This window comes from Corythoichthys intestinalis, chromosome 13, assembly GCF_030265065.1.
Source record: "Corythoichthys intestinalis isolate RoL2023-P3 chromosome 13, ASM3026506v1, whole genome shotgun sequence".
Taxonomy (NCBI): Eukaryota; Metazoa; Chordata; class Actinopteri; order Syngnathiformes; family Syngnathidae; genus Corythoichthys; species Corythoichthys intestinalis.
In genome coordinates, this window is record NC_080407.1 from 41,816,917 (window position 1) to 42,105,274 (window position 288,358).

General features: G+C 39.7%; 8 protein-coding genes, 6 long non-coding RNA genes and 1 pseudogene across 33 annotated transcripts in view; 4 read left to right on the forward strand and 11 right to left on the reverse strand.

The window, feature by feature from the left end:
* Window positions 1-10,930: 10,930 nt before the first annotated feature.
* On the reverse strand, window positions 10,931-45,717 carry LOC130928931 (gastrula zinc finger protein XlCGF57.1-like). 4 transcript variants are annotated; one of them, XR_009066755.1, is made up of 5 exons: window positions 45,447-45,717; window positions 31,817-32,206; window positions 23,985-24,497; window positions 22,383-23,165; window positions 19,244-22,169 (listed from the first exon to the last, which is right to left on the reverse strand). XR_009066755.1 is itself a non-coding variant. In XM_057855754.1 (4 exons), the coding sequence occupies exons 1-4, from the start codon at window positions 45,451-45,453 to the stop codon at window positions 11,252-11,254; spliced, it is 2,520 nt and encodes an 839-aa protein (XP_057711737.1). In that variant the 5' UTR covers window positions 45,454-45,717; the 3' UTR covers window positions 10,931-11,251. The 4 variants fall into 4 exon arrangements, 3 of the variants coding, with proteins under 3 accessions (XP_057711737.1, XP_057711738.1, XP_057711739.1); XM_057855754.1 differs by lacking the exons at window positions 19,244-22,169; window positions 22,383-23,165 and adding an exon at window positions 10,931-12,861; XM_057855756.1 differs by having other exon boundaries at window positions 19,244-23,165.
* LOC130928980 (uncharacterized) lies at window positions 41,821-45,437 on the reverse strand. Its single transcript, XR_009066777.1, has 2 exons — window positions 44,187-45,437; window positions 41,821-43,702 (listed from the first exon to the last, which is right to left on the reverse strand). It is a non-coding gene; the product is annotated as an uncharacterized LOC130928980 (long non-coding RNA).
* Window positions 42,090-43,567, forward strand: LOC130928987 (uncharacterized). Its single transcript, XR_009066782.1, has 3 exons — window positions 42,090-42,380; window positions 42,446-42,496; window positions 42,896-43,567. It is a non-coding gene; the product is annotated as an uncharacterized LOC130928987 (long non-coding RNA).
* A 10,105-nt stretch (window positions 45,718-55,822) lies between the features above and the next one.
* Window positions 55,823-83,114, forward strand: LOC130928956 (zinc finger protein OZF-like). 5 transcript variants are annotated; one of them, XR_009066763.1, is made up of 4 exons: window positions 55,839-57,875; window positions 74,781-77,329; window positions 81,891-81,941; window positions 82,336-83,114. XR_009066763.1 is itself a non-coding variant. In XM_057855807.1 (3 exons), the coding sequence occupies exons 1-3, from the start codon at window positions 57,842-57,844 to the stop codon at window positions 75,318-75,320; spliced, it is 492 nt and encodes a 163-aa protein (XP_057711790.1). In that variant the 5' UTR covers window positions 55,823-57,841; the 3' UTR covers window positions 75,321-79,484. The 5 variants fall into 5 exon arrangements, 3 of the variants coding, with proteins under 3 accessions (XP_057711790.1, XP_057711788.1, XP_057711789.1); XM_057855807.1 differs by lacking the exons at window positions 81,891-81,941; window positions 82,336-83,114 and having other exon boundaries at window positions 55,823-57,875; window positions 74,781-75,158; window positions 75,241-79,484; XR_009066764.1 differs by lacking the exons at window positions 55,839-57,875; window positions 74,781-77,329 and adding an exon at window positions 79,510-81,825.
* On the reverse strand, window positions 62,521-64,076 carry LOC130928991 (uncharacterized). Its single transcript, XR_009066786.1, has 3 exons — window positions 64,000-64,076; window positions 62,659-62,767; window positions 62,521-62,575 (listed from the first exon to the last, which is right to left on the reverse strand). It is a non-coding gene; the product is annotated as an uncharacterized LOC130928991 (long non-coding RNA).
* On the reverse strand, window positions 67,200-68,026 carry LOC130928989 (uncharacterized). The gene is made up of 3 exons (XR_009066784.1): window positions 67,863-68,026; window positions 67,409-67,787; window positions 67,200-67,343 (listed from the first exon to the last, which is right to left on the reverse strand). It is a non-coding gene; the product is annotated as an uncharacterized LOC130928989 (long non-coding RNA).
* A 2,372-nt stretch (window positions 83,115-85,486) lies between the features above and the next one.
* On the reverse strand, window positions 85,487-100,333 carry LOC130928952 (gastrula zinc finger protein XlCGF26.1-like). 4 transcript variants are annotated; one of them, XM_057855801.1, is made up of 3 exons: window positions 99,428-100,333; window positions 90,811-91,128; window positions 85,487-87,963 (listed from the first exon to the last, which is right to left on the reverse strand). In XM_057855801.1, exons 1-3 carry the CDS (start codon window positions 99,552-99,554, stop codon window positions 87,878-87,880), a joined length of 531 nt encoding a protein of 176 aa, XP_057711784.1. In that variant the 5' UTR covers window positions 99,555-100,333; the 3' UTR covers window positions 85,487-87,877. The 4 variants fall into 4 exon arrangements, with proteins under 4 accessions (XP_057711784.1, XP_057711782.1, XP_057711780.1 ...); XM_057855799.1 differs by adding an exon at window positions 91,428-91,569 and having other exon boundaries at window positions 85,490-91,128; window positions 99,428-99,547; XM_057855797.1 differs by having other exon boundaries at window positions 85,490-91,128; window positions 99,428-100,309.
* Window positions 100,334-101,327: 994 nt separating this feature from the next.
* LOC130928975 (uncharacterized) lies at window positions 101,328-104,644 on the reverse strand. 4 transcript variants are annotated; one of them, XR_009066767.1, is made up of 9 exons: window positions 104,584-104,644; window positions 103,965-104,063; window positions 103,793-103,899; window positions 102,502-102,562; window positions 102,379-102,429; window positions 102,110-102,178; window positions 101,887-101,989; window positions 101,734-101,803; window positions 101,328-101,599 (listed from the first exon to the last, which is right to left on the reverse strand). It is a non-coding gene; the product is annotated as an uncharacterized LOC130928975 (long non-coding RNA). The 4 variants fall into 4 exon arrangements; XR_009066766.1 differs by having other exon boundaries at window positions 101,887-101,995; XR_009066769.1 differs by having other exon boundaries at window positions 102,375-102,429.
* Window positions 104,645-104,832: 188 nt separating this feature from the next.
* On the forward strand, window positions 104,833-107,516 carry LOC130928976 (uncharacterized). Of its 4 annotated transcripts, XR_009066773.1 has the most exons (6): window positions 104,836-105,128; window positions 105,546-105,571; window positions 105,682-105,721; window positions 105,799-105,900; window positions 105,975-106,053; window positions 106,294-107,499. It is a non-coding gene; the product is annotated as an uncharacterized LOC130928976 (long non-coding RNA). The 4 variants fall into 4 exon arrangements; XR_009066770.1 differs by having other exon boundaries at window positions 104,833-105,128; window positions 105,546-105,721; window positions 106,294-107,516; XR_009066772.1 differs by lacking the exon at window positions 105,546-105,571 and having other exon boundaries at window positions 104,841-105,128; window positions 106,294-107,496.
* A 6,171-nt stretch (window positions 107,517-113,687) lies between these two features.
* LOC130928944 (gastrula zinc finger protein XlCGF57.1-like) lies at window positions 113,688-141,034 on the reverse strand. The gene is made up of 2 exons (XM_057855779.1): window positions 140,648-141,034; window positions 113,688-116,994 (listed from the first exon to the last, which is right to left on the reverse strand). Exons 1-2 carry the CDS (start codon window positions 140,772-140,774, stop codon window positions 115,295-115,297), a joined length of 1,827 nt encoding a protein of 608 aa, XP_057711762.1. The 5' UTR covers window positions 140,775-141,034; the 3' UTR covers window positions 113,688-115,294.
* A 973-nt stretch (window positions 141,035-142,007) lies between these two features.
* LOC130928962 (oocyte zinc finger protein XlCOF6.1-like) lies at window positions 142,008-166,766 on the reverse strand. Of its 3 annotated transcripts, XR_009066765.1 has the most exons (3): window positions 162,501-162,876; window positions 144,000-148,082; window positions 142,010-143,878 (listed from the first exon to the last, which is right to left on the reverse strand). XR_009066765.1 is itself a non-coding variant. In XM_057855816.1 (2 exons), exon 2 carries the CDS (start codon window positions 148,003-148,005, stop codon window positions 146,800-146,802), a length of 1,206 nt encoding a protein of 401 aa, XP_057711799.1. In that variant the 5' UTR covers window positions 148,006-148,082; window positions 166,695-166,766; the 3' UTR covers window positions 142,008-146,799. The 3 variants fall into 3 exon arrangements, 2 of the variants coding, with proteins under 2 accessions (XP_057711799.1, XP_057711798.1); XM_057855816.1 differs by lacking the exon at window positions 162,501-162,876 and adding an exon at window positions 166,695-166,766 and having other exon boundaries at window positions 142,008-148,082; XM_057855815.1 differs by having other exon boundaries at window positions 142,009-148,082.
* A 1,972-nt stretch (window positions 166,767-168,738) lies between these two features.
* LOC130928965 (gastrula zinc finger protein XlCGF28.1-like) lies at window positions 168,739-195,817 on the reverse strand (annotated as a pseudogene).
* A 17,198-nt stretch (window positions 195,818-213,015) lies between these two features.
* Window positions 213,016-231,863, reverse strand: LOC130928945 (zinc finger protein OZF-like). 2 transcript variants are annotated; one of them, XM_057855781.1, is made up of 5 exons: window positions 231,493-231,863; window positions 227,551-227,634; window positions 227,375-227,458; window positions 227,199-227,282; window positions 213,016-220,333 (listed from the first exon to the last, which is right to left on the reverse strand). In XM_057855781.1, the coding sequence occupies exons 1-5, from the start codon at window positions 231,617-231,619 to the stop codon at window positions 219,000-219,002; spliced, it is 1,713 nt and encodes a 570-aa protein (XP_057711764.1). In that variant the 5' UTR covers window positions 231,620-231,863; the 3' UTR covers window positions 213,016-218,999. The 2 variants fall into 2 exon arrangements, with proteins under 2 accessions (XP_057711764.1, XP_057711765.1); XM_057855782.1 differs by lacking the exon at window positions 227,375-227,458.
* A 10,927-nt stretch (window positions 231,864-242,790) lies between these two features.
* LOC130929307 (gastrula zinc finger protein XlCGF57.1-like) lies at window positions 242,791-268,072 on the forward strand. Its single transcript, XM_057856409.1, has 3 exons — window positions 242,791-243,173; window positions 253,342-253,440; window positions 262,326-268,072. Exons 1-3 carry the CDS (start codon window positions 243,053-243,055, stop codon window positions 263,759-263,761), a joined length of 1,656 nt encoding a protein of 551 aa, XP_057712392.1. The 5' UTR covers window positions 242,791-243,052; the 3' UTR covers window positions 263,762-268,072.
* A 9,618-nt stretch (window positions 268,073-277,690) lies between these two features.
* LOC130928671 (uncharacterized) overlaps window positions 277,691-288,358 on the reverse strand; it is a 19,378-nt gene continuing 8,710 nt past the window's right edge. The window contains exons 8-24 of the mRNA XM_057855389.1: window positions 282,909-282,947; window positions 282,575-282,840; window positions 282,471-282,505; window positions 282,248-282,397; window positions 282,080-282,172; window positions 281,927-281,965; window positions 281,734-281,859; window positions 281,542-281,665; window positions 281,308-281,472; window positions 281,032-281,228; window positions 280,816-280,953; window positions 280,710-280,748; window positions 280,490-280,630; window positions 280,319-280,410; window positions 280,200-280,223; window positions 279,669-280,131; window positions 277,691-279,491 (exon numbers count right to left, since the gene is read on the reverse strand). Coding sequence (XP_057711372.1) covers window positions 278,205-279,491; window positions 279,669-280,131; window positions 280,200-280,223; window positions 280,319-280,410; window positions 280,490-280,630; window positions 280,710-280,748; window positions 280,816-280,953; window positions 281,032-281,228; window positions 281,308-281,472; window positions 281,542-281,665; window positions 281,734-281,859; window positions 281,927-281,965; window positions 282,080-282,172; window positions 282,248-282,397; window positions 282,471-282,505; window positions 282,575-282,840; window positions 282,909-282,947 — 3,418 coding nt within the window. The 3' untranslated portion in view covers window positions 277,691-278,204. The remainder of the gene's footprint in view (window positions 279,492-279,668; window positions 280,132-280,199; window positions 280,224-280,318; window positions 280,411-280,489; window positions 280,631-280,709; window positions 280,749-280,815; window positions 280,954-281,031; window positions 281,229-281,307; window positions 281,473-281,541; window positions 281,666-281,733; window positions 281,860-281,926; window positions 281,966-282,079; window positions 282,173-282,247; window positions 282,398-282,470; window positions 282,506-282,574; window positions 282,841-282,908; window positions 282,948-288,358) is intronic.

The window sequence follows — 288,358 nt, forward strand, 5'->3', positions numbered from 1 at the left end:
ACAAAACTGTTCCACGAGGCGTAAAGAAAGCGTCCTCATTGAACACCTCTAGCACTAACCCAGCAGCCATTTAAAACTGCATCACAATGATTTTTGGAGCAAATTTTGGAGGCTGCTGCTAGCGCGAATGCTAAAGCTATTGTAAACACAAATAAACTATAAAGGAAGCTACGGGGTTTGAGACGATACAGAGACGCTGCGGTCCTCCCGGAGTCGGGTTGTTTGGGAATGCAGCCCAAAGCGGGTGGTAAACTCCCATCTATTAGGCCGTCAGGTCACCTACCTTTTCGTTCAGTTTCGCTCCGCTACCAGGGGCACTAAATAATTTCTTCTTCATAAAATTGATTTATTAGTTCTAAGTAAGAATCCGTGGAGTTCACCCTCTGAAAACGTGTCAATTTTTTGTTCACGATGTTGAAACCCCGGGAGTATTTTGCGTTGAGGCGCATTGATCTCTGGTGTGCGCGTAGTGCCATTAGGTCGGGAGTGGTGTGATTTTGGTCACATGAGCCAATCAGGTAGCCGCTTTCTCCTCACCATAACAACCAGATATCAACAATGGCGACTACAACATCGGAGAGTGAAGAGCGAATGGAGAAAAAAAGTTAAAAAGAGAGTGCAGAACGTGGGAATTAAACGATGCTACATGCATCTTTTTTCCGTGAGGAATGAGGACGTCTTGGACTTCACTTATAAACGGTGGAACACGAACAGAACCAGCTTAAAAAGTGGCTTTGTCTTCACGACGCTAACAAGTATCTTGCAGAAATATACCAACATTGCGTGGATATGGATTTTGAAAATATTCCTGGTGACGCTGGATTCAACACTACATGCTACCGGCGTGCTACTGATATACAGAAATTGTTGAAGGCAAGCCATTCTGACCACCCTCCGAGTACTATCGAAGTTGCAGAAGCGTCTGAAACTCCCAGCAAAAAACTTCGTTCCCGTTCAGGTTTGCCCATCGCTTCTGCTGACCCTGTCCTTCGAGCCATCTGCATCATTTGCAAAAAAAAAAAGTTTCAAAGTATGCTCGTTTGGGATCAGAAGGCAAACGGCAGAGGGATCATCTCGCCAAAGCAGACACATTGTCGGCAGGTATGTGCATCACACACACGCGCCCTTTTTTTTTTTTTTTTGAACAATATGACCGATATTTATTAATGGACTGAAAATAATTTGTTGTTAATTTTAAGGCTATAGTTTAGTAAAAACGCGAGCTGCTGAATGATTTATCGAGTGAATCCAGCAGTGGTTACCAAACTCGGGTTAGCTGTGCCCCTCACATAGATCACAGCAACCCCCACCCCCCCCCCACCCCCACCAACCTCAACAAACCCTTTACTTTTAAATCTGTGATGTGCATATACTGTGAAAAGCGGTGATGTGACAATAATACTTATTATAATTCTTTTTTGTGTAAAGGCCGGTTGCTGCAGGCAGCAGAGATGAAGAAAGACTCTTCAATCCTTCTACATATCAAAGACAAAGACTGTTGCAATGGAGGTCCCATACCATAAATCCTGTTACCGAGATTACACCAGGTTCTTAACCAAGTCAACAGCAACACAAACTGCAACGAGGGACGAAGAAATGTGAGTTATTACATTGCACTATTCCATTGACACTTTGCTAAAATTACACATTTCAAAGATTGAACAATTGGTCAACAACATGTCACTTGTATTCTGCTTGCCTTTAGCCAAAGCATTGAAAGCGTTACTCTTTGCACATCCTAAGTATGTGTGTTTCAGACAACCCTATGCTGAGAGCTACAAACTCTTTTGTGAACAAGTGGTCCGTCAAAGGCTTATCGTTGACAAAGAAGTGCTCAGAATGGACAAGCTAAGAAGGTTGTTCGTGAACACCATGAAGAACCATGAGGATCTTGATGCTTCAGACTACAGGTAATTTATAAATCTTCGTACAATTTTTAAAAATTTCTTTTATATTTAGTCTCTAAAAAAGGCTTTGAGAGAATGTTTAATTTTATTCTTTGGTGTATTTGTGTGAATGAGAAATATAAGTGCAAGAGTGAATGTGGGGGTGTGTGATGTGAATATGTGTGTCTTGTGCTCATCTTTCCCTTTAACTTTGTTTCAGGTAGGTTTTGCTGAAAAGAAAATTGAAGCGTGATTTCCCCCAGTTGGTTTTTCACACCCCTTTCCAGCGCACCATGTCTGAAATGTTTGTTTATTTTTTGAGACATTATCAACAACAGACAAATTTTTGGACAGGATACCTCAGTCATCGGCTACATTAGCAACCAAATCTACTGAGGTAAGCTAAGAAAGTGACACTGAACAAATGGCTAGCACAACATCTGGTTGGAAAACCAGCTCTTGGCCCAAGTGTTTGTTCAGTCCTCATTGGCATCCATACATTCACAGGTTGTGACTCGACCAGTCACAACCTGTGAGGTTGGGCAAAACAAAGACATTTTCTCTTGCTTGTCAACAAGAAGAATACCTGACTGCGTTTACAGATCTGGGTAGTAGTTTTAACCTTTACCAGTCTACATTTGAGGCATTGAGCATATGTGTGCCATCTGTATGGCCAGTCAGCTGCCAAAAATGTCAACGATGCAAGATACAAAGCATTCTGTATGGCATCGTCAGCTTTGCCAAAACTGTCCATTCCTCCAACAAGTGATGCTTTCTTCCAACACAGCAAAAGGGCAAACTACCAAGCAGCAGTAATGCGACATTCTCTGATTGGTATGATGTGTGCCTCTTCACCAATTGGCAATGGATGGGACATTGAGGATGGTGAATTAACAGTGACATGGATGACCTGCCCCACATAGTGTGCTACAGGTAGTCCACTGTGGTTGCAAGATAAGCAAGTGTGAGACTGAAAGATGTTCATGCTTGTCTGCAAAAATGTCTTGTACAGATTTATGCCACTGCCAGAACTGTGAAAATATTTCAAAGGAAACCAAGAGAGGCACATGGGATAATGACACTGATGATAGTGATATTGATGAGTAATCACCCACCATGTAAAATCTGTCCTATGTTTTGATTCATTATCAAGATGGTACTCTCCATTTTAACACTTAAAAAAAAAAAAGTATGTTTTCCCTTTTCCCAAAACATAGACCTTTGTTCAATTTGACTGCCCAAAAAAATGGATGTTCCAATGAAGTGCCATGGTTTTATTGTGAATGCACATTTGATATATATATATATATATATAATTTTTTTTTAAATTTTGTGTGTGTGTGTGTGTGTGTGTGTGTGTGTGTGTGTGTGAGAGGCAGGGGTGGGGGTGTAAGTGACATGCTGTGACTTAATCTGACACTTTAATAAATACTCTTTGTTACAATTATCTGGGCTCTTAATGCATCTATTTTCATCCAGTCCATTTTGTCTTGTTCCAGTTTCGAGGGGCATGGTAGTATTTTCAGCCATTTTTGGCCATTTTTGGCCAATGTGTGCTGCTTCTTGTGCACCTTTTATTTCATAGTAGGTTGTGAATTGTTTTCATATATAAAACATAAGCTTTTAGATAAATGTAACATATGTGCTTCATGTGATCAACCTCTTGTTGAAGTGATGTTTTTGCACAGATTTGCTACATTTAATGATCTAAATTCACATATGAGTATACTAAACCACCAATACTTGTTTCTGATAATAAGTACATGTATGTATGACGTTTGAGAAAGATTTTGTGTTGCCTAATTACCTTGGTCTTTCTGAAAGAAAGAACAAGGTATTGTTATTCTGCAACTTTATTACCTTGGTCTTTCCAAAGGAAAGAACAAGGTAATGATATTCTACAACTTTATTGTACTTATTATTATTACCTTGGTCTTTCCAAGGGAAAGAACAAGGTAATGTTATTGTACAACTTTATTATTATTATTCAATAATTCTCCGCGTTTTTTTGAGCCAACGCACAGCCCAAACCGTAGCACCGATCGGCACCGTTGAAGTATCGGCACGACCGGATTTTTCGCGTGACGATGGGAATTTTTCAAACGGCCCCGAAAAATTTTCCGTTCGCCCGTAAACGGCAATTTTCCGAAAAATAAAAAAAGTTTCAAAATGTATCTAGTCCTACAATTTTTGACCAAATCACATAATTTGGGCATCAAAAATTCCGGGACGGTGAGGGGCATAAAAGTTGTATACAGAATTTAGCAAAAATTTACGGTTCCCCGGAAATTTGCCAAAAACTTTCCTATTCATTTTGAATGGAAAAAAAACGCGCGCTTCACAGCCCGAACCGTTAGACCGATCGGCACCGTTCAAGTATCGGCACGACCGGAATTTTCGCGTGACACAGGAAACTTTACAAATGGCCCCGAAAATTTTTCCGTTCGTCCGTAAACGGCAATTTTCCGTGAAAAAAAAAAAAGTTTCAAAATGTATCTAGTCCTACAATTTTTGACCAAATCACATAATTTGGGCATCAAAAATTCCGGGACGGTGAGGGGCATAAAAGTTGTATACAGAATTTGGAAAAAAATTACGCTTCCTCGGAAATTTGCCAAAAACTATCCCATTCATTTCGAATGGGAAAAGTCCCATTCACTTCCAATGGGATTTCCAATGGAATTTACATTGCATTGATGCCATTGACGGCCATGCATGTCGAATCTACTGATGCCAATGTACTTGGATTCAATTGATTATATGGATGTCGATGCCATTGACTGCCATGGACGTCCAAAATTTTTCCCATTCATTTTCAATGGGGAAAAAACAAAATTACCCCAAATCAACAGAAAATGACCAGATATCAATAGGACGTGTCCCCCAAACTTCCCCAATTCCATTGACGCTTATGAAGGGTGCCGCCATTGACTTACATGGACGTCCAAAATTTTTCCCATTCATTTTCAATGGGGAAAAAACTACATTTCTCCAAATCAACAGAAAATGACCAGATATCAATAGGACGTATACCCCAAACGTCCCCAACTCCATTGACGCTTATGGGGGGTGCTGCCATTGACGTCCATGGACGTCCAAAATTTTTCCCATTCATTTTCAATGGGAATTTTTTTTTTTTCCCCAAATCAACAGAAAATGACTAGATATCAATAGGACATGTCCCCCAAATGTCCCCGATTGCATTGCCGCTTATGGAGGGTGATGCCATTGACGTCCATGGACGTCCAAACTTCCCATTAATTTCCAATGGCATTTCTTCATGTTTGTTCATTCTATTGATGCCAATGTACTTGGATTCCATTGACGCTTATGTAAGTTGATACCATTGACGTCCATGGACGTCCAAAATTTTTCCCATTCATTTTCAATGGGAATTTTTTTTTTTTCCCCAAATCAACAGAAAATGACTAGATATCAATAGGACATTTCCCCCAAATGTGCCCGATTGCATTGCTGCTTATGGAGGGTGATGCCATTGACGTCCACGGACGTCCAAACTTCCCATTAATTTCCAATGGCATTTCTTCATGTTTGTTCATTCTTTTGATGCCAATGTACTTGGATTCCATTGACGCTTATGTAAGTTGATACCATTGACGTCCATGGACGTCCAAAATTTTTCCCATTCATTTTCAATGGGAATTTTTTTTTTTCCCCAAATCAACAGAAAATGACTAGATATCAATAGGACATGTCCCCCAAATGTCCCCGATTGCATTGCCGCTTATGGAGGGTGATGCCATTGACGTCCATGGACGTCCAAACTTCCCATTAATTTCCAATGGCATTTCTTCATGTTTGTTCATTCTATTGATGCCAATGTACTTGGATTCCATTGACGCTTATGTAAGTTGATACCATTGACGTCCATGGACGTCCAAAATTTTTCCCATTCATTTTCAATGGGAATTTTTTTTTTTTCCACAAATCAACAGAAAATGACTAGATATCAATAGGACGTGTCCCCCAAATGTCTCCGATTGCATTAACAATTATGAAGGGTGCCGCCATTGACGTCCATGGACGTCCAATTCTCCAGTTCATTTCTAATGGCTTTTTGTTTTGTGCCAATGACTGGCATTATCATCCATTCTATTGATAGACCTGAGTGGGGCTAAGATCTGTATCTCCACAGAGGAAAGACCAAGGTGTGTAATTTCTCCCGAAATTGCAGTTTCTAGTTATTATTATTATTTATTCATCTTATTCTCCGCGTTTTTTTGAGCCAACGCACAGCCTAAACCGTAGCCCCGATCGGCACCGTTCAAGTATCGGCATGACCGGAATTTTCGCGTGACGATGGGAATTTTTCAAAACGCCACGAAAAATTTTCCGTTCGCCCGTAAACGGCAATTTTCCGAAAAAAAAAAAAAGTTTAAAAATGTATCTAGTCCTACAATTTTTGACCAAATCACATAATTTGGGTATCAAAAATTCCGGGACGGTGAGGGGCATAAAAGTTGTATACAGAATTTGGAAAAAACTTACGGTTCCCCAGAAATTTGCCAAAAACTCTCCCATTCATTTCTAATGGGAAAAGTTCCCATTCACTTTCAATGGAATTTACATTGCATTGATGCCATTGACGGCCATGCATGTCGAATCTACTGATGCCAATGTACTTGGATCCTATTGACTATATGGATGTCGATGCCATTGACGGCCATGGACGTCCAAAAATTTTCCCATTCATTTTCAATGGGGAAAAAACAAAATTTCACCAAATCAACAGAAAATGACCAGATATCAATAGGACATGTCCCCCAAACTTCCCTGCTTCCATTGACGCTTATGGGGGGTGCTGCCATTGACGTCTATGGACGTCCAAATTTTTTCCCATTCATTTTCAATGGGATTTTTTTTTTTTTTCCCAAAATCAAAAGAAAATGACTACATATCAATAGGACGTGTCCCCCAAACTTCCCCAATTACATTGACGCTTATGGAGGGTGCTGCCATTAACGGACATGGACGTCCAATTCTCCCAATCTTTTCTAATGGCTTTTACTTTGTTTAGTGCCATTGACTGGCATTATGGTCCATTCTATTGATAGACCTGAGTGGGGCTAAGATTTGTATCTCCACAGAGGAAAGACCAAGGTGTAATTTCTCCCGAAATTGCAGTTTCTAGTTTTTTATTATTATTATTCAATAATTCTCCGCGTTTTTTTGAGCCAACGCACAGCCCAAACCGTAGCACCGATCGGCACCGTTGAAGTATCGGCACGACCGGATTTTTCGCGTGACGATGGGAATTTTTCAAACCGCCACGAAAAATTTTCCGTTCGCCCGTAAACGGCAATTTTCCGAAAAATAAAAAAAGTTTCAAAATGTATCTAGTCCTACAATTTTTGACCAAATCACATAATTTGGGCATCAAAAATTCCGGGACGGTGAGGGGCATAAAAGTTGTATACAGAATTTGGAAAAAATTTACGGTTCCCCGGAAATTTGCCAAAAACTTTCCTATTCATTTTGAATGGAAAAAAAACGCGCGCTTCACAGCCCGAACCGTTAGACCGATCGGCACCGTTCAAGTATCGGCACGACCGGAATTTTCGCGTGACACAGGAAACTTTACAAATGGCCCCGAAAATTTTTCCGTTCGTCCGTAAACGGCAATTTTCCGTGAAAAAAAAAAAAGTTTCAAAATGTATCTAGTCCTACAATTTTTGACCAAATCACATAATTTGGGCATCAAAAATTCCGGGACGGTGAGGGGCATAAAAGTTGTATACAGAATTTGGAAAAAAATTACGCTTCCTCGGAAATTTGCCAAAAATTATCCCATTCATTTCGAATGGGAAAAGTCCCATTCACTTCCAATGGGATTTCCAATGGAATTTACATTGCATTGATGCCATTGACGGCCATGCATGTCGAATCTACTGATGCCAATGTACTTGGATTCAATTGATTATATGGATGTCGATGCCATTGACTGCCATGGACGTCCAAAATTTTTCCCATTCATTTTCAATGGGGAAAAAACAAAATTACCCCAAATCAACAGAAAATGACCAGATATCAATAGGACGTGTCCCCCAAACTTCCCCAATTCCATTGACGCTTTTGAAGGGTGCCGCCATTGACTTACATGGACGTCCAAAATTTTTCCCATTCATTTTCAATGGGGAAAAAACTACATTTCTCCAAATCAACAGAAAATGACCAGATATCAATAGGACGCATACCCCAAACGTCCCCAACTCCATTGACGCTTATGGGGGGTGCTGCCATTGACGTCCATGGACGTGCAAAATTTTACCCATTCATTTTCAATGGGAATTTTTTTTTTTTCCCCAAATCAACAGAAAATGACTAGATATCAATAGGACGTGTCCCCCAAATGTCCCCAATTGCATTGCTGCTTATGGAGGGTGATGCCATTGACGTCCAGGGACGTCCAAACTTCCCATTCATTTCCAATGGCATTTCTTCATGTTTGTTCATTCTATTGATGCCAAAGTACTTGGATTCCATTGACGCTTATGTAAGTTGATACCATTGACGTCCATGGACGTCCAAAATTTTTCCCATTCATTTTCAATGGGAATTTTTTTTTTTTCCCCAAATCAACAGAAAATGACTAGATATCAATAGGACGTTTCCCCCAAATGTGCCCGATTGCATTGCTGCTTATGGAGGGTGATGCCATTGACGTCCACGGACGTCCAAACTTCCCATTAATTTCCAATGGCATTTCTTCATGTTTGTTCATTCTATTGATGCCAATGTACTTGGATTCCATTGACGCTTATGTAAGTTGATACCATTGACGTCCATGGACGTCCAAAATTTTTCCCATTGATTTTCAATGGGATTTTTTTTTTTTTTTTCCCAAATCAACAGAAAATGACTAGATATCATTAGGGCGTGTCCCCCAAATGTCCCCGATTGCATTGCCGCTTATGGAGGGTGATGCCATTGACGTTCATGGACGTCCAAACTTCCCATTCATTTCCAATGGCATTTCTTCATGTTTGTTCATTTTATTGATGCCAATGTACTTGGATTCCATTGACGCTTATGTAAGTTGATACCATTGACGTCCATGGACGTCCAAAATTTTTCCCATTCATTTTCAATGGGAATTTTTTTTTTTTCCCAAATCAACAGAAAATGACTAGATATCAATAGGACGTGTCCCCCAAACTTCCCCGATTCCATTAACAATTATGGAGGGTGCTGCCATTGACGGACATGGACGTCCAATTCTCCCAATCTTTTCTAATGGCTTTAACTTTGTTTAGTGCCAATGACTGGCATTATGGTCCATTCTATTGATAGACCTGAGTGGGGCTAAGATTTGTATCTCCACAGAGGAAAGACCAAGGTGTGTAATTTCTCCCGAAATTGCAGTTTCTAGTTTAATGTAAGACATTTTACAACCAGAAATGGCAGCACCAGATTTTCGTTTTTTGTTATTTCCCTATATATATATATTCCTGGCTTTTGACAAAATTGGTGCAGGGAAACGTTGGGTGAACTTTTAACCCAAAGTTCAGGAGGGTATTATCTATCAAAAAATGCATTAAACAAGTAGTGCCCAGACAGTGGAACGAAACTCATTTTCTAGGCACTTTTTCAGGGTCCACCCCAAGGCCTATATGACTAAACACCTCACGAGACCGATAGTCGACAAGTAGCTGTCTTCCGACGGAGCCCGCCGTTCCGGTCACGCAGGCCGCCGCCGCCTCGCACTCGGCGGCCAGAGCAGAGCCATGCACCGAATACGTCGCAGCGAGCCGGCCGGGGCGGGCGGCTATCCGGTACGAACTTAGCTGCCACCGCCACTTTGGTTCAAGACAGAGGCCTGGCGCGGGTGCTAATTTGACAGCCGGGCGGACTGAAGGGCACAGGCGGGAGGAAATTCCCGAAATGACCCGATAGCCAAACTTCTGGATGAAAAAATAATGCAGTTTATACGACCACGATTCTTTGTGAAAGACATGCCGATCACATCAGTTTTACCCCGGACATTTACACAAGGGATGTCAAGAAACCATGTTTATCATGATGGCAGAGTGGTTAGTTGATAATTTTAACATCCACCAAACCACACAAAGAAGTCATCTAGTCAGTAATGCATTCAGTACGCTTTAAATTTATGGCGTCTTAATCAGATCATTCGTCTTAAATCTAGTCAAATAATTTTCCCCAGCTTGTTTGAGTGTTGAAGACTAGTTAACAGATGAATGCGCCAGATTATTCCACTTGAACTAAATATCGCCATTTGTTCTTATTCAGTCCAAACATCTAAAAAATGTCATTTTTCACCTAAATCAAGAAAAAATTGCTTTACAAATAATGTTTTGAACCATACATATTCTTGAATAAAGAACATTTCTGGCATTTTTTTTTTTTTTTTTAGGATTATGTATAATAATTTATTGCTTAAAATAAGGCTGTTTAAGCTTATTTTCAGCTGGCTATTTTTCTTCAAGAAATCTGAGTGAAATATACTTGGAAGTGCTGGCAGTTAATTTCACTTATTTCCAATAGATTTACACTGAAAACAAGGGAATTTAACTAGTTTTAAGGAGTTGTGTTTTTGCTGTGTAGTAATGTTATACGTTAGGAATGGCTTACTTTTAAAGCCATTTTTGTGCAACTTATGTATTTACTCTGTAAGTAATTGTTGCCAAAAGTTTACCATTACACAATGTCAGACAATCTGTCTTTATTTAGATGTTGGAATTTACTACTTGTTCACATTTGATGTTGGAAAAAAAGCAATAATATTTTTGCACAGTAATATTTTCTCTTGTGTATACTTTAAAATTTTACATCAATCTTTTAATAAAATTATCGGCTTGACATTATCGGTTATCGGTTGGAACGAGGAGGAAATTATCGGTTATCGGTATCGGCTGAAAAATGCATTATCGTGCATCTCTATATATATATATATATATATATATATATATATTATATATATATACACACACACATATATATATATACATACAGTATATATTCCCTTTAGTTTAATAAAAAGATTTTTTCATTGAAATACAGATTTGTGAATGTAATAGCAGCATTACGGTGGTTTGGGTGACTACCCCCCAGACAATAATACAAAATGGCAAACCTTTAATGAGGATACAAGCAGACCCCGAAGAAGTTACAGAATGCAATTTTATATATGTATATATACATATATATATATGTGTGTGTATATATGCACAATTTTACGAAAACAAAAGAAATAATTCTAATTTGTAATTCTAATTGAAATATACATATTAAATATTCATACTGATTGAATCATTGACCACAAACTGAGCACAAAGGTTTTTTTTCACCCCTGTGGGTTCTTATGTGTTGTATTAAGGTTTCCCTTAGAGAGATTCTTTGACCACAAATTGAGCAGGATAAGGTTCTTCTCCAGTGTGGGTTTTTGTGTGTCTAGTTAGGTTTCCCTTTGCAGAGAATCTTTGGCCACAAACTGAGCAGGAAAAAGGTTTTTCTCCAGTGTGGGTTCTCATGTGTGGTTTCAAGCGGTTCTTGCAACTGAAATTTTTGCCACAAATTGTGCAGGAAAAAGGTTTTTCTCCGGTGTGGGTTCTTGTGTGTATTTTTAAGTAGCTCTTATGACTGAAATTTTGGCCACAAATTGTGCAGGAAAAAGGTTTTTCACCGGTGTGGGTTCTTGTGTGTTGGGTAAGGTGTTTTTTCTGAGCAAAGTTTTGGCCACAAACTGAGCAGGAAAAGGGTTTTTCTCCTGTGTGAGTTCTTGTGTGTTTTGTGAGGTATCCCTTTGAAGAGAATATTTGGCCACAAATTGAGCAGGAAAAAGGTTTTTCTCCAGTGTGGGTTCTCGTGTGTGTTGTTAAGTGGCTCTTGCAACTGTATTTTTTGCCACAAACTGCGCAAGGAAAAGGTTTTTCTCCAGTGTGGGTTCTTGTGTGTATTTTTAGAGCACTCTTGCAACTGAATCTTTGGTCACAAACTGAGCAGGAAAAAGGTTTTTCACCAGTGTGAGTTCTTGTGTGTTCTGTCAGGCTTCCCTTATGAGAGAATCTTTGGCCACAAACCAAGCAGGTAAAAGGTTTTTCTCCAGTGTGGTTTCTTGTGTGTTGTTTTAGATTTCCCTTTTGAGAGAATCTTTGGCCACAAATTGAGCAGGAAAAAGGTTTTTCTCCTGTGTGGGTTCTTGTGTGTTGTTTTAGATGTTGATTCTGGGAGAATCTTTGGCCACAAACTGAGCAGGGAAAAGGTTTTTCTCCAGTGTGGGTTCTTTTGTGTTTTGTTAGGTATCTCTCTGAAGTGAATCTTTTGCCACAAACTGAGCAGGAAAAAGCTTTTTCACCAGTGTAGGTTCTTTCACCAGCGTGGGTTCTTTCATGTGTTGTTAAGTTGTTCTTACAACTGAATCTTTTGCAACAAACTGAGCAGGAAAAAGGTTTTTCTCCAGTGTGGGTTCTTGCGTGTGCTTTTAAGTAATGCCTTAGAAAGAATCTTTGACCACAAACTGAGCAGGAAAAAGGTTTTACTCCAGTGTGGCTCCTCATATGCCTACGACAAGTATACTTATTAATAAAGGTTTTCCCACACTGAGAGCATTTGCGTTTGTTGTCACGGTCAGCTTTCTTATGACCATCATCACTGTAAGGCGAGTGTGACATGTTGTCTTCGCTATCTGATAGTGGAGCGGTAAAACTGTCCTCTTGCAAGCCTTCTGTTGAGCTGCTGCTACCGCTTGGAGGCGCTGCTCCTCTGCTGGTCTCACTATGACCCTCTTCACTCTTCAAAGGCTCACCAGTCAGCCTGGCGATATCGTCGTCCTCTGTAACGTATGGTAACTCTACCTCCTCCTTTTTGATTGAAACTTGCACTTCTCTCTTTTGCTGTTGAGGGTCATCTGACTCTTCCTTTTTTATTTGCAAGTGCTCAACTTCCTCTTTCACATCACGAGACTCTGACCCAGGACCAAGATATTTTCTGAAACCTGCAAGACACATTAGACAAATTATCAACTCAAAAAAATCAATATCATGTTGGATGAACATTTTAAAAAGCACGGAATGTATTTGCACCTGATTAAATGGCTCATTTCCAATTTGTAGCACTTGTGTTGGACTCAATTGACCTATCGTAAAAGCGCCGTCCCCCTTAGTTACAGTTGCTAAGCCGACATGCTTCCTTACTTCACTGGTACAGCCATCACAGGCAGACGTATAAGGAAGTGTTTTAAACGATTTATTTTGGAGCAATACCAGTGCAGAATTCTCTTGATTGAGGCAAAAAGGCTCCACCGATATTTATTATTTACTTATTCCACGGACAGCAAGGAGCTCTCCCCAGCTGGTGCAATTATCGAAGTCTGAAGAGCCGCGTCGATGTGCGCATGTGCACTTGACTGGTACACCAGACTCACCACTGTTCCAGCGAGTCAGGCGGCGCAAATTCCAAGAGCGGAGAAAGGCACAGCAAAGAGACAGCGTAGTGGACCAATCAGCGACGGGTTAGGGGTAAGAAAGTATCCTGGATTCCCCTGCTTCAACTTGCGCCTCCACGGTTAGCGGGAACCCAGGAATTAATGCGCGGGCCGGCGCACGTCGTAGAAGCTCCCTCTTTCCGGGACTCAAGATCAGACCGCAGACCAGCTAGACTTATCATAAAGCCTCTTGTCAATACCATTAAGGTCAGCGTCAAATGCGGACCCCAGAACCCAGAGAATGGACCGGAAACAAAGAACCAACCCTTTCTACAAGAAAGCTCCTTTGGACATGAACATGGAAATCAGGAGTCAAGGTAAGTATAGAGGGTACTACAAGAACCCGTAGGAGACCACCGTCCAAACCATGAATAAAAGCCAACCTGGTTGTGAGAACATGGTCCCTAGTATTCATATAACACCTGAATCATTAGTAATAAGGCACGTATTCAATTGGGATGACAATCATCAATGACCCAAAATTACTCTTGGAACTGTGCATGTAAGTATCACATCCGTCTATGTCGAGGTGACACATACAGTGCCTTACAAAAGTATTTGGCCCCCTTGAACCTTGCAACCTTTCGCCACATTTCAGGCTTCAAACATAAAGATATAAAATTTTAATTTTTTGTCAAGAATCAACAACAAGTGGGACACAATCGTGAAGTGGAACAACATTTATTGGATAACTTTTTTAACAAATAAAAAACTGAAAAGTGGGGTGTGCAGTATTATTCGGCCCCTTTGCGTTAATACTTTGTAGCGCCACCTTTTGCTCCAATTACAGCTGCAAGTCGCTTGGGGTATGTTTCTATCAGTTTTGCACATCGAGAGACTGACATTCTTGCCCATTCTTCCTTGCAAAACAGCTCGAGCTCAGTGAGGTTGGATGGAGAGTGTTTGTGAACAGCAGTCTTCAGCTCTTTCCACAGATTCTTGATTGGATTCAGGTCTGGACTTTGACTTGGCCATTCTAACACCTGGATACGTTTATTTTTTTAACCATTCCATTGTAGATTTGGCTTTATGTTTTGGATCATTGTCCTGTTGGAAGATAAATCTCCGTCCCAGTCTCAGGTCTTGTGCAGATACCAACAGGTTTTCTTCCAGAATGTTCCTGTATTTGGCTGCATCCATCTTCCCGTCAATTTTAACCATCTTCCCTGTCCCTGCTGAAGAAAAGCAGGCCCAAACCATGATGCTGCCACCACCATGTTTGACAGTGGGGATGGTGTGTTCAGGGTGTTGAGCTGTGTTGCTTTTACGCCAAACATATCGTTTTGCATTGTGGCCAAAAAGTTCAATTTTGGTTTCATCTGACCAGAGCACCTTCTTCCACATGTTTGGTGTGTCTCCCAGGTGGCTTGTGGCAAACTTTAAACGAGACTTTTTATGGATATCTTTGAGAAATGGCTTTCTTCTTGCCACTCTTCCATAAAGGCCAGATTTGTGCAGTGTACGACTGATTGTTGTCCTATGGACAGACTCTCCCACCTCAGCTGTAGATCTCTGCAGTTCATCCAGAGCGATCAAGGGGCGTCTTGGCTGCATCTCTGATCAGTTTTCTCCTTGTTTGAGAAGAAAGTTTGGAAGGACGGCCGGGTCTTGGTAGATTTGCAGTGGTCTGACGCTCCTTCCATTTCAATAGGATGGCTTGCACAGTGCTCCTTGAGATGTTTAAAGCTTGGGAAATCTTTTTGTATCCAAATCCGGCTTTAAACTTCTCCACAACAGTATCTCGGACCTGCCTGGTGTGTTCCTTGGTTTTCATAATGCTCTCTGCACTTTAAACAGAACCCTGAGACTATCACAGGGCACGTGCATTTATACGGAGACTTGATTACACACAGGTGGATTCTATTTATCATCATCGGTCATTTAGGACAACATTGGATCATTCAGAGATTCTCACTGAACTTCTGGAGTGAGTTTGCTGCACTGAAAGTAAAGGGGCCGAATAATATTGCACGCCCCACTTTTCAATTTTTGATTTGTTAAAAAAGTTTAAATTATCCAATAAATGTTGTCCCACTTCACGATTGTGTCTCACTTGTTGTTGATTCTTGACAAAAAAATTAAATTTCATATCATTATGTTTGAAGCCTGAAATGTGGCGAAAGGTTGCAAGATTCAAGGGGGCCGAATACTTTTGCAAGGCACTGTAAATGTCCATAAAAGACGTGTCCCTCTCTGCAGGAACCCGAGCCGCCGTGAGCATAAGTCAATATATAGAAAGGAAGTATGAGTCAGAAGTCCAAGTCGTCAATGCGCAACGGAGTATAAATAACCAGTAAAACTTTATAAATTTATAATTTTCTAAATTTAGACCTTGTGGATCTAACTGTCAGTGTTGCCGGGTCAAGATATATTTGCATATATGGACCCAAAAAACAATCTAACCCATTCAGGGCAAAAATGGGAAGATAAACCACCTAGGTATCATCAGGGTAGGAGAAGTCTGTCATGACAAATTAGAAGAATAACGGAGGTCATTAGAGACTCATTAAAAACCCATTAGTATCATATAGTCACATATTTAACCTAATCATCACAGAATGTTTAATATAACCTGCAGTTAATTTTAAGTATTAGTTTTTAAAATAAATAATCATCCTGTTGATATATATTCAAATCAAAATTTAGGCGCACATGTTCAGTTGTGAGCCTTGAGATCACCGGACGTTTCGGCGCTTAACACAAGACACCCTCACCCAAGGAAGGCCCAGCCAGGGTTGATCAATTACCCAGTGTGCACTAAAAATTGTTACCCAGTGTTACTAGGAACAATATTAGTGACTATGGACGCAAGGGATAAACCCATGTTCCCATATTAGATAAGATTTAGCGGAAAAGGGGCTAAAAATTTAATTTTAGGTGTTCCAAAACAAACAAAACGCGTCACGTGTATTACCATCCTGCCTGTGTGCGCGCCGTCTGCCACGGCGGTCAACAACATAGCCTGACTAGTGGCTACCTATCAGGATGCTAACAGTAAAGGAGCCGGAGAGATAAAACAAACGGCTGGATTTGCTCACTGGAGATACAGCCATTACTTCACATATCCGTCCAGTAAAGATGACAAAAATATCTCCGTGCGTTGCAAACTCTGCGCAGGCTCAGAAAGACTGTCGACCGCTAAAAACTCGACATCCAATTCAACAAGGAAGCACTTGGAATTACAGCACAATGCGAAAAAACTCGAATCAAAGCCGACAGGTAAGGAGACAGCCAGCACTTCTACAGTTTTTAACCAGCCTTTATAATATGTGTAATTATGTACATATTATACTTAGAGTTTGTCACTAATCATCGGCGAAGTTTTACATTTGTGGGACTATGGGAAAAGCATGTTGAAGACTGAAACAAAGGTCAAAAGTTTGGACGCACTTAATGATATTAGCGTTTTATATATTTTCACTACTATTGTATATTCTCACTGAAGACATCAAAACTATGAACGAACATGTGGAATGGCAAAAAAAAGTGAAATAACTGAAAACAGGTTTTGTGTTCTACATTCTTCAAAGTATCCACCTTTGAGGTGTCTCCAAACTTTTGGCCAATACTGTATATATATGTACAGTGCCTTGCAAAAGTATTCGGCCCCCTTGAATCTTGCAACCTTTCGCCACATTTCAGGCTTCAAACATAAAGATATGAAATTTAACTTTTTTGTCAAGAATCAACAACAAGTGGGACACAATCGTGAAGTGGAACAACATTTATTGGATAATTTAAACTTTTCTAACAAATAAAAAACTGAAAAGTGAGACGTGCAATATTATTCGGCCCCTTTACTTTCAGTGCAGCAAACTCACTCCAGAAGTTCAGTGAGGATCTCTGAATGATCCAATGTTGTCCTAAATGACCGATGATGATAAATAGAATCCACCTGTGTGTAATCAAGTCTCCGTATAAATGCACCTGCTCTGTGATAGTCTCAGGGTTCTGTTTAAAGTGCAGAGAGCATTATGAAAACCAAGGAACACACCAGGCAGGTCCGAGACACTTTGTGGAGAGGTTTAAAGCCGGATTTGGATACAAGGAGCACTGTGCAAGCCATCATATTGAAATGGAAGGAGCATCAGACCACTGCAAATCTACCAAGACCCGGCCGTCCTTCCAAACTTTCTTCTCAAACAAGGAGAAAACTGATCAGAGATGCAGCCAAGACGCCCCTTGATCGCTCTGGATGAACTGCAGAGATCTACAGCTGAGGTGGGAGAGTCTGTCCATAGGACAACAATCAGTCGTACACTGCACAAATCTGGCCTTTATGGAAGAGTGGCAAAAAGAAAGCCATTTCTCAACGATATCCATAAAAAGTCTCGTTTAAAGTTTGCCACAAGCCACCTGGGAGACACACCAAACATGTGGAAGAAGGTGCTCTGGTCAGATGAAACCAAAATTGAACTTTTTGGCCACAATGCAAAACGATATGTTTGGCGTAAAAGCAACACAGCTCATCACCCTGAACACACCATCCCCACGGTCAAACATGGTGGTGGCAGCATCATGGTTTGGGCCTGCTTTTCTTCAGCAGGGACAGGGAAGATGGTTAAAATTGACGGGAAGATGGATGCAGACAAATACAGGAACATTCTGGAAGAAAACTTGTTGGTATCTGCACAAGACCTGAGACTGGGACGGAGATTTATCTTCCAACAGGACAATGATCCAAAACATAAAGCCAAATCTACAATGGAATGGTTAAAAAATAAACATATCCAGGTGTTAGAATGGCCAAGTCAAAGTCCAGACCTGAATCCAATCGAGAATCTGTGGAAAGAGAAAGAAGACTGCTGTTCACAAACACACTCCATCCAACCTCACTGAGCTCGAGCTGTTTTGCAAAGAAGAATGGGCAAGAATGTCAGTCTCTCGATGTGCAAAACTGATAAAAACATACCCCAAGCGACTTGCAGCTGTAATTGGAGCAAAAGGTGGCGCTACAAAGTATTAACGCAAGGGGGCCGAATAATATTGCACGCCCCACTTTTCAGTTTTTTGTTAAAAAAGTTTGAATTATCCAATAAATGTTGTTCCACTTCACGATTGTGTCCCACTTGTTGTTGATTCTTGACAAAAAATTTAAATTTTATATCTTTATGTTTGAAGCCTGAAATGTGGTGAAAGGTTGCAAGGTTCAAGGGGGCCAAATACTTCTGCAAGGCACTGTATATACACATCTTGACACTGTTGTTGTTGGCAGCGTTTGAAAGCTTAGGTTTAAAGAAATTCTAAATATCCATCTTGCCTCCTCTGGTACAGTGCTGGCTTAGCAAAGCATAGGATAGTCTCCGAGGTGCTAGTCTCATGATCTGTTCAAAAAATGATTTTGACCCATTATGAAAACTTTACATTGTAGGATTTGTGTTCATTTCATTTCATTCATTTTTATAGTTTTATTGCTTTACAACTTTTGGAGACAACATTTTAACAGCTAGGTCTTTATTTCAAAGGGGAAGTTCAGAATTTTTTACATTAGACTTAATCTCGGAGTTAGCGGGGGTTTAATTAGTCGTTGGGGTTGATTTAAACAAATTTTGTGCAATTTGTCAGTTATTTGTTAGTTTTAGGGCTCCGGAACGGCTAACCTAGGGCGAGTCAATGGCTGGTCGACTAATTAAACCCCCGCTAACTCAAAGATTAAAGCCTTATGTGAAAAACTCAATTACCCGCGATGACATTTTTCAGTCATTTTTATGTTGAGGCAGCAAAAGGAAAAAAAATGGTAAAAAGTAACTGATAAACTACTTTTAAAATAACTTAATTACTTTGAAAATAAAGTAATCAGTAAAGTAACTAGATTATTTTTTTTTAGGTGTAATCAGTCATCAGTAATTAAATTACTTTTTAAAGTAATCCGTGACAACACTGGTATCCAGGTGTAAAGGACTACAAACATGGCCGACCTCCACACAAGGCCAAGAAAGTTGAACGTAATTAACAACCCCGTTCAAAATCCGACCCCACTAATAGTTCAAAATAAATCCGTTTCCCCATTTTCATAATCAAAGTTTACAAATCTGGGCAACGTAAACCGGATTGTGTATAAATGGGGATTAGTCTGTAACAACTTGGTGTTTTAGGACGACAAAAATGGCCAACCTCCATAAGAGGAAGCATAACCATCGTCATTTCCGTATTAGCCACGGTTAGCTTCCCGTGAGCGACATATATACAGTACATAACCTGATGAAACTCCCTAGACGCCGTAAATCCCAGTGAACACGCGTCCCAAATGACTACACTATGAGAATTGACAACCCCTAAGGCAGTCATCACACTAAAGCTAATGTTCACGTCACCGAGAACTGGTGCGTTCATGGACTGTACAAATAATCGTACAAAAATTGTACGTAACACAGTGACGTAGTGTATCAATAATCTCCTAGGTCTTTTTCCGAATACTTTTACTAATATTTAAATATATACGTCTAGTGAGGTAGACGCGATAAATTGAAACCGTCCCAGATTCGTACCTAAATGGAGCCGGAGTAATATAAACCAAAATGCAGTCCCTCATCTTGAGAGGCACGTACAACACAACACTTTGTTACCCTGTATACCCGAGAAATATAAACGTAAAAAAATTCCATGTTCCTCACAACCACGTTCTTAAACAGAATTATTTCAATACCAAAAGGGCTAAGACCACATATGGGTTGTAAAAGAGACATTTAATATACCGAATTGCATAAATTAAACTGTGTTGGACAAAATATTAAGGTGATATGCTGAAGAAAGTCCACCAGGTGGTGGCAGAATGAAGGAGATAATAAAACTAGCAGGAGATGTCCAAGATTAATTTGAGTCCAACTTAACGAAGTCTATATACACACTCATTAATTTTTTAGATAAAGTGAAAGCACGGTAACTATGGAAACAAGAATGTAGTAAGCACAAATGGACGTGTACCCAAACAATAACTTCAAATTTCAGGGACGTGACGATTCGGAGTATGATAGGAAAACAGGTACTGGTGACACCACAACTGGTAATTCAATAGAGTCATGTAAATACTGTGTGATATTTGGGTTTTTTTGTTTCCCAACACGTGATTCAGTGAGATGAAGATTGACGGGAGTGGAAGTATCCCCGTTTGGCGACACTTTGGGAACGACGTTGGTCGATGGACGGAGGCGAAAGATGCATCACTCCTTGAAGCACGAAGTTGACGGTGAGACGACAGAAGATGAAGGGAAGAAGGATCCTCATGAAGGTCGGAGGCAGAGGTTGCGCTAGACATTTTCGTTGTCTGTCATTTTGACTGACAGAGTCATAAAAATCCGGTCATAATCTATTTTTACCAGTCACTGAAATTTTTAAAATGATAATGATGACATATTCAATAGTATTTAGTTTTCATTCATTTTTAATTTTGTAACGCTTGCTCGGCGGCGAAAAATTAGACACTGAAGTTGTATTTTTCTCCCTCTTTTTACTCTGCTTACCGCCAACAACACCAACAAAACAACTCCACTCCCAAAGAAAAAGAGGCAACCATATAGACCCCAATCACCAACGTCACACAATGATCTTAATTGTGGTTGTCAGCCCAAAATCTTCTAAATATATATTAAATGCACCTTACCAGATATAAAATGACTACTACATAGTCTGTGGTGATCGTTTGGTGCCCCGATTTCTTGTAAAATTACAGCAGTCCATCTCGCTCTCCTCTTCGGGTCTCTCAGAATACGGTAGAACTTCAAGTCTCTCCGTCTATCTTCTCTGTTATTGCAACCGACCGCCACACACACCTTCGCCATTTTGATTATTAATGTTAACGAGCAGAAAAACACGCCGTAATAGGAGGCATGTACGTCGCGGTAATGTGTAAACACGACGAGCTGACGGACAATATGGCTGCTCCAGTCAGGGGGCGGAGTTGTGACGTCATGTGATTGGGGTCTATAGACAAGTTTCCTGAGCGAAATATGGGCGCCGCCATCTAGGAAAATGTCTGCTTCGCACTTCCGGTCCGGTTGAGTAGCAGTGTATTAGCAGTGTATTGACGACGATAAAACTACGGAATCAAGCCAGAGCAACCCATGGAATCTTCAAAAATTGATTCAGCATGACCTAGATGACACGTAGATGAGATTGGATAGCAGTTCGTGTCACTTCGTTGATCATTCGTGGACAAAATTATTAACAACTGTCAGCCTGTGTTAACGTGAGGAATGGATTGATACTACGGCCATTAGTGACCAAAATGTGGTGAAATTACAAGTTATATTACATTTGCTGACTGCAGAAGGGCTGACATGGATTGTTTTGTTACAAGGAAATGCTACAAGGTTATGTACATATGATGTTAACACAGATAGTATGTCATTCTTTTTTTTTTTATTGCAGGCATTGATCGCAATAAAACATTTCGACATGATTCCATTTCTTGTTTTTTTTTAAACGATTGGTGCACTCCAAAACAGGTCAATAAATCACATTTATAAAAGTATTGCAAAAATAGCATACGAGAATGTGATATCAGACCGCAGAGCTCCGGAGCCTCGTGAACAAATAGCGACATCACGGAGGCCCTCGGCGGCATTTAGATGTGCTTTTTTCCCGTCCTCGGTAATTCCAGCTCCAATAGCATATATTTAAAGATGCTGCCGTTCACAAGTTCGTAGTTGGATCACAGCGATCTCGGCGAACCACAGTCTGTCACAATTCCTGCCTCTCTCTCGTCCTCTCTCGGGAGTCGAGCTGTCATCATCATTGTGGAACGCAAACGATATATGTTCGATATATGTCCATCAATGTACAAGTCAAGTTGTCTTCCCTTTTATAACAGCGTTTCCCAGCTGTAAACAAACGAATAAAAACTTGTAACACTTGGATTTATGCGGTGCATTCAAACACGATTAGCAACAGGCGGATAGCAGCAGTAGCAGAAGCTAGTTGTTGTAAAAACAATTGAACTTCGTAATTACAATCATCATCGTAATATCAATAGCAAAGGCAACAAGTCGTTTAATGCGCCAGATTTTAGGTTTCGTATTTTTAGAGCACATTACCTTCCATAACAGCGGGGGCATGACTGCAGGAGCTGTCAGTTTTGTCCATCTCCTTATGACGAGTACGAGCACCCATGGTTTGGAATTCGACATGGTACGAAGCATGGAGGCCTTGGCTTGGTTCTCCACCCGCCTACATCAAAATAACATTCCCGGGATCTTGTATAAAGACCTTCCAACTTCGATTGCACCGCCATTGACTTCAATGGTAAACAGGCGGAAACAGAAGGGGAAGGAAGACATAAGGAAGTAAATCGGTACCTCGAAAACTTGTCTATACACAGGCGGCAATCTAGTCCACCAATTGGATCACGCGCTGGCACACCGGGTGCACCAATAAGAACCTCGCGTTGATGTGTCAATCACGGTGCCGCCGCCAGACCCCGGTTACGCTACAATATTCTGACAGAATAGCCAACGACGTCATGTATTAAGAGAGACAATAGCTAATTAATATGCTAACTCGCCACCCTGTGGTCTGGGGTGTGAATTGCAACCTGTCAAAATGACTGACGGACTTCAGTTTTTTCCGTCACCGTTTTAAAAAACCGGTCAACGACGGAAAATTTCCGGTTAACGCGACCCCTGGTCGGAGGTAACGATGAGAGGACAAAAGGTGAAGGGAAGAAGAGTGTCCGCGATGATGGTCCACAGTGGGGATGTCCGGTCCCGGAGGGTCTCCTAAGTGTTCCAGTTAAACCTGAACAGGACGGCGTAAGGTGGCGCAGGCAGAAGGCAAGATCCCGAAGCCTCAGAGCGGGAGATCGGGCTGACCCAGAAGTTCTGTATAAAAAGGAACTGCAAACAGTTAACGGTGTCCCTGGGTGGCAGAGGTAAGACACTTGAGAGTAGTCTCCCTCAGAGGTGTCCCAGTAGCTATTGTACTGTAATTTGCCATCCACCCTCATCCCGTGTCTCCCCCAATAGGGGAAGGACACCGGAGGACGGGGGTAAGGGCCCCCCCCAAAAAATTGTTTTTCCGGAAGTGATTTAAGTAAGTCAATTAATCAAATAAATTCAATTTAAATTAACGATAAATGTGTTCCGATGGATCAAACTAAAACCGTTATTTAGTTCAATGAAACAGTGCAGTCGAGATTGAATCAGTGCTAATCAAACGGGGGACCAATCAGTAAGGGAATAAAATTATATCGGGCAGCCGAGATTAAGACAATTGTGAGTAGTCTCCCACAGAGGTGCCCCAGTGTCGTCTCAATGTACTCGGCTGACCACCCTACTCCCCCAGTCCCGTTAGGAACTAGGAGAGTGTAGGGTAGGATATCAATTGACGAATAGTCACCACCGAACGTGTCTGTCCCAGCAAAGTGGGATGGACCAATCATGGACTCTTAAGGGTAGGACACAAGGAACTGATAACTGACGGTAAAACCAACATCCAGATCCACCAAATATGTATTATCGAGACCTACATTGGTAATTAATCGTAAATTAAACGGAAATTAACCCGATTCATCCAACTGACAGAAATTTCGGTCTAATTTATGGGTGTTTGATGCACCGTTTCTCCTGTAGGTTGAATGATCTGACCACTCAAAGGGAGTGAATCCGGAACTGGAATAGACCTCAATGTGGTGAACTCACCCTTGGGTACTCCAGAGCCCTGGGTAGAAGGTCCGGCCAAGATCGGTGTAGTGGGAGATTGGTGTGTGTCAAGTCCTGACATTAAGGATTTTAATTTGTCAACTGCCTTGTTCAGTGTGCCAGGTCTCATGCGTTTTATGTCTTTCTTTGCCCACTTCACGGCAATGTCCAAAGACATATGCCAATTTGGCTTCTTGTGCGCCTCAACGTCCATCTCAAGAGACCTCAGCGCCTCCGTGTAATGTTCATTGAGGTTTTGCATTGTTGTATGAGACCAGTTCACGGCGTTATATTTAGTGAGCACCTCAGTGTTATCATTTGGCCTGGCCGGCCTTATCCCTTTAATTAGGGAATCTTTCAAGGCTTGGATTCTTTGAGGTAGACGAGGAGCCCCCAGTTTCACTCCCTTCAGGTGGTGGGAAACTTTGATGTACTTGACCAGTATTTTAGCCAAAGGTCTTGGGTCTGGTCCCCCAGAGGCAGGACGGGATAGTTGAGATGCCATCTCACAGTCTTCAGGATCAGGACCCGTCGAGGAATGTCGAGAAGGGGAGAAGTAGGATTTAGTGGGACCCCCAATATTCACAGAAGTAATGTATATACAAGAACTAGTCCTTTCAAAAGGCCAGAACACCATCAAGAACACAAATGTATAAGTGAAAGAAAACCATTCACAAAGCCGAGAGTAACATAACATCTACGTCACGAAATGGGATCGTTTCCAACTACCCGTTCCAGGTGTGGGATTTATTCTCGAAATTCTACGTCATTTCATAAAACTATAAAATTTTAAAATTGTATTTACCAAATTGGTGGGGGGTCCCATGAGATTTTGGTGGGTCACCCCTTTGGTCTGAAACATATTGTCCTCCCAGTCAATCAAGAGTATCTCTGGAGTGGTAGGGTAGGCCACTGTCCGAAGGCACTGGCTAGGTATAGACCCTACTCACCAACGTCACAGAATGACGTGTCGCTTTATCCGGCCGCCATATTGTCCGTCTCTGTTTGGCCCTATTCTCAATGGTTTCAATTAGTCGTTCAGTGTATAGAGCAATTCATGGAAGCCCCGGTGCTTTAAGACGCTGTAAACTCATTGGATGCGTTGCATAAAAGGCGTTATGTGAAAAAAGCTTCAGTCTATCCATTCGCCAGATCCATATTTGATGCCTAAATCGATTATTTTTCCACCCGCTGTCTTCGCCCTCTCTGCCTGACATCTGCTACCCTGATATCTACAATTATCTTTTCCACAGAAACTCGACCTATTCTCACGAAACTTTGAAAAACATTAAGAGCAGCACTCTAAGCAACATTACCCTGTGTGATTTCTAAAATGGCGACAATCAAAAAAAAAAAAAAAAAAAAGTTGACTGCGATGGCCGACGCTTCAAGGATAGGTGGATATTGGACTATTTCTTCAATAAAACATGCAACAACTGTGTCTGCCTCATTTGCAAAGAGACAGTCGCTGTTTTCAAAGAGTTCGATGTTACGCGATAATATTACCGAACAAGACACGCTGACATGTACAACATTACAAGGAAGATACGCGGCGAGAAATTATAGCAACTTGAAGCTAGTTTCATTTCACAGCAGCAGTTTTTCGCAAGAGCCCAAGTGTCGAAAGAGAACGCCACAAAGACGAGACTGTTGAAATTATGAATTTAAAAAAATTATAATAAAGCAAATGTGACACACCCCGCATTTTTACCACACCAAATCTGGCCCCCTTTGCAAAAGGTTTGGACACACCTGTTTAACTGATGATCCGTAGACGAGGTCAGCTTCTTTCACTTGGTACCAGCAAAATATTATTCAAAATGTAATGATGGTGGAAGAAATAAGCATCTTGAATTTGAAACTGTATGTTGTCGGCGATTAGCCTCGCAATGATCTTAATTGGGGTTGTCAGCTCAAAACCCTCTAAATACCTGTATATATTAAATGCATCTTACCAGATATAAAATGACAACTACATAACCTGTGGTGATCGTTTGGTGCCCAGTTTTCTCGTCGAATTGCAGCAGTCCATCTCGCTCTCCTCTCCGGGTCTCTCGGAATACGGTAGAACTTCAAGTCTCTCCGTCTATCTTCTCTGTTATTGCAACCAACCGCCACACACGCCTTCACCATTTTGATTATTAACATTAACGAGCAGAAAAACACGCCGTAATAGGAGGAATTTACGTAGCGGTAATGCGTCAACACGACAAGTAGACGGACAACATGCCGCGGAGGCGTGGTTGTGACGTCATGTGAGTAGGGTCTATATGGGTAAGAAAGTATCCTGGATTCCCCCGCGGTTAACGGGAACCCAAGAATTAATGCACGGGCCGGCGCACGTCGTGGAAGCTCCCTCTTTCCGGGACTCAAGATCAGACCGCAGACCAGCTAGACTTATCATAAAGCCTCTTGTCAATACCGTTAAGGTCAGCGTCAAATGCAGACCCCAGAACCCAGAGAATGAACCGGAAGCAAAGAACCAACCCTTTCAACAAGAAAGGTCCTTTGGACATGAACATGGAAATCAGGAGTCAAGGTAAGTATAGCGTGTACTACAAGAACCCGTATGAGACCACCGTCCAAACCACGAATAAAAGCCAACCTGGTTGTAAGAACATGGTCCCTAGTATTCATATAACACCAGAATCATTAGTAATAGACACATATTCATTTGGGATGACAATCATCAATGACCCAAAATTACTCTTGGAACTGTGCATGTAAGTATTACAAATCGTTAATTGCTCCAATCTTGAGCAACCTGAGCTGTGGCTGTGGGTAGTCTATAGGTTCTATTTATTTTAATTTTATTTAAAATATTTTTTTGTTTATTTTAGCATTCATGTTCCAATTTGCAAATATTTTCTGAAAAATAAAAAAATCCCGAAAAAAAGTTTTTTTTTTTTTTTTTTAACCCTTACCTCTCAAAATAACACATTTTGGAGCTATAAGTGCAATACCGGGATACCGTAAAACCGCGGTATTTTTGCTCACGGTTATCGTACTGTCAAAATCTCATACCGGCACACGCCTACACGCAAACAATCAAATCTGATCGGACGGGTGATTTCGTTCGCCTCGAGAGGCCAGTAAGGAGCTGGGTCCCAGACTATTATCAGAGTGTTTGAAAAATACAGGGAGAATAGTTTGTCATCATGTGCACCACTCTGGACTCAGTTGTCTCAGTCAGTTGTCTCAGTTGTCAATTGTCTGACTTCCTGACATGTAATCAGCAGAGATAGTTAGCTCTAATAGGTTCAAATGCACGTTTTTTGGAGCATAAAAAAAAGGGGGAAAAAAATACATTGATGCTATAAAAAACAGTAATGCAACAGAAAATTGATCAGATCTTAAAGAGAAAGGAAATCGTTGAAGTGACTTATTTTATTTGCTCTGTTGGGGAGGTTCAGAACATCTTCAACTTGTATTTTGCAAATCATTACAAAAATATAATTTTGAATGAAAATCAGTTTTTTTGGTTTGTATGTGCTATCGGAATACCACTTTCATCCTTGGAGTGTTCGTAATGGGTGTCATTTTAAAGCTATTCTTAGTGTTGAATCTATGTGAGACTAACACAAGAAATCTTTATTTACATTTCGAACATGACATAATTTATTTTTTAAATGTTCACCGGAAGTACGTTCTCGAAACCGTAAGCTTTACACTTAAGTTTTAAGGGGAAAAAAGTGCATTTCTCTTTTCGTCATGCATGTGGTGTAGGTAGGATTGTTTTTTTTTTTTCCCCGCATGGTTTGCAAATGCTGTAAATCAGAGAATTTTCATGTTTGAAGTGCCTCCTTTTAAACGCAAGTTGCGTTTTGGAAAAGACTGCCAATGCTTTTGTGTGCAATAACTTTTGGGTCAAACAAACCTTATCTTCATTAGTAATAATTGTAAATAATACTAAATTTTGATGGGTATGAAGTAGGGCTGTCAAACGATTAAAATTTTTAATCGAGTTAACCACAGCTTAAAAATTAATTAATCGTAATTAATCGCAATTCGAACCATCTCTGAAATATGCCATATTTTTGTGTAAATTATTGCTGGAGTAGAAAGATAAGACACAAGACGGACATAAACATTCAACATACTGTAGATACAGTGGGGCAAATAAGTATTTAGTCAACCACCAATTGTGCAAGTTCTCCTACTTGAAAATATTAGAGAGGCCTGTAATTGTCAACATGGGTAAACATCAACCAAGAGAGACAGAATGTGGGGAAAAAAACAGAAAATTACATTGTTTGATTTTTTAAAAAATTATTGTCGAAGGACACCAGAGACAAAATTGTAGACCTGGACCAGGCTGGGAAGACTGAATCTGCAATAGGTAAAACGCTTGGTGTAAAGAAATCAAATGTGGGAGCAATTATTAGAAAATGGAAGACATACCAGACCACTGATAATCTCCCTCGATCTGGGGCTCCATGCAAGATCTCACCCCGTGGCGTCTAAATGATAACAATAACAGTGAGCAAAAATCCCAGAACCACACGGGGGGAGCTAGTGAATGATCTACAGAGAGCTGGGACCACAGTAACAAAGGCTACTATTAGTAACAAAACGCGCCGCCAGGGACTCAAATCCTGCACTTCCAGCCGTGTCCCCTTGCTGAAGAAAGTACACGTCCAGGCCCGTCTGCTAGAGAGCATTTGGATGATCCAGAAGAGGACTGGGAGAATGTGTTATGGTCAGATGAAACCAAAATAGAACTTTTTGGTAGAAACACAGGTTCTCGTGTTTGGAGGAGAAAGAATACTGAATTGCATCCAAAGAACACCATACCCACTGTGAAGTATGGGGGTGGAAACATGATTTGGGGCTGTTCTTCTGCAAAGGGACCAGGACGACTGATCTGTGTAAAGGAAAGAATGAATGGGGCCATGTATCGAGAGATTTTGAGTGAAAATCTCCTTCCATTAGCAAGGGCAATGAAGATGAGACGTGGCTGGGTCTTTCAGCATGATAATGATCCCAAACACACAGCCAGGGCAACAGGAGTGGTTTCGTAAGAAGCATTTCAAGGTCCTGGAGTGGTCTAGCCAGTCTCCAGATCTCAACCCCATAGAAAATCTGTGGAGGGAGTTGAAAGTCCGTGTTGCCCACCGACAGCTCCAAAACTCTAGAGGAGATCTGCATGGAGGAATGGGCCAAAATACCAGCAACAATATGTGAAAAGCTTGTGAAAAGTTACAGAAAACGTTTGGCCTCAGTTATTGCTTACAAAGGGTACATAAAGTATTGAGATGAACTTCTGGTATTGACCAAATACTTATTTTCCACCATGATTTGCAAATAAATTCTTTAAAAATCAAACAATGTGATTTTCTGTTTTTTTTCCCACATTCTGTCTCTCATGGTTGAGGTTTACCTATGTTGACAATTACAGGCCTCTCTAATATTTTCAAGTGGGAGAACTTGCACAGTTAGTGGTTGACTAAATACTTATTTGCTCCACTGTACATTTTAACTAACTTGTATAATTTTAACTTATTAACTTATGAATTCTGTACGTTCTTTTCAATACAAAGGAATGACATCATGTAGACTAGAGTTGACACAGTGGCTGAAAATGGCGAAACTAAACTAAAAAAAAAAAAGTCATGCAGTAGCCTATATATTTTCCATCCATCCATCCATCCATCCATCCATCCATCCATCCATCCATCGGGTTGCGGGGGCAGCAGCTTTTAATTTTTTAATTTTATTTTTATATACTTTTTTATAGCAATTATTTTGTTCTTGCTCTAATCTTGAGCAACTTGAGCTGTGGCTGTGGGTATAGTCTATCAGTTTTATTTATTTTAATTTTATTTAAAATATTTGTTATTTTTTGTTAATTTATTTGTTTCAACATTATATTCATGTTCCAATTTGCAAATATGTTCTGAAAAAAATAAAGTCCTGTTAAATTTTTTTTTAACCCATACATCTCAAAATAACACATTTTGGAGCTATAATTGCCATACCTTGACACCGTGAAACAGCGGTATTTTTGCTCACTGTTATCGTACCATCAAATTCTCCTACCGGCACATGCCTAGCTGTGACCAATTATTATTATAATTGGTCACCCATAACAGGTATAAAATAAAAAGTTGTACTGGATTCGCTTTATTAGTCTTTTTTCCCCTTTCACAAATGTAAGCAGCAGCCTGACAAAGCCATGATGGCAATGATTTATCCAAGTATGTAAGCTCCTAATATAAATAGCATATAATTATTTTTTTTAAATGGATTGGTAATGGAATGGTATCAGTATCAGCCGATACCGCACAGCCAGGTCTCGGTATCGGGGCCAAAAAAATGGTATCGGTGCAACACTAATTTTCATAATGGGTGTCATTTTAAAACAATTCTTAGTGTAGAATTTGAAGTATGTGGGACTAACATCAGTAATCTACATTTTACATGTTAAACATGAAATGCTTTTATTTTGAGATGTTCACCAGAAGTACGTTTGCCAAGCCGCTTACCGTAAGCTCTGCACTCAAGAGAAAAAAAATGCACTTCACTTTTCGTCATGCAAGTGGCAGCCATGAAAATGGGACAGGGGTTAAAAAAGTGAGAAGGGTGCGGAGGAAATATGTTCCAGTACACTATACCAGTAGGGCTGTCCCAAACGACTAATATTCTCCCGATTAGTCAGCCGACTATTTTTATGATTAGTCGACTAATCTAATAAATTTTATTTCCTTTTGTTTTTTTACTAATTTAGAAATTAACTTTTTGATGACGCTTATTGATTCACAAAAACATTTTGGAACACTTAAATTCTTTATTAAAGTACAAATAAACACGTAAATAACAACAACTCACAAATACAAAATGACGTCAAATGCTGATAGCATTAACTAGTGCAAAAGAATGGAAAGTAAAGTCTGAACACTGACTTCGCCTTTCCAACATGATTCAAAACAATTCTTAAAACGCCTACCCCCCACCCAAAAATGTTCTCCTCGTGTCTACACAATTCATGTAGGTCACCCTTTTTGACTTCAAAATGGCGAATTTCACCGAAAGGTGAGAGATTTTCATGCCTGAAGTGGTGTCAGCAATGGATTCTTTTTTTACGCATTGTTTGCAAATGCCGCAAGTTTTCATGTTTGAATTGTCACCTCTTAACCACAATTTTGTGGTTTAGAAAAGACTGCCAATGTTTTATAACAGGCTAGGTTAAAGTTACAAAGTTAGTTAGCTCAGGGGTTCCCAACCTATTCCACTAAGGCACACTGTGGGTGCAGGATTTCATTCTTACCAAACAAGATGACAACACTTTTTCCCCAATCTGGTGTTTTACAAGTGCAATCAGTTGATTGCAGTCAGGTGTGGCTTGTTTTAGCAGAAGCCTCATTGGTTCAACTGTCTCTGCTGGATCGGCTGGAACAAAAACCAGGACCCACAGTGTGCCTTGAGGACTGGGTTGAAAACCCCTGAGTTAGCTACATTGTCTTTTTTTTCCATTAGCCTAACACAGCCATGCTAACCTTTAACAATGATTGAGATAGATATTTCTCCCTATTTTGTATGGCTGAACTTTAATTCTACGGCGTGTTGATGACCAATAAACATCTGTGATTGGAACTGGAGTCTAATGCAATCAACACACACGTATGCCGAGTGCACGCAGACACAAATGTATGCACATGTAAACCACAGCTGGGATAGTTAGCGCCCTCATTTCTATTTACCGTGCGATAAATTCACTTATTGCATATGGCGACAGGCTTAAATGTGTTGCACCTTAAAGTGCCGATGTCAAATTGGTCAGTCATATCATCAAACAACAAGGCAAGACTAAAGGTGAGTAACTTAATACTCACAGAAGCGCGAGTGTGATGTGGTGTCGTCGCTATCTGAAGGTCGAGCATCTGCTTGGAATCCTTCTTTTGAACTGCTGTTGCTGCCCCTCGGAGGCTCCGCCCTTTCATTGGGCACACTCGGACCTCCATCTTCACCCTTCAAGGGCTCATCAGTCCACTTCGGGATGTCCACCAACTCCACTTTAACATATGGTGGGTCCTCCTCCACCTCCTCCTTTTTGACGGGATGAGGTTGCTTCTGGTCCTCAATGTGGGGGTTCTCCTCCTGCTCCTCTTTAATTTGGACAAATCTGTCCCCCACCTTCTTAATGTATGGCGACTCTTCCACCTTCTCCTCTTCTTTAATGCGAGCAGACTCCTGGCATTGAGGACCCTGTGCTTGACTGTTATCTGCAAGACCAAGACCATAATCACACATGGGTCTAATTTTATTTCTTCATTTGCCATATTCTGTCCCCAAAATAGTTACTGCTTCAGAAATATTCCTCCGTGACAATTTGTATTTATTCGTATCTTGTCAGCCACTATGACACAAAGTAATTCAAATTGCTTGATATTACATTTTAATAACTCAGACACAAACATAAGTAGGGATGACCCGATCGCATATTTTTGCACCCAAGTCCGAGTCACCTGATTCTCAGAATCTGCCGATACAGAGTCCCGATCCAATACAGAAAAAAATGTTTTTTTTGTTTGTTTTTTTGCACAAACGTTCCAAACATGTTACTCTCCCACTGTGCTGTCTTCATCATGTGTATTATCTTTAAACAACAATAATGTAGAAAAACTCTTGTCTTTATAAAATGCTTCATTGAGTGAGTCTACAAACCCTTTGACGCTCACGCTGCAGAGAACAGCCTCTCACTGACACAATGAGTTGCCACAGCACATTTATGTAAGTTTAACAATGACTGACAGATTTGTGCCTTTGATCGTAGAGTTGCCAAGCTTCTCTGGCAAGATCAAATTTACAAACCTGTCAATCATCATTAACTTTCAGTACCAAACACAAGCTGACAGTTTGGGGAACTGCTTAACAGGAGGGAAGAGGCTGTGGCGGTGTACGAGCATGAAGCAGAAATATTAATGTATACTGGACTGTCTCAGAAAATTAGAATACACAATATTCTAATTTTCTGAGACAGTCCTGTATATTGTTCTATGTAAAGGACGTCAGCCAAGGTCGGCCCCCCACATTTTTACCACGCCAAATCTGGTCCCCTTTGCAAAAAGTTTGGACACCCCTGCTTTAAATGGTGGATTAATGTACAGGACTGTCTCAGAAAATTAGAATATTGTGTATTCTAATTTTCTGAGACAGTCCAGTATATTTTTAATTAAAGTCCCGATCTTTTACACCCAATTATAATCCTCTGAAAAATGGCGCGATCAGCTTCATTTACGATGAAGTGATCAGGACACTTTGTTCCAACAAACGATTGACATACTTTTTATATAAATTTGTGTCTGATGTGGGGGCAACTTCACAGAGGTGATGTACACCTATGAACACCTACAGGTGAATTTCATGGTATTGGGTTGCCCACCTCGCATTGCCGAAATTGTGTATGACCCACACCGCCTAATCACGTTTCCTATCGACTTAGCATCCCCCCTCTTTCTCCTCTGTCAGCAAGCCCCCCACATTGTGTCCAGGGGTAAATATAACTAGACAATTATAGCACAGGTAGCATAGCCGTTTGATAATGTGTATTTTTGTTGCTGTTTGTGGAGTTGTCCCGACTTGTCATCGATGACGTAAATGCATTGACGAGCACAACATCCCGTCGACGGTTAATGAAGGGTTAAAAAATATATGCGTGGAAAGTGGAGAATGGTGGCCACTCGGCATGCAAGCGGGGAGAAGGGCACAAAGCCAAAATGCATACCAGAGTGGCCAAAACATTGACTTATTGCAACGAAACAAAGGAGGGTACACAGTTATGTCCTGTCTTTTCAATGCCCAGCTTGCATTCCAGGCTGTATGTCGGCCATGAATGAGAGGCTACAAATCGATTATAAATCGATTATTGATGAAACCTCCCCCTTCCCAAGCTATTAGCTGCTTTTAATGTTCCGTACATTACTTACAAAAGTTTGTACAAAAGTACAAAAAGCTTCTCAGGCTTAAATAAACGACTATTTCAGTATCAGGTTAACAGTTCGAAACAGTAAATAAAATACTCAAGTCCCCATTCTGTATAAGCAGCTTTAAACTACATTCAATTAATTTAATGTTGTGAATCAACCGTTAAAGTTGTTAAAATTGCTCCCGTTATTCCATAATTTCCCTTCTGTTTACTTTCGACATGTGAAAGTTTTAAAACTGTTTTAAAGTTAGATTCAAGTCAAGATTTGGCCAATTTAGGAGTATTTTAGATAAAAAGTTAATAGGTTCGCTTGGAAAGTTCGCGACAACAGCCTTCTAGGAAAGTCTACGGCTTTAAGATTTATGCTGTTTACTAACCCCGGCAAGTCTGTCATTTTGCATCGAGTTTAGTTAGTTCAAAGTCGATTGTCATATGCTGGTGTTGTGCAGTAACGAGCAGAAGTGACTTCTGTGGCGTTTGTTAACTTTCTTTCTTTCTTTCTTTCTTTCATATTTCTCAGAAAACACCCACACGCACACACTAAATATCATCAAATAGCAACCTAGATGTGCTACGTTAGATCCCAAGCCATTAGCTGCGCGAGCCCAGCGTGACGCGTAGTCTATATACTACATTGATGAATTAAAAACCGCCATGAATGAATGGAAGTTAAGCTGACCAAATCCATCCATACCAGTGACTATAGATAATCCTGCAAATATTGTTAATTCAGTACGTGACACAGATGGACTCGGACCACAAATAGGATGTTTTGCTCATGTGGTAAACATAGCTGCTACGAGAGTAATAGCAATCCACAGTGTGCCCCACATCACTTTACAAACAGTAAAGATTGTTCTCAGCACTATTACGCAAAATTTCTTCAGATCAGTAAGAAGTAAACATATAAATATCAGCACTAAAATGCTTTTTAATATGATGGCATTGTTATTTTTGCTTGTTAGCAAATAATAAAATATAAAAAAAATATATAAAAATAACAGTTGTATTTTACTATATATTGAATTGTATCAAAATCGTACCGAAACGTGACTTAACTGTATCGCCGCATCCCTTATAAATGTATATATATATATATATATATATATATATATATATACACATATATTTTTTGCAAACAGAGTGGTATCGGAATGGTATCAGCAGATACTGCACAGCCAGGTATCGGTATCGGGCCCAAAAAATGGTATTGGTGCAACACTAGTTATTGAAAGGCTTGCTGTCCTAAAATTGCCAGGTTAAGAAAGTTGTCTAATGGTCCAAGACCACAAAAGTCTCCTCGCCTGTTGCAACAAATGTTTTATCTGCTGACAAAGCACCATTCCGTTTATGTTTGTTTTCGTTAGTCATAGACATGATAATTTACTTGACAGGTCACTTGAGGTATTCTCCGCACCCCGCCCGCCCGTAGGGGGCTATTCATTTATTAGAAGTAGGTGGGAATGACTATCACATATGCCGTGTTTGGAATTACCTTGTAAAAGTACGAAGTCTGGAATGCATACGAACAACAAGGATGATGTGATTAGTTCAAGGATTCAAGATAATTATTATATTTTCCATACAACGCATTCATTTTGAAACGTCGTGGGAAAAAAAAAAAAAAAATCAATGGGAGCCATTGCGCCATTCTTCGACAAATTTATGTAAAATAACTGCCGTTTTTGCCTTTGACCAAAAATCGAGACTGTTATGAGTCCATACCTGTAAAGAATTTAGTGATTGAAGCATTTATTCACAAGAATTTTGAATGGAAAACGCCCTTGTGGCAGCCCCCTTATCATAACAAAGCTAACGGACTAGCTTAATTCTTCAACAGATTTAATTCAGTGAACTCAAACTGCCTGTTTTTTTTTATTGCTTTTAACCATGAATGGAGACTGTTTTACGCCCATATTTTAAAAAATCTGGGATTTAAGCATTCACCAGAAGTTCAATGAAAAAGGCCCTTTGCTATGGACTTGTGGTAAAGCGGCGCCAGAGTGAACTTAAAGACGAGCCGCACATTCGCCATTTTTATGTGAAGTAAATGCTTCCTGCACGGTTTCTTTTGCTTTTAACCAAGAATCGAGACTGTTTTACATCCGTATTTACAAAGATTTCAGGGATTTAAGCATTCATTCACAAGATGTTAAACGCAAAAACCTCATTGCTATGGACATCTCCGGCGTGCCGGTGTTGTTGACGTGTGGGCGCTTCCGTCAGGGGTGACAGTTCACGCAGGGCGGCTATTTTTCGCCACAACACCGGATATTTACAACGAAGTCCGCAGAAATATTGTTACCGACTTGGCTGCTACGAACAACCTCTCTTTGACAACGGACAGCTGAATTGACATGATGAACATTGAGCGGAAAATTAAGAGCGCTGTGCTTTAAACTCGTCCTGTTTATGAAAGTCGATTGTCATATGCTGGTGTTGTGCAGTTATGAGCAGACCTGACTTCTGTGCCATTTGCTAACTTTTTTAATGCGCGCGCACACACTAGATATCATTAAATAGCAAACTAGATGTGCTACGTCCCATGCCATTGGCTACGTGAGCCCAGAGTGATTATGGGACACGTACTCCATATTAGGGATGTCCCGATCCAGGTTTTTGCACTTCCGATCCGATACCGATATTGTTTTGCACTTCCGATCCGATACCGATACTGGCCGATACCGACCTATCTGAGCATGTGTTAAAGTTTAAAGTTATTTAGCCTCCTTACTTAGTTGTCAGACTCATGTTGAAAAAGGTTTTAGTACTCTTGATAACAACTAGCCAGCTGAATTAGGCGAGTTTGAATAACACACAACGGTTGGTAACAAGAAACTGACCTGTTTATTCAGTGACAAACACAAAACATTATAAATAACAAACAGAAATGGCATAGTCAGTCAGTAAAACGTGCAAATAATATTGTAAACTGTCTTAAAAAAGCAAAACACACCAACAACCTCAGTGGAAAATCCCACAAATCCCCCAAGCAATTAGATCAGACATGTCCAAAGTCCGGCCCGGGGGCCAAATGCGGCCCGTGGTCGGATTTCATCCGGCCCCCAGCCTCTGTCATAAAATCAATAACGTCTGGCCCTCACACAGACTTAATAAATTGGTCAGCAGTACTGCTACAAGCATATGAAGTAGCTTACACACTAAATTCTGCTCCTCATTTACCTACTAAAAGGGAGCAGCACTCTAAGCAACATTACCACATGTGACTCTTTACTCCCAATTTTCTAAAATGGCGACAATCAACAACAACAAAAAGTTGACTGCAACGGCTGGCACTTCAAGGATAGGTGGAACCTGGGCTATTTCGTCACTAAAATACGCAACGACTGTGTCTGCCTCATTTGGAAAGAGACAGTCACTGTTTTTAAAGAGTTCAATATGAGGCGATATTACCAAACAAGACACGCTGACATGTACGACAAGATTACAGGGTAGATACGTAGCGAGAAATTGAAGCAACTTGAAGCGAGTTTTATTTCACAGCAGCAGTATTTCGCAAGAGCCCGAGAGTCGAAAGAGAACGCTAGTTGCGAGATTGTTGAAATTATTAAAAAAAAGAAAGGAAAAAAAAAAAAAAAAAGTAGTCCTGCAACGATTAATCGATTAACTCCAGTATTCGATTAGAAAAAAATATTCGAACTAAATTTTGTTGCTTCGAGTATTCGTTTAATTAAAGTGGCATTGTAATGGTTGATTTTAAAAGTGTTTGCATTTAATTTTACTGATGAGGGTGGATTCAATGCCCTCTGGTCTGCCTCTTTTCACATGGCTGAATCCAACTGCTCCCTGTTAAGACCAACATAAGCTAAGTTTTTGTTTGAGCGAATGTTTTTTTAATGCATTCTTAATTTAGTTTGTAGGTATATTTAGCCGTTTTTTGTAGGAATATGTGTCTGAACCACTTGTTAAGAGCATTGTAAAAAAAATAAAAACTTTAGCATTTTATAGCATTTAAGCTAGCAGACTTTTTCTATCCAAGTTAGCCAATTGTTCTTTTGTTGTACACAGATCCTCATTTTAAAAAAAAAATTGTCGTTTGAGGCTCAGCTCAGGTGTTTTAATTTTTCATGTTCCTTATGCGATTACTCGATTATTCGAACTAACTAGTGCATGGATTAATCGACTACTAAAATATTCGATAGATGCAGCCCTATAATAAAGCAAATGTGACACACAGAACGGCTTGCTAAAATTTGCTTAAATATATCGTTCTACGTAAAGGACGTCAGCCAAGGTCGGCCCCCCACATTTTTGCCACACCAAATCTGGCCCCCTTTGCAAAAAGTTTGGACACCCCTGAATTAGATGCTTTTAATGTTTCGTGCATCAGTTACAAAAATTGTATAAAAAGCCTCTCAGGTTTAAATAAACGACTATTTCAGTATCAAGTTAACATTTTAAAACAGTAAATAAAATACTCAAGTCCCCATTCTGTATCAGCAGATTTAAACTACATTCATTTAATTTAGCAAATTAACTGTTAAAGTTGTTAAAATTTCCGTTCTGTCTACTTTCGACATGTGAAAGTTTTAAAACTGTTTTGAAGATAGATTCATGTCAAGATTTTGCCGATTTAGGAGTATTTTAGATAAAAAGTTAATTAGGTTCGCTTGGAAGGTTCACAACAGCCTACTAGAGAAGTCTTCTGCTTTAAGATGGGGGCTTTTTTCAATACTTCAATGTTGCTAACGCAGTCGAGTCTGTCGTTTTGCATCTAGTTCTATAAACATATGATATCTATTATCTCCAGTAAAACGATGTTGACGTAGTTTGTAGCGGCTGTCAGCAGCAGTAAGGTATTCTTGTGTTTTTTATCCAGCAGCATGAGTTGAGCTAAAGCCGTGAGTTGAGCACTGGCATTACCCGGGTCTGTGAAAAGCATTATGTTTACTTTCGGGACGCAATGCGGTCAGTTTCTCATTGCGTCCCGAAGACCGCGCTGTGTATTAGTTCCGCTTTGCTTGACATATTTCAATAATCGGAATTTGGATGTTTGTGATTCGTTCTCGAATCTTCCACGGCCGAATCGCGTGTTGGATGGTGCGTCTTTACTCAATGGCTTGTCATCCAGAATGAATTCTTCGGCAATGATTCCTGTTATTCCCTGGGCTTTGGGACTGTCGAGTGCCAGTTTGTCACGCATTGCAAAAGTTTCTGCCAGTGTTAGTTGCGTAGGACCTTTCTTTTTGTGTTCGGTTTTCTTAACATACTCCTCATATTGTTCGTGGTGGTATTTCGCTAAATTCTTGATTAGATTGGTTGTATTAAAACTTCTTACAGCTTTACTACTACGCTTGACTTTATTGTGGCATATGTTGCACTCTGCCTCTTCGTCTTTTTCGTCCTTTAAGGTGAAATGATCCCACACAGCTGACATTTTTACCGATATTCTCTCGGTAAATTGGGAGACGGTAGTGTAAATGTAGTGTGTTGAAGGTGTGCCGTAAAATGCGGATCGGATTTTAAGGAAACATAAGCAAAAACTGGAATGGATTATGTGAATCGGTGCGCTGGTAACCCCGGACCGGATTAAAAAAAAAAAAAAAAACGATCGGAAATCTGGATCGGAATTTTTCCGTGTTCCGATCCGATGCGCATTTTTTTTGCCCATATCGGCGTCCCATCCGACATCTCTCGTCCAAATACTCCATTGATGAATTATAAACCGCCATGACTGAATGAATGGAAGTTAAGAAGGCCAAATCAATCCATAGCAGTGACTATCAATAATGCTGCAAATATTGGTAATTCAGTATGTGACACAGATGGATTCGTACCACAAATAGGATGTCTTACTCTTGTAGTAAACCTAGCTGCTAAGAGAGCTGTAGCAATCAGCAGTGTGCCCCGCCTCACTTTACAAACAGTAAAGCTTGTTCTCAGCACTTTTATACTAAATTTCTTCAGATCAGTAAAAAGTAAGCAAATAAATATTAGGCAATATTATACCATTTAATTTTTGCTCGTTGGCAAAAAAAAAAAAAAAAAGAAAAAATACAATTGTTTTTTTTGTTTTTTTTTCCAGAGCATTAAATGTATTGAATCGGATCGAAAATCGTGTCCCCCGTATCGAAAATCGTACCGAACCGTGACTTAAAGAGCATATGACACCAGAAAAAAAGTCTTAAATGGCATTATTATGTGAATTAGAATCATATTTTGAGACGATTCGACTATATACAACAATTTAGCAAAGCGCAGATGACGAGAAATTAGTCTTTTAATCTGCCGGTTAGCCACGCCTACCATTATAGGGCTTTAGCGTCCCCAAGCGGTAGACTGGGCTCATCGCTTTTACTATTCAGCCCATTGAGGGGGAATTGTTAAGAACGAGGAAAACGCGACGAAGAGAGCCGCAAAATGTCATTGTTTCAGTCTCTCTACTCCAATATTTTTACAGGATATTCTTTTTATCCAAGTATTTTTCCCCAATAGCTATATAAATGGCTTGAGAAGGACCAGTCAGCCCGTCGAGGGGGAACTATTCACAACGAGGAAAACGCGACGAAGAGAGCGGCAAAATGTCATTGTTTCTGTCTCTTTACTTCCATATTTTTACAGGATATTCTTTTTATCCAAGTATTTTCCCCAATTGCTAAATAAATGGCATGGTCATGACAAATAACAATCTTGTGCTAAATGGAATATGAAATAATAAAAATCCATTTATTCAAGACGACATGGCAAAATTACTCCATAATGGTCAAAACTGTCGACTTCACCTTTACTGTCGCACCTCCCGAACGATATTTTATGACACCTAAATCGGACATATGTCATTTCCCTTCCCCGGCTTCGGAGAATGTAAACAAACCAGAAGGAGTGACAGCTAGCCGACATGCTAACCCGAACCGAGGGATGTTTCAAAGTCTTCGAAGTGGAAAACCACACGTAACTAGCCTGGATTATTTGACATGATGACCCGGTTGTCGATTGTCTTCGCGGATCGGCAAACCGCCCGGCGGAGAGCAATTTACAGTTCGTTCCCGGGAGGAGGGTGGCTGGACTTGTTGTGCAGCTAACGTGCTAACAGCTAACTGCTAATGAGCATGAGGAGAGCTTTTTACATGCCTATCAATGATCAAACGTAAGTAGTCCTTTATTTAAAGGAATTTTGTAGTGTTTACTTTGTAATCACTGTATTCGTATTTGACATAATACAAAACAAGATGTTTACTCACTTCCTCGTAACTCCAATGGTCCCACAGTAAATATCCACGGTGAATGGGAACCTTTTGAAACTCCAAAAAGGCGCATACGCCTCTCCCGCACACAGAATGATTTTTCTGCAGCCGTTTGGCTGGCGTGATGCGAAAAATAAACGTATTAATCCTCAAAATCAGCTAAATCCTTCGACCTCATACACAACAGTACACTGTAGTGTGAAGAGGACGTCTTCTACCGTACACGTCACAGCGCCCTCCTCCTCAATGCAAGACCGAAGTCGGAAGTCACTCATTTTCATGGCGCGGGATTCAAAAAACTAAATAAATATAGCGATCGCTTCCACACACATCCAAGCAGTCCATATCATTCAGGGGCATAAATTACAGCGTGTATTATGAAATAAACATGCTTTTTCGTGTCACAGGCACTTTAACTATCGCTGCATCCCTATGGAAGACCATTGCAGAAGCTATCAGGGGAAGAGTTTTCATTTGCCTAAATGCTTAAGTTATTAAGTGCATTTTTTTTTCTTGATAAACCATTTGATTTATTCTGTGTTACTGTGCAGTATTAGTATTGTCTTTTACATAAGAGGCATGGTCTATTGTTTTTAGTTGTGATTTCTTAAAAAGTTTTTTTTTAATTTAAGAGTAAATATTTATCGCGTTTAAATGGGTGTACTTGATCTATTAATATATACTGTATTCTCACCTTGTTATTGTAAATTTTTATTTTTTTTTTTAAATGGGGGGGCAATAATATCGCATATCGCAATAGTTTATGAGATAAATTATCGAACACTAAAATTTGTTATCGCGACAGGCCTACTTGAAGCGCTGGCAGATAATCTATTGGAAATAAGTGAAATTAACACTCAAAACTAGTTTTAAAGGGGAACTGAAGAGGTTTTCAGATTTCGCTCTTAAGTGTTTTACTCAGTTGAATTGTATTAAATGCGTCATTCGCTCTCTCAAAAAGTCACATAAAAAAAATAATAATAATAATTGACCGCGTAGTTTTTGAGTTATGGCCATAGCAACACCATAGCAACGAGGGACGCGCCGTCCTGCCGACCCCTACCTCGTGACGTAACTTCCAGGAAGCCTCGCCACCACTCTGAACACGGAAATATAGCACCACGCTATCCTCGCCATATATTGCAAACATTTTCTGGGTTTTACTCGCGGGATTCGTCATGCCATCTCGATGTGTAGCAATATGAATTACTCACAGGAAGACTTGAGACTCTAGGAGTGGTCCAAAAAAAAACTTCTCCTGCAAAGGTTTGGACCGTTTTTGTTAGCATGCATCCAGGTCCCCAATCGGCTCATTGTTTTCATCATTTCAGCCACGACAGCTTTGAAAACCTACAGCAATGCAACCTTGGTTTTCCAAAGACGTAAGTAGAACATTAATGGCTTTTTTTTTTTTTTTATATATAAACGAGGGGGACTCCTACTGTCAGTTTGTTGAAAGCGACATTTTTTTTTTTCTTTTTTTGCTGTTGGCCTGTCATAAGTAGATAGGTTGGCTGACATGTCGTCTACTCATGTGATTTTATTACTATATCAATAGGTGTTATGTAAATTCAAATGTCCCCAGCACCAAATAGGTCCTTGGCTCGTTGTTTTTTTATATTTCAACATTAAGGTCTGCCTATTTGAAGAGGGAACGATAGCATCAAATAGATGCTGCTACGACTGGGGCATTATTATTTGATCACCAAGAAATTATTATTAAATTAAAATTAGGATTCATCCAATATTTTCATGCTGCTGTGATTTTTTTTTCCCTCCAGGAAGCCAAACATAAAAAATTAAGTGGCGGAAACCCTCAACACGATGAAAAAAGCGTTGCAAGTCAGTTGCCACCCAGTTTCCCAAAATCAAGAGAGAGTGGGTCGAGTCATATGATGACCGAAGCGATGCGGTGTCCAGCGATGACAACTGAAGAGATCCTATGAGGCCTGCCAGATGCTGAATTTCTTCCGTCTGCGACATCAGATGACGATGATTTAGGAGAAATAAATGTAGCAAATTTTGATGACATGAAATCATAAACTAGTCATATATACAGTACACATTTTTTAAAAGAAAAATCAAGTTACCTTCATATTTTAATGATAATGCATTATCTTTGTATAGAGAACACTTCATGCTACAGAAAAGAGTAAATACATATTTCCCACTGCCATTATCATTTTTCAATGTTGCGCTAGTCCGTTGCTATCCTAACTTTGTGTTGCTTACTAAAATTATGCTCTTTGATGTGTGCCGTTGTGTGCTTGGTATAACATGTTGTGTCACAATCTGACAACGAAAGCTAATGCTGATTCAACATAAACCTGGTATCATTTATTATTGCGGCCTATTGAATATTTTTTCAGAATGTAATATAATTACAATATATTATATACCAATAGAATACATTAAACAGTCAACAAAATGTGTCAATATTGTTAACAATTTATGGTTTTATTTTTTTAATGAAATTCATGCCCCTGTCAGTGCTTCAGCCTCCGCAAGTTTGGCTCTCACGTCTGGGATCTCCTGATGACACAGGCATACTCTTGGAAGGGTAATTACTTGACGGTTTACAGCAACACCTGGAAAATAAAATGGTTTTGTCATTTATTTTGAAATATCAATAACATATCATTCATTTAGCCACATTTGGGCTAGCTTTATCATATTTAGATCGGTAGGAGCTGTCCCATTACCTAAAATCCAGTTTTAGCTATGTGTAGAGCATTCATTTAGCCACATTTGGGCTAGCTTTATCATATTTAGATCGGTAGGAGCTGTCCCATTACCTAATATCCAATTTTAGCTATGTGTAGAGCATTCATTTAGCCACATTTGGGCTAGCTTTATCATATTTAGATCGGTAGGAGCTGTCCCATTACCTAATATCCAGTTTTAGCTATGTGTAGAGCATTCATTTAGCCACATTTGGGCTAGCTTTATCATATTTAGATCGGTAGGAGCTGTCCCATTACCTAATATCCAGTTTTAGCTATGTGTAGAGCATGGAAAAATATACAACCATGTAATCGCATTCTAATAAAAAAATCACGATGCTGGACTTACCACTCACTCTCCCGTTCGTGAAGTGTCGAGCTGTCAATTGGCGTCATGACGCCATCTGCTGTGTCAAGTAAATCGCCGTCATCTGACGCTTCAGGTTCAAACATGTAGGGATTAATTGTACTTCATCTTTCCTGGGAGCCTTTGCCATCGGTAGCGTCACGAAAGAGCGATCCTGAATGGTTACCTTTGGTGGAAATATCACTGACATCGTTGTTGCTGCTATGTTAGCTGTGGGTAGTCTTCTGTTGCCTACGTCACACTTCCGGGTTTGCGAAGGGACCATTAACGGAGTGCAAAAAAACTAAAAAAACGCAAATTATCCTTACAATTACGTGTTGATAATGTCATGGTTGTTTTGATGAACTTGTCCCAAGTTTATATTCATAAAATTACACCAAAATCCGGAAAGCTCTTCAGTTCCTCTTTAAGGAGTTGTGTTTTTGCAGTATAGTAATGTTATATGTTCGGTATGGCTTACTTTTAAAGGCTTTTTTGTACAATTTAGATATTTACGCTGAAAGTAATTGTTGCCAAAAGTTTACCATTGCACAATGTCAGACAATCGGTCTTTATTTAGATGTTGGAATTTACTACTTGTTCACATTTGATGTTGAAAAAAAAAGCAATAAATTATAATTTTGCACAGTAATATTTTCTCTTGTTAATACCTTATAATTTTACATAAATCTTTTAACAGAATTATCGGCTTGACATTCTCGGTTGGAACGAGGAAATTATCGGTTATCGGTTGAAAACTGTATTATCGTGCATCACTATTACCCCAAGCCAGACATGCTGTACAGGTACACTCTGCCAAATAGCATGCAAATATGTATCTGGACTATTCTCCTGACAGCTTGGACATTTATTGGATTGGGGAAAACCCCATTTTGTACGTATTAAATTGTGTTGTATGCCATCTATGCAGTATTTTAAACTGGATAAATTGCAGATTACTATTCGTTGTAAATGTAATTTTACAGATTTGTGTCCAGCAACTATTTTCGGACGTTACTGAAAGGTCATTTCTCCAGTTTTAATTGTTAAATATGTAGAATTACTACATGAGAATAACTTCATTCAAGTGCTTTACATTCAAATTGTTAAGAGACGATCAAAAACAAAAACAGTAAAGCAAGAATAAAAACCACAAATGTGGTACTGCGTGACAGCACTAGTCATACATTTTGTGTCTTTAAACATTCGTATTGTAATGTATAGTATTTGTGAGACCATCGAGTCAAAAGTCAACTTACTCACCTGCCATTTTGGGACTTGATGTTTGCTTGCTCGGCAACGTGTTTATGCCAGGTGCGTTGTCTGTTCTTTGTTAGCAGCTAAACTAAGCTAGGCTAACCTAAGCAGGCCTCGAGCGCCCAAACGACTAGAAGCAGACGCGAGATTGAACGGATTCTTTGCGTGTCCAAAAATTCCTGCCACCTTTTCGACATTACGTCGTGGAACCAAGGAGGGATATAAAGTGGATTATCTTCCAAGCAGGACTCTTCTAAAGCAATCGGACGGCAACTACTTTTTTTTTTTTTTTTTAAGAAACTTTATTTACACAAAAACAAATACACACAATGGGCGAACAATTCACATACAATCAACAGATTTACAACAACAACAAAATAATAAATAAAATGGTCGGGGTCATTTTTAACACAAGCCGTACTGTTTGCAAAGTCTTTTGGTCCTTATAGCTTTGGGATTCAAAGAGGAACTCAAATCGTCCAAATATAAAGAAAACATTTTCCCCAAAACATGAAAATTTGGTCTTTGATTAGCATATTTTACACAGTGAATGTGAAATTTTGGCAATATTAAAATAAGATTTACGACATATCTTTTATCCATTTCTGGCTCTTCAACGTTGAATAGGCCAAACAAAATATGTCTAAAAGCAATTTTCAATGATGGCACAACTTTGGAATTAATATAATTGTTCAGGTCAACCCAAAAGATGTGGGAGTACTCACATGACGTCACAACATGACGCCTCAAGATGCCTCCTTTAGAGATTATTTATCAGGTAATTACCTGGGCTCCTTCTTCCTTAATCCAACTATGATGAAGTCTATAAAATAATCATGACCATGAAGAATTCAAATTCAGCTGCAGCAGATGGAATTTCTAACATAATTCTGAAACACATTTCCAACATTTTCACTGCACCTCTTACCCACTGTATCAACTTATCACTACTCTCTGGAGTAGTGCCTCAAATAGCAAAAATTGCACGAATCACACCAATTTTTAAATCTGGAGGTAAAAATGATCTGAGCAATTACCGACCAATATCTATTCTGCCTACCCTTTCCAAGGTATTGGAAAGAGTAGTCTACAACAAACTCAGTAACTATCTAGACAAGCTAGACATCATCGTACCATTGCAGTATGGATTCAGAAAGAAAAATAGTACATATATGGCAGTACTTGACCGAACAGAAAAAATCCACGATACAATTGACAAAGGTGACTACGGAGTCGGCGTTTTTCTGGACCTTTCCAAAGCATTTGACACTATTAAGACCTATATATTAATTTTAAAAAACTACACCATTATGGGATTAGAGGCCTAGCGCTAGAGTGGTTCAGTAGCTATCTATCTGGAAGACATCAGTATGTCAAGATTAACAATTCAGAATCATCATACAAACTCCTCAATCACGGAGTCCCCCAGGGCTCCATCTTAGGGCCACTCCTCTTCATCCTTTACATTAATGACTTTGTTAATTCCTCATCTGTTTTTTATAAAGTACTATTTGCTGATGATACAAATTTATTCTTTTCCCATAAACATCCCTCTGCACTTGAGCAAATCATAAATAGTGAACTAAAGAAAATAGACACATGGTTCAAATGTAATAAACTCTCTCTAAATATCAATAAACACTTAAAACACTTAAAATGTCACACTCCATCTCCATTTTTAAGAAAAAACTGAAAACTCATCTCCTTGCTATGTATGTTTAATATGCTGTCTTTGAGTAACATTCCTAAGGTATCACATGTCAAATCCGATGTAATCAGAATTTTGAAATTTCCCATAGTTAATTGCATGCATGTGTATGAATGTGTGTATGTGTGTGTTGTTTGACTGGGCCCCTACTAAAAGCTTTAAATAGCTTATTCGGAGTGTCCCTTTCATACATCTTGTCAGATGAACTGCTTGTATATATGACCATGTTCATTCATGTGTGTACCATGATACGATGTGTGAATAAACTAAACTAAACTAAACCACACCTCCGCGCCATATTGTCCGTCAACTCGTCGTGTTGACGCATTACCGCTACGTAAATTCGTCCTATTATGGCGTTTTTCTGCTCGTTAACATTAATAATCAAATGGTGAAGACGTGTGTGGCGGTTGGTTGCAATAACAGAGAAGATAGACGGAGAGACTTGAAGTTCTACCGTATTCCGAGAGACCCGGAGAGGAGAGCGAGATGGACTGCTGCAATTCGACGAGAAAACTGGGCACCAAACGATCACCACAGGTTATGTAGTTGTCATTTTATATCTGGTAAGATGCATTTAATATATATTTAGAGGGTTTTGGGCTGACAACCACAATTAAGATCATTGCGAGGCTAATCGCCAACAACATACATTTTCAAATTCAAGATGCTTATTTCTTCCACCATCATTACATTTTGAATAATATTTAGCTGGTACCAAGTGAAAGAAGCTGGCCTCGTCTACGAATCATCAGTTAAACAGGTGTGTCCAAACCTTTTGCAAAGGGGGCCAGATTTGGTGTGGTAAAAATGCGGTGGGCTACCTTGGCTGATTTACATAGAGCAATATATGTAAACACATTTTAGCAAGCCCTTCTGTGTGTCACATTTGCTTTATTTTTTTTTTTAATTCATAATTTCAACAGTCTCGTCTTTGTGGCGTTCTCTTTCGACACTCGGGCTCTTGCCAAATACTGCTGCTGTGAATTTAAACTAGCTTCAAGTTGCTATAATTTCTCGCTGCGTATCTTCCCTGTAATGTTGTCGTACATGTCAGTGTGTCTTGTTCGGTAATATCATTATCGCGTCACATCGAACTCTTTGAAAACAGCGACTGTCTCTTTGCAAATGAGGCAGACACATTTGTTGTGTGTTTTATTGAAGAAATAGTCCAATATCCACCTATCCTTGAAGCATCGGCCATCGCAGTCAACTTTTTTTTTTATTGATTGTCGCCATTTTAGAAAATTGGAAGTAAAGGGTCACACGGGGTAATGTTGCTTAGCGTGCTGCTCTCAAAGTTTTTCACAGTTTCGTGAGAATAGGCTGATTTTGGATGGACAAGATAGTTGTAGATATCGGGGTAGCAGATGTCAGGCAGAGAGGGCGAAGACAGCGGGTCGAAAATAATCGATTTAGGCATCAAATATGGATCTGGCGAATGGATCGACCGAAGCTTTTCCACATAGCGCCTTTTATGCAACACATCCAATGAGTTTACAGCGTCTGAAAGCACCGGGGCTTCCATGAATTGCACTATAAATTGCACGATAAATTGAGACCATTGAGAATACGGACACAAAATGACGGACAATACAGCGACACGTCATTTTGTGACGTAGGTGAGTAGGGTCTATACCCTACTCACCTACGTCACAAAATGACGTGTCGCTGTATCCGGCCGCCATATTGTCGGTATTTTTTAGACGTATTCTCATTGTTTTCAATTAGTCGTGCAAGGTATAGAGCAATTCATGGAAGCCCCGGTGTTATCTGACGCTGTAAACTCATTGGATGCGTTGCATAAAAGGCGTTATGTGGAAAAGCTTCAGTTTATCCATTCGCCAGATCCATATTTGATGCCTAAATCAATGTTTTTCGACCCGCTGTCTTCGCCGTCTTTGCCTGACCCTGATATTTACAACTATCTTGTCCACACAAAATAAGCCTATTCTCACGAAAGTTTGAAAAACTTTAAGAGCTTGGAGGTTTATAAATGCTACGTTGCTGGTTGGGTGAAACAGGTCCTCGTACACGAAAATTCGGCAGGAATCTTGTGCTCGGGAAGGTGAGTTACGAAATTTTCAATTCAAAATCTTTTGTTCTTGCTAACATCCACTGTCAAGTGTAATGTATTTCATGTCATTTGTCAATGGAGCTAGGGCTTTTAATGTTTATATGGTTTAGCGATAGCACTCTCACTACATACATATATAATATGTAATATGAAGTGCGATAGCACTACTCCAGATTGTCCCTAGTTGAATTTATTTTTTGGCTTTTGACCTCAATAGTGAAATTGTAAATTAATTGTATGACAACTGTCTTATTATCCCCTTATAATTATATATTTTCAGGTAGTTCATTCACAACGTCTGAGTGTATGTTGTCGGCGATTAGACTAGCAATGATCTTAATTGTGGTTGTCAGCCCAAAACCCTCTAAATATATATTAAATCCATCTTACCGGATATAAAATGACTACTACATCATCTGTGGTAGTCGTTTGGAGCCCAGTTTTCTCGTCGAATTGCAGCAGTCAATCTCGCTCTCCTCTCCGGGTCTCTCGGAATATGGTAAAACTTCAAGTCTCTCCGTCTATCTTCTGTTTTTGCAACCGACCGCCACACACGACTTCACCATTTCGATTATTAATGTTAACGAGCAGAAAAACACGCCATAATAGGAAGAATTTACGAAGCGCTAATGCATTAACATGACGAGTATACGGACAACATGGCGCGGGGGAGTGGCAGTGACGTCACGTGACTAGGGTCTATACCGGACGGCAACTACTCTTTTTTTTTTTTTTTTAAATGATACCTTTTATTTATATAGAGCTTTTATATATGTTTTTTTAAAGAGTAAAACCGTGATCAAGATGACACCGGCTGAACTCTACTAGTGTCGAGGTGAGGATCTTCCCGAGCTGGGCTGAGGGAGACGACACTTTGCCATCTCTACATCCATGTCTGCAAAGGTATAGGGGGTGTAGCTGTGGTGTTGGTAATTTTGGTATGTGCTGTTGTCAATGATCTCTTCCGGCTCAGCAGGTGCTTGTGCTGCATTTTGCTTGCTGCATTTTGCTTTTCAGCACTCTTTGAAACCTCTCCATTGTTAGTGGTGCACAAAGCAGAAATGTGAGTCCTCAGGGTGCCCCAGGTTCCCAACTGGTAACACTTTAACTTCCATAGTTGCCTTGAGAATAACATTGAGGACGGCAACTACTCCTCCCCGAGCCACTCACATCCCCTACGTCATGACGCCTGACGCGCACAACACCATTTATTTATTTATTTATTTGTTTGTTTGTTTGTTTGTTTGTTTGTATTTTTATTTATTTATTTTATCGTCCAACGTGAAACGGGAACGCTACTTTTGATGGGCCTCATTTCGTAATGCTCTTTTATGAACAAAATTCAGGCACAATGATTTTGATTAAGGTAAAGTTAATGTGGGAGTCACAACACCGCCCCCTGACTTGTGCAGGTTTCTGTTTGTTTGGGCTATGCGGAGCGCCGAAGAAACGCCATTGGAAAAAAAAATAAAAAATAAAAAAATTAAAAAAAATGCAAAGCTCCCAATAGTGATCATTGTGAAATGAGGCCAATCAAAAGTAGCATTCCTGTTTCACGTGAGACGATTAAAAGTATGCTTTTAAACAAATAAACAAATAAAAAAGCGGTGTCGTATACGTGTACGTCATGCGTCATGACGTAGAGGATGTGAATGGGTCGGGAGGCGGGTCGGATTGGCTCACGGTTTGGCGGGAGTGATGGCAGAGGGAAGTGACGAAGTCGGAAGTGAGATGGAGGGGATGGGATGTCAAACGGCGAACCGGGAAAATGCCGGGTGGAGTAAGGTGGGTGAACGGCAGTTAAACCGGAAAAAGCGCAAGAAATCGGGAAAGGAGACGAGGAGAAGGGAATTGGAGTGTTTGGAGTCGAGTAGTGACGGTGAACGCGGTGATCGAGAAAGACAAAGCGACGAATACAAGGTATTTGTGAAGCTGGCGCAGGAAGGGGCGTCGTTTGGTGAGTGGAACCCGATTAAACTGTCTAAAGCAATCCATAGGGCTATAGGGGAATCGAAGTCGGTAAAACAACTGCGGAATGGATCGCTGTTAATATTGTGCCAGAACGGAGTGCAACAGGGGAAGACACTGCGGCTGACTAGAATTGACGGGAAAGAGGTGATTTGTTCATTGCCGGATGACAGACGCCTGAACAGGGGAGTGATTACTGGAATCCCTACGAGTGTGACTGTGGACCAGATTAAAGAAAATGTGAAGGGGGCTGAGGTGGCAGAGGTCGTCCGATTGAAGGCTAATAGGAATGGGAATAAAGTTGACAGTTTATCGGTTATGCTTAAGTTTGAGGGGGGATCGCTGCCTACTAAAGTGTTCTTGGGGTATTTTAGTTATGAAGTGCGACCATTTGTTCCTCCTCCACTGCGGTGCTATAAGTGTCAAAGGTTTGGTCATATTGCGTCAGTGTGTAAGGGGAAGCTCAGGTGCGGAAGGTGTGCGGGGGAGCATGAGTATGGGAAGTGTGGGGATAAGGCTCGACTGAAGTGCTGTAATTGTGGTGGGGAGCATGCCTCAGCATATAGGGGCTGTGAGGTTAGTCAGAGAGCAGCGGAGATACAAAGGATGCGGGTTACGCAGGGGATCTCGTACGCTGATGCGGCAAAGAAAGTGGGGACAAGGCGACTGGACGGTACTGACATAGCGGCGTTAGGGGATAATGGAGCGTGCGTGGGCGGTGTCAAAATGAATGAAGACTCTCTAATAGTGAGTAAGAGGGACTTCGTTTTGTTTATGGTTGAGGCGATAAATTGTACTGCGCAGACAAGTAGCAAAACTGAGAAAATCAAGATTATTGTTAAAGCGGCTGAGAAATATCTGAATATTAAGGATCTACGTTGGGAAGTTGTAACGGAAAAACTGGCGGGGGAGACTCTGAGCTCACAAGTGTGGAATGGTGGGCCGTCATGTGCTTAGTTTTGATGCAATGGAATGCTCGAAGCCTTATAGCCAATGGCCAGGAGATGAAGAGGTTTGTGGCGGAATTGAGGGTGGAACCACATGTTATTTGCGTCCAGGAAACGTGGTTAAAACCGCAGTGGGATTTCAGAATAGGTGGATATGAAACAGTGAGGAATGATAGGGGGGATAGGAGAGGGGGCGGGGTGGCGACCTTTATTAAAAGGGGTTTAAACTATAAGGTAGAGGAAAAGGGTGCGGGGTTTGAGTCGATTAGAATAAAGCTGTGGACTGGGCTGGGTGTCGTGGATATAATAAATTATTACAATCCGGGCAATAGAATAGATAAGGGGGATCTTGATATGGTGAGGGGACAGAAGGGGGGAAGAGTGGTATGGTGTGGTGACTTTAATGCACATAGCACGTTGTGGGGTGGCAAACATACGGACACGAATGGGGCAGCATTAGAAGACTATTTGGAGGAAAATAATCTGGTGTGCGTAAATGATGGTGGTGGGACTAGATATAATAGTGCATCGAACACTGAAAGTACACTGGATTTGACACTTGTATCAGCCGAATTGGCTGGATTTTGTGAATGGGGAGTACTCAAAGGGACAACTGTGGGGAGTGATCACTACCCAGTTATTTGCAAGATAGGAACTGACCCGTGTGGGATTGGTGAGGTACGACCAATGAAATGGAACTTCGCCAAGGCGGACTGGGATGGGTTCAGGCTTAAGAGTGATGACAGGTGTGGAGAAATTTCAGAAGAAAGGATGGAAAACACGGGGGTATTTAATGAAGCAGTGGTGGGGGCCATAGTGCAGGCGGCGCAGGATACCATCCCTAGGTCACGTGGGAGTACTTACAATAAGAGGGTTCCGTGGTGGAATGATGAGTGTAGGCAAGCAATTAGGGAAAGGAACAGAGCGTTCAGGCTCCTCAAACGGCACCACACAATGGGGACATTATGTCAGTATAAGCAGAAACAAGCAGTGGTACGAAGGCGCATAAGGTCGGCAAAACGTGCATTTTGGGGAGGTTATTGTGATAAAATTGGTAGGGAAACTCAGTTGTCGGATGTGTGGGGCATGATACGGCGTATGAATGGACTTAAAGGGGGCACCGTTTCAACAGTTCTACATGAGGGGGACAAAGCGGTGGTGGGAGCTGAAAGGGCAGAATTGCTGGCTAACACGTTTGTTGGGATTCACAGCATGGGGAATTTGACACATGGAGCTAAAGCGAGTAGGGAGGAGACTCTCAGTCGGTATCCGGGAACTAAAAATAGGAGGCCGGTGACAGACGGGGACTTCGATGTGCCATTCGGCTTATATGAATTGAAGAAAACATTAGCGAACGTGAAGCGCAAATACACAGCACCGGGGAAGGATGCGGTGTGTTATAGTATGTTGGCACATATGAGTGAACAAGGGTTGGGAGTGGTCCTAAAACTTTTTAACAGAATCTGGGAAACGGGTGAGGTGCCAGTGCAGTGGAAGGAGGCAGTGGTGATTCCAATTCTAAAACCAGGGAAGGATTCGACGAGGCCGGAAAATTACAGGCCTATAGCGCTGACCTCCCAATTGGGGAAAACTATGGAGAGAATGGTGGTGCATAGGTTGAATCACGCTCTGGAGTGGGACAACTGTTTAACTCAGTGTCAAAGTGGGTTCCGAAAAGGGAGAGGAACGATGGATAATATAATATGTCTGGAATCCGAGATTAGTAGGGCCCAAATGAATAAGGAAATGGTGATAGCTGTATTATTCGATATTGAAAAAGCATATGATATGTTGTGGATAGAGGGGCTTCTTATTAAATTGACTAGATTGGGGGTGAAGGGGAGATTGTATAATTGGATATTGAGTTTTATGTTGAATAGAAAAATAGAAGTGCGGGTAGGTGCAGACTTGTCTGGGATGTACCAGGTGGACAATGGGACTCCCCAAGGGAGTGTCTGTAGTCCAACCTTATTTAATATTATGATTAATGATATATTTGATGATGTTGGACCAGGAGTAAGGAGGGCATTGTATGCCGATGATGGGGTGTTGTGGGTGAGAGGGCGAAATGGCGACTTTCTTCAAAAGAAGATGCAAATGGCTATTAATAGGGTTGAGGAGTGGGCGGACAGGTGGGGCTTTAGGTTCTCGATTGTGAAGACGCAGGCAATATGCTTCTATGGGAGACATAGGGAGGTGGAGTTAAAATTGTATGGACGAGTAATTGAACAGGTAAAAAGCGTGAGGTTTTTAGGGATGTGGTTTGATGAAAAGCTTACATGGGCACAGCATATAGATAGATTGGTGGAAAAATGTAAAAAGGTCAATAACATATTGAGGTGCCTGTCAGGGAGGGATTGGGGAGCAGCGAGAGCTGCCTTACTCAATATATATCGGGCGATCATGAGGTCTTCAATTGATTATGGGTGTATGGCTTATGCCTCGGCAGCGAACTCCCACCTCAGAAAGCTGGAGGTGCAACAAGCGTACGGTCTGAGAATATGCAGTGGAGCTTTCAGAACGTCACCAGTCGCAGCAGTACAGGTGGAATTGGGGGAGCTCCCGTTGAGACTTAGAAGATTGAAAATTATGCTTGCGTATTGGGTGAGTGTAAGGGGCCATGGAGACACACATCCAGTAAAGAAAGTGTTGATGGACAGGTGGGAGGACACAAATCAACAGAAGATGACCTTCAGCGGGGTGGGGAATGCAGTGGCAGAACTGGCAGGGCTTAGCCAGTTGGAGTTCGGCAAAACAGTACCAGTATCCAGTGTTGCGCCCTGGCTATTCACAATGCCGGTGGTAAATTTTGGGATTAAGGAAGTGATCCGGGAGAGGGGAAACCAGGGTATGGTGGCTGAGGAGTATCTGGGACAGAGGTATGGGCAAAGCGTTCTGGTATTTACGGACGGGTCGAAGGATCCGGAAACTGGACGTACTGGGGCGGCGGTACATGTGCCGAGTTACAATGTGGACATTAAAACGAGGTGTACAGATCACTTGTCTGTTTATGCAGTGGAAGTAACAGCAATTATAATGGCACTTGGTTGGGTTCAAACAAATGGGATAAAATTGGCAGTGATTGCTTCGGACAGTTGGTCGGCGCTCACGAGTATTTTAACCATGAAGTCCAGTAGACTTGACTTAGTATTTGAATTGCACAGGCTACTGTATGAAGCACAGAAAGGTGGGCTCAGGGTGGAGTTTGTGTGGGTCCCGGCGCACGTGGGGATTGAGGGAAATGAGGTAGTGGACATCCTGGCCAAGCAATCGCTGAGAGCACTGGGGATAGAAAGGCAGGGCGTCCTGAGTAGAGCGGAAGGGAAATCCATTATTGGGGGCTACATACAAAAGAGGTGGCAAGAGTATTGGGAAGCACAAGAAACGGGGAGACATTTTTTCTCAATACAGTCACAGGTGGGTGTGGGAAGGAGATTGGGGAGAAGCAGAAGGGAGGAGGTGGTGTTGAGTCGAATGAGGATAGGACACACGGGGCTAAATGATTCGTTGCATAGGATAGGAAAACACAAAGATGGGAAATGTAAACACTGCGGGGAGCGTGAAACGGTTGAACACATTCTAATGGTATGCGGGAAGTATGGAGAGCAGAGGGATCGGTTCAGAATGGTGCTGCATAGAGCAGGGCGGTAAACCGAAAATTTACCGTCACCGAAATTCTTAACGATGACCGACGTAATTTTGACCATGTCGGTAAATTCGGTAAATTAATAAAACAAGAAAATAGTCTTTTCATCCCGCTTTGATTCTGTGTTGTTCGTCTATGTTCATTCCCCTTTAAGAAAGCAGTGAATGTGCTTACGTAGGGAGTCACGTGATCATCAGGAAGCCAATCAAACAAAAGCCCGGTAAGCTAACGCTAGCAGCTAACGCTACAAGCAAAACGTGATGGAGTGTGGCTTAAGGGAGGTTCACCAAACTTTCAACCGACATTTAGTAGACTCTTGGTGGCATCCAGACGGGCTTTCACCCGCTGTCCTCCTTTGTTCTCACGATTTCCGGAGATGGTGCTTTCAGTGCTTTCTACTGGTAGCCAGGCTAACGCTAGCTAGCGGCTAACGCTACAAATGAACGTTATGGAGTCGGATAGAGGCTCTAACCTTGTCGAAACGGCTGAACTTAATGAGTGGATTGGGCACGGACTGCATCTAGCAATTACTATGTGGCGTTATTTTGTATCTGTCTGTGTGTGTGATTCCTCTGATAGCTTTTGTGATGGTAAAGAATTCTGCATAAAGTATAATCCAACGGCGAAACTTATAATGACCGAGAAATGGCCCCAGCTATTTTTATTGTGCGTGCATTTATGAAAAAATGCACTGGGGGGGAAAAAAACCCTTAAACCATAAAGTAAACACTTGTATTTAATAATTATATCACAGCAGCCATTAACAATAAGTTGTCTTTTTGAAGTGTACTGTTCAAGCTGCAAGTCATTTGTGTTACAATTACATGTTTGCACAGGCATATTGATTTTGACAATGTACATTGTTCAAGTCATACACGCTGTTATAAATGTTCATACTTGAATTCTTATTGCTTACCATACATTTTTATTAGGGCTGTCAAACGATTAAAATTTTTAATCGAGTTAATTACAGCTTAAAAATTAATTAATCGTAATTAATCGCAATTCAAACCATCTATATAATATGCCATATTTTTCTCTAAATTATTGTTGTAATGGAAAGATAAGACGCAAGATGGATATATATTTTCAACATGCGGTACATAAGGACTGTATTTGTTTATTATAACAATAAATCAGTTCTAAATCAGTTATAGAAGTTTTATATTAAAACCCCTCTTAATGTTTTCGTTTTAATAAAATTTGTTAAATTTTCAATCAAAAAATAAACTAGTAGCCCGCCATTGTTGATGGCAATAATTACTTACACTATAAAATCAGTCGCACCCAAACGCCAGCAGAGGGCAGCAAAACTCCGCAAAACACAATTAACAGGTGGGCCTTTCACTCTAGTGACATTTAAATATGTCTGAGCTGGGCAAGTGCGTTAATTGCGTCAAATATTTTAACGTGATTAATTAAAAAAATTAATTAACGCCAGTTAACGCGATAATTTTGACAGCCCTAATTTTTATAAATTTAATGTTTAGACTGCATGTACAATTGTTAAATACAGTATATCAAATTGAATGCTGGTAAATAAATCAACAAGAAATAGTTAATCTGTATTTCATGCATTGATTCAGATTTTCAAATTATATAACAGTCCGCTTGGGCGAATTTATCGTCATTTATCGTTATCGAGATAAATCTGCTCAATTTATCGTGATACATGTTTAAGGCCATATCGCCCAGCCCTAGTGCTGCACCAGGCAGAAGAGACATTTGGGATGGGAAATGTTCTGCAGATGAAAAGGGCCAATATTCAAAAAGGGCTAATAAAGTTTCTCAGGGACACAGGGTTGTTGGACAGGATATAGGAAGGGGGTAATTCATTAGTATTTAATTCGGTTGTTAGTATGTCATTTATCCAATTTTTTGGCTCGGGTTTTATCTACACTCTGGGTGTGTTTCACTGGTTGTCAGGAGGGATTACTTTTAGTCTGTAACTGCCAGATCTCGTGCTAAACCGTCGGTCCAGTAGGTGGCGGTAATGCCCCACGGCACCGAGGGGTAAACTGCCAATAAACAAAAAAAAGAAGAAGAAGGATGTGAATGGCTGAAGTTGCCGTTCGATTGCTTTGGAAAGGTAGTGCTTTGAAGACAATCCACTTTTCATATCTCCTTAGCCCCACGACGTAATGTGATTATGTAATTGACTGAAAGCTGGCAGAAATTTTCGGACACGCCAAGAATCCGTTCAATCTCGCTTCTGCTTCGATTCGTTTGGGTGCACGGTTAGGTTAGCCTAGCCTAGTTTAGCCGCTAACAAAGAGAACCAACACCGCGCCTGCGATCAACACGTCGCCGAGGGACCAAACATCAAGTCCCAAAATGTCTGGTGAGTTGAATTATGACTCAATCGTCTCTCGAATATTTAAAGACACAAAATGTATGACTAGTGCTGTCAAGCAGCACGCCATTTGTGATTTTTATTTTATCTACTATTTTTGTTTTTGATCGTCTCTTACTAATTTTAATGTGATGTAGAGTAGTGTGGCAGTATGAAATATTAAGAGTCTCGCTAGCTCGTGCTACTGTGTCCAACCGGTAACTCTGCTGCACTCTGTGAACTCTCGTTAACTCTGAAATGAGCAGGTGTTCTTACAAATTTTCCAACCCATCAAAAATTGCTACCTTGCAGTTTTGCGCATGCGCGTAACGTTAAAAATGGCCGCGAATGCAGCGATTCCAAAGTAAACACTACAAACTTTCTTTAAAGAAAGGAATATTTACTTAAGTTTGATCATGTAAAGACATGTACAAAAGTTCTCAAACACATCCTACCCTGTTAGCTGCACGCAGCAACTGCACCCCGTGCTCTCACTGTTAACGACTTCGCCGTGCCGTTAAGTATTAATTTACACCATTTTCGTGTTGCACATGTATGTTTATGATGTATATAGTTTAGTTAGCACCTTTGTATAACATTGACAGTCCAATTGAATGTAAAAGGGGGCTTTTTCAGCGCCACAAAAGCTTTGGGAGCAAAATTTTATAAGGGAGCAAATTTTGACAGAACTGTATGGAGGTAGATTTGTGTCTTTATTATTCAATCCCAAAAAAAGTTGCTTCAATCAAATAAAAGGTTGCTTCAATCAAAATATATATTTTCAATCGAAGAAAACGTCTCTTCAATCAAAAAAAAATGTGTTTGAATGCAAAAATAAATTTGAAACTCAAAAAAATATATTTGAAAACTATTTTTCTTTGAATTTTTTTTTTTTGATTTAAGTCGTTTTTTTTAATTGAAACACCATTTTTGATTGAAGTCATGTCATTTTGCGTTTGGACCACATTTTGGCTAGGACATTTGTGTCTTTATTATTCAATCAAAAATTAAGTCGCTTCAAACAAAAAAAAATTTTTTTTCAAAAGAAAAATCACTTCAATCCAAAAATTTTTTAAATTCAATCGTAGAAAAAAAGGTTTGAATGTGAAAAAATATTTGAGACTCAGAAATTCGCATTTGAACACTTTATTTTTCATTCAAACCGTTTTCTTTGATTGAAGCAATCCTTTTTGTGTTCAAGCCATATTAGGGGTAGGACATTTGTGTCAAAATCATGCAATCGCAATAAAAGTTGCTTTAATCAAAAAACTATTTTTAATCAAAGAAAAAAATCATTTGCAAAAATATATATTTTTTGAAAATATATTTTTTTATATGCAATATATATATTTTTTTATTGAAGTATCACTTTTTTTGAAAAGCAAAAAGTTTTAAACTTTTTTTTTTTTCAAAGTGGAAAAAGTTTTGAACACACTTTTTTTTTTGAAGTGGGAAAAGTTTTGAAGGCACTTTTTTTCGATTGAATCATTTTGACACAAAGATTCAACTTCAACGCTAGTTCCGGTGTGTTTGAGTGGCAGCTGATTGCGCCAATTGCATAAAAGTATGAAGCAAGAATAATGGCCACCAGGTCTCCATCCAGCCATCGGAGTCTCCTGGAGTCCAAGCCGAATATAGGGCACTGGTACGGGGGTGTAACATCGGCATTTCACCGGAGTACGGTGCCCTGCTGCTTAATGTGATTCAACACGGCGAACTTCACCCGCTGCCCTGACGTGACGGTTGGCAATCGGTTCCAACCGGAGTGTCCGCGACGCGCCGGTACAAGAGTGGTCGGCGAGTGGCCCGACACTAGCCTGCCCAGTAAGAGAGTGGACTACCGGCGAGTCGCCGGCGTCCACGCCTGGAGCCCCGTCTCTTCAACTTTGAATGAGTGTCGTGTCATTCGCGGACCGTCCACTCGACAGCCGGCCTCCGCGCCTGGGGTATGATATCGGGGTCCGACCAGTGTGCCGCGACAGGGCAACGTGCCGTTGCGGGTACTCCGGTGAAATGCCAATGTTACACCCCCGTACCGGTGCCCTATATTCGGCTTAGACTCCAGGAGACTCCGATGGCTGGATGGAGCCCTGGTGGCCATTATTCTTGCTTCATACCTTTATGCCATTGGCGCAATCAGCTGCCACTCAAACACACCGGAACTAGCGTTGAAGTTGAATCTTTGTGTCAAAATGATTCAATCGAAAAAAAGTGCCTTCAAAACTTTTCCCACTTCAAAAAAAAAAAAAAAGTGTGTTCAAAACTTTTTCCACTTTGGAAAAAAAAAAAAAAAGAGTTTAAAACTTTGCTTTTCAAAAAAAGTGACACTTCAATAAAAAAAATATACATATTTCAAATTAAAAAAAATATTTTCAAAAAATATATATTTTTGCAAATGATTTTTTTCTTTGATTAAAAATAATTTTTTGATTAAAGCAACTTTTATTGCAATTGAATGATTTTGACACAAATGTCCTACCCCTTATATGGTTCAAACATAAAAAGGATTGCTTCAAAGAAAACAGTTTGAATGAAAAATAAAGTGTTCAAATGCGAATTTCTGAGTCTCAAATATTTTTTCACATTCAAACCTTTTTTTCTACGATTGAATATTTTTAAAATTTTTGATTGAAGTGATTTTTCTTTTGAAAATATATATTTTTTGTTTGAAGCAACTTAATTTTTGATTGAATAATAAAGACACAAATGTCCTAGCCAAAATGTGGTCCCAACGCAAAATTACATGACTTCAATCAAAAATGGTGTTTCAATCAAAAAAAAACTTGACTTAAATCAAAAAAATTTTTTTCAATCAAAGAAAAATAGTTTTCAAATATATTTTTGGAGTTTCAAATTTATTTTTGCATTCAAACACATTTTTTTGATTGAAGTGACGTTTTCTTCAATTGAAAATATGTATTTTGATTGAAGCAACTTTTTATTTGATTGAAGCAACTTTTTTTTTGATTGAATAATAAAGACACAAATGTCCTAGCCAAAATGTGGTCCCAACGCAAAATTACATGACTTCAATCAAAAATGGTGTTTCAATCCAAAAAAAACTTGACTTAAATCAAAAAAAATTTTTTCAATCAAAGAAAAATAGTTTTCAAATATATTTTTGGAGTTTCAAATTTATTTTTGCATTCAAACACATTTTTTTGATTGAAGTGACGTTTTCTTCAATTGAAAATATGTATTTTGATTGAAGCAACTTTTTATTTGATTGAAGCAACTTTTTTTTTGATTGAATAATAAAGACACAAATCTACCTCCATAGAACTGTTCTGACAAATTTTGCTCCCTCATCAAAATTTGCTACCGAAGCATTTTCTGATAGACGCGTCTATCAGTTTTTGCTCCTTTGTCAAAATTTTCTACCCGTTTTCCTTTTTTGTTTTGTACATTATTGTTGTGACCGTATAATCATGCTAACGTTTTGTGAATCAGTCAACATTCTTCTTACTTGACTGGGTCACGGTTTTATTCGGTATTTTTCGGCAGAAGCATTTTTTGATGGTCCCATTGACCTCCATCAAATATTGCTCCCAGAACTCAATCCAATAATAGATCGATGATATTCACTTCAATACGCCTGTGGCGTAATCCATACCTATTTGGTGGTGTTAAAAATAAGTATTTTTCTGCGGAAGCATTTTTTGATGGTCCCATTGCCCCCATCCAATTTTGCTCCCAGGACTCAATCCAATAATTGATCGATGATATTCACTTCAATACGCCTATGGCGTAATCCATACCTATTTGGTGGCGTTTTTAATAAGTATTTTTCTGCAGAAGCATTTTTTGATGGTCCCATTGCCCCCATCAATTTTTTCTCCCAGGACTCATTCCAATAATTGATCGATGACTTCAGTTGCACCCATCTTGTGGCCCAATTGTTAATGCTTAATGAAGTGCCGTTTTGTGTTTAAAAAATGAAAACACTGAGGACAAAGAAATAGTACAAAATATTGATGCTGCGTTTCATTAAAATGTGGAGCCCATTCAAATTCCCCTGTAAATCTCCCAAATAGTTGATGCGTTTTAGATAGTTCCATTACATCCTATCAAACAATGCTCCCAGTAGTCCATGCAATAATAGATTGATGATATTCACCTCCATACCCCTCTGGCATTTATTATTAATCTTAAATTGTAAAGATTTTGTGGCCAGTGACGTATGAGCAATGGAGACAGACACAGGACTTTTACAATTTTGTACATTTTGGGCAACGATATTTTCCACCAGTTGTGTTTAAATGTGGTACACATTCCAAATGTGCCCACCTTAAGCAGGTGTCACACTGCACCTGTAGAAACAAGAAATTGGTTCACGAATATTCATTTGTGAGGAAGTAGACAAGCACACACTTTATTATACTATACCATTTCTATCATGTCGTTATCACAGTCTGCTTCCAGGAAAGAGCACACGACACAATAATCTTCAACATTCCCTAAAAACAGAATTTCAGTAGATGAATTTAAAATAGAAAGTACACCAATATGCATCAACTAATATTAGACTGACAGCACTGACCTGGGTATTGAAGCAGAGCACAAGCGACGTCAAACCGTGCCTAGCCAACAGCCTGTGGAGATGTCTGGAGATGGCAGATGTTGCCATGCTCCAGAAATTCCTCTGCAAACTAAAGGGGGAGGGGTCAGTTTTACTAAATGTTCTTATGTGTGTGAAAATACAGTAAAATTATTGCATAGACACCCAACCTAAAGGGAAAATGACAATAGCTGCAGCACAGCTAAAAAAATTTGGTAGCTAATATATTTTAAAAACAGTTGTTGCACCATTACAGTGAATTTAAATATTTTAACATTTCTGCAGGAGGTAACAAACTACTATATACTAGAGCTGTCCCGACTAGTCGACATAGTCGACGTCATCAATGACGTAAATCCGTCGACGAGCACAACATCCCGTCGACGGTTAATGAAGGGTTAAAAAAATATATGCACGGAAAGTTCAGAATGTCGGATGCTCTGTATGCAAGCGGGGAAAGCGGCACAAAGCCAAAAAACCGCACCAGAGTGTCCAAAACATTGACTTATTTCAAAGAAACAAAGGAGCGTACACTCTTCCGTCCTGTCTCTTCAATGCCAAGCTTGGCTAAACGTCGGCCGTGAATAAACACCTCAAGCGCCGTAACCCAGTTTGTAACTTTGTTTTTTCATTTTTTGTACACCAGAGGGTGCTGTCGCCTTACTAAATAATAATGTTTCATTGACAATGGGCCTGTAAGCGCTATTAGTATTGTTCTTAATGCTAACTGAAAGGTTTATTTCATGTTATGGTTTATTTTATAGTATAGAAAATTATATAAGGTCAAAAGGTCATAAATATATACAGTATATACAGTGATTGCACTTAAGGGAGAGATTGTCAATGATAAGGTAATTAATTAAGGTAAAGGCAATTCATTGATATATAAATAAGATTTAAAAGGAAAAAGGTGAAAAGTTTTCGTTAATTTCTAATTGTGTTGTTTTATTTGTGTGCACCGTAGCTTTTACAGTGTGATCACATCAAGGATGGAATAAAAGTTGTAAACCATCAGTTTAAGAGACCATCTTTTCAATCAAGATGCTACACTAGTTAATTCTATCAGCATTTCAACTCATTGTTTATTTGTGATTTATTATTGTTATTTACGTGTTTATTTGTACTTTAATAAATAATTTAAGTGTTCCAATATGTTTTTTGTGAATTGATAAGCGTCAACAAAAATGTCATTGCTAAATTAGAAAACAAAACAAACAAAAAAAAATTTTTTTTTTAAATGATTAGATTAGTCGACTAATCGTAAAAATAGTCGGCTGACTAATCGGGAGAAAATTAGTCGTTTGGGACAGCCCTGCTATATACCATTAACACCAAAATGCCACAGGTCCAGGCGTCATCCTGTGTGTTGCGGAGCATCGTGTTTATTGTCCATTTTTCTTGGTGTTCAACACCAGCGATCTTCAAGTAGTTCCTAGTGGTTGTACAAGAGTAGAAACAATATTCACACAAAGAAAACGGCTCACTTGAAATAAATGTGAAGCAAAGTATTGAACATATTACCTCCAGTTTCTGAGCAGCTTTCTTTTATAAGATGCTTCATTGCTCAGGGGATCAATGACTACAAGCTCCCTCGCAGACATTTTGACAATCTAAAAATATTCACAGAATTCAAGTCAACAACATCAACTTGGGATAATTACTTTCTTACATTTGAACCAAATAAAAAAATATAGTTGAAAACAAACCACCAAGATCCAGTGATTGGCAGAATTTACAGGGCACATCCAGAAATCTTCAGCTGGAAACTTCATCTAGGGAAATGATACTGTATCAAATATTTTTCAAATTTAATATGATGACTGTCAAATTCATTACCTTTTTGAGGGGCCCAAATCGACCAGAAAACAATGAACTTGCTACAGAAGCGGTAAGCAACTTCATAGGTTTCTATTATGAAACAAATGTCATCACTCAGCCACAATAAAAAGCACTACAATGGAATAATATTTTATGTTGCGTTTCATTACCTGTGATCTTCCATTAAGCAAATGCAAGTATGCATCAATAATCTGGTGAGAAAAAAAAAATTACACTTTTATGCCATTACATAATATGACATTAAATTGGACAATGCATCTTCTTACATCATCAGCCAGCCAGTTGGTCCCATGCAGGCTTCGAAAGGACGTGTCATATCATTTGAATGGGCCGACAACAGCTTCCACCTGCCCGTGATCTTTGGCAGCCCACAGCCTTTGAACTGAAAGCACAGTTTAAGAGTTTTACAAAGTGAACTTTTTGATCATATATTACCTTTTGCTCAAAATAAATAAAATAGATCTAACTGCTCGATACACTTAGAAAGTACCAACACCCCATCATGCAAATGTGAGCTGAAAAATGACCAACTGGTCAAACTGGAACAGCTCAAACAATTTGAACGAATCAACACCCCTTCATGCAAGCAAGAACAGGGGTGAGCTTGAAAAAAGACCAACTGGTCAAACTGGAACAGCTCGAACAATTTAAAAAACAAAACAACACCCCTTCATGCAAACAAGAACAGGGGTAAGCTGAAGAATGACCAACAAGTTTCCAGATTAACCTCTGTTTCCAATGTTGTCATCTCGATCTGTAGATTCCTGTTTCTTCTCAAGCATAGAAATTAGAGCTGTTCGGACGCCGATATGGGCAAAAAAATGTGCATCGGTATCGGATCGGCCGACACGGAAAAATTCCGATCCAGACTTCCGATCCAGTTTTTTTTGGAAAGTCCGGCCCAGGTTTTCCAGCGCACCAATATACATAATCCATTCCAGTTTTTGCTTCGGTTTGCCTAAAATCCAGTCCGCATTTTACGGCACTCCTTCAACACACTACATTACCATCTCCCAATTTACCGAGAGACTTTATCGGTAAAAATGTCAGCTGTGTGGGATCATTTCGCCTTAAAGGACGACAAAGACGAAGAGGCAGAGTGCAACATATGCTACAATAAAGTCAAGCGTCGTGATAAAGCTGTAAGAAGTTTTAATACAACCAACCTAATCAAGCATTTAGCGACATACCACCACAAACAATATAAGGAGTATGTTTAGAAAACCGAAGACAAAAAGAAAGTTCCTACGCAACTAACACTGGCAGAAACTTTTGCTATGCGTGACAAACTGGCATTCGACAGTCCCAACGCCCAGGGAATAACAAGAGTCATTGCCGAAGAATTCATTCTGGATGACGAGCCATTATCTCTCGTGAGTAAAGACGCACCATCCAACACTTTTATGCTGCATTCCAGAGAAGTGGGAAGTCGGATTTATCCCACTCGGATGGGGCCAGTTCAGACCTCAAAGCGTTCCAAGCAAATGTAAACAACAAAGATGGCTGATCGCGGCGAGGTGTGTTTTATTTTGGCCATCCAAAGACATTATGACCTCCAGCGAACCTGCCTTCCTATAAGCGATCAAATAGTAGAGGAAAAACGACGGCTAAATGACAGTCGACGCCATTAGCAACACATGCATTGAAAACTACGTGCGTGAGTAAACAGCCGCCATCTTAAAGCAGGAGACTTCCCTTCTAGGCTGTAAGCGAACCTAAATAACTTTTTATCTAAAATACTCCTAAATCGGCAAGATCTTGACTTGAATCTATCTTCAAAACAGTTTTAAAACTTTCACATGTCAAAACTAGACAGAAGGGAAATTATGGAATAACGGGAGCAATTTTAACAACTTTAACAGTTGATTCGCAAAATTAAATTAATTGAATGTAGTTTAAAGCTGCTGATACAGAATGGGGACAGGAATATTTTATTTACTGTTTTAAAATGTTAACTTGATTCTGAAATAGTCGTTTATTTAAACCTGAGAGGCTTTTTATACAATTTTTGTAACTAATGCACGAAACATTAAAAGCATCTAATAGCTTGGGGGGGTTTGTGGGATTTCCCACTGACAGTTTACAATATTATTTGCACGTTTTACTGACTGACTATGCCATTTCTGTTTGTTATTTATAATCTTTTGTGTTTGTCACTGAATAAACAGGTCAGTTTCTTGTTACCAACCATTGTGTGTTATTCAAACTCACCTAATTCAGCTGGCTAGTTGTTATCAAGAGTACTAAAACCCTTTTCAAAATGAGTCTGACAACTAAGTAAGGAGGCTAAATAACTTTAAACTTTAACACATGCTCAGGTAGGCCGGTATCGGTATCGGCCAGTATTGGATCGGAAGTACAAAACAATATCGGTATCGGATCGGAAGTGCAAAAACCTGGATCGGGACATCCCTAATAGAAATTATTGAATAAATATCGCTTCCCATACATACACGGTTGCATGTACATATGATCTCCTGTGCTATGATATTGGCTTACCAGACATTTTTAAATGTGCGATTTAATTAAAAAAAAAAAATTACTCATTAAAAAAAATGTCAACATACTTAAAAGGTATGACAGGCTGCCTTGAACAAAAACTTCCTTGGAATTATGAAAACTTTGTAAAAAGTTATCTTAATTAAGCTTCTGCCTATTAAAATGTGGAGCTTTAGCTTCTTTACCTTCATTATGTCGGTCTCAAGGCATCTCTTTGGGGCAAAATGGATGACGGAAGGTCTCTGTGGAAGGGGTACATCTTCTATCATCTCACATTTGCGTTGGGGCTCAGGGAGGGAGGACTCCAGCTCTTCAGGCATAGGTGCAGCCTTAAAGAAAAATGATGTCAATCCAACAACATAATTACAATTATATATGTAATTATAAAGCCTACCACAGATTTCTGGCTCTTTCGATATGGCTTTAAGTGACTGAGGCTGTACTTAGTTTTTAAAGTACTGCCATCAGGACTAGAGAGGGTGACAAGCTTGCCAGTTATAGCCTTGATTATATAAGGTCCAGAGAAGTCGGGCTCAATTCTGCCTCCTTTCCTCCCCCGTTTCCTCATGTTAAAAAGGAGGACATCATCCCCAACATTGTAAATACAGTTCTTGTATTTTTTGAGGCATTTCCTGGCATAAGCCTCCCTCTGATAGTCCTGGCTCACTGCAATATTCTTTGTGGCCACATCCTTCTTAAGCTCCATTACTTTCTTCTTTTCCTCTACTGCCAAGTCCGTAAGTGCTCGCATCTGGGAGAATTATGCTGGAAAGCTGACAAAGTATAAGAAAATGAATTTCAATGAATAATATCATAAATTTCCCAAATTCTATTAAAAGTATACATACCGGCAGGTCAACAGGAACCTGACAGGGAAACACTGCCTCCCTCCCATACATCATCATAAATGGTGTGACCTTAGTTGTTGTATGGATTTTTGATCGCAGTGAAAAAAACACAGGCTTTAAATAAACATCCCAGTTGTCTTGCCTGTCATTAACCATTTTTGTGACGGCTCTAAGGTGTGGAAAAAAATACAATAAATGGGTCAATTTGTATCCCCCCCCCCCCCCCCCCCCCAAAAAAAATAAATAAATAATGAAGCATTTATTGATGTGCATGTAAATGGGCATATTAGTCATAATGGTTGACTGCATTACTAGTTTTCAAGCAAATGTCCCAGCTAATTGTACATGTCATTGGCTCTCTGTCCAAAAAGGTGCAGCTATAAAACTTGCCGTTTGATGTTATGGTTGGTCTTTTCATCCAAGCCATTCGTCTGGGGGTGGTAAGCCGCCGTGATGCTTCTCTCAATGCCCAATATCTCACAGAGGTTGTTGTTAAGCTTTAAAAAAAAAAAAGTTAAAAAAAGATCCACAAAGTTTAATATTCTGGATTGAACATCCAATTATAGGACATGAAACCCACATCATTCACGAACTCTCTGCCCTGATCCAACAGGATCCTTTGTGGACATCCATGTCTATAGATTACGGAATAAATGTGGTGGCATACTTCCTGTGCACTTTTAGTGCGCAACGGGTAAGCTTCCACCCATTTAGAAAGATAATCTGTAGCAGTAAAGATATAGCGAAACCCATTTGGGGTTTCTGGGAATGGTCTTGTGAGGTCGATGCCAACAAGCTCCCAGACTGCAGACACCTGTGAGGTAACAGGAAATGGAAGAGATTACTGAAATTAACTGAGTGAGGAGTCCAGGAGCAACTTCAAAAACAGACTTGCCATGGAGTGCATTCATCTGTGCATTCACTCTTTTTGAAGATGTTTAGAAATAGTCTTATCACAACTGAAGTTCGACGAGGAAGTGTCAGTACAGGTATACATATTTACCTTTATTCATTGTAATGGCTGCGGTATTGCCAGCAGTTTTCCAACCCGCTGACACCTATCACACTCCAGAACCTTAAAAGAAAAAAGTGAGTTGTCAAAAAAAAAAAAAGTAAATTTAAATTAAAAAGCACAACTAGAAACCTCAAACATACCCAGTTCTCGATGTCATATGACATTCCTTTCCAATAAAATCTCGAGGAAACGGCTTCCCTGGTTTTTAGGATGCCCGAATGTCCACCAATTGAGGTGGTGTGGCACTCCTCAAAACATTTTCTTGCATCCTCCTTTTTTTAATGGCCTTCCATCCCTGAACAAAGAGTTCACCATCTACAAGATTGCATGAAAGAAAAAAAAAACATTAATTTAGCCAATCTATCAATGGCTACATACAATGGAATGCACTTCAGATACTCACCCTTCACACTGAATTTTTTACAAAACCTCTTCAGGTTGAGTTTCTGGGCTTTCTCAAATTCAGAAGGATACAGTGCCTTGCAAAAGTATTCAGCCCCCTTGAATCTTGCAACCTTTCGCCACATTTCAGGCTTCAAACATAAAGATATGAAATTTAATTTTTTTGTCAAGAATCAACAACAAGTGGGACACAATCGTGATGTGGAACAAGATTTATTGGATAATTTAAACTTTTTTAACAAATAAAAAACTGAAAAGTGGGGCGTGCAATATTATTCGGCCCCTTTACTTTCAGTGCAGCAAACTCACTCCAGAAGTTCAGTGAGGATCTCTGAATGATCCAATGTTGTCCTAAATGACCGATGATGATAAATAGAATCCACCTGTGTGTAATCAAGTCTCCGTATAAATGCACCTGCTCTGTGATAGTCTCAGGGTTCTGTTTAAAGTGCAGAGAGTATTATGAAAACCAAGGAACACACCAGGCAAGTCCGAGATACTGTTGTGGAGAAGTTTAAAGCCGGATTTGGATACAAAAAGATTTCCCAAGCTTTAAACATCTCAAGGAGCACTGTGCAAGCCATCATATTGAAATGGAAGGAGCATCAGACCACTGCAAATCTACCAAGACCCGGCCGTCCTTCCAAACTTTCTTCTCAAACAAGGAGAAAACTGATCAGAGATGCAGCCAAGAGGCCCATGATCACTCTGGGTGAACTGCAGAGATCTACAGCTGAGGTGGGAGAGTCTGTCCATAGGACAACAATCAGTCGTACACTGCACAAATCTGGCCTTTATGGAAGAGTGGCAAGAAGAAAGCCATTTCTCAAAGATATCCATAAAAAGTCTCATTTAAAGTTTGCCACAAGCCACCTGGGAGACACACCAAACATGTGGAAGAAGGTGCTCTGGTCAGATGAAATCAAAATTGAACTTTTTGGCCACAATGCAAAACGATAAGTTTGGCGTAAAAGCAACACAGCTCATCACCCTGAACACACCATCCCCACTGTCAAACATGGTGGTGGCAGCATCATGGTTTGGGCCTGCTTTTCTTCAGCAGGGACAGGGAAGATGGTTAAAATTGACGGGAAGATGGATGCAGCCAAATACAGGAACATTCTGGAAGAAAACCTGTTGGTATCTGCACAAGACCTGAGACTGGGAAGGAGATTTATCTTCCAACTGGACAAAGATCCAAAACATAAAGCCAAATCTTCAATGGAATGGTTCAAAAATAAACGTATCCAGGTGTTAGAATGGCCAAGTCAAAGTCCAGACCTGAATCCAATCGAGAATCTGTGGAAAGAGCTTAAGACTGCTGTTCACGAACACTCTCCATCCAACCTCACTGAGCTCGAGCTGTTTTGCAAGGAAGAATGGGCAAGAATGTCAGTCTCTCGATGTGCAAAACTGATAGAAACATACCCCAAGCGACTTGCAGCTGTAATTGGAGCAAAAGGTGGCGCTACAAAGTATTAACGCAAGGGGGCCGAATAATATTGCACGCCCCACTTCTCAGTTTTTTATTTGTTAAAAAAGTTTAAATTATCCAATAAATTTTGTTCCACTTCACGATTGTGTCCCACTTGTTGTTGATTCTTGACAAAAAATTAAAATTTTATATCTTTATGTTTGAAGCCTGAAATGTGGCGAAAGGTTGCAAGGTTCAAGGGGGCCGAATACTTTTGCAAGGCACTGTAGGTGCCATGTACAAGCAAATTGTACACCTCATCCCACTTCTTCTCCATTATTGAAACTGTCTGGGGGGAAGTTATTGTATTGAAAAATACTGATGATTGAAATTGAATTGTATAAGATGAAGGAAAAATACACCTTAAATATTTAAAGTATAGGCTTCAACATTAAAATCATTGTTTAAAAAAAAAAAAAAAAAAAAAGTACCTTAATTCACACAGAATAAGTCAATAGGGATGATAATTGGCTCAGAAAGTAATCAATAGTTGTATTTAACAGTGAAGGATAAGCAACTTTACCAGAACAAAGTGGTGTGACGAGCTGTAGTCGCTGATGTGCTTCTTAGAATGTTGTAGCAAAAATCTTCTTGACTGTTATTCTTGAAAAAGGTAGCAAAAATGTTTAAAATACCTCACGTGCAGCCACATGTGTAGGCTTGAACAGCGAAGAAAATATACAATTTTACCAGACGTGCAGCCATTATCTAAAAACGCCACACGTGTAGGCACGCAGTATATTAATTAGGAGCCGAAAGTAATCAATAGTGGTATTTAACAGCAAAGAGAATACGCAATTTTTCCAGACGTGCAGCCATTATCTGAAAACACCGCACGTGTAGGCATGCAGTATAGTAATTACGAACTGAAAGTAATCAATAGGTGTATTTAACAACGAAGAAAATATGCAATTTTACCAGAACGAAGTCGTGTGAAGTGCTGGAGTCACCGATGTAGGTCACGAATGTTCTTAAAAACGGAAAGAGCAATATTCTTTTATGTTCTAGAAAGCAGGTAGAAAAAAACTATGGGCATAACACGAATGACGTAGCCGAATGCCGTGCGCATGCGCAGAACCGCAAAGTTGCATTTTTTGATGGGGAGCAAAATTTGTCAGAACACCGGAGGTCACTCGTGTAAAAATACGGTGGATCCGGTCGATTTTCAAAATAATATGCAATCGTAACTTACTATATAAATAAAATAAATTGAAATGAGCTAAAACACCTGTAATTAATACGAATAATACACAAATCCTGCTACACAATTAAATTAATTTCTGCGTGGTGCTTTAACTTGAGAAAAAACATCAATAAAGCTTAGAAAAATGTTCATAAGAAAAAAAAATGATTGAGGCATTTAATTTGTAAAATACATGTTAAAATCTTTTCCACTCTAATCTGGAAATAAATTCTTTAAAAATAATTTGATTTTCTGTTGGTTTTCTTTTTCACATTCTGCCTCTCATGATTGAGGTTTACCCATGTTGACAATTACAGGCCTCTCTAATATTTTTCAAGTGGGAGAACTTGCACAATTGGTGGTTGACTAAATACTTAATTGCCCCACTGTATTTCAAATGTGCGGCTTGTCTTCAAGTTCACTGTGGTGCCGCCTCCCCACAAGTCCACATTAAACAGCTTTTACGTTGAAATTCTTGTGAATAAATGCTTAAATCCCTGAATTCTTTATAGATATGGACGTAAAACAGTCTCGATTTTTGGTTAAAATTTGATAGTCGACCACACAGTCCTTGTATCTCGTTTAGAACACTTTATAGGTATCTGTGGTACCGCGCTACAGTGGTTTAAATCATACCTGGAACATAGGACCTTCTCGGTAATGATTGGGGAATTTTCCTCCTCACAAACCTCACTGTCTTGTGGGGTGCCACAAGGCTCTATTTTAGGGCCTGTTCTCCTTGCACTTTATCTCCTACCTTTAGGATCAGTTATAAAAAAAACATAATATCTCTTTTCATTTTTATGCTGATGACCTGCAGCTGTATTTGCCCCTGAGACCCAATGAACAAACTGCTGTCACTAAATTTATGGAGTGCATATCCGATGTGAAGCAGTGGCTAGCGCAAAACGTTTTACATCTTAACGAAAGCAAAACTGAATATATTACTTTTGGCACACCTTCTGTGTTAAATGCCCTTGAGCCCAACCCTGGCACTCTGGCTCCCTTTTTTAAAACGTGAAAAATCTCGGAGTGATATTCGATTGCAGGCTCAACTTTGAAAAACAGATCAGTTCTGTTGTAAGAGCAAGTTTTTTCCAGCTCCGTCTCTTGGCCAAAGTAAAGCCTTTTCTTACTCGCCACGACCTGGAAAAAGCAATTCACGCTTTTATAAGCTCAAGGCTGGATTACTGCAACGCACTTTATGTTGGTCTTCCCAAGTCCTCAATTTCTCGTCTCCAACTTGTTCAAAATGCTGCTGCTCGATTTTTAACAGATACACCTAGACGTGAACATATTACCCCTGTCCTATCATCGCTCCACTGGCTTCCAGTCCATTTTAGAATTGATTTTAAACTTTTACTATTTGTTTTTAATTCTATTCATGGCCAGGCTCCTTCTTACTTATCAGAAATTTTAACCATCCGTAACTCTGGCAGGACTCTTCGCTCTACTGGCCAACTTCATTTGCACGTCCCGAGGTCCAAACTCAAACAGTGGGGAGACCGATCTTTTGCGGTTGCTGCACCCAGGTTATGGAATAGTCTTCCCCCTGAAATCCGCACCACTACAAATTTGGGCCTTTTTAAATCTCGTTTAAAGACACACCTTTTTAGACTCGCCTTTACCCAAGATTAGTTTAGCCTGGTTGTATTTCTTTAGGGTTTTTAATGTTTTCGGATTTTATCAGTTTGTTTTATTTGCTGTCTGACTTTAATCGTGACGCGTTGTTTTGTTTCTTTTTTCTTCCTAATGTCATTGTGTAATACTTTCCTAACTTTTATTTACTATGTGCCATGTTTGTCTTTGTTGTAAAGCACTTTGGGGACCTTTCAGGTTTTGTAAAGGGCTATATAAATAAATTTGATTTGATTAAAAGCATAAAAAACGGGCAGGTTGAATTTACTTTACGTAAATCTGTTGATGAATGATGCTAGCTTTGTTTTGATAAGGGGGCTGCCACAATGGCTTTTTCTGTTGAAATTTCATGTGAATAATTGCTTAAATCACTGAATTCTTTATAGATATGGACGTAAAACAGTCTCGATTCTTGGTTAAAAGCAAAAACTGGGCAGTTGTCAGGTATTTTGCGTAAATATTGCAAAGGATGGACCGGCTAATTTCTCCAATTAATTTTTTTCACAATGTTTTGAAATGCATGCATGGTACGAAAAATAAAGTCTTTACCTTGAATCCTCAAACAAATCACTCCTGAGACAGTTCTTGTTAGTATGCGGTCCAGCTTTCGTACTTTTTGAATGTAAATCCGGCATTTTGCTCAAAAGCATGTGTAAGAGTTTCGCTCCCACCGATATCCAATAAATGAAGCTGAGTCACACAGCCCCCTACGGGTAGGCGCGGCGCAGAGAGTGAAGGAGCTTTCCAGTCATGTATTTTGATGTCTATGCTGGGGGCGAGTTCTGGTATAAAAAATACACTAATACCTGACTGCTGCCGACAGCCGCTACAAACTACACCAGCATAATGCTACGGTAGATATCACATGTATATAGACCTAGATGCAAATTGACAGACTCTGCATGTAATTTTTTGAGAGATAACCTGCAGAAATCAAGCAGTATCAGCATGGTTTGTCTGCGAGCGTGCTTTCTATGTTCGCCACTTGACCCCCTTCCAGTTTAAGATGGTGACGTCACGCTGCCTTGCGGTCTAAAAATAGCACTCATGCGGTTCGCTATTCGGTGCAACACAAGTGCTTCAAATTGGAAAGAAGCCATTTAATCAGGTGGAAATACTTTGCATGATTTTTTTAATGTTACTTCAACATGTTATTGATTTTTTGGGGGGGGGGAGTTCATAATTTGTCTTTTTTGTGTTTTGCAGGTTTCAGAAAATATCTTGGTCCTGAGCAGCAGGAGTCAGAGTCTCCTGGCATTAAAGAGGAAATTGAGCACCCGCAAATTAAAAAGGAACAGCTGGACGACCATCATCAGCAAAAGAGAGAAGAGCAACTTCCAATCAAAAAGGAGGAGGTAGAGCTTACGTTAGAGGTAGAGCCATACATTAAGGAGGAGGAGGATGTCACAAGGCCAACTGATGAGCCTTTGAAGAGTGAAGGGGGCCTGAGTGAGACCAGAAGAGGAGCGGAATCTGCAAGCGGCAGCAGCAACCTAACAGAAAGATTGCAAGCAGACAGTTTCACAGCTCCACTATCAGATAGTGAAGACGCCATGTCACACTTGCCTGACAGAGATGATGAAGGTCATAAGAAAGCTGACAGTAACAACAAACGCAAATGCTCTCCGTGTGGGAAAACCTTTATTAATAAGTATACTTGTTGTAGGCATACGAGGAGCCAGACTGGAGAAAAAACTTTTTCCTGCTCAGTTTGTGGCCGAAGAATCTCCTCAGAGAGATACCTAACTAAACACAAAAGAACCCACAATGGAGAAAAGCTTTTTCCCTGCACAGTGTGTGGCCAAAAATTCCGTCACAAGAGCTCTTTAAAAATACACACAAAAACCCACACTGGAGAAAACCCTTTTCCTTGTGCAGTTTGTGGGAAACGATACAGTAGCAAGAGCAAGTTAACAACACACACAAGAACCCACACTGGAGAAAAACCCTTTTCCTGTTCACTTTGTGGCCAAAGATTCGCTCACAAGGGAGGCCTAACAGAACACACAAAAGCCCACACTGGAGAAAAACCTTTCGTCTGCTCAGTTTGTGGTCAAAGATTCGCTCAAAAGCAACACATGATAGCACACTCAAGAACCCACACTGGAGAAAAACCTTTTACTTGTGCAGTTTGTGGCAAAAGATTCAGTAGCAAGTCCCACTTAACAACACACACAAGAACCCACACTGGAGAAAGGCCTTTTTCCTGCTCAGTTTGTAGCCAAAGATTCTCTCACAAGGGAACCCTAAAAGATCACATAAGAACCCATACTGGTGAAAAACCTTTCGTCTGTTCAGTTTGTGGTCAATGTTTCACTCAAAACGCACACTTGAAAATACACTCAAGAACCCACACTGGAGAAAAACCTTTTCCTTGTGCAGTTTGTGGCAACAGATACAGTAGCAGGCACCACTTAACAACACACACAAGAATCCACACTGGAGAAAAACCTTTTTCCTGCTCAGTTTGTGGCCAAACATTCTCTTCAAATGGATACCTAAAAAAACACACAAGAATCCACACTGGAGAAACACCTCTTTCCTGCTCCGTTTGTGGCCTAAAATTCGCTCGGAAAAAACACCTTACAGAACACACAAGAACCCACACTGGTGAAAAACTTTTTCCTGCTCAGTTTGTGGCCAAAGATTCAGTCACAAGAGCTACTTAAAAATACAAGAAGCCACACTGGAGAAAAATCTTTTCCCTGCGCAGTTTGTGGCAAAAGATTCAGTTGCAAGAACCCACACTGGAGAAAAAACTTTTTTCTCCTCCGTTTGTGGTCAAAGATTCGCTCAGAAGCAACACTTAAATGAACACTCTAGAACCCACACTGGAGATGGACCTTTTTCCTGCTCAATTTGTGGCAAAAGATTCTCTTCTGAGAGATACCTAAGAAACCACACTGGAGAGGTTGAATGAATATGAAGTGAAATAAAGTTAAGTCGCGTGATCCTTGGCCGGATGATGATCTGGCCAAAAAAAACCAAAATATTTTTTCCCCTCATATTGTTCGATCCTGATTCTTTTCACAATTTTGTTTACTTGTTGTTTTTTTTTACAGTTGAAAGTATAAGAACCTAGACCATTGTTAACCAAATCCGCACCTCGGGGCCACTTTTCCCATCATGTTTTCCATGTCTCCCTCTGTTAGCGGAGAGAAACTGAAGGGGGACAGACTGTCGCATGGGCCAATAAAACCACACAGACAAACTTGTGCACTGCTTGGATTGATTATTAGAAAGCCTATGACTCAATGCCGCACACATGGATCCTGGAATGTCTGAAGCTCTACAAGGTTTACACCACACTAAGAGCCTTCGTTGCAAACGCAATGAGGCTGTGGCAGAACACCCTTGAGGCACACTTTGAGCCAATTGCGAAAGTCTCCATCAAATGTGGCATATACCAAGAAGATGCCCCTATCCCCACTGCTGTTCTTCATAGGCCTGAACCCCCTCAGCCAATTGATCAACAAGACTGGCGATGAATACAGACTTAAGAATGGGATCACCCTCAGTCACCTCTTCTACATGAATGACATCAAGCTATGAGTGAGCGAGACATTGACTCACTGATCCACACCACCAGGATCTACAGCGCGGACATCGAATGTCATTCTGGCTGGAGAAATGTGGCCGAACGGTGACAAAGAGAGGGGAGGTGGTCCAGACAGAGGGGGTTTCACTCCCAGTGGGGCGGATAGCAGATGTTGAGGAGAGCTTACAAGTACCTTGTAATATTACATCACAAAGAGGTATCTGCAACGAGTACATGGTACCCGCGGGTTATTAAAAGTATTAAAAAAGCATTGAATTTAGTTTTCCATTATTAAAGGTATTAAAAGTATTAAATTAGCTGTTGTAAGTCTGGAATTTTATCACCGTGGTCTTAAGTTTCAAGAACATCTCGGTGCAACCTAAATTACATCCGTGACGAAGTTTTTTGTTGTTGTTTTTTTTTAAATCCATACTGAAGATGACGCATAGAATTTTTACGATGCACTGCACTACAAATCGAAATGCAACTCGTGCGTGCCAAACCACCACAACTGGCAAAATTGAGAATCCACCCACCTCTGCATCGGGAATGCGTCCGTTTGTCGGTGGAACGAAAACCCTGCAGGCAGAGGTATTGTGGATTCTGAACACCAAAACAGACCACCATTCATATACTTCAAATGAGTCCATTGGTGATCTGTTTCGGATATTACGTCGTTTTTGGTCGGCATCAGCTGTCAGAATGTTGGTCATATTGCGTTTTGTTCCAGAGGGAGCGTTCCCGATGTCGTAACTGTCTTTTGTAACAAATTTTCAGTTGAAAAAACGCACATTTTCTTAATGTTTAAATAGTCTACATATTTTTATGATCATTATAAATGCATTTACACAATGAAATAACGCTGGAAAAGTTTGTTAAACATAATGTTGGTCAAATCGTGTTTTTTTCCGGAGGGAGCATTCCCAACTTTGTAACTGCAGCCAATTTAAGCTCATTAAGACTTTAAGATAGAGGTAAAATCGGGCCTAAAAAATCCAGCCCGACCCGAACTGGTCCGCGGGTATTAAAGCCCGACCCGTGTTTTGTGTGATAATATTTGTGACGATGTCTGCATAAAACCCTGTCTTTTGTAACAAATTCTCAGTTAGCGGGGAACAAAAACACACATTTTCTTAATGTTTAAATAGATTACATATTTTTATGATCATTATAAATTTATTTACACAACGAAATAACGCTGGAAAAGTTTGTTAAATATAAATAAACAGGTGCGGTTTTGCGGACTCGCAGAGGGGAAGATTAAAAGAGCGTATAGGCTCTGCAATGACCATACAGCGCCTTCTTTTTTTTTAATCCAAATTATTTATTTTATAACAAGTATTCCTTAGTTTATCATTCACACATCGTTAATATATAGTTATTTCAAAAAGTTAGCGAGAAAGAACCCAGGCCCGGCCCGATGTAATATTTGACATTTTAATTTTGGTCATGTTTTCAGTTTAATTTAGCTGTTTCCAGCTTGCTATGTTTATAATTGCGATGTTTGTTTACCGCTTTTCGTCTTACTGCGAAGAGGGAGGAAGTTATATCGGCCGCCGCTATGATATTTAAGTCATCAGCCATCTGCTGTGACCCGGGAATTTAACGCCTGCTTTCACGCACACTGCTTCCCATGTCAGTCGACAAGGGAAATTGTTTTCACACACAACTGCTGCACGGTTAAGTCCCGCGATATTCCCGTTGTTTTGGAGTATGTGATCGGGGCTCAAGTTACATCCAGATACTTTAGGTTGCAGTTTATTCGCCATGCGAAGGTAGTGGACCTGCTTAAACTTTTCGGTTTGCCTTTCGAATGAATGTGAATTTCGCCATTTTAACTCAAGAATTAGCCATGTTCACTGGGGTCTTGGCAGGTGCACTAGTGGCTAGCCTGTTACAAAAGATGGCTGGTCTGAGTCCTGTCCTCCTCTTTTTGTCCCTAATTATTGTGTGCGTGTGTGTGGTTAAAAAAAATTCTGACAGACTTTATGTTACTTTAAATGTGTTTTAATTGTATCTTCAATATATGTGCATTCTTTTGTCAAACACACTTAGTAATTGAGGTTAAATTTGATGTTCAGTGCTTTATTTATTTAATATGATTCAGTATGATATAAATAATGGGTGCGAGAAAAGTATTAATTTTCAGTTGAAATGGCATTAAAAGTCTTGAATTTAGATTTATCAATCCTGGGGGGGACCCTGGAGAAAGGCAGGTCCTAAGAAGTCGGCTCAATGGCAAGAACAAGACCCTGTGCTATGTGCACATACAGTGGTGCAAATATGTATTTAGTCAACCACCAATTGTGCAAATTCTCCTACTTGAAAAGATTAGAGAGGCCTGTAATTGTCAGCATGGGTAAACCTCAACCATGAGAGACAGAATGTGGAAAAAAAAAAAAACAGAAAATCAAATTGTTTGATTTTTAAAGAATTTATTTGCAAATCATGGTGGAAAATAAGTGTTTGGTCAATAGGCCCGCCTGCGGTTCGCTAGAGAGCATTTGGAAGATCCAGAAGAGGACTTGGAGAATGTGTTATGGCCTGGACGTGTACTTTCTTCAGTAGGGGGACATGTCTGACAGTGCAGGATTTGAGTCCCTGGCGGCGCATTGTGTTATTGATAGTAGCCTTTGTTACTGTGGTCCCAGCTCTCTGTAGGTCATTCACTAAGTCCCCACGTGTGGTTCTGGGATTTTTGATTACAGTTCTTATCATTTTGATGCCACGGGGTGAGGAGGGAGTTGAAAGTCCGTGTTGCCCAACGACAGCCCCAAAACATCACTGCTCTAGAGGAGATATGCATGGAGGAATGGGCTAAAATACCAGCAACAGTTTGTGAAAAGCTTGTGAATAGTTACAGAAAACGTTTTGGCCTCCGTTATTGCCAACAAAGGGTACATAACAAAGTAATGAGTTGAACTTTTGGTATAGACCAAAAACTTATTTTTCACCATGGATTGCAAATAAATTATTTAAAAATCAAACAATGTCATTTTCTGTTTTTTTTCCCCCACATTCTGTCTCTCACGGTTGAGGTTTACTCGTGTTGACAATTACAGGCCTCTCTAATATTTTCAAGTGGGAGAACTTGCACAATTAGTGGTTGACTAAATACTTATTTGCCCCACTGTAGTTTTTCGCAGCCATTTTAATTTTCGTCTTAGTCATTTGGACGAAAATTCTTTATCAGTCTTAGTCATTTCAAAATGTGTTCATTTTCATCTAGTTTTAGTTGACAATTCTCAAAATGTTTACGTCTATAAACTTAAAAAATGTTAGTCCATGAAAAAAAAAAGGTTTTCAACAATTTTGAATAAACTGACAGACGAGCACATAATTGTAGAGTCTACAAGGACAGCTCCATTTTCATGATGATAATACACACTCAACAGTAAAACAGCACATTATTTGCAATCAATTAAACTCACCTGGACGCCACAAACTTTGTAAAATATTTCCCAAGATTTTAAGAAGACATTCACCAAGTCACCGCGCTAAATGGTAATGCGAACGCTATGTTAACGCTACAAGTTAGTTTACTGCGTGATGATCACTCAGCAGAGACAAAAGCACCAAGGCATAATTAGCCATGATACGAAAGAAAAACTTACCAACCAGCACCTGACACACGTTTCACAAAAGGAGCCTGGAATGGGAACACACTTACTCACCGGCCGGTGTTCTGCCAACATGTTTTACACCAGCGAAACATGCTACAAGAGGCGAAATTGACACCTAAAGTAGCGTATTGGCCCGAATATAAGACGGTGTTTTTTGCATTGGAATAAGACTGAAAAAGTGGGGGTCGTCATATATACATAGACAGAGGTCTAGACATTATACCCATTCACGGCGCTAGATGACGCCAGATATCATTGAAGCGATGTTCTGTCATGACAGATCTCAGCTACTCTCAAGTTTAACCAGTTTGCATTATTTTATTGCAATGTTTTTCTTTATTCAGATGTTTCAAGACGACAGTTACAGTTAGACTTCACTTTGATGGTTAATGCAGTTATTGCAATTTTTTTGTTGTATCACAATAGATTGATTTATTTAGATTTCAAAAACCAGAAGCCATTCATTTACGAATGTGATTGCACTTTAGTTTACATATTCAAATGTTCAGATATTAAGATTTGAATGAATTTTTTAAATTGAATTGAATTTGAATGAATTTTTTTTTCAAACTTGAGTCTTGAAAAAGAGGGGGTCGTCTAATAATCAGGGCAGTCTTATATTCGGGCCAATACGGTACTACTGTGTGCTTTCAATTTGTTTTGTTTAGATGCATACAAGAACAAACTAAAACATGCCTTAAAGGGGAACTGAAGAGCTTTTCAGATTTCGCTCTTAAGTGTTTTACTCAGTTGAATTGTATTAAATGAGTCATTCGCTCTCTCAAAAAGTCACATAAAAAAAAAATAATAATAATTGACCGCGTAGTTTTTGAGTTATGGCCATAGCAACACCATAGCAACGAGGGACGCGCCGTCCTGCCGACCCCTACCTCGTGACGTAACTTCCAGGAAGTCTCGCCACCACTCTGAACACGGAAATATAGCACCACGCTATCCTCGCCATATATTGCAAACATTTTCTGGGTTTTACTCGCGGGATTCGTCATGCCATCTCGATGTGTAGCGATATGAATTACTCACAGGAAGACTCGAGACTCTAGGAGTGGTCAAAAAAAAAACTTCTGCAAAGGTTTGGACCGTTTTTGTTAGCATGCATACAGGTCCCCAATCGGCTCATTGTTTTCATCATTTCAGCCACGACAGCTTTGAAAACCGACAACAATGCAACCTTGGTTTTCCAAAGACGTAAGTAGAACATTAATGGCTTTTTTTTTTTTTTTTATAAACGAGGGTGACTCCTACTGCCAGTTTGTTGAAGTGCGACATTTTTTTTTTTTTTTTTTGCTGTTGGCCTGTCATAAGTAGATAGGTTGGCTGACATGTCGTCTACTCATGTGATTTTATTACTATATCAATAGGTGTTATGTAAATTCAAATGGCCCCAGCACCAAATAGGTCCTTGGCTCGTTTTTTATATTTCAACATCAAGGTCTGCCTATTTGAAGAGGGAACAATAGCATCAAATAGATGCTGCTATGACTGGGGCAATATTATTTGATCACCAAGAAATTATTATTAAATTAAAATTGGGATTCATCCAATATTTTCATGCTGCTGTGATTTTTTTTTTTCCCTCCAGGAAGCCAAACATAAAAAATTAAATGGCGGAAACCCTCAACACGATGAAAAAAGCGTTGCAAGTCAGTTGCCACCCAGTTTCCCAAAATCAAGAGAGAGTGGGTCGAGTCATATGATGACCGAAGTGATCCAGTGTCCAGCGATGACGACTGAAGAGATCCTATGAGGCCTGCCAGATGCTGAATTTCTTCCGTCTGCGACATCAGATGACGATGATTTAGGAGAAATAAATGTAGCAAATTTTGATGATATGAAATCATAAACTAGTCATATATACAGCACACATTTTTTAAAAGAAAAATCAAGTTCTTCATATTTTAATGATAATGCATTATCTTTGTATAGAGAACACTTCATGCTACAGAAAAGAAATACATATTTCCCACTGCCATTATCATTTTTCAATGTTGCGCTAGTCCGTTGCTATCCTAACTTTGTGTTGCTTACTAAAATTATGCTCGTTGATGTGTGCCGTTGTGTGCTTGGTATAACATGTTGTGTCACAATCTGACAACGAAAGCTAATGCTGATTCAACATAAACCTGGTATCATTTATTATTGCGGCCTATTGAATATTTTTTCAGTATGTAATATAATTACAATATATTATATACCAATAGAATACATTAAACAGTCAACAAAATGTGTCAATGTTGTTAACAATTTATGGTTTTATTTTTTTAATGAAATTCATGCCCCTGTCAGTGCTTCAGCCTCCGCAAGTTTGGCTCTCACGTCTGGGATCTCCTGATGACACAGGCATACTCTTGGAAGGGTAATAACTTGATGGTTTACAGCAACACCTGGAAAATAAAATGGTTTTGTCATTTATTTTGAAATATCAATAACATATCATTCATTTAGCCACATTTGGGCTAGCTTTATCATATTTAGATCGGTAGGAGCTGTCCCATTACCTAAAATCCAGTTTTAGCTATGTGTAGAGCATTCATTTAGCCACATTTGGGCTAGCTTGATCATATTTAGATCGGTAGGAGCTGTCCCATTACCTAATATCCAGTTTTAGCTATGTGTAGAGCATTCATTTAGCCACATTTGGGCTAGCTTTATCATATTTAGATCGGTAGGAGCTGTCCCATTACCTAATATCCAGTTTTAGCTATGTGTAGAGCATGGAAAAATATACAACCATGTAATTGCATTCTAATAAAAAAATCACGATGCTGGATTTACCACTCACTCTCCCATTCGTGAAGTGTCGAGCTGTCAATTGGCGTCATGACGCCATCTGCTGTGTCAAGTAAATCGCCGTCATCTGACGCCTCAGGTTCAAACATGTAGGGATTAATTGTAGTTCATCTTTCCTGGGAGCCTTTGCCATCGGTAGCGTCACGAAAGAGCGATCCTGAATGGTTACCTTTGGTGGAAATATCACTGACATCGTTGTTGCTGCTATGTTAGCTGTGAGTAGTCTTCTGTTGCCTACGTCACACTTCCGGGTTTGCGAAGGGACCATTAACGGAGTGCAAAAAAACTAAAAAAACGCAAATTATCCTTACAATTACGTGTTGATAATGTCATGGTTGTTTTGACGAACTTGTCCCAAGTTTATATTCATAAAATTACACCAAAATCCGGAAAGGTCTTCAGTTCCCCTTTAAAGAGCATACGACACGAGAAAAAAAGTCTTAAATGGCATTACTATATGAATTAGAATCATATTTTGAGACGATTCGACTATATACAACAATTTAGCAAAGCGCAGATGACGAGAAATTAGTCTTTTAATCTTCCGGTTAGCCACGCCTACCATTATAGGGCTTTAGCGTCCCCAACAGGTGGATGACGTCAGCGGTAGACTGGGCTCATCGGTTTTACTATTCAGCCCATTGAGGGGGAATTATTCAGAACGAGGAAAACGCGACGAAGAGAGCCGCAAAATGTAATTGTTTCAGTCTCTCTACTCCAATATTTTTACAGGATATTCTTTTTATCCTAGTATTTTTCCCCAATAGCTATATAAATGGCTTGAGAAGGACCAGTCAGCCCGTCGAGGGGGAACTATTCACAACGAGTAAAACGCGACAAAGAGAGCGGCAAAATGTCATTGTTTCTGTCTCTTTACTTCAATATTTTTACAGGATATTCTTTTTATCCAAGTATTTTCCCCAATTGCTAAATAAATGGCATGGTCATGACAAATAACAGTCTTGTGGTGAATGGAATATGAAATAATAAAAATGCATTTTTTCAGGACCACATGGCACAATTACTCCACAATGGTCAAAACTGTCGACTTCACCTTTACTGTCGCACCTCCCGAACGATATTTTATGACACCTAAATCGGACATATGTCATTTCCCTTCCCCGGCTTCGGAGAATGTAAACAAACCAGAAGGCGTGACAGCTAGCCGACATGCTAACCCGAACCGAGTGATGTTTCAAAGTCTTTGAAGCGGAAAATCACACATAACTAGCCTGGATTATTTGACATGACGACCCGGTTGTCGATTGTCTTCGCGGATCGGCAAACCGCCCGGCAGAAAGCAATTTACAGTTCATTCCCCGGAGGAGGGTGGCTGCCGTTGTTGTGCAGCTAACATGCTGCTAATGAGTATGAGGAGAGCTTTTTACATGCCTATCAATGATCAAACGTAAGTAGTCCTTTATTTAAAGGAAGTTTGTAGTGTTTACTTTGTAATCGTTGTATTCATATTTGACATAATACAAAACAAGATGTTTACTCACTTCCTCGTAAGTCCCATGGTCCCACAGTAGTAGGGCTTGTTTTGGCCAATACCCACGGTGAATGGGAACCTTTTGGAACTCCAAAAAGGCGCACACGCCTCTCCCTCATACAGAATGATTTTTCTGCAGCCGTTTGGCTGGCGTGATGCGAAAAATAAATGTATTAATCCACAAAATCAGCTGAATCCTTCGTCCTCATACACAACAGTACACTGTAGCGTGAAGAGGACGTCTTCTACCGTACACGTCACAGCGCCCTCCTCCTCAATGCAAGACCGAAGCCGGAAGTCACTCATTTTCATGGCGCGGGATTAAAAAAACTAAATATAGTGATCGCTTCCACACACATCCAAGCGGTCCATATCATTCAGGGGCATAAAATACCGCGTGTATTATGAAATAAACATGCTTTTTCGTGTCACATGAACTTTAAGTAAATACATAAATATCAATGAGGGTGGTTTAAATACACTACGTGACTAATGTGGTCAATAGATCAACACTGCTTACAAGAAAACAATGCTTAAAAGTATGAGAGGTAAACACAAGCAAAAAGCATTTTGAGGCAATGAAAACGCAATAAAAGACTCAAGAAAAACAAAAATACTAAGTACAGTCGTACCGCTACATACGAAGTTAATTCATTCTAGGACCTTGTTTGTAAGTCGAAATGGTCGTATGTCGAGCAGGACTTTCCCATAAGAATACATTATATTTCCATGAATACAATGTTATTACATTATTACACATAGCAAAACAAAAAATATATAAATCAAAATCTGAATAATAAAAATACTAATAATTCCTATAATAATGTAACGAACCGGGTTCTAAGATGGTTTGGGTTTAAGTTCTTGATGGCGTGTCTTTGACCGGAATCGTTACGTCCTAGCATAGCATTTGTTTGGTGCTGACATCACTCGTTGTAATTTCAGATGAGTATTTTGATGTACCGTATTTTGGAAAGACAAAGGTTCCTGAGGACAAGGTTCCGCTAACAAAATTAACAATACTGTTGTGGTGCTCTAGACCGTCACGTTCCGAAATATTTAATCAGCATCCGAGGCTAATGTCGATCAGATGGCACTGGGATAGATGGCGCCAACCGCTTGTCGTTTGACCGTCGCTTGACAGTTGTTAGACAGTTTTGTGAATGCAGACCTTTGCAATTGGAATCGAAAATTTCTTGTGACTTTTGAAAACTCTGGAAGGAATTGCAGGAGTTAGATGTCACGTTTTCGCCCTCTCTGCTCGGATTTGGTGTTGTTGCTTGGAACTAAAAGTTAGCCGGCGGCTACGTGGAAGCTAATTAGCGTCACCTAGCAAAATGGGCCAAAAGAAGGCATTAACTTCCAAAGAGGGCGGCGATATCAAGAAATCTCTTGACTTCCTATCAGAGGAGATTTCTCTGATTGAAGTTGCAGCAGAAATCCATCCTGAACCTGGTGGAAGGAGTGAAGGCTCTCTGAATCCAGAATGCCGAGAAGGACCGGCGTCTGGTGCAGTTGGGAGTGCCAAGTGACAGAATTGGAGCAGCACACAAGGATCAACGATGTGATCGTAACTGGGCTCCGGATCAAGCCGTGGTCATACGCCCGGGCGGTGACCGTTAACGTTGGGGAGCCCAGCGAGCAGGATGTCGGCTCTGTTGAGCAACGGGATTTTTTCCAGTCCAAAAGGATTGAGGTGGATCGGAATAACATCGAGGCCTGCCAGCGACAAACGATGTTATCATCAGGTTTGTCACTGTTAAAACAAGTAAGGAAGCTGAGGGGAACCACCAACGTATTCAGGAATGAGAATCTGACAAAGCAAAGCGGTGAAATCGCTGGAAAAGCACGACTAATGAAAAAATAATATATTAGTGATCACCTACCAATTTTTACAGTTTATAACGGCACCCAGTTAAGAAATTTGTCAGAGCAGAATGTCAAGTACAGGCGAGTAACGACAGAAGAAACTCTGAACTCATTTTAAAAGGATTTACTGACACAAAATTGCGAAAATGTACGTAATGGAATTGACATTGACTGTGTATATGAAAAGTTTTTAAGAATATATTCACATCATTATATGATAATAACTGTCCAATACAACGGTACAGCAGAAAACAAAAGTACAAAGATCGAACATGGTTCACGAAGGGATTACAAAATGCTTGTAAGAAGAAAAATACACTGTATAGAGAATTCATAAAACAAAGAACTACAGAGGCAGAAAAAAAATATAAAAATAAACTGACCAATATCATAAGGGTATGTAGGAAAGAATACTATAGTAAAATATTGTATAACAACCAAAACAATATTAAAGGAATATGGGACATATTGAATGGAATTATTAAAAATGGTGCTAGGCAACAGAGCTATCCTCAATACTTTGGGGAAAATGATGTGAAGAATAATAATATGGACGACATCTTCAGCAGCTTTAATGATTTCTTTGTATTCTTTGTTGGACCAAATCTGGCAAAAAAATTTTTTAAATAAAAATCCAGGTGCAAGTTTATCTGAGGAGTGGAATGTAAACCTCATTGAAAGGTGAAGTGGTGCCTCCTTCCACAATTTTCCAAAATTCTTGAAAAATGATTCAACAACAGATTAGGTAAATTCATAAGTAAATATAATTTACTGCTTCGACAGTCAGGATGGATTTAGGGCAAACAGTTCAATATCACTAGTTTTAATTGAATCGGTTGAGGAGATCAGTAACGCTATTGATCACAAATTACAATCAGTTGGAATATTCCTAGATCTTAAGAAAGCATTTGACACTATTAATCATGACATTTTAATCAATAAGCTTGAAAAGTATGGGATCAGGAGGGTGGCATTACAGTGGGTGAAGAGGGTGACTATTCATCATCATGCTTTGACATTCCTTGTGGCGTCCCCCAGGGTTTAGTGTTAGGTCCAAAACTGTTTAAAGACATGGTTTGACACAAACAAATTATCATTAAATTTAAGTAAAACAAATTCATGTATTTTAGCAGATACAATAAATATAGTCAAATACGAATACAGATAGATGGGGTGAAACTGAAAGGGTCTATATGAGAACAAGTTTCTTGGGGTAGTTATTGATGACAAGTTTAACTGGGAAGCTCATATAAAACATATACAAAGTATCAAGAAGCATATCAGTCCTGAATAAAGCTAAACACAGTCTTGACAATAAATTGCTCCACATTCTTTAATCCTGCCATATTTACACGACTGTGCAGAGGTCTGGGGTAGCACTTATAAATGTAGAATAAAATCACTATCCATTTTGCAAAAATGAGCCATAAGAATAGTACATAATGCTGGTTATAGGGATCATACTAATATGTTATTTTTAAAATTCAGAATATTAAAAGTCACGGATTTGGTTCATTTTCAAACAGCTCAGCTCATGTATATGGCTATACACAGGTCATTTCCTGCCAATTTCCAGAAATTGTCTTTTAACAGAGAAGGTCAATACAGTTTGAGAGGGGAGCTTCACTGACAGCCTCAGAGGGTACGGACTACATTAAAAAGTTTTGTGTTTCTGTTTGTGAAGTGAGGCTGTGGAATTAGTCAAGCAATGTCCAAGCAGTTTAGGAAGTGGCACATGCACAGGGTATAGGGAAGAAGAAGGGTTTTAATAATAGGGGGTTTTCACGTTTCTGTATTGTCTGGTCCTTATTTTTCTCTTGCATCTTATGTATATGGTTATTTACTTTATTTCTTTGTTGATATGAAGACTCGTTAAATAGGGCGGACTGATATAATTAAGGAATAGAAAAGGGGGTGAAGGTTTTAATAAGCAAATGCTTCATCCTACTCCTTTTTGGACACAATGAATACATTCTGATATCATTTTTAATATCGTCTTAAACATTGTTTTTGTTATCTCAAGTATTATCATTGGTTTTGTCTTTTTTTAAATTTTATTTTCAAATGTCCAAAATAAAGCATTCATTCATTCAAAAACAATACGGAATAAATACGGAGTAACGGATTTCCTTAAAAGGTAAGGAAATCCGTTACCTTTTAGCTCATCTACATGAAATTTTAATCCATCGAAGGATTTGTACGAATACTTTGTCTGAGCTCCCAGCTAAGGTGCATGTACATAAAGTATGCAGCCCCTTATTCAGTTACATTACTCCTATGTAATAATACTTTTTTTCCTTGTAGTAAGAGTAAAATCTTGTCATTTTCCCCCCACCCTTTATTTGTCCGCAATATTCTGTTGTAACAGCAACTGTCAGGCAAGAGTAGAAATAGTGACTTTTTAAATTATAATCACCATCCCCAAAAAAACTAATAATTGTGAACCAATCATAATTTTGCATCTTTATTATACTATTGATGAATGATTTAGACATTTTGTAATTTGGGGTCTACCGTTTCAAATATTAGCTGTGAAAAGTGTAGTTTGAAAGCGAGAGAGTATTGTATAAATAATGCCACTCAACTTGAGAGTTAAATCAGGTGAGCCAGTATTTTTGGCAACCGTGTGGATCCACGTCATACAAGGTTTGGACAAATCACATGTAAGGCACCAATACTGCCCATCCTCAACAGGATTTGAGGAAACTCAACAAACTACAATTGACCTGCGTGCACAATCTAATGAAGGTAGTATGTATGACAAACAAAACAGTCATTGGCCACTGCTTCTCACACCAATACACACGTGTCTCTTAAGCCGATCCTTGCGAGCAAATTTTTGACCACAATCTGAGCAGGAAAAAGGTTTTTCACCTGTGTGGGTTCTTGTGTGTGTGTTTAAGGCGCCCTTCTGAGTGAATCTTTTTCCACAATCTGAGCAGACAAAAGGTTTTTCACCAGTGTGGGCTCTTGTGTGTACTTTTAATTGTTGAATTTGAGAGAATCCTTGACCACAAACTGAGCAGGAAAAAGGTTTTTCGCCAGTGTGGGTTCTTGTGTGTACTTTTAAGCTACTCTTAAGACTGAATCCTTGACCACAAACTGAGCAGACGAAAGGTTTTTCACCTGTATGGGTCCTTGTGTGTGCATCTAAGGTGGTCTTCTGAGTGAATCTTTTTCTACAAACTGAGCAGGAAAAAGGTTTTTCACCAGTGTGGGTTCTTGTGTGTACTTTTAAGTCTGTAATTTGAGTGAATCTTTTCCCACAAACTGAGCAGGAAAAAGGTTTTTCACCAGTGTGGGTTCTTGTGTGTACTTTTAAGGCACTCTTATAAATGAATTCTTGACCACAATCTGAGCAGGAAAAAGGTTTTTCGCCAGTGTGGGTTCTCGTGTGTTCGATTAAGTTATCTTTTCGAGTGAATCCTTGACCACAAACTGAGCAGGAAAAAGGTTTTTTGCCAGTGTGGGTTCTTGTGTGTACTTTTAAGGCACTCTTATTACTGAATCCTCGACCACAAACTGAGCAGGAAAAAGGTTTTTCGCCAGTGTGGGTTCTTGTGTGTACTTTTAAGTTACTCTTAAGACTGAATCCTTGACCACAAACTGAGCAGGGAAAAGGTTTTTCACCAGTGTGGGTTCTTGTGTGTCTGTTTAAGCTGCCCTTTCGACCGAATCTTTGACCACAAACTGAGCAGGGAAAAGGTTTTTCACCAGTGTGAGTTCTTGTGTGATTTTTTAAAGTGTTCTTGGAACTGAATTTTTGACCACAATCTGAGCAGACAAGACGATTTTCACCAGTGTGGCTCTTCATATGCAAACGACAAGTATAGTTATTAGCAAAGGTTTCCACACAGTGAGATTTCTTATGACCATCATCTTTGTAAGGTGAGTGTGACGTGCCGCCATTTCTATCTGATGGTGCGATGAAAATGTGTGCTTCCAGTCCATCTTTTGAGCTGCTGCTTGGAGGCTCCGTCCCTCTGCTGGGCTCACTCAGACCATACTCGCTATTCAAGGGCTCACCAGTGGACATGGTGATATCTTCCTCCTCTTTAACGTTTGGCAACTCTACCTCCTCCTTTTTGATTGCAAGTTGTACTTCTCTCTTTTGCTGTTGAGGGCGTTCTGGCTTTTCCTGTTTCATTTGCGGATGCTCAACTTCCTCTTGAATGTCAGGAGACTCAGACCCCTGCCACTCAGGACCAAGATATTTGCTGAAACCTGCAAGACACAAGACAAATGATATATCTTATGGACCGTCCTTCCAGCTCCTAGGCCGTGAGGTTAGACTGGCTGAGTGAGCGAGAGAGAGAGAGAGAGAGAGAGTATATGTGCGCGTGTGTACAAGATGCATTCTGGGCTGTCATTTAGTGATGTGTCGGTCGCGAACGAGCCGGTACAAAGACCCGGCTCTTTGAAGTGAACGAAGGGAGCCGGCACAACACCGGCACCCTCCCTCGAGAGCCGGCTCTTTATTTTCCCTCCCTCTCTCTCTCTCGCGCTCGCTCCCACTTTCTCACGTGTCTGAAGCGAGGTGTAGCAGTGGCTCAGGTGAGGGAGTGCCGTGCGCAGAGTGGGAGAAAGGGGAGAGGCCAGGGGCTTGGTCGTACTGCACGCCACGCCACGGAGTGCACGCCACGCTGAGCACCGTCCGTCGCACAGCTGCAAGTGCACAGCCACAGACACACAGGAGGAGGAGGAAAAGACGACACACGAACGCGGTTTGTAGGCCTTCAAGATGAGCCGAAAACGCAGTAACATTTGGAGACATTTAAATTGGTTAAAAGTCTGATGACGTTAGGGCAGAATGCAGTGTCTGCAAACTTATCCCCTTATATAGACCCTACTCACCTACGTCACAAAATGGGCGTGTCGCTGTTTCCGGCCGCCATACTGTACCTCTTTTTCAGACCTATTCTCATTGTTTTCAATTAGTCGAGCAAGTTATAGAGCAATTCATGGAAGCCCCGGTGTTATCTGACGCTGTAAACTCATTGGATCCGTTGCATAAAAGGCGTTACGTGGAAAAGCTTCAGTTTATCCATTCGCCAGATCCGTATTTGATGCCTAAATCGATGTTTTTCGACCCGCTGGCTTCGCCTGACATCTGATACCCACACAAAATCAGCCTATTCTCACGAAAGTTTGAAAAACTTTAAGAGCTTGGAGGCTTATAAATGCTACGTTGCTGGTTGGGTGAAACAGGTCCTCGTACACGAAAATTCGGCAGGAATCTTGCGCTCGGAAGGTGAGTTACGAAATTTTCAATTCAAAATCTTTTGTTCTTGCTAACATCCACTGTCAAGTCTAATGTATTTCATGTCATTTGTCAATGGAGCTAGGGCTTTTAATGTTTATGTGGTTTAGCGATAGCACTAACTACATACATACGTGTATGTTGTCGGCGATTAGCCTAGCAATGATCTTAATTGTGGTTGTCAGCTAGAGCCTAGTTCGGGCCTAAAAAATCCAGCCCGACCCGACACGGCCCGCTGGTATTGAGGCCCGACCCGGCCCGAGCTCGATCACTTAACTAGATTTGCAAGCCCGAGCCCGAAAAACCCGATTTTTTTTTTTTTTGAGTGACGCGGAAAAAACGCAGCAGCAGCAATTTATTTTCATTTCTTCAAGTTGGCAGAAAAAAACGCAAGTTTTCTTAATGTTTAAATAATCTACATATTTTTTTGAGAATTATCAAAGCATTCACTCAACGAAATAACGCTGGGAAAGTTTGTTAAACATATTTCTGAGTGTGTGGGATATTGTTCTCACATGGACGCGCCTCTCTGACAAGGAGAGGGAACAGCAGCAAAAAAAATAAAATAAAACTACAAATGCTTTGAAATAACATTCTTTATTGTAACGACATCAATACCAAAATAAAAAATAAAAATGAAATAAAAGCTTTAAACTGCGGGCTGGCCTTGCCTGCAGTCGGCAACTTGCGGCCCCCGCCTCTTGTCTTGCTCTTTATTACTGTGACATAATTAGACCGGCTCTGACTAAAAATGGCGATTTGAACAGCAGGATATTATGGGTTATACTTACACTGGTTATATTTTTTGGTCGTCGTCGTGCAGAAATAAAATTGCCGCACTTCTCCATTATTTTCTGCTTTACTCGAAGAGGCGCGGCCCTCGAAACAAAGGATAATAAAGATGTTTGAGCAGTTTCTTTTTTGCCCGCACAGCTTTTAAGATGCCTGCTCAGCGTCGAAGTGCCAGTCTTTTTGCTGTTGTACGAGAGCAATGTGCCGCACTTGTTACATTCGACGAAGCCGACACAGTTTTTTGTTGCATCTTCCACGATCAAATGAAATTCTTGCCTCTTCCATTCCCTCGTCTTCAGTTTGTTTTTAGCTTCTTTCTGCTCCAAATTGGAAAAGTACCAAGAGGATGAGTTGTGTACACTCGGTGCAGAGAGGGAGGACAAGAACAAAAAGCGGCCGGCGCCACGGCGTTCGTGCACACACGCACAAGCAAAAGCGCAATACAGAGAGCCTGCTCTCCAAATTTTTATATATTTATTTATTTATTTTTATTTTTTTATTTAAATTTTTTTTTTTTTTTTAAATAATTTATTAGTCCGGCATGGCGGCCCGACCCGACTTGACCCGAACGTGAATGCTTAAAATGTGGGCCCGACCCGACCCGAATGCACATTAATAATCAAAATGGTGAAGGCGTGTGTGGCGGTCGGTGGCAATAACAGTGAAGATAGACGGAGAGACTTGAAGTTCTACCGGATTCCGAGAGACACGGAGAGAGGAGAGCGAGATGGGCTGCTGCAATTCGACGAGAAAACTGGGCTCCAAACGATTACCACAGATTATGTAGTAGTCATTTTATATCTGGTAAGATGCATTTAATATATATTTAGAGGGTTATGGGCTGACAACCACAATTAAGATCATTGCTAGGCTAATCGCCGACAACATACACGTATGTATGTAGTGAGAGTGCTATCGCTAAACCATATAAACATTAAAAGCCCTAACTCCATTGACAAATGACATGAAATACATTAGACTTGACAGTGGACGTTAGCAAGAACAAAAGATTTTGAATTGAAAATTTCGTAACTCACCTTCCGAGTACAAGATTCCTGCCGAATTTTCGTGTACAAGGACCTGTTTCACCCAACCAGCAACTTAGCATTTATAAGCCTCCAAGCTCTTAAAGTTTTTCAAACTTTCGTGAGAATAGGCTGATTTTGTGTGGACAAGATAGTTGTAAATATCAGGGTTAGGCAGAGACGGCGAAGGCAGCCGGTCAAAAATCATCGATTTAGGCATCAAATATGGATCTGGCGACTGTATAGAACGAAGCTTTTCCACATAACGCCTTTTATGCAACACATCCAGTGAGTTTACAGCATCAGAAAGCACCGGGTCTTCCATGAAATGCATTTTAAATTCCTCGATCAATTGAAACCAATGTTAATACAGAGACAAAATGACGGACAAGTGGGCGGAACCATACAGCGAGCACGTGGTTTTGTGACGTCGGTGGGTAGGGTATAGACCCTACTCACGTGACGTCACAGCCACGCCCCCGCGCCATGATGTCCGCATACTCGTCATAGAAATGCATTAGCGCTTCGTAAATTCTTCCTATTATTGCACGTTTTACTGCTCGTCAACATTAATACTCAAAATGGTGAAGTCGTGTGTGGCGGTCGGTTGCAAAAACAGAGACGGAGAGACTTGAATTTTTACCGTATTCCGAGAGACCCGAAGAGGAGGCCGCGATTGACTGCGGCAATTCGACGAGAAAACTGGGCTCCAAACGACTACCACAGATTATGTAGTAGTCATTTTATATCTGGTAAGATGCATTTAATATATATTTAGAGGGTTTTGGGCTGACAACCACAATTAAGATCATTGCTAGGCTAATCGCCGACAACATACACGTATATATGTAGTGAGTGCTATCGCTAAACCATATAAAAATTAAAAGCCCTAGCTCCATTGACAAATGACATGAAATACATTAGACTTGACAGTGGATGTTAGCAAGAACTAGGGCTGGGCGATATGGCCTTAAACATGTATCACGATAAATTGAACAGATTTATCTCGATAACGATAAATGACGATAAATTCACCCAAGCGTACTGTTATATAATTTGAAAATCTGAATCAATGCATGAAATACAGATTAACTGTTTCTTGTTGATTTATTTACCAGCATTCAATTTCATATACTGTATTTAACAATTGCACATGCAGTCTAAACATTAAGTTTATAAAAATGTATTGTAAGCAATAAGAATTCAAGTATGTACACTATCAAAATCAATATGCCTGTGTAAACATGTCATTGTAACACAAATGACTTGCAGCTTGAACAGTACACTTCAAAAAGACAACTTATTGTTAATGGCTGCTGTGACATAATTATTAAATACAAGTGTTTACATTATGGTTTCAGGGTCCCCCCAGTGCATTTTTTAATAAATGCACGCACAAATGAACCCCCAAACAAACAGAGAGAGACACACACATTAAAGTGCTTGTGACACGAAAAAGCATGTTTATTTCATAATACACGCGGTATTTTATGCTCCTGAATGATATGGACCGCTTGGATGTGTGTGGAAGCGATCGCTATATTTATTTAGTTTTTTGAATCCCGCGCCAGGAAAATGAGTGACTTCCGGCTTCGGTCTCGCATTGAGGAGGAGGGCGCTGTGACGTGTACGGTAGAAGACGTCCTCTTCACGCTACAGTGTACTGTTGTGTATGAGGACGAAGGATTCAGCTGATTTTGCGGATTAATACTTTTATTTTTTGCATCACGCCAGCCAAACGGCTGCAGAAAAATCATTCTGTATGCGGGAGAGGCGTATGCGCCTTTTTGGAGTTTCAAAAGGTTCCCATTCACCGTGGATATTTACTGTGGGACCATTGGACTTACAAGGAAGTGAGTAAACATCTTGTTTTGTATTATGTCAAATACGAATACAGTGATTACAAAGTAAACACTATAAAATTCCTTTAAATAAAGGACTACTTACGTTTGATCATTGATAGGCATGTAAAAAGCTATCCTCACGCTCATTAGCAGTTAGCTGTTAGCACGTTAGCTACACAACAATTCCAGCCACCCTCCTCCAGGGAACGAACTGTAAATTGCTCTCCGCCGGGCGGTTTGCCGATCCACAAAGAAACTCGACAACCGGGTCGTCATGTCAAATAATCCAGGCTAGTTATGTGTGATTTTCCACTTCGAAGACTTTGAAACATCCCTCGGTTCGGGTTAGCATGTCGGCTAGCTGTCACTCCTTCTGGTCTGTTTACATTCTCCGAAGCCGGGGAAGGGAAATGACATATGTCCGATTTAGGTGTCATAAAATATCGTTCGGCAGGTGTGACAGTAAAGGTAAAGTCGACTGTTTTGACCATTATGGAGTAATTTTGCCATGTCGTCTTAAATAAATGGATTTTTATTATTTTATATTCCATTTAGCACAAGTTATTTGTCATGACCATGCCATTTATTTAGCAATTGGGGAAAGTACTTGGGTAAAAAGAATATCCTGTAAAAATATTGAAGTAAAGAGACAGAAACAATGACATTTTGCCGCTCTCTTCGTCGCGTTTTCCTCATTGTGAATAGTTCCCCCTCGACGGGCTGACTGGTCCTTCTCAAGCCATTTATATAGCTATTGGGGAAAAATACTTGGATAAAAAGAATATCCTGTAAAAATATTGAAGTAAAGAGACAGAAACAATGACATTTTGCCGCTCTCTTCGTCGCGTTTTGCTCATTGTGAATAGTTCCCCCTTGACGGGCTGACTGGTCCTTCTCAAGCCATTTATATAGCTATTGGGGAAAATACTTGGATAAAAAGAATATCCTGTAAAAATATTGGGAGTAGAGAGACTGAAACAATGACATTTTGCAGCTCTTTTCGTCTCGTTTTCCTCGTTCTGAACAATTCCCCCTCAATGGGCTGAATAGTAAAACCGATGAGCCTAGTCTACCGCTGACGTCATCCACCTGTTGGGGACGCTAAAGCCCTATAATTGTAGGCGTGGCTAACCGGCAGATTAAAAGACTAATTTCTCGTCATCTGCGCTTTGCTAAATTGTTGTATATGGTCGAATCGTCTCAAAATATGATTCTAATTCACATAATAATGCCATTTAAGACTTTTTTTCTGGTGTCGTATGCTCTTTAAAGCTATATTGATCTTCTTCAAATGAAACGCTTAAGATTTTATGATAGCAATAATGACACAGAAATAAGCACATAGAGAAAAATAGCTGGGGCCATTTCTCAGTCATTATAAGTTTCGCCGTTGGATTGTACTTTATGCTGAATGATTTACCATCACAAAAGCTATCAGAGGAATCACACACAGATACAAAATAACGCCACATAGTAATTGCGAGATGCAGTCCGTGCCCAATCCACTCATTACGTTCAGCCGTTTCGACAAGGTTAGAGCCGCTATCCGACTCCATCACGTTCATTTGTAGCGTTAGCCGCTAGCTAGCGTTAGCCTGGCTACCAGTAGAAAGCACTGAAAGCACCATCTCCGGAAATCGTGAGAACAAGGGAGGAAAGCGGGTGAAAGCCCGTCTGGATGCCACCAAGAGTCTACTAAATGTCTGTTGAAAGTTTGGTGAACCTCCCTTAAGCCACACTCCATCACGTTTTGCTTGTAGCGTTAGCTGCTAGTGTTAGCTTACCGGGCTTTTGTTTGATTGGCTTCTTGATGATCACGTGACTCCCTACATAAGCCCATTGACTGCTTTCTTAAAGGGGAATGAACATAGACGAACAACACAGAATCAAAGCGGGATGAAAAGACTATATTTTCTTGTTTTATTAATTTACCGAATTTACCGACATGGTCAAAATTTCGTCGGTCATCGTTAAGAATTTCGGTGACGGTAAATTTTTGGTTTACCGCCCTGCCCTAGCAAGAACAAAAGATTTTGAATTGAAAATTTCGTAACTCACCTTCAGAGGACAAGATTACTGCCGAATTTTCGTGTACGAGGACGTGTTTCACCCAACCAGCAACGTAGCATTTATAAGCCTCCAAGCTCTTAAAGTTTTTCAAACTTTCGTGAGAATAGGCTGATTTTGTGTGTACAAGATAGTTGTAAATATCAGGGTCAGGCAGAGACGGTGAAGGCAGCCGGTCAAAAATCATCGATTTAGGCATCAAATATGGATCTGGCGACTGTATAGAACGAAGCTTTTCCACATAACGCCTTTTATGCAACACATCCAATGAGTTTACGGCATCAGAAAGCACCGGGTCTTCCATGAAATGCATTTTAAATTCCTCGATCAATTGAAACCAATGCTAATACAGAGACAAAATGACGGACAAGTGAGCGGAACCATACAGCGAGCACGTGGTTTTATGACGTCGGTGGGTAGGGTCTATAAGCTTTGAGTAGCTTCTTAAAGAGACCGGATTCACACATGATCCTAGCTCAGCATTATGAGATGATGTACACTTTGTGAATACAAATGTGTGTATGAATAAATTGAAATTAATAGTACTACATTACCACAACAATAATAGTCCTTCTTTGTCTTTTATGATCTTCATATGATGTAAAGCACTTTGAATTGCCTTGTGTTGAATTGGTCTATATAAATAAATTTGCCTTGCCTTGACCCATTTCAAGGAGTAGAGGGGTAATTCTAATACCCATGTAAAGAGTTACTAGTTTCGGTGAGAAGGTGAATCGTTTTTTGTTGTTGTCCGTGAACTACATTTCCACATAAACAAACATCGAGGTACTATTTAGCTTAGCAAGGAGAGGTAAGAGTCATTTTTTGAGTGTCCCAGAGCTTGCGGGAAAAAAAAGCACATTTATCAAGGTTTCATCAGCCATGATTGCGTATCCGTCCGCCGAAACAGTCGAATAGCACAGATATAAGTACACCTGCCCATCTGCTTTGGAGGCGCATTTGACGTTTGCGCGGCAGCGCTCTTGGGCCCCACCTCTCGGCGCAAATTCATTCAAACTTACTGTTCCGTCCAAGACGGCTGTCCACCGCTTACTCTCGCCGAAAAGTCTGATCCAAAATACTGTAATGAAAGTGAGCGGTGGACGGAAGGCAAAGTTTGAATGAATTTGCGCCAGGAGGCAAGGGCAAAAATACAGCATTGCTCTATTTTCAGGAATTTTCAAGAGAAAAACATTTGCCGTGAAACGACATGGAGAGGCTGTCCGACTCCGATGCACCCCACCACCACAGTTTTAAAAAATCCTAGGGGAAACCCTGATTTCTGAAACAAGAAAATCCTTGAAATATTTTTTGGTCTTTCCTTTGTGCAAAACTTGAAGACGGGTAGTTATCTCTCGCGACGTCAGGGTTCAAATTTCCCTACGGGTATCAATAAAGGATGATCTTTAAGAATAAAAACTATAGACGCCCAATTCATTTAAACAGGGAGGCCTTGGTGAATGCTCATCGTTCAATTCAAATTCAACACCACGTGGACAATAAATGAATATTATTTCCCGAATCGGTGAACCAACCTGAGAGTCTGTGAAGAACAACTTTTACTTGCATTTTGCAGGCAGCCGACAGTTGATGTTGTCGCTTATCTTTTGCGCCAGAAAGTTCCGCCTCGAACTTTGTGGTTGGCGTCCTTCTTGCGCTCATTTTGCACACTATAGGAGGCTCCAACTTGATGTTCAAGCGTCGAACCACGTTGTTCTGTTCGCAAGCTAAGCTATGCTAAGATAACTAGGCTGCGAAGCTTCAACGAGCACACAAACACTTGAAGATGGACGGACCAAATCTTTCGATCTTGTTCCAGTCGAGTAGGTCTGGAACTCCTGCCTCGCGAACTTAGTGGGTAAACTCCGCACAAAAAGCTGTTTGTTGCACCGGTAACTCTGTGTTGAGACGAGAGTGCGGCTTGCGTGGCTAGCTCCGAGCGTAGCTCCGCTACTGCGCATGCGCCACACACATCCTGTCCGCATAGCCGTGGGCTAGGCTAAGCAGGCCTCGAAGTTTCAACGTGCACCCAAACGACACGAAGCATAGGCGAGAGTGAACGGATTCTTGTTCGAAAATACCTGCCACCTTTCAATCGATTACATTACGTCGTGGGGATAAGTGGATTGTCTTCAAAGTAGCACCACTTTTCCCAAAGCAATCGGACGGCTACTCAAGCCACTCACATCCTCTACGTCATGACGCATGACGCGCACGTATACGACACCGCCTGCTTTTTTTTTTTTTTTTTTTTTTTTGCGTACTTTTCTTTGTCCAACGTGAAACTGGAACGCTTCTCACTTAGTTTGTGTTCATGTTTTCCTCATTAGCTCGGAGCCGAGATGCCTCCTTTGACAAATGTACAGTTGTTCACACCATTCACGACTTAAGCAAGCGTGAAAGTAAATACAAATTGTATATCGTTCTTGAACGTTTTATTCGGTTAAATTGTATGAAATGCAACATTCGCTGTCTCAAAACTCATATTTAAAAAAAAAAAACAATAATAATCAAGAGAGTCTGGCTGCAGCCCGCCTCTCTCAGTACCCTGCGCCGCTCGTCTCAGTACCCATCCCGCAGACAGGAAGTGACGCAATATCGCAGCTCTCAGACCGGAAATGACAACATGAAGCAGCGCTCGAGCTCCGAGCTTCCGGTTTTATCGTAATAGTTTGCGTCCATTCGAACGTAAATACTAGTTTACTTTTCTTTTCGCACGTCTTTTATTTTCGGTTTCAGCATCACTCATTATTATTTAAATAATAATTTATTTACATGCTCCTTAAATTGATTTGGTGTAATCGGGAGATTAACTCTTTAAGCGCGGTCAGTTTGTTAAAGCCTGCTGATTTTACCTAAATGAAAAACACGGTTACAGTACATCAAAATTAAAATACACACTACTGCAATAAAGGTTTAATTAGTGACTGAAAGATCGCCTGTGACCTATCACAGTGTGTACTTTAGTTTGTCAATTGTAAAATATACTCCAATTGAGAATTATTACAAAATTGCTGTCATCCTTACATTTTTATGAACGGACACATTAATATAGCTTCATTACAATTTAATGTATCAAAAACGTAATATTCTCTCAATGTTGCAACCAAACCAATTTTGTCTTTCATTTTGCTACTTAAATTCATTCATGTGGGTGAAGATCCTAATTAACTAATTCAGAAACTATATTAAACTTTCTGCTCCAGGAAAGGCACCTTTATTTCAAACAGAAATGACAAAAGTTGTCATGTGTTAGTTGTTTTTTTCTTTTATCCCAGACAATAGTTGTAGGTTGTTTTGATTACCTGACATTTTTCGGCAAGCACTCCCGCCTTCATCACAGGTAATTAAAACTACCTACAACTAACATCTGGGATAAAAGAAAAAAAAAACAACTAATTTATAAGTGTAGAAAAATGAACTCAATACAACCAGTTCTGATGTGGTAAACTTTATTTTTTTAGTTTTATTATTTTTTATTATTATCGAGAGAATAGATATTTTCTTTAGTCAACAATCTCCTCAAAAAAGGTAAATCCATCTTCCAGATGGTTGAAACAGAACTTGAATGGCTCCAAGACATTGTAGTTCGTGCTCATCCTCTTCCATCTGCAGGATGCTTGGGAACTCCTACTGCATTGATTTTTTTTCCCCCCCTATCCCTGTCCGAGGCTTTTGTGCTGTCTTGCACAATCCTTTTACCAAAACTGTTCATTGGAAAAGAGAAAGAAAAGAGCTATTTGAATATTACATAAGTAAAATAAAAATGATGCTTTGTTAATTTTATACTTGATTTTTCTTTTTAGGCATTGCATTAAACTAGGTATATAAACAATCTTACCATTTTTTCCCGCCATATCTTTTTGGAGTGGGCCACCACTAACTTGAAGGAGCTGTGGTTGCACCTCTTCCTAAAAATAAATCAGTGAATAAAGGGGGGCATGTTCAAAAGTGCGTCAGAGTAATGGACACTAAAAAGTCTTTAAAAGCTGACCTCAGCAATTATATTCGAATTTCACTTCTGTAACCGATAGACTGGTGGCACTTCACCCTGCAGTAATGCTTTTGCCTCATCTGTCCAATGGGCAAACTCTTTCCTGTGGCTCACATAAGTTGAAAAAATACAAAAATAAGTATTCCACATTTTCCAACAAAGAATTAAGGTGCTGTGCACCTACTTTCCTATGAATGCCATATCAACAGTTTCAAAGACTTACCATGCACCCAAGTTTGAAATTGTCCGCTAGCAATATACACCACCACTTCCTCAGAGTTGGCATATCAGTCTAACAAAAATTAAAAACAAGTGTAAATAAAGAATAACGACAAGGATATTTTGTAGCCCAATTTGAATGATTCGGTGAACTTCATTTTACAATGGTTAAACTCAAAGAGAGCATCCAGAACAGTGCAAAGAGCATACTACAAATGGATAAATGAATACAAATATCACAGAGGACAAAATTGGACAGTTAAACTCACCTACCATCAACATGAAGATGCCACAGTCCTTCCCCTATGGCTGTCCCGGAAAACCCTAACGTAAGAATTTAACCGAGTCACTTCCTTAAAGTTTTGAATCAATGAATATACACACTTTTACAAATACCTCTATTTCACTTCCAATCCTCTCTTTCCATGTCCCCCTGTTGATTGACTGTCAACGTTTTCTGCAATTGAAAATATAGGTTCATATTAAATACAGTAGTTAAACAATTACAAACGTGTTTCCATGCATAAGAACACCAACCAGTCAGGTTTAAATGATTCATGCAAACAAAACAAGGGCGTAGGTTTGCATAGGGACGGTAGGGACATAACACGACCAACTTTTCAGGATGCTAAAGTTGTCCCCACCAACTTTTGAGCAACCTTACTTGCATTATATTCGTCCCTACCAATGTTGAGACCGGGCCAACGCCCTTGAAACAAAACATTCGCAATTTTAGAGTGGCATTTTAGAAATTTGCTTCAAATGATTGGATGAATCATCTGGAGTGCAATTCTGCTTTAATTGAAGGGGCAACATAAAAGGATCGACTGGAACATACCTTCAAAACCAAACAAGGCTATTCTGGATCATCATGGAAACGCCATGCCAATATGAATGGATACTGAATTTCATTAGAGATAACAATAGTTCCCTGATCTCATGATTGGATCTGTTTTTCTTCCCACAAATAATTGGAATTTGGATCATTTAATTTGTTATGATTTGACTGTTCTTTGAAAATGAACCAATGCTCCAAGTTGTAGTTGTTACTAATCAGCCTTACAGGCAAATGCATGTGTGGGTCACATCCTGTAGGCTTTCACCATGTTGCAACAACATAGGGGTCAGCCACAAATATGGTCCTTCCCTGAAAAAAACATAATCTATACACACGGACATATGTTATATAAATACAAACGTACGCAGACACCTACATGAGCCCATACAAGCATTCTGTAGGTGTAGGCTACATAGTTAAAATACCCTACACACGCCAAAAAATACTTTTTTATACCTTTGAATGAGCTACTTGTTAGACAAGTTATAAATATGCATTTCATATCTGCAAAAAACAAACACAAAAAGTTACATTTTACTTAATTGTACAAGTGACATTATGTTCTTTAGAGAAACTAAATCCTCAAAATTCACAGTTGATTCCATTTCATTGTTCAGGCCAACGTTCCAAAAGTCAGCACGTGTCAATCAAACTTTCTTTTTTTAGACAATCAACACCATTTCTGGCCTCTTTATATTCAAGATTTGCATAAGCTAATGAGAATGTTGATTGGTTAAATAAACAAAGAGTAAATAATCAATTATGTCCAATTGTTAACTAATATAAGGAATAATAAGCCTATCCAGATTTCCACTGAGCACAACATTTGTCTCAGACATAAAAACATACCAGCCGTTCCTGGGCAGGATGAGTTTGAACCGTCCATGAAGCTCGGCATGGTCTTATATTGTCACCATTGGTCCTGTCTGCCACGTGGGTTTTACTGTGTTCGATGTCTATCAAAAAAAAAGTGTTAAGCACAGTCCAAAATCTAAAGTACATTACTACTTATGCTACTTACTTCCATTTGGATCTGTGTGACATCCCTGTATCTGCATGGGAAGAATACCATTTGGGGGTCGTGATTTAGTTTCTTCCCAATGGGGTGGTGATCTTGGAGCTAGTAAAAAAAAAACAAAATAATGAAAAAATATATAGCTAAGCAGAGTAACAATATCAAGAAAAAACAATTACAACCTTGTCCTATTTGGATCATGTGACAACATTCAAACGACAAAGGACCAGAAAAAACAAATGAAGGCAAAACAACAACACCATACAACAACAAAAACAGCGAGCTGCGAATTGCAGGCATGTACATAATGAAAAATAAGAGTGCAATATAATGAAAACTACACAAAGAAGACTGTTCATTGTGAAAAAAAAATGTAAAAAGCATTAGCAGCATTAGCCAATTCGCTGCTGAATTCATCAGTACGTATTAAACAATATAAGTAGAGCAAAGTCACATGCAGTTAGTAAAGGAATACATTATTTAAATTACATTAAGAATACTAGATATAAGTACGGTCTTTTCAACTCAGAATAAACACTTCATATTTTCACCGCAAGTGTTGTTTAACTAACATTTTTAAACATGCATACGCTTTTAAAAACTTTTTTTCAGTGCGGCCACTTACCGTGTTTTCTTCGCGAGGTGAAATAACGTAACTTATTTTCGTCGCAAGGGTTGACGACATTTCCGGTCTGAGGGGACTGAGAGCGGCGGTATTGCGTCATTTCCTGTCTGCGGGATGGGTACTGAGAGGAGCGGCGCAGGGTACTGAGAGAGGCGGGCTGCAGCCAGACTCCTCTCATAATAATTGACCGCGTAGTTTTTGAGTTACTGCCATAACGAGGGATGCACCTCGCTGACGGCCGCTACCTGATGACGTCATTTCCTGAGGACCCCGCCAGCACCAGCACTCTAATAAGAAAGTATAGCGCCATCAACCTGATCAAACCTGCAAGGTCCTCACGCTCGTGCCTGATGGGGAAAAAAACCAAATGTACAATAGACCCTACCCAGTGCCATATATTGAGTCACGACACTCCCATAGGGATCCATTATACGATTTTACTTCCGGGTACTTCCGTGTTATGGAGCCTTGGATAGTTACAAACATCGCATTTGTCATGGCGGACACCATTCATTTGAACGGCAGGCTGTCAAGTATATTCGGAGGTAAGTTGATTAAAAACCGACCTCATTTGAATTTTCAACTGTCTGTATTTTACCAGAGGTGCTTTATGATGTATATGTTGAGCTTTATTTGTATGTGCATGGCGTAATTATATATATATTTTGTCTTGGTTGACGAGGGATTCTCTCTTACTTTTAAAGCTGGCTACGCTAACTGGGAACGTATATTCGGAGGAAAGTTGATTAAAAACCGACTTCTTTTGAATTTTCAACCGTCTGTATTTTATTAGAGGTGCTTTATGATGTATATGTTGAGCTTTATTTGTATGTGCATGGCGTAATTATATATTTTGTCTTGGTTGACGAGTGATTCTTATTTTTAAAGATGGCTATACTAACTGGGAATGTATCGCCTGTGATATATTGATTAAGTAATTATCTCTTTAAAATCTCTTTCAGAGGCCCTTTGTGACATACACTTATCTGTGCGTATTGGAAGACAACCGGCTTTTATGTGCTTGTTAGCGCGATTTTAGTTAATGCATGGCAACCTGTTTTCTTAATATTGAAATCGTTGATATTTCCTCCCTTTCAGCTTTGATGCACATGGATTGAATTCTCAATCGCAGCCTAATGTAAGTTGTCACAATTTTTTTTTCAGCTCATGGCATGAGGGAAGGTTGCTGTGCAAACTCATAGCCTTTCTTTCCAGCTGCTCCACAACATTGGAGGATTCCATGATGGAATCATTCGTAACCAAACGGAACAGATGCTCGACATCCTTTAAGAGAGTGAAGACCTAATCCGATGGCCGGTATAATGCACCCGTTTTAAACTCTTTCATCTGCAGCAGGACGGCACTCTGACTCTCTGTGTTGGTATTGATAGGTGCTTCAACCAATGCACACTGGCATTGGTTGCAGAGTGAGAAGCTGATGACCCTCTTCACTATGCATCCTGCCAGATGGTAAAGGACACATGACTCTGTCTTTGTGAATTCAGGTGGTGATACTTCTGTCAGCTGCTCAATACTCACAACATCAGAAGCACTGTAGCTACAGGTTCTGATGTCGAGGAAGTCTGCTAAGGGTTCTGAAGCGTCATCCATATTCTTCATTTGAAAAATTTTTTTTTGTTTTTTTAAGAGCTCTCTCTGCTCTCCTTCTCATTTTCTCCCTTGTAAGTTCCTTCATTAATTCTTCCACAGTTGCCATTTTGCCTGACAGCGTGGTCCCTGGTGCATCTGGGCCTAGTGTTGTGGCGCCACCGCTGGTTCCTGATTGGTCGGCACCCGGCTCATCCACCCCTGGATCACCTGGCCTGGATACGTCATTGTCATTGTGCTCACTTTCGCCCAACCTTCCCACCTCAATTTCTCCCTGAATGTCTGTAACAATAACAAGGCATTCTTAATTTTATATGCAGTCAGTGTTTTTACATTTGCACCTATTGTCATCTCCAAAGTAAGGGTACACTACACTCCTAAAGGGAAAAGAAAAAATAACGGACATTACTGTTACATGAATCAAATCATCTGCCACAATCAGAAACTGCTATGGCATTGCCATGTGTCAACAGTCTGGTGATATCATGGAGTTGGTTCTGCTTTGCTGTTGTATCCACCAGAAATGTTTAGTTATAGGTGAAAATTAAATGCATAAATAAAGCTAAATTATGAAGTAACTAACAATGAAGTAGATCGAAATTTTGTGTGTAAATCCCAGGACAATTCCTGACCTCTTGTATTTGAAGCTGAATGTATTAATATGAAAAATGTAATTATCTTATTAGGAGTGTAGTTTATCCTTGAATTACTTGGCATGGGAAATGTTGTTGACAGCTGGTCTGTATCATACCCAAGTTTAACCTGGTGCAATATGTATGGTCTATTTGAATTTTGGTTGGAGGCACACTCCTAAAGGGAAGTTTCCTCCTCTTTGGCTTCGAACGATGAATGAAAATGGTTGGGACAGCATCTGGCCTCAATTTTAATGTGTGCCCTACTTTCGTTGGCGTAAACTGGTCCTCCTCAAAGTGTTCCTGATGTTTGGTTCGCAAGATCAGTTTCCATTCTACTTAAAATTTTTAAAAAAAATTTAAAAGTCATAATACCGTGACTTACATGACAGAGTTTATAGTTGTTGCTGGCCCCCTTCAATTTCAGATTTTTACGGCTGACCATTGCCAGCCATCGTTTCTGCCGGTCTTTGTCCTTCGGGAAACCATACATTCGGTAGCCCTTTTCAGACCGATTGGTGCATCCAAAAGCTGCACAACCAACCATCACGATCTCTAAAATGTTAGGTTTGAACACTGAATCATGACACCCAATTTTACCTATTTAATAAAAAATATTACTGTAATATTAAATATTTTCTTTATCAAAGGGTAATACGTTATGTAATATATTACCACAGGTAAGTGTATCAAGGAAATCTTGGCATTCTCTGGAAAAACAGTATTCTAGGTGTGGGGGGGGAATCCATCTTGCATTTCAATGTATAAGTTGATTTCCAATGCTATTGCTAACACAAACATGAAACTACCTCCAAGACATGGGAACTTTCCCTTCTGTGTAACAGTTTACATAGTTTTCAGTTGTTGCCTTACCACTCCAAATGTAAAACTAGCATTTATAAACACTATAGTGCAATGACATAATCAAACAAGTACTTAAAATACGTGATTTTATCTATTTTTACCATAAATGGAGCAATCACCGCTATCTGGTTCATGGAATACTATTACAGCGCTGCTTGTGTTTGTAACTATACACGCCTACATGAGGCATGTGACCACCCGCGGCGACATGAGAGAGTCGCAACTCTCCCACCGACGTCACAAAATCACGTGCTCGCTGTATGGTTCCGCCCACTTGTCCGTCATTTTGTGTCTGTATTATCAATGGTCTCAATTGATCGAGCAATTTATAATACATTTCATGGAAGACCCGGTGCTTTCGGATGCCGTAAACTCACTTGATGCGTTGCATAAAAGGCGTTATGTGGAAAAGCTTCAGTTTATCCATTCGCCAGATCCATATTTGATGCCTAAATCGATGTTTTTCGACCCGCTGTCTCCGCCGTATTTGCCTGACATCTGCTAGCTACCCTGAACTGTACAACTATCTTGTCCACACAAAATCAGCCTATTCTCACGAAAGTTTGAAAAACTTTAAGAGCTTGGAGGCTTATAAATACTTCGTTGCTGGTTGGGTGAAACAGGTCCTCGTCCACGAAAATTCGGCAGGAATCTATCTTGTGCTTGGAAAGGTGAGTTACGAAATTTTCAATTCAAAATCTTTTGTTATTGCTAACATCCACTGTCAAGTCTAATGTATTTCATGTCGTTTGTCAATGGAGTTAGGGCTTTTAATGTTTATATGGTTTAGCGATAGCACTCTCACTACATACATACGTGTATGTTGTTGGCGATTAGCCTAGCAATGATCTTAATTGTGGTTGTCAGCCCAAAACCCTCTAAATATATATTAAATGCATCTTACCAGATATAAAATGAGTACTACATAATCTGTGGTAATCGTTTGGAGCCCAGTTTTCTCGTCGAATTGCGCAGCCCATCTCGCTCTCTTCTCTCCGGGTCTCTCGGAATCCGGTAGAACTTCAAGTCTCTCCGTCTTCTCCGTCTATCTTCTCTGTTATTGCAACCGACCGCCACACACGCCTTCACCATTTTGATTATTAATGTTAACGAGCAGAAAAACACGTCGTAAATAGGAGGAATGTACGTAGCCGTAACAGGGAAACATGATGTGTTGACGGACAATTGGGCGGCACCAGTCAGGAGGAAGGAGTTGTGACGTCACGTGGGTAGGGTCTATATGTAAATTGATTGCGTAATTCGATCTCTATAGAATTCTTTTGCTTTGGTAAAATTGTACGTATACACTCACTTATTAGGTACACCATGCTAGTAACAGGTTGGACCCCCTTTTGCCTTCAGAACTGCCTCAATTCTTCGTGGCATAGATTCAACAAGGTGCTGGAAGCATTCCTCAGAGAGTTTGGTCCATATTGACATGATGGCATCACACAGTTGGTGCAGATTTGTCGGCTGCACATACATGATGCGAATCTCCCGTTCCACCACATCCCAAAGATGCTCTATTGCAGGGGTCCCCAAACTTTTTCCTGTGGGGGCCACATAACTTTTCCCTTCTCTGACGAGGGGTCGGGGTCAGTTTGTAACAGAAAAAAAAAGTGACGATTGCAGGAGTGCCTAAATGTAAAAATGTATTGTTTTTCAGAAAGCCACAATAGAGTAACCCTTTCTGGATTCTTCATGGAACAAAACTACATAAAATAATAATATATTAAATAACGATAATAATAATAACCGAAAAAGAGGGTTAATTTGATGGGGATCCCTCAGTGGGTGTGTGTTATAAAGCCGGCGCCGCTATGGAGTTGTGACTCTGACCAGAGACTCAACAGGGGACATTCAGGATTTGTTTCCTTTAATGATGATGAAAGCAGTATGAGATTTATTTTGTTGTATTGTGGTTTCTGTAAATACAAGATAACCATATAACATGTCAGTAATATAATATATATAACCTACAAACATACACTGTATTATAAACATATCTAAATTAACAGGAACAACATTAATATAAATGAAATACACTGCTTACATAATGCATACAATGCTAATCATTCACAATAATGAGCAATGTGTATGCTCATTATTAAGCAGGAAAATAAATAACAATTTAGATAAGTGAATTGGCAACAAACAAAATTCAGCCTCCACCATGTGGCTAAAGGGGCCAACGATTAGCATTAGCGATTAGTGCTAGCGGCTAGCGGTTAGTTCGTGGCGGCTAACGACTACAAGGGACCCTTAGCTAGGGTGACCATATTTTGATTTCTAAAAAAGAGGACCCTCAGCCCGGCCTCAAGATACTTAAATTTTACTCGAAGTTCACTCAAAGATGCCCATATCACTTTAGTATATTTAAAGTGTGCCTCCTCACTCTGGATGGAAAAATGCAGTTTGAAAAAAAATAATGACTTAAAAAAAAAAAAAAATATATATATATATATATATATATATATATATATATATATATATATATATATATATTAGGGCTGTCAAAATTATCGCGTTAACGGGCGTTAATTTTTTTAATTAATCACGTTAAAATATTTGACGCAATTAACGCACTAGGCCCGCTCAGACAGATTTAAAGTGTTTGTGACACGAAAAAGCATGTTTATTTCATAATACACGCGGTATTTTATGCTCCTGAATGATATGGACCGCTTGGATGTGTGTGGAAGCGATCGCTATATTTATTTAGTTTTTTGAATCCCGCGCCAGGAAAATGAGTGACTTCCGGCTTTGGTCTCGCATTGAGGAGGAGGGCGCTGTGACGTGTAGGGTAGAAGACGTCCTCTTCACGCTACAGTGTACTGTTGTGTATGAGGACGAAGGATTCAGCTGATTTTGCGGATTAATACTTTTATTTTTTGCATCACGCCAGCCAAACGGCTGCAGAAAAATCATTCTGTATGCGGGAGAGGCATATGCGCCTTTTTGGAGTTTCAAAAGGTTCCCATTCACCGTGGATATTTACTGTGGGACCATTGGACTTACAAGGAAGTGAGTGAACATCTTGTTTTGTATTATGTCAAATACGAATACAGTGATTACAAAGTAAACACTATAAAATTCCTTTAAATAAAGGACTACTTACGTTTGATCATTGATAGGCATGTAAAAAGCTATCCTCACGCACATTAGCAGTTAGCTGTTAGCACGTTAGCTGCACAACAACTGCAGCCACCCTCCTCCGGGGAACGAACTGTAAATTGCTCTCCGCCGGGCGGTTTGCCGATCCGCAAAGAAACTCGACAACCGGGTCGTCATGTCAAATAATCCAGGCTAGTTATGTGTGATTTTCCACTTCGAAGACTTTGAAACATCCCTCGGTTCGGGTTAGCATGTCGGCTAGCTGTCACTCCTTCTGGTCTGTTTACATTCTCCGAAGCCGGGGAAGGGAAATGACATATGTCCGATTTAGGTGTCATAAAATATCGTTCGGGAGGTGTGACAGTAAAGGTAAAGTCGACTGTTTTGACCATTATGGAGTAATTTTGCCATGTCGTCTTGAATAAATGGATTTTTATTATTTTATATTCCATTTAGCACAAGTTATTTGTCATGACCATGCCATTTATTTAGCAATTGGGGAAAGTACTTGGGTAAAAAGAATATCCTGTAAAAATATTGAAGTAAAGAGACAGAAACAATGACATTTTGCCGCTCTCCTCGTCGCGTTTTCCTCATTGTGAATAGTTCCCCCTCCACGGGCTGACTGGTCCTTCGCAAGCCATTTATATAGCTATTGGGGAAAAATACTTGGATAAAAAGAATATCCTGTAAAAATATTGGGAGTAGAGAGACTGAAACAATGACATTTTGCAGCTCTCTTCGTCTCGTTTTCCTCGTTCTGAACAATTCCCCCTCAATGGGCTGAATAGTAAAACCGATGAGCCGAGTCTACCGCTGACGTCATCCACCTGTTGGGGACGCTAAAGCCCTATAATTGTAGGCGTGGCTAACCGGCAGATTAAAAGACTAATTTCTCGTCATCTGCGCTTTGCTAAATTGTTGTATATAGTCGAATCGTCTCAAAATATGATTCTAATTCACATAATAATGCCATTTAAGACTTTTTTTCTGGTGTCGTATGCTCTTTAAATGTCAGTACAGTGAAAGGCCAACTTGTTAATTGTGTTTTATGGAGTTTTTCCGCCCTCTGCTGGCGCTTGAGTGTGACTTGCATATGTTATGCTGCGTAATGTCGCCCTCTGCTGGCGATTCAGTGCAGCAGATTATTTGGGTTTCGGCGCGCTTTTCTGACGTGATTATATGTCGACGCGAACTCACACTAATAGACAGTGCTATTCAGACCAGCTAACGTCCGCATCCAGTATTCAGTGGTAGTTCTCATAGCCCCATCACACTGTTTGTGTCTAATACATGCATCGCTTGTGAGTTATATTCCTCCTTTGTTTATATTCATGAGCATTAGATAGTTATTAATGATGTGTATTTGAATTTGTTCACATATATGGTGAAATGCAGTTACATTGTTATATGCTTGTGAGCTAATTGGCTAGTGCTACTGCTCAAATGGACATGTGTGTGTACATTTTATGTTATTTTGTGATTTATGCAAGTTATTGACACATTGCCTTGTTATTTTCAGTTTTACAAAAATACAAGAAACGTGCGCCTGTCAAAAAGAGATGACTTCAGTAAAGCCCATGCAACTTTGCCACACCGTCTGATTTCTTTTTGGAACTTATGTTCGCTATCTGTCAATTTGTGTACTCACACACATTGAGGACAGAATAGGGCTACTAGTTTATTTTTTGATTGAAAATTATACAAATTTTATTAAAACGAAAACATTTAAGAGGCGTTTTAATATAACATTTCTATAACTTGTACTAATATTCATCTTTTAAGAACTACAAGTCTTTCTATCCATGGATCACTTTAACACACAGGTCTCAAACCGGTCCTCAAAGGGCCGCAGTGGGTACTGGATTTCATTCCAACCAAACGAGAACAATCCCTTTTCACCAATCTGGTGTCTAACAAGTGTAATCAGTTAATTGCAGTCAGGTGCTGCTTACTTTAGCAGAAACCTCATTGGTTGAACTGTCTGTTTTGGATCTGTTGGAACAAAGACCAGGACCCACTGCGGCCCTTTGTGGAATCGGTTTGAGACCCCTGCAAAATTAATAATGTTAATGCCATCTTGTTGATTTATTGTTATAACAAACAAATACAGTCCTTATGTACCGTATGTTGAATGTATATATCCATCTTGTCTTATCTTTCCATTCCAACAATAATTTACAGAAAAATATGGCATATTTTATCGATGGTTTGAATTTAGATTAATTGCGATCAATTACGATTAATTGATTTTTAAGCTGTAATTAACTCGATTAAAAATTTAAATCGTTTGACAGCCCTAATATATATATATATATATATATATAAAGATGCAGACCCATAGAAATGTAGTCCAGTCAATACACATACACACAGTACGCTATGTGCCAACATTTTTATAAATTACTATCACGACAATTGTCCTTGACAAATTGTTATTCCCATTCAATTGATGTTCTCATTCAATGTTCTAGATTGCACACAAACAAAAACCGAAATAAACTGACAAACTATTCAATCAGCATGTTTCCAAACGTAGCAGTTCAAAACTACGTTTCCCATAATGCCTAGCGCGGTTTAGCTTACTGGTAGCTAGCTGAGGCAAAAATCAAACTTTGCTATAAAAGTTTACAATCATCGGCAGTTTAGACTAACCTAAAACTTAACTAGAACTTAAAAATGGCTTGACACAAAGAGAAATTCAATTGAAACACGTGGGAAAAAATCCTAACTTTTAAGTGATGTGTGTTATCAAGCGTAACGGCATTTTTAGGTAAGATATATATATATATATATATATATATATATATATATATATATATACATATATATAATTATTTTGTATTTATTTATTTATTTATTTAAATAAGATCTAAAAGTTTTTTTGAGTGAAAGCAGTGAATTAGTCTTTTTTTTTATTCTAGTTACATCTGAGATGCAATTGTTGGCTGTTTTCAACAATATACATCGAAAATAAAGACATTGATTGACTGAAAATGGTTCAAGATTAGATGAAATGTCTTGTTTTCTCATGTATATTTATAATTGCTCTTCACCTAAAAATATATTTGTTTTATCCGATTAATCGATAGAATTTTCAGTCGATTACTCAATTACTAAAATATTCGATAGCTGCAGCCCTATTTACAACCCCCATTTTAGCGGTGTAAATGACTGCTTTTCCAGCAACTTGTGTCGCCTCGTATGCCACACAAAAGAAGCGGCCAGATCTGCTGCGTCTGTAACGGCGGTACTTCGGTATTGCAAAAAACGCAGTCCTGTCACATTTTCTGAATCTTAGAATCGACTTGGTAACAAAGTATCGGTTTTAGTAACAACCCAGTTTTGAATTTTAATATTAGAATTGTAAGTAGGCTTGTTCTGAACAAAGGGAAGGGGAGGCTAGGACTGAATAAAAACAAGTTGTGTATAATGAATAAAATTTAAGTACAAGCCCTTTAAAATTTGAAGCAGAGTCGAGAGATTTTAAATCGAGTGAAGCCGGAATGATTAAAACCAAAATTTTAATAACCATTGTCCAATTTGTACAAGTACTAGGCCAAAATAAAGAATGAGGAATACGAGATCATAGTCGTACTGTTACTACGGGGAAAAAAAGTCGTCCTGTTACGTAGGGGTAATGTAGCTGAATAAGTAGCCGCGTACTTTCTGAAGCACTTTGCCCCCTCCACTAAAGTTAACAATAATGAAAGCATCCCGTGAAGCTGTGTTTTAGAATCAGTTTTCAAAATAAGGAAATCCGTTACCTTTTAGCTCATCTACATCAAATTTTAATCAATCGAAGGATTTGTACGAATACTTTGTCGGAGCTCCCAGCTAAGGTACGTGTACCTAAAGTATGTAGCCCCTTATTCAGTTACATTACTCCTACGTAATAATCCGACTTTTTCCTTGGAGTAAGAGTAAAATGCCATCATTTTTTCCCCTCCCTCTATTTGTCCCCAATACTCTGTCGTAACAGTCACTGTCAGTCAAGAGTAGTAATAGTACCTTTTTAAATCATAATCGCCCGCCCCAAAAAAATAATTGTGAGCCAATCATAATTTTGCATCTTTATGTAATTATACTATTGATGAATGATTTAGAAATGTTGTAATTTGGGGTCTACTATTTCAAATATTAGCTGTGAAAAGTGTAGTTTCAAAGAGGGCGAGTATTATATAAATAATGCCACTCAACTTGAGAGTTAAATCAGGTAAGCCAATATTTTTGGCAACCGTGTGGATCCACGTCATACAAGGTTTGGACAAATCACATGTTGCTTCATTTGCTGTTTCTGATTGTGTATCATATTGCCTCTGCAAAGCCCTTTGAGACAATTTTGATGTGATCCAGGGCTACACAAATAAAATTGAATTGAATGTAAGGCACCGGTACTGCCCATCTTCAACAGGATTTGAGGAAACTCAACAAACTACAATTGACCTGCGTGCACAATCTAATGAAGGTAGTATGTATGACAAACAAAACAGTCATTGGCCACTGCTTCTCACACCAATACACACGTGTCTCTTAATCCGATCCTTGCGAGCAAATTTTTGACCACAATCTGAGCAGGAAAAAGGTTTTTCACCTGTGTGGGTTCTTGTGTGTACTTTTAAGTGTTGCATTTGAGTGAATCCTTGACCACAAACTGAGCAGGAAAAAAGTTTTTTGCCAGTGTGGGTTCTTGTGTGGACTTTTAAACTACTCATATGACTGAATCCTTGACCACAAACTGAGCAGGAAAAAGGTTTTTCGCCAGTGTGGGTTCTTGAGTGTACTATTAAGGCACTCTTATTACTGAATCCTTGACCACATACTGAGCAGGAAAAAGGGTTTTCGCCAGTGTGGGTTCTTGTGTGGATTTTTAAACTACTCATATGACTGAATCCTTGACCACAAACTGAGCAGGAAAAAGGTTTTTCGCCAGTGTGGGTTCTTGTGTGGACTTTTAAACTACTCATATGACTGAATCCTTGACCACAAACTGAGCAGGAAAAAGGTTTTTCGCCAGTGTGGGTTCTTGAGTGTACTATTAAGGCACTCTTATTGCTGAATCCTTGACCACATACTGAGCAGGAAAAAGGTTTTTCGCCAGTGTGGGTTCTTGTGTGGACTTTTAAACTACACATATGACTGAATCCTTGACCACAAACTGAGCAGGAAAAAGGTTTTTCACCAGTGTGGGTTCTTGTGTGTACTTTTAAGGCACTCTTATAAATGAATTCTTGACCACAAACTGAGCAGGAAAAAGGTTTTTCGCCAGTGTGGGTTCTTGAGTGTACTATTAAGGCACTCTTATTACTGAATCCTTGACCACATACTGAGCAGGAAAAAGGTTTTTCGCCAGTGTGGGTTCTTGTGTGGACTTTTAAACTACTCATATGACTGAATCCTTGACCACAAACTGAGCAGGGAAAAGGTTTTTCACCAGTGTGGGTTCTTGTGTGTCTGTTTAGGTGTCCCTTTCGACTGAATCTTTGACCACAAACTGAGCAGGGAAAAGGTTTTTCACCAGCGTGGGTTCTTGTGTGTCTGTTTAAGTGTCCCTTTCGACTGAATCTTTGACCACAAACTGAGCAGGGAAAAGGTTTTTCACCAGTGTGAGTTCTTGTGTGTATTCGTAAGTTACGCTTTGCAGCGAAACCTCGACCACAAACTGAGCAGGAAAAAGGGTTTTCACCAGTGTGGGTTCTTTTGTGTCTGTTTAAGCTGCTCTTCTGAGTGAATTTTTGACCACAAAATGAGCAGACTAGACGATTTTCACCAGTGTGGCTCTTCATATGCAAATGACAAGTATAGTTATTAGCAAAGGTTTCCACACAGTGAGATTTCTTATGACCATCATCTTTGTAAGGTGAGTGTGACGTGGCACCATTTCCATCTGATGGTGCGATGAAAATGTGTGCTTTCAATCCATCTTTTGAGCTGCTGCTTGGAGGCTCCGTCCCTCTGCTGGGCTCACTCGGACCATACTCGCTATTCAAGGTCTCACCAGCGGACATGGTGAAATCGTCCTCTTTAACGTATGGCAACTCTACCTCCTCCTTTTTGATTGCCAGTTGTACTTCTCTCTTTTGCTGTTGAGGGTGTTCTGGCTCTCCCTGTTTCATTTGCGGGTGCTCAACTTCCTCTTGAATGCCAGGAGACTCAGACCCCTGCCACTCAGGACCAAGATATTTGCTGAAACCTGCAAGACACAAGAAGACAAATGATATATCGTATGGACCGTCTATCCAGCTACTAGGCCGTGAGGTTAGACTGGCTGAGTGAGCGAGAGAGAGAGAAAAGAGTATATGTGCGCGTGCGTACAAGATACATTCTGGGCTGTCATTCCCATGACAATGATGCGCCGATTAGCTGTTAGTCATCGTGCATTGACACGCCCTCATCCTTCAGGCGCAAGCAGCGGCAATTTTATTCATTTATTTCATTATTATTATTCATTAATTTAAAAAAATCAAACAAAAATGTAAGCGGTTACAATTTCAATCAGGAGTTCAGTATTTTTTTCACCAAAAACTTTTTTTTTTACTTCTCCATTTGCTAGAGACTCCATTTTTTTTTCGGGATGATTACTTTTACTTTTGTAATATTATTTTGAAGTAACGCTACTCTTACTTGAGTCAAATTTTTGTCTACTCTACCCTCCTCTGCTGAAAAGGAAGTGACTCAAGAATGTCCCAAAATGAAGTATAAATAATAAAATAAAAAATAAACCCAGGGTTTCCCCTGGGATTTTTTGAAGCTGTGGCAGTGGGCTGCATGACGGATGAGATTTTTTGATGTGACCCCCCCCACACACACACACTTTTCTACCCAAGAAGAACCATAACAAAGATCTATTTGAAATATTTCATTAGCCAGGCTAATGTCGTAGCTCTCAGCTACAGTTGATGTACGTAAAATGCGGAGCTAATTACAGTTACGTTACCCTTCGTAATAATGTGTTTTTTTTTCGTAGCAATAGTACGCCTTACATGTTGTAGTCCTTTTGTTTTTCCTTTTATTTGGCGCTAATTTGGAACGAGATTGATGACAAATTAAAAGTGTTGAAATCCATCTCCAACTTTAAAACGGTGCTAAAAAGCATTCTGATCAATAAATATAAAAATTCCAACATATCGAGGTTATAAATTCTCCTCTTCTAGGGAAGTCTTTCTTTGTGTGTGTGTGTATTTAGTGTTTGTTATTTTTTTGTATGTTGTTGTATGAGGATACTATAATATGCGATAATTCACCCTTTCTGCTCTTATAATTTTTCTTATGATTGTCTTAACCCTTTAAGGTCTGGGCCTATTTAGTCAGATTTTGCATGCCTTTGAAGTTGCCTTTATATTTCAAAGAATTGTTTACGATGGCCTGGTTTGGTCCCTTTTTTTGTGACACCTTGAACTTCATGTCCCAACTGTTGTTTCCTTCACTGACCAATTATAAATCATCATTTTGGGCCCAAAAAGACCAAAAATTCCAAAATCGTTTTGTGAAAATTTTTTAATATTGATGTCCAATTGACAACCAAACATGCGTAACGAACCGTTTTGAAACTTTATAATATTTATTCAACATGTTAGGATGAACATTCAACCAAAAAAATTTAGAATAAATAGTGTTATATTTGACAATTCAACATAAACAACAGGTATAGCCATAGGCGTTTTTTGCTTTTATACATGCTCTAGTCAAAACAGGTTATATACAGCAGACCAAACAGTGAAGAACAGTGAAAAATATATACCATCTAACACAAAAAGTGTTTAGAGGCCATCTCTTTATGAGTTTAGGTATTGCGGCCCATCACCTGATGAAAACTATGTACACACAATCAAGCTTCTTGAACACGCATTTATCTACACAAATTGAGAAGACTGATTGTGGGGGGGGGGGGGGGGGGAAATATAGCATTGGAAAAAAAAGTATTTTCAAAAATATTTACAATAAACAAGTTAAATTTTTTTCAGGCATGCCACTCCGAAAAGCTGTTTCGTCCTGGAATTCCTTGCCTTCCAATAATCTTGCACAGTTGGAAGTGAAACCAAAGACATGTACAAGAGGAGTCCAATAAATTTTTCAAGCTCCTCCACTGTAGTGTCTGTCCACACAAACTTTTTCCCAATCTCTTTTCGGACTCTGCCATACTGGTTTGTGTGTTTGCACATATTCATCATTGTCGATGAGGTGAAGAACAGGTCAAAAAGTTCTTTTGGGGTGTATGCATGGTCATGATTCACCTGAGGTCCTGGTGGTCTCCGGGGTGTGAACCGGCTGCACTGTGGGGCAGTGTCTGTGTCTTGTTCTGTGCTCCATGGCACAGGTGCAGGCTGAGCCAGTGGTGATCGGCTTCTGCCGCGCTGACTTCTCCAGCCTCTCTTCCGCTGACATCTCATCGCTCTTCCGTGATGACCCCTTCTCCCTCGTCCTCTTTCCATTCGGGCAGTGAATGTAGATTTTTCATTGTCACTATAAATGTACATGAAAAAAAAGTCAGTATTTATGAAAATAATAAAGTATAAAATAAAAATATATACAGCAATAAATAATAATGGAAATCTATATGTATGACAATAGAAAGAATACCATAGCAATACCATAGCTGATGAATATGTGCTACATCCCTAATCTTCATATAGAAAGAACACAAATTATAAATTCCTGCCTGGGATACACACAGTGCACATACGACTTTGATCTGATATGCACATTTTATTATTATATACACAAACACACACTTATATTGCATCAAAATTAACTTTGTCTTGCAATATCAAAAGAAACTTTCAAAAGAAACTTTTTCAGCATTTAAAAAAAAAAAGTGAGTTGTCTTACCTCTGCTCGTCAATGGCGTCACCCACGTGTTCAAATCCGTCACTATCTTCACTCGAGGACTCTTTCAAAGAAGACGATGATGACGAATTTAGACCATCCTCTTCCTCAAGTTGATCAAAAAGCACAATTGCTTGCGCTAAATTTAGTTCTCCGTTCATTCTCAAAGTCACACAAAGTCGCTGCTTGATCCAAACGGCCGTCGCTCGACACCTCGCTGCTTCAGAACACTCCTCCCTCTCGTTCGGTGGAACCTCACACGGCAGTTTTATTTATTAAAAAAAAAAAAAAAAAACGCATTTCGTGCTTCCACCGTGACTTCGAAAGTGTTCGTTTGATTTGTGTTTTTTTCATGGAGCTTCCGTTTTGAAAAAGGACAAGAAATGATCGAAATATAGACAGAAACAAATGATCCATGCAGCGTTTTAATGTTTTTTTGAGAGGACAATAAAACGATCAAACTTAAATGACAATATCTCACGTTTTAGTTGGTCGATTGACTTCAAATAATAACGAGAGTAAACCGCAACTTCCGCACTTTAAAACGAGACCAACCCACGGCATGTGGGTGACATAATTAAAACGTGAGGGCGCTTCAAAGACGACGTGCGCTGAGGACGCGCCGGCGCGTCCTTCGACTCTCAAGGGTTAATATACGCAGGCTCCTGGCTATAAGCTTTGAGTAGCTTCTTAAAGAGACCGGACTCACACATGATCCTAGCTCAGCAATATGAGATGATGTACACTTTGTGAATACAAATGTGTGTATGGATAAATTGAAATTAATAGTACTACATTACCACAACAATAATAGTCCTTCTGTGTCTTTTATGATCTTCATATGATGTAAAGCATTTTGAACTGCCTTGTGTTGAATTCGTATATATAAATAAATTTGCCTTGCCTTGCCTTCTGTTAACGGACGCATTTCAAGGAGTAGGGGGAAATTCTAATACCCATGTAAAGAGTTACTAGTTTCAGTGAGAAGGTGAATCGTTTTTTTGTTGTTGTCCGTGAACTACATTTCCACATAAACGAACATCGAGGTACTATTTAGCTTAGCAAGGAGAGGTAAGAGTCATTTTTTGAGTGTCCCAGAGCTTGCGGGAAAAAAAGCGCATTTATCAGGCTTTCATCAGCCATGATTGCGTATCCGTCCGCCGAAAGTCGAATAGCACAGATATAAGTACACCTGCCCTTCTGCTTTGGAGGTGTTGTTGACGTTAGCGCGGCAGCGCTCTTGGGCCCCACCTCTCGGCGCAAATTCATTTAAACTTGCTGTTCCGTCCAAGACGGCCGTCCACCGCTCACTCTCGCCGAAAAGTCTGATCCAAAATACTGTTATGAAAGTGAGCGGTGGATGGAAGGCAAAGTTTGAATGAATTTGCGCCGGGAGACGGGCCAAAATAGAGCCTTGCTCTATTTTCAGGAATTTTCAAGAAAAAAAAATTTCGCCGTGGCACAACATGGTGAGGCTGTCCGACTCCAATACACCCCACCAACACAGTTTCAAAAAATCCTAGGGGAAACCCTGATTTCTGAAACAAGAAAATCCTTGAAATATTTTTTGGACCATGGTGCCGTGATCGGCCAGTCTTTCCTTTGTGCAAAACTTGATGACGGGTACAGTTATCCCTCGCAACGTCACGGTTCACGGATTCAGTGCATTGCGGGGTTTTAAAAAGCTTTCATCAAACAAGTGCAAATACCCGTCCTTTCATATTGAGGCACAAAAAAAACTTTCGCATAGAGATGCGACCGAAAATTCGGCGGCGAAAACTAACGGCCAAAAATAGCTAAAGATGCATTTTCATTTTTTTTGTTCGGAATGTTTAAAGACTGACAGTTTACCATCGAATAGAGTGAAAAAATTTAGGCCTCTTGTGATAACGTCATTAAAGTTCTTACGACATGATAAAAAAATAGTCCTAAATAGCATTATTATGTGAATTAGAATCAGATTTTGAAACAATCAGAAGATATACAAGAATTTGGCAAAGCGCAGATGACGAGAAATTAGTCTTTTAAATTGCCGTTTAGCCACGCCTACCATTAATGGGCTCTAGCGTCCCCAACAGGAGGATTACGTCAGCAGGGTCATTGTTTCATCTGATTTAAAATTCAGCCCCATTGAGGTGGAATTATTCAGAACGAGGAAAATGCAATGAAGAGAGCCGCAAAATGTCATTGTTTAAGTCTCTCTATTCCAATATTTTTACTAGGCGTGTAACAGTACACAAAAATCTCGGTTCGGTACGTACCTCGGTTTTGAGGTCACGGTTCGGTTCATTTTCGGTACAGTAAAAAAAACAAAATGCAAAATATAAATGTGCTAGATTACACACTTTAGTGCTTTCAACAATAGCCTATACAAAGCTAGAATTCTGCTCAAAAATAGAAAATATAATATTCTGAAATGTAGATATTTTGAAAAACAAAATAAAAATAACATTGGCTCAGACTTTTTCTTTTAAAAAAAAAATCTGATGTGCAAAATTGAACAGTTGCAACACTGAACAGTTTCAATTTTCTCATATTAACTTTACGACCATAGCCTCGAAAAGTAAGGGTTATTAGGGCTGTCAAACGATTAAAATTTTTAATTGAGTTAATCACAGCTTAAAAATTAATCGTAATTAATCGCAATTCATCCATCCATCCATTATCTTCCGCTTGTTCCGGGGTCGGGTCGCGGGGGCAGCAGCTTTAACAGGGAAGCCCAGACTTCCCTCTCCCCAGCCACTTCAACCAGCTCCTCCGGCGGGATCCCAAGGCGTTCCCAGGCCAGCAGAGAGACATAGTCTCTCCAGCGTGTCCTGGGTCGTCCCCGGGGCCTCCCGCCGGTGGGACATGCCCGGAACACCTCTCCAGGGAGGCGTCCGGGAGGCATCCGAACCAGATGCCCGAGCCACCTCAGCTGGCTCCTCTCTACGCGGAGGAGTAGCGGCTCGACACCGAGTCCCTCCCGGATGACCGAGCTTCTCACCCTATCTCTAAGGGAGAGCCCGGACACCCTGCGGAGGAAACTCATTTCGGCCGCTTGTATCCGTGATCTTGTTCTTTCGGTCACGACCCAAAGCTCGTGACCATAGGTGAGGGTAGGAACGTAGATCGACTGGTAAATCGAGAGCTTTGCCTTTCGGCTCAGCTCCTTCTTCACCACTACGGACCGGTGCAGAGTCCGCTTTACTGCAGACGCCGCACCGATTCGCCTGTCGATCTCCCGCTCCCTCCTACCGTCACTCGTGAACAAGACCCCAAGATACTTGAACTCCTCCACTTGGGGCAGGATCTCATCCCCGACCCGGAGAGGGCACTCCACCCTTTTCCGACTGAGGACCATGGTCTCGGATTTGGAGGTGCTGATCTTCATCCCAACCGCTTCACACTCAGCTGCGAACCGCTCCAGTGAGAGTTGGAGGTCACGGCTTGATGAAGCCAACAGCACTAAATCATCTGCAAAAAGCAGAGATTCAATGCTGAGGTCACCAAACCGGACCCCCTCAACGCTTCGGCTGCGCCTAGAAATTCTGTCCATAAAAATTATGAACAAAATCGGTGACAAAGGGCAGCCTTGGCGGAGTCCAACCCTCACTGGGAACGAATTCGACTTACTGCCGGCAATGCGGACCAGACTCTGACACCGGTCGTACAGGGACCGAACAGCCCTTACCAAGGGGCTCGGTACCCCGTACTCCCGGAGCACCCTCCACAGGATTCCCCTAGGCACACGGTCGAACGCCTTCTCCAAATCCACAAAACACATGTAGACTGGTTGGGCGAACTCCCATGCACCCTCGAGGACCCTGCTGAGGGTGTAGAGCTGGTCCACTGTTCCACGGCCGGGACAAAAACCACACTGCTCCTCCTGAATCCGAGATTCGACTTCCCGACGGACCCTCCTCTCCAGCACCCCTGAATAGACTTTACCGGGGAGGCTGAGGAGTGTGATTCCTCTATAATTGGAACACACCCTCCGGTCCCCCTTTTTAAAAAGGGGGACCACCACCCCGGTCTGCCAATCCAGAGGCACTGTCCCCGATGTCCACGCGATGTTGTAGAGGCGTGTCAGCCATGACAGCCCTACAACATCCAGAGCCTTTAGGAACTCCGGGCGGATCTCATCCACCCCCGGGGCCTTGCCACCGAGGAGCTTGCCAACAGCCTCAGTGACTTCAACCCCAGAGATCGAAGAGCCCACCTCAGAGTCCCCAGACTCTGCTTCCTCAAAGGAAGGCGTGTCGGTGGAATTGAGGAGGGCTTCGAAGTATTCTCCCCACCGACTCACGACGTCCGGAGTCGAGGTCAGCAGTACACCATCTTCACTATACACAGTGTTAATGGTGCACTGCTTTCCTCTCCTCAGACGCCGGATGGTGGACCAGAATTTCCTCGAAGCCGTCCGGAAGTCGTTTTCCATGGCCTCACCGAACTCCTACCATGTCCAAGTTTTTGCCTCGGCGACTGCCGAGGCCGCAATCCGCTTAGCCAGCCGGTACCCGTCAGCTGCCTCCGGAGTCCCACAGGCCAAAAAGGCCCGATAGGCCTCCTTCTTCAGCTTGACGGCATCCCTTACTGCTGGTGTCCACCAGCGGGTTCGGGGATTGCCGCCACGACAGGCACCAACCACCTTACGGCCACAGCTCTGATCGGCCGCCTCAACAATGGAGGTGCGGAACATGGCCCACTCGGACTCAATGTTCCCCACCTCCCCCGGGACAAGGGAGAAGTTCTGCCGGAGGTGGGTGTTGAAACTCTTTCTGACAGGGGATTCTGCCAGACGTTCCCAGCAGACCCTCACAATACGTTTCGCAATTCAAACCATCTATAAAATATGCCATATTTTTCTGTAAATTATTTTTGGAATGGAAAGATAAGACACAAGACGGATATATACATTCAATATACTGTACATAAGTACTGTATTTGTTGATTATAACAATAAATCCACAAGAAGGCATTAACATTAACATTTGTTCTGTTGAAGACATTTTCTTTTTCTCTGCAAAAACAAACACACAACAGAGCCTTAGAACAGTAACAGAAACAGTATTATTTAGAATGTGTGCAGAGTGTGTGTAGTGTACACATAAATGTGGCCCTCTTCTCTACCCATCCTCCAGCCAGTCGCTGAGGCAAACCAACTTATTTACATTTTCTGAGAGTTGTTCCATCTATATTCTTTTTTTAATTTGAATTCCCCAACCAGACGGCCAAACTGCTTTTCTTCCATGTTTTACACTTAACCGTTACCCACGTGGCTCACTGCACTTCTGAGTGGTGCGACGGCCCTTAGCCGTTTGTTATCTTTTTTGAGACTGTCAGTCAGCTGATCGTCGCGTCCTCCAGCTGGCTGCCTTCCCTCCCAACGTCACGTACTCTGATTGACGCCGGAGGACGTCGCAGCCGCTGATGGGCCACCCGAGGAAGGGTGCCAACTTCAAAAACTAGCCGCTGTTTGTCATGTATCTATTATGCAGCGCTGTGTTTACATTTGCGGCAATAACGACACTTGCTTTACGGCAGTTAAGCAGATACACGGTAATACTACTAGGCCGTTGTTTGAGCTCGCATCCCCGCGTGTGTTGTATTGTGCCTGAGTCTTGTTAACCAAATAAAGGCAGCGCTAAAAAAAGTCATCTGACCGCTCGTCATTTTACAGTCAACACTCTGAGAGCATACGTGCAGCGTACCTCCTCGCCAGCTGTTAGCTCGCCATTCATTCACCTGTGCATTTGATCGCTATTTTGTTACACTACCGCTTTTTCGGTGAGGTATTTTGTGTTCATTCGTTATTGGATCGTTTTTGTTCACCACTGTAAATAAGAGCACCGCAGCAGTAGAGGTAAACTGCTGTTTTCGTTCAACCCGATTTGTTTAGTGTAGAAGCCAGGGTAGTTGCGGTCTTTTTGTTATTTCCTTTTTACGATCAGGGTTTACTTAGCGGGTGGGGTTCAGGTGTAGTTTCATTTTGTTTGTTGTTTTGGCCTGGGCTTACGCTGAAGCCAGCTTCTTCCGCATTTTGTTCATTGCGAGTTAGACTTGTGTGTAAGCCTATCGCAATATGCAATAATTTCATTTATCGCGCGATAAATAAAAATGAAGGCGGTAATTTTTCCGCAGCGATTTATCGCCTCGCGTGCGCGTCGATACGTGCTGCTAAAAGTTCGGATTCCTCGTTACCAACTGCGCTAAATGCATCTTCGTTCCAGGTCTGGCAAAAACTAGCGCCGGAGCCAATCGTTCCCATTATAGCCTATTGTTCAACGTATACCGGCTATTGTTCAACGTATACCGGCCGCGTCAGTGCTCCGGAGTGACTGAGGACCGTCTATGGCGCGCCAGTGTTGTTGACGTGTGGGCGCTCCCGTCAAGAGTGACATATCACGCGGGGCGGCTATTTTTCGGCACAACACCGGATATTTACAACGAAGTCTGCCAAAATGGCTGCTACGAACAACCCCGCTTTGACAACGAACAGCTGAATGAAATTAAGAGCGCTGTGCTTCAAACTCGTCCTGTTTATGAAAGTCGATTGTCATATGCTGGTGTCGTGTAATAATGAGCAGACGTGACTTCAGCGGCGCACACACTAGATATCATGAAATGGCAAACTAGATATGCTACGTTCCATGCCATTGGCTACGTGAGCCCACAGTGATTATGGGACACGTAGTCCATATACAGTGGGGAGAACAAGTATTCGATACACTGCCAATGGGAACTGTACTACATCAATGAATTCTAAACTGTCATGACTGAATGGAAGTTAAGAAGGCCAAATCAATCCATACCAGTGACTATAGATAATGTTGCAAATATTGTTAATTCAGTACGTGACACAGATGGATTGGGACCACAAATAGGATGTCTTGCTCATGTAGTAAACCTAGCTGCTAAGAGAGCTGTAGCAATCAACAGTGTGTCCTGCCTCACTTTACAAACAGTAAAGAGTGTTCTCAGCACTTTTATACAACATTTTTTCAGATCAGTAAGAAGCAAGCACATAAATACTATGCACTAAAATGCATGTTTTTATGATGGCAATTTCATTTTTGTCCATTAGCAAAACAAAAAAACAAACAAAAAAAGTGTTATTTTTTTTACACAGAGCATTAAATGTATTGAATCGGATCAAAAATTGTGTCCCCCGTATCAAAAATTGTACCGAACTGTGACTTAACTGTATCGTTGCATCCCTATGGAACACCATTGCAGAAACTATGACGGGAAAAGCTTTCATTTGCCTAAATGCTTAAGTTATTAAGTAGGGCTGTCAAAATTATCATTATAATTGTGTCTTATCTTTCCATTCCAACAATAATTTAGAGAAAAATATGGCATATTTTATAGATGGTTTGAATTGCAATTAATTGTGATTAATTTTTAAGCTTTAATTAGCTCGATTAAAAATTTTAATCGTTTGACAGCCCTATTATTAAGTGCAATTTTTTTAAAAACACATTTTATTTATTCTGTGTTTCTGTGCGGTATCAATATTCTTGTTTTTGACTTAAGAGGCATGGTCTATTGTTTTTAGTTGTGATTTCTGAAAAAGTATTTTTGAATTTAAGAGTAAATATTTATCAAATTTAAATGGGTGTAATTGATCTATTAATATATACTGTATTCGCACTGTGTTATTGTAAATTGGTTTTTAAAAACACTGGGGGGGGGGCGCAATAATATTGCAATAATTTATGAATAATTATCGCACACTAAAATTTGTTAACGCGACAGGCCTACTTGTGTGAATAAATTTGTGTCCACTTGCAACTTGTGTGTGGGGCTCGTTTTATGTTGCGCCCTTAGGGAGCCGTCCGTGGGATTAACAGTGGGATTATGGTATGCATGAGCGGGCATTTTGCGTTTGCGTTAAATGCGTCAGATATTTTAATGTGATTAATTCAAAAAATTAATTACCCCCCGTTAACTCGCTAAATTTGACAGTATTTTACATTACGTCAGTAACTCGTTCGGTACGCCTCCGTTCCGAACCGACCACCACGTACCGAAACGGTTTAATACAAATACATGTACCGTTACACCCTTAATTTTTACAGAATATTCTTTTTATCAACGTATTTTATATAAATGGTATGGTTGTGACAAAAAAATAGCCTGGTACTAAATGGAATATGAAATATTAAAAATGCATTTATTCAGTACCACATGGCAAAATTACTCCATAATGGTAAAAAATGTCCACTTCTTGCACCTCCCAAACTATATTTTATGGCACCAGAGTTAAGTCCAGCTTTTGTCATTTCCCTGCCCCGGCTGCAGAGAGCGTAAATAAACCAGGAGGCGTGACAGCTAGCAGACATGCTAACCCAAACAGAGTGATTTTTCAAAGTCTTATTCTCGGCTTTTGAAGCGAAAAATCACACAAAACTACCCAGGAATATGTCACACGGGGGTGGGGTTGTCGATTGTCTTCGCTGATCAGCAAACCACCCGGCGGCAAGCAAGTTACAGCTCATCAGACTCGTTCCCGTGCGGGGGCAGGAGGAAAGTTGATTTGCCAGGGAAGCAGCTGGAGAATGACCGCCAGACAAACCGGCCGACGCCGGAGGAGCGCACAGCTGCCACATGGTCAACACGAATATGGCGTAAAATAATGCTTTACTACACGGTGAAGACGTAAACAGTGAGTGAGCGGCATGTAGTTGTTGTGCAGCTAACATGGCAGGATGTGTCTGAGAAGAACTTTTCTACATGTTCGTCCATGATCAAACGTTAGTAAATAGTCCTTTATGTAAAGAAAGTTTGTAGTGTTTACTCTGTAATCGCTGTATTCGTGGCCATTCTTAACACGAAGTTGCAATTTCTGATGGGGTGGAAAATTTGACAGAATACCGGGCACACGAAGAGGGCAATAAGCAGAGTATCGCACTCTCCCGCGGGCACGCGAAGGACCGAGGGGTGTGTGCGACAAGCCGCTGGTCGTCGGCCGAGTGGCATTCTCGGTGGACAATCAGCCACAAAATGCAAGCCACCTTCGTATTAATGTGTGTGCCATGATCCCAGTATTTGGCATAATACAAAATACATTGTTTACTCACTTCAAGTCCAAGTCCAATGATCCCAAAAGTAGTAGGGCTTGTTTTGGCCAATATGCGCGGTAAATGGGGACCTTTTGAAATTAAAAAAGGCTCACACGCCTCTGGTGCAGCAACAATTTTCTGCAGCACATTTGGGTTGCGTGATGCGAAAAATAAATTAATCTGCAAAATCAGCTGAATCCGCAGTCCATCTGCATGCTATAAAGCAGGGGTCAGCAACCCTGGTCCTCGAGTGCCACTATCCAGCTTGTTTTCCATGCCTCCCTCCTTTAACACACCTGGATCAAATAATCATGATCGTTATCAGGCTCCTGCAGAGCTTGCTGATGAGCTGATCATTTGATTCAGGTGTGTCAAAGGAGGGAGAGATGGAAAACAAGCTGGATAGTGGCACTCGAGGACCAGGGTTGCTGACCCCTGCTATAAAGCAATGCTGTATTGTGAGATGCTGACCCGGGTGACGTCACATTCGCATTCCTCCTCAAAACAGGAAGATCTTCATTTTTATGGTGCGGGTAGGCATGTGCCGGTATGAGATTTTCACGGTACGATAACCGTGAGCAAAAATACCGCGGTTTCACGGTATCACGGTATTGCAATTATAGCTCCAAAATTTTGAGATGTATGGGGGGGGGGGGGGGAAATCCATTGAACAGGATTTTTTCAAAACATATTTGCAAATTGGAACATGAATATATTGTTAAAATAAATAATCAATAAAAAAATATTTTAAATAAAATTAAACTAAATATAACTTATAGACTATACTCACAGCCACAGCTCAAGTTGCTCAATATTAGAGTAAGAACAAAATAATTGCTATAAAAAGTAAAAACACTTATAAATAAAATTAAAAATATATACTATATGACTTTTTTTTGAGGGGGGAAGCTCAAGTGAAGTTTCGCCATTTTCAGCCACTGTGTCAACTCTAGTCTACATGATGCCATGCCTTTGTGTTAAAAAGAAAAAAGAATTCATAAGTTAATAAGTTAGTTAAAAATGTATAAGTTAGTTTTATAAATTAGTTAAAATGTAAATATTGTTGAGGAAAGGTTTTATCTAAAAAAAAAAAAAAAAAAAAAAAAAAAAAAAAAAAAGTGAGACCACCTCCTCTCTCAATTAGCGATCTTTGACGCGATTCTTTTTCTTTCCCCCCTGCATTCAAGCTTTTCTCTCACTCAGCGGCTGTGAGACATAAAAGAAGCTGCTCTCCCAGTTTAACCTAGGCTAACATTCGTCTTTGTAAGTTTTAGTTAGTTTGTATATTGAATTTGAAAGGAAAATGTGTGTTTTGTTTTTGGCGAAAAAAATTGCGGTTTTGAAACCTTGACATTTTCATACCAATTGAAGGAATCTGACCTTTTAGCCAGCCTTTAACCTTTTCGCTAGCGCATTTCCAACGATCCGGGCCGGCAGAAATCCGACAACCCAGCCAAAAGGCCAAACTCCGCGCGTTCATCTTAGTCTTAACTCCTTGTACAGACTCCATTTTAAAAGCTTGGAAAAGGCTTCAAAACGCAGGTTGACAATTTAGTCGGCAACAATCATACAGCACACAGAGACCCAGGCAGGAGGGCTGGATCCAGAGTCACCATATCACAAAAGATTCCCGAGAAAAATCACCACGATTAATAAAACATTTATCTTTTAAAGGCTCTGGTGAGGCAGGCTGCGGTCTGGAAGAAGGGTGCATTTGGGCGTTGTTTCTGGATTGGACAGAATTCGGGCAGTACTGTTGTCAGAGCAACGAGAGTTAAGGATTTGGCCATCCTCAGCGCCACGTGAGTGTAGTTTTTTTTTAATTTCTCGGGATCTTTCGTATCAGATGTTCCTTGTGGCAAGACAAGATGTCCCGCCATTTGTTCTGGACGGTCCAGAAGAGCTGATTGCAGGATTTGGTGGTGCAGACATGGGCTTGTCTATCACCTGCTTGTCAGCGTCAATCTTGCTCAGTCAGCTGCATGACGCGTGCGTTGGACTTCCATGGTCAGAAGGAGTCCTCTATCTTTCTGTCCTTTTTTGCCCATTCTACTGGCGCTGCCAGTTCTAATCATTCCAAGTCCAACTGTTCATAATATCAGATATATTCCTCTTGTTTTTCTAAACTCTGATATTAATGTAATTTATTTTATATTGGGTGTTTTAGAGTAATATAATCATTTACACAGCAAATACGAGAAAAGATACTATTCCCTGATTGATTATATTAAGTGTGTTAGAACAATGCAAACAGTCAAACGGTAAATACGTGAAAAGATACTATTCCCTTCCCACGGTATACCTTGAAACCAGTAAATGGCACATGTCTACCTGTGACGTGTTACCACCTAGTGGTTGGTTTTGCTGTGCTGAGTAACAGAGAAAAAGATGTTGGAGCAGTGTTCCATTGTCCCCGAAAGTGCTAAACAAACACACAAACAAAAAACTCAAGACTTAAAGTGGTCCTCTACCTTAAATACATGTAGGCTCTAATAAACCACAATTGTTCTCTTGTACTAAAATATATTGTTGGAAACACATACATTGTTAAATCAATGGCAATATTTTATAATATTTGGTACACATTTTGACCGATAGTTGCCGCCATGTTTTGCGGGCTCGCAAATGGGATCTTTCCAAATGGGTAGCGTATACAACAATTGCGTATTGCTGCTTAAACTCGCGAATTAAAATGCCACAATGTGCTGCTTTTGGATGCAATTTCCCGTCAAATTTAAACAAGGGGAGTGACGTGAGTGGTCAAGGTGGAATTATTATTTTTTGTGAATAAATGTGCATAAGTGGAAGCTTCTCCCCTTTTTGGTCCCTGTACGCACGCATCCTACCTACCACGCATTACAACTGGCGCAGGAACATTTTTCCTGGATCCTTAGTCAAGTAAGGGATCCGTTAAGTGTCGCAATATGCAATAATTCTATTTATCACACGATAAATAAAAATGAAGGCGGTAATTTTTCCGCTGCGATTTATCGCCTCGTGCTGTTAAAAGTTCGGCTTCCTTGTTATCAACTACGCAAAATGCATCTTCGTTCCAGGTCCGGCAAAAAATAGCTCCGGAGCCAATCGTTCCCATTATATCATATTGTTCAACGTATACCGGCCGCGTCAGTGCTCCGGATTGCCTGCGGACCATCTCCGGCGTGCCGGTGTTGTTGACGTGTGGGCGCTCCTGTCAGGGTTGACATATCATGCGGGGCGGCTATTTTTCGGCACAACACCGGATATTTACAACGAAGTCCGCCAAAACATTGTTACGGACTAGGCTGCTACGAACAACCTCGCTTTGACAACGGACAGCTTCAAGGACAAGATGAACATCTAGTGGCAAATTAAGAGCCCTTTTCTTCAAACTCGTCCTGTTAATGAAAGTCAATTGTCATATGCTGGTGTTGTGCAGTAATGAGCAGACGTGACTTCTGCTGCATTTGCTTACTTTTTTTAATGCGCGCACACACTAGATATCATGAAATACCAAACTAGATGTGCTACGTCCCATGCCATTGGCTACGTGAGCCCAGAGTGATGATGGGACACGTAGTCCATATACTACATCGATTAATTATAAACCGCCATGACTGAATGGAAGTTAAGAAGGCCAAATCAATCCATACCAGTGACTATAGATAATAGTGCTGCAACGATTAATCGATTAACTCGAGTAATCGATTCGAATTAAATTTGGCTGCTTCGAGTATTCGTTTAATCTCAGTGGTGTTGTAATGGTTTATTTTGAAAGTGTTTGCATTTAGTTTTATTGATTTGGGTGGATACACTGCCCTCTTTGCCTGGTATACCAGACTCACCGCTGTTCCAGCGATTGAGTCTGGCGACCGTCCGGCGGATCAAATTCCGGAGTAAACCACAGCAAACAGACAGGGGAGTGGACCAATCAGCGACGAGCAGACGTGACGTTGTTAAAGCGACAAGTAATTAGCGTGAGCGGAGAATGGAGACGTTTATTCAACATGGCTAGCGCGAGCCATGTTGACTGTTGTCAATGACTAAAAAAAAGTCTCTCGGTAAATTGGGAGACGGGAATGTAAATGTAGTGTGTTGAAGGTGTGTCGTAAAATGCGGATCGGATTTTAAGGAAACCGGGGCAAAAACTGCAATGGATTATGTAAATCGGTGCGGACCGGACTTTTAAAAAAAACTGGATCGGAAGTCTGGATCTGAATTTTTCCGTGTTGGCCGATCCGATACCGATTTTTTGCCCATACAGGCGTCCGATCCGATATTTCTAATATGAATGGTGGTCTGTTTTGGTGTCCAGGGTTTTCGTTCCACCGACAAACGTACGAATTCCCGATGCGGTTGTGGTGGTTTGGCGCACACGAGGTGCATTTTGATTTGTAGTGCAGTGCGTCGTAAAAATTCTATGCGTCATCTTTGTTATGGATTTAAAAAACAAAAACAAAAACAAAAAAAAAAACGTCACGAATATAATTTAGGTTGCACTGAGATGTTCTTGAAAATTAAGACCACGGTGAAAAAATTCCAAACTTACAACAGCCAATTTAATACTTTTAATAGCTTTAATAATGGAAAACTAAGTTCGCTTTTTTAATACTTTTATTAACCCGCGGGTACCATGTGTCAACTATTCAGTGTAAATGTGTACACATTGTACTTGCATTTTTTTGGGCATTTTTAAGTCAAGAAAATGTTTTGTCAATTTCTTTTTATTTAATCAAAATGTGCACTTTTATTTGGTCAAAAGAAAACCACCTTTGACCTGCCTTGTACTTGACCGACATTAATAAACGGACCCATGCTTGTATGAAATAAACAATTGTGGACCTTCAATATTTGCATTTGAGGACCCCTGGCCTACTATCAAAATGACTAGGTTGGCTACAATTACATAATACGCTTTCATGATTACCGTACTTTCCTCACTATAAGGCGCACCTAAAAGCCTTCAATTTTCTCAAAAGCCGAATGTGTGCCGTATAATCTAATGCGCTATAATCTTATAGTATATGGATGAATATTGGTTAATCAAGCCATGACATTCCATTTAGCTCAGCTCCATCTTGTGGATGTACAACGCAACGCCAACTACTACTACTACTGCACTTTATAATTTGCCGCAAATTTTATATAAGTTTTAAAATGGGCCATTCATTGAAGATACGCCTTGTACTCTGATGACCCTTGTAGTGTGGAAAATACGGTAATTATTTTCCGTGCAGTGTATCCTACTGCAAATGACGCATTACGCGACTACGCTGTTGTACGATACCGCTCAAGTTTAACTTCATTACAATATTAATGAATTAGAAGAATGTTTGTGTCATGTCTTTCCTCCGACAGAAACGATATTAAACAAACAAATATATTTTTCCCTTTCCCATCTTCAAGCATTTTTGAAAAAGCTCCAGGGAGGCACTAGGTATGGAGATAGAATAATGCCAAAAGAAGTGAGGTTGTAAAATGAAAATTATACCTGTAAAATGACCAATTTTAACTAAAAAACACTTGTATTTCCAAAATTTGCGTTGTGAAATAAACATGAAAAAAACACAATGTAAAAAATAAATTCTACAAGTGTTTTTTTTTCAATTACAAGTGATTTTTTTGTTCTACAGGTGTTTTTTCATCACTTCGGGTTAAAAATTACCAATTACAAGTGCACAAGTTTTGTCACATTCTTGTCGAGTTTTATGGGCCAAAAAAGATACTCGTAACCTAGTTTTAAAATAAAAACATACCTGTACATTTGACTAATTTTAACTTGTATAACAAAAAAAAAAACTTGTATTTCCAAATTTTGCGTTGTGAAATAAACATGAAAAAAACAATATAAAAAAAATTCTACAAGTGTTTTTTTTTTCCATTTACAAGTGATTTTTTTTGTTCTACAGGTGTTTTTTCTTTGCTTACAACCTCGCGAGTTTTGTCTCCCCCTTGTCGCGTTTTCAGAGACAAAAGTCACTTGTAACCAAAGATGAAAAAATCTACTTGTACATCGAAATAATCTGTTGTAAAAAACAAACACAAAAATATCATTCCAAGTCGTGGTCAAAAGAAGACGTTACGAACACAATCTAGTGAATAGTTTTTCGGGTGTTTTTTCTTTAATGATCTAAAAGTGTTTTCTGAGCATGTACAACTAAATTTCGGGGTAAGCATGTGAGCCAAAATTCTGACCAATCAGAACGGCTATTGTTCAGGAGGAGGGCGGGACACACCATTGCCGACCTGCTGGCTTCTGCTTGCTCTTCCATATGACGGCAGATGATAGAAATGGCGAAACACCTTAGGTAAGGAGTTGAAGGGGGATATTGAATGTGTTGTTTTCAACCTATCAAGCTGACTCCGCAAAATAGTGAACATAACATGTTTTCTCGTCAAACCGTGCGAAGGGAATGTGTTATTCTCAACCTATCAAGCTGACTCCGCAAAATAGTGAACATAACATGTTTTCTCGTCAAACCGTGCGAAGGGAATGTGTTATTCTCAACCTTATCAAGCTGCAAGGTACAGCCTGACCGCAAAATCAAAAAGGGAGTAAGGATTCTCGAAGGCCGTAGGCCGTGCGAAACGTCTAAGGGAGATCCAAACATTCGAACGGGAGGAGAAGTTACGAGGCGCGGTACTTGCTATAAAGAAGCGACGGCGACAAGTACAATCAGAGTCTGCTGAGAGTTCACGCGCACGTACGTCCAGTTTTGGTGTTTCCTTGCTCGCTTTACCGAGGACGCCCGGCTCTCCGTCCTTCCAGCACACGGTAATGAGATTTATGTTATTGCATGTAGTCTATGAGCTGAAATACAATTGTTGCTTGCTTGCTTGTACACTTTATACTGTGGGTTAAATAAAATGTGCCGCTTGTTTAACGCAGTGAAGTGTTATTGTTTGCTGTCCATGTAAGTCGCCGACGATCCGCGATCCTGAGGTTAATAATAAGTCATAGCAATTGATTATGAGTTGTGACTATTATATTATTTGATACTGTAATTGATTATAAGCAGTGTCTACTCAAAGAATGCTTGTCTGATTGGATATAACAGACAAATTAACTCGTTGTAGCCTGGTGATTGGGTATCAGCCTCGCTACTATTCATTTTCATTGATACTGTGATTGATCATAAGCAGTATCAGAATTGTTCAAAACAGTTTACTTTGTTTTCTCTTGGGTGTCATGGACTAAAAGGATTTTCCAAGCAAATGTAATCCCAATTTCAATATCAGTTGATTTTGCATTTAAAGAAGGGCACGAAAATCGATGTCGAGCCAGTTAGCCACGGTTAGCTATGTTGCCTTTGCATGGCCACGGACAGCAACTTGGTAAGGTCCTGGGTGACACGTACGCGATGGATGGGAAGAAGTTGGAAAAACATTTGATAGAAAGTAGCTAACGACGGCGCGTACCGTAACTAGCTGAGCTTTTTCATACACAGGTGTTCTACTGTTCTTCTGCATTCATTAAACATTGCCTGGCAAGTGTATTAGTTTGCTACTCAATAATGCAACTAAAGCATTGTTAAGCATTGTTAGCTAATGTAATCCCTATTTAAATATCAGTTGATTTTGCATTTAAAATAAGGCACGAACATCGATGGCGAGCCAATTACCTACGGTTAGCAATGTTGACTTCGAGTGTTGAGTTGATACGGTGTTACACGCATAGGAAGAACTCGAAAGACATGACAGGAAAAACGGCAATTAACGACGGCGCGTACCGTCGCCCGTGTGATAGATTCCAGAAAACTAGAGATATTATCGTTTTAATTTGATAGTATATATACAATTTTTTTTTTGTGCATGAGTTAACAGTACAGGGCATTAACGCTGTTGGAACGGGGCGTCATTTCTTTATATACGGCAAGTCGGAATTGGCTAATTTGGTTTTATTTTTTTGGCTTAAAATGGTAATATAATAGATCATTGTGGAATCATATTTCATATAGATGGCGTTGTGCTGAGAAAGTATAGCAAGTAAGACACGCAGGGCATGGTAGATTTTTACATGGTAGAGATTGTAATATGTATATAAGTATTCAAAAATATAAACGTCCAAGAAAATCCTCAGTTAGTACTTTGATCTTACAAATGTAATGCTTTATGTTACATATGCAACCATTTTGTTTTACTTTACATTTGGCAATCAGCTATTGCAAATTAAAATATTCTGAATTACAATACCTTGTTATACAGATGATTACCAAAACAACCATTGTATATATCATGTTGGGATAGTTTCATTTAAAGAAGAATATTTTTTTCCCATATATTGCCATAGACTTCACCATCTCATAGTGAAGTCTGTGATATTGCCTAGGTATGTGATCGGGATTCAAAATCAGGTGAACTCACACTTGGGTGCAAAAATATGCGATTGAGACATCTCTAATTGTAACCTTGCAATTGAAAACTTACCTTAAAATAGTTTCAATTTATATAATTTGTTCATTACCTTCGCAGATCCTCAAGACACATTGGAACAATTGGTGAAATTCTCAGTTGGCTGGGAGATTCCATTGGAAGACATGCAAGTGGAGATAGTTGAAGCAGAGCATCCCACATCTTCAACTCGCCTCCCTTGCCTACGATTGCCAAGTCACTACACTACTCAACTTGAGGACTTTAAACAGAGTTGGAAGTATTGCAGTGCATCAGTAGATTATCTATTTTGTAATTATAGCGTATTGTTTTTGTATAACTGAGTATTAAAGCTAAACAAAAGAGGGAAAAAATGCGACTACAAGATTTAAGTCGTAGTATTAGTACAAGAAAAAAAGTCATAACATTAGAAGAATAAAGTCATGTATTGCAATATTAAGAGGATAATTTTGTGGTCCTATTTTTTAAAAATTTGTTTGACCTGTCGTACTAGACCAGGGGTGCCCAAGTCCAGTCCTCGAGAGCCCCTATCCAGCTCGTTTTCCCATGTCTCCCTCCTTTAACACACCAAAATCAAATGATCAGCTCATCTGCAAGCTCTACAGGAGCCTGATAACAGTCCTGATTATTTGAGTCAGGTGTGTTGGAAGGAGACATGGAAAACAAGCTGGATAGGGGCTCTCGAGGACTGGACTTGGGCACCCCTGTACCAGACTGCTTTTGCTAGGGTGATTATCTTCTTCAAATGTTTGACAATGGTAAAACAGTAAATTTGTTACATGTTCCCTGTTCAATATGGAGGTCCAAAGCCACCAAAATTAAAAATTTTACCTTGATGCATTTCCATATATTTCATCTTTGAATCTTATGTTTCAATCATTCTCGTTTTCATATGCACTTTTATTTTTCCTTCATTTTTAATTTTTGCAGCTTTGGTCCTCCATAGTACAAATGTTCCAAGAATTGCTAATGAAAAATGTTGGTGAAATAAAATTTTCAAAAGGTACGTCATGTTTCCCCCAATTTAAAGGGCATTTAATGAAATTATACATATTCAATGTACATGCATTACAGTGTCATAAAAAATGTCTGCACCAAGATTACTTGATGTTAGTGGGTCCAAAGCAGCAGCCAATCCAGCATGTTCTGCAGTCGTGAATTGGCATTCAATATGTGGTATGAAACTTCCAGAGTTTGGCTCACTTGTTTTCCCAGTCAATCCGGAATCTGTAGATCCTGTTAAAATATAATGCACTAATTTGAGCAATAACACGAGGTAATACTGTATATGAGCTTTGTGACATGGTTAAGTTGCAAGCAAAGTGCCAAAGACAGCCATGACAAAATTCAGTGCATAATCATGACAGTCATACAGTTCATACACGAAAGTTTAATATTTACCAAGGAAATTATTCTTTGTCAATGATTTATTTTGCTTTAGTTGCATTATTGAGTAGCAAACTAATACACTTGCCAGGCAATGTTTAATGAATGCAGAAGAACAGTAGAACACCTGTGTATGAAAAAGCTCAGCTAGTTACGGTACGCGCCGTCGTTAGCTACTTTCTATCAAATGTTTTTCCAACTTCTTCCCATCCATCGCGTACGTGTCACCCAGGACCTTACCAAGTTGCTGTCCGTGGCCATGCAAAGGCAACATAGCTAACCGTGGCTAACTGGCTCGACATCGATTTTCGTGCCCTTCTTTAAATGCAAAATCAACTGATATTGAAATTGGGATTACATTTGCTTGAAAAATCCTTTTAGTACATGACACCCAAGAGAAAACAAAGTAAACTCCTTACCTAAGGTGTTTCGCCATTTCTATCATCTGCCGTCATATGGAAGAGCAAGCAGAAGCCAGCAGGTCGGCAATGGTGTGTCCCGCCCTCCTCCTGAACAATAGCCGTTCTGATTGGTCAGAATTTTGGCTCACACGCTTACCCCGAAATTTAGTTGTACATGCTCAGAAAACACTTGTAGATCATTAAAGAAAAAACACCCGAAAAACTATTCACTAGATTGTGTTCTTAACGTCTTCTTTTGACCACGACTTGGAATGATATTTTTGTGTTTGTTTTTTACAACACATTATTTCGATGTACAAGTAGATTTTTTCATCTTTGGTTACAAGTGACTTTTGTCTCTGAAAACGCGACAAGGGGGAGACAAAACTCGCGAGGTTGTAAGCAAAGAAAAAACACCTGTAGAACAAAAAATAATCACTTGTAAATGGAAAAAAAACACTTGTAGAATTTTTTTTATATTGTGTTTTTTTCATGTTTATTTCACAACGCAAAATTTGGAAATACAAGTTGTTTTTTTTGTTATACAAGTTAAAATTAGTCAAATGTACAGGTATGTTTTTATTTTAAAACTAGGTTACGAGTATCTTTTTTGGCCCATAAAACTCGACAAGAATGTGAGAAAACTTGTGCACTTGTAATTGGTAATTTTTAACCCGTAGTGATGAAAAAACACCTGTAGAACAAAAAAATCACTTGTAATTGGAAAAAAAACACTTGTAGAATTTATTTTTTACATTGTGTTTTTTTCATGTTTATTTCACAACGCAAATTTTGGAAACACAAGTTGTTTTTTTTGTTTTACAAGTTAAAATTAGTCATTTTACAGGTATGTTTTGATTTTAAAACTAGGTTACGAGTATCTTTTTTGGCTCATAAAACTCGACAAGAATGTGACAAAACTTGTGCACTTGTAATTGGTAATTTTTAACCCGTAGCTAAGAAAAAACACCCGAAGAACAAAAAAATCACTTGTAATTGGAAAAAAAACACTTGTAGAATTTATTTTTAACATTGTGTTTTTTTCATGTTTATTTCACAACCCAAATTTTGGAAATACAAGTGTTTTTTAGTTAAAATTGGTCATTTTACAAGTATGTTTTTATTTTAAAACTAGGTTACGAGTATCTTTTTTGGCTCATAAAACTCGACAAGAATGTGACAAAACTTGTGCACTTGTAATTGCTAATTTTTAACCCGTAGTGAAGAAAAACAACCTGTAGAACAAAAAAAATCACTTGTAATTGGAAAAGAAACACTTGTAGAATTTATTTTTTACATTGTGTTTTTTTCATGTTTATTACACAACGCAAAATTTGGAAATACAAGTGTTTTTTAGTTAAAATTGGTCATATTACAGGTATAATTTTCATTTTACAACCTCACTTCTTTTGGCACTATTCTATCTCCATAATAGGGCAGCCCTAAAGAGCCGCATGCGTCTCTGGAGCCACGGGTTGCTGAACCCCGGGTTCAGTAAACCTGTCCCAAATTCTTGGAATATATTATTGTTGACGTATTTAGGTTATATTTTCTCATTAAAATTGGTTACATTTTACACGATAAAACTGAGTGCATATTGCTATCTTAATTTTATTGAGCATATTCTATAGGTTATTTTTTTACGGTGTACCCAAATTTCCCTACGGAAATCAATAAAGGATGATCTTTAAGAATAAAAACTATAGACGCCCAATTCATTTAAACAGGGAGGCCTGGGTGAATGCTCCTCGTTCAATTCAAATTCAACACCACGGGGACAATAAATGAATATTATTTCCCGAATCGGTGAACCAACCTGATAGTCTGCGAAGAACAACTTTGACTTGCATTTTGCAGGCAGCCGATAGTTGATGTTGACGCTGATCTTTTGCGCCAAAAAGTTCCGCCTCGAACTTTGTGGCTGGCGTCCTTCTTGCGCTCATTTTGCACACTATAGGAGGCTCCAACTTGATGTTCAAGCGTCGAACCACGTTGTTCTGTTCGCAAGCTAAGCTATGCTAAGATAACTAGGCTGCGAAGCTTCAACGTGCACAAAAACACTTGAAGATGGACGGACCAAATCTTTCGATCTTTTTCCAGTCAAGTAGATCTGGAACTCCTGCCTCGCGTACTTAGTGGGTAAACTCCGCACAAAAAGCTGCTTGTTGCACCGGTAACTCCGTGTTGAGACGAGAGTGCGGCGCGCCTGTGCATGCAGAATAGATGTCGACGTGGCAAGCTCCGTGCGTAGCTCCGCTACTGCGCATGCGCCACACACATCCTGTCGGCATAGCCGTGGGCTAGGCTAAGCAGGCCTCGAAGTTTCAACGTGCACCCAGACGACACGAAGCAGAGGCGAGAGTGAACGGATTCTTGTTCGAAAATACCTGCCACCTTTTAGTCGATTACATTACGTCGTGGGGATAAGTGGATTGTCTTCAAAGTAGCACTAGGGTTGGGAATCTCTGGCATGAAGCCGATTCGATATGTATCTAGATACACAGGTTACGATTCGATTAAAAAACGATATATTTTTAAGGCCAGGCGATTCGATACAGTTTAAGAACGATACAGTTCGATACAGAGTGAAAACGATACGATAGTAAACATTTCTTGAGTGTTCGTACAGTATTTTAAACATATAAAAAAATATTAAACTAAACAACATTGGTATGAAATTTTGTTATGTTTTATTTTTTATGAAAAAAATAAAGCTTACTATATGACCGCCATTTTGTTGGATGGGATTGATAATAAAATATAATGCCAGTGACAGACAACAATAAAGTGCAGTAATTTAATTACTGTATTTCCTGGTGTTTTGAACACAATAGGTAAGTAATTTAAGTGCAAACTTTCAACATAAACATCTTACAAGCAAAAAAAATGTTAATTATATGCAGCAGCTCTAGAAAAAAAATTAAACCTGCTAGTGTTATCATAAATAAAAATAATAAATTATGCTTTACCACTGCTATAACTGGGGGAATGAAAACATGGCATTTTAGACAGACAGGTCTATAATCATTACTTTAATCTTATACACAGCAAAGTCATTCACTTATGCCTGTGCTTCCACATTTTTTTTATTCCTCATCACTGTCTATATCTTTTTTGAAGGGCAGATTTTTCTTGAGGAAGATCAACTGATCAACATGTTCATGTTTAAGTACACTGCGTTTCGTGGAAACAATATGCCGCCCTTTCCACCATTGCAGTGGGTTGATTTTTAGGGTTAAAAACTCACGATCGCTGTACCGCTTCACACTAGCTGTGTGTTTTTTTTTTTTTTTTTAATTAACAACAACACGACAGAACAAACAGCAATACAAACACAGAAATAGACAGAAAATAATAATACAAACCAAAAAACAAAAGAACACAAATATGCCAGGGGGTATGAACGTACCAAACATTGCACATCAGAAGAAAAAATGAATAATACTATAAGCAACTATTCACAAAAAAGTCACAGCTTTTCCCAAAACATCAATTATTTTTTCTGCTTTCCTATTTTCACTCTAGTTCTGTCCCATGTGAACAGATTTGGCTGCCTTCGACACTTGGAAGTCCGACTTTTGTTTTCCTGGGTGCGTTAAAAATCAATCGATGCACGTCGCTGGCGTGGTATGCAAACTGTCCATTGTTTTAGCATGTTGCTTCGTTGCCGCTACTAGTTTCGTTTTGGGCTGTGAAGAAAACGCTACGGAGCGTGCGTAACAGTGGTTTTGTTAGCTCTCTCGTTGTTATGACACGCCAGTGACGATCGGGTAATGACGGCGACTACTAGCGGTTCTGCCGAAATGAATGGGAATTTGAGGCAACCACGACGGCGGTCACAATCTAAGTGCGCTGTGTGGTGAATGACTCAAGCGCAGCATGTGAGGTAAAAGCTAAATTATCATATTAAGCAATGCATTGATCTAGGCATTAGAAGCCGATTCTTGTGCTCGCGATAGCCGAATTCTATCTCTACTATCAGTTCATTGAATATTTAATGGGTAATTACTGTCGAATGGTAACTTTACTCTCACCTGTAAAACCGGATATCCGGTCGTATCGGTTTATCGTTCTCAAGCTTAAGTAGCACCACTTTTCCCAAAGCAATCGGATGGCTACTCAAGCCACTCACATCCTCTACGTCATGACGCGCACGTATACGACACCGCCTTTTTTTTTTTTTTGCGTACTTTGTCCAACGTGAAACTGGAAAGATACTCACTTGTTTTGTGTTAATGTTTTCCTCATTAGCTCGGAGCTGAGATGCCTCCTTTGACAAATGTACACAGTTGTTCACAGTATGCAATGACACCATTCGCGACTTAAGCAAGCGTGAAATACAAATTGTATTTCGTTCTTGAGCGTTTTATTCGGTTAAATTGTATTAAATGCAACATTTGCTGTCTCAAAACTCATAGTATAAATTTTTTTTTTTTTTTTTTTTTAAATGACCGCTTAGTTTTTGAGTTACTGCCATAACTCGGGATGCACCTCGCTGACGGCCGCTACCTGATGACGTCATTTCCTGAGGACCCCGCCAGCACCAGCACTCTAATAAGAAAGTATAGCGCCATCAACTTGATCAAACCTGCAAGGTCCTCACGCGCGTGTCTGATGGAGGGAAAAAAGCCAAATGTACAATATGTAAATTGATTGCCTAATTCAATCCCTATAGAATTCTTTTGCTTTGGTAAAATTGTACATATACACTCACTGGCCACTTTATTAAGTACACCATGTTAGTAACAGGTTGGACCCCCTTTTGCCTTCAGAACTGCCTCAATTCTTCGTGGCATAGATTCAACAAGGTGCTGGAAGCATTCCTCAGAGAGTTTGGTCCATATTGACATAATGGCATCACACAGCTGGTGCAGATTTGTCGGCTGCACATCCATGATGCGAATCTCCCGTTCCACCACATCCCAAAGATGCTCTATTGCAGGGGTCCCCAAACTTTTTCCTGTGGGGGCCACATAACTTTTCCCTTCTCTGATGAGAGCCCGGGGTCAGTTTGTAACAGAAAAAAAAGTGACGATTGCAGGAGTGCCTAAATGTAAAAAAGTATTGTTTTTCAGAGAGCCACAATAGAATAACCCATTCTGGATTCTTCACGGAACAAAACTACATAAAATAATGATATATTATATTATAATAATAATAATAATAACCGAAAAAGAGGGTTCATTTGATGGGGATCCCTCTGTGGGTGTGTGGTATAAAGCCGGCGACGCTATGGAGTTATGACTCTGACCAGAGACTCATCAGGGGACGTTCAGGATTTGTTTCCTTTAATGATGATGAAAGTAGTATGAGATTTATTTTGTTGTATTGTGGTTTCTGTAAATACAAGATAACCATATAACATGTCAGTAATATATATAACCTACAAACATATACTGTATTATAAACATATCTAAATTAACAGGAACAACATTAAATATAATATAAATGAAATACACTGCTTACATAATGCATACAAAGCTAATCATTCACAATAATGAGCATACACATTAAGCAGGAAAATAAATTACAATTTAGATAAGTGAATAGGCAACAAACAAAATTCAGCCTCCACCATGTGGCTAAAGGGGCCAACGATTAGCATTAGCGATTAGTGCTAGCGGCTAGCTCGTGGCGGCTAACGACTACAAGGGACCCTAAGCTAGGGTGACCATATTTTGATTTCTAAAAAAGAGGACCCTCAGCCCGGCCTCAAGATACTTGAATTTTATTTGAAGTTCAGTCAATGATGCCAATATCACTTTAATATATTTAAAGTGTGCCCCCTTACTCTGGATGGAAAAATGTAGTTTGAAAAAAAAATAATGACTTTAAAAAAAAATAATAATAATAATATATATATATAAAATGCAGACCCATAGAAATGTGGTCCAGTCAATACACATACACACAGTACGCTATGTGCCACCTAAACATTTTTATAAATTACAATCACGACAATTGTCCTTGACAAATTGTTATTCCCATTCAATTGATGTTCTCATTCAATGTTCTAGATTGCACACAAACAAAAACCGAAATAAACTGACAAACTATTCAATCAGCATGTTTCCAAACGTAGCAGTTCAAAACTACGTTTCCCATAATGCCTAGCGCGGTTTAGCTTACTGGTAGCTAGCTGAGGCAAAAATCAAACTTTGCTATAAAAGTTTACAATCATCGGCAGTTTAGACTAACCTAAAACTTAACTAGAACTTAAAAATGGCTTGACACAAAGAGAAATTCAATTGAAACACGTGGGAAAAAATCCTAACTTTTAAGTGATGTGTGTTATCAAGCGTAACGGCATCTTTAGGTTTTATATATATATATATATTTTATTTTTATTTTTTTTAATAAGATCTAAAAGTTTTTTGAGTGAAAGCAGTGAATTAGTCTTTTTTTTTTTTAATTCTAGTTACATCTGAGATGCAATTGTTGGCTGTTTTCAACAATATACATCGAAAATAAAGACATTGATTGACTGAAAATGGTTCAAGATTAGATGAAATTTTTTGTTTTCTCATGTATATTTATAATTGCTCTTCACCTAAAAATATATTTGTTTTATCCGATTACTCGATTACTAAAATATTCGATAGCTGCAGCCCTATTTACAACCCCCATTTTAGCGGTGTAAATGACTGCTTTTCCAGCAACTTGTGTCGCCTCGTATGCCACACAAAAGAAGCGGCCAGATCTGCTGCGTCTGTAACGGCGATACTTCGGTATTGCAAAAAACGCAGTCCTGTCAAATTTTCTGAATCTTAGAATCGACTTGGTAACAAAGTATAGGTTTTAGTAACAACCCAGTTTTGAATGTTAATATTAGAATTGTAAGTAGGCTTGTTCTGAACAAAGGGAAGGGGATGCAAGGACTGAATAAAAACAAGTTGTTTATAATGAATAAAATTTAAGTACAAGCCCTTTAAAATTTGAAGCAGAGTCGAGAGATTTTAAATCGAGTGAAGCCGGAATGATTAAAACCAAAATTTTAATAACCATTGTCCAATTTGTACAAGTATTAGGCCAAAATAAAGAATAGAGGAATACGAGACTATAGTCGTACTGTTACTACGAGGAAAAAAAGTCATCCTGTTACGTAGGGGTAATGTAGCTGAATAAGTAGCCGCGTACTTTCTGAAGCGCTTTGCCCCCTCCACTAAAGTCAACAATAATGAAAGCATCCCATGAAGCTGTGTTTTATAATCAGTTTTCAAAATAAGGAAATCCGTTACCTTTTAGCTCATCTACATGAAATTTTAATCCATCAAAGGATTTGTACGAATACTTTGTCGGAGCTCCCAGCTAAGGTACGTGTACATAAAGTATGTAGCCCCTTATTCAGTTACATTACTCCTACGTAATAATCCGACTTTTTCCTTGTAGTAAGAGTAAAATGCCATCATTTTTTCCCCTCCCTCTATTTGTCCCCAATACTCTGTCGTAACAGTCACTGTCAGTCAAGAGTAGTAATAGTAACTTTTTAAATCATAATCGCCCTCCCCAAAAAAACTAATAATTGTGAGCCAATCATAATTTTGCATCTTCATGTAATTATACTATTGATGAATGATTTAGAAATGTTGTAATTTGGGGTCTACTGTTTCAAATATTAGCTGTGAAAAGTGTAGTTTCAAAGAGGGCGAGTATTATATAAATAATGCCATTCAACCTGAGAGTTAAATCAGGTGAGCCAATATTTTTGGCAACCGTGTGGATCCACGTCATACAAGGTTTGGACAAATCACATGTTGCTTCATTTGCTGTTTCTGATTGTGTATCATATTGCCTCTGCAAAGCCCTTTGAGACAATTTTGTTGTGATCCAGGGCTATACAAATAAAATTGAATTGAATATAAGGCACCAATACTGCCCATCCTCAACAGGATTTGAGGGAACTCAACAAACTACAATTTACCTGTGTGCACAATCTAATAAAGGTGGTATGTATGACAAACAAAACAGTCATTGGCCACTGCTTCTCACACCAATACACACGTGTCTCTTAATCCGATCCTTGCAGGCAAATTTTTGACCACAATCTGAGCAGGAAAAAGGTTTTTCACCAGTGTGGGTTCTTGTGTGTACTTTTAAGTGGTGAATTTGAGTGAATCCTTGACCACAAACTGAGCAGACGAAAGGTTTTTCACCAGTGTGGGTTCTTGTGTGTACTTTTAAGTGGTGAATTTGAGTGAATCCTTGACCACAAACTGAGCAGGAAAAAGGTTTTTCGCCAGTGTGGGTTCTTGTGTGTGTGTTTAAGGCGCCCTTCTGAGTGAATCTTTTTCCACAAACTGAGCAGACGAAAGGTTTTTCACCAGTGTGGGTTCTTGTGTGTACTTTTAATTGTTGCATTTGAGTGAATCCTTGACCACAAACTGAGCAGGAAAAAGGTTTTTCGCCAGTGTGGGTTCTTGTGTGGACTTTTAAACTACTCATATGACTAAATCCTTGACCACAAACTGAGCAGGAAAAAGGTTTTTCGCCAGTGTGGGTTCTTGTGTGTACTATTAAGGCACTCTTATTACTGAATCCTTGACCACATACTGAGCAGGAAAAAGGTTTTTCGCCAGTGTGGGTTCTTGTGTGTACTTTTAAGCTACTTTTAAGACTGAATCGTTGACCACAAACTGAGCAGGGAAAAGGTTTTTCACCAGTGTGGGTTCTTGTGTGTGTGTTTAAGTGTCCCTTTCGACCGAATCTTTGACCACAAACTGAGCAGGGAAAAGGTTTTTCACCAGTGTGAGTTCTTGTGTGACTTTTTAAAGTGTTCTTGGAACTGAATTTTTGACCACAATCTGAGCAGACAAGACGATTTTCACCAGTGTGGCTCTTCATATGCAAACGACAAGTATAGTTATTAGCAAAGGTTTCCACACAGTGAGATTTCTTATGACCATCATCTTTGTAAGGTGAGTGTGACATGGCACCATTTCTATCTGATGGTGCGATGAAAATGTGTGCTTCCAGTCCATCTTTTGAGCTGCTGCTTGGAGGCTCCGTCCCTCTGCTGGGCTCACTCGGACCATACTCGCTATTCAAGGTCTCACCAGTGGACACGGTGATATCGTCCTCCTCTTTAGCGTATGGCAACTCTACCTCCTCCTTTTTGATTGGAAGTTGTACTTCTCTCTTTTGCTGTTGAGGGTGTTCTGGCTCTTCCTGTTTCATTTGCGGGTGCTCAACTTCCTCTTGAATGTCAGGGGTCTCAGACTCCCGCCACTCAGGACCAAGATATTTGCTGAAACCTGCAAGACACAAGAAGACAAATGATATATCGTATGGACCGTCTATCCAGCTACTAGGCCGTGAGGTTAGACTGGCTGAGTGAGCGAGAGAGAGAGAGAAAGAGTATATGTGCGCGTGCGTACAAGATGCATTCAGGGCTGTCATTCCCATGACAATGATGCACCGATTAGCTGTTAGTCATCGTGCATTGACACGCCCTCATCCTTCAGGCGCAAGCAGCGGCAATTTTAATCATTTATACTATTTATTGATAAAAAAAAAAAAAAATCAAACAAAAATGTAAGCAGTTACAATTTTAATCAGGACTTGAGTATTCTTTTCACCAAAAACTTTTTTTTACTTGTACTTGAGTCCATTTTTTGGGGATGATTACTTTTGTAATATTATTTTGAAGTAACGCTACTCTTACTTGAGTCAAAGTTTTGTCTACTCTACCCTCCTCTGCTGAAAAGGAAGTGACTCAAGAATGTCCCAAAATGAAGTATAAATAATAAAATAAAAAATAAACCCAGGGTTTCCCCTGGGATTTTTTGAAGCTGTGGCAGTGGGCTGCATGACGGATGAGATTTTTTGATGTGACCCCCCCCCCACACACACACTTTTCTACCCAAGAAGAACCATAACAAAGATCTATTTGAAATATTTCATTAGCCAGGCTAATGTCGTAGCTCTCAGCTACAGTTGATGTACGTAAAATGCGGAGCTAATTACAGCTACGTTACCCTTCGTAATAATGTGTTTTTTCTCGTAGCAATAGTACGCCTTACATGTTGTAGTCCTTTTGTTTTTCCTTTTATTTGGCGCTAATTTGGAACGAGATTGATGACAAATTAAAAGTGTTGAAATCCATCTCCAACATCTCCAAAACGGTGCTAAAAAGCATTCTGATCAATAAATATAAAAATTCCAACATATCGAGGTTATAAATTCTCCTCTTCTAGGGAAGTCTTTCTTTGTGTGTGTGTGTGTATTTAGTGTTTGTTATTTTTTTGTCTGTATGTTGTTTTATGAGGATACTATAATATGCGATAATTCACCCTTTCTGCTCTTATAATTTTTCTTATGATTGTCTTAATATACGCAGGCTCCTGGCTATAAGCTTTGAGTAGCTTCTTAAAGAGACCGGACTCACACATGATCCTAGCTCAGCAATATGAGATGATGTACACTTTGTGAATACAAATGTGTGTATGGATAAATTGAAATTAATAGTACTACATTACCACAACAATAATAGTCCTTCTGTGTCTTTTATGATCTTCATATGATGTAAAGCACTTTGAATTGCCTTGTGTTGAATTGGTCTATATAAATAAATTTGCCTTGCCTTGCCTTCTGTTAACGGACGCATTTCAAGGAGTAGGGGGAAATTCTAATACCCATGTAAAGAGTTACTAGTTTCGGTGAGAAGGTGAATCGTTTTTTTGTTGTTGTCCGTGAACTACATTTCCACATAAACGAACATCGAGGTACTATTTAGCTTAGCAAGGAGAGGTAAGAGTCATTTTTTGAGTGTCCCAGAGCTTGCGGAAAAAAAAGCGCATTTATCAGGCTTTCATCAGCCATGATTGCGTATCCGTCCGCCGAAACAGTCGAATAGCACAGATATAAGTACACCTGCCCTTCTGCTTTGGAGGTGTTGTTGACGTTAGCGCGGCAGCGCTCTTGGGCCCCACCTCTCGGCGCAAATTAATTTAAACTTGCTGTTCCGTCCAAGACGGCTGTCCACCGCTCACTCTCGCCGAAAAGTCTGATCCAAAATACTGTTATGAAAGTGAGCGGTGGATGGAAGGCAAAGTTTGAATGAATTTGCGCCGGGAGACGGGCCAAAATAGAGCCTTGCTCTATTTTCAGGAATTTTCAAGAAAAAAAAAATTCACCGTGGCACAACATGGTGAGGCTGTCCGACTCCGATGCACCCCACCAACACAGTTTCAAAAAATCCTAGGGGAAACCCTGATTTCTGAAACAAGAAAATCCTTGAAATATTTTTTGGACCATGGTGCCGTGATCGGCCAGTCTTTCCTTTGTGCAAAACTTGATGACGGGTACAGTTATCCCTCGCAACGTCACGGTTCACGTTGCGCGGATTCAGTGCATTGCGGGGTTTTAAAAAGCTTTCATCAAACAAGTGCAAATACCCGTCCTTTCATATTGAGGCACAAAAAAAACTTTCGCATAGAGATGCGACCGAAAATTCGGCGGCGGAAACTATCGGCCAAAAATAGCTAAAGATGCATTTTCATTTTTTTTAAAGTTCCTACGACATGATAAAAAAAAAAGTCCTAAATAGCATTATTATGTGAATTAGAATCATATTTTGAAACAATTAGAAGATATACAAGAATTTGGCAAAGCGCAGATGACGAGAAATTAGTCTTTTAAATTGCCGTTTAGCAACGCCTACCATTAATGGGCTCTAGCGTCCCCAACAGGAGGATTACGTCAGCAGGGTCATTGTTTCATCTGATTTAAAATTCAGCCCCATTGAGGGGGAATTATTCAGAACGAGGAAAATGCAATGAAGAGAGCTGCAAAATGTCCTTGTTTCAGTCTCTCTATTCCAATATTTTTACTAGGCGTGTAACAGTACACAAAAATCTCGGTTCGGTACGTACCTCGGTTTTGAGGTCACGGTTCGGTTCATTTTCAGTACAGTAAAAAAACAAAATGCAAAATATAAATGTGCTAGATTACACACTTTAGTGCTTTCAACAATAGCCTATACAAAGCTAGAATTCTGCTCAAAAATAGAAAATATAATATTCTGAAATGTAGGTATTTTGAAAAACAAAATAAAAATAACATTGGCTCAGACTTTTTCTTTTTAAAAAAATCTGATGTGCAAAATTGAACAGTTGCAACACTGAACAGTTTCAAGTTTCTCATATTAACTTTACGACCACAGCCTCCAAAAGTAAGGGTTATTAGGGCTGTCAAACGATTACAATTTTTGAGTTAATCACAACTTAAAAATTAATTAATCGTAATTAATCGCAATTCAAACCATCTATAAAATATGCCATATTTTTCTGCAAATTATTTTTGGAATGGAAAGACACAAGACGGATATATACATTCAATATACTGTACATAAGTACTGTATTTGTTGATTATAACAATAAATCCACAAGAAGGCATTAACATTTTTTCTGTTGAAGACATTTTCTTTTTCTCTGCAAAAACAAACACACAACAGAGCCTTAGAACAGTAACAGAAACAGTATTATTTAGAATGTGTGCAGAGTGTGTGTAGTGTACACATAAATGTGGCCCTCTTCTCTACTCATCCTCCAGCCAGTCGCTGAGGCAAACCAACTTATTTACATTTTCTGAGAGTTGTTCCATCTATATTCTTTTTTTAATTTGAATTCCCCAACCAGAGGGCCAAACTGCTTTTCTTCCATGTTTTACACTTAACCGTTACCCATGTGGCTCACTGCACTTCTGAGTGGTGCGACGGCCCTTAGCCGTTTGTTATGTTTTTTTGAGACTGTCAGTCAGCTGATCGTCGCGTCCTCCAGCTGGCTGCCTTCCCTCCCAACGTCACGTACTCTGATTGACGCCGGAGGACGTCGCCGCCGCTGATGGGCCACCCGAGGTAGGGTGCCAACTTCAAAAACTAGCCGCTGTCTGTCATGTATCTATTATGCAGCGCTGTGTTTACATTTGCGGCAATAACGACACTTGCTTTACGGCAGTTAAGCAGATACACGGTAATACTACTAGGCTGTTGTTTGAGCTCGCATCCCCGCGTGTGTTGTATTGTGCCTGAGTCTTGTTAACCAAATAAAGGCAGCGCTAAAAAAAGTCATCTGACCGCTCGTCATTTTACAGTCAACACTCTGAGAGCATACGTGCAGCGTACCTCCTCGCCAGCTGTTAGCTCGCCATTCATTCACCTGTGCATTTGATCGCTACTTTGTTACTGTCAGGAAAATCCATAATAACACCAGGAGTCTCGCCTCCCACCCATTGGGGATTAAATCATCAGGCCAGTCGTCCACACGGACGTCACTCGAGCCTCTTTTACATGCGCATGGAAGCAGGAAGCGAAACACACACAGGATGCGTTCACAAGCCAACTCGTTTTATTTCAGCACATACTTTTCCTTTTAAAGCAACATGGATACATATTCATGAAACAGAATAAACATTCAAACATGGCAATGGTCTATTGGTTATATTCTAATCAGGTAAAAGTGAGTGGCCCTCCTCTTCACTCGCCCTTCCTAAGTCACATGTGTTTCTTCTCCAAGTGAGATAATGTCAAAATGTTTACAACAATGCTATCTCACTTTAAGCCGAGTACTTCAAGAAACACCATTTGTTTGGAGCAACATCGTAAACTTATCCCCAGGGGAGGTCGTGAGTGGCCGGCTCACCACCCCCTCTTTACTGTGGAATGTGACCTGTAGCAACTCAAAGCACTTAGTGAATACATGGGTTACAAGTTAATAAAACCACTAACTAGGATAAATGCAATTCCCTTCTTCTTACTAATATTTCCCTAACAGTTACACTCCCGCTTTTTCGATGAGGTATTTTGTGTTCAATCGTTATTGGATCGTTTTTGTTCACCACTGTAAATAAGAGCACCGCAGCAGTAGAGGTAAACTGCTGTTTTCGTTCAACCCGATTTGTTTAGTTAGAAGCCAGGGTAGTTGCAGTCTTTTTGTTATTTCCTTTTTACGATCAGGGTTTACTTAGCGGGTGGGGTTCAAGTGTAGTTTCATTTTGTTTCTTGTTTTGGCCTGGGCTTACGCTGAAGCCAGCTTCTTCCGCATTTTGTTCATTGCGAGTTCGACTTGTGTGTAAGCCTGTCGCAATATGCAATAATTTCATTTATCGCGCGATAAATAAAAATGAAGGCGGTAATTTTTCCGCTGCGATTTATCGCCTCGCGTGCGCGTCGATACGTGCTGCTAAAAGTTCGGATTCCTCGTTACCAACTGCGCTAAAAGCATCTTCGTTCCAGGTCTGGCAAAAACTAGCGCCGGAGCCAATCGTTCCCATTATAGCCTATTGTTCAACGTATACCGGCCGCGTCAGTGCTCCGGAGTGACTGTGGACCGTCTATGGCGCGCCAGTGTTGTTGACGTGTGGGCGCTCCCGTCAAGAGTGACATATCATGCGGGGCGGCTATTTTTCGTCACAACGCCGGATATTTACAACGAAGTCTGCCAAAACATTGCTACCGACTTGGCTGCTACGAACAACCTCGCTTTGACAACGAACAGCTGAATGAAATTAAGAGCGCTGTGCTTCAAACCCGTCCTGTTTATGAAAGTCGATTGTCATATGCTGGTGTCGTGTAATATTGAGCAGACGTGACTTCAGCGGCGCACACACTAGATATCATGAAATGGCAAACTAGATGTGCTACGTTCCATGCCATTGGCTACGTGAGCCCACAGGGATTATGGGACACGTAGTCCATATACAGTGGGGAGAACAAGTATTTGATACACTGCCAATGGGAACTGTACTAAATCGATGAATTCTAAACTGTCATGACTGAATGGAAGTTAAGAAGGCCAAATCAATCCATACCAGTGACTATAGATAATGTTGCAAATATTGTTAATTCAGTACGTGACACAGATGGATTCGGACCACAAATAGGATGTCTTGCTCATGTAGTAAACCTAGCTGCTAAGAGACCTGTAGCAATCAACGGTGTGCCCTGCCTCACTTTACAAACAGTAAAGATTGTTTCCAGCACTTTATTACAATTTTTTTTCAGATCAGTAAGAAGTAAGCACATAAATATTATGCACTAAAATGCATGTTTATATGATGGCAATTTAATTTTTGCTCGCTAGCAAAAAAACAAACAAAAAACAAACAAACAAAAAATATAATTGTTATTTTTTTTACAGAGCATTAAATGTATTGAATCGGATCAAAAATTGTGTCCCCCGTATCAAAAATTGTACCGAACCGTGACTTAACTATCGTTGCATCCCTATGGAACACCATTGCAGAAGCTACGACGGGAAAAGTTTTCATTTGCCTAAATGCTTAAGTTATTAAGTAGGGCTGTCAAAAGTATCGCGTTAACGGGCGTTAATTTTTTAAATTAATCACGTTAAAATATTTGACACAATTAACGCACTCCCCCTGCTCAGACAGATTTAAATGACAGTACAGTGAACTACTTGTTAATTGTGTTTTATGGAGTTTTGCCGCCCTCTGCTGGCGCTTGGGTGAGACTGATTTTATAGAGCTTACCCACGTACCACGTGGTCGCTGTAGGGTTCCGCCCACTTGTCCGTCAAAACATAGTGTTAACCTATTACGGCTACGTACATTTCTCCTATTTACGGCGTGTTTTTCTGCTCCTTAACATTAATAGTCAAAATGGTGAAGGCGTGTGTGGCTGTTGGTTGCACTAATAGAGAAGATGGAAGGAGAGACTTGAAATTTTACCGTATTCCGAGGGATCCAAATAGAAGAGCGAAATGGACGGCTGCGATTCGACGTGAAAATTGGACACCAAAAAAATCACCACAGACTATGTAGTAGTCATTTTATATCCGGTAAGATGCATTTAATATATATTTAGAGGGTTTTGGCCTGACAACCACAATTAAGATCATTGCTAGGCTAATTGCTGACATCATACGACGTAGTACGACATAGTTTCAAATTCAAGATGTTTGTGACTTCCCTATTGCTGCAGAGAGCGTAAATAAACTAGTAGGCGTGACAGCTAGCAGACATGCTAACCCAAACAGAGTGATTTTTCAAAGTCTTATTCTCGGCTTTTGAAGCGAACAATCACACAAAACTACCCAGGATGATGTCACACGGCGGCGGGGTTGTTGATTGTCTTCGCCGATCAGCAAACCACCCGGCGGCGAGCAAGTTACAGCTCATCAGACTCGGCAGGAGGAAAGCTGATTTGCCAGGGAAGCAGCTGGAGAATGACCGCCAGACAAACCAGCCGACATCGGAGGAGCGCGCAGCTCCCACATGGTCAACACGAATATGGCGTAAAATAATGCTTTACTACACGGTGAAGACGTAAACAGTAAGAGAGCGGCGTGTGGTTGTTGTGCAGCAAACATGGCAGGATGTGTCTGAGGAGAACTTTTCTACATGTTCGTCCATGATCAAACGTTAGTAAATAGTCCTTTATTTAAAGAAAGTTTGTAGTGTTTACTCTGTAATCGCTGTATTCGCGCCATTCTTAACACGAAGTTGCAATTTCTGATGGGGTGGAAAATTTGACAGAATACCGGGCACACGAAGAGGGCAATAAGCAGAGTATAGACCCTACTCACCTACGTCACAAAATGGGCGTGTCGCTGTTTCCGGCCGCCATACTGTACCTCTTTTTCAGACCTATTCTCATTGTTTTCAATTAGTCGAGCAAGTTATAGAGCAATTCATGGAAGCCCCGGTGTTATCTGACGCTGTAAACTCATTGGATCCGTTGCATAAAAGGCGTTACGTGGAAAAACTTCAGTTTATCCATTCGCCAGATCCGTATTTGATGCCTAAATCGATGTTTTTCGACCCGCTGGCTTCGCCTGACATTTGATACCCACACAAAATCAGCCTATTCTCACGAAAGTTTGAAAAACTTTAAGAGCTTGGAGGCTTATAAATGCTACGTTGCTGGTTGGGTGAAACACGTCCTCGTACACGAAAATTCGGCAGGAATCTTGTGCTCGGAAGGTGAGTTACGAAATTTTCAATTCAAAATCTTTTGTTCTTGCTACCATCCACTGTCAAGTCTAATGTATTTCATGTCATTTGTCAATGGAGCTAGGGCTTTTAATGTTTATATGGTTTAGCGATAGCACTAACTACATACATACGTGTATGTTGTGGGCGATTAGCCTAGCAATGATCTTAATTGTGGTTGTCAGCCCAAAACCCTCTAAATATATATTAAATGCATCTTACCAGATATAAAATGACTACGTTTGTAGTAGTCGTAGTCGTTTGGAGCCCAGTTTTCTCGTCGAATTGCAGCAGTCAATCTCGCTCTCCCCTCCGGGTCTCTCGGAATACGGTAAAACTTCAAGTCTCTCCGTCTATCTTCTCTGTTTTTGCAACCGACCGCCACACACGACTTCACCATTTTGAGTATTAATGTTGACGAGCAGTAAAACGTGCAATAATAGGAAGAATTTACGAAGCGCTAATGCATTTCTATGACGAGTATGCGGACCTCATGGCGCGGGGGCGTGGCTGTGACGTCACGTGAGTAGGGTCTATAGCGCTCTCCCGCGGGCACGCAAAGGACCGAGGGGTGTGTGTGAACAGCCGCTGGTCGTCGGCCGAGTAGCATTCTCGGTGGACAATCAGCCACAAAATGCAAGTCACCTTCGTATTAATGTGCGTGTCATGATCCCAGTATTTGACATAATACAAAATACAATGTTTACTCACTTCAAGTCCAATGGTCCCAAAAGTAGTAGGGCTTGTTTTGGCCAATAAGCGTGGTAAATGGGGACCTTTTGAAACCCAAAAAGGCTCACACGCCTCTGGTGCAGCAACAGTTTTCTGCAGCACATTTGGGTGGCGTGATGCGAATAAGAAATTCATCTGCAAAATCAGCTGAATCCGCAGTCCATCTGCATGCTATAAAGCAATGCTGTATTGCGAGATGCTGACCCGGGTGACGTCACATTCGCATTCCGCCTCAAAACAGGAAGATCTTCATTTTTATGGTGCGGGGTTAAAAAAATTGAATAAAATGATCGCTTCCACACACATCTAAGCTGTCCATTTCATTCAATAGCATAAAATACCGCGTGAAATATGAAATAAACATGCTTTTTGGTGTCATAGGCACTTTAAAAGAAGCCGAGTAGCACTGAGCAACAACCAGTGGGTGAGGGTTGAGCCTTGCAGCTGCAAGCAAGGGATTACTCCATGCATTTTTGGGACATAAAAAAATTGCTAATACCTTAGGGATGGTATGACGAAAAAAAAATGTGTGGTTTTGAAACCTTGACATTTTCATACCAATTGAAGGAATCTGACATTTAAGCCAGCCTTTTAGCTGGCCTTTTACCTTTTCGCTAGCGCAATTCCAATGATCCGGGCCGGCGGAAATCCAACAACCCGGCCAAAAGGCCAAACTCCGCGTGTTCACCTTGTACAGACTCCATTTTAAAAGCTGGAAAAAGGCTTCAAAACGCAGGTTGACAATTTAGTCTGCAACAATCATACAGCACACAGAGACCCAGGCAGGAGGGCTGGATCCAGAGTTACCATATCACAAAAGATTCCCGAGAAAAATGACCACGATTAGTAAACAGTGTTTCCCACAAATGGACGAGACTGTGGCGGCCCGCCACAGTCTCGTTTGGGCCCGCCACAGTCTTGTTTGCCCCCCTGCCGAATAAAAAAAAGATAATAATCAGATGCGTCAGCCAGCCGATTACACAGCTGTAGCCCATTCCACTCTACTACCCGCGAGAGCGCGCGCGGGTAGTAGAGTAGCATTTTAGAGTAGTATTTTATTTATTTATTTATTTAAGAGACGCAAGGGGAACGAGTAGGAAGAATGGGAGAACGAGCGAGATAGCGAGAGATAGCGGTCGCATGTCTTAGCAGCACGCTGTTATTTTGTTATTGTTTTTCTGTATTATTGTTACCACAATCAAGTGGGTAAGCAAATACAGACTTCTCTCCTTCTTCCCCATATCCGGGGCATTACAATAGTTTGGATCGGACTTTTCGGCGAAAGTGAGCGGTGGACGGCCGTCTTGGACGTAAAGCAAACTTTGATTGAACTTGCGCGGAGAGGCGGGGCCCAAAATAAAGCCTTGCTCTATTTTCAGAGCGTTGGTCACAGTGAAATATTTATTAGTTCAAGCAGAGTAAAATGATACATATTCACGGTACAAGAACGTCGTTTCCGTGTCCATCGATTGGTAAGAGAAGGCTGTTTGTACGAGTGACGTGTGGGCGCTCCCGTCAGAGGGGACATTTCGCGTGGAGTGGCTATTTTTCGGCACAACACCGGCGCGCCAACTTCAGACAATTACGGCTGACGAAACTTTGATAAATGCGCCCCCCCCCCCAATTTCGCGAGCTCTGGGACACTCGAAAAATGACTCTCATACCTCTCCTTGCTAAGTTAATGGTACCTCGCTGTGCGTTTGTGTGGAAATTTAGTTCACGAACAGCGTGGAAAAAACTATTCACCTTCTCACCGAATCAAGTAAAACTCTTTACACGGCTATTAGAATTCCCCCAGTCCTGTAAATGGGTCAGTTGACAGAAGGACTGTTATTGTTGTGGTAATGTAGTACCTACGAGGGTCAAATAAAAAGGAAAAAGGAGGACTACGACGGCGGTCTGAAACCCGCGGCTCTCGGGCCGCACGCGGCTCTTTAGCGCAGCTTTTTTTTTTTTTTTTTTTAATGGAAAAAGATGGGGGAGGGAAATATATTTTTTGTTTTAATAGGATTTCTAGGAGGACAAACATGACATAAACATTCTTTCAATTCATTAATATTGTAATGAAGTTAAACTTGTGGTGGCATCGTACAACAGAGTAGTCACGTGGTGCGCTATAGGATCCACTGCAGGGAAAATAAACATTTAATCATGAAGGCTAATTATGTATTTCTAGCCAACTTAGTCATTTTTATAGTAGGCTAATATAGCTAGTATTGATAATTATAAGGCTTGTACAAGGCTTTGAATTTTTTGCTGCTCCAGACATACTGTATCAGTTTTTTTTTTGTTTTGTTTTGTTTTTTTTGGGGGGGGGGGTCAAATATGGCTCTTTCAACAGTTTGGGTTGCCAACCCTGAGTCACTACGCGATGTAAGTCGTACTATTGCTACGAGAAAAAAAGTCGCATTATTACATAGGGTAACGTAGCTGTAATCAGCTACGCATTTTACATACATGTACCGTAGCTGAGAGCTATAACATTAGCCTAGCTAATGAAATATTTCAAATATATCTTTGTTATGGTTCTTCTTGGGGGGGAAAAAATAATGAAGAAAAAAAAAAATTCGCCGTGGCACGACATGGTGAGGCTGTCCGACTCCGATGCAGCCCACCACCACAGTTTCAAAAAATCCTATGGGAAACACTGGTAAAACATTCCTCTTTTAAAGGCTCTGGTGAGGCAGGCTGCGGTCTGGAAGAAGGGTGCAATTGGGCGTTGTTTCTGGATTGGACAGGAGAATTCAGGCAGTGCTGTTGTCAGAGCAACGAGAGTTAAGGATTTGGCCATCCTCAGCGCCACGTGAGTGTAGTTTTTTTAAATTTCTCGGGATCTTTCGTATCAGATGTTCCTTGTGGCAAGACAAGATGTCCCGCCATTTGTTCTGGACGGTCCAGAAGAGCTGATTGCAGGATTTGGTGGTGCAGACATGGGCTTGTCTATCACCTGCTTGTCAGCGTCAATCTTCCTCAGTCAGCTGCATGACGCGTGCGTTGGACTTCCATGGTCAGAAGGAGTCCTCTATCTTTCTGTCCTTATTTGCCCATTCTGCTGGCGCTGCCAGTTCTAATCATTCCAAGTCCAACTGTTCATAATATCAAATATATTCCTCTTGTTTTTCTAAACTATGATATTGAAGGAATTTAGTCCTCCCAGCCCAAACTGCACGGGGAGGCCGGCAACAGAACGGAAATATACTCCGTCGCTGACTCCCCCGCAGAGCCAGGCTAAGGAGGAAGCTAAACTCCGCGCGTTCCTGTGTTAACCCTTTGCACACTGACTCCATGTTTCAAAAGCTTGAAGAACACTCGCCGAAAACAGGTTGACAATTTATTCGTCGACAATGGTAAAAAACAAGGCAAAAACAGATGACGGAGGGACAATTCTGGATCCAAAACAAGGCTACATGTTTCCGAGCAGAAGAAATCTGTCTTATCTCAGTGTTCAGTCTTTTTTGAAGTCTTTGCTGACGCGGGTCTTGTCGAAGGCGTTTCCGGGCGTTGCTTTTGGTCCACCCCCGCTGTGGCCGGTTTTGGGCGGCTTAGGTTCGTGCGCGGATTTGGACGCCCGCTATCAACTTTGCTGTCCAGGCTGGTTGTACTTGTTTTAGGACAAAGCGCTTTGTCCTTGGAGTTTGCTGGGAGAGCAGATTACCCGAGTATGTGCGTCACTCTTGTGATAAGACGGCATTGTGTATCTCTATTTCTTCTCATTAAACTATGGTGTGCTATTTATTTTATATTAGTAGTGTAGTCCTACCGTAAATATGAAAATGATACTATTTCCTGATTAATTATATTACGTGTGTTAGCCTAATGCAAACAGTTAGACGGTGTGTGCGATGACGATATCGTTTCCCCTTCAATATCAATGGCATTTATTTTATTTTGGGTGCTTTAGAGTAATATAATCAGTCACACAGTAAATACGAGAAAAGATGCTATTCCCTGATTGATTATATTAAGTGTGTTAGAGTAATACAAACTGTCAAACGGTAAATACGTGAAAAGATACTGTTCCCTTCCCACTGTATACCTTGAAACCAGTAATTGGGTCATGTGTACCTGTGACATGTTACCACCCAGTGGTTGGTTTTGCTGTGCTGAGTAACAGAAAAAGATGTTGGAGCAGTGTTCCATTGTCCCCCAAAGTGCTAAACAAAACAAAACAAAAAACTCAAGACTTAAAGTGATCCTCTACCTTAAATACATGTAGGCTCTAATAAACCACGTAGTAAATGTAGTGTGTTGAAGGTGTGTCGTAAAATGCGGACTGGATTTTAAGGAAACCGAGGCAAAAACTGCAATGGATTATGTAAATCGGTGCACTGGAAAACCCGGACCGGACTTTTTTAAAAAAACTGGATCGGAAGTCTTGATCTGAATTTTTCCGTGTTGGCCGATCCGATACCGATGCGCATTTTTTGCCCATATCGGCGTCCGATCCGATATCTCTAATATGAATGGTGGTCTGTTTTGGTGTCCAGGGTTTTCGTTCCACCGACAAACGGACGCATTCCCGATGCGGAGGTGCATGGATGGATTCTCAGTTTTGCCGGTTGTGGTGGTTTGGCACGCATTTTGATTTGTAGTGCAGTGCGTCGTAAAAATTCTATGCGTCATCTTCGTTATGGATTTAAAAAACAAAAAAAAAAACTTAGTCACGGATATAATTTAGGTTGCACTGGGATGTTCTTGAAAATTAAGACCACGGTGAAAAAATTCCAAACTTACAACAGCTAATTTAATATTTTTAATACCCTTAATAATGGAAAACTAAATTCAATGCTTTTTTAATACTTTTAATAACCCGCGGGTACCATGTGTCAACTATTCAGTGTAAATGTGTAAACATTGTACTTGCAATTTTTTTGTATTTTTAAGTCAAGAAAATGTTTTGTCAATTTCTTTTTATTTAATCAAAATGTGCATTGTATTTTTATTTGGACAAAAGAAAACCACCTTTACCACCTTTGACCTGCCTTGTACTTGACCGACATTAATAAATGGACCCATGCTTGTATGAAATAAACAATTGTGGACCTTCAATATTTGCATTTGAGGACCCCTGGCCTACTATCAAAATGACTAGGTTGGCTACAAATACATAATGAGCTTTCATGATTACTGTATTTTCCTCACTGTAAGGCGCACCTAAAAGCCTTCAATTTTCTCAAAAGCCGAATGTGTGCCGTATAATCTAATGCGCTATAATCTAATAGTATATGGATGAATATTGGTTAATCAAGCCATGACTTTCCATTTAGCTCAGCTCCATCCTGTGGATGCACAATGCAACGCCAACTACTACTACTGCGCTTTATAATTTGCTGCAAATTTTATATAAGTTTTAAAATGGGCCATTCATTGAAGATACGCCTTGTACTCTGATGCCCCTTGTAGTGTGGAAAATACGGTAATTATTTTCCCTGCAGTGTATCCTACTGCGAATGACGCATTACACGACTACGCTGTTGTACGATACCGCTCAAGTTTAACGTCATTACAATATTAATGAATTAGAAGAATGTTTGTGTCATGTCTTTCCTCCGACAGAAACGATATTAAACAAACAAATATATTTTTCCCTTTCCCATCTTCAAACATTTTTGAAAAAGCTCCAGGGAGGCACTAGGGCAGCGCTAAAGAGCCGCATGCGTCTCTGGAGCCACGGGTTGCTGAACCCCGGGTTAAGTAAACCTGTCCCAAATTCTTGGAATATATTATTGTTGACGTATTTAGGTTATATTTTCTCATTAAAATTGGTTACATTTTACACGATAAAACTGAGTGCATATTGCTATCTTAATTTTATTGAGCATATTCTATAGGTTATTTTTTAACGGTGTACCCAAATTTCCCTACGGGAATCAATAAAGGATGATCTTTAAGAATAAACAGGGAGGCCTGGGTGAATGCTCCTCGTTCAATTCAAATTCAACACCACGGGGACAATAAATGAATATTATTTCCCGAATCGGTGAACTAACCTGATAGTCTGCGAAGAACAACTTTAACTTGCATTTTGCAGGCAGCCGATAGTTGATGTTGTCGCTGATCTTTTGCGCCAAAAAGTTCCGCCTCTAACTTTGTGGCTGGCGTCCTTCTTGCGCTCATTTTGCACACTTTAGGAGGCTCCAACTTGATGTTCAAGCGTCGAACCACGTTGTTCTGTTCGCAAGCTAAGCTATGCTAAGATAACTAGGCTGCGAAGCTTCAACGTGCACAAAAACACTTGAAGATGGACGGACCAAATCTTTCGATCTTGTTCCAGTCAAGTAGATCTGGAACTCCTGCCTCGCGAACTTAGTGGGTAAACTCCGCACAAAAAGCTGCTTGTTGCACCGGTAACTCCGTGTTGAGACGAGAGTGCGGCGCGCCTGTGCATGCAGAATAGATGTCGACGTGGCAAGCTCCGTGCGTAGCTCCGCTACTGCGCATGCGCCACACACATCCTGTCGGCATAGCCGTGGGCTAGGCTAAGCAGGCCTCGAAGTTTCAACGTGCACCCAGACGACACGAAGCAGGGGCGAGAGTGAACGGATTCTTGTTCGAAAATACCTGCCACCTTTTAGTCGATTACATACGTCGTGGGGATAAGTGGATTGTCTTCAAAGTAGCACTAGGGTTGGGAATCTCTGGCATGAAGCCGATTCGATATGTATCTAGATACACAGGTTACGTTTCGATTAAAAAACGATACATTTTTAAGGCTAGGCGATTCGATACAGTTTAAGAACGATACGGTTCGATACAGAGTGAAAACAATACGATAGTAAACATTTGTTGAGTGTTCGTACAGTATTTTAAACATATAAAAAAAAGATTAAATTAAACAACAAAATTTCATACCAATGTTATCTTTTATTTTTTATGAAAAAAAAATAAAAATAAAGCTTACTATATGACCGCCATTTTGTTGGATGGGATTGATAATAAAATATAATGCCAGTGACAGACAACAATAAAGTGCAGTAATTTAATTACTGTATTTCCTGGTGTTTTGAACACAATAGGTAAGTAATTTAAGTGCAAACTTTCAACATAAACATCTTACAAGCAAAAAAAAATGTTAATTATATGCAGCAGCTCTAGAAAAAAAAAATTAAACCTGCTAGTGTTATCATAAATAAAAATAATAATTTTAGACAGGTCTATAATCATTACTTTAATCTTATACACAGCAAAGTCATTCACTTATGCCTGTGCTTCCACATTTTTTTATTCCTCATCACTGTCTATATCTTTTTTGAAGGGCAGATTTTTCTTGAGGAAGATCAACTGATCCACATGTTCATGTTTAAGTACACTGCGTTTCGTGGAAACAATATGCCGCCCTTTCCACCATTGTAGTGGGTTGATTTTTAGGGTTAAAAACTCACGATCGCTGTACCGCTTCACACTAGCTGTCTTTTTTATGTATTTATATATATATATCAGTGGCGGGCCGTGCATTTCACACCTAGGCCTTCAGTAGTGCTCCGTCTGAATCAATCCAACCCTCAATACCTATTTTATGGCTTCTACTTCTACTGCAGGTACAGCCACGACACACAAAAAACGCATAAAAAAATAACCAGATAAAACTGCATATTATTTAAGAAAAGAGCAACATTTTACTCACCAAAAATCCGGATTATTTGTACACAAAGTCCATCCTCCTTTCTTTTCTCAAGAAGATCAGCAATAGCAGCGATCAGGTAATTTTGTATTTTGCCCGACGTCCCACTAAAGCAGTACTTCTCAAATAGTGGGGCGCGCCCCCCTGGGGGGGCGCAGAGCAATGCCAGGGGGGGCGCATGTGACCTCGGGGAACATGTTTTATGTGTTTTTTTTTTTTTTTTTTTTTTTGCCGTACTGGAATAAAGTGTACTTGCACATCCACTCAGTAGGTGGCAGTGGCGCTCTCATTTTCAGAGTGCGCGCAGTATTTTTGAACTAAGGAAGAGCACTCAGCACACACAGACAACAGATATGAAGAGCAGTGTGCCACCGCCGTTTTCGAAAGCAGTTTTCCGACCGGACTCACTCACGCAGCGACCCACTGTCTTGTCCGGTTCTCACGTCGCCGCCCGAGAAGTGCCATTTTCGGCTTGGGATCGTCACGACGACTGCCCTCACCTACGGTTCTACCTCGGGCGCCGTGAATGCGCTTTTTTCGTACCGTTTGCCTTTTAGCTTTGACTTTTAATACAGTGGGTGATGATGAAAGACCACTGTTTACTGTGTCTAAAAATAATTATAGCAGACAGCAAGAAGCCAAATCAATCATTGTTAAGCCGCTTGATTTTTTCAGTGAAAACGTGCCGTATATTGCCGACAATCGTCCTGCTTTGTCAGTGTTATATCAGTAAGCATTGTTAGCATGCTAATTGAAAAATAACTCCACATCATTGCAAAGGAGGTAAATACTGTGAGCAGCAAAAATAAAAACTGTCCTGTCCAAGGACACTTTCCCCCCCCCTTTTATTCAGATTTGTTTTTTCGGTCAAATTTTTTGGCACATTGTCCTCATGAGTGAATGTTTCTAATCAATTTTAATTTGGTATTATTTACTGATTTTATTACATTTTATTTTTCTGTATCAAATGGTCAAAAATGTACCTTGAGTGTATTTTTTAGTTTGGATGTGAGTTTTTTTTTTTTAATTCAGGCAAATTGATGCACATCAAGTCTTCTCTGTTACAAACAAAACAATGTTTATAATAAAGTTATACTTTATTATAAGTTGATCTATGTTACTTTTTTTCTTTATTAGAAAAAAAGGACACAATGTTAGGCAGATGCGTATTTATAATAGTAATTTTATAGACAAATGATACTATTTACAGTGGCGGCAGAGAGTTTGGGGGGGCGCGAAACATTTACGTCTTCCTTGGGGGGGCGTGACAGAAAATAATTGAGAAGCACTGCACTAAAGACTGTTAGTGGACTGGTGGTAATGTTGATCCGTGTTGCTCTCAGCAATGAGAGACAGAAGCTCCACATTATTTCCTCTGTTTTTGGATCCAGCGCTTTCTTTTTTTTTTTTTTTTTTTTTAAACCTGTCCTGTTCAGCTGTTTGACACAGAGAATGGAAGTCTAAGTGCCCGGATTCTGAACAGTTTTAATGTTTCACATTGAGAGTCTGACATACTCCCATTGTGATCATTCAAAATATCTTTTTATTATGACAAAGCAGCCAACAGGAAGGGATTATGGGGGGACAGAAGAAAAGAAATACAAGAGAAGAAAGAAAAGAAACACATACACAAACAACAACAAGAAATACATTGAACATCTAAACTAGTTACTAATATGCTGGTGCTATCGTCAGCGAGATGTATTTCCGGTTTACACCATGTGGGGGCCTATTGGCCAGTGAAAGAGGAGAATGGGGGTGGGGGTGTCTATAAGACTATAAGCTAAGTGATTGAAAGGGGTAGAGTGTACACAAATCAGTTCTGTGATCTAGAACCCAGTAATCGTGTGAATCTCTTATGAGTGTAAGCCCGTTGGCGACCAACCCTACGCCGCCGCATTGCCAATCCCGGCACCGGAACCCCCAACCCGAGCATGCCCTACCACATCCAGCAGCACGCAAGCCCCACCGGGCGCGCGACAGCCACGCAGACGGGTGGAGAAACATCCAGCGCTTTCATCGTGCCCCCGAAATGAAAGTTCCTGCTTGCCCTCAAAAAATGACAGTCTATCTGTCTTTTCAAAATGTCCCTATTGTTCTTCAACTTTTCGTTGTGGTACTCCGTTTCCCTACGCACCTGCTCGCTCAGCTGTTGATCCCCTCTAGCTTCGTTGCCGCTACTAGTTTCGTTTTGGGCTGTGAAGAAAACGCTACGGAGCGTGCGTTACAGTGGTTTTGTTAGCTCTCTCGTTGTTATGACACGCCAGTGACGATCGCGTAATGACGGCGACTACTAGCGGTTCTGCTGAAATGAATGGGAATTTGAGGCAACCACGACGGCGGTCACAATCCAAAGTGCGCTGTGTGGTGAATGACTCAAGCGCAGCATGTGAGGTAAAAGCTAAATTATTATCATATTAAGCAATGCATTGATCTAGGCATTAGAAGCCGATTCTTGTGCTCGCGATAGCCGAATTCTATCTTTACTATCGGTTCATTGAATATTTAATGGGTAATTACTGTCGAATGGTAACTTGACTATCGATAAAGCTGTATCTCTCACCTGTAAAACCGGATATCCGGTCGTATCGGTTTATCGTTCTCAAGCTTAAGTAGCACCACTTTTCCCAAAGCAATCGGATGGCTACTCAAGCCACACATCCTCTACGTCATGACGCGCACGTATACGACACCGCCTGCTTTTTTTCTTTTTTTTGCGTACTTTTCTTTGTCCAACGTGAAACTGGAAAGCTACTCACTTGTTTTGTGTTAATGTTTTCCTCATTAGCTCGGAGCTGAGATGCCTCCTTTGACAAATGTACACAGTTGTTCACAGTATGCAATGACACCATTCACGACTTAAGCAAGCGTGAAAGTAAATACAAATTGTATTTCGTTATTGAGCATTTTATTCGGTTAAATTGTATTAAATGCAACATTCGCTGTCTCAAAACTCATAGTATTAAAAAAAAAAAAATGACCGCGTAGTTTTTGAGTTACTGCCATAACTAGGGATGCACCTCGCTGACGGCCGCTACCTGATGACGTCATTTCCTGAGGACCTCGCCAGCACCAGCACTCTAATAAGAAAGTATAGCACCATCAACCTGATCAAACCTGCAAGGTCCTCACGCTCGTGTCTGATGGGGAAAAAAAGCCAAATGTACAATATGTAAATTGATTGCCTAATTCAATCTCTATAGATTTATTTCTTTTGCTTTGGTAATATTGTACGTATACATTCACTGGCCACTTTATTAGGTACACCATGCTAGTAACGGGTTGGACCCCCTTTTGCCTTCAGAATTGCCTCAATTCTTCGTGGCATAGATTCAACAAGGTGCTGGAAGCATTCCTCAGAGTTTGGTCCATATTGACATGATAGCATCACACAGTTGGTGCAGATTTGTCGGCTGCACATCCATGATGCGAATCTCCCGTTCCACCACATCCCAAGGATGCTCTATTGCAGGGGTCCCCAAACTTTTTCCTGTGGGGGTCACATAACTTTTCCCTTCTCTGATGAGGGGCCGGGGTCAGTTTGTAACAAAAAAAAGTGACGATTGCAGGAGTGCCTAAATGTAAAAATGTATTGTTTTTCAGAAAGCCACAATAGAATAACCCTTTCTGGATTCTTCACGGAACAAAAGTAAATAAAATAATAATACATTATATAATAATAATAACCGAAAAAGAGGGTTAATTTGATGGGGATCCCTCTGTGGGTGTGTGGTATAAAGCCGGCGACGCTATGGAGTTGTGACTCTGACCAGAGACTCAACAGGGGACGTTCAGGATTTGTTTCCTTTAATGATGATTAAAGTAGTATGAGATTCATTTTGTTGATTTGTGGTTTCTGTAAATACAAGATAACCATATAACATATGGGGAGCCATTTGTAAAGCAGCACATGCTGAAAATTACGTTCTCTCACACAGTGCCACACAGTGTTGAAAACGTGGTGTTAAAATTTTTAGGGTTACCTTTTTTGCACAATTACAACATTATTTAGCAACCTAAATATTAATTTTTAAATAAGAGGTTTTGGACCTGAATGTTTAAATCCAGAAACAAATATTTAATTTAAATCTTAAATTTATATCCTATATCCTCAATGCTAAATCTGGAAACGGTTGGAACTACATATTTAGTTTAATATGCAAATTCACATGACTGGAGACCGGAAGTAACAAAATAAAAGCTGGAGCACACAAAATACTATTTAAATAGTTTCTCCTAAATATGTATTTTACCTATATATTGTTATTATCACAATGACTCATGTCTAAGAGCAGCCTGTCACCGTTGAGTAGGTTTTATTCATTTTCAAGCAACGTAAACACACGGTCTGAGCTGCTCCACCAGCTTTAATTTTGTTACTTCCGATCTCCAGTCATGTGAATTTGCATATTAAACTAAATATTTAGTTCCGACCGTTTCCTGACTTAACATTTAGAATATAGGATATAAATTGAAGATTTAAATTAAGTATTTAGTTCTGGATTTAAACATTGAGGTCCAAAACTTCATATTTAAAAATAAATATTGAAGTTGCTAAATAATGTTGTAAATGGCCAAAAAAAAAAAAAATTCTAAAAATTTCACACCATTTTAAACACCGTGCCCCTAAATGTGAGAAAATGTCGTAATTTTCAGCATGTGCTGCTTTACAAACGGCGCCCCATATATAACATGTCAGTAATATAATATATATAACCTACAAACATATACTGCATTATAAACATATCTAAATTAACAGGAACAACATTAAATATAATATAAATGAAATACACTGCTTACATAATGCATACAATGCTAATCATTCACAATAATGAGCATACACATTAAGCAGGAAAATAAATAACAATTTAGATAAGTGAATTGGCAACAAACAAAATTCAGCCTCCACCATGTGGCCAAAGGGGCTTAGTTAAAAAGAATTTATTATTCAAAATGTCATTTTTAGCTTAGAATCCTTAATTGATGTCTGAATTTTAGTTAAAAAAAAACTAAATGACTTAAATTTATTCACTCGCATATTTTAAACTTTTAAACGAATTACGTCACAATGAAAAATTTGGCGTCTGTAAAAAAGTCACGGATATCTACCTCATAACTATTGCTTAATTGTATTTTTTTTGTTACTGTCGCATTTTCCCTTATACGTTAGATAAATAATCGATCCAAACAAAAAAAATGTGAAAAATAATGTTTAAAAGGGTAACTATATGGAAAAGAAAATCTCAACCAATCCTTGTTGTCTGCGATTTCTGCATCGCGACCCTTGTTATATCACCATGTTTCACCCATAAAATAAAAAAAATCCGGCTGTGGCCATTCACAGCTGTGTCTTGACACTCCGTGATACACACTACATGGAGTTTTGGGATCGAAACAAGGTAAGTACACGATAATATATCGTTAAAATCATGGAGTCTTTAATTCTGCTCTCGTGTGCTCTCGCCTCTAATTAGGGTTTTGCTGTTTAAGATTTTTTTTATTTTTTAAATGCCTTCTTGTTCAAAATTTTTGTTCCCCCAGAAAATTGAGATTTTAAGCTCTCCAATGTTTTATCACACATGCATTTCAGGCAATTTTGAAAGTTGGCCAACTTCAAGTCACATGAGTGTTTTCCGCCACATTATTTATATATATATATGGCCCTCCATAATTATTGGTACCCCTGGTTAAGATGAGTTTTTTAGCTTCTAATAAATTCTAATACATTTTTTAAATTGAAATAATATGGGACCTTAATGGAAAAAAAGAGAAAAATCCAACCTTCAATACAAGTGCATTTATTCAGTGGGGAAAAAATCCCACATAAAGAAATAATTATTTGACATCAAATAATGTGTGTCACAATTATTAGCACCCCTGGTGTTAATACTTTGTACAACCCCCTTTTGCCAACAAAACCGCACCTAATCTTCTCCTATAATGTTTCACAAGATGGGAAAAGACAAAGAGGGATCTTCAGCCATTCCTCTTTGCAGAATCTCTCTAAATCATCCAGAGACCTGGGTCCTCTCCTCTGTACTCTCCTCCTCTTCAGCTCACCCAGCAACAGATTTTGATTCAAAATGTCCTGGTATTTCAAAGCATTCATGATGTCATGCACCCTAACAAGGTTCCCAGGGCCTTTGGAAGCGAAACAACCCCACAGCATCACTGACCCACCCCCATACTTCACAGTGGGTATGAGGTGCTTTTCAGCATGTGCTTTCATGGCACGCCAGACCCACTTAGAGTGTTTGTTGCCAAAAAGCTCAATCCTGGTCTCATCTGACCAAAGCGCACGGGGCCGTGCTAAGAGGGCTAATTTTGCAGACCCAGCCTCTGGCATGGTTTTGTGTGGTGCGCGTTTTACACCTGAAAGCTATTCGAACTATGGACAAATGAAATCAGGTTTTGCTAAGAAATTGCAGCTGAAAGCAGATGCGATGCCCACCATACACGCGCAGCCACCTATATGTCCCGAGATATCAAGAAAGAGGACGATGACTGGCTCTGATGAGACCACCCCACCAATCCAGGCTAACCAAAGGAGCGGAGCAGCCAAGCTCGAAATGGCCAGAGTGAGTACTCTTTTATAATAAAAAAACATCACGCATTGGATATAGGACTGGACACATGTATAAATTATCACTTGTGAAATATATAGAACAAATCCTCTAATCCCATTCATATTCGTGTCTGTTGGCAGAGCGAAAACCTATGATACCACAATAAATAATTATTCTATACATTACTTTATTTTGCGGTCACGGTGTATCAGCTTCACAAAAAGAAATGCAAAACAAACCATTCGGTGTTTCCCACACGATCTGTTGCCGGTGTTTCATCAGTGTGATTGCTCCCCTCAATGATCGTTTCATTAGGCCGCATTGGCTTTCGTTTGGGCTCAAATTGATAACCCAAAACACCAAAGAAAGGTTCATAACTCTCCTCGTCACCATTAGAAGAACGTTCATTACGTCGGATTCGTTGCTGCAACTAGAAATAAAATTGTCCACCATCATCGCCGCCATTTAGTACTACGCACTGAGCCGGTTGTTTCCTTGTTGTGACGTCAAACACACAAAATGCTTGATTTCCGGGATCCCGGGCGCCGGTCGTTTTAGCTTGACAATCGATCCAAATTTCTATCATTTTCTTGGTGTTGAGATGTTTGTAATTACACGAAGTGGCATGATATGACTCCAAAAGGCATGCGGGTAAATGATGGAATATTAGCATTTCCCCAGGTGTTATAATACCCATTAAATCAGGTGAGCCAGTACTATAGTGTGGATCCCCATAATACAAGGTTTGGACAAAGCACATGTTCGACACACACGTCTCTTAATCTGATACTTCCAAGCGAATCCTTGACCTCAAACTCAGCAGGAAAAAGGTTTTTCGGCAGTGTGGGTTCTTCTATGTACTGTTAAACTTTGCTTTAAAGTAAATCTTTGACCACAAACTGAGCAGAAAATGTTTTTTCTCCAGTGTGCGTCCTCGTGTGTATTTTCAAGTGTTGCGTTCCAGTGAATCCTTGACCACAATCTTAGCAAGAAAAAGGTTTTTCACCCGTGTGGATTCTTGTGTGTTTTTTCAAGGTGCCTTTAACAGAGAATTTTTTACCACAAATTGAGCAGGAAAAAGGTTTTTCACCAGTGTGGGTTCTTGTGTGTACTCTTAAGTGGTGAAATTGAGTGAATATTTGACCACAAACTGAGCAGGAAACTGTTTTTTCTCCAGTGTGGGTCCTCACGTGTATTTTCAAGTTTTGTGTTCCAGTGAATTTTTGATCACAAACTGAGCAGGAAAAAGGTTTTTCACCAGTGTGGGTTCTTGTGTGTTTTATCAAGTTGCCTTTATCAGAGAATTTTTTACCACAAACTGAGCAGGGAAAAGGTTTTTCACCAGTGTGGGTTCTTGTGTGTACTTCTAAGCTTTGCTTTTGAGTGAATCCTTGACCACAAACTGAGCAGGAAAATGTTTTTTCACCAGTGTGGGTCATCGTGTGTATTTTCAAGTTTTGCGTTCCAATGAATCCTTTACCACAAACTGAGCAAACGAAAGGTTTTTCACCAGTGTGGGTTCTTGTGTGTTTTTTCAAGTTGCATTTTAGAGAGAATTTTTGGCCACAAACTGAGCAGGAAAAAGGTTTTTCACCAGTGTGGGTTCTTGTGTGTCTTTTCAAGTCTTGCTTTTGACTGAATCCTCGACCACAAACCGAGCAGATAAAAGGTTTTTCACCAGTGTGGATCCTCAAATGCTTAAGACAAGTTTGCTTAGACGTAAAAGTTTTCCCACACTGAGAGCATTTGCAGAGTTTGTCATCTTGGTGAGATTTCTTAGGACCATCATCATTGTAAGGCGAGTGTGACGTGGGGCCATTTCTATCTGATGGTGCGATGAAAATGCGTGCTTCCGTTGAGCTGCTGCTTGAAGGCTCTGTCCCTCTGCTGGCCTCACTCGGACCATCCTCGCTATTCAAGGGTTCTCTAGTCCACATGGTGAGATCATCCTCCTCTTGAACGTGTGGCAGCTCAACCCCCTCCTTTTTGATTGGAAGTTGTATTTCTCTCTTTTGCTGTTGAGGGTGCTCTGGCTCTTCCTGTTTCAGATGCGGGTGGTCCACTTCCTCTTTAACGCCAGGAGACTCCTGCCACTCAAGACCAAGATATTTGCTGAAACCTGCAAGACACAAATAGACAAATGATATATTTCATGAACCGTCTATCCAGCTAGTAGGCCGTGAGGTTAGACTGGCTGAGAAAGTGAGAGAGAGAGTGTATGTGCATGTGTGTATGTATGTACGCGTGCGTACGAGATGCATTCTGGGCAGTCATTCCCATGACAACGATGCACCGATTGACTTTTAATCATCGTGCATTGACACGCCCTCAACCTTCAGGCACAAGCAGTGGCAATTTACTGTATTTGCGGCAAGAGCGTTGCTCACACCCGTTCCATGACATCAAAATGGCAAAAAGTGGCCAATGGTGAAACATAAAATGCCACCATGAGAAGGGCCACCACAATTTTAATAAAGAATGCCTCTCCCCACCCCACCCCGAAATCGGATGAACTTAAAAAATCTGAAAAAGTCGAACGTGACTTCGAGCACAAAACTGACCTCGTGCATGACAGAACAGCAAAATAGTTGCCTGGATCATGGGTAAGCACAAGAAAGCATTTCATGATGCAGAAATGATCCAAGACATTTTGACGCCTTGTTAGAAGGCATGTTTTTACAGTAAAGTAAACCCCACATAGATACTCAAAAAAATCATTGGGAGCCGCAACGGCATTTGCATCATTCTTTGACAAATTTATGTAAAATAACTGGCAACTGCCCAGTTTTTGCTTTTAACCAAGATTCGAGACTGTTTTACGTCCATATCTATAAAGAATTAAGTGATTTAAGTATTTATTCATAAGAATTTTGAACGGAAAAAGCCATTGTGGCAGCCCCCTTATCATAACAAAGCTAATAGCCTAGCATCATTCTTCAACAGATTTAATTCAAACTGCCCGTTTTTTTTTTTTTTTTTTTTTTTTTGCTGTTAACCAAGTATAAAGACTGTTTTACGCGCATATACAGTGGGGCAAATAAGTATTTAGTCAACCACTAATTGTGCAAGTTCTCCCACTTGAAAATATTAGAGAGGCCTGTAATTATCAACATGGGTAAACCTCAACCATGAGAGACAGAATGTGGAAAAAAACAACAGAAAATCACATTGTTTGATTTTTAAAGAATTTATTTGCAAATCATGGTGGAAAATATTAGTATTTGGTCAATACCAAAAGTTCATCTCAGTACTTTGTTATGTACCCTTTGTTGGCAATAACGGAGGCCAAACATTTTCTGTAACTCTTCACAAGCTTTTCACACACTGTTGCTGGTATTTTGGCCCATTCCTCCATGCAGATCTCCTCAAGAGCAGTGATGTTTTGGGGCTTTTGTTGGGCAATACGGACTTTCAACTCCCTCCACAGATTTTCTATGGGGTTGAGATCTGGAGACTGGCTAGGCCACTCCAGGACCTTGTTGCCCTGGCTGTGTGTTTGGGATCATTGTCATGCTGAAAGACCCAGCCACGTTTCATCTTCAATGCCCTTGCTGATGGAAGGAGATTTTCACTCAAAATCTCTCGATACATGGTCCTATTAATTCCTTTACAGATCAGTCGTCCTGGTCCCTTTGCAGAAAAACAGCCCCAAAGCATGATGTTTCCACCCCCATGCTTCACAGTGGGTATGGTGTTCTTCGGATGCAGTTCAGTATTCTTTCTCCTCCAAACACGAGAACCTGTGTTTCTACCAAAAAATTCTATTTTGGTTTCATCTGATCATAAGACATTCTCCCAGTCCTCTTCTGGATCATCCAAATGCCCTCTAGCGAACCGCAGACGGGCCTGGACGTGTACTTTCTTCAGCTGGGGGACACGTCTGGCAGTGCAGGATTTGAGTCCCTGGCGGCGCATTGTGTTACTGATAGTAGCCCTTTTTACTGTGGTCCCAGCTCTCTGTAGGTCATTCACTAGGTCCCCCCGTGTGGTTCTGGGATTTTTGCTCACCGTTCTTGTTATCATTTTGACGCCACGGGATGAGATCTTGCATGGAGCCCCAGATCAAGGGAGATTATCAGTGGTCTTGTATGTCTTCCATTTTCTAATTATTACTCACACAGTTGATTTCTTTACACCAAGCGTTTTACCTATTGCAGATTCAGTCTTACCAGCCTGGTGCAGGTCTACAATTTTGTCTCTGATGTCCTTCGACAGCTCTTTGGTCTTGACCATGGTGGAGTTTGGAGTGTGACTGACTGAGGTTATGGACAGGTATCTTTTATACAGATAATGAGTTAAAACAGGTGCCATTAATACAGGTAACGAGTGGAGCCTCGTTAGAAGAAGTTAGGCCTCTTTGACAGCCAAAAATCTTGCTTGTTTGTAGGTGACCAAATACGTATTTTCCACTCTAATTTGGAAATAAATTCTTTAAAAATCAAACAATGTGATTTTCTGTGTTTTATTTCCACATTCTGTCTCTCATGGTTGAGGTTTACCCATGTTGACAATTACAGGCCTCTCTAATCTTTTCAAGTAGGAGAACTTGCACAATTGGTGGTTGACTAAATACTTATTTGCTCCACTGTATATAAAGAATTCAGTGATTTAAGCATTTATTCACGAGATTTTTCTTGTTTGTTTACACATGGAGGCGGCTAATTTTGTAACTCAATAGCCTCATTGTTCGCAATATTTACGCGAAATAAATGCCACCTGCACTGTTTATTTAGCTTTTAACCAAGAATCGAGACTGTTTTACGTCCATATCTATAAAGAATTCAGGGATTTAAGCATTTATTCACAAGAATTTCAATGTAAAAACCTCTTTGTTTTGCTACAGCGGCCATGTTGGATTTTGTATCTTTAGATTTTATTTTAGACATTGCTTCATCCATATAACTAACAATGAATTTTTACGTGTTTTATTTATGTAATATTTCAATCTGATAACTTTCAGTGAAACACCATGGTTCTACACCAACCCCTATGACGACGGGAACAAGCAGATCTTCGTCTACTTTAACCCCGTGCACCTTTGGAAGAACATCTACAGCAGCTTCCACAATAACAGGTGTATAGTGCTGCCCAGGTGTCCTGGGGCTGAAGTAAGAGGCCAGCCTTATTCACTTCATTAAAAAGATGAATCAAAACACCTATCTTTCTCAAACAAACATGTTTTTAGGAGCTTGAGAGGATGAGGACGGCCCGATTCTCGAGCCTGAAGGCGCTGGCCAGCTGGGAGAACTACATGTCTGTCGAAGCAGACTACAAGTTGACCCAGAAGGTGCTGGCGCCCTCTTTGATCGAGAAGCAGAGCATCGGGCTCATCATGGCGGTCGTCCACCCCAACACGGTTGCCGGGCTGAGGCTCCTCGCCATGACCACGGGCAAGGAGGAACACAGGGACACGGCTGACGTTCTCAAGATGTTCCAGAGGATGATCTCTGTGATGAACGTGCGCGGGCAGGACGTGCGTTGGAATGATAACTACCGATGTGTGCTGCGGCCAAGAGCAGAAGGTGATGACGGTGGGGTATAAGAGTGTGACAATATCTCGATACAGCCATATATCGCGATATTTTGCAACCCGATTGGTTATTGATATGCTCCCGCCAAGTAGCGATACTTTTAGTTGACATATTGGCCATACAATGGAGTATGAATGCTGTAAACCAGGGGTCCCCAAACTGCGGCCCGCGGGCCGGATACGGCCCGCAGCCACATTTGGTCCGGCCCCCTGAACAAAAAAAAAAAAAAACAAAAAAAAAAAAAAATTGTTAAAAAAAAAAAAAAAAAAAAAAATTTTTTTTTTTTTTTCCAATAGAGTTATTTATGTCCTGGCTTTTTTCTGTGAAGAACTGAGCAATGGTTATTTGGTTATTATCTATTTAATTAATACAGTATTATTATGATACTGATATTATATTATATTATATTATATTATATTATATTCAGGGGTGCACATAAGTGGTCCGCACATGCGTACTGGACGTAGACAAACGCGCTGGCCCTCAACGGCTTCCATACGCTTTTGCGTACCGATGGCTGACCACTCTATTTGCGGCGGACACGAGAAAATAACTTCGCAAAATGTCGATGAGGCAGGCCACACTGAGTAATTACTTCCGTGTTCCCCCACCCCCGTCAAAAGACAGACAGACGACAGAGACGTCACCGGAGCTACCGAAAAAAAGGACTTTTGCTGAAAAGTGGCTACAGCAGGTACCATGGCTAGAAGCGAATGATGCTCGCACGGAAATGCGGTACAAAATGTGCCGTGAGAATCCCAATGTCGTCGATTAGAGCAACGCATTTTATGTTGGGTCAAAGAATTTCAGCCATCCAAACTTTGAAAAGCACGAAAAAAACAGAGCATGTGGCAATTAAGCAAACTGTCGATGTCAAACAGGACCCCACTCGCCCTATGGACATGTGGCGGAATAGGGCGGAATAAAGGTAATGAACAGCGACATGCACTGACAAACGTGTTTTTGCTCACATTTTACAAAGCTAAACATGCACGTTCAATGAGGTCTTATGAGGAGGACATCCCACTTTTAAAAAGGCTTGGAGTTAATGTGGGAGCCGCATAATGCCCTTTATTTTGAATTGGTGCTTTTGTTTATTTCTTTACATTTCACTTCAAAGTAATGGCAATTTTGTTGTGCCAGTTGATGTTAATCAAGCATTAACTGTTAATATAATTAATCAAAGTTAATTGGCTCTAAGTAAAGCTTGTCATAAATTTATCGCATCAGGTGGGTCGGCTCTCAAGCTCAATGAGGACCAAGTCACATCTCCAGGTCCTCCTCTGAGAACCTGGGCAAAAAAATTATGTGCACCCCCGATTATATTATATTATATTATATTATATTATATTATATTAAGGGCTGTCAAAGTTATCGCGTTAACGGGCGGTAATTAATTTTTTTCATTAATCACGTTAAAATATTTGACGCAATTAACGCATATGCCCCGCTCAAACAGATTAAAATGACAGCAGTGTCATGTCCACTTGTTACTTGTGTTTTTTGTCTCCCTCTGCTGGCGCTTGGGTGCGACTGATTTTATGCACCATGAGCATTGTGTAATTCTTGACATCAACAATGGTGAGCTACTAGTTAATTTTTTTGATTGAAAATTTTACCAATTTTATTAAAACGAAAACATTAAGAGGGGTTTTAACATAAAATTTCTATAATTTGTACTAAAATCTATCTTTTAAGAACAAGTCTTTCTATCCAGGGATTGCTTTGACAGAATATTAATGTTAATGCCATCTTGTTGATTTATTGTTATAATAAACAAATACAGTACTTATGTACAGTATGTTGAATGTATATATCCGTCTTGTGTCTTATCTTTCCATTCCAACAATAATTTACAGAAAAATAAGGCATATTTTAGAGATGTTTGAATTGCGATTAATTACGATTAATTTTTAAGCTGTGATTAACTCGCTTAAAAATTTTAATCGTTTGACAGCCCTAATTATATTATATTATATTATATTATATTATACTATATTATATTATATCATTTTTATTTTATTTACTTTGGTTCCGTGAAGAATCCAGAAAGGGTTATTTGATTGTGGCTTTCTGAAAAACAATACATTTTTACATTTAGGCACTCCTGCAATCGTCACACTTTTTCTGTTACAAACTGACCCCGGCCCCTCATCAGAGAAGAGAAGGGTTATGTGGCCCTCACAGGAAAAAGTTTGGGGACCCCTGCTGTAAACTGCTCAATGTTTGTTGAGCAATTCCTTGGCGGCACACTAGGGGCGCACATGTGTGGCGGTGAAGGTAAAGTACGCACAAGTCGTCTAGAGAAGAAGAGACGAAGCTCCAAGTGGGTTGAAAAAAATAAAAAAGCTCCGTGAGAAAGGTGGAGGAAAAAGTGAGAAAATATTGCTACAAATCACACATGTGGACACACTTTAGATTTTACACCAACAAGAAAGGAAGTAAAGTGAACAAGGACTTTGCTGTATGCAAGAATAGTCAAAGAAAAATAAGGTTCACTGGCAGCTGGTGACGTAGTGGACCCCGGAGTTTGTGTGCTTTGATTTCATCACTTGAGGTAAGAAAGTTTTGCAATGTAATTTACTTTTTAATTTACATGTATTATTTTGATGATATTTGGTGTTGAATGATATAAAATGAACCAGGACCCTAAACTGGATGAAAAGGAATATCGAACATGAATTTACTGATTTATTTGATATCATTTGAGTACCACTTTCCATCTAGTTTACTACACAAACTGTTATTACTACCATTTTGATACAATAAGCTATAAAAATGGTTTGAATAGCTTCTAAGATATATAAGGTTATGTGCATGATAATTAATGTAGCCTACATATTAAAAATAGGTAACTATTGCATTTTTAATTTGAATACATTCATATTTTTAAAATTTACTCAATAACAAAACAACAACACAACAAAAACAAAAACAAAAACAAAAATCAGGATTTAAACTCAAAAGCTATTAAGTAGCTAATATTTTTTGTTTTATTCTGTTTTTAAGGTGAGGAAAATTGTGACTGAGTGACATCTCAAATGCTGAAGCAGATTGGGGAAGTGCTCAAACCAATGCTTTAGGCAGCAAAGGTCATATACGAAGAAAAGACCCACCAATTTTATCATTGCCCCACTCAAAGCTCAACTGCTGACAGACACCTAAAGCTCTGTTAATTATTTTTTTTTAAAGATTTATAATTTTAAAGAAATTAAGGGTGCCATTCATCATGATCTCTCCAAGAGATATCAGTGGTTGTGGTGTGTTTCCACTATATGTTCAGGTACACGATTTGCAGTAGGTGTATATTTTACAGCAATGTTGCACAAAAAGGTGTCACTGTTCAATAAATGACTTAAACAGTAATTTTTTCTCCATTTTGAAATATCTTTTTTTTTTTTTTTCCGGTTCAACAGTTGTATCGTAGAATATCATCTATCAAATTTCTGACCATTATATCGATAATCGCTGTATCGTGAGATAATCGTTATCGTGAGCCTTGTATCGCGAATTGTATTGTATCATGAGGTGCCCTGAGGTTCCCACTCCTAGTGGGGAATGAGGTATTGAGGACCAGGCAGGCTGTTTTGATGAGCAGTCAGAGGCCAACATCCAGTTCCTCCAGGAAATAGGTGAAATTTGCAAGTTACGTAAACACCGTAGTTGATTAAATTGAATCGACAGCAAGCTTGTTGAGTTTTGATTTTTTTTTTATTTTATAAAATGTTCCAGATTTGGGCCAAAAAGGAGAAGAAAAAGAAAAGAGGGACAAAGACCGGTAGGCTGCCGACGCCAACTGCCTCAGCTCTGCACATCACGTGTAATGCCCTGCCCGCCTCTAGGCATGTGCCGGTTACCTGTTTCACGGTTTACCGTGGTGGGAAAACGTTGCTGTTTCAAAACCACTAAAATTTTCCGTCAGACCGTAGTACGGTATTTGCTATTTTTCTTGTGTCAAAAATGCAGCCAGAAGCGGCTTGGCGCAGCAGCGCTAACCCCCTCCCGTTTGTTGCTGTGTGTGAAAGTGACACTATCGGCCTGACAGCCAGCTAACCCAAAAACAAATACTCCAAACATAAGGCGTACTGTTCTTCAATTTATTGAGCTCTCAAATCGTGGTAAGTGTAATATACAAAATGAATACATTTAAAATGTTGTACAATTAGATTTTTCCATGTGAGTAGCTTCAACAGATTAGCACCATGGAAAAATGTTCCTTTCAAATTAAATATACAAACTAACTAAAAGCTTACAAAGATGAATGTTAGCCTAGGCTTAGCTGGGAGAGCAACTTTGTCGAGTGTTACAGCCGCAGAGTGAGAAAACAAGCTTGATTCGCTTGAACGAAGGGGGAAAAGTGATAGCGTCAAAGATCGCTAATTGCGAAAGATGATCTTGCCCTAAGCACAAATCCACGTTCGCTGGATCAAGGGGAGGTCTCACTCCCAATGTTTTTTTATTTTTTTAGATGAAACCTTTCCACAACAATATTGACATTTTAACTAACTTATACATTTTTAACTAACTTATGAATTCTTTATGTTCTTTTTAACATAAAGGCAGGACATCATGTAGACTAGAGTTGACACAGTGGCTGAAAATGGCGAAACTCGCTTAAGGTTTTCCACCCAAAAAAAAAAAAAAAAAGTCATGCAGTATAAATTTTTAAAAATTTCATTCAGAAGTGTTTTTACTTTTTTGTAGAAATTATTTTGTTCTTGCTCTAATCTTGAGCAACTTGAGCTGTGGCTGTGACTATAGTCTATAAGTTATATTTATTTTAATTTTATTTAAAATATTTTTTATTGATCATTTATTTATTTTAACAATATATTCATGTTCCAATTTGCAACTATGGTCTGAAAAAAAGAAATCCTGTTCAATGGAAAAAAGTTATTTTTTTTAACCCATACATTTCAAAAATTTTTGGAGCCATGATTGCAATACCGTGATACCGTGAAACCGCTGTATTTTTGCTCACGGTTATCGTACCGCCAAAATATCATACCGGCAAATGCCTACCCATGTCTGAATGGGGAAGGCCAACTCTGACCCAACGGCGCACTCATTTGCCAAGCGTCGCCAAATGTGCGGCACCAATTACTGGACCAGCATAAAGAACTTCATGGTCAGCAATAGGTTGACCCAGCGCCTGCACTTGCTTAAGCTCGTGGACGTGCAGGCTGACCTGGACTGTGCCAAGGCAGAGGAGAAAAAGGATGACGAGGTGATCTTGATGTTCCTGGCGACCTCAGACCCGACCTTGCAGGGGTACAGGTGCCAGGAGGAGCACAGGCTGGTCAACACCATTTGGCCGCACATCAGCACGTCTCACCCTCTTCAACTGTATTGGTGCGAACTTCTCCAATGAGGTGACTTCCATAGCGAGGACGTACAAAGCCTAAGAGTGGCAGACCGGCGAGGAACAGAGACTTGTACAAGTCGAGGAAGCTGACTAGGCATAGTCCGATATTCATTTGCATGCAATAGTCTATGTTCGATACTTTCTCACCTGCATTACTCAAAGCATTAACTGTCAAACTGCTGCTCATTCACTTTGATTATTTGCACTGCCTGAACATATGACCATATCATACGCATTTTATATTTGTTTATTTAGATTTTAATACATGTAAGTCACTTTTCATTTTCATTTATAATGCACAGTAAAGGGACATGCTCCACAATTTCATTGTACACAATAAAGGGCGATTGTATTCTATTCTATTCTATTCGATAATGAGTTTTGATTGTATATACAATTTATTAAAAAGCTATTTATATATTACTCATAGTTGATTCTGGATGTTTTCCTCAAGTATTAAGTTTCTGATGTGAAAATTGAGTGATTTATTATCTGTTGAAAACTTGCAGTAAAAAAAAAAAAAAAAAAAAATTAAGATGCTATTTTGGGCAAAAAATTATATATTTAATATTGCTATTGATCCTGGAAATAAAGGTGATTATCTCTGCATTTGGTGATTTTTGTGCATCTCGTGTAAAATCTGAGAAGTTTACAGCCATTTCAGGTTTTGTTATACTACCATATAAAAAAATAAGTTGGATTTTATAAGGGAACGACTTCGAATTTTTGATGCCGCTGCTCATGGAGACTCGTATATGGCTAAAGTAGGTGCCTGTTTTGGTTTTAGGTCGATAGCAGCTTTGGTTTTGAAAATATTTGAATTTGAAGTTTTTGAAAATAGGCCCCCTACGGATCAGCAACGTATCCCGTGTCCTGTCAAGTATTATGAAGTTTTTGACTTTAAAATTTTACATTTATCTTTCAATAGAATTATTGGCTTGACATTATCGGTTATTGGCTGGTGATCGTGCATCACTATTAGATTTAATGAGAAAAATTTCAATAAAAAAAGGTAACAATCAAATGTTTCTCTGGTGTGCAATGACTTTACGGCAAAACAAAGTTGATCTCAGTAATAATTAAGTTGATTTATTGATTTACATTCAGTAAAATATACAATAGAAATACTCTGCAATCATGAGTAAATAATACTTTTTTTTTTTTAAAGTAATAAGTATTAAGTAATAATCTCTTTCAAAAGGTTTATGTCAGGGGTCAGCAACCCAAAAAAGAGCCATATTGGACTAAAAAAAAATGTCTGGAGGTGCAAAAAATTAAAAGTCTTAGCCTTATAATGAAGGCAGCAAATGTTGTATGTATCGATATTAGCCTACTATCAAAATGACTAAGTTGGCACATAATGCGCTTTCATGATTACTGTATTTTCCTCACTATAAAGCGCACCTAAAAGCCTTCAATTTTCTCAAAAGCTGAATGTGTGTTGTATAATCTAATGCGCTACAATCGAATAGTATATGGATGAATATTCAGTGTTTCCCACTAATGGACGAGACTGTGGCGGCCCGCCACAGTCTCGTTTGGGCCCGCCACAGTCTCGTTTGCGCCCCCCCCCCCCCCCCCCCCCCCCCGAAAAAAAAAAAGATACTAATCAGATGCGTCAGTCAGCCGATTACACAGCTGTAGCCCACTCCACTCTACTACCCGCGCGAGCGAGAGCAGCATTTTAGAGTAGTATTTTATTTATTTATTTATTTATTTAAGAGACGCAAGGGGAACGAGTAGGAAGAATGGGAGAACGAGCGAGATAGCGAGAGATAGCGGTCGCATGTCGTAGCAGCCCGCTGTTATTTTGTTATTGTTTTTCTTTATTATTGTTACCACAATCGAGTGGGTAAGCAAATACAGACTTCTCTCCTTCTTCCCCATATCCGGGGCATTACAATAGTTTGGATCGGACTTTTCGGCGAAAGTGAGCGGTGGACGGCCGTCTTGGACGGTAAGCAAACTTTGATTGAACTTGCGCGGAGAGGCGGGGCCCAAAATAAAGCCTTGTTCTATTTTCAGAGCTTTGGTCACAGTAAAGTATTTATTAGTTCAAGCAGAGTAAAATGATACATATTCACGGTACAAGAACGTCGTTTCCGTGTCCATCGATTGGTAAGAAAAGGCTGTTTGTACGAGTGACGTGTGGGCGCTCCCGTCGGGGGGACATTTCGCGTGGAGTGGCTATTTTTCGGCACAACACCGACGCGCCAACTTCAGACAATTATGGCTGACGAAAGTTGGATAAATGCGCCCCCCCCCTCACAATTTCGCGAGCTCTGGGACACTCGAAAAATGACTCTCTTACCTCTCCTTGCTAAGTTAATGGTACCTCGATGTGCGTTTGTGTGGAAATTTAGTTCACGAACAACGGGGAAGAAACTATTCACCTTCTCACCGAATCAAGAAAAACTCTTTACACGGCCATTAGAATTCCCCCTGTCCTGTAAATGGGTCAGTTGACAGAAGGACTGTTATTGTTGTGGTAATGTAGTACTTATGAGGGTCAAATAAAAAGAAAAAAGGAGGGCTACGACGGCGGTCTGAAACCCGCGGCTCTTGGGCCGCATGCGGCTCTTTAGTGCTGCTTCGGAGCTTTTTTTTTTTTTTTTTTTAATGGAAAAAGATGGGGGAGGGAAATATATTTTTTGTTTTAATAGGATTTCTAGGAGGACAAACATGATACAAACATTCTTTCAATTCATTAATATTGTAATGAAGTTAAACTTGTGGTGTCATCGTACAACAGAGTAGTCACGTGGTGCGCTATAGGATCCACTGCAGGGAAAATAAACATTTAATCATGAAGGCTAATTATGTATTTCTAGCCAACTTAGTCATTTTTATAGTAGGCTAATATAGCTAGTATTGATAATTATAAGGCTTGTACAAGGCTTTTAATTTTTTGCTGCTCCAGACATACTGTATCAGGTTTTTTTTTTTTTTGGGGGGGGGGGGGGGGGGGGGGGGTCAAATATGGCTCTTTTCAACAGTTTGCCAACCCTGAGTCACTACGAGATGTAATTCGTACTATTGCTACGAGAAAAAAAGTCGCATTATTACATAGGGTAACGTAGCTGTACTCAGCAACGCATTTTACATACATGTACCGTAGCTGAGAGCTATAACATTAGCCTAGCTAATGAAATATTTCAAATATATCGTTGTTATGGTTCTTCTTGTGGGGAAAAAATAATGAAAAAAAAAAAAATCGCCGTGGCATGACATGGTGTGGCTGTCCGACTCCGATGCAGCCCACCACCACAGTTTCAAAAAATCCTATGGTCAGAGACCCTCCCACCACAGTCTCCTAAAATCCTGTGGGAAACACTGATATTGGTTAATCATGCCTTGACATTCCATATAGCTCAGCTCCATATTGTGGATGCACAACACAACGCCAACGACGACTACTACTGCGCCTTATAATTTGCTGCATATTTTTAGTGCACCATATATTATTTTATATATATATATATATACATATATATATATATACATATACATATATATACACATATATACACATATACATATATACACATATACATATATATACATATACATACATACATATATATATACATACATATATACATATATACATATACATATGTGTATATATATACATATACATATGTATATATATATACATGTACATATATATATATACACACACACACACACACACACACACACACACACACACTAGTCCAGGGGTGGGCATTACGTCGATCGCGATCGACCAGTTGATCGCAACGCTAGTGTGGGTAGCTCGCATGTACATAGTTGTAGTTGTAGTTAATTATGTTATGTGAGCAAAACATGATTTACCGTCCATTTTTTATTTATATATTTTTAAATGTAAATGTAATGTAAATGTACACAGTTATTTGTGTTTGTGTTTTGTGAGCAACATAACCTCATATGTTGCTCACAAAGCATAATTACTGTAACTGTACATTTAAATTTTTTTCTTTTTTTTAGTTCACCCTCCTCTCTTAAGGTAGATCGCGGGAGGTTGTCTCATTTAAAAGTAGATCTTGGAGCAAAAAACTTTGAGCACCCCTGCACTAGTCCTTCTCAAAAAATTAGCATATTGTGATAAAGTTCATTATTTTATGTAATGTACTGATAAACATTAGACTTTCATATATTTTAGATTCATTACACTCAAGCCTTTTATTCTTTTGGTATTGATGATTTTGGCAATAAAGACAAGAAAAAACAAAAATCCCTATCTCAAAAAATTAGCATACAGTGGGGTAAATAAGTATTTAGTCAACCACCAATTGTGCAAGTTCTCCTACTTGAAAAGATTAGAGAGGCCTGTAATTGTCAATATGGGTAAACCTCAACCATGAGACAGAATGTGAGAAAAAAAAAACAGAAAATCACATTGTTTGAATTTTAAAGAATTTACAGTGATACCTCAGCTCACGAACGCTTAAGCTCACGAACTTTTCGCCTCAAGAACATTAAATTCGCGAGCATATAGTCTCTGCTGACGAAATAGTTTTCGGCGGACGAACCAAACCACGCGGTCGAACAGCGCCACGAGAAGCTGACGCACGCTCACGGCGTCCCAGTTCGTCCCCTCCCTTTCGTTGAGTGCGGACGTGGTTTGTGTTTGATAGACATTTTGGACCATATTGAGTGTACTTTTGCTATTATGGGACCGAAAAAGACCCCACCACAGGCTAGTGTTAAGCCTATGAAGACATTAAAGAAAATAAGGTACATTTTTGTCTAGTTTTAAGGCTTATTTAGTAGAAAATTATGTTTTATGGGGACCTGGGAACGGATTATTCTGATTCTAATGGTTTCTTATGGGAAAAAAAATGTTCGGAAGACGAACTTTTCGCCTTACACACACTTTCTGGGAACAGATTATGTTCGTGAGCTGAGGTATCACTGTATTTGCAAATCATGGTGGAAAATAAGTATTTGGTCAATACCAAACGTTCATCTCAATACTTTGTTATGTACCCATTGTTGGCAATAACGGAGGCCAAACGTTTTCTGTAAATCTTCACAAGCTTTTCACACAATGTTGCTGGTATTTTGGCCCATTCCTCCATGCAGATCTCCTCTACAGCAGTGATTTTTTGGGGCTGTCGTTGGGCAACACGGACTTTCAACTCGCTCCTTAGCCCGTGGCGTCAAAATGATAAGAACGTTGAGCAAAAATCCCAGAATCACACGGGGGGACCTAGTGAATCACCTACAGAGAGCTGGGACCACAGTAACAGAGGCTACTATCAGTAACACAATGCGCCGCCAGGGACTCAAAATCCTGCACTGCCAGATGTGTCCCCCTACTGAAGAAAGTAAACGTCCAGGCCTGTCTGCGGTTCGCTAGAGAGCATTTGGATGATCCAGAAGAGGACTGGGAGAATGTGTTATGGTCAGGTGAAACCAAAATATAACTGATCTGTGTAAAAGAAAGATTGAATGGGGCCATGTATCGACAGATTTTGAGTGAAAATCTCCTTCCATCAGCAAGGGCAATGAAGATGAGACGTGGCTGGGTCTTTCAGCATGACAATGATCCCAAACACACAGCCAGGGCAACAAAGGAGTGGCTACGTAAGAAGCATTTCAAGGTCCTGGAGTGGCCTAGCCAGTCTCCAGATCGCAACCCCATCGAAAATCTGTGGAGTTGAAAGTCCGTGTTGCCCAACGACAGCCCCAAAACATCACTGCTCTTGAGGAGCTCTGCATGGAGGAATGGGCCAAAATACCAGCAACAGTGTGTGAAAAGCTTGTGAAGAGTTACAGAAAACGTTTGGCCTCCGTTATTGCCAACAAAGGGTACATAACAAAGGATTGAGATGAACTTTTGGTATTGACCAAATACTTATTTTCCACCATGATTTACAAATAAATTCTTTAAAAATCAAACATTGTGATTTTCTGTTTTTTTTTTCTCCACATTCTGTCTCTCACGGTTGAGGTTTACTTATGTTGACAATTACAGGCCTCTCTTATATTTTCAAGTAAGAGAACTTGCACAATTAGTGGTTGACTAAATACTTATTTGCCCCACTGTATGTTGTTGTTTTCTGCAATGTTTGCTTAAATTGTACTATGAGTTTGTTATCTTGCACTGAGTCATTATAATGCCACACCATTAGGGTGCAGTGTTACTTTACTGTGGGAATAGGATGGTGGCTTTGCATTTATGTTCACTTGACAAATGTCTGTGCACAAGGGGGGAGCCAAAAGTCAAACCAAAAGTGGAGTCATCGTTGGAGCTAACAAGGATATCCGTATAATAATCGCACACAAAAGAAGTGATGTCAAGGACGCTCTATCGCCATTATACCTTACGGCATTGTAACCAATGGAAGTGAATAGTAAAAGACGCGGCTTTCCCGCTCCTCTTTTTACAACTGAAAGAGCTTATAAATTTTATGCTCGAGTATGTCCGCAGAAGACATCCAACAGCGCCGGAAAATTATAAGCTTTCAGTTCAAAGGTAACCCGCGCGGACGATGACGTCACACAGGAGGCTGCTCCTTTTTGCGCAGGCGTACCTCGCTGGAGCATGGTGTAAAAGGTAAGGTATAAAAAATTGTCCGAATTTTAAAAATTATACGTTTTAGTTTAGACGTAGTCTGAAAAACATTTCTGTACTTATGAGAAAGTACCATATTTGATTTCTGCCTCATTTGAAGAGGGGGAAAAAAAGCACAGCTTGGAGTGACCTTTAATGGGTACGAAGTTCTCCTCTTCCTTGATGTATGGTGACTCGAGCTCTTCTTCCTCTTTGATGCATGCAGACACCTGGTGCTCAAGATGATGGGCTTGGCTGACATATAGCTCTACAAGACCAAGACCACAAACACATGGGTCAAATCTTATTTCTCTATTTGCAAACAACGGCGGTGTCCAGCGCAGCTCAGGTGTACGATCATCCTAAAATCAACACAGCAACGGAGGCGGCGTCCAGTTCAGCTCTGGCGCGCGATCTTCCCAAAACATCAAAACTATTTCACTCTAGCCCAGGGGTGCCCAAGTCCGGTCCTCGAGAGCCCCTATCCAGCTTTTTTTCCATGTCTCCCTCCTTCAACACACCTGAATCAAATGATAAGCGCATCAGCAAGCTCTGCAGGAGCCTGATAATGATCCTGATTAGTTGAGTCAGGTGTGTTGGAAGAGGGACAAAAGGAAAACAAGCCGGATAGGGGCTCTCGAGGACCGGACTTGGGCACACCTGCTCTAGACAAAGTAAAGCAAAGAATCACCTGCATGATTTGCAAGTTGAACTTTGCTTAGCACGGAAGCAGATAGTGGTGTCAACAATAATCGATGCGGCGATGCATCCCGATGCGGGCATGGACGATTCGATTCGATGCGGGCAACAAGCCGAATCGATTCAGCGCATTTTAAAATATATAAGTACGTACAAAAATCTTCCCTGCGCAATTCCGGTGTTGCAACGGATTTGGTTTCCCCATTTGTTTTATTATTCTTATGTTTCATTTTTTTTACACACTGCATAACTCTGGTCAAGTTTCCCACCAACCTCGTCGAAGCCAAAATGTCTCCAGATGTCTGCTTTCAATGTCTTAGGTGCATCAGTAATCTTTCTCGCTCCCTCTTTCTTCGCTTCAGCCATTGTTATGTTATGTCCCATCTCTTAGAGGTCAGATCTTGTGCCCGAACCCAAACGGGTCGGGTCGGGCCCAAAATGTTAAGCATTCACGTTCGGGTCGGGTCGGGTCGGGCCGCTGCGCCGGACTAATAAATTATCTTTAAAAAAATGGGATAAAACCAAGAGCAAGATCTCTGTATTGTGCATTTGCTTGTGCACGCACATGAAGCAGTGGCGCCGCCCGCTTTTTCTTCTTCTTCGCCGCTGTGGCACTTGCAATTCGTTACGAAAGACATTTTTATTTATGCACACAAAGGCAACACAAATGTGATCCTTTTGAATCTTCTCCTCTGTGTGTCTGCAAAATCGCATGTTTTTTTTTTTATATCAAACTTTCCCAGCGTTATTTCGTTGTGTAAATGTTTTTATAATGATCATAAAAATATGTAGACTATTTAAACATTAAGAAAACTTGTGTTTTTTCTGCCAACTCGAAGAAATGAAAATAAATTGCTGCTGCGTTTTTGTTTTTTTTTCCGCGTCACTCCAAGCCGGGTTGGGCTTCAATACCAGCGGGCTGTGTCAGGTCGGGCTGGATTTTTTAGGCCCGATCTAACCTCTACTATCTCTCTGCTCTCTCAATTGAAAAAAACTGATATTTGCTCATGTTGAAACAGATTGTTATGGCTAAAATGCTGCTGCACTTCATTCTAATTCATTATTTTTGTTATGTGGTAGTTACTGATTGCATTTCTAAGTTGATTGCACATATATAGTGGGCTAGACCTACATTTTACTTTTGTTCTACATTGCAATTTAGTTGATGTTTTGTTTGCAACTGTACTGATCCATGGATTGATATTGGAAAGATGCTGCTGCACTACAATATTTTCTTTGTCGTTTTCTTTAATATTTACTTGAATATTTTTATTGATGGGTCGTTGTGACTAAAATACAGTGACTGTTATGACCGATTTTGCACAGGAGTTCAGATGTTGCACTGTATGAAAGGCTGCTATATTTTGTGTAAAAAAAAAAAAAAAAAGCCCTGGTCTCATTCAAAGCACCAATTAAATGCTGTGATCTGTTTTTTTTTTTTTTTTAAATATATATATATCTGAAAGTATTTTCATTTGACTTCAACCAGGAGTGACACAAGAGCCGATAAAAAGTTGTTTAATGTCTGACCGCTTGTGTTGCCTCATGATTCACGAAAAATATGCTTAGCTTTAGAATTTTAATGCATCCCAGGCTTTAAGGCATCGCGATGCATTGCCGAATCGAACTGAATCGAGTAGTGACCCTCTGAATTGAATCGAATCGAATCGCGGCCCTCCGAATCGTAATCGAATCGAATCGCGGCCCTCCGAATCGTAATCGAATCCAATCGTGAGGGCAGTGCCGATGCACACCTCTAGAAGCAGACTGTGTATGGAGTTAGAATCATGCCAAAAATAAAAGAGAAAAAACGTGGTTTCCCCATGAAAAGCGTCATTCAAAAAAGAAAAAGGTGTGGTTTGCAAATAGAAACAATACTTCAAAAGAAATGTGTAGTTTGCAAGTGGAATGTGTGATTCTAAAAAGAAAGAGTGGTTCGCAAATTAAAAACGATTATTCATAAAAGAATGAGTTTTGATTTTCTTACAGATTGATTTTTAATTGCTTGCAGATCGAACTGCTTTCTCTTGCTGATCAATAAAGGTGTGTGAAATTTCCGATTTTAGATTATTCGCAATTCAGCCGTGGAAGATTCGAGAACGATTCACAAACATCCACATTACGATTGTTTTTATCATGCCAAGTAAAGCGAAACAAAAACACAGCACGCTCTCCTGGACCTTATGGGGAACGGACCAAGAGTACACATCCACAACTCACGCTTCCTAGACACAAAAAAGCAACAAGCATGGCTGACCTAACCAACCAACTTCTCAGTAAGATCAGACATGCTCCCAAAAATTTAAAGGCAGACGTGTGGAAATTTTTTGGGATTCGACTAGAAAATCTTGGAGAAAATGGGGGATTTTGAAGAATGTTGAAAGCAATAGAGCCGAGGTACGTCATCACATCCCGACACTATTTCACTGACACGGCAATCCCGGCTCTCTACTAACAGACAAAGATAGGAATCGTAAAGGTGTGCGTTACTACGTTGGTTGAATAACCCAGCCGGTATTCCATCCTTGAGCGATTCGGCCGTGGCAGATTCGAGAAGGATTCACAAACATCCAAATTCCGATTATAGAAATATGTCAAGTAAAGCGGAACTAATACACAGCGCAGTCTTCGGGACGCAATTGGAAACTGACCGCATTGCGTCCCGAAGGTAAACATAATGCTTGTCATAGACCCGGGTAATGCCAATGCTCAACTCACGGCTTTAGCTCAACTCATGCCGCTGGATGAAAAAACACAAGAATACCTGACTGCTGCTGACAGCCGCTACAAACTACGTCAACGTCGTTTTACTGGAGATAATAGATATCATATGTATATAGAACTAGATGCAAAATGACAGACTAGACAGCGTCAGCAACATTGAAGTATGGACAGTTAGATGCGTTAGTAAACAGCCGCCATCTTAAAGCAGGACACTTCCCTAGTAAACTGTTGAGAACCTTCCAAGCGAACCTAATTAACTTTTTATCTAAAATACTCCGAAATTGGCAAAATCTTGACTTGAATCTATCTTCAAAACAGTTTTAAAACTTTAACATGTCGAAAGCAGACAGAAGGGAAATTATGGAATAACGGGAGCAATTTTAACAACTTTAACAGTTGATTCTCAAAATTAAATGAATTGAATGTAGTTTAAAGCTGCTGATACAGAATGGGGACTTGAGTATTTTATTTACTGTTTTAAAATGTTAACTTGATACTGAAATGTCGTTTATTTAAACCTGAGAGGCTTTTTATACAATTTTTGTAACTAATGCACGAAACATTAAAAGCATCTAATAGCTTGGGGGATTTGTGGGATTTTCCACTGAGATTGTTGGTGTGTTTTGCTTTTTTAAGACAGTTTACAATATTATTTGCAGGTTTTACTGACTGACTATGCCATTTCTGTTTGTTATTTATAATGTTTTGTGTTTGTCACTGAATAAACAGGTCAGTTTCTTGTTACCAACCGTTGTGTGTTCTTCAAACTCACCTAATTCAGCTGGCTAGTTGTCATCAAGAGTACTAAAACCTTTTTCAACATGAGTCTGACAACTAAGGAGGCTAAATAACTTTAAACTTTAACACATGCTCAGATAGGTCTGTATCGGTATCGGCCGGTATCGCTATCGGATCGGAAGTGCAAAACAATATCGGTATTGGATCGGAAGTGCAAAAACCTGGATCGGGACATCCCTAAATGTGATTCATTGACCTGTTTTGCACATGCGCCAATCATTTTAAATAAAACAAGAAATGGAATCATGTCCAAATATTTTATTGCGATCAATGCCTGCAATAAATAAAGAATGACATACTATTTGTGTTTATATCATATGTACATAACCTTGTAGCATTTCCTTGTAACAAAACAATCCGTGTCAGCCCTTCTGCATTCGGCAAATGTAATATAACTCGTAATTTCACCTCATTTTGGTCACTAATGGCTGTAGTATCAATCTATTCCTCACATCAACACAGGCTGACCGGTTGTTAATAATTTTGTCCACGAATGATCAACGAAGTGATACGAACTACCATCCAATCTCATCTATGTGTCATCTAGGTCGTGCTGAATCAATTTTTGGAGATTCCATGGGTTGCTCTGGCTTGATTTCGTAGTTTAATCGTCGTCAATACACTGCTAACGTCAACCGGACCGGAAGTGCGAGGCAGACATTTTCCAAGATGGCGGCGCCCGTATTTCGCTCAGGAAACTTGTCTATAATGTTCTCATGCAAGCATAACAAAATCATACAAAATATATTGTATAACGGTTGTGTTTTAAACATGAATACAATTCTCTCACAAATAGTTCATCGATTAATCGACTCCTAAAATAATCGATAGCTGCAGCCCTAGAACTAATGCAATAACGGGAGCAATTTTAACAACTTTAACGGTTGTTTCACAACATTAAATGACTTCCAAATATAGCAAAGATTACTTTTCTTTTTTTTTTTGGTGGGGGGGTGATGAAAAAAAAAAACATGAAAACGTAACACCAGTTACTTTGCCAAGTGACTAATTAATTACTTTTTTAAAGTAAGATTAACAACACTGGTCATATGCCCTTTAAGATCTGCATAGTGAACCTCTAAACGTTTCAACGATATACAGTGCCTTGCAAAAGTATTTGGTCCCCTTGAACCTTGCAACCTTTCGCCACATTTCAGGCTTCAAACATAAAGATATAAAATTTTAATTTTTTGTCAAGAATCAACAACAAGTGGGACACAATCGTGAAGTGGAACAAAATTTATTGGATAATTTAAACTTTTTTAACAAATAAACTGAAAAGTGGGGCGTGCAATATTATTCGGCCCCCTTGCGTTAATACTTTGTAGCGCCACCTTTTGCTCCAATTACAGCTGCAAGTCGCTTGGGTTATGTTTCTATCAGTTTTGCACATCGAGAGACTGACATTCTTGCCCATTCTTCCTTGCAAAACAGTTCGAGCTCAGTGAGGTTGGATGGAGAGTGTTTGTGAACAGCAGTCTTCAGCTCTTTCCACAGATTCTCGATTGGATTCAGGTCTGGACTTTGACTTGGCCATTCTAACCCCTGGATACGTTTATTTTTGAACCATTCCATTGTAGATTTGGCTTTATGTTTTGGATCATTGTCCTGTTGAAAGATAAATCTCCGTCCCAGTCTCAGGTCTTGTGCAGATACCAACAGGTTTTCTTCCAGAATGTTCCTGTATTTGGCTGCATCCATCTTCCCGTCAATTTTAACCATCTTCCCTGTCCCTGCTGAAGAAAAGCAGGCCCAAACCATGATGCTGCCACCACCATGTTTGACAGTGGGGATGGGGATTGCTTTTACGCCAAACATATCGTTTTGCATTGTGGCCAAAAAGTTCAATTTTGGTTTCATCTGACCAGAGCACCTTCTTCCACATGTTTGGTGTGTCTCCCAGGTGGCTTGTGGCAAACTTTAAACGAGACTTTTTATGGATATCTTTGAGAAATGGCTTTCTTCTTGCCACTCTTCCATAAAGGCCAGATTTGTGCAGTGTACGACTGATTGCTGTCCTATGGACAGACTCTGCCACCTCAGCTGTAGATCTCTGCAGTTCATCCAGAGTGATCATGGGCCTCTTGGCTGCATCTCTGATCAGTTTTCTCCTTGTTTGAGAAGAAAGTTTGGAAGGACGGCCGGGTCTTGGTAGATTTGCAGTGGTCTGATGCTCCTTCCATTTCAATATGATGGCTTGCACAGTGCTCCTTGAGATGTTTAAAGCTTGGGAAATCTTTTTCTATCCAAATCCGGCTTTAAACTTCTCCACAACAGTATCTCGGACCTGCCTGGTGTGTTCCTTGGTTTTCATAATGCTCTCTGCACTTTAAACAGAACCCTGAGACTATCACAGAGCAGGTGCATTTATATGGAGACTTGATTACACACAGGTGGATTCTATTTATCATCATCGGTCATTTAGGACAACATTGGATCATTCAGAGATCCTCAATGAACTTCTGGAGTGAGTTTGCTGCACTGAAAGTAAAGGGGCCGAATAATATTGCACGCCCCACTTTTCAGCTTTTTATTTGTTAAAAAAGTTTAAATTATCCAGTAAATGTTGTTCCACTTCACGATTCTGTCCCACTTGTTGTTGATTCTTGACAAAAAAATTCAATTTCATATCTTTATGTTTGAAGCCTGAAATGTGGCGAAAGGTTGCAACATTCAAGGGAGCCGAATACTTGTGCAAGGCACTGTATCAATTCTTGGCAGGAGCATATCGATAACCTTTTGGGATATAAGTTATTACAATTTATCACCATTTCTATATCTTGTCACACCCCCTACTTCACATGCATGAAAATCATGATTCTAGCTTAAGCATTTTAGCAAACGTTGACCATTGTTTTTCGTAGATGTACAATTTGTTAGTCTGCTTTGCAGATATTTCCTAAATGTAGCCATTGGTTCGTGTTAATATTTTGTTCATTTTTCCAATTTAGCAATATTGTTTTTAGCTATCGTTAAAGTCACCAGAATCAGACGGGCTTGATTAGATGATGTATTCACAGCATTAAGATCGCCAAGCAGACAAAGGTTTGGAGACAATGGAATCCTGCAGTTCGAAAGGAATGAGCGTTTGTAATGTATGGTAGTTGCGAGACAATGGAGTCAAAAGTCAACTCACCAGACATTTTGGGACTTGATGTTTGTTTGCTCGGCGACGTGTTGATCCCAGGCGCGGAGTTTGTTCTATTTGTTCACCGCTAACTAGGCTAGGCTAACCTAAGCAGGCCTCGAAGTTTCGTAGTGCACCCAAACGACTCGAGGCAGAAGCGAGATTGAACGGATTCTTGGCGTGTCCGAAAATGTCTGCCACCTTTCAGTCAATTACATAGTGACATTACGTCGTGGGGCTAATGGGAGATGAAGGACTGTTTTCAAAACATGACATTCCCAAAGATATCGGACGGCGACTCCTCCCCCGGCCACTCACACACTTCCTCTACGTCATGACGCATGACCCGGACGTATACGACACCGGTTCCTTTTTTTTTTTTTTTTTTTTAATTAATTACTTTTTTTGCGTACTTTCCATGGTCCCTGTCATTACCCGATACACGACAAGCAATGACGAAAAGTGATTTTTTTGCGGAGTGTCAAGCTGTTAGTGGTTTAGCAAACGTACTTCCTGTGTACATTTCAAAATAAAAGCACGCCACGTTCCTAAAAATAACGATTTCTGGAGTTAATCCCACATACTTCAGAATTAATACTATAAAATATAAATACTATAATACTACAGAATTCAGATTCTACACTAAGCATAGCTTGAAAATGACACCCTTTTTGAAAAATATGATTGGCAATGAATATTATAATTATTATAATACTATTATACTGTATATGGTAGTATACTACAATAATAATGCTAGATTTTTTTTAAAGAATTGCTTTGAATAATATTGGAAATGCTAAGTCAGTGTTCTGAATCTGTTTACATTCCATTCTTTTGCACTAGTTAATGGTATGAGCATTTGACCTCATTGTTTATGTGTGATTGTTTATTGTTATTTACATGTTTATTTGTACTTCAATAAAGAACTTAAGTGTTCCAAAATGTTTTCGTGAATTAACAATCGTCAACGAAAATTTCATTGCTAAATTAGTAACAAAAAAAATATATATATATTATTTTTATTTATGAGTCCACTAATTGTAAAAATAGCAGGCTGACTAATCGGGAGAAAATTAGTCGTTTGGGATAGCCCTATCGGAACATATTTCCTCCACACCCTTGTCACCTTTTTAACCCCTGACCCATTTTCATGCCTGGTCATTGCAAGGTGAAGATAACTGCGTTGGGAGGGAATACGACCAATATGCCAAAATATACCAATATTTTTTATTTCTATTAGAAAAATGTTTCAGTAAAATGTTACACATTTTTGTATATTTGCCACATATTGCAACAGTTAACATTGAGGCTTTGGGCCTCTTTTGACCCCGTTGTGAGAGTTTGTAAGGTTGTGACTTCTGATTAAACTAACTCGATGCCAATCAAAACGTTTGTTCTTCTTTTTTCCCAAATTAGAATCGATAAGAGAATCGATAAAGAATCGAATCGTTAAGCAATATCGATAATGGAATCAGAATAGTAAAAATCCTATCAATTCCCATCCCTAATTATGAGTCAAATATTTGGTCTGCAAAGCTAGAAAGTATTGGTACTAAAGATGCGCAGATACGATATTAGTATCGGCAGGGGGCGCCGATCCAGCCCGAAATGGTGGTATGGGTATCGGCGAGTACCAACAAAGACGGCGCCGATACCATTTACCGGTCCAATATTATAACATTTGACCGCAGCCTTTTTTTCCTCCTGGCGCTCACTACACTCTGTCTCTGTGTTATGTGATGACAAGTGAACACCAAGCAGCTATCGCTATTGGCCTGCACCAAACCAATGAGAGCGGGCCAATAGCCACTCCTAACCAATGACAAGTCCCCTTTTTCATATTGAGGAAAAACAAACCAGGAGAAATGGCGGCGGTCGGGAAGTATTTCAAAATAGAAATCCCGTCGATTAAAATCAATGGCTGCATGCAAGATTTGCGGCCTGAAAGTTTCGAGATGTGGAGTTAAATCGGCCAATTTGAATACCCCGAACCTGATAAAACATTTGAAGACGAAATGTGGACGAACACAACGAGTTTGAGCCTGCAAGAGCAGGACTGCTATCCAGAGGAAGGGCGCTGGACCGGAGCAACAATCTCTGGTCAGTTCACTAAGTCTACTTTACTTTTGTGTTTTACCGAAAGAAATGCCACAGTAATTTGGGAACTGTTTCCAAAGTAGGGTTGCCACCTTTCAGAAATAGAAATAAGGGACTCCCCCCTCTCGAAAAAAAGGAGGCTAATAGAGAGACGGGATGCTGTGGTCAATTATTATTACTTATAATTGTTAGCGTCCGCAAATGTGGAAACAAGGTTGGAACTCGAAGCAGACAACAAGCGGGGGATACGTACAAGGGTTTAATGATTGCAAGCAAAAAATAATACGCGATCGCGGGATAGAAGAAATAACAAAAGGAGTCCGTGACAGCAGGTCGACGGAGCTCAATACTACAAACTCGAAGGTTAGCTAAGTTGATAGGCAGCGAGCCAAAAAGCCAAAATAAAAACACTCAAATACCTGCACAGGGTAGAGGTTACAAAGGAGAGCAGTACACTAACAGAAAAAAACCCAATGAGGGGCGTAACAAGCAAATGTAGCGAGACTATAGTGCGAGATGTCAAATGACGATCAGCAAGGCAAATATCTTTGAGATCACCCGTGCTTAAATGCTGCGCTGATGAGCCTGCATTGGATTCAGGTGCGACGTCAGGAACGCCCCACGACCAGCCCAGCAGCAAAATACAATCTAACCAGCAGCAGAATGTGACAATTATTTCATGAGAGTTGCACTGTTTGGCCTTTGAAAGGTTTAAAAAAAAAAGTTTATTCACTTCATTCAGAGTTTATTATTATTAATTTATTTTTACTTTCTTACTGTTGTTGTCTACCTAAATTAAATATTTTTGATCTAATTAAAGAACAAATTACTAGTAGCATGTTACCGCCCTCAAATGGTAGATCACTAAAACCAAATCCAATGATCCAGTCACTTTCCGTTTTTGAATTTTATTTTACTAACACAATTTTCAAACAGATTAAAAATAATAATAATAATAAAAATAAATAAATAAATAAATAAAAACAGATCTTGAAATAATTGAAACAGACCTTTAACAAAATAAAAATAAGTAGCAACAATACATAAGAATTCAAGCATTTCATTGTTTGTAACATAAAAAAATATGGAAAAACATTTCATGAAAAAATAAAAATATGAAAAAAATTCACAAGAAATAATAATAAATGAATAAGAAATAATAAAAAGGTTAAGTAAGAAATTAGGCGTGAGAGGGGCGGAGGAAAAGCATGCTGTTCGACACAGGATAGGGACGTGAATGGGGGCGGGAGCACACGCCGGTGCACTGCTTATGTGTGTGCACTGCTTACATGCGTGTAGAATGCGAAAGGGAAAAGTAGTACAAAAACTGTGCACAAAAATATACCCAAAAATTCACAGAGAAAATATAACATATTAATTCCAGATATCGATACTTTTGCTTAGGGATCGATACCTAAAATGTAACACGCTGGATCGAAATATCGATATTTTGGTATTGATCCTCCCATCCCTACAACTCAGCGCGCAGAGAAAAGAAACCGACGAGCAGAGGAGTCGAGATACGGAGCGAGAGCAGGAGGGGGGAATTGAGCGGAGTCGAGATACGGAGCGAGAGCAGAAGGGGGGAATTGAGCGGCACAGAGTAGATTATTTTTTGCTCAATATTATTTTCTGTGCTGAAAATCTACGATTGCTCGCTTAAAATCTTTAAAGGGTATGAAAACGCAAAGGGGGTGTGAGACATCAATAGAACCGTTATGTGCCAAGATGACAAATATTGATAAAGTTCACAAAAAAATCAATCACATTAATGAGCAATTATCGAAAATAGATCGAAAATGACGAACATTTCCGAAAGTGTTCCGGAAACAGCCGAATGGGGCGGAGACGTAATAACAAGGAAACAAAAGGTCGAGGCAGGTGCCATCGTTGTTTATCGACGAGAGAGTTGCGTTCGTGTTTTATCAAAAAATCGCTAAAATGGTTCAAACCTGTCATGCTATGTGGTTTACAAATAGCCATTTGTCGCAATGTAGTACCCATGAGTTCCCGAACGCGAGAAAAAGAGCTGGACTACGCAGACAATGAGAGGGCTAATTTTGCAGACCCAGCCTCCGGCACGGTTTTGTGTAGTGCGCATTTTACACCTGAAAGCTATACGAACTATGGGCAAATGAAATCAGGTTTTGCTAAGAAATTGCTGCTGAAAGCAGATGCGGTGCCCGGTGAAAGAGGACGATGACTGGCTCCGATGAGACCACCTCACCACCCCAGGCAAAGCAAAGGAAGGAAATGGCCAGAGTGAGTACTCTTTTATAATAAAAAACATATCACGCATTGGATATAGGACTGGACACATGTATAAATTATCGCTCGTAAAATATATAGAACACATCCTCTAATCCCATTCATATTTGTGTCGGTTGGCAGAGCGAAACCGATGATAGCATATTAAATGATAATTATTCTATCCATTACTTTATTTTGCGGTCACGGTGTATCAGCTTCACAAAAAGAAATGCAAAACAAACCATTCGGTGATTCTGTTGCCGCCATTGTTTCATCAGTGTGATTGCTCCCCTCAATGATCCTTTCATTAGGCTGCATTGGCTTTCGTTTGGGCTCAAATTGACAACCCAAAACACCAAAGAAAGGTTCATAACACTCCTCGTCACCATTAGAAGAATGTTAGTTACGTCGGATTCGTCACTGCAAATAGAAACAAAATTGTCCGCCATCATCGCCGCCATTCAGTACTGAGCACTAATGATGGGAAGATCGATACCAAAATATCGATATTTCGATCCAGCGCGTTGAGTTTTAGGTATCGATCCCCAAGCAAAAGTATCGATATTTGGAATTAATATACAGTATTATATTGTCTTTGTCTATTTTTTGGCTATATTTTTGTACACACTTTTTGTACTACTTTAGCTACATCTTGTTTGTGAAAAGCAAAGTTCATACCGCATTATATAAAAAAGGTAAAATGACCATAGTGACATATTTAACAGTGAAGTATTACTGTAACCTAAATGTGAGTCTCCATTTTATTAATTTTTGATTCAATGAGGACTAATCAGCCCACATCACATTCCATAGGATAGTCAAGTGAACTACTAGCAAGCAAGTTGGGTATAAAAAAATATATAAATTATTACTTAACATTTTAAATAGACACATCACCCCTTACTTGGGTGGCACGGTGGCTTAGTGGTTAGCACATCTGCCTCACAGTTCTGAGATCAAGGGTTCAATCCCGGGCTTCGGCCTTCCTGTGTGGAGTTTGCATGTTCTCCCCGTGCCTGCGTGGGTTTCCTCCGGGAACTCCGGTTTCCTCCCACATCCCAAAAACATGCATGGTAGGCTGATTGAACACTCTAAATTGTCCGTAGGTATGAGTGTGTGCGTGAATGGTTGTATGTCTCCTTGTGCCCTGCGATTGGCTGGCAACCAGTTCAGGGTGTCCCCTGCCTACTGCCCGTAGTTGGCTGGGATAGGCTCCAGCACCTCCGCGACCCTCGTGAGGAAAAGCGGCATGGAAAATGAATGAATGAACATCACCCCTTACTGTATTTCTAATATTAACTATTATAACTTTTTTTTTTTTTTTAATTGCAAGTGACTATTGTTTATTGGATTTGTTTTTAATGATCTACTATTAGAGGGGAGTAACATTCTACTATTAATTCGTTTTTTAATTAGATCAAAAATATTTAACTTCGGTAGATTAAAATTTGATCAACCACAACATGTAGCAGGGAAATGTTCTGCGTATATGAATTTAAGGGTCATGTTTAAAGAGTGAGACTGACTAATCAGATTTTGTTGTTGATGGATTGGTTTGTGAGTTTGTAGGGAAACTGCTTTGCTAGTTATTAAAAGCAGCAGTTTTTCCATTGCAATGCATATTTGACACAAAGAGACTTTTAATAGTTTTTGAGTGCTTGCTGTAGTTGTACATTAGATATCATCAGAATGGCTGAGAACTCTGTAGGGTTGTGTATACAAATATATATGTGTTGTATAGAAAATATGAACTTCCGGTATCGATATCGGATCGGGATCGCAATATTTGGCCTTGGTATTACTTGGTATCGGATCGAATCCAAAATCACTGGTATCGCCCATCACTACTACGCACTGAGCCGGTTGTTTCCCTATAGTGACGTCACGCACACAATATGCTAGATTTCCGGCATCTCGGGGGCGGGTCCTTTTAGCTTGACAATCGACCGAATTTCTATCATTTTCTTGGTGTTGCGATGTGTGTAATTACACGAAGTGGCATGATATGAATTCAAAAGGCATGCGTTGATGGATAAATGATGGAATATTAGCATTTCCCCAGGTGTTGTCATACCCTTTAACTGCTCGCTCAATATATTTTTTTGTGCTCGAAATCTAGGTTATTTTTGCTCAATTTCCATTATTGCTCGCTCAGAATAGTGTCAGCAAGATAACCCCATATAGTTAGGCCTTCTGGATTACAGGTGAAAGAACTGAAAGAAACAACAAACAAGCTAAATCAGTTCGATTACCTTTGCAGATTCTGTATCCGGCACAAAAACAACAACCTGAAAAAATGTAATGTTTGCAGTTGTTGACATACAGTCTTATTTACCAGACCTCTTAAGGGTTAAACAGAAGTAAAAGTGTGTCCATCAAGGCGTTATTTACGGTCGCATGCCGTGAAGAGGACGTTGTCTGCGTGGCGTTCACTGTGACCAACCTGGAAAATATCTTGTCAAGTCAAAGTGGTGGATCACGGCCGTCTTTGTACTCAGGAATGCGCAGACGCGTCTGTCAATGCGCGGGTATAACGTAAAAGTGTGTCCAAGTTTAGTGGTAAAGACATTATCGCAAAATGGACTTGAAAATCAGAAATATGTTTTTTTGTTGTTGTTGTTTTTTTTAACGAAACCGCCATTTAATACCACTCATTTGACTCATTGGCTGCCATTGACGGTGCTCGACATCAAAACCATTTAGTTAAAATCCACCTTTGATTTTGAAACTATATTTATAGTATCGAATAGTATAGTACAGTATATATATATTTTTTGTTTACCTGAAAACTTGCGACCTTTTGACATGAAACTCGCCACCTTTTATTTTGAAACTTAAATTTGAACGTTAAACATTTGAACCCGAGACTGATAAGATTTTAACATGAAGCTGAACACCTTTTAACAGCAAACACTTTTTTAACATGAAACCTACTTTATAATGAAAAACATAGCACCGTTTCACGCAAAATTGATCACCTCTTAATGTGAAAATCGCCATTTTTTAAAAAAATGTTCGTTCATTTGCCCCTCCCAGTCGAAATGCATTGGACGTCTAGCGCCATCAATTGCACTGAAAGATGAGCGTTCATTTCGACTCATCCTAGTTTAAATGAACTGGACATCTGTCAATAGCAGTCAAATAGCCAATGAATGATATGAAATGGAAATCTTGAGTTTTATTGGCGGCCATAATCGGCGTGTAGTTCTGTGTTTATGCATTTTAAAGCAACACTAGGTAACTTTTGAGTTCGTGTGGGATGGGGGGGTTTAGCCACACTAAGCCACAGGTTGCTAACCGTAATATGCTATTGTTTAGCCACACCTGGATTCATTACCTTATAACTATTCATCCTTCACACAGTCGCTGGAAACAGTTGTTTAATTCATCTGCAAACGACTGAGAGATCCTCATCATTTTACAACAGTATGTGGGTGTACTAGTCCACATGGGAAATGCAATCTTTCTTAAAGGGGACCTTAACCTTAACCTTTTTCGTGTTGCAAATGTATGTTTATGATTTAACTTGTATATTTAGCACCTTTGGATAACATTGAGAGTCCAACTGGATGTAAAACAGGCCTAAGTCACCGCCACAAAAGCTTTTGGAGAAAATATTATAGGGGTGAAATATTTGACGGTACACCCATAAGCGGATTTTAAGGGGGGGCCGGCCAGCCAGCCCCCCCCCCCCGGTGGCCGAAAAGTGTCATTGCATGAAATTGAAGTTCCTATATATATATATATATATATATATATATATATATATATATATATATATATATATATATATAAAAATTGTAAAACAATAAAACTGCAACAAAAATGAATGAAATGAACAAAAAACATTTTTATAATGGGTCAAAAAATGTTTTCGAACAGATCATCTGACTAGCACCTTAGACGGCCATTTGTTTTGGATATAATTTTCAACAACAATAAATTATGAGAGAGCAATTTTATTTTTCAAATGATTTTTTTTCTTTGACTGAAAATATTTTCTTTGATTGAAGCAATTTTTTTCTGGGATTTCAATGATTTAGACACAAATGTCCTACCCATAATATGGCCCAAACACAAAAAGGATGGCTTCAATCAAAGAAAACTTTTTCGATGAAAAATTAAGTGTTTAAATGCAAATTTCAAATATTTTTTCACATTCAAAAACGTTTTCTATGATTTAAATCTTTTTTTTATTAAACTGATTTTTTTTTTTTGAAGCAACTTACATTTTGATTGAATAATAAAGATAAAAACTTCCCAGCCAAAATGTGGTCCAAACACAAATCAACATTACTTCAATCAAAAAAGTTGCTTCAATCCAAAAGAAAATAAAAAATAAAAAATTTAAGGAAAAATAGCTTTCACATGCATTTTTATGAGTTTCAAATTTATTTTTGCATTCAAACACATTTTTTTTTTTTATTGGAAATATATATTTTGATTGAAGCAACTTTTTTTTTATTGAAGCAACTTTTTTTTGGATCGAATAATAAAGACACAAATCTACCTCCATATGGCTCCGACCATAGGATACAATTTTTAAATGGGGTAACTACATTGGCACGACACCGGCGAGTGTACCATATTCAATGGATGACGATCTTGACGAAAAGTATTGCCTAAGCAGCCTAATTTACAATCCCCCTCAAGAATGATGCGAAACAAAAAACACTCATTGTCAGCTTATTATTATAAAAATCCTTGTAAGTTAATTTTATTGCTGACACTGTGTTTCGGGATCATCAACATGTTGTGCCCCCCGCTCCAAAAGTCAAACTCCGCCTATGGGTACACCGTGACTGTAAAACAGGTCGAAATAGGAAAATGGACGGAATTCTTTTACCTCTTGTTAATGCAAGATTCTGGCTCCAGCCACTCAGCACCAAGATTTTTGCTGAAAGCTGCAAGACACAAGAAAACCATTGAAATATTTAATGGACCACCACCGCGTTATCGGCCAGTCTTTCCTTTGTGCAAAACTTGAAGAAGACGAGTAGAGTGATCCCTCGCAACTACACGTTTCGCTGATTCAGTGCATCGCGCGGTTGTAAAAGGTATTCTTCAAAAAATAGTTACGACAGGTATGAGAAACAATCACAGAAACAAAAATGTTGCTCCCAACCAGTGTCGTTTTGGTCACCCATTTTAATTTTCGTCTTAGTCATTTAGACGAAAATTCTTACTGTATTAATCTTAGTCATATTTTAGTCATTTCAAAATGTGTTCATTGTCATCTAGTTTTAGTTGACAATTCTCCAAAATGTTTTGGTTTATAAACTTCAAAAATTTTAGTCCATGAATGGAATAAAGGTTTTCAACAATTTTGAATAAACATTGAAAGACGAGCACATAATTGTAGTCTCCAAGGACATCTCCATTTTCATGATGATAATACACACTCAAGAGAAAACAGCACATTATTTGCAATTAATTTAGCTCACCTGGATGCCACCAACTGTATGTTAAATATTTTCCAAGAGTTTAAGAAGACACTCACCGAGTCACCGCGCTAAATGCTGAAGGGAAAAGATACCGTCATCGCACACACCATATAAATGTTTGCATTAGTCTAACACATTCATCTAACTATTGTTTAAGCAGACTCCACTACATGCCCTTTGACACAGTAAAGTGAATCACCTTATACGGGCTAATGAGGGGGAGATGAGAAAGAATGGTACAGGTTCTCGTAGGCACTGTCTAACTGTTTGCATTACTCTAACACACGTAATATAATTTATCAGGATATAGTATCATTTTCATATTTACAGTAGGACTGCACTACTAATATAAAATAAATAGCACACCATAGTTTAATGAGAAGAAATAGAAGAGATACACAATGCCGTCTTATCACAGAAGCCCAACGCGTGCGTCACGAACAAGATTGATGCACCAACTCTTGCAATCAGCTCTCCCAGCAAACTCCAAGGACAAAGCGCTTTGTCCTAAAACAAGTACAAGCCAGCCCAGACAACAAAGTTGATAGCGGCCATCCCGTCCGCGCACAAAACTAAGCCGCCCAAAACCGGCCACAGTGGGGAAGACCCAAAAGCAACGCCCAGACACACCTTCGGACACACCTTCGACACGGCCCGCTTCACCAAAGACTAAAAAGACTGGACACTGAGATAACACAGATTTTTGGTGCTCGGAAACATGTAGCCTTGTTTTGGATCCAGAATTGTCCCTCCGTCGTCTGTTTTTGCCTTGTTTTTGACCACTGTCGATGAATAAATTGTCAACCTGTTTTCGGTGAGTGTTCTTCAAATTTTTGAAACATGGAGTCAGTACAAAGGGTTAAAAATGAGAAGAGAACGCGCGAGGTTCGGCCTTCCCGGTCGGCGCGCGCGGGGGCAGCATCGGCAGAGCGGCACTTTGTTCAGCCGTCGCTGTCCCTGTGCGCCTTGGCCGGGAGGGGCGAATTTCAACATTGCTAATGCGAACGCTATGTTAACAATACAAGTTAGTTTAGTGTGTGATGATCAGTCAACAGAGATATTTAAAGGAAAAAGCAACATGGTATAACTAGCCATGATAAGAAACCAAAACTTACCAAGCAGCACCTGACACGTTTCACAAAAGGAGCCTGGAATGGGCATACGCTTACTCACCGGCCAGTTTTCTGCCAAAATGTTCTACAACAGCGAAACGTGCTACAAGAGGCGAATTTGACACCTGAAGTCCTTATGTGCGCTTTTAGTTTGTTTTGTTTAGATGCATAAAAGAACAAACTAAAACATGCCTAAAGAAAATAGATAAAGTAATATCAATGAAGGTGGTTTAAATACGCTACGTGACCAATGTAGTCAATAGATCAACACTGCTTACAAGAAAAAAATGCTTAAAAGTATTAAAGGGAAACAAGCGAAAAGTATTTTGAGGCAATGAAAAGGTAAAAGACTGAAGAAAAACAAAAATAGTGAGTACAGTGATACCTCTACATACGAGGTTAATTCGTTACAGGACCTTGTTTGTAAGTCGAAATGGTCGTATGTCGAGCAAGACTTTCGCATAAGAATACATTATATTTCCATTAATACATTGGTATTATTACTAATATTATTACATTATTACTAGGGCTGTCAAAATTATCACGTTAACGCGCGGTAATTAATTTTTTTAAATTAATCACGTTAAAATATTTGACGCAATTAACGCACATGTCCCGCTCAGACAGTATTCTGCCTTTTGGTAAGTTTTACAGCAAGGCTTTTTGTGCTGTGTAACAGCGAACTCTTGTGGTCGCTTTGCGACATGGTTTATTGTTTTCTTGCCAGTTCAATATGGCTGCACGACGTCTCGGGCTGATGCCTACGTTGTAATATTGTGCTTATATGATCCTTGGACAAGATTTGTCCGTAAGTATGGTTGTTGTAAAGAATGTACATATTATGTTAGCAAGCGAAATGTTATATTTTTTTGTATGAGACGCTTTTTGTTTATGTTTAGTGAACCTGTATAGCGTGCTAAGCTAACGTTGTTGCTAATGCAATGCTTGTGTACTTTTTTTTTTTGTAGTTTTACGACGGTCTAAAGAGGACAATGGTTTGAGGCTAATTTATTAATAAATCAGAAGAAAAAGGAAGAAGTCTGATTATTAAGGCGTCGTTCACTAGCTGTCTAGCTTTGGAAAAAGTAGACGCTTCGGAGTGAGGACAGCATAGACAGATTTAAATGACAGTAGAGTGAAATGCCCACTACAGTCGTTATGTACCGTATGTTGAATGTATATATCCATCTTGTGTCTTATCTTTCCATTCCAACAATTTATTTTACAGAATATATATATAATTTACAGAAAAATATGGCATATTTTATAGATGGTTTGAATTGCGATTAATTGCGATTAATTGCGATTAATTACGATTAATTAATTTTTAAGCTGTAATTAATTCGATTAAAAATTTTAATCGTTTGACAGCCCTAATTATTACACATTGCAACAACAAAAAAAATATATATGTATATATATGTATATATATATATATATATATATATATATATATATATATATATATATATATATATATATATATATTATGCCTGTCAACAGTAACGCGTTAACGACCATGATTAATCTGGAAAAATTAACACATTTAAAAAAAAAAAAACGCAATTTACCGCTCACACTAAATTTGGCCACAACTGCCTCCCGTAGTCCCAGACGGTGATGTTTACATTCTCCGTGCGGCAATGCAGGACAAAATGCAGCCAGCCACGATGAGTGAGGATGATGACCCAGGAAAACTCCATGGCAAATTCCGTTTTAAAAAGCTGCCGAATGGAAATCTGGATAAAACAAAAGTTGCGCGCACATACTGCTGCGATGAACTGTCCTTCCATCGAAGCACAACTAGCCTAAAGTACCACCTTCGGGCAGAGCATATCTTCGCTAGTGTTAGCAATGACGCGAACACCGCAAACACAAGCCGCAGTTATCTAGCTACACTGGCAGAGTGCGGACTCGGACGTGTCAACAAAAGGACAACAAGTAGGTTGATTACTGCTATCGCTAGATGGGTAGCCAGAGACTGTAGACCCATTAACTTAGTCGAAGACAAGGGCCTTGAAAATCTTATCCAGATAGCATCGGGCGACCCGACATACAGAACACCTTCACGGGCAACTATTGCCACAAAAATTCATGAACTTTTTGAAAATGAAAAGGCAACGAAGGTGGAGCAACTAGCCAGAGTTACGTTTGTTGCACTGACAGGAGAGAAAAAAAAAAGGGTATGACTGGCTAACTTAAAGAGCATATGACACCAGAAAAAAAGTCTTAAATGGCATTATTATGTGAATTAGAATCATATTTTGGGACAATTCGACTATATACAACAATTTAGCAAAGCGCAGATGACGAGAAATTAGTCTTTTAATCTGCCGGTTAGCCACGCCTACCATTATAGAGCTTTAGCGTCCCCAGCAGGTGGATGACGTCAGCGGTAGACTGGGCTCATCGGTTTTACTATTCAGCCCATTGAGGGGGAATTGTTCAGAACGAGGAAAACGTGACGAAGAGAGCCGCAAAATGTCATTGTTTCTGTCTCTTCCATATTTTTACAGGATATTCTTTTTATCCAAGTATTTTCCCCAATTGCTAAATAAATGGCATGGTCATGACAAATAACAATCTTGTGCTAAATGGAATATGAAATAATAAAAATCAATTTATTCAAGACGACATGGCAAAATTACTCCATAATGGTCAAAACTATCGACTTTACCTTTACTGTCGCACCTCCCGAACAATATTTTATGACACCTAAATCGGACATATGTCATTTCCCTTCCCCGGCTTCGGAGAATGTAAACAAACCAGAAGGAGTGACAGCTAGCCGACATGCTAACCCGAACCGATGGATGTTTCAAAGTCTTCAAAGTGGAAAATCACACGTAACTAGCCTGGATTATTTGACATGACGACCCGGTTGTCGATTGTCTTCGCGGATCGGCAAACCGCCCGGCGGAGAGCAATTTACAGTTCGTTCCCGGGAGGAGGGTGGCTGGAGTTGTTGTGCAGCTAACGTGCTAACAGCTAACTGCTAATGAGCATGAGGAGAGCTTTTTACATCCCTATCAATGATCAAACGTAAGTAGTCCTTTGTTTAAAGGAATTTTGTAGTGTTTACTTTGTAAACACTGTATTCGTATTTGACATAATACAAAACAAGATGTTTACTCACTTCCTCGTAAGTCCAATGGTCCCACAGTAAATATCCACGGTGAATGGGAACCTTTTGAAACTCCAAAAAGGCGCATACGCCTCTCCCGCACACAGAATGATTTTTCTGCAGCCGTTTGGCTGGCGTGATGCGAAAAATAAACGTATTAATCCGCAAAATCAGCTGAATCCTTCGTCCTCATACACAACAGTAAACTGTATAGTGAAGAGGACGTCTTCTACCGTACACGTCACAGCGCCCTCCTCCTCAATGCAAGACCGAAGCCGGAAGTCACTCATTTTCATGGCGCGGGATTCAAAAAACTAAATAAATATAGCGATCGCTTCCACACACATCCAAGCGGTCCATATCATTCAGGGGCATAAAATACCACGTGTATTATGAAATAAACATGCTTTTTCGTGTCACAGGCACTTTAAGCAGTGTTTCTAAACACCTTTACACACATTTTAGTGTAATGTTTTTCAGTTAAGTGTGTGAAAATTGACAAATTATAATTTTTTTTTTTTTTTAAATCTCACACAGCTTTCAGGCCATTTAGTGTAAAAATGCAAATGCTGGATTTATTTGTGTGAAATGTTTAATTTAACAGACAAGTTGTTTACACATTTTTTGAAACACTAGCTATTGTTACTGTATTGTGCTTGTCTGCTCTTTGAGTTGGCAGTTAATTTTGGGCAATATGCCAAACGGTACTTGAGCCACATTGTTAGTCTGAGGCACTTTAATCTGTTAAGCTCTTTTCTGTATTTATTTTATTTTATACGAGCTGAGTTGTTAAATAAAATTTTAAAACTCTATTTGGTTAAGTATTAATTCATTCATACATCATACATTTCATCTTAAAACAAATTTTAAGTCAATTATAGTATTTTCCTAGATTTGTTTTTCCTGAAGAGCAACTTTATTCATCCCAAGGAAAGGTGATTAATCATGATTAATCACACAATTGACATACAGTGGGGAGAACAAGTATTTGATACACTGCCAATGGGTTTTCCCATTGACTGTGTATCAAATACTTGTTCTCCCCACTGTATGATTAACTAGATTAAATTTTTTAATCGTTTGACAGCACTAATATATATGTATATATATATATATATACATATATATGTATATATATATATACATATATATATATACAGTACTGTGCAAAAGTTTTAGGCAGGACACCTGCCTAAAACTTTTGTACAGTAGTTTATTTTTAATATATTATGTATATACAGGATATACTGTATGTATATATTTTCCACAAGTGGAAGCTTTCATGATCCTAATAAATTTAATAATAAAAAAAAAATATATATATATATATATATATATAAATCTGAATAATCATATAATACTAATAATTTCTGTAATAATGTAATGAATCAGGGTCTAAGAGGGTTTGGGTTTAAGTTCTTAATGGCGTGTCTAGCTGTAATTTTAGATGAGTATTTTGATGTACAGTATTTTGGAAAGAGAAAAGTTCCTGAGGACGAGGGTCCGCTAACAAAATGAACATTATTGTTGTGGTGTTCTAGACCGTCACGTTCCGAATATTTAATCAGCATCTGAGATGGCACTCCGATAGATGGCCGTCGTTTGACGGTCGTTTGACAATTTTGTGAAAGCAGACCTTTACAATTGGAATCGAAAATTCCTAGTGACTTTTGAAAACCCTGAAAGGAATTGAAGGAGATAGATGTCACGTTTTCACCCGCTTTGTCTGTTTTTTTTTTAGGGGGGGGATTTCTTGGAACTGAAAGTTAGCCGGCCAGCGGCTACATGGAAGCTAATCAGCGTCACCTAGCAAAATGGGCCAAAAGAAGGCATTGACTGCCGAAGAGGGCAGCGATATCAAGACATCTCTTGGCGTCCTTTCAGAGGAGATTTCTGTGATTAAGTTGCAGCAGAAATTCATCCTGAACCTGGTGGAGGAGGTGAAGGCTCTACGAATCTAGAATGCCGAGAAGGACCGCCCTCTGGCCCAGTTAGAGTGCTGAGTAGCGGAAATGGAGCAGCACAGAAATATCAATGATTTGATCGTAACTGGGCTCTGGATCAAACCGTGGTCATACGCCCGGGCTGTGACCGATAACGTTGGGGAACCCAGCGAGCATGATGTCAGCTCTGTTGAGCAACAGGTGGCTGTATTTCTCCAGTCCAAAGGGACTGAGGTGGATCGGAATAACATCAAGGCCTGCCGCCTCTACCCCGGAGAGATGTCAATGACAAACGAGGTGTTTTCATTAGGTTTGTCAACAGAAAGCATAAAACCGCACAGTTAAAACAAGGAAGGTAGCTGAAGGGAACCAACGTATTCATGGGAACGAGGCATCTGACAAGGGAAAACGCTGATATCGCTAGAAAAGCACGACTAATGAAAAAACAAGGGAAAATTCAGCACACACGGACATCAAACTGTAAAATATTCATCGAACTAAATGGGACACCAGAAGAAGCCAAAACATTGGTTGTCAGGAGCATGGAGGTATTGGTCAGGTATGAATGAGCAACATGGACTGTGAGGTATGAAGACACGCACCATCATGACACACTATCTAGAGACAACAGGAATATATTCCAAAAGATTGCTGATCATGGGAATCTAGAGCTCAGATCATTTCAACATACCGAACTTAAATCACTGGATCTCGAGTATGATGTAGATCCAGACTAATTTCTTTTTTAATACCAACATCAACTGCTCCTATTACACGGAGTAATGAACAATAAATTATCAGTAATACAGCAGAAGTATGTATGCTAACTTCAGTAATATGAGAGAATATCTGAATCAATTTATAAAACCATTCAAAATAATTGCCATATCCGAAACATGGCACAAAGCAGATAAAGGAATGCATTTTGAACTGGACGGTTATGAATTTGTTTAAACCGAAAGTTTAATGTCATAATCCGCTGTATATACAGCACCAGGCTCTAGTATTGAAACATTGATAGGAGAGATGTTTTCCAAAGCCATTTAAAAGGTTGTGTTCATTTGTGGGGATTTCAATATTGATTTGCTCAATCTGAACAAGCACCAATCAGTTGATGAATTTATTAGTACCATGTACAGTATGAGTTTGTATCCAAAAATCACCAGACCGAGTCAAGTCACAACCCACAGTGCTACTTTAATAGATAATATATTCACCAAGGACATTGAAAGTAATACAGTAAGATGACTGTTAATTAACGATATGCGTGATCACCTTCTAGTTTTTACAGTTTATAACGGAATCCAGCTAAGAAATTTGCCAGAGCAGACTGTCGTACAGGTGAGTAAGGAGAGAGGAAACTGAACTCATTTAAAAAGGATTTACTGGCACAAAATTGGGAAAATGTACGTAATGGAATTGACGACGACTATTGTGAGATGTGCTTTAATGCTTTTGCACAATAACAGTATTAACAGTATTCACAATAACAGTATTTACAATAATTAAAGCAATTATGTGTGTTTAAAACTAGGTGTTATGATTGTTTTCTCATGTAACAGTTTATTCGCCTGTGCTTTCGTGTTTACACAATGAAAAGAGTAAGGTTTCTGTTTTCAGTAAACGTTACCATAATGTTTCATTCTGGTTTCTGTTCTCAGTAAAGAATACCTTAGCAGCTAAACGAAACTCACGTGTGTGCAATAAAAGGCTGCGCTCCTCAGGGGGAGGGCAGAGAGGCTTGTTGTGAGCCACCCGCTCCGCATCAACCTTCCTCCTGACGGCCGTCAGCGTAAAAACGTATCTCCGTCTCCTGTCTGATCCTTGTCTTCGTCCTCCTCTAGGTCTTTATTATTTTGCTAGCTACAAGTAAGTTTAGACCTAACAACTATGTATATGAATTTAAAAAATATATATTCATATCATTATATGATAAAAACTGTCCAATACAACGGTACAGCAGAAAACCAAAGCACAAAGATCGAGCACGGTTCACGAAGGGATTACAAAACGCTTTTAAAAGGAGAAAAATACACTGTATAGAGAATTCATAAAACAGACTAGAGGCAGAAAAAAATACAGTGGTACCTCTACATACGATCGCTTCGACACACGAATTTTTCGACATCCGACGTAAAATTTGACTCGCCGTTTGTTTCTACATCCGACGACATGCTCGAAATACGACGACAATGGCAGCACCGCAGACGAATGCACGGCGGATTTTCTTGTGTAACAAATCAACACTGGTTTCAGAAAAGGTTGGTACAGGTGGTGAAACAAGGAAAAAGTTGACGCTTACCTTCTAAATGAAGATGCAAATGACAGAAAAATATGAGCGTAGGGTGGGCATCCGTGAAATGGCTCAACAATACATCTCCACGGTCCTCCTCCGACCATCGTTCGCCAGTCTTTATAAGTTAAGCTGACAATTCTTATTGTGGTAACATCTCCAGAGAAATCGCCAACTTCGCCACGTTTTTATCATTTATTTCACAACTTATTCAAAACAAAAACACCTTCTGTCTGCCGCAATTGACGGCGTTCTCAAGAAAACATTCAAAGTGAAAGTGAAACTCAAGCTCACCGGTCTGTCTCTGGCACGTGAGCCCCGCGGTGCGTTCAGGGTCAGCAAAAAACGTCCGCCACATTAGAACCCGATTCGTTACATTAATACAGGAATTATTATTATTATTATTATTATTCCGATTTTGGTTTATAATTTATTTGTTTTGCTATGTGTAATTGCTATTTGTAATAGTACCAGCAGTATTTTTTAAGGATTTAGTGAAGGTTTTTGGGCTGTGGAACGAATTAATGGAATTATAAAGTATTCCTATGGGAAAATCCTGCTCGACATACGACCATTTCGACTTACAAACAAGGTCCTGGAACGGATTAACTTCGTATGTAGAGGTACCACTGTATATAAAAATGAACTGACCAATATCATAAGGGTATGTAGGAAAGAATACTATAGTAAAATATTGTATAACAAAAACAATATTAAAGGAATATGGCACATATTGAATGGAATTATTAAAAACGGTGCCACGCAACAGAGCTATCCTCAGTGCTGTGTGGAAAATGATGTGAAGAAGGTAATATGGATGACATCTTCAGCAGCTTCAATGATTTCTATGTAAAAGTTGGACAAAATCTGGCAAAATAAAGAATGATTGAATGTTTATCCAAACAAGTTGAATAAATATTCCGCTTAAAAACGTTTCGTCGAGCATGTTTGGTTGTCAGTGGGACATAAGCTTGTCGCAATATGCAATAAGTAAAATTATCGCACGATAAATAAAAATGAGTGCGGTAATTTTCCCGGCTGCGATTTATCGCCACGTGCGTGCACTCGGCACACGTGCGCGTTGATTACGTATGAGACTCCAGTAGCTTTCACAGATGTTTATTGGCCATCAACACGCCGTGGAATTAAAGTTCGGACATACAAAATAAGGAAACACTTCTACTTTAAACATGGTAAAACTTTAGCATTGCTAAATTGAGGCTGATGGAAAAAAGATAATGTATTAACCACTTTAGTCTGCTATAAAATATTGACAGTCTTCTCCACAACGCAAAATTGCAGTTATAAGGTGACACATCAAACATGAAAACTCGCTGGATTAAAGAATTTGCAAGCGATGTGAACAAAAGAAAAAAAAAATCTATTACTGATACAACGTGCATGACGAAAGAGAAGTGCATTTTGTTTTGTTTCTTTTTACTGAGTGTAAAGGTTACAGTTAGTGGCTGAGCAAACGTATTTCCGGTGAACATTTCAAAATAAAAGCATGTCATGTTCAGATTACTGGAGGCAATCGCATATACTTCAGATTCTACACTAAGAATACATTTAAAATGACATTCATTATGAAAAATCTGACTGGCAATGATAATACGATGTAATAAATGATAATAATTTGGCAAATTTGTTGCATGCACTTTGCAGGACAAGATGACAGTCATTTTGGATCAAATTAACACTTTTAATGGGCTCTAATTGGCAGACAACAAAAATGACAGTGGGTATTCTGCACCTAACAAGCTTTAAAATGACTCATTATGCATTGTTTTTTTGTTGTTTTTTTAGTATGTATTTGTACATTTTAATATAGTTTGTGTTTTATTTAAGAATACCAATTTATTGCATTTCAATATGTGATTTATTAGGATGTATTCTCACTTTATTCGTGTTTGAATAGGTGGAAAAAAAAAACAGGCAATAATATCGCATATCGCAATAATTTATGAGACAACATATTGCCTACTAAAATTTGTTATCACGACAGGCCTAGTGGGACATCAATATTACAAATTTTGACAAAAATGTTTTGATTTTTTTGTCTTTTTGGGTCCAAAATGTTGATTATAATTGGTTGAAGAAAACAAGTTTGAACATGAAGGTTATGGTGTCCTAAAGGAGGGACCCAATCTGGCAATTGTGAATATAAAGGAATCATCAAAGGTATGAAGATTCGGAAAAAAAAAAAAAAAACAGGCTTAGGTATTAAAGGTATTAAACTAAAAAAAGTTTAAAAAATAAAATAAAATAAAAAAGACGTAAATGCACATGTAACTGCCATGTTGCATACATTGACTGTTTTTCTCGTTCTTTAGCACAGTGTGGGTTGCCATATAAGCGCTCATTTACAACCAATGTTCCCTCTAAGCTGCGCGCGTGCACAATCGCGCACTGCTGGCACCTACTCTGCGCACAAGAAATTCTATGCTGCGCACAAAAAAAAAAATCAACAGAAACGTATTAATTGCGTTGTAACTCGGTGAGTGACAGGTGTCCAGCAAATGATACGATAAGGTTCACTTCCGCTACGCAGCCAATCATAGCATTGACATTGCTTGTGTATTGTCCAGCCTACACGCGCGGTGTAGGTTAGCAAGCTATCAACAGTAAGTGAGTGCAGCGGAGTTGAGAGACGCAAATGCCAACCCCTTATCATGGCGAAACGAACGGGCAGCGACACATCCACTCACCAAGCCAAAGTAAAAAAGAAATGCGGTTCATATAAGATGGAGTGGCTGTCGGATCATGTGCAAATAGACGAACAAGCGGTGAAACTGTGTGATATTTGCCACGAAGCCAAAGTACCAAGTGAGTTTTCAGAGGGAAAAATGCGGACTGAATGGAAGTTGGACTACCTCAAGTGTCATATTCAGCAGAAAAGTCATTTGCAAGCTGTTGAAAATTACGAAGACTCAACATGGGACAGGCGATTGGTACATTATTGCGGGAGAATGCAAAAAGACCGACAGAAGAGAAACGAGCTGTCCCACAAAACAAAATCTGACCCAGAGGAAGTTGAAGTTCTTATTGACGATATTTTACTTGCCATTGAAATGAATGCGTCAGTGGTGTCAGTTCAACAAATCCGCAATCACATGGCAAAGTATGTAAGTATACCAGAAAGCTGGCGAAGTAAAAACTATGCCTTTGAATTTGTTAACTCAATAAATGAGATAGTGGAGAACGAGATAATGTGCAGTGTTAAAAATGCACCCTGGCATACACCGATAGTAGATAAGAGCACTGACATATCAGTACACCAACTGCTAGTCCTATATATTAAGATGTGAAAAAATAGGTACAATTTAAGTCAGATTGGTGTGTATTCTAGTGACATTTATAAAGATATTTTAATTATGGATATTAATCATTAAATGCTCTTAATACTAGATAGTTTATGGGCAGTAGAAATGTTAATAGGCGTGAAAAGGCGTGATACTGGTGTGTGGCCGCCATGTACCATATTTTACAGACTATAAATCGCAGTTTTTTTTTTTCCATAGTTTGACAGAGGGTGCGTCTTATACTCTGGAGCGACATATACTGTATGTGAACTTATTCACACATTATTATATCATTGTTTCTAGTTAGCATGTTCTTTATGCTATAGTTATCTGAATAACTCTAAATATCTATGTTACATTAACATACCAGGTATGTTCTCAGTTCGTTGTTTATGAGTCATGTAATGTTAGCATACCGTACACTTATTCAGACTGTTGTTCTCTATTGTATTTTTATTCTAAATTGCCTTTCAAAATGACATGTCTGTTCTTGGTGGTGGATTCTACCAAATTAATTTCCCCCAAAAATGCGACTTATACGCCAGTGCGACATATATTTTTTTACCTTTTAATTGCGCACGCCGGTGCGACATATATGTTTTTACCTTTTAATTGTGCATTTTTTGGCTGGTGCGACTTATAGTCCAAAAACACGGTACACATCTGATATTGCTCAACGTGGGCCGCAGTGTGCTCAGAGAGCAGGTGTGTTTGCTCAGACACATAAAAAAATTAGAGGGAACATTGTTTACAACCCCTATTTTAGCGGTGTAATTGACCTCTTGTCGGGCAACTTGTGCAGCCTCGTATGCCACACAAAGGTCGCGGCCAGATCTGCCGCGTCGGTAACGGCGATACTGCGTATTGCAGAAAAGGCAGCCACGTCACATTTTTTGAATCTAAGAATCAACTTGGTAACAAAGCATCGGTTTTAGTTACAACCTTAGTTTTGAGTTATAATATTATAATTAGGCTTGTTCTGAACAAAGGGAAGAGGAAGCTCAGACTGAATAAAAACAAGTTGTTTATCCTGAATAAAATTAACAAGCACAGTGAAGTACAAGCACTTTAAAATTTGAAGCAGAGTCGAGAGATTTTCATCAACGGGGGCCGGAATGATTAAAAGCACAATTTTAATTAACATTGTCTGATTTATACGACAGAGTATTAGGCCAAATAAAGAAAAGAGGGGTAATGTAGCTGAATAAGCAGCCACGTACTTTCCATAGCGCTTTGCTACCTCCACTAAAGTCAACAATAATGAAAGCATCTCGTGATGCCGTGTTTTAGAATCAGTTTCCAAAATAAGGAAATCTGTTATCTTTTAGCTCATTTACATCAAATTATAATCAATGCAAGGATTTTACTGATGCTTTGTTGGAGCTCCCAGCTAAGGTACATGTACACAAAGTGCGTAGCCCCTTAGTCAGCTACATTACCCCTACGAAATAATAAGACTTTTTGTTTTCCTTGTAGTAAGAGTACAACTTTAATCTCGTAGTCATTTTTTCCGCCTCCCTTTACTTGGCCCCAATACTCTGTCGTAATATGTCACTGTCAATCAATAGTAGTAACTTTTTAAATTATATATAATCACCCCTCCCCAAAAAAACTAATATTTGCAAGCTAATCTTAATTTTCCATATTTATGTAATTATATTATTGATGAATGATTTAGAATTTTTGTAATTTGGGGTCTAGTGTTTCAAATATTAGCTGTAAAAAGTGTAGTTTGAGAGAGGGAGAGTATTGTATAATAATGCCACTCAACTTGAGAGTTAAATCAGGTGAGCCAATACTTTTGGAAATAGTATGGATCGACATCATACAAGGACTGGACAAAGCACATGTGAGGCACCAATACTGCCAATCCTCAACAAGATTTGAGGAAACTCTACAATTGACCTGCGTGCACAATCTGATGAAGGCAGTCATTGGCCACTGCTTCTCACCCCAATACACACATGTCTCTTAATCTGATCCTTGCGAGTGAATTTTTGACCACAAACTGAGCAGGAAAAAGGTTTTTCACCAGTGTGGGTTCTTGAGTGTACTTTTAAGCTACACTTATGACTGAATCGTTCACCACAAACTGAGCAGGAAAAAGGTTTTTCACCAGTGTGGGTTCTTGAGTGTACTTTTAAGCTGCACTTATGACTGAATCGTTCACCACAAACTGAGCAGGAAAAAGGTTTTTCACCAGTGTGGGTTCTTGAGTGTACTTTTAAGCTACACTTATGACTGAATCCTTCACCACAAACTGAGCAGGAAAAGGGTTTTTCACCAGTGTGGGTTCTTGCGTGTACTTTTAAGGCACTCTTCTGACTGAATCCTTGACCACAATCTGAGCAGGAAAATGGTTTTTCACCAGTGTGGGTTATTTTGTGTGTGTTTAGGTTGCTCTTCCAACTGAATTTTTTACCACAAACCGAGCAGGAAAGGGATTTTTCACCAGTGTGGGTTTTTTTGTGTGTGTTTAGGTTGCTCTTGCAATTGAAAGTTTTACCACAAACTAAGCAGGAAAAAGGTTTTTCACCAGTGTGGGTTATTTTGTGTATGTTTAGGTTGCTCTGGCAACTGAATTTTTTACCACAAGCTGAGCAGGAAAAAGGTTTTTCACCATTGTGGGTTCTTGCATGTAATTGTAAGGCACTCTTCTGACTGAATCCTTGACCACAATCTGAGCAGGAAAACGGTTTTTCACCAGTGTGGGTTCTTTTATGTGTGTTTAAATTGCCCTTTCGGCTGAATTTTTGACCACAAACTAAGCAGGAAAAAGGTTTTTCACCAGTGTGTATTATTTTGTGTGTATTTAGGTTGCTCTTGCAATTGAATTTTTTACCACAAACTGAGCAGGAAAAAGGTTTTTCACCAGTGTGGGTTCTTGTGTATAGTTTTAAGTGGTGAATTTGAGTGAATCCTTGACCACAAAATGAGGTTTTCCCACACTGAGAGCATTTGCAGAGTTTGCCGTCACGGTGAGATTTCTTCTGACAACCATCTTTGTAAGGTGAGTGTGACGTGGCGCCTTTTCCATCTGATGGTGCAATGAAAATGTGTCCTTCTGTTGAGCTGCTGCTGCCACTTGGAGGCTCCGTCCCTCTGCTGACCTCACTTGGACCATCCTCGCCATTCAAGGGCTCACCACTTGACATGGTGATATCGTCCTCCTCTTTAAGGTATGGCAGCTCTACCTCCTTTTTGATTGAAAGTTGTACTTCTCTCTTTAGCTGTTGAGCGTCAGGACCAAGATATTTGTGGAAACCTGCAAGCCACAAGAAGACAAAAGATAACTTCTATGGACCGTCTATCCAGCTACTAGGCCGTGAGGTTAGACTGGCTGAGAGTGTATATACGCGTGCATACCAGATGCATTCTGGGCTGTCATTCCCATGACAACGATGCACCGATTGGCTGTTAGTCATCGTGCACGTGACATGACCTCATCCTTCAGGCGCAAGCAGTAGCAATTTTATTTATTTTATTAGGGTCCGAGCACCAACCGGTGCGAAGGCCCTATTGTTCTGCAAAGTCTTATCATTATTCCTTTTCATGTCAAATGAAAATGGCCAATTCAGAGGTCTTAACATGCTCAAAAACTCACCAACATTTGCACAAACTCGCGGATTTGCGAAAATTTCGATAATTTGGCAACGTTGTGAAAAAATGTCAAAAAATGGCTCAGTGGCGCCCCCTGAAATTTTTAAAAAAGGCCTGTCCATTCAGGTTTTTTCAACCTAGAGCGATGAAATTTGGGGAGTCGATACCTTGTGCAAGAATGCTTCAAAAAGTCTCTTGCACCCATTTTCCAAACCCAACAGGAAATCGGGTATTTTAGATTGAATGTTGAAAAACATTCCATTTTTGTCCAAAACCAGGGTGCACGTTTGAGACTATTGCGCCTTGAGACCATTGCGCCGAGGCAGTTAGTTGGATCCTCCTCAAAATTGGTGAGACTCTTCATGAGACATATGAGATGTTAAGTTATCAATATTGTGAGTTTTCATTCACGGGCTGACCTGGGCGGAGTATCAAATTCGGGCTTATTTGGGGATTAGGGTTTAGGGTTAGGGCTTCTTCAGGGCAAATGAAAATGGTCAATTTGAAGTTCTGAACATGCTTAAAAACTCAACAAAATTTGCACATATCAAAATGGTGAGTTTTCATTCACGGGCCTGACCTGTGCGGGGTACCAAAGTTGGGCGCTTTTTGGTGTTTAGAGTTAGGGCTTAGGGTTCGGGCTTCCTCATAGCAAATGAAAATGGCCAATTTAATTATTATTATTATTACTAGGTGGTTGTTATTACTTTTTCATGGCAAATGAAATGGCCAATTTGAAGGTCTTACCATATTTAAAAAAAAAAAAAAAACGAAAAGAAATTGGAGGAATCGGTAACTAAGCATTGAATGATCCAATTGGATTAAAAAAAACTTAAATCCAAATAGATATGTTTACAAGTGGTAACAGAAAATACACCGGAAATATTTATTTGAAAAGCATCATAAACATATTTAACAGACATTTAGCATACACATATAATGTATTATTTTCTTGCTTTTTTGACATTACAGCAAAGAGCAAGCCAAATGTATTTAGCATCCCTAAAAATAGCAACGAAAAGAAATTGGAGAAATCGATACATTCCCCGAGGGCCCGTTGAGTCGTGCTTGCAGGGCTAATCATTATTATTATTATTATTTTTATTTTATTCATTGTTTAGAAAAAAAAAATAGCACTTAAAATTTTAATCATGACTTGAGTATTATTTTCACTAAAAACTTTACTTGTATATGAGTATATTTTTTAGATCAGGGGTCCCCATCCGCCGGTCCGTGGCGCATTTGCTACCGGGCCGCACAGAAATAATATTTTATTAATGACCGCATTCTGGCCTGTGCCCCTGCTTAACACATCAATATCCCTGTCTACTCGAGATATAATACTACAGTATAGATTAGAACGTCGTCATAGAAATCCACTGATTGGACTGCAAGCAGTACATCTTTTTTTGTATATATAATACTGTATATCTATGTACGCTTGTACTCCATAATAACATATGACTAGGCCGCGGGCGCAGCACATTTGTTCCTCACAGACCCGGCGGCATGGGCGGGCATTAGGGGGCCGTGCCCGCCCTGAGGGACGGCTGTGCCCGCCCTAGCTCGATTAAACTGTACTGTGTAATTTTTTTTTTTTTTTTAATCTTCCACAAAAACACACACACACACAGGGAGAACGAACCCTATATTCCAGTGTTTTTCAATCGATTGTGCCGCCGCCGCGAGAAATTATCCAATGTCGCTTTTTTTAACATCGTCGGGCAAAGTTGCAGTAGGAAGGAAGGAATGTGGAAAAAGTTCTCGGTTGTGTGCAGATCAGTCGTGTTGCGTTCAAGAACTGCTCGGATTTCTAGCCGTCAGCCACCTTGCTCTCCGTAACAATGTGGACCGCAGCACTTCTACTGTTCATTATTTGACTCGTCAATTGTCGATATATACAAAAGTGTCCTTTCCATTTTATCCATATGTGACGACCGTTAATCCTCCCTCTTTGTTTTATTCCAACACATTATCGAGGACAGCTAGGTGGGAGATACCTAGAAATCCGAGCAGTTCTTGAACGCAACACGAGTGGCTATCTAGCGCCATGGCGCCATACAAGCTTAAACTCATCTCCAAATGAACCCCCGTCGTTTCAGAACAAGTCGATGGATTATTTTGTACGCCTTCGTGAAAACATGGGCAACTTTTTTGAGGAAAACTACAAAGGTAAATATGAACGCCCTGAAAGCCAGTTACTTTGTTGCTGAATCCCAAAAGTCCCAAACTGTGGCAGAGACGTTAATACTACCTGTCTGCAAAGCCATTGTCAGCGAGACAACCAGCACTGATGTGCTTAAATGCATTGCTCAAGTCCCCTGTCTGATAGTTTTTCAAGCCTAATTGCTAAACGTTTCACACTGAGTAAGTATAAATACTGAGAAATTATTTTATAATTAAATATACTATACATAAAGTAATTTTGGAACATTTTGGTGTGGTGTGCCGCGAGATTTTTTCCAACGTAAAAACGTCCTGTGACTCAGAAAAGGTTGAAAAATACTGCTCTAGTCATCCTATCTTGATCTGTCGTCACATTCAGAGCAGCGAATGTAGGCAATTTCTAGCCAATCACAGATAAGGGGGGCGGGCTGAGTAGCCGGTGTTGTGCCGAAAAATAGCCGCCCCGCGTGAAATGTCCCCCCCCGACAGGAACGCTTATTCATAACGCTTTATTGAGCGTTTATTTGATTTATTTGTTTATTTATTTTATTGTTGAGCGCCCACACGTCACTCGTACAGCTTTTTCTTATCAATCGATGGACATGGAAACGATTTTCTTATGCAGTGAATATATGTATTATTTTACTCTGCTTGAACTAAATGTCATAACTGTGTGATTGTCATTGAGATATGGTCGTGAAAACCTGTAGACTAATACATTTCTGTTCAAAGATGATTATGTGGCCCAGTCCACGATTTGTTGGTAAAATAAAGTACTAGTATTTTGTCTCATTTATTTATTTAAAAGTGATTTTACAGTCGTAAATCCATTACTGTAACGAGTCCATGAAAACATTTGATGTTTTCACCTCAATAAAGCGTTATAAATAAGCGTTCCCGTCAGGGGGGACATTTCACGAGGGGCGGCTATTTTTCGGCACAACACCGGCCATTGTGTACTGCGATTGGATAGGGATTGCTCCGGTTACAGAAATGGCGATTGAGCGGCTCCTCTGTTGCTAATTCAAATTGGAATGGACATCCGTGTTTTTTTTTTCAAGAAACTAAAGACGAACTCAAGCCACGACAAAGACGCGGCCGAAAGTCAACATGAAGGGATAGCGCTGCCACCTACAACAGTTTCACTGACTGACACTATCATCAGAAAATATAACGGGTAAAAACGCCACTGTTACGGCTAAATTTACATTGAAGAAGTGTGCCCCCCCCCCCAAAAAAATGTAATGCCCCCCCGTAATTTTTTTCTGCAGCCGGGTCTGGTTCCTCACACTAGCGAAACTGACTGGAAAACAGACGTCTTTGGAGAGATTTTTTACGGCGAAAAAGGACACTTGATGAGCCAGAAGATGAGCCTACAACCTCGAAGACCCAGGAACTGCGAAGGAGTGGATTCGTGACCCGTTTGTGAATAAACCGAGTGATTCGAGCATGTCTGTGCAACAGGGGGATCAGCTTGTAGAGATCGCAAATGACAGCGACCTTAAAGCAGAAATGTGAAGTAATTTTATAACATGCCAAATAGGGTCACAATTAAAGTAATTAAACGTTGTCCAACAAATAAAGCATTAAAAAAATAATTCATATGTTGTATATTTGACAAAATAATCGCGTTTCCGATGTTCAAGCCTGAAAGGGGACGAACCCGGAAGTGATACGTCACACCGGGAACAGCGATGGCAGCTCCATACATACGGCCAGCATACAAAGCCCTTCAAACAATGATTCAAACAGCGATATAAGCGATAGATCGAGCGCAAGGGAGGAGATCCAAGTTTTTTAAGAGTTGGAGGAAGAAGAGGAGGTTGGAATTTTATGTTGGACCTAACATGTATTAGCCAGACGCTAATCAGGATGCAAACAATGTGCCTAGACTACCTGACATGGAATGGATACAACACCCATCGAGATTACAAGATTGGTAAAATATAGGCTGTTATTATTTTCATGATTTGAAGATGCAGGCATTTGCACATAATTTTATGTTTTTGTCTACCTGATGACATTGTTAAAAAAAAAGAATAATCAGACAACAGGAGGATCAGCTTGTAGAGATCGCAAATGATATCCGCACTTATGAAGGTACCGAATTTGATTTCTGCCTCATCTGGAAGAACAATGCTTAGAATGACCTTGGATTAGAGCTGGGCGATATGGCCTTAAGTACGTATCACGGTAAATTGAGCAGATTTTCCTCGATAACGATAAATGACGATAAATTCGCCCAAGCAGACTGTTTGAAATTTGAAAATCTGAATCAATGTATGAAATACAAATGAACCGTTTCTCGTTGATTTATTTACCGGCTTTCAATATAACAATTGTACACGCAGTCTAAACATTAAGTATAAAAACATTTCTTGTAAACAATAGGAATTCAAGTATGAACATTTATAACCGCTTGTATGACTTGAACAATGTACATTATAAAAATCAATACGACGACTGTGCAAACATGTCATTGTAACACAATTGACTTACAGCCTGAACAGTACACTTCAAACAGACAACTTATTTTTAATGGCTGCTGTGACATAATTACTCAACACAAGTGTTTACTTCAAGGTTTCAGACTTTTTTTTCCAGATCATTTTTTTAATACATGCACCCCCCACACAGACACAACCATATTAAAGCTATATTGCTCTTACTCCAATGAAACATTTAAGATTTTATGATGGCAGTAATGACACAGAATAAAGCAAGCACATACAGAAAAATAGCTGTGGACATTAAACAGTCATATTATAGGCTTCACTGTTAGATTATACTTTATGTTGAATGCTTTACCATCATAAAAGCCATCAGAGAAATCACAAACACACATGCAGATACAAAATAATGCAACATACTGATTCATCGATGCAGTCCGTGCCCAATCCCTTTATTAAGTTCAGCAGTTTCGACAAAATTAGAGTCGCTATCAGACTCCATCACATTCATCTGTAGCGTTAGCCTGCGGCCTGGCTACCAGTAGAAAGCATTGAAAGCACCCTCTCCTGAAATCTGGAGAACCAGGGAGGACAGCGGGTGAAAGCCCATCTGTAGGCTGCCAAGAGTCTACTTAATGTCAGGTGAAAGTTTGGTGAAGCTCCCTTAAGCCCGACTCCATCACGTTTCCTTGTAGCGTTAGCCGCGAGCGTTAGCTTACCGGGCTTCTGTTTGTTTGATTTCCTGATAATCACTTGACTTCATACGTAAGCACACTGACTAGAGGTGTGCAAAATTTCCGATTCTTAGATTATTCGCGATTCGGCCGTGGAAGATTCAAGAACGATTCACAAACATCCAAATTCCGATTATTGAAATATGCCAAGTAAAGCAGAAGTAGGACACACTCAGCGCGCCGCGCGGTCTTCGGTACGCAATTAGGGACGGCGCGAGAGTAGCTAAACATCATGCTTCTCATTACCCGGCCCCTCGGGTAACGCCAATGCTCAACTCACGGCTCTAGCTCAACTCATGCCAAAAGATTAAAAAAAAAAAAACAACTTACCTGACTGCTGCCGAAAAGCTGCTACAAGCCACATTATGTTACGGTAGATATCATTTATATAGGACTAGATGCATTATAGCTTCGGTATCGTTACCAGCACATCTACAAAAAACTAGATGCTGGCGTTAGTAACGGCCGCCATCTTAAAGCAGTACACGTCCCTGCAAGGCTGTTGTTGCGAACCTTCCAAGCGAACCTAATTAACTTTTTATCTAAAATACTCCTAAATCGGTAAAATATTGACTTGAATCTATCTTTAAAATAGTTTTAAAACTTTCACATGTTGAAAGTAGACAAAAGAGAAATTATGGAATAGCAGGAGCAATTTTAACAACTTTAACGGTTGATTCACAACATTAAATTAATTGAAAGTAGTTTAAAGCTGCTGATATAGAATAGGGACTGGAGTTTTTTATTTAATGTTATTTTTGTATATTTGTTTACTGCTATATGTTAACTTGATACTGAAATAGTAGTTTGGTTTAGCCTCAGAGGATTTTTGAACAATTTTGAAACTAATGTACAAAACAAATAAAAAAATTAATAAATAAATAAAATTAAAAAAATAAAAGGAGTGGGGTGCATCAATAATCGTTTTATAATCGAATCGGAGCCTCTGAATCGTAATCGTAATCGAATCGTTAGGTGCCCAAAGATTCCCAGCTCTAACACTGACTGCTTTCTTAAAGGGGAATAAACATAACCGAACAACACGGAGTCAAAGCGGGATGAAAAGACTATATTTTCTTGTTTTATTATATTACCGAATTTACCGACATGGTCAAAATTACGTCGGTCATCATGAAAAATTTCAGTAACGGTAAATTTTCGGTATACCGCCCGGCCCTACCTTGGATTGGTCCGGACTCTTCTTCCTCCTTGATGTATGTAGACTCTGGGTGCTCAGGACGATGGGCTTGGCTGACATATAGATCTGTAAGACCACAAACACACGGTCCAAATCTTATTTCTTAATTATCAAACTTGTTGCAAACGGTAAATTTTCGGTATACCGCCCGGCTCTACCTTGGATTGGTCCGGACTCTTCCTCCTCCTTGATGTATGTAGACTCTGGGTGCTCAGGACGATGGGCTTGGCTGACATATAGATCTGCAAGACCACAAACACACGGTCCAAATCTTATTTCTTAATTATCAAACTTGTGGCAAACGGTAAATTTTCGGTATACCGCCCGGCTCTACCTTGGATTGGTCCGGACTCTTCTTCCTCCTTGATGTATGTAGACTCTGGGTGCTCAGGATGATGGGCTTGGCTGACATATAGATCTGCAAGACCACAAACACGCGGTCCAAATCTTATTTGTTAATTATCAAACTTGTGTCTCCAAAGTTGTTTTCTGCTGGAGAAAATTTCTACTTGCCAATTTTCTTTTGTTTATTTATGTTTTTTGTCATCCAATCCGTTTCAAATTAATTCAATAGGTTTGACATTACAGCGACTAGTTGGCGTAGTCGACGTCATCGATGATGTAAATGTGCTGACTAGCACTCCATCCCGTCGACGGTTAATAAAGGGTTAAAAAAATATATTCTTGTAAGGTTGAGAATGGCCGACGCTCGGGATTCAAGCGGGGAAAGCGGCACAAAGCCAAAAAAGTGCACCAGAGTGACCAAAGACGAAACAAAAGAGGGTACACTGTACAGTCCCTGACAAAAGTCTTGTCGCTTATCCATTTTGTAGAAACAATTGCTAATAACCTGACTTTTCATTATTCAATTGGTTTCAGAAATGGCTCATATGAAAGCTAAGACCCTCCCGAATGATGTTGAATGTACAAAAATATATTTGTTTCATTGAAAAAAGATTTATCATTTAATTAAGACATATAGACCAAATTTTGGCAAGACAAAAGTGTTTTCGCCTACAGAAAGTACTGTGAAAATTGAACAAAAATGTACTTCAAATACAAAAATACGTTATAAAATATAAGCGAATTAAGTAGTGGTGCTGTGAGATCCAAATTTAATATTTTGTATGACTTTCATGGGCTTCGGCAAGGATTCATACAATCTATTGATGAAGTCAAGTCTTGCATGCCTCCCAGAGTTCATCAACATTGTTGGGTTTCGTCTTCCATGTGATTAATGGCTTATTTTCCCGTTCACATTATTAACGTCATGACATTGGATCATGACATCGTTATTAAGAAAATGCTTTAAAAAAAAAAATGCATTTTTCATGTGAAGTTTTGACATAGTCCGCTGTAATAAATTGCTATTATTCTCTATCATGATGAGGTTATTGTGTAAATATCCCATTTAATAAATTACATAAAATGTATGGCTTTGGACGTGAAAATGTGCGCTTTTCTAAATTAGGTACTGTATTGTATTTGTGATATTATGGTTAGAGATGTCCCGATCTGATATTTGGATCGGATCGGACGCCGATATGGGCAAAAAAATGCGTATCGGTATCGGATCGGAACACGGGAAAAATTCCGATCCAGACTTCCGATCCAGTTTTTTTTTTTTTTTAAAGTCCGGTCCGGGTTTTCCAGCGCACCGATTTACATAATCCATTCCAGTTTTTGCTTCGGTTTCCCTAAAATCCGGTCCGCATTTTACGGCACACCTTCAACACACTACATTTACATTACCTTCTCCCAATTTACCGAGAGACTTTATCGGTAAAAATGTCAGCTGTGTGGGATCATTTCACCTTAAAGGACGACAAAGACGAAGAGGCAGAGAGTTACATATGCCACAATAAAGTCAAGCGTAGTGGTAAAGCTGTAAGAAGTTTTAATGCAACCAACTTAATCAAGCATTCAGCGAAATACCACCACAAACATTATGAGGAGTATGTTAAGAAAACCGAAGACAAAAAGAAAGGTCCTACGCAACTAACACCGGCAGAAACTTTTGCTATGCATGACAAACTGGCACTCGACAGTCCCAAAGCCCAGGGAATAACAAGAGTCATTGCCGTAGAATTCATTCTGGATGACGAGCCATTATCTCACGTGAGTAAAGATGCACCATCCAACACGCGATTCGGCCGCTGAAGATTTGAGAATGATTCACAAACATCCAAATTCCTATGATTTAAATATGTCAAGTAAAGCGGAACAAATACACAGTGCAGTCTTCGGGACGCAATGCGGTGAGAAACTGACCGCATTGTGTCCCAAAAGTATACATAACTTGTCTTAGACCCGGGTAATGCCAATGCTCAACTCACGGCTTTAGCTCAACTCATGCCGCTTGATAAAACACAAGAATACCTGACTTCTGCTGACAGCCGTAACAAACTACGTCAACGTCGTTTTACTGGAGATAATAGATATCATATGTATACAGAACCAGATGCTACACGACAGACACGACTGCGTTAGCAACACGGAAGTATTAAAAACCAGATGCGTTAGTAAACAGCCGCCATCTTAAAGCAGAAGACTTCCCTAGTAGGCTGTTGTGAACCTTCCAAGCGAACCTAATTAACTTTTTATCTAAAATACTCTTTAATCGGCAAAATCTTGACTTGAATCTATCTTCAAAACAGTTTTAAAACTTTCACATGTCAAAAGTAGACAGAAGGGAAATTATGGAATAACGGGAGCAATTTTAACAACTTTAACGGTAGATCCGCAAAATTAAATGAATTGAATGTAGTTTAAAGCTGCTGATACATGGGGACTTGAGTATTTTATTTACTGTTTTAAAATGTTAACTTTTTATACAATTTTTGTAACTAATGCACGAAACATTAAAAGCATCTAATAGCTTGGGGGATTTGTGGGATTTTCCACTGAGGTTGTTGGTGTGTTTTGCTTTTTTAAGACAGTTTACAATATTATTTGCACGTTTTACTGACTGACAATGCCATTTCTGTTTGTTATTTATGTTTTGTGTTTGTCACTGAATAAACAGGTCAGTTTCTTGTTATTCAAACTAACCTAATTCAGCTGGCTAGTTGCTATCAAGGGTACTAAAACCTTTTTCAACATGAGTCTGACAACTAAGTAAGGAGGCTAAATAACTTTAAACTTTAACACATGCTCAGATAGGTCGGTATTGGCCAGTATCGGTATCGGATCGGAAGTGCAAAACAATATCGGTATCGGATCGGAAGTGCAAAAACCTGGATCGGGACATCCCTAATTATGGTATTGTCCGACTTAAAAATTACTTTTATTCTTTTAACTTATGACTCTTCCTTACACATACGCTCACCATTTTAAATGTCTAAAAACAATGATATAAATGCATATGCCGTAGTCAGTGATGGATCTGGCTGTATTTTCCTTATGGTCTTGCCCAGCCCATCAAAGACAAATCCTTACTTATCTGACACTCGTTTAATGTCATCTGAATACATATTTCCTTAAAACGACCTCCAGAAACTATATTTTTAATGTCACATTTTGTGGTAGGTGCAGACGTGGCTGTCAGAAATTGCGATCCCCTTCTATTGTGTCTAAAATCAATCAAGTCACCGCTAAGGCTCTTTGCTGATTTTCTGATTTTTTTTCATAATCTCAAATATACAATAATGCCATTTATTAGAGCACACCTTTTCACAATGTCAAAAGTCATACAATAAATGTAATTCATTGAATGGGATATTTACACAATAACCTCGTCAGGAAAAATAAGAATAATAGCAACTTATTGCAGTTTAATATTTCACAATATCAAAATTAACCAATCTACTGAAGCAGAAATTTTCGAAACGTCAAAATTTCATAATATATATGTGTTTTTTTTTTAAGCAGACATTTTGTTCATGACAACGTCATGATGAAATATCATGACGTTTATTCCGTGAAAGGGAAAATAAGCCTCGTCAACTAGTAGCGAGCGTATAGCCTCGTTTACTTAGCAAATGGCAGTTTACGCCGTTAGCGTAAGTGGCCTTCATCGTTTCCTCATCGTCATTGCTGTCTGCAACATCGCCTTCCTTCGTCACAGATTCTGACGAATCGCAGATATCGGTACAACACCGCCATCCCCAAATTTCCCCTCCGGAGGATCAATCAAGGATTATCTTTATGATTCAAAACGATAGATGTCCAATTTATTTAAACAAATGTTTTGCATCGAATACTAATCTTTCATTTCAAATTCATTACCGTGGGGACAAAAAAAATAGTACTGTATTTCCCGAATCGGTGAACCAACCTGGTAGTCTGCGAAGAACAACTTTTAATTCCATTTTGCAAGCAGTCGAGAGTTGATGTTGTCGCTGATCTTTTGCGCCACAAAGTTCCGACTCGAACTTTGCAGTTGGCGTCCTTCTTGCGTGCATTCTGCACACTTTAACAGGCTCCAACTTGATGTTCAAGCGTCAACCCCGTTGCTCTGTGTTCGGAAGCTAAGCTAAGCTAACTAGGCTCCGAAGCTTCAACGCGCACAAATACCACTTGAAGATGGACAGTTCCAGTCAAGTAGTTCTGAACCTCCTGCGTCACGAACTTACTTTGTGGGTTAACTACGCACGAAAAGCAGCGTGTTGCTGAACACGTTTCATTTTCCGCAAACTAACCGTGTGTGTGTGTATAGCGCAGGATGGCGGCGCGCATGCGCAGACAAATGTGACTAGCTCAGGTAGTAGCTCCGCTACTGCGCATGCTCCACTCACATCCTGTCGGGACTCAAGCTGAAACACACGGAATCCGCTGCGCTGATGACTGAGGTTTTTCATTTTTCACAACTAAAATACTGTTTTTTCAGAAAATGTCTAGATTTCCTTGATTCACCTACCTGTGGTAATATATTAAAGATGACCCCATGTATAACATATTTTGTTTCCTAGTTCTAAGTGGTAGTTTAAAGTTTGTTTTCTCGTATAGACATGTAAAAACTAGAGCTGTCAAACGATTAAAATTTTTAATCGAGTTAATTACAGCTTAAAAATTAATTAATCGTAATTAATCGCAATTCAAACCGTCTATAAAATATGCCATATTTTTCTGTAAATTATATATATATTCTGTAAAATAAATTGTTGGAATGGAAAGATAAGACACATGATGGATATATACATTCAACATACGGTACATAAGGACTGTAGTGGGCATTTCACTCTACTGTCATTTAAATCTGTCTATGCTGTTCTCACTCTGAAGCGTCTACTTTTTCCAAAGCTAGACAGCTAGTGAACGACGCCTTAATAATTCTTCTTCCTTTTTCATCTGATTTATTAATAAAATGCCCTCAAACCATTGTCCTCTTTAGACCGTCGTAAAACTACAAAATAAAAGTACACAAGCATTGCATTAGCAACAACGTTAGCTTAGCACGCTATACAGGTTCACTAAACATAAACAAAAAGCGTCTCATACAAAAAATATAACATTTCACTTACTAACATAATATGTACATTCTTTACAACAACCATACTTACGGACAAATCTTGTCCAAGGATCATATAAGTACAACATTATCAGCCCGAGACGTCGTGCAGCCATAATGAACTGGTAAGAAAACAATAAACCATGTCGCAAAGCGACCACAAGAGTACGCTGTTGGACAGCATAAAAAGCCTTGCTGTAAAACTTACCAAAAGGCAGAATACTTTCTGAGCGGGACATGTGCGTTAATTGCATCAAATATTTTAACGTGATTAATTTAAAAAATTAATTACCGTGCGTTAACGCGATAATTTTGACAGCCGTAACAAAAACATTTGTTTCCCCAAAAATTTGGGTTTGTGGTCACGGCTTTTAAATTCTATTTTCCACTTTTCTTTCCTGTTGCACTTTCTAATGCTTACATATATGTGTGTGTACATTTTCCATTTTATAGACTTAGTTTGACCTGAAACACAAACAAATGACATTTAACAGTGGTTCTAATTTTAGCAAAACCAAACCTGTACCTCTTTAGAGGCATTTTTCATTTTGGACCCAAGCAACACAAAATGATTACAAGACAGGAAAAACATTTTATGATTTTCCTCAACATGGTGGAATGTATAACAATAACAACTTATTACCTTTGATAAAGAAAATCACAATATTTATTGAAAAATTGGTGTTATGGTTCATAGTTTACACATAACATTTTATTGATCAGTGGCCTGTGATGGTTTGTGTACAGCATGGTTTCCCCAAGGACCAAGAGCAGCAGAAAAAAATGGATGGCAATGGTCAGTCGTCAAAACATGAAAAAAATGCTTTTTTGTTTGTTTGTTGCCATTTAAAAAATGGGCTTAGTGTGCACAGCCAGAAGTCACCATCAGCAGGCACCACCAGCAGCATGATGTCAATCCATCTATCATCTTACACTTGCTCTGGGGTCCAGTCGCGGGGGCAGCAGCTTTAACAGGGAAGCCCAGACTTCCCTCTCCCCAGCCATTTCATCCAGCTCCTCCGGCAAGGTCCCAAGGCGTTCCCAGGCCAGCCGAGACACAGTCTCTCCAGCGTGTCCTGGGTCGTGACTATAGGTTAGGGTAGGAACGTAGACCGACAGCAGCATGATGTGTATCATGAAAAAGTAACCTAAAATAATAATATACATTAGTTTTTTTTATTTTTATTATAAATGTGTATTATTTGTTGACATCACTTTTCAATCTATACACATCTCTAAAATATAATGTCAAACATTTTGGTGTAAAGAATACAGGTTGTCCTGCATTGACTTGGTACTCTTTCATGAGGGGGATACCTTACTTCAGAGTTTACAAAATGGAGCTAATAAGCCAGTCGTCGACCAGTACTCACAAATACAGATGAGTGTGTACGTCTCAAAGGGCCTCTGAAAGAGTTAGCAACTTAAAAGAGTTAGGGACAATGAATTTACCCCTGACGATACATTCCTAGTTAGCAGACTCAGCTTAAAAAGTAGAAGAACATCGCTCGTCAACCAAGATAAAATATATGTATAATTACGCTACGCATCTACAAATAAAGCTCAACATATACATCATAAAGCGCCTCTGATAGAATACAGACTGTTGAAAATTCAAAAGGGATCGTTTTTTTCACCAATCTTACCTCCGAATATACTTTACAGCCAACCATTCGTATGAATGCGGTCCGCTCTCGTCGAAGCCATGTTTGGAACTACACGAGGCTCTGTAACCTGGAAGTACCCGGAAGTAAAATCGTTTAATGGATCTCTATGGGAGTGTCGTAACCCTCTTTCTAAGGCCCTGGGTACTGCCACTGACTGTCGAAGCACTTACAGTATATTAAAGATTATGGATAGTGTTGGAACAGTTTATAAGCAGGCATGAAAATCTCTCACCTTTCGGCGAAATTCGCCGTTTTGAAGTAAAAAAGGGCGACCTACGTGAATTGCGTAGATCCGAGGAGAAATTCTTTTTGGGGGGGGGGGGGTCGGGGCGGGAGGTTTTATTAAATTATTATGATTATTATCATCATGAGATTAATTTAGTACGTAAACTGATCGATTCTGTAAAAAAGTGACACGGACAGTCAGCAAATCCTTCTAGATGCTTCGCTGACGAGAACCAATCATCGGCTCAAGCTGCGGGCCATTATTCCAAACGCGCGCACTCCTTACGTGAAACAAGGAGTGCTCGGCGAGCCTTTGGTTGAATTGCAAAGCTGCGAAAACAAAAAAGCAGGCCTTATCCACACCGGGCAGACCAGTAGTGACGGGATCTGTCGTTCACTTGAGTAAACGAATCCATTCCGGTTCGTTCAGTAAAACGATTCGTTCAAACGAATCGTTCAACGAATCGTTCGCCCCCCTCATCTCCCTCCCCACCCAAATGAATCGTTCGGTTAGTGAACGGGAAGTGACGTTGCCGAACGAATCACCAAAGACCGCTTCGCAGTATAACTGAACGGGAAGTGACATTGCTTGGTCCCTCCCTCTCTTGCACATTGACCACTCGTCGTAGTTTCAGAAATGAGTGACAGGCGATATCATTCTGCTCTCAGAGACAGCCTCGTCTCCCTCCCGCTGCTGCAAAAGCGAGGGAGAACTTCCGCGTCGTCTGTCCTAGTTCTATGGGCTCAAAGTCATGGCTCGTGCTTGCATTTCGAATTAGGACACGGTTAAACATTTTCCTTTTGAGGGGGAAGTCGGGGTTTGGGGTCGGGGGCGCACGGACTTTCTTTAGCATGATCTTGCTCACATATACAATGCTGCTGCTACCAGCCAACGCGGCATGCCTGCTGTCACGAAAATAAAAATAAATCGAAAGTGTAATTTCTAATTATGGAACGGCCAACACATCATATTAACCTCTCGCTCTGTTGTATTTTTGTTTTTTATTATTAAGATGATCGTTTTGAATTTTTGCACTGGTATTAATAAATAAAATAATCCGGTCAGCTCCCCTGTCGTCCCCGCATCTCAGATCGTCAAATGCTGACGAGAAATAATTGTTTGCTTTATGATTTCGCCTTTCTACTCTCATTAGTCTGTTAAGAAAAATGTAGACATATTGCGACATCTCCCGTGTCCGCGCGCTTTGTTTTTGGGGCGCTTGAGTAGCACATGATGGACGGATTGACATAATTTGTCAAACCAACCGACACCCTCTGACACGAGAAAAAAAAAAAAAAAACTTGGAAAAAATTGACATGTATATACAGTTTCATTGCAAATCAGTATTATGGTGATCATACTAAATATATTTTTTTTTCTGTGCACATATGAGGTACATATCGCTGCCATGAAGCGCCCATATAGTGACAGTTCTCTGCCCGCTTCACTGCCGTCACGCGACCGCAGCTCAGGTTTTGCTTGCCTCGTAGCTACGCGTGTTTTAAATTACTGTAAATTTGATAGTATATCGTCATAGGCACAGTCCCGAGTCTGTTGAGAAAAGTAGAACACTAAACCATGCTCGCTAGATTTGTGTGGTGTTTTTGTCTTTTTGAGCAGCATTTGATAGGCTCCACGTTAACAAATATGTGACAAAGTCGTTTCCTTTCATTTTATGACTCGTTCACCGCATAGTCATTACTGGAAAGTCAAGTTAGCAGCAAGCTAGGTCAGGAACCGGAGGACCGAATCACTGAACGGGAAGTGACAAAACTTAGTCTTTCCCCCCTGCCTGCACGCTGGCTGCTTATTGGCCACACGTGGAAATGAGTGACATACGCCATGATTCTGTTTCCGCTCCCTCCCCTGCCCGCGATGAGGCTGGCGTCTGATTGGTCGTGTGCGATGTCAGAAGACGCTGCCGCTCGCTCAACGCCCTCCCACGCAGCGAACAAGCGCCACCAACTTCATAGAACGAATCAGTGCAGATGGTGATTAGTTCGGTCTCGTTCACCCAAACAATTCGTTCAAAAAGAACGAATCGTTCGCGACCGATACAACACTACAGACCAGAGCGCAGCATACACACTTGCCTGTATTTGCCAGCAGATTGAATTTGGTGAGTAATGGTTTCAGTAATGGTACTTTTGGGATTAAAAGTACTGTATAACTGTATTTTGATTGAAGCAACTTTGTTTTTGATAGAAGTAACTTTGTTTTTTGATTGAATAATAAAAACACAAATCTACCTCCATCGTTATTGAGAGAGAAAGAAATTAAGAAAGCTTTAAAACTAAAAGCCACCGGGGAGTCTGTTTTCTTTTTTTTTTTTTTTTTTAATATTTATATTTCATTACATAGACGTGCCTCGTAGGGAAAGGAGATTAAGGGATAAAAACAGGAGTTGGATGAGGCTGCTAAAGGCAGCGGATACCTCATCAGCTAGGTGAATAGCAGACCTGGTAAGAACAGGTTTGCAAGGATTGTCGGGTATTAAATACAATTATAAACACATTACAATGTTATTTTTCTATAAGATTTTATGTCATTGCTTTATTAATCATTAGGTGCTAGAGTTGTTAAGTTTGGATAATAATGAAATAATAATTTTGAGAAAACTGTGCTGTTGGTGGCTCAGTGACCATCTGATGTGGTTTGTTCTCAGATGAACAAGTTGAGGAAGGAAGTTTTGATGCAGAGGTTGAAGGAAGAAAAGAGCTAGACTGACTGAGTCACAGCCAGAAAGTGTGGATGACAGTTTTGATTTCTATTCACTGTTGCCCCCTCCCAATTAAAGTATGTCACAGTCGCAGCCAATCATTATCTAAAGCTGGTTAAAATTGAAGTTATGTTGTTTTAAGGTGTATTAAATACTTGTTCATGTGCCCCTTTTGATCTACGAGCACCCGCCCCTCCACCGGTCTCTGCTCGGCCCTGCTGAAACACAGTGTGGGTCGACAGAGCTCAATATTTTGTTGGGGTGTACAGTGTACTGGAACATATTTCCTCCACACCCTTCTCACCTTTTTAACCCCTGACCCATTTTCATGCCTGTATAAGGCTTATAATGTCCTGTAAATAATGTTGCAGTAGCGTAGGTACTGTATTTCAACAGGTTTATAACATCCTTTAAATTAGACTTGTCACCATAATTAGCATATTTTGGCAGGCTTATAAAGTCAATCGTAATGATATTCTACTACGATTAGCATTTTTAATAGTCTTGTTACGTCCTTTAAAGGGTATGAAAACACCTGGGGAAATGCAAATATTCCATCATTTTTCCATAAACGCATTCCTTTTGGATTCATATCGTGCCACTTTATGTAATTACACACATCGCAACACCAAGAAAATGATAGAAATTTGGATCGATTGTCAAGCTAAAAGGACCCGCCCACGAGATCCCGGAAATCTAGCATATTGTGTGCGTGACGTCACGACAAGGAAACAACCGGCTCAGTGCTTAATACTGAATGGCGGCGATGATAGCGGACAATTTTGTTTCTAGTTGCAGCAACGAATCCGACGTAACGAACATTCTTCTAATGGTGACGAGGAGAGTTATGAACCTTTCTTTGGTGTTTTGGGTTATCAATTTGAGCCCAAATGAAAGCCAATCCAGCCTAATGAAAGGATCATTGAGAGGAGCAATCACACTGATGAAACACCGGCAACATCGTGTGGGAAACACCGAATGGTTTGTTTTGCATTTCTTTTTGTGAAGCTGATACACCGTGACCGCAAAATAATGTAATTTTAATAATGTAATAATGTATAGAATAATTATCATTTATTGTGCTTTCATACGTTTTCGCTCTGCCAACAGACACAAATATGAATGGGATTCGAGGATTTGTTCTATATATTTTACGAGCGATAATTTATACATGTGTCCAGTCCTATGTCCAATGCGTGATATGTTTTTTATCATAAAAGAGCACTCACTTTGGATATTTCGAGCTTGGCTGCTCCGCTCCTTTGGTTAGCCTGGGGTGGTCTCATCAGAGCCAGTCGTCCTCTTTCTTGATATTTCAGGACATTTAGGTGGCTGCTTTCATCAGCAATTTCTTAGCAAAACCTGATTTCATTTGTCCATAGTTCGAATAGCTTTCAGGTGTAAAATGCGCACCACACAAAACCGTGCCGGAGGCTGGGTCTGCAAAATTAGCCCTCTTAGCACGGACGAACTTTACTCATTGTCTGCTTAGTCCAGCTTGTCCAGCTCTTTTTCTCGCGTTCGGGAACTCATGGGTACTACATTGCGACAAATGGCTATTTGTAGACCACATAGCATGACAGGTTTGAACCTGGTCACGCAGTGAATCATGGGAAATGTAGTCTCGGAACAACACTGAAGTGGTGCTTTGTAATCTGTTCGTATGTGTGAAAAAGCTACATTTCCTCACGCCATTAGACGCCACTTCCTGCCAAGAGCCCCGAGCTGTGTTAGCTCCATGTGTTAATAAAGAAACAAATTTGTCAGCACGTCGTGTGTTCAATACATTTGTAAACAAAAAGCTCATAACAAGACACTATGCACGATCAATTTAAGAGAAGCTGGAGTAGTAGGAGGCGAGGAGGGGATCAGCGAGAAGCAAAACTTCGAGGTCGAATGTGGCGGCAGTCTGCTATTATTTTGTTTTCTTATTGTTGCCACAATAAAGTGGAGAAAGCCATCAACGACTCATCTCCTTCTTTCCCCCCAACATTTTTATATTATTATTTTATATGCACGAGAGCTGCCGGATCTGCCAAAATGAACATGAAATCTGATTATTATTTTTTTTAACAATGTCATCAGATAGACAAAAACATAAAATTATGTGCAAATGCCTGCATCTTCAAATCATGAAAATAATAACAGCCTATATTTTACCAATCTTGTAATCTCGATGGGTATTGTATCCATTCCATGTCAGGTAGTCTAGGCACATTGTTTGCATCCTGATTAGCGTCTAGCTAATACATGTTAGGTCCAACATAAAATTCCAACTTCCTCTTCTTCCTCCAACTCTTCAAAAACTTGGTTCTCCTCCCTTGCGCTCGATCTATCGCTTATATTGCTGTTTGAATCATTGTTTGAAGGGCTTTGTATGGCGGCCGTATGTATGGAGCTGCCATAGCTGTTCCCGGTGTGACGTATCACTTCCAGGTTCGTCCCCTTTCAGGCTCTAACTTCGGAAACGTGATTATTTTGTCAAATATACAACATATACATTATTTTTTCATGCTTTATTTGTTGGACAATGTTTAATTACTTTAATTGTGACCCTATTTGGCATGTTATGAAATTACTTCACATTTCTGCTTTAATCCCACATACTTCAGAATTAATATCATAATATGTTGAGTAAATACTACAGAATACAGATTCTACACTAAGAATAGCTTTCAAATGACACTCTTCGTGACAAATATGATTGGCAATAAATAATAATAATATTATTATTATTATACTACTATTATAGGTAGTAGTATATTATAATAATAATGCTAGAATTTTTTTTAAGAATTGCTTTCAATAATGTTGGAAAGGCAAAGTCAGTGTTATGAATCTATTTACTTTCCATTCTTTTGCACTAGTAAATGCTAACAGCATTTAACCTCATTGTTTATTTGTGATTAATTATTGTTATTTACATGATTATTTGTACTTATTATTTGTAATAAAGAATTTAAGTGTTCCAAAATGGTTTTGTGAATTAATAAGCGTCAACAAAAATTTCATTGCTAAATTTGTAAAAAAAAAAAAAAAGAAAGAAAAATGATTAAATTAGTCGACTAATCGTAAAACTAGTAGGCTGACTACTCAGGAGAAAATTTGTCGTTTAGGACAGACCTAGTGTACCGGAACATATTTCCTCCACACCCTTCTCACCTTTTTAACCCCTGACCCATGAAGAGGGCCCCTGGATATGTTCGCCTTAGGCCCCAAAATTGCCAAGTCCACCACTGGGTAACAATCGCCAAGGAAATCGTCAGCTTTGTCATGTTTTTATCATTTATTTAAGAACTTTCCAACACAAAACGCCCATTGCCCTCTGCAGTATTTTCTCTACCACACCGACCTATCTCACTGTGACGTCAGCCCCGCGGTGCGTTCAGGTACAGCAAAAAGTGTCCGCAACATTAGAATCCAATTCATTATATTATTTACAGGAATCATTATTAATTATTATTATTATTATCTTATTCCGATTTTTATTCATAACTTATTAGTTTTGCTATGTTTATTTGCCATTTGTAATAGTACCAGCAGTATTTTTTAAGGATTTAGTGTAGGTTTTTGGGCTGTGGACCAAATGAATGGAATTATTATGTATTCCTATGGGAAAATAATGCTCGACGTAAGACCATTTCGACTTACGAACAAAGTCCTGGAATGAATTAACTTTGTATGTAGAGGTACCACTGTATAGGAAAGTCAATTACTGTACATACAATGATACTTTTCGGCCACCAGGGGGGGTTCGGCCCCCTCGGCCCCCCTGCAAAATCTGCTTATGCTTAAAGTACAGCAGTTTATTTTAAAGAGGGGTGCAAGAGTAGAAACTGCTTTTTCAGCCTTGTCTTTGTTTCCTGCCATATACTATATTATCAGTGTTAGCTGTTTGTGAAGTTTTGAGCTTGTACGCTACGTTCACTTACATCCTGTGTAACTCATTGGGGCTAAGCCCCTCCTGTTATTAAAACCTAGTGATGCCCCTGCACTCTATACCTTTATCTTTGGTACTGTGGTATTAGAAGATATGGGCGCTGGTAAACTCGTTTCCCTAAGTCAACCCTCCCAAGGGATGAATAAAGTATAGGCGGAGTTTGACTTTTGGGGCAGGGGGGTCACAACATGTTGATGACCCCGAAACACAGTGTCAGCAATAAAATTAACTTACAAGAATATTTATAATACTAAGTTGAAATTGAGCGTTATTTTTTTTTTTTTTGTCTCCCATTATTCTTGAGGGGAATTTTAAATCACGCTGCTGGCAGGACAGCTGTACTTTTCACTAAGATCATCATCCATTGAATATGGTACGCACGCCGGTGTCGTGCCAATGTAGTTACCTAATTCACAAATTGTATCCTCTGGGCGGAGCCATATGGCGGTAGATTTGTGTTTTCATTATTCGATCCCAAAAAAAATGTTTCAATCAAAACAAAAAGTTGCCTCAATCAAAATATATATTTTCAATAAAAAAAAAGTCATTTAAAAAAAAAAAGTGAATGCAAAAATAAATTTGAAACCCAAAAAAATGCATTTGAAAGCTATTTTTATTTGATTTATTTAACTCCTTTTTTTTTTTTTTTTTTTTGATTGATGCAACTTTTTTGATTGAAGTAATATTTTTTTGTGTTTTGGCCACATTTTGGCTAGGACATTTGTGTCTTTATTATTCAATCAAAAAATTAGGATGCTTCATCCAAAAAAAAAAAAAAAAAAATCAAAAGAAAAATCACTTCAATAAAATTTCAATCATAAAAAAAAAGTTTTTGAATGTGAAAAAATATTTGAGGCTCAAAAATTTGCATTTGAACACTTTTTTGAACAATTTTTCATTAAAAAAGTTTTCTTTGATTCTAGCAATCCTTTTTGTGTTTGGGCCATTTTACGGGTAGGACATTTGTGTCTAAATCATTCAATCCCCCAAAAAGTTGCTTCAATAAAAAAAAAAAAATATTTTCAATAAAAGAAAAAAATCATTTGAAAAATAAAATTGCCCTCTCCTATTTTTTTTAAAAAAAATAATATGCAAAGCAAATGAAGGTGCTAGTCACATGATCTGTTCAAAAAAATAATTTTGACCCATTATAATAATAACATCTTTTTTTGTTCATTTCATTCATTTTGTTGTTTGTTTACTTGCTTTACAACTTTTATATATACAGTGCATAGGAAAGTCAATTACATTCAATGACACTTAATGATGATTATGAAACTCCGCTTATGGAATAAAGTGTATTGAACTGAATTGAATCGTTCTACTTCCCTGCTCAACCCACCGAATAATTCCTGTGAAGAACTACACCTCCCATGATCCTTATAGGAGAAATGATCGCACTACAAGCCCACTGTTGATTTTTTTTATCACGTCAAAATATAAATTGAATTGCGTAAGAGAAACATTGTTATTTTGAAAGGGAAGATGTAATTTTGGCTGTTTTTTTTTTTTTTTTTTTTAATTGAACTAGGAGGGTTATACAGTGTGATTGGGCTGGAGACTGTCAGTGTCTTTCCCATCATGCAATCCTGGTCGGAAATGCAAAACATAAAGACTGGCCAAGGTGGAACATTTTATTTGTGCGCGTCTTGTTTTACCTCGATTTCAGCAACTTAACTAAACCGAAGCCTCGACGACGTGTCCGGTATTAGCCACATTACGGACTCACACATCAGTCTTTAAGTGTCGGCACTCTTTTGCTATCTACGTTAGCCTAGCCTAGCTGGCCAACCGCTAACAAAGCTGCAAGCTGCACGTCGTCAAGCGTTCAGAAAATGTACGGGAGAACGACACCGGCTGCAGTAAAGTTCCAGGAGGTAAAACAGGAGCCCCCGCGTCACCAAGACTCGACTGTGTGCAAAATAATGCACGCAAAGGTTCTACACACACTACAAGGTTGGTTGACGTTGAATGATAGGTATACTTACTGTACATGACAGACGGATCACGGTGACGAGAATTTATTTTTAATGTTAGAGGTTTAAATGTTTTTTGTAAACCCCCCCCCCCCTTCTTTTTATATGTATCTAAATAAGTGTATATGTAGCCCTATAAATGCATATGTTATCATTAGAATACGAAAGAAAAGTCTGAAACAAAAAAATATTATTAATATAATTAATGTACATAAAATGATCAGGGTTCCCCTGGGGTCTTACAAAGTCTTAAAAGCATTGAATTTATGAATTTGGAAATAATACCTTAAAAAGTGTTGAATTTTCATAAAGTGGGCCAAATACAGTGCCTTGCAAAAGTATTCCCTTGAAGCTTGCAACCTTTCGCCACATTTCAGGCTTCAAACATAGAGTTATGAAATTTAATTTTTTTGTCAAGAATCAACAACAAGTGGGACACAATCGTGAAGTGGAACAACATTTATTGGATAATTTAAACTTTTTTAACAAATAAAAAACTGAAAAGTGGGGCGTGCAATATTATTCGGCCCCTTTACTTTCAGTGCAGCAAACTCACTCCAGAAGTTCAGTGAGGATCTCTGAATGATCCAATGTTGTCCTAAATGACCGATGATGATAAATAGAATCCACCTGTGTGTAATCAAGTCTCCGTATAAATGCACCTGCTCTGTGATAGTCTCGGGGTTCTGTTTAAAGTGCAGAGAGCATTATGAAAACCAAGGAACACACCAGGCAGGTCCGAGATACTTTTGTGGAGAAGTTTAAAGCCAGATTTGGATACAAAAAGATTTCCCAAGCTTTAAACATCTCAAGGAGCACTGTGCAAGCCATCATATTGAAATGGAAGGAGCATCAGACCACTGCAAATCTACCAAGACCCGGCCGTCCTTCCAAACTTTCTTCTCAAACAAGGAGAAAACTGATCAGAGATGCAGCCAAGAGGCCCATGATCACTCTGGATGAACTGCAGAGATCTACAGCTGAGGTGGGAGAGTCTGTCCATAGGACAACAATCAGTCGTACACTGCACAAATCTGGCCTTTATGGAAGAGTGGCAAGAAGAAAGCCATTTCTCAAAGATATCCATAAAAAGTCTCGTTTAAAGTTTGCCACAAGCCACCTGGGAGACACACCAAACATGTGGAAGAAGGTGCTCTGGTCAGATGAAACCAAAATTGAACTTTTTGGCCACAATGCAAAACGATATGTTTGGCGTAAAAGCAACACAGCTCATTATCCTGAACACACCATCCCCACTGTCAAACGTGGTGGCAGCATCATGGTTTGGGCCTGCTTTTCTTCAGCAGGGACAGGGAAGATGGTGAAAATTGACGGGAAGATGGATGCAGCCAAATACAGGAACATTCTGGAAGAAAACTTGTTGGTATCGGCACAAGACCTGAAATTGGGACGGAGATTTATCTTCCAACAGGACAATGATCCAAAACATAAAGCCAAATCTACAATGGAATGGTTCAAAAATAAACGTATCCAGGTGTTAGAATGGCCAAGTCAAAGTCCAGACCTGAATCCAGTCAAGAATCTGTGGAAAGAGCTGAAGACTGCTGTTCACAAACACTCTCCATCCAACCTCACTGAGCTCGAGCTGTTTTGCAAGGAAGAATGGGCAAGAATGTCAGTCTCTCGATGTGCAAAACTGATAGAAACATACCCCAAGCGACTTGCAGCTGTAATTGGAGCAAAAGGTGGCGCTACAAAGTATTAACGCAAGGGGGCCGAATAATATTGCACGCCCCACTTTTCAGTTTTTTATTTGTTAAAAAAGTTGAAATTATCCAATAAATGTTGTTCCACTTCACGATTGTGTCCCACTTGTTGTTGATTCTTGACAAAAAATTAAAATTTTATATCTTTATGTTTGAAGCCTGAAATGTGGCGAAAGGTTGCAAGGTTCAAGGGGGCCGAATACTTTTGCAAGGCATTGTAACTATTAAGTCAACCACCAATTGTGCAAGTCCTCCTACTTGAAAAGATTCGAGAGGCCTGTAATTGTCAACATGGGTAAACCTCAACCATGAGAGACAGAATGTGGAAGAAAAATAATCAGAAAATCACAATGTTTGATTTTTAAAGAATTTATTTACAAATTAGAGTGGAAAATAAGTATTTGGTCACCTACAAACAAGCAAGATTTCTGGCTGTCAAAGAGGTCTAACGAGGCTCCACTCGTTACCTGTATTAATGGCACCTGTTTTAACTCATTATCGGCATAAAAGACACCTGTCCACAAGCTCAGTCAGCCACACTCCAAACTCCAATATGGCCAAGACCAAAGAGCCGTCGAAGGACACCAGAGACAAAATTGTAGACCTGCACCAGGCTGGGAAGACTGAATCTTCAATAGGTAAAACGCTTGGTGTAAAGAAATCAACTGTGGGAGCAATTATTAGAAAATGGAAGACATGTTCTCAATGATCCCCTTTAAACCCACTCAAAAATGGTTTCAAGACCTAGACTCAGCCGTCACAAAATTCTACTTTAAGAACAAGAAAAGCAGAATTAGCCTTGCCAAATTGCAATGAAATAAACCCCTAGAGGCCCCTAATTTCCAACACTATTATATAGCAAATCAAATACAATATCTTATTAGGTGGTTATATCTTAACAGTGAACAACACTCATGGCTAGAATTAGAGCAAACAGACTGCAACCAAATACAATTTGCAAAGCTCCCCTTTATTAGTTCTAGTATTAAGCACCATAGCTGCTTCAAAAAGCCAATGATAGCATGTACCTTGAAAGCCTGGTGGAGAGGTATGGAAATTACGCAATCACAACAAGCCCCGTGTAAATTTTCACCAATCTGGCACAACCCAGACTTTGGAGTTAATAAAATTCCTATTTATTTCAGCGCATGGGATGATACGGGAATAAACCAGTTACAGCATTTGTTTAAAGATAATACATTCATGTCATATGAAAAAATATTACAAGATTTCCAGATCAAAGGGGTCAATTTCCTTCAATACAATAAAATCAGGGCAGCCATCAGAAGCAAATTTCCATCACTAACGGGTACGTTAGACCCACCACCTTTCGTAAATAAAATAATAAATATACATGCTCAACAAAAAAAAAAATACTTTCAAAAGTACAGTGGTACCTCTACATACGAAGTTAATCCGTTCCAGGACCTTGTTTGTAAGTCGAAATGGTCGTATGTTGAGCAGGATTTTCCCAGAGGAATACATTATAATTCCATTAATTCGTTCCACAGCCCAAAAAGCTGCACTAAATCCTTAAAAAATACTGCTGGTGCTATTACAAATGGCAATTACACGTAGCAAAACAAATAAATTATAAATCAAAATTGGAATAATGTAATAAAAAGAATAATAATAATTCCTGTAATAGTGTAACAAATCGGGTTCTAATAAGGCGGACGTTTTTTTGTGTACCTGAACGCACCGCGGGGCTCACGTGCCAGAGACAGACCGGTGAGCTTGAGTTTCACTTTCACTTTGAATGTTCTCTTGAGAACACCATCAATTGCGGCAGACAGCAGGCGTTTTGTGTTGAATAAGTTGTAAAAGAAATGATGAAAACGTGGCGAAGCTGGCGATTTCTTTGGAGACAATAAGAATTGTCAGCTTAATTTATAAAGACTGGCGAACGATGGTCGGAGGAGGACCGTGGAGATGTATTGTTGAGCCATTTCACGGATGCCCACCCCACGCTCATATTTTTCTGTCATTTGCATCTTCATTTCGAAGGTAAACATCAACTTTTTCCTTGTTTCACCACCTGTACCAACCTTTTCTGAAACCTGTGTTGATTTGTCACACAAGAAAATCCGCCGTGCATTCGTGTGCGGTGCTGCCATTGTCGTCGTATTTCGAGCATGTCGTCGGATGTAGAAACAAATGGCGAGTCAAATTTTACGTCGGATGTCGAAAAGTTCGTGTGTCGAAGCGATCGTATGTAGAGGTACCACTGTATATAAAGCCCTCTCATGTAACAACTCTACTTGCTTACCAATCGAAAAATGGAATAACGAACTTTCGATAACATTAGATAATAACTATTGGTCCTACATCTGTAAAAATACATTTATAATGACAAAGAATAAGAACCTTCAGCTTATACAGTTCAAAATACTGCACAGATGGCATATTACTCAATCTAAAATGTACAAAATGGGGTGTTCCCAGTCAGATAAATACACAAGCTGCAACGAAGATTCTTCAGACACATACTTTCATGCTCTTTGGCAATGTAAATCAGTGCGAGTTTTGGTCACAGGTAACGAAGAAACTCTCCTTCCTATTGAACTGCAGGATTCCATTGTCTCCAACTCTTTGTCTGCTTGGCGATCTGAATACAGTGAATATCTCTAACCATCAAACCCGTCCACTATTAGCAAGTTTAACGATAGCCAAAAAAAACAATATTGTTGAATTGGAAAAACAAACAAAACATTAGCATTAACCAATGGCTAAATCTAATCATTGAATATATAAAATTAGAGAAAATATCTGCCAAACAGACAAATAAAATGGACAAATACGAACAACAGTGGGAAACGGTCGCAAGAATGATGAACATAGAATAAGGATTCTCTCTCACCTGCGAAGGAATGCCACAAAAATAATAAAAATGTATACATAAATTGATGTATGCGGGGTGTCCAAGGAAGTTGTATGCATCCTTTTGCAGCTGGAAATTGGACATGTTTAAATTTTATACACTCCCAGCAGCATGTAATAAATATTTTTTCTTCCTTCACAGTTTAGTCGGTCAATGGGTTTATTTTACAAAGAAACACATAGACAATTTGGTTTCCAGCAGCTGGGAAACGTATGCAACTTTTTTTGGAACACCCTATATATCACGAAGAACATCATACCCACTGTGAAGCATGGAGGTGAAAACATCTTGCTTTGGGGCTGTTTTTCTGCAAAGGGACCAAGACGACAAAGGAAAGAATGAATGGGGCCATGTATCGAGAGATTTTGAGTGAAAATCTCCTTCCAGCAGCAAGGGCATTGAAGATGAAACGTAGCTGGGTCTTTCAGCATGACAATGATCCCAAACACACAGCCAGGGCAACAAAGGAGTGGCTTCGTAAGAAGCATTTCAAGGTCCTGGAGTGGCCTAGCCAGTCTTCAGATCTCAACCCCATGGAAAATCTGTGGAGGGAGTTGAAAGTCTGTGTTGCCCAACGACAGCCCCAAAACATCACTGCTCTAGAGGAGATCTGCATGGAAGAATGGGCCAAAATACCAGCAACAGTGTGTGAAAAGCTTGTGAAGAGTACAGAAAACGTTATTGCCAACAAAGGGTACATAACAAAGTATTGAGATGAACTTTTGGTATTGACCAAATACTTATTTTCCACCGTGATTTGCAAATAAATTCTTTAAAAATCAAACAATGTGATTTTGTTTTTTTTTTCCACATTCTGTCTCTCATGGTTGAGGTTTACCCATGTTGACAATTACAGGCCTCTCTAATATTTTCAAGTGGGAGAACTTGCACAATTAGTGGTTGACTTAATACTTATTTGCCCAACTTTTTTTGAAGTTTTAAATACACCTATCGGCACAGGAGTTGACCAATCTGCTTAATTCAAATGAAAGTGTATATGACATGAGCAAGCATGTTTATTTCATATTACACGCTGTATTTTATGCTCCATAATCAAATGGACCATTTGGCTGTATGCGGATGCAATTATTCAACTTTTTGAATCCCGAGCCATGAAAATGTGGGACAGATTGCGGAAGAAGCCGGATTTCGCGGACTTTTCACTTTATTTTTTGCGTTATGCCAGTCCGATGTGCTGCAGGCTTTTGTTGTTACACCAAGGAGAGTGCGAGTCTTTTTGGGTTCCAAAAGATGCTGTTTGCCGCGAAAAATAGTTTCATCCAACAAATGACATTGGAAGGACATGGAAGTCAGTAAGCAAAGTGTTTTACACTATGTCAAATAATGGGTTTTAACACGTTTTAATAAGGAAGTGGCTTATAGCTGCAGTGGTGTGAAAAAGTATCTGAACCTTTTGGAATTTCTCACATTTCTGCATAAATTATCATCGAATGTGACTGACCTTTGTCAAAATCACACAGATGAAAAACCTGCTTTAAATAAAACCACCCAAACATTTATAGGTTGTCGTATTTTAATGAGGATAGTATGCAAACAATGACAGAAAAACTGCCTAAACTGCCTTTTGCACTCATATCAGGTCAACCATCTGCCTTCACGTTCAAGAGCGAAGGTTTGGTCTCAACATTGGTAGTGACGATATAACAGCATAACGTGCATGAACCATTTTTGCTGGGGAGGGGACATTAATAACACCGAACAGATCGGGGAGGGTGGGTCAGGGCTACATTTCTCACCAATGTGAACCAAAATAATTGATATACGATCAATACAAAATACATTTGTATGGACTTTTATTTTTCATGTGTTTTGGTTCAAGTGTTGCACTGTTCGATTCAAGCAGTTTGTTTTAAAAAAAAAACAAAAACAAAATAAAGAAACATTTTGAAAACTTCCATAATAAATGTATGCATTTTATTACCAAATTTAAATTAAAATTACATTTCAATTTCAACATAACCTAAATGTTATTAATATACACAATAAATCAAGGGCGTAGGTTTGCATAGGGACGGTAGGGACATAACACTAGAAACTTTTCAGGATGCTGAAATTGTCCCCACCAAATTTTAAGCAACCTTATTTGCATTATATAATGACTTCAGTTATTGTATATACTGTAGGTCGTTTAGATTGTCTTGCCATATGTCAGGGGCCAATAACCTGTGGCTTGCGAGCCAGATCTGGCTCTTTTGACGGCTGCATCTGGCTCACAGACAAATCTTTAATTATTTAAAAAAAAAAAAAAATTGTTGTGATACACCTTTGCGCATTGCGCGAAACGGCGACGGTCACTGGCGACTAGGGATGGGAATGAGAACCGATTCTTTTACAGAACCGGTTCCGCGTGTATCAATTCCATGGAATCATTTGGTAGATTATCTAACGATTCTCGTGTAGATTCCAAACAGTACAATCAGCGTCACGGACTTTACACATGATACACACCGATAAGTAAGCAAGTATCACAACTAGAGCTGAAACGAATACTTGAGCAACTCGAGTAACTCGAGTTAAAAACTGATCCGAGTAATTTTATTCACCTCGAGTAATCGTTTATTTTGACTGCTCTAAGCATCACGTTTTGCTTGGACTACTTTTAATGCGGGACAACGCACTAATGTCACGTGCGTAGAGGAAGAAGCAAAACAAACTTACTGCAACCGACAGCCGCTACAAACGATGCCGACGTTGCTAAATACTAGCCCGCACGATGCTACGTTGGTAGGTAGCATCTGACAAGTCTCATAGAGATCACATGTATGTTGAACTAGATGCTAAATGACAGACTTGGCCGCGTCTGGGCAGCGTTAGTAAACAGCCGCCATCTTAAAGCAGTAGAGCGCTAAGCGCTAATAAAGAGCGCTAAGCACTAATAAATAAAGATTAACATTACTTATGACCACTGTCGATGCGTGGCTAACGTTTCTTACATACAGGCTTTAACGTAACATAGCATTGTGGAGTGATGAGGGTGTAAAATAAAAACTCAATAATGCTAACTATCAATTTTAGCTCAGTAGTCATTGCTGGATAAAACACCAAGTAGCACTGGTCCCTAATGTGCTCCAATACAGCCTGTATCATACATTTATTTTGAACACTGCAAAAACTCAAAATCCTATCAGGACTTACAGTTTAGACTAACTTAAAACTTAACTAGAACTTAAAAATGGCTTGACACAAATAGAAATTCAATTGAAACACGTGGGAAAAAATCCTAACTTTTAAGTGATGTGTGTTATCAAGCGTAACGGCATTTTTAGGTGTATATATATATATATATACAGTATATATATATATATATAAATATATATTCATTCATTCATCTTCCGTGCCGCTTATTCCTCAGGAGGGTCGCGGAGGTGCCGGAGCCTATCCCAGCTAACTACGGGCAGTAGGCAGGGGACACCCTGAACTGGTTGCCAGCCAATCGCAGGGCACAAGGAGACATACAACCATTCACGCACACACTCATACCTACGGACAATTTAGAGTGTTCAATCAGCCTACCATGCATGTTTTTGGGCTGTGGAAGGAAACCAGAGTTCCTGGAGGAAACCCACGCAGGCACGGGGAGAACATGCAAACTCCACACAGGAAGGCCGAAGCCCGGGATTGAACCCTTGATCTCAGAACTGTGAGGCAGACGTGCTAACCACTCAGCCACCGTGCCACCTATATATATATATATATATATATATATATATATATATATATATTTTAATATGATCTAAAGGTTTTTTGAGTGAAAACAGTAAACTAGTCTTTTTTTTATTCAAGTTAATCTGAGATGCAATTGTTGGATGTTTTCAACAATCTACATCGAAAATTAAGACATTGATGGACTGAAAATGGTTCAAGATTAGATGAAATGTCTTGTTTTCTCATGTATATTTTTAATTGCTCTTCACCTAAAAATATATTTGTTTTATCCGATTACTCGATTAATCGATAGAATTTCCAGTCGATTACTCGATTACTAAAATATTCGATAGCTGCAGCCCTAATCACAACATGAATGCTCACAGTGTAATCACCCACCAAGTGTACCATGAGGTGTCGCCATCGTGTGACAATGTAGTGGTATTCACAGGCCAAGTCAATATTCATGAAACTACTTAAAGAAATGGTGATTTTTCCAAAAAAGTCTATTAATGGGTCTATCATATTCTCGTCGAATACTCTATGAGAAACATATAACATACATGCATGTGAAATAATCCTAAACGATTTTATGAGCAATTTATATACTCCTGTTAGAAAGATTTCATGGGTATGTGTTCGTTCCCATAGCACCCAGTCCATTTCCTGTTATTGTCCTACGTCATGCGCGCTGCGTATTCTGGGAACGAGAATGGGCGTAAAGTGCGCATTTCGAGCAGAGAACGGCCACCTTTTAGAGGAAATATTAATTTTTGTGCGTCCACGAACGAATGTATTTCTTCTTCATGCCATTAGGTTCTTATGATAATTAGAGCCGTTATCAGCCATTTTTACTGTCTGCTGTTTGCTCCGCTTGTCCTCGCTGCGTCGAGGGGAGTGTTGTTCACATTACATTCGCGTTGCACATTTGTGTTAAGAGGGAATGTGTTAGTTTAGCATCTTAAGATGATGTTTTACATCCATATGAGTGTACAGAGCTTAGTTTTCGCCACTTTTATGGCCAAGATGACTGCACGTGCACGCAGCGTGCTTCCGGGTTGTGCGCACGCACTCGTGCCCTGCCCCCCTTTGTCTTCATTACACTGCGAGTCATGTATGCGTGTTATTTACTGCTTTACAGTCAATTTGCATTGTTTATTGCATCAGCACTAATTTTCTTTACTTTCACAACCACACATACACACATTCCAGTCTTTCATGCACATACAAATACATCAACATCTCAACGCTTGCTCCCACCTGCTCATTGAGTGATTCTCAAATCAAGTGCCATTGCTTGTACATAGTTGTAAAAGTGCCAAAGACCAACTCTACTCTCCGCTCCTTGTGTTTTAACAGACACCCCGAGGCGAATGAAACAAAAAATATTAAACCCAGAAATTACACAAATTAGAATCGATAAGAGAATCAATAAAGAATCGTTTGTTAAGCAATATCGATAATGGAATCGTAAAAATCTTATCAATTCCTATCCTTACCGGCGACTAAAGCTGGTTCGCAGTAATTTTAGTGGCAAAGAGTCTGTCTGTCTGTATCTAGCTATCGCATTGGCAACGCACATGAGGCAGAGATGCTGTTCAACTGGGGTCGGTGTATTTTGCTGTCGAAAATAGCGGCCGATGTGCGTGAAGTAAATTTCCCTCGTTTTTAGTTGGTTTCATTTTTAGAAACCCTTTTGCAATCGTGTAGCGGGCTATTTGCAATCATGCTTTGGCCAATTTCCATGCGAATTGGCATTCGTGTTGTGGCAGTTTGCATTTGTTTTTTTTTTTCTCTTTAAAGGCGTTTTGACTTTGCAGTTTACAAACGAGAAATAAAACTTGTCCCATGTGTTTGTGGTCTCTGTCTTGCAGATGTCAGCCAAGCTCATCTTCCTGAGCACCAGGAGTCTACATGCATCAAGGTGGAGATCAAGGAGGAGGAGGAAGAGGAAGAGTTCATACACCTTCAAGGTCATACCAAGGGTTTTTTTTTTTTTTTTTTTTTTTTTTTTTTCAGATGGGGCAGATGGTACCTTCTCATAAGTATGGAAATGTCATTCAGTCTAATATAGCTTCTTGCATTCCTTTTTCATATGGTGGCTTTGCTTACTTAGTAGACGTGAAATGGACTCATTAACCGACACATGGTTTGCACCACGGGATCGACTTGACAATTGTTGGAAAATTTAAAGATTTTCTTCCATGTAAAGGCTCTGCTTGGTTTCAAGTAACTACATGATGAATATACTGTACATGTACATATCAACACAAACAGTATGTCACTCTTTTCCATTGTAGATATTGATCGCTATAAAACTTTTGGACAACATGATTCAATTTCTTGTTTTATTTATACCAATTGGTGCAGGTGCGAAACATGTAAATAAATCACAATTTATAAAATTATGATTAGAATTAGGACTGCAGCCATCGAATATTTAAGTAATCGAGTAATCGACTGAAAATTCTATCGATTAATTGAGTAATCGGATAAAACAAATATATTTTTAGGTGAAGAGCAATTATAAATATACATGAGAAAACAAGATATTTCATCTAATCTTGAACCATTTTCAGTCAATCAATGTCTTTATTTTCGATGTGTATTGTTGAAAACAGCCAACAATTGCATCTCAGATGAACTAGAATAAAAAAAAAAGACTAATTCACTGCTTTCACTCAAAAAACTACGGAGCCCCCTGGGTGCCAGGGTAGAAAAAATAAAAAAATCATAGCTAATCTGTACCCACAGATTACTAATCTGTACCCACAGTTTACTAATCTGTACCCGTCTGTAGCCGTCTACATTTTCAGGTGTCATCAATCAATATGGCATGTTGTGTGTTAGTAGCCGCTAATGCGGCTACTAAAAATAGCTAACTGACAAATGAACACTACTTGAATTAAGCACGCACAGACACGACAGCAGCACAGAAAATGTGCAAACACAACATGCCATATTGATTGATGACACCTGAAAGACGCCTACCAAAGAAAATGTGCAATAGTTACCTTTTAAAACCCCTTTGTTCGCCGAGGGCAAATGGTGCAGATGGTTGCTCGGTCGGTCCCTCGGCGTTTGGACTCTGAGTCCCCGCCAAACATTGGTGACTACAGTTTCCGGGTCATTGCTAAACAGTGGGTACAGATTAGTAAACTGTGGGTACAGATTAGTAAACTGTGGGTACAGATTAGCAAAGTCTGGGTACAGTTTAGCAAAGTGTGGGTACAGTTTAGTAAACTGTGGGTACAGTTTAGTAAACTGTGGGTACAGATTACTAAACTGCTTTAAGATGGCGGCTGTTTACTTAACGCTGCCCAGACGCGGCTGAGTCTGTCATTTCGCATCTAGTTCAACATACATGTCATCTCTATGAGACTCATCAGACGCTACCTGCTATCAACGTAGCATCGTGCGGGCTAGTATTTAGCAACGTCGGCGTCGTTTGTAGCAGCTGTCGGCTGATATAAGTTTTTTTTGCTTCTTCCTCTACGCACCGGCACGTTGTCCCGCATTAAAAGTAGTCCGAGCAAAATGTGATGCTTAGAGCTGTCAAAATAAACGATTACTCGAGGTGAATAAAATTACTCGGATCGGTTTTCAAACTCGAGTTACTCGAGTATTTGTTTCAGCTCTAATTAGAATTAAGATAAGAAAAATGTTCACCAAGGTGGAGTATAACTGGAGCCTTCCATCGTCAGAATGCATGATATACAGTGATCCCCGGTTACTTCTACTCTCTAATCTACACATCACGTTAACACAGGCTGCACAGATTGTTTGAATTATGTCCATGAACAAATAAGAACAAACATACATCTTTTAGATAGATCCTTTAGGTTTAAAGTGCGTACGACAGGAGAAAAAATGTCTTCAATAGCATTCTTATTAGGGATGCACGATATCCATTTTTTGATACCAATATCGATAACTTCTTGCTCCCCAAGACCGATACGATAACCGATGATATGTCAATCATTTTTCAATGTATATTTACCTGAGTTTTTAAACACCTGTAGGTCAAAAATCTATTGGTTGATTCAGCATAGATTTGCCTCTGACCAAACCAGAATTTTCATGATGACATGAACATTATTATAATGAACAAAACAAAGACAAGAACAGTTTTGACTACAAAAAAGTGGCCAAATTAATTTTTTCAAATAAATATAATTTGAGTCAATCACAATCAATCAATCAATATCATTGACGATGTGTTCCCCTGAACAATGAGAACTGATCTAAAACAAACATAAACTCAACATGTATTGTACTTTGTTAGCAGATAAAACATTTGGTGCAACAGGAGAGGAGACTTTTGTCGTCTTGGTCCATGAAACGACTTTCTTAACGTAGCAATTATAGAACAGCAAGCCTATCAATAACCAAAAGGCCTCTCAAGAACTTGTAAACATAACACTGTAAAATGCAAAATTTGTTAATTGCCATAGTAAGGTTTATAACTCAATGAAGGAAAAATACAGCCTGTAGAACACTAACAAAACTTTGCATACTGGCAAAACAGGAGTGGAAACGAACGCTCACATCCCAATCCGACGCCGTGCCAAAAATATTATTAATAGGCCCGATAATATATACAGTGCCTTGCAAAAGTATTCGGCCCCCTTGAATCTTGCAACCTTTCGCCACATTTCAGGCTTCAAACATAAAGATATGAAATTTAATTTTTTTGTCAAGAATCAACAAGTGGGACACAATCGTGAAGTGGAACAACATTTATTGGATAATTTAAACTTTTTTAACAAATAAAAAACTGAAAAGTGATAACAACATACCCCAAACATACCCCAAGTCGCTTGGGGTATGTTTCTATCAGTTTTGCACATCGAGAGACTGACATTCTTGCCCATTCTTCCTTGCAAAACAGCTCGAGCTCAGTGAGGTTGGATGGAGAGTGTTTGTGAACAGCAGTCTTCAGCTCTTTCCACAGATTCTCGATTGGATTTAGGTCTGGACTTTGACTTGGCCATTCTAACACCTGGATACGTTTATTTTTGAACCATTCCATTGTAGATTTGGCTTTATGTTTTGGATCATTGTCCTGTTGGAAGATAAATCTCCGTCCCAGTTTCAGGTCTTGTGCAGATACCAACAAGTTTTCTTCCAGAATGTTCCTGTATTTGGCTGCATCCATCTTCCCGTCAATTTTAACCATCTTCCCTGTCCCTGCTGAAGAAAAGCAGGCCCAAACCATGATGCTGCCACCACCATGTTTGACAGTGGGGATGGTGTGTTCAGGATGATGAGCTGTGTTGCTTTTACGCCAAACATATCGTTTTGCATTGTGGCCAAAAAGTTCAATTTTGGTTTCATCTGACCAGAGCACCTTCTTCCACATGTTTGATGTGTCTCCCAGTAGAGGTTAGATTTTGTGCCCGAACCCGAACCCGACCGTCGGGTCGGGTCGGGCCCACATTTTAAGCATTCACGTTCGGGTCAGTTCGGGTCGGGCCGCCATGCCAGACTAATAAATTATTTAAAAAAATAAAAATAAAAAAAAAATTGGAGAGCAGGCTCTCTGTATTGCGCTTCTGCTTGTGCGTGTGCACGAACGCCGTGGCGCCGGCCGCTTTTTATTCTTGTCCTCCCGCTCTACCGTTTGCCCACGGCCGAGGCGCCCCCCTCATTTTCATTTCCTTGTCAGAGAGGCGCGTCCATGTGAGAACAATATTCCACACACTCAGAAATATGTTTAACAAACTTTCCCAGCGTTATTTCGTTGTGTGAATGCTTTGATAATTCTCAAAAAAAATATGTAGATTATTTAAACATTAAGAAAACTTGCGTTTTTTTCTGCCAACTCGAAGAAATGAAAATAAATAGCTGCTGCTGCGTTTTTTCCGCGTCACTCAAAAAAAACAAAAAAAAAATGGAGAGCAGGCTGTCTGTATTGCGCTTTTGCTTGTGCGTGTGCACGAACGCCGTGGCGCCGGCCGCTTTTTTATTCTTATTCTCCCGCTCTACCGTTTGCCCACGGCCGAGGCGCCCCCCTCATTTTCATTTCCTTGTCAGAGAGGCGCGTCCATGTGAGAACAATTTCCCACACACTCAGAAATATGTTTAACAAACTTTCCCAGCGTTATTTCGTTGTGTGAATGCTTTGATAATTCTCAAAAAAATATGTACATTATTTAAACATTAAGAAAACTTGCGTTTTTTCCGCGTCACTCAAAAAAAAAAAAAAAAAAAAAATCGGGTTTTTCGGGCTCGGGCCTGCAAATCTAGTTAAGTGATCGAGCTCGGGTCGGGTCGGGCCTCAATACCAGCGGGCCGTGTCGGGTCGGGCTGGATTTTTTAGGCCCGAACTAGGCTCTATCTCCCAGGTGGCTTGTGGCAAACTTTAAACGAGACTTTTTATGGATATCTTTGAGGAATGGCTTTCTTCTTGCCACTCTTCCATAAAGGCCAGATTTGTGCAGTGTACGACTGATTGTTGTCCAATGGACAGACTCTCCCACCTCAGCTGTAGATCTCTGCAGTTCATCCAGAGTGATCATGAGCCTCTTGGCTGCATCTCTGATCAGTTTTCTCCTTGTTTGAGAAGAAAGTTTGGAAGGACGGCCGGGTCTTGGTAGATTTGCAGTGGTCTGATGCTCCTTCCATTTCAGTATGATGGCTTGCACAGTGCTCCTTGAGATGTTTAAAGCTTGGGAAATCTTTTTGTATCCAAATCTGGCTTTAAACTTCTCCACAACAGTATCTCGGACCTGCCTGGTGTGTTCCTTGGTTTTCATAATGCTCTCTGCACTTTAAACAAAACCCTGAGACTATCACAGAGTAGGTGCATTTATACGGAGACTTGATTACACACAGGTGGATTCTATTTATCATCATCGGTCATTTAGGACAACATTGGATCATTCAGAGATCCTCACTGAACTTCTGGAGTGAGTTTGCTGCACTGAAAGTAAAGGGGCCAAATAATATTGCACGTCCCACTTTTCAGTTTTTTATTTGTTAAAAAATTTTAAATTATCCAATAAATGTTGTTCCACTTCACGATTGTGTCCCACTTGTTGTTGATTCTTGACAAAAAAATTAAATTTCATATCTTTATGTTTGAAGCCTGAAATGTGGCGAAAGGTTGCAAGATTCAAGGGGGCCGAATACTTTTGCAAGGCACTGTAATGTTATTGGAGTTCTTGGGATGACGTCATAATTCCTATTATCGGACCGATAATTATCGTGCACCTCTAATTCTTATGTGTATTAGAATCGTATTTTTAGAGAGACAATTCGACTATATACAACAATTTGGCAACGCGCAGATGGCGAGAAATTAGTCTTTTAATCGCCAGTTAGCCACGCCTACCATTATAGGGCTCTAGCGTCCCCAGCAGGTGGAAAGTGTAACAGAATGTGGCGCCCCCTTGAATTTTTAAAAGAGGCCTCTCTATTTGTTTTTTCAACGTAAAGCGATGAAATTTGGGGAGTCGATACATTGTGCAAAACTGCTCCAAAAAATTTCATGCACCCATATTCCAAACCCAACAGGAAATTAGCTGTTTTGGCGTGAATCTGAATTTTTTATCAATTAATAGGGTGCACATTTGAGACCTTGGTGCATAGAGCTGGCTTCCTCAATTAGCGGACCGCAGTCCACGACCGGACCACGGCACACCTCTCTGCGGACCCACAGGTGTACGAAAAAAACGAAAGAAAAAAAACTTTTTTTCAACATACATCATTTGTATGAATCGCCAATCTATCAATATGCGCTACTATTCAATCGCTGAATTCTGTTTGATTTTTAGTCAAATATCTTAAATGTTTTCACTTCTGTTGTCATCGCTATGACGATGCGCTGATTGGCTGAGAGAGCATGCGTGGATGCGCTGATTGGCTTAGAGCGCCTGCATGCTACTAGCTAGCGTGGACGGACCACAGCAGTGTCAGCAACCTCAAACACGAGTCGCACACGGTACTTTACAATCTGTTAGTACATGCTGTCATGTACTTTATTTTTCATTCAAGAGCGTGAGTCATACTGTGAGCAAATGTGATTTATTTTTCATTTCCCCGTGTTACCCCGGGACGCTCGCTGCACGCGGGCAACGATCAAGATCGCAACGTTCACTAACACCACACGTGCCACCAGTAGAAGACTGAATCTAACAAAATGGCATGCTCAAAGTGGACAACGAAAATTGCCGTTTCAATGAAGAATGGATTGACAAACATAAGAAGCCGTTCTCTGATGGAGAAATATATAAAAGAGTGTACGAAGTGATGACAGCAATGTTCAAAGGGAAAGAAAAGGAGGAAATGACAACAAAAATCAAATATCACTCTCAGACTTATCAACCACAAGACGCAATGAAGTACTGGCTGATGATTTGGGTTAACAGCTTTGTGACCCCCAAATGCCATTTCTCTTACTGTCAATAATTGTTATGTTTGCACCTTGATGACAGAGCTTGTCATTTATGTTCTGGACAAGTGAACATGCACTGTACTACTTGCACATGTTTTCTTTTTTGTCCAGCAGTGTTTTACATTTACAAAATGTACAGTCAATAGTTATTGTTTGAACCTTAATGACAGATCTAGTCAATTATTTAGTGTACATGTGTAAATATTGTTCTTGCATGGTTTTTTTTAATTTATTTTTTTAACTATTATTTTAAGTAAAAAAAATGTTATTCTTATTTAATCAGAATGTCCATTGTATTTTTGTTTGCTTCAAAGAGAACCACCTTTACCACCTTCGACCTGCCTTGTACTTGACCGACATTAACAAATGGACCCATGCTTGTATGAAAAAAAATAATTGTGGACCTTCAAGATTTGTATTTGAGGACCCCTGGCATAGAGTGTTAGTTGGATCTTCCTCAAAATTGGTGAGAATGTTCATGCGACCTATGAGATTTTAAGTTCTCAAAACGGTGAGTTTTCATTCACGGGCCTGACCTGGGCGGAGTGCCTTGTATGTGAGGTATCCCAGCCTGAACACAACTGCATTGAAAAATTACCCATTAGGCCGGGCGCCCCCTAGTGGGAACGGGAAATGCCCTTTTTTACGAGACAGGCTCCTCCTCCAAGGGAAAAAAATCTATTGACCTCAAACCTCTTTCAGGGAAGCCTTAAGACATGTGTTCAGGTGCCTGATGAAAAATATTGTGGTTTCGTTGAGGCGGAGGGGTCCAAACAGGAAAGTGAAAATGACTGTAGCCATTTCGTCTCGCCACAAATTCTGAACAGTCATAACTCGGCAGATATACAACATATCTGCGCTAAACTTCCCGTGCTTGGTGAGAGTTTTACCCTGAAAAGTCCTGCAGTGGTCATTTGCATCAACTCTGTAGCGCCAACTAGCGGCAGCAGAATTTGAAGCCTTTACAAGCCCGAAAACTCGCCAAAATTTGCACATACATGCACGGATTTGCTTAAATTTGGATTATCTTGCGATGTTACGAAAAAATGTAACAAAATGGCTCAATGGCGCACCCTTGAATTTTTCAAAAAGGCCTTTCCTTTTTTTTTTTTTTTTTTAACGTAGAGCAATGAAATTTGGGGAGTTGATACTTTGTGCAAAATTGCTCCAAAAAGTCTCTTGCATCCATATTCCAAACCCAACAGGAAATTGTGTATTTTGGATCGAATGTGAAATTTTTATCAACTTACAGGGTGCACACTTTAGACCTTGTCGCCGAGGGAGTTAGTTGGATCGTCTTCAAAATTGCTGAGACTGTTCAGGAGACATAGGGACATAAGGTATCAAAATGGTGAGTTTTCATTCACCGGCCTGACCTGGGCGGAGTGCCAAAGTCGGCCATTTTTTGGCAAAACACCAAATTCAAAAAATGACTAATAACTCCCTCATACAACGTTCAATCTTTTTCATATTTAGCTTGTATGCGAGGTATCTCAGCCTGAACACGACTGCATTGAAATATTACCCATTAGGCCGAGCGCCCCTAGTGGGAACAGGAAATGTCCTTTTACGAGACAGGCTCCTACTCCAAGAGAAAAAAATCTATTGACCTCAAACCTCTTTCAGGGAAGCCTTAAGACATGTCTTTAGGTGCCTGATGAAAAATATTGAGGTTTCGTTGAGGCGAAGGGGTTCAAAATGGAAAGTGAAAATGACCGTCACCATTTCGTCTCGCCACAAATTCTGAAGTCATAACTTGGCAGACATACAACATATCTGCGCCAAAGTTCCTGTGCTTGGTGAGAGTCCCACCCTGAAGGGTCCCGCAGGGGTCATTTGCATCAACTCTGTAGCGCCAACTAGTGGCCACAGAAAGTCACTCATTTTACTTATACATGTCCAGTTCTTTCCAGGTTGGTGACTGTAGTTTCAAGACCTTTTCTAAGACTACTATTTAAGGCCCACGTCCACACGTCTCTGTCTCTACCCTTTGCGCGCCATCAAAAGGGAGTAGAATTTTTCAGGGACTTAGGCAGCTTATAGATCTACGAAATTGGGCACACTTTCTCGAATTGGCCCGATTAGAAGATTCATTTCAGTTTTGAATATGGGCGTGGCTGCACAGTTCAGTAGCGCCTCCTTTTTTGTAGGACTGTCTTCAATAGGGGCTTTTTCACCTAGGTGTGTGAATGTATTTGTAATCCCCAAAAGAAGAGGCAAGTTGCGAGAAAGTTAGGTTCCCAGGAGATGATGAGAGGGAGACGATCTGCCACCACCCTGACCTGCGTGACATTTGAGTTGCGGCGCGTGCGAGTGCCCGTTCAGTCCTGCTTGCAGGCCTAGTTTTCCTTATTATCTATTTTAAGACAACAGTTTTAATGGCGATAAGGAGGACCACATGGCAGTGTGATTTGATTTCAGAGCCATAAAACATTTCAATAGTTTTCTTGTGTCTTGCAGGTTTCAAAAAATATCTTGTTGCTGAGTGGCAGGAGCCAGAATCTCCTAGCGTTCTTGAGGAGGATGTTGAGCTCCCCCAAATCAAAGAGGAGGAGCCAGAGCTCTGTCAACAGAAGGAGAGAGAAGAGCAACTTCCAATCAAAATGGAGGTGGTAGAGCTGCCATACGTCAAAGATGAGAAGAGTATCACTAGGTCGCCTGCTGAGCCCTTGAAGAGTGATGATGGTCCAAGTGAGGCGGAGCCTCCGAGCGGCAGCAGCAGCTCAACAGAAGGATTGCAGACTGACATTTTCACCGCACCATTCGACAGAAATGGCGCCACGTCACACTCAACTTACAATGATGGTGGTCATAAGAAATCTCACCGTGAGGACAAACGCTGCAAATGCTCTCAGTGTGGGAAAACCTTTGCCAATAAGTATACTTGTCGTACGCATATGAGGAGCCACACTGGTGAAAAACCTTTTGTGTGCTCAGTTTGTGGTCAAAGTTTCGCTCACAAGAGCGTCTTAAAATTACACACAATCACCCACACTGATGAAAAACCTTTTTCCTGCTCAGCTTGTGGTCATACATTCGCAAGGAAGGAATCCTTAAAACGACACACAAAAACCCATGTTGGTGTAAAACCATTTTCCTGCTCAGTTTGTGGTCAAGGATTCAGTTGCAAGAGTTCCTTAAAAATACACCAAAGAACCCATACTGGTGAAAAACCTTTTTCCTGCTTAGTTTGTGGTCAAACATTCAGTTGCAATAGCTCCTTAAAAATACACAAAAGAACCCATACCGGTGAAAAACCTTTTTCCTGCTTAGTTTGTGGTAAAAGATTTGTTCAAAAGCAACACTTGGAAAGACACACAAGTAGCCACACTGACGAAAAACCTTTTTCCTGCTTAGTTTGTGGTAAAAAATTCAGTCACAAAGGCTACTTATCAAAACACTCTCGAAGCCACACTAGTGAAAAACCTTTTTCCTGCTCAGTTTGTGGTCAAAGATTCGCTGCAAAGCGATACTTGACAATACACACAAGAACCCACACTGGCGAGAAACCATTTTCCTGCTCAGTTTGTGGTCGAAGATTCAGTTGCAATCGCACCTTAATAACACACACAAGAACACACACCGGAGAGAAACCTTTTTCCTGTTCAGTTTGTGGTAAAAGATTCGTTCAAAAGCAACACTTGAAAAGACACACAAGCATTCATACTGGAGAAAAACCTTTTTCCTGCTCAGTTTGTGGTAAAAAATTCAGTCACAAGAGCTACTTAAAAAAACACTCTAGAACCCACGCCAGCAAAGAACTTTTTTCTTGCTCAGTTTGTGGTCAAAGATTCGCTCTAAAGAAATACCTGAAAATCCACATAAGAAACCATACTGGCGAATTTTTTTTTCCTGCTCACTTTGTGGTCGAAGATTCGCTGAAAAGCGATATTTGAAAATACAAGAACCCATAACAGTGAAAAACCTTTTTCCTGCTAAGTAGGGCTGTCAAATTTATCGGTTTAATGGGTGGTTATTAATTTTTTTAATTAATCACGTTAAAATATTTGACGCAATTAACGCATGCACAGAATGACCCGTTCATGCGTTGCCTCAAACAGTTTACAATGACGCTGTTTTAGCACATTGAAAGCGAAAAGGCAGAGAAATGCGAGGCCGTTCATTGGACCACGCCTTTTATTGGCTTCAAGGCCAAATGTGAAGTAAGGTTGGCCAACCATGTTTTTGAATAATATACGTGGCTAAACAATTATAAGCATATTTTCGTTATTTTTTTTTTTTTTTTACGCAACCCTTCCAGATTCTTTGTTTAACCCATAGCAACGCCCTTGACAACGAAAATGCTTTTCTTCGAAAATCTTCGGAATTGACGTCACACCGAGAACTGCGAGGGAAGTCCGCCATACACACAGTATTGTTGCATTGCTTCTCGGTAAGATGCCTCGGCGATGTATTGTTCTCAGTCTAAAGAAAAGTTTTAAAAGTGGCTGAAGGATAGCAGGGCACGTAAATTGACATCTTTTGTTCGCACTAAGCGAATGAATTTTACGCCATCATCGAGTAGGCTAGGTTCATACCACAGGTCTTAATGCACAAATTCGATTTTTTTTTTGTCATGTTTTTTGGCGTGCCCGTTCAGAGTGCCTTTGTCCAGTTCAAGTATCACGCATGCGCACTAATTCGCAGTCAGCAAAGTGACCCGCATGCGCAGAAGCATCAAAACAAATTACACATACTAGCTGTATGTCTTCCAGGGTGATCATATTTTGATTTCCAAAAAGAGAACACAAATAACCAACATTAATAATCCCCGTTTAAAAAAAAAAAAAAATTGTTTACCCTCATTAAAAACATACATATCAAGCTTGATTTAAGTAACGTATGCTAGTCTGTTACTGTTGCTTTATATCAGGGGTCCCCAAACCTTTTCCTGTGAGGGCCACATAACTTTTCCCTTCTCTGATGAGGGGCCGGGTCAGTTTGTAACAGAAAAAGTGTGACGATTGCTGGAGTGCCTAAATGTAAAAATTGTTTTTCAGAAAGCCACAATCAAATAACCCTTTCTAGATTCTTCATGGAACAAAAGTACATACAATAAAAATAATAATTAATAAGGGCTGTCAAAATTATCGCGTTAACGGCCGGTAATTAATTTTTTAAATCACCTTAAAATATGTTGACGCATTTAACGCACATGCCCCGCTCAAACAGATTAAAATGACAGCACAGTGTCATGTCCATTTGTTACTTGTGGTTTTGGGTGTTTTGTCGCCCTCTGCTGGTGCTTGGGTGCGACTGATTTTATGGGTTTCAGCACCATGAGCATTGTGTAATTATTGACATCAACAATGGCGAGCTACTAGTTTATTTTTTGTTGGAAAATTTTACAAATTTTATTAAAACAAAAACATTAAGAGGGGTTTTAATATAACATTTCTATAACTTGTACTAACATTTATCTTTTAAGAACTACAAGTCTTTCTATCCATGGATTGCTTTAACAGAATGTTAATAATGTTAATGCCATCTTGTTGATTTATTGTTTTAATAAATAAATATAGTACTTATGTACACTGTTGAATGTATATATCCGTCTTGTCTTATCATTCCATTCCAACAATACAGAAAAATACGGCATATTTTATAGATGGTTTGAATTGCGATTAATTACAATTAATTTTTAAGCTGTGGTTAACTCAATTAAAAATTCTAATCGTTTGTCAGCCCTAAATATAATATATAATAATAAATAATAACACTATTAATTAAATAGATAACAATCAAATAACCCTCTCTGGGTTCTTCATGGAAAAAGCCAGGAAATAACACTATTGGGAAAAAAAAAAAATTGTTCAGGGGGCTGGACCAAATGTGGAGGCAGGCTGTAGTTTGGGGACCCCTGCTTTATATTATTGAATAATTACAGACTATGTAGCATTCTCATCAATCTTTTGTACATGCCTTCATCAAATCTTGGCAGGCTTACTCTAACGCACTTTATTTTGGAGTCAGCCAGTCCTCCTTCAAATATCTCCACATTGGAATGAGCAGATGACTCCAACTCGGAGCTTAATCCAATGGTTGTGCCTGCACTTAAACTTCATTTTAACAAATTTAATTCTAAATTTTCCAAAGAAATTTAAATATCAAAACGACGTGTCCTCAGTACCCACTTTAAATAATGAATAATAAAAGTAATTTTAAAAATCATTGCCCTGCTTGTTTGTCTCAGGTCAGCAGACCAACTGCTTCTGGGGGGGGGGGGACATTAAAACATAGTGCAAAAAGGCTGCAACAAATTAATGCTGACAAAAGAGATGTGGCAAGAAAAATAAACGCTATGTTTACTCAGCATTTCATCTGTAATATTACAAAGCAGAAGTACACATTGAATGAAAAGCCCGCTGCTACTGAGTGTCTGTACCATGACAATCTTTCTGACTTTATATTTGCTATTAGTATGGAGGGTGTGGAAAATTGAAGGTTTTTCTTTACAAATTGAAGGTGTTGATCCACACGAAATGGGTGATAAAATAACAAGATCTCTAGAGCAGTTATGTTTTGGGGCTGTCGTTCGGCAACACGGACTTTCAACTCCCTCCACAGATTTTCTATGGGGTTGAGATCTGGAGACTGGCTAGGCCACTCCAGGACCTTGAAATGCTTCTTACGAAGCCACTCCTTTGTTGCCCTTGCTGTGTATTTGGGATCATTGTCATGCTGAAAGACCCAGCCAGGTCTCATCTTCAATGCCCTTGCTGATGGAGGGAGATTTTCACTCAAAATCTCTCGGTACATGGCCCCATTCATTCTTTCCTTTAACCAGATCAGTCGTCCTGGTCCCTTTGCAGAAAAACAGCCCCAAAGCATGATGTTTCCGCCCCCATGCTTCACGGTGGGTATTGTGTTCTTTGGATGCCATTGAGTATTCTTTCTCTTCCAAACACGAGAACCTGTGTTTCTACCAAAAAAGTTCTATTTTGGTTTCATCTGACCATAACACATTCTCCCAGTCCTCTTCTGGATCATCCAATGCTCTCTAGCGAACCGCAGACGGGCCTGGACGTGTACTGGCTTCAGCAGGGGGACACAACTGGCAGTGCAGGATTTGAGTCCCTGGCGGCGCATTGTGTTACTGATAGTAGCCTTTGTTACTGTGGTCCCAGCTCTCTGTAGGTCATTTGCTAGGTCCCCCCCGTGTGGTTCTGGGATTTTTGCTTACCGTTCTTGTTATCATTTTGACGCTACGGGGTGAGATCTTGCATGGAGCCCCAGATCGAGGGAGGTTATCAGTGGTATTGTATGTCTTCCATTTTCTAATAATCGCTCCCACAGTTGATTTCTTTACACCAAGCGAAAAGTGAAGAGTTACACAAAACATTTGGCCTCCGTTATTGCCAACAAAGGGTACATAACAAAGTATTGAGATGAACTTTTGGTATTGACCAAATACTTATTTTCCACCATGATTTGCAAATAAACAATGTGATTTTCTGTTTTTTTTTTTTTTCCACATTCTCTTTTCAAGTAGGAGAACTTGCACGATCCGTGGTTGACTAAATACTTATTTGCCCCACTGTATGTGTGTCTGCATAAATCAAAACTGTGCTTGGTTGCCTCTTGTCTATGTGCATGAATCTTAGTTCATGTGCGAGTACCTGCATTGCTTGACCGAACTGTGGGTTAAATTGATGGTGAGTGTTACAATGCCGGTCTCAGGGTCATGTCTTGCTTCTTGGATGCAGTTGAGGTTTGGTGGATAAGTTTTTCAGTGCATCAACAAATCTCTGACTCTTTCAAATGACATTAAATTATTAAAAACATGCCATTTTTTTTTTCTGCAAATGAATTTATGCATATTTTTATTTTTTATACTGCAATGTCGGTAACTATTGTTGCAAGTGCTACCTTCGAACCAACAGGCTCTGTGTGTGCGTGTGCTGGCAGAGAGAAAAGGAAACGCGTGCTGTAATGAGTGTGTGTGTGGGGTGACGTTCGAGGCAGCCAGACGTGTTTGTGTGCTCGGAAATAAAAGCCACAAGTTAAAAAGTGATCCTGAGCAGTTGTGATTTCCACATGTCACACAAGGGAGGTAACACTACGCGAAGGCCCTTTGAGTCGCTAGGACTGGAGAGCTGTGAGGTAATCTGAAGCGAGGGGGAGACGGGCGAGAAGCAAAACTTTGCGGTCGAATGTGGCGGAAGTCCGCTGTTATTTTATTGTTTTCTTATTGTTGCCACAATAAAGTGGAGAAAGCCATCAACGACTCCTGTCCTTCTTTCCCCCCATTCGGGGCTATTGCAATACATTTTTAAAAAACGTTTTTATATTATTATTTTCTAAACACGAGAGGTGCCGGCCCGGCCAAAATAAGTCCTGGAACACAGGGACGCCAAAATCAAGAAGAGCCGGAACAAGTTCCGGCTCTATTTAACCCCTGGCCAACTGTCAAACCCCCATGTTTAAAAAAAAAAAAAAAAAAAAACTGCCACGCTGCATCACATGCTTTTCCAATAAAAACAATCTACTAATCTCAGATTTGCATACGCAAGTGTTTCAAACAAGCCCAACAAAGTGCTTGTGGAGTGTAATCCGTTTCCACTGATATTTACTATTCATTTTTTCATTTTACGTAGTTCTTCCCAGCCTCTCTCTATATCTGTCAAGCCGTGTCGCTCTGCACATGCAGGCAGCAAAAAATAAAAAAACTGGACTCTACTATCTGTTCAATTGTCTGACATTTGATCAGCATGGATAGTTAGCTCTGATTGGTTCAAATGTACATGTTTTTTGGAACAACAAATAGAGGAGAAAAAGTTTGTAGAATTAAAAGGACAATGTGAAAACATGACCTCTTCATTGGTTGGAACGAAATCCAGGACCCTCTTGGCCCTTTGTGGAATTGGTTTGACACCCCTTTCATAAAGGGTCATTTAAGTGATGCTTGGTCTGGTCCCTCACCTAGGACCTGTTTTCCATGGGCGATCCTGGCAGGGGAACATAGCCCCAGACAACATAGTTTCTAGGATTATTGGGACACACAAAACTCCGCAACTACCGCAATAATGTGCAACTCTTTATATTCTGTATTCTTTATTCGCCATTTATCTTTCTTGGTATACCTTCCATGTGCAGTTCAGAAGACTCATCTTCCTCCTCCCTCGCCATCTCTTTCGGATGGAGGCTTGGCAGCCCCACGAGGCCTCCGCGTCTTTCATTTCTTCGTCAGCTCTGGTCATGGAACCTTACGTAAGCTGTCCAGCTGACGAAGCATCCTCCTGCAGAGGCTGAGGAACATTACGCAAGGCTTCTAAGGTCCTCACTGGTGTCTGCACCACGTGTAGGTCTTTATTCAGAATAATAGACTGCAACATCAGTTGACAACTCCCACAGACCCCCAGAGCGTTGAGGTGGCTTTCACTAATCACTGTGATAAACTCAAACACACGCTGTGTTCTAACGCCGGATTTAGGTGGAAATAGGACGAAGGTTTTACTGCATACAAGGAGGCAGGAGCGTATGGGGCGCCGTTTGTAAAGCAGCTCATGCTGGAAATTATGACATTTTCTCACATTTAGCGCTACACAGTGTTTCAAATGTGGTGTAAAAGTTTTAGGGTCACTTTTTTTTGCACATTTACAGCATTATTTAGCAACTTAAATATTTATTTTTAAATAATAAGTATTGGACCTTAATGTTTAAATCCAAAACTAAATATTTAATATCTTAAATGTAAATGTTAAACTTATATCTTAAATCCAAATCTTAAATTTATATCTTGAATCCAAATGTTAAATATATATATCTTAAATGTAAATGTTAAATTTAAATGTTAAATTAAAATCCCAAATATATATATCTAAATACCAAATTTAAATGTTAAATCTGGAAACGGTTGAAACTAAATATTTGCTCAATATGCAAATTCACATGACTGGAGACCAGAAGTAACAAAATAAAAGCTGGAGCAGCTCAGACTGTTAGCTTACTGTTTGTCCAGTCCAACAGAGACCCCTTGTGGCTATTCATAGTAACTTTACTAGGCTCATGTAAGCAAAAGTGACACGAAAAACACAAATTACTCTTTAAATAGTTTCTCATTTTTAAATGTGTATTTTACATAGATATTGCATTTAATAACAATGATTAATGTCCAAGAGCCGACTGCTACCGTTAAGGTTTTATTCTTGTTACTTCCGGTTTCCAGTCATGTGAATTTGCATATTAAGTTAAATATTTAGTTTCAACCATTTCCAGATTTAACATTTAAATTTAGTATTTAGAGATATATTTATTTATTGAATTTATTGTCATTGTCATTTGTCATCATCATCATCAACATCATCATCATCAGCAGCAGCATTAAATCATGTGATAAAGGAAGAAGAAAAGAAAAAGAAAAAAAAAATAAAAGAATATTTGTTTATCCAAGAAGATGAAAAGAGACATGACAAAGGGAACGGAAAAAAGCCAAAGCTTATCGGGACCCGTCCCCCTTCCACCAAGGTCGCACAAGCAACAGCTCATGATCAGTCCAATGACAGTCTAGCGCCTACTGTTCAAAAAGTCATTAATTTGCATGGCGATTTCACAATTAAATTTATGTAACTTCGATCAGTCCATGTCCTTGATTGGTGAGTGGTGACAGCTAGGGGTGTTTTGGAGGCTCGCCTGTGTTGCATCCACTTTGATTTGTAGTCAGCATCCCATTAGGAGTTTAGTCATCGTCATCTCTGGCCCGGTTGGCACGAGCGAATCTCTCTTGATCACGCAGCTCCACGTCAATCTTTGCGGCCAGTCGTGTGGCAGCGTCGCTTAGCATCGCCTGTTCCTTCATTAACAGGGCCAACTGGTCGCCGTTGCGTCGAACAATCTCAGCTGCGTCGTGGAGTTGGTTTTTCATCCTGATCGAGAAGCGACGAACCCAGAGAGCAGCCAGTAGCATCAGGAAGGCAAGCGCCAGCAGTGTGCCAAAGATGTATACATCTTCAGCGTCTTCTATCAGGAGGGACGTTAGGCATAGCGGTCTCCATTTACCCCAAGCGTCCTCCACATATCCTGACGTGAAGGTGGTGACCGGGCAAGGTCTTTGTCCAGAGGAGGGTCGCATTGTAGAGAATATTCCATCCATTGAACTCAGGGCCCAGTTAACCAGTTCCATAATTTCCTCCGGAGGAAGCTCAGCTTGTACGTTGCAGAAGCAGAGTCCGTAATGTGATTTAGATGCGGGGCGCGTCCCAGAATTGTTATATCATCACTAGTTGTCCCTGGCCTTAAGCCTGGTTTGGTGTGAGGACATTCTTATCTGTATCGTGTGTGCTGTTATTGTTATGTCTGGGCAATGTACTGGCTTATTTTGCTTTTCTTATACATTATTTTGAAGAAGTTTAATGAGTTTATATTCGTTAGTGCTGCATCACATGTATTCCATAGTCGAGCCCCAGTGTTTACAACGGAAAAAGTTTTCATTTTAGTCCTAATGGACTGGTAGGAAAAAGTTCGGGATACTCTCAGATTGTAGGAGGATTCTTTAATGCAGAATAAAGCTTGCAAATTTGCTGGAAGACTGTTTGTGTTGGCCTTATACATCATTTGAGCTATTTTGTAGTCGACCAAGTCATGAAATTTCAGCGTTTTGGACTTGATAAAAAGCTCGTTGGTGTGTGCTCTGTAGGAAGCTCCATGAATAATTCTAATGGCTTTCTTTTGGAGAACAAAGAGTGGGTTGAGGTGCGTTTCATAAGTTCGTCCCCAGATCTCCAAGCAGTAACTGAAATGTGGAAGGACGAGTGCGCAGTATAGGGTTTGGAGAGCCCTCGTGTCTAGCATGTTTTGTGCTCTATAGAGAATTGAGATGCTCCGAGCAATTTTGTTTCTCAGTCTATCTATATGAGGCTTCCAGTTTAGGCGTTGATCAATAATTATGCCTAGCACTTTGTGCTGTTGTACCCTTTGTATCTCTACATTATTTATTAGTATCTTTAGGTTCGGATCCAAATTTTTTCTTCCAAATACTATGTATTTAGTTTTCTCGAGGTTAAGAGTTAATTTGTTTGCATCGAACCATTTTTGCAATCTAGCTAATTCCACATTTATTTGTTTAAATAGACTCTGGGGGTCTTTTCCGGAACAGAAGATGTTTGTGTCATCCGCAAAAAGCACCATTTTTAGATTAGAAGCTAGATGCAGGTCATTTATGTATAGGATGAAAAGTTTCGGCCCCAGGACGGAGCCTTGGGGCACTCCACATGTAATTGGACGAGTTGTTGATCTGCACCCTTCATATGATACATATTGCCAGCGCCTCTCCAGATAGCTTCTTATCCAATTTAGAACGTTACCTCTCAAACCAAGTCTCTGTAGTTTGTCCAGTAGGATGTCGTGGTTGACTGTATCGAAGGCTTTTTTCAAGTCTAGGAAGATTCCCACAGAGTATTTTTTTTGGTCGAGAGCACCCGTAATCAGTTCCATTGACTCAGCTAGGGCCTGCACAGTGGAATGGTTTTTTCTAAATCCATATTGACTGTCGTATAATAAATGATGCTTTGTTATGAATTTGTCAAGTCGGTTGTTAAAAAGCTTTTCAAGTATTTTAGAAAGTTGGGGGAAGATGGAAATAGGTCTGTAGTTGTTGAGCTCATGTGGGTTCCCGCCTTTGAATATTGGTATAACTTTAGCAATTTTCATTTCATCAGGGAAGATTCCTGATTCAAAAGATAGGTTGAAGATATGGGTTATTGGTAGCAGAATTTCATTATGGATGCTTTTGATGATTTTCATATCAATTTCATGAAAGTCAGTAGAGTTTTTGTTTTCGCATTGCATAATTAGACTCTTTACCTCAGTTGGGAGAATTGGTTCAAGAAACATTGAATTTAAAATGGGGTCAGGGTTCATATGTGCATCTACCGGGGGGATTTTTTTTGCCAGGTTGGAGCCCACAGTTGCAAAGAATTCGTTGAATTTGTTTGCAATCTCAGTTTTGTTTCTCATTTGACTGTTTTCCCCGTAGAAGAACTCAGGATAAGAGCTGCCTGACTCCCTGTTTCTTCTTATCATATCATTTAGAATTTTCCATAGTTTGGAGGTATAGTTTTTGTTGTCTTCCAGTTAGTATTGTTTTTTACAGGAACGCAAAATGGAGTTGAGTTTGTTTCGGTACTTTTTGAATTTGTTTTCATTTTCAGTTGTCCTGTTTGAGATGAACTCCCTGTACAGCCTGGTCCTTTTGTGGCAGGAATTGATAAGAGACTTCGTTAACCAAGGCTTGTTTATTGCTATTCTCACAGGAAACTGCTTGACCGGGCAGCACTTATCATAGAGGTGTTGGATTGTATTCAGAAGGTACTGATAAGCAGTATTCACATCTGTTGCATTGTACACATCATCCCATTTGTGGTTCAAAAGTTCTTTTTTCATGTTTTCAATATTTGATTCACTTCTCAGTCTTCTGTATACAATCTTGGTTTTATTTGCGCAGGAATAGCTTAAAGGGAATTCAGTAAAGATAGGCAGATGGTCTGTAATATCACAGATTAGCAGGCCACTTTGAGTCTGCTCTAAAATGTTTGTGAAAATATTATCAATGAGAGTCGCGCAGTGTGCCGTTATACGGGTTGGTTGCGTAATCAGGGGCCGTAGGCCTTGAGAATACATGGATGCAACAAAGTTATCTATGTGAGGATTTTTTTGGGGTTTCAGGATGTCCAGATTCATGTCCCCACAGCAAATCACATGCTTATTGTTCATTTTAGACAGTATGCCTTCCATGTGCTGAGTAAAAAGTTGTACATTTGAGTCAGGTGCACGATAGACACAACAGATGGTAATGCTTTTACAGTTAGGTATACTTAGCTCAATTGTTACACATTCCATCAAATCTTCGATAGCGGTTGACCTGTCTTGCAGGACATCAAAGTTGAACACATTTCTGATAAAAATTGCAACACCCCCACCTCCCTTAGCTGTCCGATTTATTTGGGCTACGTTGTATCCATGCAAGTTGAGGTCAAGTCCTTTGTTATCATTAAGCCATGTTTCGGAGACGGCGATAACATCAAACTTATTCTTGAAGCTTTGTAGATACTCATCAATGCTTTCCATATTTTTGTAAAGACTCCTGGCGTTGAAATGGATTAGTTTTAGCTTGCCGTCATTATCCAAAGCGTTGTTGTATTGTTCTGTGGTGTAGTACTTACAGCTGTTCGGCATGTTATTGTAGCAGTTCAGGTCCGGATCTAGACTGTCACTAGGGTCATCATAAGTTTCATCCATCTGGACATCCAGAAGGTTAGTGGACGTCATCATTACTTATTCGAATGGAGTCAGCTCCTCCAAGCTTCTCACCACTCTTATCTTCATGTCTTGAGTCTTGATGAGAATCTTGCAGTCAGAGACCCAGGTGTTGGTTATTTTCCCCTCTTTTTTAAGCTGACGCGCCTTTTTTGCTACCTGAGCATTCCGGCGAGTCAGGTTATCATTCAGAAAGATCTTCGTACCCTTCAGGCGGCGACGCTGCGCAAGCAGTGCAGCCTTGCTCTTGTGGTCAGTCAGCTTCACGACCACCGCCGCAGGGCCCTTGCCCCCAGCCGGGAGCAAAAAGCAGTGGGTGATGTGTTCCTCTTCCACGGTTAATCCTGCTTCTTTCAGCTTTTCAATTGCTTGTTGAGCCACAGATGGACTAGCCGCCTCAGCATATGATCGGGGCACCAGTTGTAGTCCAGAAACGATGAGATCATTTGCGCGTCTTCCTTGGTCGGGTTCATCAGCCAAGTATTCCAGCCTTTTTATGCGTGCATCCTTTTCCTCACTCTCTTGCTTGAGCTTCAGGAATTCATCGCGGGTTTGGCGGGTTTCAGCCCTCAGCAGCTGTATCTCTTTCATAACCTCCTTCTCAACAAGATTGGTCAAGGCGGTCAGGGCGGCCTCCATTTTCTGGAGGCCTCCGTCCATTTTCTGGATGGAGGCTCTAAGTTCTTCAAAATCGTCATGTTTCGGTGCCTGAGCCTTTCTGGTGCCCATAGTCGAGCTGTGTTCCAGCTTATCAGCGAAGATAGGAGCGTGTCCTTCACAGAGCTGGCTTGTATGCGACTGCACAGCTTGAGCTCAGCCTTCAGAATGATGTTTGTAAATTGATTTAAGATTTACATTTAGGATATAAATTTTACATTTAAGATATATATTTGGGATATAAATTTAAGATTTACATTTAAGATTTAAATTAAATATTTAGTTCTGGATTTAATCATTCAGGTCCAATACTTACTATTTAAAAATAAATATTTAAGTTGCTAAATAATGTTGTAAATGTGCAAAAAAAAAAAAAGTGACTAAACTTTTCACACCACATTTTAAACACTGTGTGGCGCTAAATGTGAGAAAATGCAGTAATTTTCAGCGGCGGCCCATAGGAGCGTCTCAAGGGTGATTTGGTCGAGGATTTAAGGTAATTATTATATTTTTCGCACTATGCATGCACTTTGAAACATTGTGAATACAATTAAGTGAATGGAAAAAATTAGCCTAACTTTAGCTTGAAATATTTACGTAAAAATGAATGATAACTGCACAATTTTTTGCTTTTAACTAAGAGTCTATACAGTTTACGTTTATATCTACAGAAATTCTGCGATTTAAGCATTTATTTGCAAGAATTTTCAACTTCAGCTCTTTGTTTCGTGACGGCCGCCATGTTGAATTAAACAATACCGTAACTTTGGCTTGAAATATTTTCATAAAATCAACGATAACTGCCCGTTTTTTTTCCTTTAACAAAGAATCTAGACTGTTTTACATAGAAAGTTCTATGTTTTGTTACAGCCGCCATGTTAGATGTTTTATCTCTACACAATGGCAGAATTTAACCTAAATAAGTTGTGATTGTACATAGGAAAATGCAAATTTTGCTTTTGTTGAGTAAAATTAATATGATTCTGCATGCTTTCCTCAAGTATTAACTTTACGATGTGAAAATTGAGTGTTCTGTTAGCTGTTGAAAACTAAAAAAATAAACTCATTTGCTCCCCAAAACGTATAAATACGTTCTATTTTTAATTGTTTCAGTGTCCCAAAAACATATTTATACGTCTTTTACGTTTTTTTCTAGAGACATCTCTAGGTTGTGATGCAACTTCGCTCCAAAGCACAATGGTTAAAATCCATTTTAAGCCACTGGAGGCCAGTAGCGCATTTGGTAAGAACTCATATTGGACCATGAAAGGAAGTGAAGAGAAATAGGAAACTGAAGTTGGAAGAAGTAAGAAGCGTGAGAAAAAATGTGGAGAACGATGTTAAACACAAGGCAAACAACACTGCAGGAGTGTTTTGGTAAGAAAACGACACAATCGTCAAAGTGTAGCGGATGATGTTGTGGAGTCTGTGTTGCTCATTGAGTACGCTTTGCCGTGTCCGGCCGCTCGTGTCTCTTGTGATTCTACTGTCTTGTGACTCAGCCAGAAACACGCACGGCTAAATTTTTTCCCCCCCAGGAACACAACATGCCCCACACAAGTTCCCTAAGTGAATTCTCTTAAGAGGTAGTGGTCACTACAAAAGATCTGCCTAGACAGCCGTGGCCACAGCAGCGTCATTTCTCAGTTCAATAGTTTAGTTATGTGTAATTAAATTGTTACTTTGCTATCAAAAGCTCTATTTGTCTTGTTGTTTATCTTATTTTGTAGAAGGAAAACATTATTCAGATGTTTGGGATGTCACAAAAGCAAAAAATAGCTGTGTTAAAGTCAAAGTTGAAATGTATGCTTTTACAAAAAGCTCAATTTCTCGCTTTTTTCATCAGAAATTGGAAAATTGCTCGAACTAAGCTATTTTCTAATGCTGATTTCTAAAGAATGGAAAAAGATAGGAGCAAACTTTTTTTCCTGCTGAGAGAAGAGAGTCTTTTTTTTGGTGGGTTCCATGTTTAAATAGCAATAGGACAGAATTTTCTGTGGGCCTCGCAAAATCAGTCAAAATCCAGTAAAACGGCCGGGAGCGAAGGGGGTTGCTCCGGTGAAAATGGCTGGGAGTGAATGAGTTAAACTGCTATTTTGAGCAAATACTTCTATATGTTAAATATTGCTATTGATCCTGAAAATATAGGTGATTATCTCTGCACTTAATGATTTTTGTGCATCTAGCGTAAAATTTGAGAATTTTATAGCCATTTAAAGTTTTGTTATACTTGTATAAAAAAATAATCGGGATTTTATTAGGGAACGACTTTGAATTTCACCCTCTGCTGCCACCTGCTGTCAACACTGTTGTTGTCCAACATGCCTCCTAGTATGCGTTGCAGCGCTACAGATGTAAATAACAATCAAAATTCATGTTCTGTGCAAATTATGTCTTCAGTTACTGTTACAGTTGTTTCATTAATTGCTAGTTATGGTATTAGGTAACACTTTATTTAACAGTGGCGCCATAAGGCAATCATAATTATGACATGACACTCTCATGAGTATTAATAAATGCTTATAACAGATGTCATTTAGTGTTATCAGGCAAATGATCTCACTTTTGAAAGGATGTAAAAGATCAAAGCTGGGCATAAATGGAGTTAGTGACATAATTTGCCGGAAGACACTTAATGACATCTGTCATAAGCATTCAGTAATGCCCATGATTGTGTCATGTCATAATTATGACGGTCTTATGACGGTCTTATGACACGGTGGGCAAGAGTTACTTATTAACCCCAATAAATCAACAAATAAGCCACACTGGACTATAGGCCGCAGGATTCAAAATGAAGGAAAAAAGTATTGCCTTATAGTCCGAAAATTACAGTAACAGTTTATGTACCAATAAATCTCAAAATAACTACGCAAAAAGTCCAAAGGTATTGTATTTTGTTTAATGATGGAGGATACACTGCCTTCTGGTGGTAGTGTTGGGTCTGGCTGGACTCTCCACTTGTATTGACTAATGAGCAGAGTCAGCAGACTCGTCTGACATGGCTAAACAAGGACAGCTGCGCTCACATAAGGCTGTAAGTTGTTTCCGCTAATACGTGTTTGTGTATGCATTTGTAATTAGTTTGCAGTTTGTGGCGTTATATGTGAGCGATTTGCTATGAGAATTGTAAAAACGTTAGCATTCGTAGCATTTAAGCTAGCGGACTTTAGTTAGGCAAATCAGGCGACGTGTCGTCTTTCTTGGTGTGTTGTTGTGTCTTTGTCTGCGTTTGGGAAGGCTCTTTGATGTCAACCTCTAGTTTGTTTTCCCATCTTGTTGCTTTTCCTCCCAATTCAGTTTGTGGTTCCCCCATCTCTTACGGGAGACATCCTGTCGGTAACATTTTCCATTTTTGGAACAACTCTGGGTCTTCCTAGTAGATGTCCAATACCTCAAATGTTGCTGTTGCTGCTTCTTCATCATCAGCTATGTCCTTTTTTCTATTTTCATCCTTTTCACATTTTTCATAGGTTTTCCCTTTCTTCCTTTTCTTTTTGGTGCTGGATCTTTAATGCGGTCCAGGATCTCATTGGTGGGTTCCTCTGCGACAATCACCTTGATTGGTGCTTTCTTCTTTGCAGTTTCAGGTGATGTGCTCGAAGCAGATGTCGTTCTTAAAACAGTTGTTTCTTCTTCACGAGCTGTGCCTTTCTTAAGCGGCCTTCCTCTTTTTCTGGTAGTCCTCGTGGTGATGCAAGCATCCTCTTCCAGAGAGTCTGGGACAAATGTTTTGGCAGTTTGCTCTTGTGTCTTTTCCCGGGTGCTCCGTCTTCTACCAAACACAAGAGTGTTACCAGAATCATTAGCTTGTACAGGATCAACCATGAGGTACTTCTCAGGCTCAGGAGTTTTGGCAGTGATGCGCACCTGCTTCTTTGGAGACTCTTTACACTCTTGAATCTTAGATGGTTCTGAGACAGTCTGCTCTTTGTCTGTGGAAGCTGGATGATCCTTCACAGAATCAATCTCCTGGTATGCTTCTGCTTCTTCCTCTTTGTCTTTATGTTCCGAGAAAGCCGTGTCTTCTTTGGCCTCTCTGAATTGACTGTCATGGTCAGCTGAGGGTTGATCCTCAACCACATCCTCGATTGCAGAGTGGGATTCTGCAATCTGCTCTTTGTCTACATCTTCCTTCATGTCAGTCATTTCCTTTCCTCTTTGGCTCTTGTTCTGCTCTTCAAGGTTTGGTGCGTCAACTGGTGCAATCGGCTCTTTTTCAGCATTGTCAACAGTACTAATGTGTCCCTGCTTAGATACTTCTTGAAGCTCAAAGGGGCCATCTTTCGATACATCATGTTTCTCCTCTGAAAGAGGTTTCTGGTCATCACCAAGCATGATCGGCAAATTCTTTTCTTCGCAAGTAGTGGGAGTCTGCTGTGTTATTGATCCCTGGGATGAATCCTTTGATTTTTTGGCTTTACTTTGGGCTCTGGTGAAATCTCTAACGGGTGAAGACACAGTCCCTGATGAGAGGGTCCTTCTTGATGAGCTTCTGGTGGTCCTTGAGGAAGCTGAAGAGCATGATTTAGAGTTCTTAGACTCTTTTGAGGCTCTTGTTTTGTTCTGTTTAGAATCAGGAGAGAAAGAAGGTCTCTCGGAATGAGAGGGGGCTTCACCGCTGCTGTCTTCTTGGTCACTAACTTCACTGATTGTGACAATGTCATCAATGTCAAAGGGTTGCTGATCACAAAGAGTGACATTATTGTTTTCCACCTGAATGGAGACAACAGAATTCAACATTTTCCAATCATCAACACAGAAATCTGAAAGTCAGAAGAGACTACAGGGGCCCACATCACTTTGTGTTGGCCGCATAAGCAAATCATACACATCAATATTATGTTTTGTGCAAAAATGTGAAGTTCAGTAGATTCTAAAGCAAAGACTTACCATTGCGTCCTCACGTTTCACATGGGTTTCATCTTTACCGAGGACCAACGTGTCTTGAACAGTGAGAGCCTCTTCTCTCTGTACAGCTGTCTCATCGTTACTGCCAACTGTAGGCAGTAGGGTCTCATTGTCAACACAGAGTGAAGCTGACAGTGGGCCATCTTCCACCTTTGCTGAAACATTCTCTTTATCGTCCTGAAACTCAGGAATGGCAGTGGGCTCCCCATCAATTGAACATTCTGTTTTCTGACATTCCTCTTCAGTTGCCATTTCTACACGCTCTGACATGAGCCTCGCTGTGGGTTGTTCTGAGTTAACAGAGGGAGCGGCAGTAGGCCCAGAGTCCACTGTCGGTTCAACTGCAGCAGGTGGGTTGGCCTTGCTGCTTCTGTCTTTACCGTCCTCCCCGAGATCCAGGGTGATATCAGTTGAATCCTGAAGGCGCTGGTTCAGGCTTTCAATGCTAAAATCAAACAAACCTGCAGTTATTCTGTCATGAATTGATGGTAATATATTATTGGAAATCCTTACCTTTCAAATCTTTTAATTGTTTTCCTAGAACAAGCACAAAAATGAGTTTGTGAATATTATGTACTGAATAATGTTAAATAGACACACAAACACTTGCATTAAAAGAAATGGAAACCAACCAGTTTCTTCTGAATCTTGGACTGACTAAAAAATGTTTGTATTCCTCCAGCACATGCGCAACTCCCACCGAGTCTACCATCTCAATGCATATCTATAGAGGTGAGATCATCATTAAAACAATACCCATCATTGGTCTAGATTTGCAATAAGGTATATTTCCGTTTTTGTACCCGGTTGGCCAATGGGAGGACGTTGACAACCTTAGCATCTCTGGAGATGAAATGTAGAAGAAGTATAATGTTGTTTTGGAGGAACAAGGTAATCTCTACACAAAGTAGACGCTGGGCCAGGGACTCCACCTCACCAATGCGCTGACAGACACAAAAGCAAAGCAGAATCCTTAGTCGTACCCACATGCTACCTCTGGTAGCATGCATCCTAAAAACTCACAGAGTTGCTTAGCTGCATCAACGACCTGTACATGTTCTCCTGCAAACAGAGGACAAATCAAATGGTCATTGACACCATATATAGGCAAGTTTACTCTCGTGCATACCTCGGTGTTTTGAGCATGCATGGGCTGCAGGACAAAGTGCAGCCCAAGCTGGCGGCCATTCACCCTAAATGTACGAACACCCAAGTGGCATTGGACGAAGCGGCAGCACGCAGCCCAATCACTAAAATGCACAAAAGCCTGTAAGGGAAGAAAGAGGTGCTATGAGCACTGGCTGTCCAAAATCTGTTCAACTCTGCAAGGCTGCAGTGTCCTCACCCTCCTCTGGAGCGGCAGCACAATCACATTGTAGTACAGAGACCGAAGGTCCTTCTGAGAAAAATATGGCCACGCAAGTTTGGCTACATCTTCGTGTTTGAAGCGCTCTTCAGGCAAATCGGTCAACATGACTGATGGCAACGCACCCAGCTGCTTGGCCTTGTTGATGTCGCATTCTTTTTCGACGGTCAGGAACTCTGCAAAAAGAAGACCAGGCTGGCATTACTTACTCTGACATTACACTGGCATCTGGAACAGCGGGGTCACGGCTCTCACCGGGAATTATGAACCATGGGGAAATGGTGAAGAACAGATAGGGTTTTTCCCTATTTGCCAGGCAAAATGGGGACGTGGTGAGTTCAGGAATGCCAAATGTACAGGTCTCACCAGTTGCCCCGGCAAATGCCAAGTCAGGCATGGCCTTATTCGGAAACATTGGTGCTGTAGAGAGAAAAAAGTGTACCCATCATTTTACATCCTAATGATGGCCGTCTGTCCTGAGAAACTTACGTGCAATTGAAACACCTTCAGGCTTGTACAGCCTGTATATTCTGTAGGCAGGACATTGATGGTGACGGTTGTACCAAACTCCAAGGCGATCAGCAGATTCGTCAGAGTCAAATTCAACAAAGACCTTCAAGGTCGAACATCAATGACCTTTTCATTTACTTCTAAAAGTAGCGTTCCTACACAACAATTTACCTTGTCGTGGAGCGGCAGAAAATGTTTGACACCGCCAATCTTTCGCAAAGCTTCACGGAGACTGGCCGTCTCTCTCAGTGTGATGCCTTCGATTAAGATGGTTCTGGAGCTTTTCTTCTCCACGGGCTGAGGATCAGGTCAAAGTTCAAAACGTCAAACACAGGGTCATTACATTAATTACTGATTTACTTACGAAATGCATCTGCTTCATCACCCAATGATAGAAGGCTTTCTGAAATATAAACATCAAATTAACATCTGAATTCAATTTATATAGCCCTAGCTGAGTTATTTTGTTATGACTGTTTACCCACAACATGGGGACTTTTTGATTCAGGACACGCACTTCCAAACCCTGTTCTTTGATAGTGAGCATTTCGGGTTTCCAGGCCTTAAAGGCAGTAAACACTTCCTTCTGTTTCATCACCTCAACAAGTGCCTGAGACAAAGGTTTTCAACACTTCTCAGAGGCTTTTCAAAAGACACTTTTCATGTCTGGATCTGTGGTCCATACCATCCTTGATTTAGGAAGAACGTAGATCATATCAACTGAGGAATCAACGCTAAACGACTTGAGTAACTGGATAATGTCTTGCACGCAGTAGCTGCGCTGATCACCGGGAAGTTTGGAGATTAACAGCTGCTGCCCCTTCTCTCCCTTCAACTGCAAGGACAAAATAATGATGACTGCTTGGTTGTCAATTTACTGAAAGTGAAAATGTCTTGTATGAGCTTACTATTTTTTTATGGAGGTCGGTGCGTCTGAATTCCACTGCAACAGATCAGAATTGAGATTTTAATATCCATGAGTAGCATATGTTGACAACATGTTGAGACTTGCCAATCCTGTGTGGACGCAGAAATTTCCACGTGCTTTTCCATACGGTGAGCGTCACATCAGAATCACGCAGAGATGGACAACATTCTGTTTTCTTACAGTCCTGTGATTCTGACACGTGCTTCATTTTGGGTTGTTCAGAGTCAATTGATGGAGCTGCAGTGCGTGCAGCGGTTGAGCTGACATTCATGCTCCTGTACTCACGCTTCCCATTGTGATCCAATGTAAACACACTTTGATCCTGAAGGTGCAAGTTCAGGCTATGAATGCTGAAACCAAACGAAACGGCCGTTATTCTGTCATGATTTGATGGTACAAAGTTATCGTAAATCCTTACCTATTAAACAACACCTTCCAAGAACTTGCTTCCCTGGAACTACAGTGAAAATAATTCGGTGAATATTACATTGTCTTTTGACTAAATGCAGTGGTACCTCTACTTACAAACCTCTCTCAAACCATCAAATTGCTTTCCTGGAACAAGCACAAAAAGATTAGGTTTAAAATTTTAGGCTACGACACGCCTCAACGGGAAAATATTGCCACTTCTTAACTCATTTGCTCCCAAAAACGTATAAATACGTTCTATTTTTAATTGCTTCAGTGTCCCAAAAACTTATTTATACGTCTTTTGCAGGGTTTTTGTTTTACAAGAGGCATCTATAGGTTCCTATGTATCTAAGATACAATGCAGAAAGATTAAAACCCATTTTAAAGCAATAAAACTGGCCACTGGAGGTCAGTCGGCATTTGGTAAGAAATCATCTCGGGCCAAGAAAGGAAGTGAATATAATCAGGAAACGGAAGTTGGAGGGATCTTGTGAAGACGCGTGAGAATTTGTGAAAAATGTGGAGAACGATCGGGGAAAAAAAGGCAAACGACACTGGAGGAGTGTTTTGAAAAGAAAACGAAACCATCGTCAAAGAAGGATTAAAAAAAAATCTATCTTGATGAGACAGACGGTGACGTCCACAACAGCGTCAGGTTCCACACGCGTTCCGCGGAGCTCACTTTGCGTTACTCCTTAGCCCGAGGTTGAAACCAATGATGAAGATGATGAAAAAAGTGAGACCGATCTTGATCCGGACTCATCAGATTACTGGGAGCCACCTCATTCAACCGGGAGCAGCCGAGAGCCTTCCCCTTGTTATGTGCGCAAATAGTTCAACAGTTCAATAGTCATGTGTAAATGAATTGTTGCTTTGGCATCAAAAGCTATTTGTCTTGTTGCTTATACTGTTTTGTAGAATGAAAACATTCAGATGTTTGGGGTATCACAAAAGCGAAAAATAGCTGCGTTAAAGTCAAAGTTTTATGTTTGAAATGTATGCTTTTACAAATAATTTCAATTTCTCTTTTTTCATCAGATTGGTAACTAGGCTATTTTCTAATGCTGATTTCTAAAGAATGGAAAAAGATATGAACTCACTTTTTTTTCTGAAAGTCTTTGTTCTGGTTCTTGGAAAAATAAATTTTGTGAAAAAAAAATCTTATGTCATGAAATCGAACAAATTCGCCGCAGCACAACATGATGTTTAAAAAAAATTCTAGAAGAAACCCTGAATAGTATTGAAAATATAACTAGTTAAAAATATGATGATGATTACTCAGCACAGACCTTTGAAGTCTATCGTAGCACAGCATATTCTCTCTTGCCAAGATAATAAAACAAATGTTACCTTGTTTCCAAACAAGCAAGATGGAGCGTAGCATAGTTTGACACACATCCTAAACTCTGGTAAGGAGAGTGAGAGACTGGCACAGCACATCTCACCAGTGAACGGGAATGCCAAAAAAAACAGATACGACAAAAAAATCGGAATTGTGCATTAAGACCTGCGGTATGAACCTAGCCTTAGATACAGAGTGTGTCTCATGTTACCCTAGTCTCCCCTATCCAAGAATGGGTCCACTTAAGAGAGGCACTGACATGAACATGAACTGACATGAAAAAAAACAAGTTGTGAAATTCAGTTCAGTTCAGTTTATTCACACATCATATCATGGTACACACAAGAACATGGTCACATGTACAAGCAGTTCATCTGACAAGATGCATGAAAGGGACACTCCGAATAAGCTATTTAAAGCTTTTATTAGGGGCCCAGTCAAACAGCACACACATACACACATCCATACACATACATACAATTAACTATGGAAATTTCAAAATTCTGATTACATCGGATTTGACGCGATACCTTAGAAATGTTATTCAAGGACAGCATATTAAGTAAAGATGTGATCGGGTCTGATCACGTCATTTTCAAAGTATCGGAATTGGCAAACAAATATCGGACATGCCTTTTTTAAAAAAATTAAATTAATTTTTTTATTAAATCGTTTTCTAATTGTATTTAACGTTACAGACAAAATGTCTTATATTCATCCAGTCTTTAGTTTTTGCTTAAAGTAGGGCTATCAAATTTATCGCGTAAACGGCGGTAATTATTTTTTTTTAAATTAATCACAAAATATTTGCACTCACGCATTGTCGCGTTCAATCTATAATGGCGCCGTTTTACCTATATATAGAGCTAACAGGCACCGTAAAATGAGTAGAGAGAATTTTGGCAGCCTTTGGGGCCTCTTGTTAATTGGCTAAAGCCTTAAAATCCCTCTCTCAATAATTAGAAATATCGTGGGAAGCAATGTGGGGAAGAACGGTAGTGGTTAAACTTTTCCCAAATACCCTATGTTATTTCCCAACGCAGAGAAGATACATCAATTGGTGCCACTACGCACAGTCATGGTTGCACTTCCCATCATGCATTTGGGCAGAACAGTTAAATGGCTACAGTATGATTTACTGAAAGCTCAACAAATACACTACATGGCAATATTTAGTCACAATATACAGTCACATTTATCCTTTAAGAATTACAAGTCTTTCTATCCGTGGATCCCTCTCACAGAAAGAATGTTAATAATGTAAATGCCATCTTGAGGATTTATTGTCATAATAAACAAATACAGTACTTATGTACTGTATGTTGAATGTATATATTTGTCTGAGTTTTATTCATTTTTTTCTTAATGCATTGCCAAAATGTATATGTTCGGGAAAAATTATCGGGAATGATTGGAACTGAATCGGGAGCAAAAAAAAGCAATCGGATCGGGAAATATCGGGATCGGCAGATACTCAAACTAAAACTATCTGGATCGGATCGGGAGCAAAAAAACATGATCGGAACAACCCTAATATTAAGCATACATTGCAAGGAGGTGAGTTTTCCATTTTTTCTTAAAAATGGAGATGGAGTGTGACATATTAAGTGTTTTGTCCAGTTCATTCCAGATCTGTGGTCCTCTGCACACAATGCCAAAGCTTGTAGACTTTAGCCTTCTGTTTTTTCCTGTGATGTGATTTTTTTCTTCTGGTAGTATATGTGTGCTGAGGAGTATAGATTGGGATGAGGTCTCTTAATTTATGGTTTAGTTTATGGATGACCTGATACGTTATGCAAGCATTTTGAAAGTGGTTGTGTTCTTTTAGCTTCAGAAGGTGGTGATGGTGAAATATTAATTTAGTTGGAGCATTAACCCAGACCATGTTATGGCACGTATGACTTTTTTCTGTAGTGTTTCAAGCTTTTTTAGATAGGTTGGAAATGTGTTGCACCTTATGATATTACAATATTCTAAATGTGGTTCAAATAAAGATTTATACAGGGTGAGAAGTGCAGATAGTGGGATGTAATATCGCAGTTTAAAAAACAGAGCAGCATATCTCGACAGTTTATTTGTGAGCTCATCGATGTTTTTTAAAATTAAGGTACTCATCAATATAGATCCCCAGGAATTTTGTAGAGTTTATTACATTTGAACCATGTGTCTATTTTCTTTAGTTTACTATTTATGATTTGCTCAAGAGCAGAGGGATGTTTATGGGAAAAGAATAAATTTGTATCATCAGTGTGAGAGAATTTATTCGTGCTTAAAACACAACCATTATATATTATACGTTGAATGCTTTTGTTATGCTTGCATGAGAACATTATAGCATAGAGTATTATTGTTAGAACAATCTGTTGTAATATTTTTGAGTGGGCCTTCTCATAGACTTGACGATTGTAGACGGAGTCAATATGCCCAAATATAGACTGTCATGTTCCTGTTGTTTCCAAAATGCCCTGAATGAATACAATGTTTCAATAGCTGAAGAGTATCTGCTTTGCACTGCTGCTCCGTTTGGGAGGCAACCAATAAATCGTCAACATATGACAGGACTTGGGCTGCCTCCAGATGGTTGGAAGTCAGCCAAGCATCGACTGATAGCCTGAGCAAAGATAGTGGGGGAATCACAAAATCCTTGTGAAAGTCTAGTAAAAGTTAATTTTTCTCCTTTGTACGTAAATGTAAACCAATGCAGCCAGATACTGATGGTCCTTAAATTTTCCTGATTTTGAATCAGACCAAGCGCCAAAAAGCATCAAAAATGAATTGGCTGGTTGCAATGTCTCCCCAGATTCAGATTTTGTAGACCCCAAGACAATCAGCAAATAGTACTTTATGAAAAACGGATGAGGAATTAACAAAGTCATTAATGTACAGGTTGAAGAGGAGCGGCCCTAAGATGGAGCCCTGGGGGACTCCATGATTGATGAGTTTGTATGTTGATTCTGAATTATTAATGTTGACATACAGATGTCTTCCAGATAGATAGCTACGGAACCACTCTAGCGCTAGGCCTCTAATCCCATGATGTTGTAGTTTTTTAAATTAGTATATCGGTCTTGTCAAATGCTTTGGATAGGTCAAAAAAAATGCCGACGCTGTAGTCCCCTTTGTCAAATGTATCGTGGATTTTTTCCACTGCCATATACAGTATGTACTATTTTTTTTTCTGAATCCATACTGCAATGGAACAATGATGTCTACGGTAGCTTGTCTAGGTAATTATTTAGTTTGTTGTAAACTACCCTTTCCAAGGGTAGGCAGAATAGATATAGATAGAGGTGCAGTAATAATGTTGGAAATGCTTTTCAGAATTTTGTTAGAAATTCCATCTGCTGCAGCTGAATTTGAATTCTTCATGTTCATGATTATTTTTATAATACAATACTTTAGTTTGAGTCTAGGGGTGCTCCAGTGTCCCCCAGAAGTGGACCCATTTTTGGAAACCTCCACGTTTTTTGTTGTTGTATTTTTTCAATTTTCAAAATTTTTCTGAAGTAATTTCTTGAAAATAAAGGTTTAAATCGGACGTTGTATTACCTGAACCAATGCACATGAAAATTTGTATCAGTCAATTAGGCATGTGCCGATTACCGTTTTCAAGGTATACTGTGGTATGAAAACGTCAAGGTTTCAAAACAGCAAAAATTTTCCGTCATACTGTCCTGAAGTATTAGCAATTTTTTATGTCCCAAAAATGCAGGGAGAAATTCCTCACTTGCAGCTGCAAGGCTCAACCCTACCCCACCGGTTTTTAATCAGTGTCAGTGAATCAGTTGTGCTGCACGATGACTGGAGGAGGTGAAACTCCCGAACTTTTTTCCCCCATCGGAGAAAACGAAATCGCTGGTATGGGAATACTTCGACTACAGAAATGTTACAGACGGCCGCGGCTTAGAGGAGGAGGGCCAATGAACATGTAAAACATGTTGATTCATGGAAACGGATTATTTTTGCGTTTCTGCGGGGTCTGCTTGGCGAGCCGCTGCACTGAGGGTCTCACTCGTTTTGCGCGGTCGTCCAGCGCCTGGCCTCCCAGGCGTCTTCTCGTTGTTTTGTTCGGATGGCGCGCTGGCGGCATGATGCCAGCCGGCGCTCCGACCATG

Bases quoted from the DNA above. Each gene is read 5' to 3' on its own strand.
- LOC130928956 (XM_057855805.1), top strand. From the start codon at position 57,842: ATGGCTGAAGTTGCCGTTCGATTGCTTTGGAAAG. The intron at 57,876-74,780 runs GTAGTGCTTTGA...TGTGTTTTGCAG, and splicing joins CGTTCGATTGCTTTGGAAAG to GTTTCAGAAAATATCTTGGT.
- LOC130929307 (XM_057856409.1), top strand. From the start codon at position 243,053: ATGTACGGGAGAACGACACCGGCTGCAGTAAAGTTCCAGGAGGTAAAA. The intron at 243,174-253,341 runs GTTGGTTGACGT...TCTGTCTTGCAG, and splicing joins GGTTCTACACACACTACAAG to ATGTCAGCCAAGCTCATCTT. The intron at 253,441-262,325 runs GTCATACCAAGG...TGTGTCTTGCAG, and splicing joins AGAGTTCATACACCTTCAAG to GTTTCAAAAAATATCTTGTT.
- LOC130928944 (XM_057855779.1), bottom strand. From the start codon at position 140,774: ATGAGCGCAAGAAGGACGCCAGCCACAAAGTTCGAGGCGGAACTTTTT. The intron at 116,995-140,647 runs GTTGGTTCACCG...TGTGTCTTGCAG, and splicing joins TGTTCTTCGCAGACTATCAG to GTTTCAGCAAATATCTTGGT.
- LOC130928962 (XM_057855815.1), bottom strand. From the start codon at position 162,627: ATGAGCGCAAGAAGGACGCCAGCCACAAAGTTAGAGGCGGAACTTTTT. The intron at 148,083-162,500 runs GTTAGTTCACCG...TGTGTCTTGCAG, and splicing joins TGTTCTTCGCAGACTATCAG to GTTTCAGCAAATATCTTGGT.
- LOC130928952 (XM_057855797.1), bottom strand. From the start codon at position 99,554: ATGAGCGCAAGAAGGACGCCAACCACAAAGTTCGAGGCGGAACTTTCT. The intron at 91,129-99,427 runs GTTGGTTCACCG...TGTGTCTTGCAG, and splicing joins TGTTCTTCACAGACTCTCAG to GTTTCAGCAAATATCTTGGT.
- LOC130928931 (XM_057855754.1), bottom strand. The intron at 24,498-31,816 runs GTGAGTATTAAG...CTGATCCTGAAG, and splicing joins CACATCACACTCGCGCTTCT to ACTGTGAGATGGCATCTCAA. The intron at 12,862-23,984 runs GTGAGTTCACCA...TGTGTCTTGCAG, and splicing joins GGGCTCTGGAGTACCCAAGG to GTTTCAGAAAATATCTTGGT.
- LOC130928945 (XM_057855781.1), bottom strand. From the start codon at position 231,619: ATGCACGCAAGAAGGACGCCAACTGCAAAGTTCGAGTCGGAACTTTGT. The intron at 227,283-227,374 runs GTAGAGCCGGGC...GTGGTCTTACAG, and splicing joins AGAGTCCGGACCAATCCAAG to ATCTATATGTCAGCCAAGCC. The intron at 220,334-227,198 runs GTAGGGCCGGGC...TGTGGCTTGCAG, and splicing joins AGAGTCCGGACCAATCCAAG to GTTTCCACAAATATCTTGGT.